The sequence below is a fragment of the Cololabis saira genome, chromosome 13 (genome assembly GCF_033807715.1).
Source record: "Cololabis saira isolate AMF1-May2022 chromosome 13, fColSai1.1, whole genome shotgun sequence".
NCBI lineage: Eukaryota > Metazoa > Chordata > Actinopteri > Beloniformes > Belonidae > Cololabis > Cololabis saira.
In genome coordinates this window covers 29,157,972-29,446,329 of record NC_084599.1, presented here as the reverse complement: position 1 = coordinate 29,446,329, position 288,358 = coordinate 29,157,972, and the positions used below count along the sequence as shown (strand labels likewise).

At 38.9% G+C, this 288,358-nt stretch overlaps 9 protein-coding genes across 22 annotated transcripts; 4 read left to right on the top strand and 5 right to left on the bottom strand.

Moving 5' to 3' along the window:
* Positions 1–1,591: 1,591 nt before the first annotated feature.
* lsm4 (LSM4 homolog, U6 small nuclear RNA and mRNA degradation associated) lies at positions 1,592–7,217 on the bottom strand. Its single transcript, XM_061738589.1, has 5 exons — positions 7,131–7,217; positions 6,113–6,154; positions 5,525–5,623; positions 2,679–2,859; positions 1,592–2,516 (listed from the first exon to the last, which is right to left on the bottom strand). The coding sequence occupies exons 1-5, from the start codon at positions 7,131–7,133 to the stop codon at positions 2,374–2,376; spliced, it is 468 nt and encodes a 155-aa protein (XP_061594573.1). The 5' UTR covers positions 7,134–7,217; the 3' UTR covers positions 1,592–2,373.
* Positions 7,218–25,371: 18,154 nt separating this feature from the next.
* LOC133457851 (transcription factor JunD-like) lies at positions 25,372–30,680 on the top strand. Of its 2 annotated transcripts, none has more exons than XM_061737213.1 (2): positions 25,372–25,809; positions 27,989–30,680. In XM_061737213.1, the coding sequence occupies exons 1-2, from the start codon at positions 25,501–25,503 to the stop codon at positions 28,553–28,555; spliced, it is 876 nt and encodes a 291-aa protein (XP_061593197.1). In that variant the 5' UTR covers positions 25,372–25,500; the 3' UTR covers positions 28,556–30,680. The 2 variants fall into 2 exon arrangements, with proteins under 2 accessions (XP_061593197.1, XP_061593196.1); XM_061737212.1 differs by having other exon boundaries at positions 25,372–25,821.
* An 896-nt stretch (positions 30,681–31,576) lies between these two features.
* Positions 31,577–64,056, bottom strand: LOC133458556 (ras-related protein Rab-3A). Its single transcript, XM_061738588.1, has 5 exons — positions 63,982–64,056; positions 49,934–50,158; positions 41,590–41,708; positions 40,580–40,704; positions 31,577–35,037 (listed from the first exon to the last, which is right to left on the bottom strand). Exons 2-5 carry the CDS (start codon positions 50,156–50,158, stop codon positions 34,847–34,849), a joined length of 660 nt encoding a protein of 219 aa, XP_061594572.1. The 5' UTR covers positions 63,982–64,056; the 3' UTR covers positions 31,577–34,846.
* A 5,370-nt stretch (positions 64,057–69,426) lies between these two features.
* Positions 69,427–79,047, top strand: mpv17l2 (MPV17 mitochondrial inner membrane protein like 2). The gene is made up of 6 exons (XM_061738587.1): positions 69,427–69,630; positions 71,507–71,727; positions 74,145–74,306; positions 74,687–74,763; positions 76,943–77,071; positions 77,222–79,047. The coding sequence occupies exons 2-6, from the start codon at positions 71,538–71,540 to the stop codon at positions 77,327–77,329; spliced, it is 666 nt and encodes a 221-aa protein (XP_061594571.1). The 5' UTR covers positions 69,427–69,630; positions 71,507–71,537; the 3' UTR covers positions 77,330–79,047.
* A 1,089-nt stretch (positions 79,048–80,136) lies between these two features.
* LOC133458554 (protein CIST1-like) lies at positions 80,137–86,720 on the top strand. Its single transcript, XM_061738586.1, has 4 exons — positions 80,137–80,276; positions 81,805–82,065; positions 83,865–84,028; positions 85,723–86,720. The coding sequence occupies exons 1-4, from the start codon at positions 80,222–80,224 to the stop codon at positions 85,765–85,767; spliced, it is 525 nt and encodes a 174-aa protein (XP_061594570.1). The 5' UTR covers positions 80,137–80,221; the 3' UTR covers positions 85,768–86,720.
* Positions 86,721–90,769: 4,049 nt separating this feature from the next.
* On the top strand, positions 90,770–202,722 carry pde4cb (phosphodiesterase 4C, cAMP-specific b). Of its 7 annotated transcripts, XM_061738578.1 has the most exons (18): positions 90,770–90,870; positions 103,575–103,625; positions 112,808–113,010; positions 181,644–181,835; positions 183,200–183,241; positions 184,101–184,137; positions 187,166–187,239; positions 187,326–187,375; positions 187,535–187,647; positions 191,676–191,769; positions 196,199–196,371; positions 196,464–196,562; positions 197,506–197,670; positions 197,781–197,880; positions 198,966–199,120; positions 199,512–199,634; positions 200,058–200,240; positions 201,085–202,722. In XM_061738578.1, the coding sequence occupies exons 2-18, from the start codon at positions 103,611–103,613 to the stop codon at positions 201,616–201,618; spliced, it is 2,352 nt and encodes a 783-aa protein (XP_061594562.1). In that variant the 5' UTR covers positions 90,770–90,870; positions 103,575–103,610; the 3' UTR covers positions 201,619–202,722. The 7 variants fall into 7 exon arrangements, with proteins under 7 accessions (XP_061594562.1, XP_061594565.1, XP_061594563.1 ...); XM_061738581.1 differs by lacking the exon at positions 183,200–183,241; XM_061738583.1 differs by lacking the exons at positions 90,770–90,870; positions 103,575–103,625; positions 112,808–113,010 and adding exons at positions 156,905–157,235; positions 158,000–158,059.
* A 4,441-nt stretch (positions 202,723–207,163) lies between these two features.
* On the bottom strand, positions 207,164–209,468 carry LOC133458552 (gamma-interferon-inducible lysosomal thiol reductase-like). The gene is made up of 7 exons (XM_061738577.1): positions 209,307–209,468; positions 208,535–208,723; positions 208,386–208,457; positions 208,221–208,313; positions 207,683–207,835; positions 207,471–207,539; positions 207,164–207,354 (listed from the first exon to the last, which is right to left on the bottom strand). Exons 1-7 carry the CDS (start codon positions 209,442–209,444, stop codon positions 207,286–207,288), a joined length of 783 nt encoding a protein of 260 aa, XP_061594561.1. The 5' UTR covers positions 209,445–209,468; the 3' UTR covers positions 207,164–207,285.
* A 15,121-nt stretch (positions 209,469–224,589) lies between these two features.
* LOC133458551 (phosphatidylinositol 3-kinase regulatory subunit gamma-like) lies at positions 224,590–240,441 on the bottom strand. Of its 3 annotated transcripts, none has more exons than XM_061738576.1 (12): positions 239,798–240,441; positions 236,257–236,973; positions 231,431–231,538; positions 230,781–230,886; positions 230,491–230,589; positions 229,510–229,690; positions 228,440–228,562; positions 228,185–228,327; positions 227,925–228,101; positions 226,621–226,692; positions 225,481–225,642; positions 224,590–225,376 (listed from the first exon to the last, which is right to left on the bottom strand). In XM_061738576.1, the coding sequence occupies exons 2-12, from the start codon at positions 236,504–236,506 to the stop codon at positions 225,187–225,189; spliced, it is 1,611 nt and encodes a 536-aa protein (XP_061594560.1). In that variant the 5' UTR covers positions 236,507–236,973; positions 239,798–240,441; the 3' UTR covers positions 224,590–225,186. The 3 variants fall into 3 exon arrangements, with proteins under 3 accessions (XP_061594560.1, XP_061594559.1, XP_061594558.1); XM_061738575.1 differs by having other exon boundaries at positions 228,440–228,565; positions 239,794–240,440; XM_061738574.1 differs by having other exon boundaries at positions 228,440–228,565; positions 239,798–240,440.
* An 8,461-nt stretch (positions 240,442–248,902) lies between these two features.
* Positions 248,903–283,258, bottom strand: kank3 (KN motif and ankyrin repeat domains 3). Of its 5 annotated transcripts, none has more exons than XM_061738568.1 (13): positions 283,210–283,258; positions 265,009–265,083; positions 263,367–263,452; positions 260,745–262,718; positions 259,630–259,732; positions 259,196–259,432; positions 258,780–258,870; positions 258,257–258,476; positions 257,370–257,516; positions 254,118–254,314; positions 251,301–251,402; positions 250,914–250,960; positions 248,903–250,631 (listed from the first exon to the last, which is right to left on the bottom strand). In XM_061738568.1, the coding sequence occupies exons 3-13, from the start codon at positions 263,401–263,403 to the stop codon at positions 250,517–250,519; spliced, it is 3,270 nt and encodes a 1,089-aa protein (XP_061594552.1). In that variant the 5' UTR covers positions 263,404–263,452; positions 265,009–265,083; positions 283,210–283,258; the 3' UTR covers positions 248,903–250,516. The 5 variants fall into 5 exon arrangements, with proteins under 5 accessions (XP_061594552.1, XP_061594555.1, XP_061594556.1 ...); XM_061738573.1 differs by having other exon boundaries at positions 250,549–250,631; positions 251,306–251,402; XM_061738571.1 differs by lacking the exon at positions 250,914–250,960.
* Positions 283,259–288,358: the final 5,100 nt, after the last annotated feature.

Sequence of the window (288,358 nt, the reverse complement as noted above, 5' to 3'; positions counted from 1 at the left end):
ATCCGGAACCATTCACAAAATGTAATAATGCCAGAGTTGGCTTCACTAATCAAATAATCAAAGTTACTGTGTGTCGAAATCAAGGTAGTATCATCACTGAAAAGAATGGGGAGCATAGTGGAGGAAACAGGTGCAAGATTATTAATAAATACAAGGAACAATAACGGACCGAGTATGGACCCCTGGGGGACACCATATGATAACTGGGCTCTGGAAGAAGTACAACCATTGACAGAGACAAATTGTGCACGATTTGAAACATAATTGACAAGCCATGTATATGAATACTCATGAAAACCATAGCGATGTAACTTAGAAAGTAAAATAGCATGATCAACAGAATCAAAAGCTTTCAATAGATCTAAAAAAAAATCCCTAATTTATTAATGATTTTGTGTTGCGTGTGAATCATGAAATGTAAAACTGCATTTAATTAACTAATGACACATTTAATGAAAGAATGATATATTTAATTCCCATTTTAATTAATTAATGACACATTTAATTAATTATATATTTCATTCCTATTTTAATTAATGATGTATTTATTTATTTAATTTTGGCACAAAAAATCCTCGATACTTCATCATGTAATGTTCTATTAACTTATTAAACTTTACCAGGGTAGGAAAATAGATTTTTACTACATCAACCAAACACCAATTAGTGGGACAACGCTCTTCAGGAGGAAAATGAAGTCATTACACATCATCTTTGAGTCCTTAGAATATTTACGTGGATTTGAATGATATAAGGAGAAAAGAGTATAAAAAGGAAGAAAAAAATAAGTGAAAATAGTATTTTTTTAATGGATGGAAATCAATTAAGATCAATAAAGTTTTTTGCAACTTAATCCAAGGCTGTTTTGTAGGAGATTATCAATGTGTCCTCGATGTTATTACCTCCACCAAGGCCACTTTTTTTACTGCACTTAATTTTGTAAAAGTTAACGCCAAAATTAGCACGCTAGTTTTCAATAAAATAAGAGGAACTCAAAGGGCAAAGAGACACTAAAATTTGGGACAAAAATAGTTCTAGGGCGGGGAAAAAAAATCTAAACAAAAGTTTTGTTCCTAATATGCATGTTACAAAAAAAATGGGAGTATAATATGGCTGTACTCTTCAGCAGGAATTACTTTTAAAAATTAATTTACAAAATGAATCTGCCAGGGGTTGAATCTCTGGTGTATATTGGTTATGTTTACATAAATTACAAATCAGTTCAGCTCGAGGTAATCTTACATCTTTTAAATGTTTATAAAATACATTTTCAAATTTCATGTGACTAAAAATCTGGTATTGTGGTGAATTAGAGGAAATTTTAATGAGACTAACTTTTATTAATAAAAAGGGTGCCAAACGGAAAAAAAACTATTTCATTTTTGTGATGAATATCAAAACATGTAAGTAGAAGATGGTAGAGAAAAGTTAAGATTTAAAATCTATAATTTAATGTACCCATCAAAATCATAATTGGATTCATGAAGGTTTGAATCAAAGCAAGTCGACGTCCCTTTTCTTTGTTCCATCCAGATGGTGTCTTCAATTTGACCTTGAACCTAAGAAAAATGAGGCTGACTTCTTTCATCGATACAGTATTATAGCTGTTTCAACAAAAAACATGTTTTATTCTTGAGTTCTCGTGTAAATAAATTACAATATTGTCTTTTGTTACAAAAATAAAATGAAACAACCAGCACAACAAATGTTAAACTTTTCATGGAAATCCTAACTATTTTGTGTTGTCTTACAAATGTTTTGACAAAAGTGTTCGGGGACTGAATCCTCTCAGCCGTCAGCCTGCTGGTCACCTGCTGCGATCCGGTTTTACAGAGTAGCTCACGGACAAAAAAATTTGCAAACGACATAATGAGACAAACATGAGGGAAATCGAGAAGTTAAAAATATATACATGTTCATGCAACAAAATTTGGGGAAGGGGGCTTCCGATACCACGAAACTACACCTGAGGAAACGACCACCAAAAAAAGCTGAAAGTAAAAAGCCCTTCTACTGTACCAATCAATGCAATCCAACTTCGGATTCTACAGTGTTGTTTCTTACAACAAATGTTTGTTTTTTTTTTTAATACAAAAAAGGATGAGTCTGCCATCTCTGAGCTGCTTACCGGCATACAGTCATTTTAAGAAAACAAAACCAAATAAAAAACAAGATACTATCTTCCAGATGCTAAAAACAAAAACTCAGTGCAAAGCACAGCTTCTCTTATACTTCCCCGTGTCATTCTGCAACTATTAGTCCTTTGAAAAATCACAGCAGAAAGAAACAGCCGAGAGTTAACTTTATCTTTGTGTACTGAAGTAAGAATCATTTTATCGACAAAATGTGTTATCAAAGGTGCAGCACATAATGTCAGTGCTGGTTTTTCATCCCCTGCGGTTTGCCTGGTTTCTTATCCTGCTGCTGCTGCATTTGCTGTTGCTGCTGCTGTTGCTGCTGCTGCTGGCCCCGACCAGGACCACCAGACATCCCTCTGCCACGGCCACCAAACACACCTAAAAGAGAAGGTGATAGAGAATAAATCACTCGTTTTGCTTTGCAAACAAAAAAATAAAAATAAATCCATTACTCCCTAATGAAAAATGGCAAAAAAATATTTTTTTATCAATCAGAGAATTTTCAAATAAAATTGACTACAAAAGCTATTATCCCCCCACCTCGGCCGGGTCCTCCTCGCCCTTTTCCCTGCTGTTTGTTCTGCTGGGCACCTCCGCGCCCTCTGCCCTTCGACACAACCTCCTCCTTCACCATGTCGATGATCTCGTCGGGAATCCGCAGATACTTGATAGTGCTTCCTCGGATGTAGCACTCTGGCATCCTCCAAAATTTATCTCCATCCTGCAAACAGGAAATAAGTGTGTCAATGTATACCATTTGCTTGACCTTTGCTTATCATCCTTCTACAAAGAAAACCGCCCCAAACTTCCTGATGAGGATAAGGTGGGAAATCAGGGAATCAACAAGTAGTTCAAAAGAACAAAAAAAAAAAGACCAATTCCTCCTAACTCGAAGTATCACACTTTATAGATAGTTATTGCAAAGAAAAAACCATGGTAGTTTTTTCTGAATCATATGCTCCAACAATATGCTGATCTTGTCAAAGTGTCCCACATAGTACACAAATAACTGTATAACTTGTTATAAGTGAGAAATACCAGCACGGTTGGGCACTAATAGGAAAATTTCAAGTGAGCAACTGACCAGGACACATTGCACAGTACACTCACCCGGCCACTTTATTAGGCACACCCTTCCAACTGCTCGTTAATGCCAATTTCTAAATCAGCCAATCACATGGCAGCATCTCTATGCATTTAGGCATGGTCAAGATGATCTGCTGCAGTTCAAACCGGGCATCAGAATGGGGAAGAAAGGTGATTTAAGTGACTCTGAACGTGGCGTGGTTGTTGGTGCCAGACGGGCTGGTCTGAGGATTTCAGAAACTGCAGATCTACTGGGATTTTCACACAACTATCTCTAGGGTTTACAGAGAATGGTCAGAAAAAGAGAAACTATCCAGTGACTAGCAGTTCTGTGGGCGCAAATGCCTTGTGGATGCCAGAGGAGAATGGCAAGGCTGCTTTGAGCTGATACAAAGGCAACAGTAACTCAAATAACTACTAGTTACAACTGAGTTATGCAGAAGAGCATCTCTGAACGCACAGCACGTCGAAACTTGAGGCGGATGGGCTACAGCAGCAGAAGACCAGACCAGGTGCCTCTCCTGTCAGCTAAGAACAGGAAACTGAAGCTACAATTCGCACAGGCTCACCAAAATGGGACAACAGAAGATTGGAAAAACGTTGCCGGGTCAGATGAGTCTGAATTTCAGCTGCGACATTTGGATGGTAGGGACAGAATTTGGCATCAACAACGTGAAAGCATGGATCCATCCTGCCTTGTATCAACAGATCCAGCTGGTGGTGGTGTAATGGTGTGGGGGATATTTTCCTGGCACACTTTGGGCCCATTATTATCAATTGAGCATTGTGTCAACGCCACAGCCTACCCGAGTATTGTTGCTGAACATGTCCATCCCTTTATGACCACAGTGTACCATCTTCTGATGGCTACTTCCAGCAGGATAACGCGCCATGTCATAAAGCGTGAATCATCTCAGACTGGTTTCTTGAACATGGAAATGATTGCACTGTACTCAAATAGCCTCCACAGTCACCAGATCTCAATCCAATACAGTCTGCACTGTAAGAGAAACATTTTACATTTTTATCCCCATAAACAAATTCCTAACAATCTACTTAAGATGTAGTGTTTTTTTGTGGTAATTTCTTTATAAATTACACAAGATTAGCTGCTTTTTTGGATAGCTCTGTTATAATGCTGCATGTCATGGTCAAATGTATTTATACAGCAAATTCAAAAACCAAGGTTGCCCACAGTGCTTTACAGATATAAATGAATACACACAAAAAAAAAAGAATATAAATAATGCATATCAATACAGAATAAAACAACAAAAACCGTATCCAGAATTATACCTCGGAATGTGGACCTGGGAACGGCAAAGACCAACTAATGGGATGATCTAAGCGCTCTGATATGATGGTGAACATGATGGTGCTAAAAACATTAAACCTTAAAAACTATCAATAAAATCTTGTAATCTATTCTAAAATGGACGGAGGATAATATGCTCACTATTGTCCCAGTGAGAGACAAGCAGCAACATTTTTCACCAACTGAAGCTGACAAAGAGACAATTGGTCTAAACCAACATCCATTATCCACTCTTGGGGTTATAAAGGCAAGTACTACTTTCAAAATCATAACAAGTATGGTTTCACCTTGTTCAAAAGTTGTAATTGGAAGACTCTAGTTTTGACAACAGAACTGATATTTAAACACAAATTTAAATGTGCAGTCAAAAAGCACAACAACAAATGCATGAGAAAACGACCCCAAAGGGCCAAGAGTAGCAGCACAGTCTTCCACCTGTTCCAAACCACAATTTCAGCCTTTCATTTAGATTCAGAAAGCTCAGGTCCAGAGTGGAAAAGACAGAGAACAGAGTTAGATTTGCCCTAAAGGGAAAACTCAAAAGCAGGAGAATTTAAGTCGAACTCTATCAAAATAGATCCAACAATTAATCTTTTTCATCTCAGCAAAAGAGCACACTTTAAATTTATTACATAAACATATGTCCAAATTGTAGCTACAATGAACAATGTCGTGGGAGTAGGTGGTCCTTCAATATGACGAGGAACACATTTGTTTTTACAGTGTTGAAAGAATGTAACTATATCTGTGTCAGATCATTTCCAAATGGGGAAATATAAAGGGTTAAGACTTCAGAGTGGCCAAGAAAGGATTTATACGCTTACGCTACTCAGACTCTGAATCTGAATTCCTGCATTGAGGACTGTCCACATCTGATGAACACATGCAGGAAGGCATATCAATGCTAGGTACATAGGATATTAGTCCCTGGATCAAGGGAAGTGATTTAAGTGTCCGCATAGAAGTAAGAACAGGTCAGCTTTACCCTGGATGTGCAGATGACTTCTCTCAGATTGATGTTCATCCAGTTGTCACAGCTGACCAGGTGACCATTGTACGTCTCTCCATTCTTCAGCTCCACCAGCTGAGGTGCGAAACGTCCACACAAAAGGTTACGTTTTAATTTACGTGAAACACAAAAAGAATAAGCTTACAATCTATTGAAATTACAAACTATAAAAATTACTCAAATTTCAAGGTACATTGCAAACTATAGTTAAACTAAAACATATACCATTGGGAAATTGAGAAGAGCTAAAATTAGAAGAAATTTAATTCAGTGGAACAATTAGCAGCAATTCAAAATATGCTTTGCAGGAGAATAAGACAATTGGATATGGTTAAGATATAAAAAACTACAAATCATTGCTGCCTGCTTAAAATACATATATTTTCTTTTATTATACAGTGCACATCAAAATTTTGGACTCACTTCCCCATTTGTTTGAATGAGAAGGTGTGTCCAAACTTTTGGTCTGTACTGTATTCAAGGACGCTTTGCTCCTAAAGAAAGGCAGTTTTACTAAAATAAATGGTTATATCATTCGCTTTTATAGCCAGAGTCTTTTCTCACCATTGGATGGTTCTGAGCGGTTTTCAGCAGAGACAGAGGAAGCTGAAAAATGACAAGGAAACAGGTCACATACACGAAATGTAATTACTATCAGCTATTTCAGTAACGTGAACTAGAGTCAGATCTGGTTCTCATACTAAACAAAACAACAACAAGCACTGAAAGGGGAAAAAAGAAACAAAAACAACAAATGTCTCGTTCGCCTTTTATTTCAGTCAAATTACATGTGATTATTTGGTTTAAAAGTAGACGATGGCATTATTATTATTAATATTATTGAGCTTTATTTCGAATATGCATATTAAAAAAAGAACAATACAAAAAAGTAAAAAAATAAAGTACAAATATATATATATATATATATATATATATATATATATATATATATATGTATGTGTGTGTGTGTTTGTAGATAAAAGACAACTTATCAGGTCCTATCCCTGAATCTTATATACATTTTTCCAAATAGCAAGAGAATCAATTAGCTTACTTATAGAACACAAAAGCATAATATAAGTCTATATATCAACATGAATATACATCCATTTATCAACATATCTACATATAACTATATATCCATATATATTAACAGAGATATAACCATACATAATACTGTATGTACACATATTAAATAAATCTATATATATCTACATTTTTATTCGCCACTGTATTTTGAAAAAAAAGTTTCTTTATCTTTTTTTAAATTGTGATATGTTTTGACTTTGTTTTAGATCTATGCTAGGCATCTCTTAATGGGAGCTTTTTAAATGCTTGATACTTTACAAAAGGAACCACAAACTATCATTGTGACAAAACAGAAGAGTTTTTAATCAAACGTAACCTTTCAGGTGCGTTTGTAGCCAGCTTAGCTTCGGTTGCTAACATCACTGAGCTAACAGAGACAACTTTTCACCGGCGCTACCATTTTCTTGACGCTATTTTCGTTAGCAGAATATAAGGTGTGCGTCTCGAAAGGGAGAAACGATGACATTATTTCGTGTGAAGTTTAAATGCTTACCATTTTGATGAAATATGTTTTTCTTTTATTGCCTCTTACGTTCACTAACCAACACGGGTTTCCCACCTACTCTTCTTCTTTGTCTAATAACCAAAGAGTGTAATTATTTGTGTAGTTCAGCATGCTGCCCCCTAGCGTGGGATGGCTCCTGGTAGCCGACAGAGTACAGTTTCTTGCATTGATTTTGGTGTACAAGATACATTACTCCTCCAAAATACCCTTGTACTTGTCTAGATACTTTCAAAATGTAAAAGATGTTCACCACCATAACACTAGAGGCAGCTCCACAAATCACTTTCAGTCCAGGGTAAACTCCAAGAAAGGTTCAAATTCGTTTGCATCCTATACTACCAACATGTGGAATTCCTTACCGACAGCCATAAAAGAGAGCAAATCCCTAATCTCCTTCAGGTCTGCCCTAAAAAGCCACCTACAGGAGGCTGCTACTCGTAACTGGGAATAATCAAAGCCTCTACTGCACATCCCGCTGTTCCTTCTGATTATTGTTTCTTGTTTTTGTTTTTTTTTTGTTTTTTTTTTGTTTTCTGCTTTTGTTTTGTATTACCTAGCTTATTCTATTTGTCTCATCACCTTTTTAGTCTCTCTCGCTGCAAAATAACAGTAAATTCCCCCCTTTTCTTTTTTTTTACAATCTTCCCTACAAAGTACTGCTTCTTACCTGTATGTCATTCAATGTTATATGAGTTTAAAAAAGGTCTCCAATGTAAACAAGTGTAATGCTTTCTTGGAATAATGCCTTTTAGTTGACTTTGTATCAGCGAGTACTGTCATGAAACTGTACCTGATCCTATGCAATTCTCCTAATAAATTCTTCAATCAATCAAAAAAAGTGTCGAAAATGCGACTCTCAAAACATAAACATTGATCCTGTACACGGCATATTGCATATGATTAAATATCTGTTAATAGATTTGCCTAAAATTAAACACACTAAAAGCCATTGAAACAGTTTTATTTGTCAGTAAATTACTATAACTGTAAGAAAATATATACTTAACAGTGTGGTGCTTTGCTTTCATTGAAATGAATAATAATTCAAAGTTTGGGTAACATTTTAGACTTTATTCTGTAGTGGTGTACAGACTAAATAATGAACATATACTATATTCCAAAAAAGATTTCCTACCTCAAATTTGGGATTTTCTTTTTTTTCTTTCTTCTTTTCTTTCTTTTTCTCTGAAAAGAATTCATACATTCATTTTCAGTAGGTTGGATAATTGCAATGGCATCTTTACAGGCATCTTTAACAAGAAATCAATCAGGCAGCTGCAGCTGATCCAGAACGCTGCCGCCAGAGTCCTTACAAACACCAGGAAACTGGACCATATTACACCGGTCATGAAACAGCTACACTGGCTTCCAGTGAGTCAAAGGATAGAGTTTAAAATCTCACTGCTGGTCTACAAAGACCTGAATGGTCTTGGACCAAAATACATGCTGGACCTGTTAGTTCCCTATGAAGTTCCCAGACCCCTGAGGTTCATCTGGATCTGGTTTGTTGTGGTTCCAGAACCAGAACCAGCAAGGTGAGGCAGCGTTCAGTTATTCTGCTCCTCACCGGTGGAACAAACTTCCTGTAGACCTGAGGTCTGCTCCAACTGTTAGCTCCTTTAAATCCTCTTAAATCAAATACTTACCTGCTGTACTCTACTGCCCTTATTTTTAGAAACTTGTGCTTTTTATTGTTTTACCTCTTTTCTTATCATTTTATTTGTTATTTACTGTTTAATTGTGTCTTGCTGCTTTTAATGTTGATGTAAAGCACTTTGAATTACCTTGTGTTGAATTGTGCTACACAAATAAACTTGTCTTGGACAGATTCACGGTCTTTGGGTTAAAGGTCTTTGGTTTGTATAGATCCTTGTGTAAACAAGTCAGTCCAAGAAAACTTCCACCTCCTTAGGTGTACATTTAAATAAACAAATGGTTTGCATTGAGGTATAAAGATGCATGACAACCTGTTAAAGTTTTACTAAACATTAATAAAAGGAGGCTAAATAATCTCACCCATTATACCCTAACTTCTTTGTGGAATAGAAATTATATGTTGTTTTGAGCCGGACACTTACTCAAAGATAAATTTGACAAATCTGGTGATGACAATCAACACTAAAATATTTCTATAAGTAATCTACTGATTTTATGTACTATTTAAAAATGTTAAAGAAGAGGAATTTATATTCCATTTAAAAATGGTGCACAGAGGCCTGCAGCATATTTTTATCAAATATTTTAATAGCTGCAGTATATGGAAAATTATGTGGAATTTATTTTAACATACTGATCAGACCTTTCTTTCAAAATATATTAAATAAAACAGATAAAATGTCCATGCTTGTGGAGGTTTGTTTATGTCAGGTTTTGATAATTGACAGTTGTTGATGGTATATCCAGATTGTTCAGGTTCTTCTTGTACCTCCCTATGCACTGTAATTTTGTAATGTTGTTTTTATTTAGACAGTTATAATCAAAATGTCTGAAGCTCTGAGATATTTTAAGCTCCAGAACGGTTTATGGAGCCTTGCTGCGGCAAGAAGCTCAACATCAACAGGAGGAACTTTTGGGTAAAAAAAAAAAAAGAATGATAGATAAAGATATTAAAAACACAAAAATACAACTCTTTTATTTTCAAGTCAGATTTTATGACTAACTGAACTTGATTGAATGTGAGCTTTTGAAAATCTGTGGCAAGTGCAGCCCTGATCGTTACACTCAAATCACTATAAATCAAGCAACGGACGGATATTCAGATTAATGTTATTTCTATTTCTATCCACACTCCTTCATGACTCGCAGATAAAGTCTTCCTCACATGTGGACAGTAGGTGGCGATATTTGTTAGTTTAACAAGCTGTTTCTCTAAACTTAATTCCCCATAAATGATCACAGCTTCAGTTACCATGGTCCACCATTTTTGGGCATTTCAAAGCAAGAAATGCAGAGATGTATTGATGACGGCTGCAGTCCACTTGTAGGAAGGTCCTGGTGTTGCACAGCCGGGCTGAGGTCAAGGTTCCCGGGGTTTTAAAGGACATTTTGTCCATTTGAATGTCAGTCAATGTACCCTCTAACAAAACAACATTTATGCACTGAGGAAGATTTACACATCTAAAAGATATAAAATAGTTTCAATGAACTGCAGATTAAGGGGAGATTGTGGTAGTTGTAAAGTTTTGACTAATAAAGGTGTGTCTATATATGTGGGTGCTGATGCCCAGGAGTCTGACGACTGCCAACTTTTGCTGATAAAATAGGAATGACTTCCCTTAAGACCATCAGTCTCACTATTCCATATCAAACCACTCTCTTGCTATTTAAAAAAAAAGCTAACTCCTACATGTCCATTTATTTGTTACAGTTGTCTGAAATGTGTAAGTGGTTGGCTGACAAACAAGCAAAGATCTTATACAAAAAACTATTGAAAGGTTAAATAAGATTATGACTGGAGGGAAGAATAATCTCTGAAATGTCAGCACTTCAAGAAAAAAAAGGGTTTGAAAAAGAAGGTAAATTAGCCCCAATGTTCTGTTGAGTCCCACTGAATATAAAGGATTCATATTTGAGTATATGTGAAAAAATGTTTTCATTAGAAATGCACTGATGCAAATCCAAGATGGCAATTAAAAGGGAGGAAAATAATATAATTTTCCAGTGCCCATGAAGTCAGTCCTGAGGACACATGTTAAATTGTATTGTCGCAGTGCTCGGTTGACTCGTTAGTCGTGCTAACAGGCTTGGACTGCATGTGTCTGTTTGTGTTGTGGTGCGGGGGGCTAATTCCTCCTCGATACCACCCACACATCTCTTCCACACTGACATGCTGCTGCAGTCGGCAGCCAATCGCCACCCATCTCCCTTTCTACGAGCTTTTACCTGCGTCACCCTGCATGTGTTGCCATGGTGATCGCTGTTGCCCCCCCCCCCCACTTTGTGTCTTAGCTCTGCCAGTACGTGGATGAAGTCGACTCCTCACTAGTGATGCAGACAGGCTGCAGACGTCATCACTTCCCTTTGGAAGAAGGCCTATTTTTACCAGTGGGCACAGAGTATACCAAGCTGCTGAACATATTTGTGGGAGCTTTTTTAATCCCTGCCTGCCAGGAAACATCTCTCCTAGTGCTGTGAACCTCTCTCCATTCATTTCTCAGAAACGCTGTTCCTCTCAGCCATTTATCGGTGATATTCTATCGCCAAAGAGAGATATTCCACATCCCTCAACTCCCAAAGGAAGGTCAGAGGTCCCAATCAATAAAGGAGTGCCATCACCTTGCATTGGTTGTGATTCAGCCTTTTGATAAAGCAGAATTCATCTACATACTTGCCAGCTCGGAGTGCCAGGAAGGATTAGTAGGAAGGAAGTCAGAATGACAACACCCACTGGCTAAAGACTGATCATTTAGAAATCCAGTAGCAGTGCATGTTACACAATAGTATCTTTTATAAGTGAGAATTGCTACGTAGCAAGGTAAAGATGAAAGCAATCCTGTTGTACATCAAGAATATTGTGGATTTGAAAAAAAGCAACTTCCTGGGACCCTCCAAAGGTTTCCATATTTAGTCAGTATAATACACTGATCGAAATGTAATCTAATTTGAATTCAGGTTATTAGTCTATCCGTCAGTTTATTGTTATGGTGCGCTGGACATATTAATGACAAGATAGGACTTCTGTATAATTTATACATCAAGTTATGATTACTATAGTGACATGTTAAACTAAAGTGTGTCCTGTAATTAGCATCACAGGTGTTTACAGTCTTCATTCAACCAGTCAGCTTATGTAAAGGATGAAAAGTCACTGTGCTGTTGGTCTATGAAAGCAAAGGGTAGCGGTGTCTGAGGCTATCAAAAAGAAGATTTCAAACAAGCATGTTAAAGGTAAATGATATAAAACCATCCCCAAACAGCTTAATGTCCTGGTGACTACAGTTGCAAATTTAATTCAGAAGTTTTGGTTCCACAGGATCGCAGTTAATCTCCCTGGACGAGGCTGCAAGAGAAACATTGGTGACAAATTGAAGAGGTGGATAACGATAACCAAAGAGTCCAGAACAACGTATTGAAGATTCACGTTGAACTCCGATGTCAAGGTACATCAGTGTGACTATAGCTACTGTGAAACATGGAGGGGGTTCGGTTATGTTCTGTGGCTGCTTTGCTGAGTCTTGTACAAGGTGTCTTGAATCTGTGAAGGTAAAATGAAATTACTTGACTATCAAGGCATTCTGGAGAGAAATGTGCTGCCCAGTGTTGGAAACCTGGTGTCGGTCACAGATGATGGTCCTCCAACATGATAATGACTCAAAACACGCAAGAATTTATCTGACATGATATCCATCCATCCATCCATCCATCCATCCATCCATCCATCCATCCATCCATCCATCCATCCATCCATCCATCCATCCATCCATCCATCCATCCATCCATCCATCCATCCATCCATCCATCCATCCATCCATCCATCCATCCATCATCCATCCATCCATCCATCCTTAATTTATTTAAAAAAAATGAATGAAGCTATTCCAATCTATTGCCAAGGACCTCACAATCACGATACTTGAGTCACGATACAATATGATATTGCGATATCCAAATTTTGCGATACATTATGATGTTATACGTAGTTTGCTGAAAACTGTAAAAGGCATTATGCATCTTAAAATCCGAGTTGCACGTACATCAGATTATAGTGATAATTCATGTGTCAAAACACTGTAATTCAAATTATCCATGTTGTTTTATTGTAACTATACAAGCTGAAGTTACAGTATATTTGCATATATTTTAATATTATTTACTTAATAGGAAATTAACATTAACAATATTATTTAAGCCCATGTATACAATAAAGCCGTACTGGATTTACAACCCATCTGAAACATGATGTATCATTTGAAAAAAAAAAAAATCAATATTCAAATTTTGAATATCGATATCAAATCGGCAGGCAAAGTATTGTGATATATTGCCATATTGATATATATATATATATATATATATATATATATATATATATATATATATATATATATATATATATATATATATATATACTAGAAACAGTTATATCAGCACGTCACATGACTGATATCATGACTAACCGTGAAACTGTGCTACATGCAACGATTTTCACTTCTTACAATGAGTGACAGCGTGATGAGGACTTGGGATGCTTGGCACCAGTTGAAATGAATCAGCTTTGGCTGTAAGCAAAGATAAGCAAGCAACATGTGATGAATATTTGGTCTGCCCTTAAACCTCTGATTCATTCGGAAGAGCGGAGCACATTTGAGAAATTTTAAGGTCTCAGTAGATATAAGCATCCACCCTGTGTTTCAGTGACTTTCCTGAGGTTCTGCTGTGAGCTTTACACGCTAATGAAGCTCAATAGATACAACATGTGCCCTGTTATGTTGCCTTACTTGCAGCGGGGTTGGACTGCGATCACTGGTGTAACTTGATATTATAAAAGCCTGGCAGTGCTTCAGAGTTAGGTATGTGATGCAGTGTGGGTATGTATATTCAAAAACAAAAATCAAACCTTGACACATTTCTTTTCCTAGTTCTCACTTTTCACACACAATCCCTCTAAGTTGACACATCCATCAGTAACAACCGATGGTCCATCAGTAGTTACAGTGACATTGTGACTCCTTTTGTTTGTAACGTTTGAGAGAATCAAACCTGGGCAAACTGTTGCTGTTCATTTTAAATCAATGATTATTTAAGGCATGTCATGGACTGGCTGTAACCTGTGTTTTCATTTCTTCTCCTCCCTTTAAAGCACTTGCAATATTCCTTTTTTTCATTTAACACATTACCCATCCTTATTAACAGGAAAATAAAAATAAAATACAACAATCCCAGGTTGTTGAGCATTTGCGCGAGTTCCACTAAGCTGCTCCATGAGGCCTGGTGACGTAGTTTCAAACTGTGGGCGAAGTTCCACAATACCCAAAGAAGTAGGAACCTCTGCCATGACAGACAGACATGTAAGTTATGTTGGTTTTTATCACACACCCAAATAGACACAGACAATTTCAAACTCTTAACCACAGAAACCCCAGCACGCGCACACCCCTTCAATGTTTCACATTACGAGGCGTAGAGAACAGGCAAGGGCATGCAATGATTAGCATGCTTTTTTTTCCATGGAAAGGTGGATAGCACTGTTGCCCCACAGGAAAAAGGTTCCTGGTTCAAATCTAGGCTTTGTAATTTGTTTAGTGACAAAACTATGCTGTTTTGGCTCAAATTTGCGAAGCAACTGTTCATACAATGAAGACTAGACCTGCGTAAACTGGTACATGTTGGAAAACGTAAACACAAAGAGAACTCATGGACTTAACAGTAATTATGAGGACAACATGATTTACCCATTGACCGTTAACTCCACTAATTCATATACTTGTAAATGTATTAACCTTTTAGAAAACGTATGGGTGACGTAGTGAGAGGGTTAGTCTCGTTCTTTTTACACAGTCTGTAATTACTGGATAATATGACACCATGAAATAAGAACTGATCAAACTTTGTTGATCCCACAGGAGGGAAATTCACTTGTTAAAGCAGCTCACAAGACAATAACGTGCAAAAAATATTAAATAGAAAACAAATAGTTAATTTAGCAATAGAAATTGTAAAAAAAATAAAATGCAATATACAAATTAAAAGGGATTCATGTGACCTCTGTGAATGGCTCGATTGGCCTCAGTTATAGTGGAAAATTGCATTATGGGATTCAGTTCACACGGTACGCCCGTCAGTTGCAAACTGGAAATCGTCCTGGAGGTTGTGTTTTTAGCATACTGCAAATTACGCAATCCACATACTACATACTACATTTTATTATGCACTAGCAGAACATGTAGTTTCAAAAACAGTCTTATGAGAACTGATTTGGATAAGGGCGCTAAACATTAATCAAATGAATAATCGGAAACAGATAAAAAGCCACAGGGAGTGCAGTGATCAATGGAAACACATGTTGGTTATTTTTCTAGTTGACATTTAATAGAAAACCAAGTCCTCAGCCATGTGGAGACCGTGAAAAAAAAAAAAACGTTTCCATAAAATGTCATTTACATTTTTCAGTTTCCTATTTGAGCTAAAAATCTATGGGAACCACTTGAGATTCATGACACCAAACTAAAATACCAAGAACATCATATATGATCACATGGGACTATTATATTGTTATATATGTATTTACAATTTAAAATTTGGTTTGATAAACTGAGGTATGATACATGAATGCTCCGGTTAGAGTAAAAGATGAAAGTGAGGAAAAAGCAAGAGATCTCTTTTTAAAAACCCACAAATTTCATATTGAAAGTAAGGAGAATGTAATGTTTTCAGATGGTTAAAGACGCTGAAAAAAGACACAAAGACTTTAAATATGGGACATTAGGTTGTAATTTTCCTGATTACAGACACCGCACTTTTAGAAAGGTAATGCTTCTGAAAAAGAAAAACCTAGTTCCATTTTGAATGCAGTCTTCTGTTTTCTACAACAGTAGAGCTCAACAATGAAGGCATGTGTGTCTGTCTGAGGTTTTTGTGGTTACGACTTTCAGATTATCAGCGTGTAACTCTGTGTACACAGGTGTGTTCTGTGAAAACCAACACATTCACGTGTCTCTCTGTCATGCAAGAGGTTCCTACATCCTCCGTTATTGTGGAACTTCACCCACAGTTGAAACTGCGTCATCGGGCCCAGTGGAGCAGCTTAGTGGGACTCACTCAAATTGATCACAATTATCAACTTCTTAATCGCTTGATCTCAAACAGCATTTCAAATATGCAATTGGCTGGTGTCAAGTGAACTCCTAAAAATGTTATCAATGATCTCCTTTGAAGGGAAAATAAATAACTAAAAGGGATTTTAAGTTGCCCTGTTTTAGTGGAAATAGTTCATTCTAAAGAATTCAAAAAGCATGCAAGAGGAGATCAAATCCCCCCGCGCACCAGGTATCCACTGTTTTCCACTGACATTTTCGCTCAGTTGTAGCATCCGTCTAAGACACGGGTGTCAAACTCCAGTCCTTGAGGGCCTCTGTCCTGGTCTAAGGCAGAAATCCTACTGGTGCAGATTGTTTTTCTTTTTAGACAATAGATCATATATGTAAAACAGATGTAACAGTGGCACATGTTTGTTTCAAAAGATGGCACATGCTGCTATTAATGGAGCAACACACTTCAAGCCAGAATGTGCGTGAAAGGTGAGAGCCGGAAAGAAAATAAGATATAAATCAAATTTTCTGTTTTATTTTTGAACACACATCCCTACAGTGCATCATATACCTGATATTAATGTTATACAGCATTGTTAAAGAAGATTAACACTGAACACCTTCTTTTTTTTAAAGAGAAAGGCTTTTACAATATAAAGTTATACTAATGCCCGTAGGCCTAATCTATATCTGTTTAGACACATAGTGGATGCTCACTTCTTTGGTGCTCATATTTGCTCTAGTTTTTTACATTAATCATCAGCATCAAATACATGTTTTCTCAATACAGCTGAAAACAATTACCGTCCTGGTTTCGGCAGAAGCTGAATCATTTGAACCGGTGTGAAGCATTCCTGAGTGCTCATCACGCTGTCTTAACATGCTGCATTCACTCATTCTGAGAAGTAACAGTGATCGCCAAGAGATCCTTGTGCACTCTACAATCTCTTGTTGACTCACGCTTAAGGAATGTAAGAGTCATATGATGCACTAATGCTCGTGTTACATGATCTTGCTGAGCTTTGCCTTTGGTTTACATTATAATGTGCTGGGATGAATTGCCAGCACATCAGAGTGTCTGGAAGCCACGTGGATTTGTGGACACTAATGTGAAAACATGAGCTTCTGTGACTAACACATGCTTGGATTCCGATCATAATGCAACCCCAGCCCTGACCAAAAAAACAGCTGGTGGCTCAGCATTTCAGTGTCAGGAAGTGGAATTTGATATCACAACTAGAGTTTGAGGTACGGGAAAGATGCTTTGGAAAAGAAGAGCCAGGACAACAGGTTGGGGAGGATATATCATCATCACCACCCTAGGAGAAAGGTTACCAACGCCAATTAACATGTCCTGACAATATGAATACAAAGGCAGCTGACATGAGATGCAAGATCCTAACTAACCTGGAGAGCTTGAACCTTCGTGACCCACTTACCAAAGCTAAGAGATGAAGTACCTTCTGAAAGTCTGCTAGATGATGTGAATGCACAACAAATATGTGAATGTACAACAAATGAAATCCCTGGAGTGATGACCAATCAATGGGGTGCAGTGCAGGAGCAGTGATCCTAGGGATGCTTGGCTACAAAATGAACATCTGCAGGTAAGAAGCAGAGTCCTCCATGGCAGAGAAGGCTGCACAGAGAGAGGTAAACCAGTAGTACAAACAGCTGAAAGGTGCAATGGATGCGACTGATATTAAGACAAGATTTCACCCCAAGTCCAACACCATGATACTGCCCACAAAGTGGATGGAGGAAGTAAGCGCCAGGCATGTTCAGCAAATATATCTAACAGGAGAAATCCCTTTAAGAGGATGAAGAGATGGAGAAGGATGGAGGAGTAATCATTATGAGACTTAAGTTATGGCTGTCTTGTGTCCGTTCTGTACTTCAGAGCAGCTTTTTGTGATAGGACTGACAACGACAGGCCTTGAGCAGGAGCGTAATAGCGGCCAGGGTCTAGACAGAGACCCAGAGACAATCCAGCATGTAATAAACATGAAAGAAACAGTCAAGCAAAGCATACATGAAACACCACAACCAAGTAGCTGGATTAGTGTAGTAGACGAACATCTGTACTGAGTCCCCAAGTCAAGGTGGGAGATACCTGCCACGAGAGGTGGAGAATGGAATAACAAACGTCAGACTGATAAACTGATGCTGGCTAATCAACTGAACCTTGTAGCAATCAACAAAGTCCAGGGGAAAGCAGGAGTAATAGACTTAGCAATGCCAAGCAACAGCAAACCCAAGAAGCAGGAACACAAGAAGCTGAAAAAAAAGACTAAAGGGTTGAAGGAAAAACAGAAAAGATTCAGAAGGTAAAGACAGCAGTGGTGCCAGTGGTAACTGGAGCACTCTGACCTGTGACCTCCAGGCTGGGCGAGTGGGAAGGTCCACAGGCCAGGAGTCTGACCTGCTGGTGCATGAGGAGATCAACAGTGGGCCGTCTGGTGCCCTGATCTGTCTATCAACAAATCCCAACCTGCTATGGACGGGTAAACTGTCCAGGATGTAAGGCAAGACATATTTATGTCCAACAACCAAGTCCATAGCTACCAGACACGAAGCTCTTCCAACCTCCACACTGCCTTCTTTAGAACTGCACTTGGGCAATTTTAAATTCGTTATCAAGGTCCACGTCTCTGGAATCAACTACCTGACTATCTGAAAAAAATTATTAACTTAACATCATTTAAAAAGGCTCTTAAAAAGTACCTCATCAGTCAAACCGTGTATCATCGGACATAAGATAATTATTGTTGTGTTTTTTCTCTCTCTCTCTCTCTCTCCTTATGAGCTTATTCATTATTTTTGTTTTGTATTATTCATTTATCTACGTATTCCTATTTATTTATTTATTTTTTCTTTTTTCCTTGTATATTTTACTGTTTAATCTTTACACTTTTCTACTTATTTCTCATTACTGTTCAATTATTTTCCTATGTTGTTTTTAAACTGTAACAAATTTGATATTTGAATATGTTGGGTGAGGTTTTCATATAAGCCCTCTTGGGTTTCATACCTCCCCTTTGCACATCCCAGTAATGTTGATTGTTCATGTTGTTTATTTATATGATACTGTTTGTGCTAAATAAATTAAAAAAAAATAAAAAAAAAAATAAAAAAGGCAAGGCAAGGCAAGTTTATTTATATAGCACAATTCAACACAAGGTATTCAAAGTGCAAAGTGCTTTACATTGACATTAAAAGCGGCAAGACATAATTAGACAGTAAATAACAAATAAAATGAAATAAAATTATGAGAAAAGAAGGTAAAATAATAAAAAGCACAAGTTGCTGAAAACTAAGGGCAGTAGAGTACCGCAGGTACACATTTCATTTGCGGTTTTCAGAAAGTATTTAATTTTAGAGTACGCTTAAATAACAAATAAATGAAATAAAATGATAAGAAAAGAGGTAAAATAATAAAAAGCACAAGTTGTTAAAAAAAGGGCAGTAGAGTACAGCAGGTAAGTATTTATTTTAGGAGTACGCTTGAGTAAACAGTAATGTTTTTAGGCCTGATTTAAAGGAGCTGACAGTTGGAGCAGACCTCAGGTCTACAGGAAGTTTGTAGACCAATGTTCCCCAGTCGTCTTCAAGGGCCACTGCCCTGCATGTGTTAGATGTTTCTCTCCTCCAACACCTGATTCCAATGAATGGGAGCTATGTGATGTAAGCTAAACCTAATACTTCTCAAAACAATCTGAATCTTCTTCTGTTAGATTGACATCAACTATCATCACAAGCAAATTACATGACATACATTGATATTACGATTGAAAAACACAAAAACAAACATATTTTGGCTGGGTAAAACTGTGTGGACTATATATTTCTTACTTCATTTGTACATATGAACAAACACCTTGAGAAGGAGAAAACAAAACCATGTCCACAAAGCCATCACGTCTAATTAATTCCCAGTGTATTTGGCCCATATTTGTGCTTGTTAAATTCAAAGGGAAAGGAAAATGAGAGATTGTGTAATGAGGTTGAAAAATATATTCAAACCTCCTTCCCCGCTACCGCCTGCAGGCTCGGCACCCCCACTCACTCTTTAACAATATGAAGCTTTTAGACAAAAATATCCCTCCTCTTTTGGTTAACACCCCCACCCCCACTCCCTCCACATATACCGCCTCCCTTTCCGCCACAGCACTAAAAGCTGTGACATCACAGAGTCTAACATGCGAGACGCCCCCACAGAGCTGTGCAGTAATGGATGGGGCCTACCTGTGACGCACAAACCTCCGCTGTGTATCTCCTCGCAAGCCAGTGAAATGTTGCTCCATTGAAAAAAAAAAAAAAGGCCTTTATTGGAACACATTTGTTAGGACAGTAACTGAGTAAAAGGATGGTTGATTCAGGTTGCTTTGTAAATCTGTGTTTTCATACAGGAAAGGGAGAGATCTTCAAATAAGTGAGCAAATGTCTGTTTATCTATGTGTGCTATTGGTTTTAAAACAATTCAAGTAAATCCACAGAGACTACAGAAAGTGAAAATTACCCATTGACACCCAAAATAGTCCATGTTTTGTCTCTTTGAATTGTTTAATTTGTTATTATACATCAATTCATGCTTCTCTGTCCTGTAACACACAGGATGTAAGAAATTTGGGTCAGTTCCTTGTCTAAAATGTGGGGTAAAATCTGGTACTATAAAAACAAAAAATAGAAAAGATTTCCACAGATTTTTTAATCTACAACGCGTAATATAATTAAAATAATTCAAAGAATCTGGAGGGATTTCTGTGCATACTGTAGGCAAATAAGAGTGCACAAACTAAAGACCTCAGGCAGTAGGCTACTACATCAAGACCACTCAAGAGCTGATGTACACACATGAAATTAAAAACACTGTATAAGACCTCTGTCAAGGACTGCAATACAGAGCAACATTCACAAGAGCTACCGTACAAAGAAAAAGTCAAACGTTAACAGTGTCCACTTCTGTTGCCAGGGACAGACCATCACAGAGTAGAAATGTGAATTGTGGTCAAGACAAATCAGTATTACAGATCTTTTTGGAAGAGGTTGAGACCATGGAGTAAAAATAAGAAACATCTAGACTGCCATCAGCAACAAAATGCCTGAGGTTTGAGTAAGAGGTTGTAAAAGTGTCAGTTTACATTTCTCTGATGCAAATATTTCAATTAATATTCCAGAGAAACATTTGCTGCCAATATTTTTTTTTTTCAGAGATCTATTCCTTTTTCTTTCATAAACACATTCTGCAAACATTACAGGTGCAGAAGAAGAGAGTATGGCAACACACTGAGTTATAAAAAAAAAAAAGAAAGACAGAAACAAGAAGCTCACTGTAAATTTTTGCTTCTTATAATTGCAGGAACAGCTTGAAATAAAACATGAAACATTTCATCACATGGCGTCCTCAATGTCAGAACACATCTTTAAAAGCAGCAAAAATAACTTTTTGTATCAAAACATCAGTTTCAATTTAATCTGAAACTTGATTTATTTGCCTACTTTTAGGAAGCATCATCTGTTGCAGTGTCCTGTCTTTACTATCAGTTACTATCTGTCTCTTCTAACATATTTGTATCACTTTATGGCACTACGTCACTCACCAAGCCCAATGAAACTGATAGAGACTCAAGAAACTACCAGTGGGGGGAAAAATAGAAAAATAAAAAACGAGAGTGACAGACCAAGAGACCAAACAAAAGTCAATCTTGGACAGTGCCATAAAAACAACTTAAGGTCTGTGGCTACAGGCGGACCCACTAATCTATTTACGGTTGAACACATGGATACTATTTTGATTTTAGATTAAATGTGGAAAATTAAAAACAGAAGCCTGAAATGGAAAATAAAAACTCTGGAGTGAAAATATACACATTGCAAATATCCATTCAAATGAAATCATTGTTGGGTGTGAGAAAGCAACCATGGCACTATTTACTGTCCAGGGAACATTTATAACTCAAAGCTCTTCCACATTCCACTTCCCCAAATACAACAGTTGTCGTGACTGAGGTCTTAAAGAGAAGTGAGCAGTCTTTTTTGAATCAACTGTGACCATAGATGCGTACCTTTAACCACATCCGTCATGCATAATATTTAGTTCATTGTGTAAACATGAACTACATTTATAAGTTTGAACTATGAAAGCTGGTACATATCCATTATAGCCTATTCATCAACAGATAAAAATATCATTAAAATCATTATTAAGATCGAAAAGGAAAACAAATGCAAATACTAAATAAATACATCCTTATGAAATAAACATGTGGTTGAATACATTTCTAAGTTTTATTTCTTTGAAAATGAGGGTACGTGCCAGTGAAAACTCACCATGACGTGAGTCTTCAGAGCACCACCTCACACTTAGTTTATTCCTCCTCTCCATGGCAATAGTTTTGAGGCCAAAGATCGTCTATTAACAACATGAATAACTCTGCACACATTGAAAGGTAATTCTTGACCTTGAAAAACAGTACCTAACAAACTAAGCACTATTTCAGTTTAAACATTTCAGTTTAAATCACATTGTAATAAATGAAAACAAACAAAAACAAAGCCATACACACAGTCATTCACAGTTTTCTGTTTTGGATAAACACAGCAAGGCTAACCCGCAGTCGATGGTGAAAGGGTTAATAAAGCCTCTTTTCAAAGGGAAAATATTTCTAAAAAAGGGAAAAACCAAGGGTGTTGAAATTATGGTCATTTTTGGGCCACAAAAAAAAAAAAAAAGAATTGAATCCTTACGTTAATGTGAATGCAATCTGATGTGGGAAGAAATGTCAAAACTATGATAGAACTAAGCCTAGGATTGAAACCTTGGGAACCATGAATATCTTACCATGAATATCTAATGATATTTTATAGTTGTTCTGCATGATACTTCATGACAAATGAAAAGTACAATCCTAAGATGCCATACTATATAACAGTACAAAATGCAAAATCCCGTGTCCGTCACTTGGTTGTGGAGGAAACTTTTGCCTGCTTTTCTTTGCAAAATTGCTTCAGTCTAATGAGGTTTGCATGTGTATTAATTCATGCCTATCTCTGTTAAGATCTCACCAAAGCATTTTAATCAGAGTAAGGTCTGAATCTCACCTGGTTCACTGCAACACCTTGATTCTTCTTTTTTTCCCTTCTCTCAGGCGTTGTTATATATCTGCTGGTGTGCTTCATATCATCATCCTATTGCATGAACTAACTCTGATCCCGCTTTAACTTTTGTGATGGAGCTATGTTTGCCTCAAAGATACTTTGGCATACATAGGAGCTCATGGACAATTCAATGACTACAACATGCCCAGGCCCTTATTGAATTATGATTGATATGTAGGACTGGATTTCTATTTAGTCATTTAATTCCCATGAAAGGTGGAATGATGTTTTTAATCTTTCATGTGCTGCTGCTGCGTTTAAGCTTCATTTTCCCTTTACAAAAACTGACAATATCCCAAAGAGAGCTGGACAAGCTCCAGCAGACCCCTGTGACCCAGAATGGAAATAAGTGGGCAAAGATAATGGAGGTATCCATGAAGAAGAAAGCTAATTTCACTCATCAAAATGGATTAACTATCATGCAGTGGTCTTTAACCCTGGTCCTCGAGATCTACTGTCCTGCATGTTTTAGATGCTACCCTGCTTCAGCACACCGTGATACAAAGAGCTGTGTCGACAACAGAACTGTCCAGACCTTGATAACGAGCTAATGACGACCGTTAATTAGAATCAGGTGTGCTGAGGCCGGGAAACATGTAAAACATGCGGGACAGTAGATCTTGAGGACCAGGGTTGGTGACCACTGGCTGTTGCTATGACTACTTTGATAAACATTACTAGCCTTATTATTTGACTTTTATGTAACATAATAGATACTTACTATGTAAGATAAAGGTAATATCATCTCAGCATCATTAACATCGTGTTTATAGCAGAATAGCTAAAAATGGGGAAGAGTAATTTCAGTAAAACGACGGCTACATGGGTTGAATGAATGAATGAATGAATATAAGCTTTATTCCGAACATGAGAAAAAATAAAAACACCACACAAGTCAAAATAGTCAAAACAACAAAAAAAATAAAACAATGTTACCATGTCCAAAAAGGAGTAGAAAGAAGCATGTGCGTATTTAATCCTACCCCTTTTCCCTTCTCATATATTGTATACCAACACCTCATGAATATACATAGTTACATATTTACATTACATATGTACATATTAACAAACAAAGAAAATAAATAATGTAAGTAAACAAGTGACTAAATGATCTGGGGAAACACCCGGTGATTGTCAAAGCCCGTCATCCTCCCTGTACCCTGTGAAAACCATCTTTTTGTACCGCTGTTTGAACTGGCTCATGCTTGGACATTGCTTGAGCTCCGCACCCAAACTGTTCCACAACTTCACTCCACATATGGAAATAGTAAATGTTTTTAGTGTTGTGCGGACACAAAGATGTTTTAGCCGTGTGGTTCTCAAATGGGGGTACACGTTCCCCTGGGGGTACGTGAAGGCACTCCAGGGGGTACGTGAGATTTTAAAATATACATATATTTAAAAAGTAGAATCCATGCAAAAATCCTTTAAATATAAATATTTCATAAATAATTGACGAAAATATAAGTCTAAATTCATAAAATGGTGTAGGCTATTCAACTTATTATCCTAAAACCCTAGAGTATCCCCCACACCAGGATGGTTCCACCTAACCTGTCAAATGCCACCTGGCTTCACCTGTCAATCACTTGGACCAACGATGGAGTCGTGGATGAAGCGTAGCAGCAATATTTTTATGTTTAATAAATCAGTTACTGATGGCACAGTGCTCTGTTTTAGGTCTTTTTTTTTACAACCAAAAGTGCTTTGCGCTGGTTAGGGGGTACTTGGCTGAAAAAATATTTCACAGGGGGTACATCACTGAAAAAAGGTTGAGGACCACTGTTTTAGCCCACAGGTCCTTCCTCCCTGCAGCTGTGAGACTCCACAACCAGCACTGCTCACAGTAGACCACATACAACCTGACAATAAATGTACATAAAGGAAAATAATGTGCAATATCTTTCATTCACTGCAACGTGCAATTATGTAAATATCCGTCTGTTATTTTTTTATATACTAGTATTTCTTATTATTTATTTTTCTTATTATTATTTTTATTGTATATACCAGTTTACTGTTTATAGTGTGTTATTATTATTGTGTTATTACTATTTCTATTGATGCCTCTTGTTTTTGCACTATCCCCTTTGCTGCTGTAAACTGCAAATTTCCCCTCTGTGGGACTATTAAAGGATTATTTTATTTTATCTTATTTTATCTATGGAATACGGTGCAGAGTGAGACCTCTTTTCTATTTGTCTTTTCTCTGCGTGTCTCATTATTCAAAACAGCGTTATGGGAAACGTAATTTCTGCCCAATGCGCGTGTTCCCACGTGACATAATGGAACGTGCCAATTGAAAAAAGCTGGAGGCGCCGAGCTAGAGCGCACAGTGGCACAGAGGAGAGCCTCGGGTAGGCGCTTAAAACCTTAAGATTTCACGTTTTTTGGTGTTATGGGCAGGAAACATCTCTGAAGGGACCGTCGAGCAAACAACAAGGGAAATAATAATGATGAAGAAGGATGTTGACTTGAGCCTGGCGCACGACGCCGAGCTGAAGGCGCAGATGCGCGAGGCTGACAGCATCCTCGGCTCCGCGGAGCTGGGGCTGCTCAAGCTGGCCTCCCCGGAGCTGGAGCGGCTCATCATCCAGTCCAACGGCATGGTGACCACCACGCCGACCAGCCCCCAGTTCCTCTACCCGAAGACGGTGACGGACGAGCAGGAGTTCGCCGAGGGCTTCGTAAAGGCGCTGGAGGACCTGCACAAGCAGAACCGGCTGAGCGGAGCCGGAGCCGCGTCCTGCGGACCGGACCAGGTGGGCGCCCAGGTGAGCGGGCAGCCTACAGGCTTGCGTACCCGGCCCTTGAAATACGGAATTGTTACGGAATTAAACGTTGCATTCCCTATTGAACCAATACGGGACATACAGGACTGTCTCAGAAAATTAGGATATTGTGATTTTCTGTAATGCAATTACAAAAACAAAAATGTCATACATTCTGGATTCATTACAAATCAACTGAAATATTGCAAGCCTTTTATTATTTTAATATTGCTGATCATGGCTTACAGCTTAAGAAAACTCAAATATCCTATCTAAAAAAATTAGAATATTCTGGGAATCTTAATCTTAAACTGTAAACCATAATCAGCAATATTAAAATAATAAAAGGCTTACAATATTTCAGTTGATTTGTAATGAATCCAGAATGTATGACATTTTAGTTTTTTTTAATTGCATTACAGAAAATAAAGAACTTTATCACAATATTCAAATTTTCTGAGACAGTCCTGTATATTATGCTCTTATTTATTGATATAATATACAGGTGAAGGTCGGAAAATTTGAACATGGGCCAGAGCCCAAAATTTCAGATATCAGTACCACTCAAGGTGACAAAACTTGCTTATGATTTTTGAAAATATCTATGTGTGTATATGATATTTTGGTATGATAACCCTTCCTAAGTGGCAGCTGTATCATAGTTTGACTGACATTATGTGATGATTCTGTACTTGGTTAACCTTCTTAACACTATCTTAAGTACACACAGAACTTGATAGCCCAACTATAATCAGACCTTGACATATTCCCATTAATAACGATGTTAATTTTGTTTACAATATTGTTATGTGTATAATGTTGTAAAACTAAGCTGGTTCCTTATCTCATCTGTGTCCTTTTTGTCCTGTATTTGCATGATAAAGACCAGTTTGTGACATCAGCCTAGTGGCTGTTATAGTTTCATAGGAGCCTAATGATGCTCTTCTAGTTTAAGGCTCACGTGACCTGAAACAATGATATAGTATGGGGTATATTATACATTTCCTGAATCCTTATGGTCTCGTGAGTATTCAAATTTTTGTATTTTGGGTCTCTGTTGTTCCTATGACACAGGGCTAAAAGATAGTATATCATTTAGGCGAAAATTGTGTAAAAATGTTTTGTAAAAATTGTTGTTTGTAGTTTAAAGAGCTGCAGTGACCTCTATGTTGGTCAGAAAGATTCACATCTTAGCTTGAATGAATGCTTAAAAGGTCCCCTTTAAAATTATACCAAAGACAATATTGTGAAACATTGACAGATATCCTGTATATGAGTCTAAACCAGGATATGCACCAGCATCTAAAATGTAACTTCATGAGCTGATAACTATGATACAGCTGCGACTCAGGAAGGGTTATCATACCAAAATATCATCTATAGACAAGGATCTTTTCAAAAATTATAAGCAAGTTTTGTCACCTTGAGTGGTACTGATATCTGGTCTGGCCCATGGACTACCGTCCCTTGAAATACGGAATTGTTACGGAATTAAAAGTTGCATTCCCTATTGAACCAATACGGGACATATATTATGCTCTTATTTATTAATGTCATAATATACAGGTGAATGTCGCAAAATTTGAATATATTGCAAAACTTCATTAGTAGTAAATTAAACTAAAGTTGAAACAAATATAATATTTCCCACTACATTCAAAGTGAGATATTTCAAGCCTTTATTTTGTTATAATTTTGGTGATTATGGCTCACAGTTTATGAAAACCCCAAATAAGAAATCTCAAAAAATTAGAATATTTTATGAAATCAATAAATAATTAAATCATCAGAATTATAACAAATAAAGGTTTAACATATCTTGCTTTGCATGTAATGAGACTATGTAATGTATTAGTTTCACCTTTTAAGTTGAATTATTGAAATAAATGAACTTACACCATATTTTAATTTTCCGACCTTCACCTGTAGCTATATTATACATCTGGGCTGATGTGGACATACATAGATATACTATTTCAGTTGCTAGTATGGTTGGCTGTCTGTACAGTCATGCACGTTCAATGCTATTAAAGCACTTTAAATCAAAGCATTTTGTTTTTTCATATAAAATAAATAAATTTCTAAGCAGTTTAGAAGTTTGGGGAATGTCCCTTTTTTTTGCGCCTGTGCTGCTGAAATCGGGGCGTAACCTTATTTCTATTTCTGAAAGGTGGCAACCCTAGTCCAGCCGGACCTGCCGGTGTACACCAACCTGAGCAGCTACGGCGGCGGCCCGCTGGGCACCCCGCTGGGCACCCCGCTGGGCACCCCACTGGGCACCACGCTGGGCACCTCGCTGGGCACCCCACTGGGCACCTCGCTGGGCACCACGCTGGGCACCACGGTCAACTACTCCACGGACACGGTGCCTTTCCCGCCCCCCCCGGTGCACCACCGGCTCAACCCGCCCAAGGAGGAGCCGCAGACGGTCCCGGACGTGCAGAGCTTTGGGGAGAACAGCCCGCCGCCGTCCCCCGCCGACATGGACTCGCAGGAGCGCATCAAAGCCGAGAGGAAGAGGCTCAGGAACCGCATCGCAGCCACCAAGTGTCGCAAGCGCAAGCTGGAGCGCATCTCCCGGCTGGAGGACAAGGTGAAGTCGCTGAAGAGCCACAACACGGACCTGGCCTCCACGGCCAGCCTGCTCAGGGACCAGGTGTCCCAGCTGAAGCAGAAAGTCCTCACCCACGTCAGCAGCGGCTGCCAGCTGCTGCCGCACGAAGTCCAGGTCCACTAGTCAAGCCTGAATTATGGTTCCGCGTTACACCAACGGCGTAGGGTACGGCGTAGGGTACGGCGTAGGCTCTGCGTTGGTGTAACGTGGAACCATAATTCAGCCTTCAGAAGGACCGACCTCCACTTGGGCTACTGACCAGCATATAAGCTTCACAGACTTGGTTGATGTTGGGGTTTTTTTTCTACATTGGCATGGACATCAGGCCATAGTATCGGCCAAACTCTTATTACTGACCGGCTGCTTTAAGATGCGTTTTAAAATTGGTCAAATGTAAGCTTTCCTGGTAAACATAAGAGATGCGGGGGCTAATTTAGAAAGTGCTCTCACATCCAACAGGAATAAATGAGCACCATGAGGGATTTAAAGGAAAGTTTCCTTTGATTTATCCACTATTTGATATCCTGTTGTACCATGTTTGTACATGTATTGCTGGGATAAAGAGGCACGTTGATGACATAACACCTATCCAAATTCCCCCCTGTACATTTTTCTTTTACTGGCAGTCCACAAGCTGAAACTTTGGACCAAACATACCATATTTCTGCAAAATTATGCACATTTATGACACATGCATTCTTTATACACAAGCCACTGGATGGTAGAAAAACAAATGCATATGTGACCAAATTTGATATGTAAAAAAAACAAACATATACAACCTATTTACTATGTGTTTCTGGGTCTGTCAGCATGTCATTGTTTCCAATGCTGCTACCAGCTTTGTGTCACAGGGCACAATGTATTTAATGTTAATTATATTCAACCTCTACATCATGTATTTATCTACTTTTTTTAAAAGAAAAAAATAACTCTACAATGTCACTGTTTCATTGTTCTTGTGTTAAATGTGAGACTCATAACCTTTTTTGTTACACTTACTGCTGCCATCACATCTGGCCTGCAGTTAGTCAGGTTCATGCCACTGTGTCATGAATTAAATGCTGCTTGGTAATAAACACAGTTTCCTCTATTTCTGCTGAAAGCCATATTTACCTGCCCGTTGACAATGTGAGTATTCATATCATGAACTACATTTTGGAAGTATTTAAGTGGTTCAAGCCCACAAGTATGAATTTCCCAATGTCCCACGTCTAATCTAATGCAAAATTAGGTTTCATAGCGAGTAAGCATGTTACAGGCCTAAGATAAGCTTTATTTGTTTTATCTGTCTATGCAATCAAGTAAAATCGGGATTTTGGTGACTCTTTCTGGACCACTTGATGTAAATGATTTGTACACATTCAACAGATGTAGATTTGTCCTTCAACAGAACTTAAATTAGTGGGGTCCCTGCAGCCTGCGCTCTTGCTCCCTCTGCTGGTCGATGAGAAATTACAAACGCACTGCAGGACATTTAATATGAAATAACACTGACCTATTTGAATACCGTTAATTAAAACAGAAAGGGAGCACTCAATTTGATAAATTGCTGTTTTAGGGAACACAATGGTGCTTAATATAAAATGTAAGAATAAGCCTAAGATGGAGCTGTTTTTTTTTTTTATTTACCATAATGATCTGTCCATATCCTTTTGATATTTACTGCTGACCACCTTTGGAGGTTGTGTCTGAATTCAAATTGAAAGACAAAATCTGAAAAACCTCATTTTCATTATTTTATATATATATTTTGTACTTGGACTCATGAAGGAGATGGTGGGGTTTGGGTCAGAAGACAAAGTCAACCTGCATGTTGACGATAGCTTTGGTTGACTCTGAGGCAAAACGTTTGACCAGAAGTTAATTTGCCAATTTCATTTTTCTGCTTATTACTTGCTCTGTCACTCCTGATTATCATCTGATTATCATCTGATGGGTAAAATCAAATGTAACTTACAGCATCAAGTTTGTAATAACTTTTAGATGGCTCTGTTATATATTAATTGTATGAACAGATATTTTGTGCAGTAACTGTGTTTGTAAAAGTATACTTCCATGCAATACTACAATCTGAATATTTCTCAAGAGTACAAGTACTGCAGGTTCTTGTAATGTTCTCCTTTAACAGTCTGACACTTGTGCTCTTTCATTGTACTGTATAGGAAGCCCTTTTTTCTTGAACAAAAAAAAAAGTCAAATCAAATATACACAAAGAATTTCATATTTCATATTTGAATAAATATTATTGTTACTCTGAAGGATTGTCATGGTCCACCATTTCTGTTGGTTTCATATTTTTGGTTGTAATAATCAGTTTTTTCTAGTGTTAGTCCTTATTTTTTATTTTTTGGTAAAGCTTCTGTTCTTTTAGTTTATTATTTAGCTTAATTCTTATTTTACTAATAACGATTTGCTAACTGAATGACAGAGGAAAAGTTAACTTTCAAATAACCAAAAATTTAAAATAGTACAGTTGCCTTTGAAGTTTACTATAAAAAACTTAAAACTATTATGGCAAAAAAATACACAATTAGAAAAGTCAAAGGTCAATAAAACATAGGGGAATTAAAACATGTCACTGATGGGCAAAATAAAAGCTACTTCAACAATATATTTTTAAAATCACTGCTGTAAAGGCTGACTAAATGGACTGAGGTGATATGCTGGACTTCATTTTTCTCTAATGGTACAGATGCATGTTAAACTCTTGAGGGAAAGTGCTATCAGCCTTGTATATTTTTCTATCTATCTTTTAAAAACAGTCCAACAATAAAAAAGTGAAAAGGATGAAGAAACCAGTCACATGCATCCTTCAGGGCTGCAGGTTTGGAGTCTAACCCGGCAACAGCAGAGATAAACAACTATGTATGGACACTCACAGTTACAGTTAACCTACAGTCACATCTTAACCATGTGTGCTTTGGACTGCTGGAAAACACTAGAACTCACCTTAACCCATGCAGGAGCAACCATTTAACTGAAATAATCCAGCCAACCCGGATGTCAAAAACCACGACTTTCCTGCCGAGGTGAAAACACGAGCTCCATCTGATATTTTCTGTTGGCCTTTAAGTTCGCTTGAAGGCAATATAGCAGCATCCACGCAACTCTTTTTAAGTCTCCAAAAAACAAGTCAACAAATTGTTAGCAGTTTTTTTTCCTTTTTTTATTACTGTTTTACCACAAAGTACAGATAAAAACATCCACAGCATATTCTCTCACCTTCATGTTCCAAACTGAAAGGGTTTGAAGAGGCAGTGATACGAGACCAAATAAAGTCACAATTTTCTGCGTGCTTGTAGAAGATCTAGGGTGGGCAGCCTCTACCAAGCTTGATGGCATCTGCTTTTGTGTACTATGCTGTAGTGTGTATTGCTTTGTAACTGAGTGACACATTCATTCACAAGCAGGTCTAAAAATGAAAGCTGATACAGTACAACATGGCTCTTTTGGGGTTTTCAGCTTTTCACTGTCTTTTTTTTCCCCCTTCTCTTTTTTTCCGTTTTGTTTTGTTTTGTTTTTTCCAATGCAAGCCTGAGTCGATACAACACAATCCACACATATGACTGAAAGGTACAGTATTTACACATGATATTTATATGGAGAGGAAGACGTATTATAAAGGAGAACAGTTAAGAAGTCTGGATTTTACTGGAAAAGAAACAGTTTACGAACAATAAGAATTACAATATGCAGGATCAAAATTACTGTGACAGTTTGACTGGGGCCCAATTTTTCTAATTTTAGTTGTAATTTCAGTTGCTATCAAAATAATTATATAACTGATTCATATTTGCTTTAGTCCTAAAGTTGTAGACAGTGACTTTATGATTTATTTATTTAGTTTGTTTTTATATCTAGATTAGCACGGTTACTTCATAGTCTTATTCATCTGCGTTTTTTTTGCACCACATTTGAACGACTAAAGTTCACTGCATTACTCCCAGCAGAACTGGTTTCATTGCAGTTTGAACTTGTAAAACTGATCACATGTCGGATTTTGGCTCCCAAACACAAAACTGTGAGCTGCTTCACCAGTTTTGATCAAAGGAAGGTGCATCTGCCAGCTAGAACTTTGAAAACCTTATTTAAACAAAGGCATAGTCACGTCAGCGATGCTGGGAAAACAGGTCACAACAGATTATTTAGATTTTTTCTGGACTTTACCAGTGCCGTCTCTGATTTACCTGAAGACTGAGTGGAGAGGACAGCACACACAACCAGAGCCTGTGGAAATCCCGTAAAGCTGCTCCAGGGTACCGGCTGTGCGGAAAGTTTAGTTCTGAGTGTTTTTTTGTTATTAAGCAAAAGCCTGAAGCGTCTGCGTGTAGTTTGAAGCACATTTAGAAGTAACAAGATGCGTCTTCATCTTTTAAAACATTACAGTTAAACACCAATGGCTGCGTATCTGAACTGAGGAAGAAAAAAAAACCCACAGCAGAGCAGGTATGAATCCCTTGAGTGCAGCCTAAATGTTGGATGTGGTCAGACAGGATGCTGATAAAGTCATGCTGGACGATTATTTGATATTTTCTTCAATACAAAGGACTGATATATGTTCTGAACGCTGAAAAGTCACTTGAGTCTTGCTGTTTTTGGCGGCTATCTCAATGCCTCAAAGGAATAATACCAGATACAGTACAGATCAAATTGCAACTCTGGTTTCCGTGCATTTTTAAACAAACTGCCATGTTTTATGGTAGTTTCAGTGTTTAGTCAAGCTTGCCATCGTGGCCTACCAGTTCGGATCTGGTCCTACGCCATCGTTACTCTCCCCCGATGTTTCCCCTCGCTGACTAATCGACTACCTAATAAAGGCAAAATACCATGAAAACATGCAACAGAAAAAAAGTCATTCACATCTCCTAAAACAATATCCACATAGCTTAGAGGACGCTGAAGTGTTTAAATGATTTAATATTGGATAAAGCAGCTGACATGACCAGCACAATTGTTTGACTTTTAAGCCATTGGTTGTTTATTTTACCTCTGCCAGAGGTAAAATGAACTGATATTTAGTGTTATTAGCTAATGCAATAGATACGTTTTCACAAATGTTTTTTTCAGATATTCTTTCATTTATAAATTAGCTGTTAGTAAAGTAACAACGACATGGCTCAACATAAGGGAGCAGAAGCATCAAAACCCTTGTTGTAACGAAATATTCAGAAACACTCCAGATGTCAGTGTTATTACAGTCATTTTCTGGCTTAAACAGTATTTAACATGCTTCGTTTACGCCCTCCGCTGACAACAGAGTTGCATTGACGTGTTTTGCATCAGTGGAGCTGGAAGTCCCACAGAGGCGGTTCAGAAGGGGAGAAAACGTCTTACAGAGGGTGCGGTTTGTAATTTAGACTTGCAAACTGGATTTTTCAGAGCATGAAGTTGCAGTTTTGACATCACAACATTTCTGAAGTATCAACCAACAGGAAAACGTATTTGCACCCGGACGAGCTGCTTGCACACGTCCAAAAAACAAAGAAAAAATAAAAACCCCTACAACATAGACCTCTTATATAGAACGTCATACCTTTTAAAATACTTATTTCTGGAAGTGCATACTTGTAGATTTTATGTATATTTAGTATATATATGTTTAGCACAACATTTATATTTACAATTAAAATAAATAATAATTCAATAAAATGCCTCATTTCATTTTTTTGTTGTTTTTTCCACCATCTCCAGCTTGTTCATATTTTCCCATCCGGTAAATGAAAAGAATAAATAGGGCGGAAGAATACAAAATATCGGGAGGACCAAATAAAAACACTCGAATGAGCAATGAAAATGCAGTAATTTGCGTATTTTTGCTGTATTCATGTTTAAATATGCGAGAAAACAAAGAGACACATAAATGACATGACACATAACACGCAGATCTCAGATGGGACATTGCTCCTGCATAACTCCACAGTGGCCTTCCCGGTCACTGAATCCAGGGCTGGCATCTTTTCAAGACACTTGACTGACATGAAACAAAGTACTGTAAACTTGGGAAGGATTTAAATGGCACTCTGAGGATGTAAGCCGTCAAATCCTTCTTGTGAAACCACACGGAGTAACGGGGAAAACCATCAAAAACCACGGCTACGAAGAGTCTGAAAAGCTCGGTTTCGACTGAAACTGCTTTGGCATCAGATCAATACCTAGCGATAGAAACAAAATCACTTAGCTCCTCTATGAGGAGAAACAAGAGGCAAACACTCCTTCAAAAGTGGGCCAGTAGCATCTCAGAGCTTTTCAGATACTTTTCAGCCTGGCTCTTGTGTTTTTCAGCCAAGGAACCAATGGGAATAAGCCAGAAAGGGAGTGAGAGAGGTGATGAAGTCAGAACCTGGGGTACAGCTGAAGGAGGACAAGGATAACGAGAGGAAAAAAAAAAAAGGTTCAGGAAATGAGTCAGCTTTAGCATGCGCAGTCCGAGTGAGGAGGGGCGGGCTGCTCTGTCAGCTGTGGGCCTTGTTTGGCCCCTGTCACTGCCGGGTCACCGGCATCCAGACTCTCCGACATCTTTTCACAGATAATGTCGACCAGGCGCTCAAAAGTCTGCTTCACGTTGATGTTGTCCTTTGCACTGGCCTCAAAGAACTCAAAACCTGGAGGAGAAACAGGGAGCAGAAGGGTGTCAGAGAGGTGTGCTCGGTCTGTGAGGTCTAAATAACACTCCTTGATGTCTGTGGGGAAAATGTGCCATTGCACTAGTCATGGTTCCCAGAGAACTTACACCAAGAACACGGGTGGCCTTAGAGACAGGGTAGAGTTGAACATTTCAACAAACACAAATTTGCCGGGTTCCTCTCAGCTGTTCCTTCAGAGCTCCTCAACATAAACAGACCCCACAAGTAAGTACCGTATTTTCCGCACTATAAGGCGCACATTCAATGAATGACGTATTTTAAAACTTTTTCCATATATAAGGCGCACATAAATATATGGTAAAATACCATACTATAGTTACGTTGAGTTACGTATCTACCTGATGGAGCTGCGCTACAGGAAATGATACAAAATCCTACAGCAAATGCAAAAAAAAAGAAGAAGAAAAGTACTGTATGTCAAACTTTATTAACAAAATAAAAACCAGCTTTGCTCCGTCTCGTCAAAGTCGCCATTATGCGAGTCAGCGTCGCTGCTGTTGTCTTGAACGTCTGTGACGATTCCTGACGTTTTTAATGCCATTACTTCGGCGACACCAACTACAGTAGCTACAATCCCCCTGACTACAGCAACAGAAATGACCGTAATGATCATATATAAGGCGCACTGCATTATAAGGCGCACTGCCGGTTTTTGAGAAAATTAAAGGCTTTTAGGTGCGCCTTATAGTCCGGAAAATATGGTACTTCCTATGACAACAGCAGATATGTTGGTGATGGAGATAAGATCCTTAAAGACAGCGATGACGTTATAACTGCAGAAGAACGCTGTCCTCGTGAGGCTGCCACCTTTCCGTTTTATAAATTCACACAGACGGAACAGAAGCGGGTCAGAGGATCAGTGCACGATTACACGGACATTGCCAGCACTGCGGTGTCATCGGACTGAAAGTAATGTTGTCGGTGAGGATGGGATGTTCCATGATCCCGTCTCGCCCTAACACGCAGAGCTCGCCTCGGGACAAAACAAAAAGTCCCACTGTTTCACCTTGGGGTCACCCTCACACACACACACACACACACACACACACTGCGAGGTGGAGTATTGGCAAAAATGTCATGCCTTGAAAGTGTTGTGCGGTAATGGTGACAGTTTAAAGACTCCCCCTGGACATCACTGCATTCAGAGCATAAAAAAGCACTAAAAGGGGCCGGAATAATCGTATTTTTTGTTCACGGAGTGCCTGTTTTATCTTTTGCTGTCAGGGCATCGTGACAGTTTCAGTAAATATGATTAAAAATGAATATTTATTCAAATCCCCAGGCACAGTTTTAATCAGGCAACATAAACGTTATTTTTCCAATATGGGAATTCAAATCAGGCTGGCGGAAGGTGGAAGAGTGTAAATACTTACAGGAACAGCTCACTAACTGCCATTTCAGCAAGTCTGCTTAAAACGTGTTGTAGGATCCGCTGAACTTGCAATGTGAGGTGATAATGTTGCAAAAGCTTTAACAGAGATGCAAGTTTCTGTCACCTAACAACAATGGAAGTTATAGGAGTAACCATGGATTTGGGAGGCCATAATGACCCATAGATATGTATGACTGACCCTGTGACGGGTCACTCACTGGACTAAACAGAGAGCCAGACAAATATTTTAATCTTCCTTCAATTTAAAGTAACTAATTAAATAATTATGCATGTTTTAGGATTGAGGGGGGAGAACTTGAAGATGATGCTCTTTGGCACAGGAACAACACGAAAACTTAACGCAAGATTGCTCCAGCAGCTTCACTGGCACCGTCAAAGTCACATTGGCAGTTTAGGTGAGGCAACAACAATCCCCTAAATGTACTGCTGCAATCTAACCTGGCAGAGGGGTCATAACCTAAAGAAAACCTGAAACGGCTGCTCTAGTTGTCACAGCTAAGAAACTGCACATTTTTTGAATGATCCTTTAATTTCTGATTGAGGCAACTCTTCCGTGCTGGTGCTTTTAGATTTGGCAGCGGCGTTCGGCACTGTTGACCACAAAATTCTTCTAACCCTTCGGGAAGCATGTGCAGGCCTTAAATGCACAATGCTTAATTGGCTTCAGTCTACCTATTGAACAGACATTTTTCAGTCAAACTCAGCCCTTTTTATTCAGAAAAAGCCAACCTTACTGGTGGAGTGCCGCAAGGATCAATTTTAGGTCCTGTCTTGTTTTCATTCTATTTGCTGCCTTTGGGATCAATCTTTGAAAAATATTACATCTCTTTTCACTGCTTTACTGGCGAGGTCCAAATTAATATGCCATTTGATCGAAAAAACTATTGCTTTGGAACTCTGCAGAAATGTGTGAAGCAAGTAAAAGACTGAACTTTTAAACTTAAATTACCAAAAAACTGAAATTGTAAAATTTGATGAGGACATTATTAGACTTTTAAGCAAAGTTAAGCAAAGTTAAGCCTTACCTGCCTCCAAACCACATGGATCAGTTTTACATTCATTGATAACATCTGGCTTGAACTACTGTAATTCCCTGCATTATGGCCTTGACCAGTGCACAATTTGCCGCCTACAGTTAGTTCAAAACGCGGCTGCATGTCTTCTCACAGGGACCAGATGCAGGGATCACATCACCCCTGCGCTCTCCTCTCTGCACTGGCTGCTGGTAGTTTTTCGAATCCAGTTAAAAATTTCTTGAACTCTCTCCCACTATGCATTAGAGCGGCTAGAGCGCAGGAGAGTTTCAACTACCTGCCTAAAACCCATCTCTTTGCATTGGCTTTCCTCAAACTGAGTGAGAAATGTTATAACATTGTTATTTGTTTTATTATATTGTTCATATTGTTTTTATTTTAACTGTTAACAGTATTGTATTTTTGTTATCATTCATTATGTGTTCAGCACTTTACTATTTGACCGTGATCTACAGTTAACAATGACAGCGGTCTTATTGAAAAGAGCTCTGTGAGGGATTGAGTTGTCACTTCGTCTCAGGATGTGATAAGGTGGAAGGAGGAAGTGGCAGTTTGATGGTTTTACTAAAAAAGAAAATTGTTTTATTGAAAACCAAACAGTCCACACATAGTGGACAAATCACCAAACTGGGGATGGAAAAAAAAAATCTAAACCAAACCCAAAGCAGACTGTAACAGGTTTGCACTTTCAGCACTGTTGACCTTCCCTCCAGCAAGCCAGCAGACCTACCGCTGCCTCTCTCTAAACCCCAATGCAGCACTCTTCAATTCAATTCAATTCAATTCAATTCAATTCAATTCAATTCAATTCAATTCAATTAATTTCATTTTTTGTAATGTTTTTGTTTTTGTATATAGTGTCTGTTACAACAGAAGTTGTCTCTACGCGGGGCGGCAGTAGCTCAGGTGGCAGAGCGGGTCGTCCAATGATCGGAAGGTCGGCGGTTCGAATCCCGCTCTGTCCCAGTTTGCTGTCGTAGTGTCCTTGGGCAAGACACCTTACCCACCTTGCCCCGTGGGAATGTGTGGGAATGTGTATGAATGTTGGTGGTGGTCGGAGGGGCCGTTTGGCGCGATATGGCAGCCACGCTTCTGTCAGTCTGCCCCAGGGCAGCTGTGGCTACAAATTGTAGCTACCACCACCAGTGAGAATGTGTATGAATGAATAATGATCTCTGTAAAGCGCTCTGGGTGCCTTGAAGGGTGCTATATAAATCCAAGTCATTATTATTATTATTATTATTACGCGCTTTCCAGGGACCCAGAACATGAATAAATAGTTCCTAACCTTAAATTGCCCCAATCAGGACAAACCAACACCAAAGGGGGATTTCAAACAAATTAAATCAACCATAATAAACCAATTATCAGACAAAAATATGAGTATAACTGAAAAATGAAATATAACATGTCAAAAATATACACTGCACATTAATTTCCCCCATTTGTTTTTCACTTAAATATACTTTGAAGCAATTATCCCAACACTACACCCCCTGCTCACTATGGACTGTGCCTTCTACCCTAGTTCAGTTGAAATACCACACCTGTTGCAGCAGGAGCGATCGACCCGAACCGTAGGAGCAGGAACTGCGTAAGTACATGTATGTTTGAGATAAGCCCAAAATGTAACAGGAAAAGAGAATGTAAATGAACATGAAAAGGTGGGTACCACACTATGCCAAGGTTGGATTTCAGTCACTGATGATTGAATAGATGTCAAAATACACAAAACAAAATAACACTAGAATGAAATGCTGAGAAGGGGAATATCACCTTCTCACATGCTCTTTTAGCTCCCACATGAGACATTACACTGCACTGTAATTTAAAAAGGTTTATTGAAGGAACACAAAAAAAATGCACTCAACAGTAAAGCCCTGTGTCAGCATCATCTTAGTGGGGAACTCTACACTTTAAGCTACACCGTACCCTGACGTACAGCCATTTCTCAAGTCCAAGTATGCCAAGTTTGGACTTGCGTATTTGCTAGTAAATCTCTGCAGATCTCAAATATCCAACGTTGCAACAGAAAAAGTCACCTTTGTGCTAAGCACTGTATTAAATTCTGAGAATGAATAAAGTGAATAAATATCCAACAGAGCATTGTCATTTTTGATTTAAGAGAATATGTAATGTGGCAGTTTCACCAACAGAACATTGTGACTGGCTGTGAATTGGCCTGGAAGGGACAAAGGATGAAGCTTAACTAAAGGCAGGCAGCTTGTGCTAACTGAGCACCAGCTATATGTAGCAGTCATTTCTGTGTTTCCACTGAAAGAAAACATTTGAGAAAAGAAAATCTCATTGTAAATGTTTGCCAGCAGCTCTGCAGCTCGGCAGCTCCTCTGGAGTGGATCGGCTGAAGGATCTGAGCGACCACGGGGCCCAGTGGAGCTCTGCTAGTCCTCGTTTCAGCTATCGCAGCGCAGGTTTTGGATGACGGTTCAGTAGCAATACTTAAAATGAGAATGTTTGGACAGGTTTGATAGGAATGAACGTTGGTGGTATTAATTAGCATCATAGGTTAGCAGAAGCTCAGTCAGCTGAGCTAAAACTAACGACTGACTATAATAAGGTGGTCCATGGTGGTGTCCATTTCCCTCATTTGGAAAATGGCTAAGAAGAAAAAGAAATTTGAAAAGCAGTAAACCTATGTGTGACCTCATATGAGGTTTATCCAGTCCTAATACGCTGTACACAAGTCTCAAGTGCATGCATCCTCGATAAAATGGAAGCGCAAGAGCAGATCCATGGATTTTAACAGTTAATTGTCCAGATGTGAACTTTGAATTGGAATAGCACTTTGGTTGCGACATTTACCAGCTACAACTCACATATGATACACTTTATTTGCTCTGTGCAGCTACTTATAGGAAGTACACAAAAGGAAGTGCAGCTCTGCAAGCTACAGTTCTGCAGAAAACAACCTGCACTGCCCCCTAGTGTTTGGTGATGTAATTAGTGACACATAAGAACAAGTATAAACAGCAACAAGGAGGTCTATCCCATACATTGGTTAAGTGCGTAGGTGCTACTGTAGATAGAAGAGATTTAAAGCGTTTAAACTCACCAAGGTGTTCAGACAGCTGCCGGCCTCTATCTCCACTCACCACGCGTTCATCCTCCATGTCACACTTGTTTCCTACCAGCAGCACCTGGGCATTGTCCCACGAGTATGTCTTAATCTGAGTCGACCTGGGAACCAACACATTCTGCAGTCAGAGAGGAAAATCCAACGCTGTGAGGTTTCAATGATTTCTCTCTAAGCTGCATGGGATTCTGAAAGCAAGTTCTGGATCTTACAGTAACCAGAGTTTTAAATAAAATGAAATAAAATAAAAATAAAACCAGCAGGCAGATGTCATGTCTCTGTCATGGGCTTATTGCTTAACAAAGGAGATGAAGCAACACTTCAGTGAGTGAGTGAGAGAAAGTAGAAAGCATAGTGTTCCCATCATCAGAGCTGTCAAAGCAATTATGAAGGTGCCAAATGGAATATGAAATGCAGTGAAGCAAAGAGGATGAGGGTTTTTGTTCAAATCCAGCACAAAAAATAACATTTATAATGGTTTTCTTAAGCCCACGCACTAGCTGGACTCAATCTAAACATGTTTTTTCTTACATAATCACATGATTAAAACCGTTTTCGTCCTTTAAATGTAAAAAGGACACAAGAAATTTCCGTTCAAGACAGAGAGTAGTAACACTTGAATGGTAAGTTCCTTAGTGTACAGCGTACAAAAGGCAGACGGTTTCACATTATACCGAGCCAAAGTCCCAACAGCACACCAAAAAAATAAAAGATCATGAGCTTTGCAGCACTGGATTTTTCTGCAAACATGGAGGAAACAGATACTGTGGGCTGTTAAAAAAATAAATACATTGAAACCTACACCACATCATCTGCCCCCCATCCTTTATCTACTGTGTGTCTGAATTAATTTCCAGACTACTGCTGACATTCCAGATGTAGTGTTTTGTCCATGATCAATGCACCAACCCCTCTCACAGGTAGGTATCAGCTTACAGTCTTATTATACGTTCCCCCGCCCCCCCTTCTAGCTCCAGCCAGCTACGCACCAGTCCTGGACGGCGTTGAAAGATTCTTCGTTTGTGATGTCATACATGAGGATGAATCCCATGGCTCCTCGGTAGTAAGCTGTGGTGATGGTGCGGTAACGCTCCTGACCGGCTGTGTCCTGGGAAAAGAAAAACAAAACTCACTCCTTAACTCACTAATGTACAAAAATTAAATTCAAAGCGACTTCTGACAGATTAGACTCAAAGTACAGTTTTATATTTTCAAAATAAGCTAAAAAAAAAATGGAGACACTGCAAACACACCAAACAAATATTAAGATAAGATAAGTCTGCAATTTATCCATCCTTTATCCAAACTACTGATAATCCAGAAGAGATTCCTGAGATCAATCTCTATGTCCAATAGACATAATCCATCCGCACCTCTGTTCAAAAAATACTCTATATTACACATTCATAAACTCAATGTTTTTCACTCATGTTTATTTGTGCACAAGTTTATCAACAATAAGCAAGATCTTCCGGACACCTTTCATAATTTCTTTAGTTTTTCATCTGACTTGCATTCATACTCAACTAGACACAGTGTCAACCTACATTTACCCTTCTGTCGAACATCTTTTCATCAGTTTAATATTTCATTTAGAGGTCCTAAACTCTGGAACAATTTAGATATGTCTCTGAGGTCCACATTGTCATTTATATCCTTCAAAAAATTGCTGAAAAAACATCTCATGTCTTAATTTTTCAATGTATTCTCTATTATGTATCCTTGTTTTCTTTTCATGTTTATAATTAGAGTTTTCTTATGTTTGTACATTTAATTTTCTTTTTACAGTAGATGACGGGGGTGGAACTCTGTACAAGCCCTCTGGGCTTCGTTCCCTCCTTGCACTATTTTTTTAAAATTGTGCTAAATAAATAAATACAAATACAAAATACAAGATACAACCAATTAAAATAACCACAGAGTCGTAGAATTTAAAATAAATGAAATTAGCCTGAATGATACATCAAAACTGCAATTTATCTTCACAGAGAAGGTGGTTTTACCTCAACAGTCCAGTCAGGGATACTCAAGTGCCTCAGTGAGCATCTGGGATGTCTAATCTGGTAATTAAATGCTTTTACATACGGTACTTGATCCAACACTTTAAATTACCACAGCACTCTCTCTGAGGTAGTGAGATTCAGAACTGTTCAGTATAGATGTTAAGTTTATCTCTGTTGTGGAAAAAACCCAGTCCTCACTGCTGTTGGAAAGCTGCTGACCACTGCAGAGCAGAAAGGATTACAAAACTTTGCTCTGCACTCTCAGTTGTAATGCATTGGCAAACATTTTTTAAAAGATAATTTTCCGAAACTCACTATTTGCTGAATGGGCTTGGAATAAATGTTTCAAGGGGTTCCGTAAATTATTGAAGTCCCTTTGACAGATAGCAAAGCAGTGAGTTTAATGAAGAATTTGGCTCGTAAAATGGTAAAACACTGTCTGCAGTGCAGAAAAATGATAATCCCAGCCAAAGCATACCTTGTTTCATTATTTCATCCTTATGTTTAAAAGTTTACAACTAGTCCACTCAGTGGATAGATTCCTGCATATCACAGTTTTGGGGTTCTGGCACGGTTTTAGGTTTTCTCACAGTTTTTGTATTTAGGTTCCTGTTTTATTTTGAAATCCCATGTCCTTTTGTTCAAGTTTTGTCTTGACTTCCCTTGGTCCCATCTGCCCTGATCGTTTGCACCTGTGTCTCGTCAAACCTTGTCTTTCCCCTGTGGATCCGTACTGTTCTCCCCACCATGTGTCATGTCAAGACTTTGGTTTTTTGTCGCGCTTATATTTTGGAACCGTGCTCAGCTGCACTTTTGCTTTTTGAATAAACCATGTTTGTTGTTACTCCGGCTGCCTCCGTCTCCTGCATCTGAGTCCTGCTATTCTCAATCCTGACACTGCACACACTCAATGTGGCATTCAAAATGATTCCCCTACATGTTAAAAATTATAACTGTTTGTGCATCTAATAATAAATGATAAAGAGCTGCAAATTCCTCAAACGCTGATCGTTTGATTGATCCCAAACGATGTATCAGTTAGCATACTGGGTGAAGTATCTAAGTAGTTACTTTAGGTGGCTTTCTTTTACCACCTGAGATGACAAAAACATCCACTATCACATGATTACGGTGGATTATAGCTTGTGTTCCTTGGGACTCAGGAGTCATTGGATTTAAATGTATCTGGTGGCAAAAATCCTGTGTTTTATCTTTCTCAGATTCAAGCTCATTCATGTCACTAAGGTGATCAGCAGGGTGAAAAGGGGGGACATCAACTGCAGTCTGGGAGGAGGAAAGTACGATAATAGTTTGTACTGGAGGTGAGAAACAATTTGAGAAAGTATTTATTTTATGCAGCGATAGACTGATGACCTGTCCAGGATGTATCCCTGCCTTTCTCCTGTAATGAGCCGGGATAGGCTCCAGCAGACCCCAGTGACCCCGTGCAGGATTAATCGGATATAGAAAATGGATGGATGGATGGATGGATTTATTTTATGTAGCCCATAACCTTTTGGGGAAAGATTAGCAGATGTAGCTGTACAAGAATTTAAAATTGGAGCCTGCAGAGGTTTTTGTGTTAATGTGATGTTACCAGGCAACCAGTAAAAAAAACAAACTCTAGGTCTAGGAAGCCACTGCTCCTGCAAGTAACGTATCCATCCCTGTAAAGCAATATGCTGTCGACTCCTACGCCTCACATTTCTTAACAGTTTAAGCTCAATAAAAAGCCCAATACAGAGGTATTTGTAGGTAAAATCTATCACATTCGAATGTAGCCAGGGTTGTAGTTCTGCTGTTTTTTAGTTTTTAACAAAATCTTCTTTAAGTCCTCTGGGCTTAAAAAGGAGCTAAGTGAAATGAAATGGCTTCATCTCTTTGAGGCATGTTTGATCTTTTTGTGAGTTTTTAATGTAATTCACAACCCAAACTGCTAGATCAGAATAAAAACTGCATCCAACTGTGAATGTCCCACAGATATAGTTAATATAAATATAATTAAGTACAATTTTAATAGCTCGTGTCATATAAAATGCAAGTCCTTTAGACTTAATTCCTTATAGGAAATAAAGTGTCCCATACTGAATCATGTAGACAAAAACGTCTTAATATAAACTTTGAAATAGATATTAGCTTGTCTCCACTGAATCTTACTTGATCATTGTCAAATTACAACAAAAAATAATTCAAAAAATGGTATAACATCTATTGGAAAACAGCTCTGGTTCTGTCCTTTATCGTCCAAATGTTACAAATATACTATTGTTAAATAACAGCCCTCATCCACTCAGTTTATGCTGCGGGTGGTTCAGTGTAAAAACATTAGTCCTACATCTATATCCTCAGTGTAGGAAGCACAGAGTGGTGTTATATAATGAATACTCTACTTTGTGCTTTCCATGAGAGTTGAAAGCAGAACATAATAGAAAAAAAGGAAAGCAGAATGAGAGTGAAATCTTTGTTTTTCCCAACAGGGAATAATGTTAAAAAAAGGTCATAGCACAAATAGGAATAAGGTTGGCAATGTAATAAACTAAAATGGACTGTAACTTACATAGTCTTCCGCTGAGCATTTTTCCTGCCTCCTAAACTGTGATTAAAATAGTCGGAGAAGCATAAATCCAAACTAAACTCTACTGCAGGGTAATTCATGGAGGAAGTTGGGTAAAACGGCTGCTATGAAAGTGAAGGATGGAGCTCAAAGGAAAACATAAAATGAATATGATTTCTGAGACCACAGCTGCAGAACAAAACACAATCATATCAGTTTTAACAAAAAAGCCAGGGCTATATTTGAATCTTGTAAAACTGTAACCACAAGTCTTCAACAGGGGATGTATCAAGGTGTGGATGTGTTCACCATTGTGAGCCTGAAGATGGAAGAGAAACTAGCTGCAGATGCAAGATGAGTCTGTTCAAGTGATTAGGATGCCTGAAACATATAGCCACTGAAAAAACAAAACAAGCTCCTCACCCACCAAGGTGCATTTGTAAATTAGAACTATCCATGCCAAAACATGTTGAAGGAAACACCATGGGCCAGCAGAGGCAGAGAATAGGTTGTTAAGGGACATTATCAATAGATGTCACATGAGGGAGGGATTCTGTCATACCTGCTCATGCAGACTGACATTTCCTCCATTTACTGTCATTTTAGAATGAATGACAAAATGTATGACAAGTCTTTAGCTATTGTCCTACATCAGAATGCTCACTTTTGTGCTGTAAAGAGGTTAATCAAAAAAGGGGAAAGCTTTAATAATCTTAAGTGTTTAGCAGTGACCACACACTGAGACAGACACACATGCACGTGTAACTGCTGAGATAACGTGCAGTGTGAGAGTATGGAAATCGACATGACAGGTCAGATAAGCAGAAATAAAATTAACTGCTCTCAGTAAAAGACATACAGAATTTCTTTATTTGTGCTCAAATGTTCCTTTTTAATCGAGTTGTGTGTGGATTTCTCCATGTTTTTGTCTGTGTGTGTTTGTAAGGAGTAGTGATAGCTACTGAGGGAGATATGTAGTAATGGGGGAAGGGAGAGCAGCACCCAGTCATGGGTTTCTTGTGCTCTGATTGGTCAGTCGCATCTTTCTTCCCAGAGGCGAGACCAGGCAAAGGCTAACAACAGAGGCGGCCGCCCCCCCACCTCATGCTCACAGTTGCAGCTCTGGCAACTGCAAAATGTCATGTAACGGTGGAACCAGTGCAATGTTGAACAACGTGACACTGAAATATCAATTTCTTGCATCTTAATGACCTTTAGAAAGGCTATTTTTCCAGCATTCTGCTCTTTAATGCTTTTCTGCATTTACAGTTGAGGTCTTTTAACCAAGAAAGCATCAGAGGAAACATCATCCTGCCTGCTCCTGCATTCCCGAGGCCATGTCACTGTAATTTGCTCTCACTATTTGATCTTTGTTTCTGTTTTGTTTTTTTAGGACCCCTTCACTAAGTTGATTTGAATGAATAAGATGAAAAGGAGGGGATGCTATGCATGTTCACTGAAATCACCGTCCACTTCATAAAACTCCATCAGAAGTGTTATAAAATATCCCATCAAATATTTTATGCTGCATTATGAAAATCAACCAGAATACACGAGACAGCCACAATATGTAATTTACTATTAATCTCAGGCATCACACTGATGCAGCATCACCTTCCTCCCTCATCATTTGAACCTGCTTTGTGACACTACAAAAAGGTGCCAAAAAGGTGCTGGAAGTATTCTCAAAGATACTCTATACAGAAGATCACGCATTACCGTTTCTGCCAATGGTATGAAATGATATACACTTCCTGTCTCCTAAGTGGCTGTGGTCGCCCCTCTCCCCACATCGTTTTGGAAGTGTTGTGAACGTGTGTGTATTAAAGTACAACTTTAATATTTGCGCCTTATTTTGCTGCTCGTTTTTTTTTATCTGCTACCTTAATGTCTGATATCAACCCAGTACAAGATCATTGGATCAGTCTAATATTCTTTTTTTCCCTTCCAAAAAGACTTCGATAATAACAATAACAGTATTATTAAGCAAAGAAGCAAGTTTTATCTTAGTTTTAAAGTTTATCCGATGGGAAAACGACGTTGGCAGTTCTGCAGTGGCCGACGACTCTGAATCTCTGAATCAGCACCACCAGAGAGGAGAACTATGAGAGCCAAATCTCACGAGAGCGTGTTGCTCAGACAGAGACAGGTCTTAAACAAAGTTAATTTTCTCCTAATTTTTCGGTCTGAAAATTGCCATTTTGGTGTCAGAATGTTAAGAAGGTATGTGGCTTTTGAAAAATGTGTCCCATATTTACTTAGGTTACATTGGGGCAAAGGAATTGGTAATAATCTGTGCTCACGTTCACTTTTCCCACAGGATTCAATAGACTCCGAACCTGCTGTTAGTCTCCTAAAGGAGCGGGGGAGTGGGGAAACCCACGGGACACAGATACAGGAAACCCAACCGTAGTGGGGTGTCTTGTTTACATTAAAACGTCTCTGGTATTCTTAAACTAACTAGTTTCTCCAAAGTGTTTTTAAAGTAGCTTTTGCAAACAATAATAGAAAAGTAGGACGTAAAGCCAGCTATTACACAAAGGAATTAGAAGGGCTTGAACACTGGACACTCACAAGAAAAACCTTCCACGTTGCTAATAATAATAATAAAAACATGAATACATACCTAACAAAAACAGAGCTTGTCAGAAAACTGTTAAATGTGCAAGTTGAATAAATAAAGTGCTTTACAAGGAATCCAACACTGCTTTACATTTAAAAAAGTAAAAATGTGAAACAGCGGTGAAGACAGATTTTTAACATGTGTATGCTCAGGAATGTGCTGAAGGTGAAAACAGAGATGGTTTGTGAATGACATTGACAAAAAGTAAAAAAAAAATAAAATAAAAATGTGCAGATGCCACCTTTTAGATGTGTCTTCAGGGGCAAAGAGAATATGTGAAGCATTTCAAATGTTGATTCTTAAAACAAACATCCATCAGGCTGATTTGTAGTGAACTAGTCCAATACTATTAGCAGGTGGCAATATAAGCTGCACTCACCGGCCACTTTATCAGGTACACCTGTCCAACTGGTCGTTAACGCAAAATTTAAATCAGCCAATCACATGGCAGCAACTCTATGCATTTAGACATGTAGATATGGTCAGAATGTGGAAGAAAGGTGATTTAAGTGACTCTGAACGTGGCGTGGTTGTTGGTGCCAGACGGGCAGATCTACTGGGATTTTCACCCACAACCATCTCTAAGGTTTACAGAGAATGGTCAGAAAAAGAGAAAGTATCCAATGACTGGCAGTTCTGTGGGCGCAAATGCCTCTCTGATGCCAGAGGTCAGAAGAGAACGGCCGGACTGCTTCAAGCTGATAGAGAGGCAACAGTAACTCAAATAACCCCTTGTTACAACCAAGGAAGAGCATCTCTGAACGCACAGCACGTCGAAACATGAGGCGGATGGGCTACAGCAGCAGAAGACCACACCAGGTACCTCTCTTGTCAGCTAAAAACAGGAAACTGAGGCTACAATTCGCGCAGGCTCACCAAAATGGGACAACAGAAGATTGGAAAAACGTTGCCGGGAATTTCTGCTGCGAGGGTCAGAATTTGGCGTCAACAACATGAAAACATGGATCCATCCTGCCTTGTACCAACGGTTCAGGCTGGTGGTGGTGTAATAGTGTGGGGGATATTTTCCTGGCACACTTTGGGCCCATTGGTACCAATTGAGCATTGTGTCAATGCCACAGCCTACCTGTTGCTGACCATGTCCATCCCTTTATGACCACAGTGTACCAACTTCTGATGGCTACTTCCAGCAGGATAACGCACAATGTCATAAAGCGTGAATCATCTCAGACTAGTTCCTTGAACATGACAATGAATTCACTGTACTGAAATGACCTCCAGTCACCAGATCTCAATCCAATAGAGCACCTTTAAAAATGTTCACATACTCCTTTTGTTACGACTGCTAATGCAATAAACATGAGGAGAAATTCGCTATTGAATGCAACAATGGAGAGAATAATGCCTACTTTGATTAGATAATGCCCTCCCCGTGGACACCTTCATTTGCATAAACTTGGGCAAAGTTCAACTCTTTGACGCTCTTCCCAAGATGCTTTGCATACTGTAGGTGATGAACACGTCTCCTCACAAAATGATGGTATAATGCAAGCAATTGGTTGTGTAAAATGAATCCCTACCATTGCAGGATATGGAAACAACCATGTCATGTCCTTCATGAACATTTTGTCATAAAAGTTTGTTTTTCTTTTCTTTTTTCCTTCTTCTTTGCCATTGTCTTCTGATACTGCATTTATTTGGCAACCAGCAAAGACACGTTACAAACACGTTACATTTCCAGGTTCTTGGTTTTACTCTGGACCCCTGGCTTGTGGAAACCTGCCTTAACTGGAAAGAAAACAGTTCCCAATAAATTCAAAAGTTATGTGAGTATTATGTTTGAGGTTTCAGAACCAATTTGTGGGAGACATCATTATCTCCTAAATGTGATTTTTCCCAAAAATCCCAAAGAAACCTTAAAAGATTAAAAAAGGTTTGTTGTTTCAAAATTGAGGAAGGATTTTTTTTCCTTCTAATTTTGTCAATTTAATAAAGTTTGTGTGGAGACTGAGAATAATGAAAACAGAAACATGACAAAGAATCACAAAACAGAAATCATAAAACAGAAAACTAGAAGCTTTTCATGGATTTACTTTTCATTTCAGTTGGAATTAAATGTGAATTATTAAATTTAGTTGAATCACTTTCTTCTTAAAAATGCACATCTCTCATCTTTTTTCTTGTAGTCTTACCCAGATCTGCAATTTGATCCTCTTGTCATTCCTGTAGATGGTCTTCACCTTAAAGTCGATCCCCACTGTACTGACAAAAGCTGGCGTGAAAGAGTCGTCGGCATAGCGGAACAAAAAGGAGGTTTTGCCCACACTGCTGTTGCCAATGATGAGGATCTTGAACATGTAGTCAAAGTTCTGGTCTGAAGACTCCTTCTGTCCATAGGTTGCTGTTGCCGAGGCCATCTGTGGGAGAGGCACAAGTAAGATCTTTAAATCAATTTATTTACTAGGTGAAGCAACCTTTCAATAGGTATAGGTCACCCTACCCATGGTATGTTAAAGACCTTTCAGTGACATTGTCAAACTGAGAAAAGCTAAATAACATGTAAACTACAGGTACAGTTACTTATTAGCAGACGCTTTTATCCAAAGTGAGAAACAACAATCAAGAAGTGCAGTTAAAGACTCTGGCATTAGGTGTTTAATCAATTGAATAAATACTATAAGAGAAGCATGGTAGATGCCAAAAAATATAAAGGGCAAAGTAGATCTCTAGAGAAGTGAATATGGAAAAGTGCTGTTTCGATGTCATTTAGATAAATTAGGATTTAGTATGGCGTTGGGAGAAGAGGTGCTCTCTGAAGAGAGGCATCTTCAGGAGGTTTTTTCCTCTGATAGAAACTGGTAGATCAATCTATCAGTGTGGAACCACAAAGCAGAACAGTCTGGATTGCCTTCTGTGTAGGGGTGGCGGTGCCAGACGGCGTCCCACAGAGGAACGTATGGTTGTAATGATCATTGGTCGTAATGATCGGGCAGGACTATAAGCCTTAAGGATAGAGTTTAAATAACTGGGTCCAGACCCAGAAATCACTACGTAGGCAAGTATTGGTGACTTGAACTCGCATGGCCATGGGTAACCAGTGGAGTTCAGTGAGTAACCATGAAACGCGAGCCATTTTTGGCTTGCTGAACACACACGTGCCGTTGGGTTCTAGGCCATCGGTAGGGTTTAAAGCAGCACAATGTAACTTTCAGCTTTTGTTGAGTTTGGAGGCTCCTTTGGACAAAAGCGGTAGTGCTTTACCAGAAAGAACACTACGTTTCCCATGAGCACCAGCGCGTACTGCCGGAAAGATCCTGTCCCCGTCGCTGCATTTGTTTTGATATTGAATGAGACGGGACGGACTTTCAAAACTACTTTTCTGTTTTCAGCGGTCGTTTGCAGGATGGATAGCGAAGAGGTAATGTATCTATTTTTGGCTAAACAATATAATAAGACGATGTTGAAAATCACTAAGTTCAACTTGGTTTTATTAGTGAAGTCACCCCCGCCCCCCTGTCCTGTTTCAGCCAGATAATGCGCCCCAAACTACAAACGTTTTTTAGAGGGACTTCGTCATAAATTAGTAGTCCAACATACTTACTGACAAAATAAAAAAATACTTTATAACCTGTGAATAACTGAAGGCCCATTCCTTATATTTTGCAGATCAGCCCTGCACAATTTTACAGTTCTCAGGAAAAATACTAGAACCCAAGACGAATCCCCTGTATGTGAAAACATTCTAATTTTGATTCTTATTGAACATAGAACTCTACATTTACATTTGTATCATAACAATTCTGTCTCTCTTGTCGGACATCCCTCCTCGTTTTTTATTTCACGCCAGCGAGTGATGGCCGGGCGATATTTATTTTCGCCTCCTCCGATAAAACTTTTATTTTCTTCGGTTTTTTCACTGCTTCGTTCATGATAGCAGCTTCTGCTGAGCTCTGCGCTCCAAGCCCCGCCCAGCTTTCGTCTCGACTACGAATCGGGAAGGAGGGGGAAGTGACGTATGCCGTAAAGCAGTCAAAGCCGTAAAAATGTGTAGTTTTTTAGTGTGGAAGGGTTCCTACCATGCACCTCAAAGTTACATAGTTCCAGTGAAGGCGATACAGACCCCTCAGACCATGACAGAGGTTCATTAAACCTGTTGGAAGTTGATGTACCATCACAATGACTCTGAAAATATGATATTAAGGTGGAAAAATTACATAGTGCTGCTTTAACTGTCCATGCTGGAAGAAGAGCATTGCAGTAATCAAAGTGAAAGATAACAATAACCAAGAGTTGTATGACATGTTCAGATAGGTACAGTTTCAATTTTCATATGTTTGTAACATAAAGCAGGAAGTTTGGGATACAGATGAGAAGGACAACCGGTCATCGATCTTGACACGCAAGTTTCTCACAATCTTGGCAGGAGAAAGGGGTGAAGATGTGATTTAACATTGATGTTGTTCTGGATGGACTGGTTGGCTGGGATCACCAACAGTTCAGCCTGGGAGAGGATTAGATGAAGGTGGTGTTCCTTCATCCATGTGGATATATATATCCAACAACCTCATATTGAAAGCATTTATTCTACAGTAACTGTTTATGCACTTGTGGTGAGACGTAATCTGTATTTCGTTCGCTTGTACTTGCGACTGGTGCAATAATCTAACAGAATGATGCTTACCTATTAATTCTAAACACAATTCTGGGACTATGAATTTACCGGTAACCTCATATTAAGTAATCTGAGGTTATATCCCACCACCTTTCTCTTCCCAACTTGAGGCTAAACTGGGAAAAACATTTTATACTATGACAATAAGAGGAAAATGTATATTAAAGCTGCAGTGATTAGTTGCTTGAAAATGTTCAAGACAAAGAAAAAGTCCAATGCTTTCATGTACACGTTACCGATTCAAGTTCTAAATGCAGACGTTTAACAAGACAAAAGACTCTTGTGGCATGTATTAGACTCAGCATAAGAGATGACAGTGATTAACTAGCTGGGGTTACAAGCTGCACATTGGCTTTCTGGATATTAATCAAAGCAGCATACTGCACAGTCGGGGGAAAAGAACAAACCCGTCCAATTTTCTACATCAGCAAAATGTTGGAGTGAATCAGGCACGATGTTGGAGGAGTAAACTATAAGCAACACTTTAGCGTCAGTATGTTAGCTGAAATTTGTGCTGATAATCGTTGGCAAAGATTTTTGTTTCCAAATGTTGTTTCAAATCTCCCCTTGTTTTTTTTAGCAATCTTTCAAAACTGTCTCTAAGAGGGAAAGAGCTGGGACCGCTGGCTGGATATACTGTACTGTATGCTGTTGAGAAAAAAAAGTGGTGCCCAAACACGCTGATGATGTGTCCTTCATGGGACAATTTAAACATTACAGCTTAATTACAGCGCATTAAAGACCTGACAACCATCCCTAACATAACAATAATATCAGTGAAAGACTTCTTATGTGCCAGTGGTAACTTTACTATCCTACATGCTTCATAAATAGCAGCAAACCAATGTATTTGTTATGGTTTTACAGACAATTGCTTTTGCTTTCGGTTCAACTCGAAATCGACGTTAATGTTCTTTTGGTTTGTATTAAGTTGTAGAAGCGTGCCACTTGTACTTCATAGAGTGGAGAAGGAATGGATGGAATAATGAATTGTCAATGGAACAGGTCCAGCAGATAAGATGAAGCTATCCCAGCTTATCGGTCTTATCTTTTAAGACCGATAAGCTTATCAGTTTAGGCTTCATTTCCTTCTATTTAAGACTCTATTAGCTTATCTATTCAAGCACTTAAAAACAAGGAATATATTTTAAGATTCAATCCTACACCTAACAGACAGCCAGTGGAGGTATGCGGAGGGGAATTATGCTTGTAATTCAGCAAACGTGTCAGTTTCCTGGCTGGAGAACGTTAAAGAAACTACAGCTGGGCCAAAAAAGAAAGAAAAAAAATCCCCTTAAAGTATTAACGCATCCTTCAAACGAATAAATAAGTAAAAAAAATGTCTCATTTTGCTAAAAAAAAAAAAATAAATAAAAAATTGGCTTAGACTACTTATTTGACAATCTCATTCCAAGAGAAAAAAGAATAACGATAACAATAATGAAAAAATGTTTACAAAAGGGTTCCATAGTAGCCTGGCCAGTCATCCATATTCGTTTGGGATGACTTATTTTTTCATTGAATCTTCAATTCAGTGAATACATTTGGTTTCTGTGGATTCAACTTTGACTTAAAGGCGGTAATACAAACTGATGCAGACAAAACTGCCTCTGGAAACCAGTTAGACAAGAATAAACACACCAATCAGAGCAAGGAAGGATGTGATGTCAGCAGAGTGACAACAAAAGTAGCATCAACAAAAACCATCTCAAAGAGTAGAGACTAGTGAATGACTGTTGGTGGTTCTACAGTAAGAATGTGTCATCCCATAAAGCCTGGCCCTGATGGAGAAACAAACTGAGAGCCAAATTATCTGTTCTTTCCAATGAGGGTGGGGAAAAAAACAAAAAAAACATTCAAAGTAACCAGCCAACCACAGCTGGATGTGTACTAGAAAATGGATAACAAAAGATAGGAAAACAAAAATACGGTGGGTCTGCTTTGCTTTTTTTTTAGTTTTTACAGCCAGATACAGTCAAACTCAATTGAAATAACTGCTGTTGTGTGACCACCTAACAGGATTCAAGGCTGAGAGACCTTGGCCACTCTTGAGAATACAATGACCTGGGTCCACGGGACACTCTGGGTCCCTCGGCCCGCCTCTATATTTAGACCGTTATCTCAGCTCGGCTGCATTGGAATACCAAAACTCTCAGGGAATGGAGCGCAAACAAAACAAAAGCACCTTCCTCAGAGCTATCGGCTTACATGAAGGAACAGAGAGATGCTTGTTTAAAAATTGAAGAAAACCCGACACTTCGGAAACACTTTAATGGTTTCTAAGAGGGTAGAGGGTGCTAGGTGTGATGTGAGCGAATATATAGCCAACATAACGTTAGATAGGTTCACAGGAAACATAAGTCACACTACACTGATTCAGGCCCCAAGTGCCTCTGCCACTATAATAACTGTATGTCTATTTCTATTCAAACAAATGAAATGCCCAAAATGCTCAAGTTGACATCAGGCCTGTGTTACCATGTTTGACTTTGGGAACTGAAACAAACCAAATTAAGAATGTGAAAATGGGACACTGACGTTTCTCAATTTCACAAAGACCAACTGGAAGTAAGATTACATGTAATTACATTTGATCACCGAACAGCCAAGGTTGGTGTTCAGTTTCCTCTTTGGCCAGGTTTATTGGAAATGCTTGTACTTGTGTTACTGCCGTACCAACGTGTCTGCTCGGCTCTGCAGGTATTCCTGTGCATACTCAGTTTATTGACAGCCCACTTTGAGCTGAGTTTGCAGTCTTACATTGATACCGCATATAAACACGTATAAGGCAAATAGAAGTTATAAAACTTAGAGAAAAAAAAATCTAGTTTTTAAGGTATTTCAGTCTCTTCAGACTGTAAAAAAATTTCTAAACCCCTCAAACCCATGTCTCTTTATTTTTCTCTTCTTAGGTAATTCACAACTTCGGGACTGTATTGGGTAGCATTTGCAGTAAGTTGAGGATTCTGTTCCAATGAGTTGTATTGAAGAGAAAGGAAGTCATCTGTACCAGTCGGTCTATATTCCAACATTTAAAGGAGCCGTCTGTAAGAAATGTCCAAAACTGGTACTGCAGTCACTTTCAAAATACTGTTGAGCGGCGTGTACCCTCCCCCTCCTCCCCCCGACCAGAGGTTGCCAGGTATGCTGCAGAATGCAGCAGGAACGTAGGCTGCCATGGCTGCGATAATTAGAGCCGAGCTGGCAACCCGCATGCCGAAACAATACTGACTTGGTGATTGGGAGATAGGTGGAGGGTGGAGCTTCAGAAACAATACTGACTTGGTGATTGGGAGATAGGTGGAGGGTGGAGCTTCAGAAACAATACTGACTTGGTGATTGGGAGATAGGTGGAGGGTGGAGCTTCAGAAACAATACTGACTTGGTGATTGGGAGATAGGTGGAGGGTGGAGCTTCAGAAACAATACTGACTTGGTGATTGGGAGATAGGTGGAGGGTGGAGCTTCAGGCCAAAACAAAAAATGACAACATAAACATCAGTTGAGGGCTGCAACTCCTCTTTTTAAACTGAAATATCCTGGCTTGAGTGCTGTTGTCAGTGACATAAGTATTTGAAATGAACATGATTTTTAAATGTCTGTTGACATATCGGGGTCATTTTATGATTCGTTTTATTATTGCTCTTACATACAGCTCCTTTAATAATGGTCATGAGTGAAACAACGATATCAGGAGCAAACAACATGACCTTTGTCGAAGCAGCGTCTTAAGGTTAGGGTAAGGATATGAATCATCTGGAAGGATCTCAGACGAGATCTGCGGCTCCTCAGCATGGAAATGTGTCCCAGGGGATGTGTTTCAATTGTGTAACACCAGGTGGAGGCCTTGGGGCAGACCGTGGACCTGTAGGAGAGATTATATCTTGCTCGGCTTGGAAATCCCTACACATCTCCGTCAGAAGAGCTGGAGGATGAGGCTGGGCAGAGGGAGGTCCCCGGGGCATCAGTGTGAGCAGTGCCAGTGACATACAATGGAAAGGATGATCCACTCATGCGATCTTTGTCCTCATATCTGTATTTATTGAGCTTGCTCAGGCCCAACAGAAATGTACGCATGTGATGGTTATTAAAGCAGAGATTAGAGGGGGTTCAAAATGATCAGCCACTGCTTGAAGTCTGTCTGCTGTAGAGCACCATCTCAAACTATTGTGTGCTTTTTAAAGAGGTTGTTCAGCATATGCTGCACGCGACGCCACTGCGAGACGACTGCAGCCGTTGCACTGCATCTCTGAGATTAGCTGTGAGGAAGAGCTCTCTTTTAACCTTCACTAAACTCTTATTTAATACAAACGCTTACAGAATGAGGACTCTCCCGCTTAATCTGAAAGTAATTAACTAACTCTCATTATGGAAATGTGTTCCGGCCTGCGGAGCGCTGCTGCTTTCATTTAGCCGTGCATAGTAATCTGCCGAAAAGTTTGCAGAAAGAGAGCAGCTTTAACACATGGGGCCCGATTTACTAAGATCCTAAATAAAGAGTACTAAATTGCGTGTGCAGTGAAAAAGTTTGCACGTGCTGTTGTTGTGTGTTTTGCGGGTGATCAACTAAGATTGCGTGCGCAATTGATAACAGGTGCAAACCTCAGTATTTAAATGAGGTGTTCGTGTCTTACGGTTTGCGAGCGCAAAATGAAATTTGACGAGTTGGAGTTAGAGATATTAGTGGAAGAGGCAAATTGTTGTGCCGTATTCAGCACCCCTGCCGTGAAAAGCACCCCCTCGTATATTCAATGATAAGTAGACCAAGAAAAAAAACAACACACTGACACTTCAATATATTTATATATACACACTCACACAAACACATACTTAGGAGTTTAGATTATATATATTTACAAATATTATGGAAGACAACACAGTAAGCAAGCTATTAATTAATGACATCAATAACCATTTACCCGATTTTGTTATCTGTGACTGTGATTGTGGGAAAGTATGACTATTGTGGAATCCATGCATTTAAACATGAATCATTAACACAAAACTGGACGCTAAACAGAACGTGACACGGAATGAGAATATCATTTTTGTCAGACGAGGGGGTGCTTTTCACGGCAGGGGTGCTGAATACGGCACAACACCGGGGTATGACTGCAGAACAAGTATAGGCGCACAATAAGAAACACTTTTTTCTCCATGAAAACACGTGATTTATTTATTATCACAAATAAAAAAATGAATGTGCCTCCTGTGGCAACCTTTTGCTGAATAATACTCGATTTAACATTCAAATAAAATATTTCTCCTTTTGCATGTGGAGAATCCTCACCACAAGATGAGCCATCCCCACCCCAGTCCTCAAATCAGGCACCAACAAGCATCCCTGCGTAATGCTGGGCAGATTAGCACCTTCCTTTCGAACGTATTAAATACAGACGCAATCACAATCCCCGCAAGAACTTTCAGGCTTGGTAAATCTCATTGCATGTGGTAAATTGACCTATTTGCATTTTCCCCTCCCAGTATTTAGCGATTTCTGGCGGGTACGCCCCATATTGATTATTCATCAGGGCAAAAGTACTAAATGAATAGCGTGTGCTATTTTGCTAATTTGAGAGGCGCATCCTATTTGCACGCTGTTAGTAGATCAGCTTGCACATTGGTTTGCGGGTGATGTCAAGTTTGCACACGTTTTTACGCACGCAAACCTTTAGTAAATCAGGCCCATGGTGTATAAAAAGAAAGGAAAAAAGGTCAATTTGTTTGAAAAATAGTCAAGAATTATCATATCAAATCATGTACAGTCAAATGCAGAGTTTTTGCAGACATAAAATCTAAAATGACACCAGGGGCAGGGCTGTGTGAGTTTAGTGCTGGTCGATAATTGTTTTGCCTACAAATCTCACCTGTATGCGAGCAGTCTTGGGTGCCATTTCTTCTTTTGGCTTGCTAAAGGAAGCATATTGCCTGACTAAACAGGCAAAAATACAGAACGCTGTCATCTATAAAGGCGTCTAAATTACTGAATCTCCAGCCCTTTTACTTTGTCTATACACAAGTGAGAGTCAGTGACACAAATCAAAATTGAGCAATGAAGCTTCTGCAGCTATTTTGTTAACAATTTCAAGTGATTAAAAGTTCTATCATATCATCCTCCCTGCAGACATTTCTAAATGTGTGCAAAAATGATGGGTTTGTCAATGTCTCATTATTCGTTTCAAAATTCTCCACACACAGCTGCAGCCTCTTTTGCCTCGGCCATGCATTTGTAAAGGGATTTAGAATAGAATAGAATAGAATAGAAATAGAAATAGAAAAAAAAAAAATAGAAAAATAGAAAAATAGAAAAAGAAATAGAAAAATGAACATACATTCCTCTTGGCAGAACATCCGGATCTAAAATCTCAATGGTCAAGGTTAAAATAAGGCTCCTTGTTTCACTAACCAAGCTTTTCAGTGGCTTTTGTAAACACTAACTGGATTGAAGAGGTGAGGTTTCTCACGGTAAACCCGTGCATTTAGATCACTGTATTGATGAATGGTCGTTCTTGGTTAGGTGTCCTTGATGCAGTGAAATCAGTGTCCACTTTAGTCCTGCACTCCTGCCCTTTACGCAGTGAAACTCCTCCATATTCCCTGAATAATTTAATATCTTGCACCCTGGAGAGAGAAATGTGCATATCTCTTCAAATCGTTCTCTAAGGAAGGATTTTTTCAAGCATTAAAGTTTGTTTTGTTGTTTTTTTGTGCTCATTTATTGTAAAAGTGTATATCCTCTGCTCATCTACTAAAAGACTCCAAATCACGACGAGTGTTACTTGGTGATGACATCTGTTTTGTTTTCACTTCTGCACCCTTTAAACCTGTTATGAAGAAGCAACTAAACAGGATTCAGATCTTTTGTAAAGGAGTCTTAATCTGGTCCACAAACTAAAGAAACAATAATGCTCCAAGAAATTAGATGAACATTGGTCTTTTTTGCTTTTAGAGTTCATGTAAAATGTTTCCTCATGGTTTTAAGTTACAAAACATGATCTATAAAAAGAAGAGTCCCGTTTAAAAGCAACAATAAATAATCCCGTGGAAATCATCGTTCTTGTGATTTGACGAGCAAAAACGAGACACTGAGACGAGACTGAACACCAAGAGGGATGTGATGTGAGATTTCAAACTCTGCTGTACAAGAAGTGGCAAATGGACTCTGACAGTAGCTGCTAGATCGAATATTAAGGACATGGCAGTGTGGATGAAAGATTCTCTTTTTAAATCAGCCCTTGAAAGAAATTAAAAATACAAAGAAAAGTACTCCTAAAAGCTGTAATCTTTGTTCCTGCTGGGCTGGTTTTTTTCAAACAGTGAAGGCCACCACATTTTATGAATCTTTGCAAGAGATCAGGATGAGTCACAAAAATAAGACAGAAATAAAATAACTTTTACATGATCAAATATCATCAAAGCGTGCAGCTGATCTTTACTGAAGATGCAGTTTTCTCTCCTCCACCTTGTCTGGGTGTAACCAGGGCAGTTCTTTTTCAAGTTTCTTTCCAATCATGACTGAGAGTGTTGGCTCCACGGCAGGACAATGACATCACCAAGGGCTCCTCTAAACCTGTCACCTAAAGGAGATTGATGCTCTGCAGGAGCTGGACTGATCCAGAGCTAAGTGCTGCTACAGCCACCGCGCCACACTTGCTTCATCAGTATCAGCAGACTTTCTTAAGACACATAAATGATCCAGAACTGGCCCCAGATCATCCTGTTACAAAGTAGTTACTGAGATAAATGAACAGTCATGGCATCATCACCTCCTGATCTGCAGATGTATGTCAAAATACATTTAAAAAAAGAACTGAGAAAGTGTACTTCCTTTTTTGCGAGAGCTATATCTGATATGCTACAGGTCTCTGTTGGCATGCTATGTGTTAAAGTTTATGACTGTGAAATTAGAAAAGGTTTGAACACGTATGGCTCCTTTGAAAAGGTTGCCCAGAGAAAGTCTCGTCTCTCTAAAAAGAAAAAAGCAGCATGTCTCAGGTTTGTCCAGCTGCTGCTGAACAAACCACAAGACCTCTGGAGTGATGTCATGTGGACAAACAAGACCAATGTGGAGAACGTTGGACATGATGCACTGCGCAGCTTTTTATATGAGCTAAAACAAACAAAGTGTCTTACCAACTGCCAGGTGCGATAGCGGAGGAGTGATGATCCGAATCTGTCTTCCGCCCACAAGACCAGAGCACCTTACAGTCAGCAAATCAACCGTGAACTTCCCTGTATACCGTTCTGTAGCCTACTTTTAGCTCCTGTTGGGCCCACATATAAAATGTTGAACACTACAGGAAGCTGACACTCAAATATGTTTTTATTATTTGACTTAAGTGACTTAATTGAGCTCAGTTCAAACGTTACCAAATGTGGATGTTACAGTATGACTTTTCCACCTGCTGCCTATTGATTTATTCCTGGGCCAAAGGGCTTGTAAAGGTAGCATTGATCCGATATCAATATCAGCATCAGAAATAGATGCTGCTAAAAATAATGGTATCAGCCATCTGATATTAAACCCCAGAATCCCATTTGTTCTTTGTTGCTCTGAAAGCCAGCACAGGAAGTTACGTCTTTGGACTGCGGTTGAATTGGTTATATATTGGATATTGGATATTATGAATTCAACACCCATAAAACTTGTGATACATAACACTGATTGTTTTCATTAAACCTCATTAAATCAGCCCATATATATGATTTTATAATAATTACTCTCTTGTGATATATAGTCTAGATGACCATGAACACATCACAAGCAATATGACCAAAATCAGTGGTATGTATCACAAGTTTTATGGGTGTTGAATTAATTAAACCACTTTAAATCATCCCATATATATGATTTTTAAATCAGCCCATATATATGCCCATATATATGATTTTTTAATAATTACTGTTTTGTGATATATAGTCTAGATGACCATGAACACATCACAAGTGGTTTGACCAAAATCAGTGTATCACAAGTTTTATGGGTGTTGAATTCATAATATCCAATATCCAATATCAAACCAATTCAACCGCGGTCGTCTTTGGAGGTTGGAAATACAACTCAGATAGAACCTGCTCTCTCCAAACAATATGAGACGGATCATATTTCTTGTCAGTTAAAGAGGAGCAGACAATCAGCTTTACGACAGGGCTCTGGGTCCTCTATGTATCCTCCAATACCCAAAGAAAGAATAAAAATGGTATCGGAACATCATTTCACCAGAGAAGGTTATCACGGTTGTTAAAAGGTTGCGTTTACAGCCATGGGATCTGTGAGCCGTCAGTAATCTGCTTGGGTTTGTGTCTCTCCTGTCAGCCTGCTCTGCTCTGTTTCTGTGGATGCCAAAATATTTAAGTGGGACAGTAAAAGTGGATCACGTAGTCTCCAGCTTACTGGTAAAAAATCCATCTAGTTAAAATCCATTTAATGTGCTGTTAACTTATCTCAGCTGACTGACCAGATGTTGCCTTGACACATCAGTTTTCAATATGCCACTAACCGGACCAAAATAACTAATGATGAATAAACACAGACGGCTGCAGTGCTACCGAGCCTCTGTCCTGATCCACGGTAGCCTGAGATGGCTTTTTCCCCCTCCTATCACGTGCCTCTTTCTTTGAGAAAGCGTGGGGATGTAGATGAGAGGAGGAGAAGCTAAAAATAGCATCTTTTCATTTTTTTTCCCCCTATACCGAAACCCAAAAAGGAGCAGTGAGGCATGATGTGGAGGATGTTTGTAGTGCTGCAGTGTGCCGCACAAACCTCACCTCTGTTTTTTAATTATTTTACACCACAATTGGGCTTTTATGTGAAAGATTTACTCAGGTGTCTCCCTCTCTGCCGCAGTTATCTGCTTTACTGTAGATCTTTACTCCACAGTTAAAGCACTCAAGGCTTTTTCTGTTGTCGGTGCGTTTGTTTTCTTTCTGGTTGGGACTCTTCTTTCACACACTTTTATAAGAGGCTGCTTTAAAATAAAAGCTGCTGTGCTTATAATTAACTAAGAACCTTTTATGCAACGACTAAGTAAACCTAAGAAAATCCTGTTTCATAGTTGGGGGGGACAATAAACAGTAACATTTTAGAGAATAAATCCAGGGGGGGACAAGGAATAAAAGTTTTAGCCTTCCTTTAATACAGCATTTTGACATTTTCAACTCTATCTCGCAAACAGGCAGAAGACCTTTCTTAGAGTAATACAAAACAATGGTATTAGGTGGAAGGTGGCAATAATACAGCACATCTGACATAATACACTGCAAAAACCCATAACATATTTGTCTTATTTCTAGTTAAAATGTCTCATTTTTAGTTAAAAAAAATTTCATTACACTTAAAACAATACTCATCACTGGAAAAAAACAACAATTGTCACCTGTTTCAAGTAGATTTTCACCTAAAATAAGTAGAGATGAGATTTTACTGTTTATTATTATTTCGGTTTCGGCCACAAATTTTCATTTTGGTGCATCACTACTAAATACTACTGCATTGTTCCAAAATTATTAATTCTGTCTCAAAATATTCTAGGGGGGGACAGCTTTACTAATGGGGGGGACTTGTCCCCCCTGTCCCCCCCGGGATTTTCGCCCCTGCTCCAACCAACATCACTTCTTTAACTCTTTTAACCGGCTGAAAAGTAACCAGTGCACCCGACCAGTATAGGCAGGTAATTCTTCCCACTGGCAAACCGACTAGTATCTCCAAACCATAATTAAAGAAAATCCCGTTGTGCTAAGGCATCATTGTGGTCCTGAAGCAGGGTTTGTCTCGTGAAACATCACGGATGGGTGTGCAGGTTTTTTTCTCTTCCCGGTAGAGGCGTCAGATGCGTCATTCATGCCTGCAGGTCAAACAGCCAGTCACTTCCCCGCCCGTCAGCAGAGGACGCAGATGTGGCCTGGAAACTGTTTAGTTCATGTTCAGACTCCTACATTAAATGACGCGACTTTGAAGAACGGAAATCCATATATCAGACAGATAACCCCTTTTTTCCTGTGATATTTCACTTTTCAAAGTCGTGGAAAAAGGCTGACTCAACAACTAGATTATCACACAAAAATACCTCACACACACGTATAGCCCACTGTATATGTCTGTATGTGCAGTATATGTAAATTACTATCACACAATTAATGCCATCCGTTTGACTGTGACATGAAAACCATGATAGCATCTAACTCAATCTTTTATTATTTTATCTCACTCCATGAGCGCCCCATATGGCTCAATGCACGTTTCATGAATGAGATGGCCGTGAAACGCCTTTTTTCTGCAGGACAGGGCAGGCCCCGAGTCCCAGCAAAGACCACTCCAGCAGCGACAGCCTCCATCCATCCACAGATAACACGGATCTGCATGCATTTTACGGGCTGCGTCCTGCGTCCCTTTGATGGGTTTCACGATGGAAACAGCTGTTCGGGAAGCATCTTATATCAGCGGCTCTATCTAAAAGCAATTGCTTAATAATAGACGCACTTAAAAGCTTTTCAAAAAAATATGCAGTATATTTAAGGATCATCTGTCTTTTTATGTATTCGTTGCTCTAATAGTGATAAAAAAGCTTACCTTTGCAGATATCTATCCGGCTGCTGTCCGCCGCTTTCAGCACCCGCAGAAACACCACCGTCAAGTCAGACACGCTGGCGCAGTATAACCTTGGGCATTTCATTTCAAAATAAAAGTCTTTCAAATCATAAGGACAATGTATGGAATTTATTTATTCAATTAGGGCCCGAGCACTGACAGTGCGAAGGCCCTATTGTATCTGTAAGAATCTTTCTAGTTTTTTTCTCCTTCTTCCTACGAAATGGGGGTTTAGGGGGGCCTTTTTGCCCCCCTAAACGTGCCCCAAAAGTCACCAAATTTTGCACGCAAGCCAGGCCTGGCAAAAAATGTAATTAATCGTGTAATTTTGGCGCAATTTATGCCATTTCTTTGGCCGTTAATGCGGCCCGAACCGTAACGTGCACCCAGGTGTGTTATACATCAAAATGTGCGTCTCCCTCCTGCGACGATGCACATTACTTTTCTCAGTCAAAAGTGTTACCATGGCTGAACGCAGTCTTTTCTTTTATAAGGTTTCTATTTACTGGGTTGTACTGGAAGTTTGCATGTAACTACAAAACTACCTCTGCTTTGTATACTTCTGTGAAAATCCAATAAACAAATGTTTAAAAGTGTTACCATGGCGACGATAGACGACAAAAAGCGCGCCCCCCCTTCACCTGATTGGTCCATATTTGATAGTTCCTACTTTATGCCATAGGCTAACTTTTGAATGGTTTGACATAAAGACTCGTTGGTCGTGTCATCGGACTCAATATTGAGTACTTAACCTTCATTGGCATGAATTAGCCCCGTCCCTTCTTCTGATTGGTCGATATCTGATATTTCCTATTTTCTGCCATAACTTTTGAATGGTTTGATATAGAGAGTCGTGGCTGGTGTCATCCGCTGAATCCGCTAAATGTCCAGGCCTGAAGAATCTACATGCAAGTCATACAAGCGCTTCCACTGCAGCCTGAACGTGCACAATGGTGCGAGGGCCCGTTCATCACTGCTTGCAGCTTTAATTATTGTTAAAATTTGAATAATAATTTGTGCTGCCATAAGTGTAATCATTGGATTTTTACTGATTCTTTTTTAAAAACAAAAGGAAAGTGAAGTCTGGCAAATACTTTTTTCTTGTATTTGTTTCTTTTATACTTGAAGTATAGATACCAATGCAGTGGAAAATAATCGGGTGATGGACTAAAAGGTACTTATTTTGACTGGTATGATCTGCTGAATTCTTAAGAAAATCATTTTATAACAGTTAGATAAAATGTCCTCTCAGTTTTCCCTCCCTATCAACCTGGGCATGATGGCACCTCCACAGTGAGGGGCTTAGTGTCCTGCCCAGACACACTTTGGGACATGACAAAACTGGACATCGATCAGTTGACCTTTGATCGGTCTGGTGACCTTTGATTTATCTGGTGACCCTCTGCTTGGAGGGCAACCAACTCCAGTGCCAGAAATCCTTAGAAATGGTGCTGACCCACTATCCCACTGGCCACCAAACAACAAAAACCAACTATCTAAATCTTCAGGTTTTTTTCCACAGGGTAAAAGTATATAAAGTAATCGAAAGAAAACAAGCAAATCCCTTCATCTGGGAAGCTGTAATCACAACAAATGTATTTTTCAAGAAGATTATAATATTAATTATATCAGAAGTTTTTGAAAAAAATGTTGTTGATCGTATAAGTTGTGTTGTCAGCATTATTCCAACTCTACACAATGGAGCAGCAGGATTTCCAGCACTTGAAATCAAGTTTTTGTACTATATTTGTTTGTTTTCTGGTATTTGCTCATCTATGAGCAACTTTCAGCAAAATGCTGCATCTTGTAATGTGTTATATTATCTTGAGGTACTTAAAAATTAATATCTGTTTTAATATTACAATCATTATTTACAGAAAATAGAGTATTAAGGAGAATTAAAGATGAAATAAATTTGTAAAGTCCTACTTGTCCACGTTAGAACTGTATTGTACAATAACTACACATGAGGCACATTCAGATTTGGATTTTGATCTAGCTATTTCTTCAGTAGCCTGATTCACACGGGAATCAGAAATTGTAACGATAAGCAAGGGATTGTAATACACACAATTGGTGGAATTCTCCTTTATATGACTATCATTTGAGTTCAACAGGTTATCCGGTTTTATTTTGAAAATAACGTACGTTTCCGGTTGTCACATCGTCATCTTTACAATGCGTTGTCAAGGAAATTGCAGGTGGGCGGGGCTCCAGGAGGAGAATGTATGGATGATTGACGGCCTGTCTAACGAATCAGGAGCCGCAACAAAACTCTTGAATCATTCCACCTCAAATACTGAATCGGTCGTTTATTATTGATGAGCCCTGCCAGAGAGCCTGAATTATTGATCAGGTCAGCAACCACTGCTGTCACTTCCACAATTTCTTACACTGCATTTATGATGGCTAGTGTATCTGTACAACTCGCTTACAGCGCAGAGTTGAATCTAAATCAGAAGATCATCATGTATACAACTGCAAAGTTAAGTTTGTAGTGTGAAGTTGCAACAACATTGGGCATTAGACCTCTGTTTATGTTTTATGTGCCGTGAAAAATGCAGCCATGACGCATAAACAACGTAAACTATGTAGGACCATGTAAACTACAGTATGTCCTGCAAGAAAGATGGTGAAACCAGTGATCATCTGAACATTGTTATTCATATTCAGGGTGTTTGGATCAACCTGACAGATTTCTGCAATGACTTCTTGTGTATATTAAAGGTTTTCTTGCATTATTTTCAACATTTAAACACTATAAGATCATGTTTTTTTTAAACTGCAACGGCTTTGAAATAAATCAGTTTTTAATTTTGTGACAGTTCAGCTATTTTATTTACAATTAAATAGAAAAATATAAAAGTAAATGAAAAAACTTTTTCCATCCCAAATATATAGAATGAGAGATAGAGATGAAGTAAAATGGTCAATTAAAATGAATTAACCCAATATCACTTACAGCTTCATTTACTCTAAAGCAGCTAAAACTCATTAACAACCCCCTCTGGTATTTTACATATCAAAGTAACAGACTGAGGTTTAACTGAATAAGCTTTACTCCACAGATTCCTTTATCTCGGTGTCTGTGACGGGAAGCCTGAACACAGCCAAAATCTGAAGAGCATGGAGACGTTTGCTTTTGCCCTAGTCAGGTGTGAAATCACCAAATCTGAAACATCCACCGGTTTACTGGATGGTTTACTGGATGGTTTTGTAACTAATACGTATATACGTATATATATATATATATATATATATATATGTATATATATATATATATATATATATATATATATATATATATATATATATATATATATATATATATATATATATATATATATATATATATATATATATATATATACATACATTTGTGCAATTTTAAATACATTTAATATGCTATGACACTTGTCAAATCAATTACTTTGGTCATGATAGATATGAGGACTTATTGTCACATGTAAGACATAAAGAAGCTTGTTTTTATTAGACAACAATTACAAACGGTAATTGAAAATAGAGTTATTTCCACATGTACCATTACTTTTAGGCACCGTAACATTTATTGGTGACAGAAAAGGACAGAAAATTACAATCCCTTTTTTCACCTTCAAGTATATGTGGCATCCATCCACCTTGTTAAGCGGGAGTCCCACCTGTCCTTCCCCAGAGCAGAGTGCAGTGTCAAAACAGCTGTAGAAATATGAATAATTTAGGCTGATGACATCATTCTCAGTTTTCATCTGCACACCTGAAGAAAACCACAGAGCCAGCTTTTCTTACTGGAGGACCCACTTCTCAAATCCATTTGGGATTTTTCCCACTGCAGTGCAGCATGAATCAAATCTGCAAATCACAACAGTTGCACATGCTTTGTTGACGACATTCAGGACACAAACATTAGGTGCTAAGATTTGAACATCCTTATGACTCTGAAGTAACAGCAGCTGGCTGTGCTGTGTAGGGTAGAGATGGATCCATGAGACCAGCTGTGGTACCCAAAACATTTAAGTTTTTGCTTTTTCTTTTCTCACTCCTGCGAGTGTCATTTTCATCTAGGTTAAATGTTTATTGTAACACGGAAATAACTGCAACCTAAAACTTGATATGCTCAGCTGCATCAAGCACAGACTTTTGTAGTTTTTGGAAAGTTCCATATTATCCCTGGGGTGTGTTTAAAAAAATACACCAGCATTACAATACACAGCAGATCCCAGGACCCTGAATAAGATGAAATGGGAATAGATGTTTGATGGATGAGCAGGCAGATTGATGGATAGATCATGTTAACTTGCTCACATTTTTTCTGAACAATGGACATTTATTTTGAAGTTTTAATTTTCCTTCAGTGAGATTTTGGATGCACGAATATAATATATTAAATATAATTAAATTTAATTATAATATATTACATTTCCTTGCAACTGTAAGGTTTTTCTCCCACTAGGGGAGTGTTTTACCTGCCACTGTTTATGTTATGTGTATGTAATAATTGCTCGGGGGTATAAAAATAAAATTGAATTGAATTAAATATACTGTAATGACAGTTGTTGGTAAAGTTTCTAATATTTTCTGCAGATTTTACTCTTTGTGGACCGATATTTCAAGTACCTAAATTAAAATATAATTTAAAATTTAACTTAACGATTCTTATATATGCCCTTATATATGCCCATATATATATATATATATATATATATATATATATATATATATATATATACCAAATATGTATTAATGTGATTGTTGAGGTCCCATTCCCAACCTACTGAAAAGCATTTGTAAGAGAACACAATATATGTGTGTGTGTGTGTGTGTGTGTGTGTGTGTGTGTGTGTGTGTGTGTGTGTGTGTGTGTGTGAATATGTGTGTAAGTAGATATATACATAGATATAGAGCAGGTGCAGTTAATAGAGACAGTATAGTGTAAATAAGTATATTTATATAAATATTTATGTGTGTACAAATATATAGAAATATTCAACTATGTGTATGTATGTATAGGTATGTGTGTCTGAGTATAATAATAATAATAACAATAATAATAATAATAATAATAATAATAATAATAATAATAATAATAATAATAATAATAATAATAATAATAATAATAATAATAAAAATAATAATACTGTTATTTAGCAGTGTGAGTACAGTGTGTGAGTATTTATAAATATGGGTTAAATGATTAGTGAATGGGGGTAGGATTAAATAAGTTTACACTTCTTCCTACTCCTTTTTGCACATGTAAATTAAGATATCAAGTGTTAAAGTATGACATTCTTTGTTTTGTTGCTTTGTTTTCTTATCTTCTCTTGAATTGTTGTTTTTTACATGTACAAAATAAATCAAATAAAAAAAAACCTGCTGGTCGGTTGCTCCTCCAGTCCAGCAGGGGGCGCTCAGACGAGTCACCAACGTAATGTGTCACATGTGTCACGTTAAGCGCATGGACGTTGCATCTCCGTAACGAAACGAAACCCAAGCAGCTACATAATTTAAAACCCAGTGTTTTTTTGTTTCTTACTAGATCAGAGATAAGTTGAATTATTCGCAAGTGTTCAGGCTGAAGGAGAGACGCGTATCTGCGGGGAAACCGACTCAAAGACTCAGAAAGCGGCTCAGGTTCGCCTTTCATCATCTGGTTGTTGCTGTTTTCACTCATATTACACAAAGTCAACCATAGAGGTTAAACTGATAGATACACATTTAATTATAGGGTTGTTTTTGTTTGCACAGTCAGGATCACGATGGGTTATTTGTCTAGATTACCCAGGTAGGTTTACAGATACCTGGCTGTCAGCAGGTGTAAACTTTGAACCATGTCCGGAAAAAAGTCCCTATTTGACCGAGACAATGTTAAGACTTTTATTAAAAACAGAAGTTATGCATGTTATTTGTAAGCTATATTGTCATTGGGATAATCCGTGTGTCCAAGTGTCTAAACCTATTTGAAAGCGTCTGCTGATCGTTTCCAGTCGCCCACAGTAATATTATTATTACCAAACGTTTGAATGAGTTAACTCAAGGCAAGTTTATTTGTATAGCACAATTCAACACCAGGTAATTTAAAGTGCTTTACATCAACATTAAAAGCAGCAAGACAATTAAACAGTAATTAACAAATAAAATGATAAGAAAAAAGGTAAAATAATAAAAAGCACACGTTTAGTTTAGTTTATAGTTTAGTTTATTGTTTTGCACAGTTTTTAAATATACAGCAAATATCAAATATAAATACTATAGGTGCAGGAAGAGGCAAAAAACCCAATGGGCTTATTTGAAGCCTCCACCGAAGATATTAAAATTTCATGTGTTTATAAAGAACACTAGATTAACATACAAAAACAAAAAGTATAACTACACGAAAGTGATGACAAACTAATAATGCAATATATGAATAATAAAGAATAAAGACAGAAAAATAAGTGTGTGTGAGTGTGCATGGGATATTGTTTTTACAACTTATATTATTTATAATGACTCCTGAGCAAATAAGACGGTACATGTCACTATGAGTGAAACACACACACACACACACAAAAAAAGAACATGGATACATGTACAACATTACATTGGGAAAACAGTTACAAAACAGAAGTCAAGTGGTCCTTCAAACGTCTTTTGTACTTGCTAAATCTCACTGAAAATTGACCTCTGCAAGTGAGAAATTTATGAGAATGAAGATCTGAGGATTGTCGAGTTGTATAAGAATGAACCTGTGAATTTAATTTAAAGTAAGTCTGGTAAGTCAGTAAGTCTGAAGTTGTTAAAAAGTAAGGGCAGTAAAGTACAGCAGGTACAGTAAGTATTTAATTTAAGAGTACGCGTCAATAACAGTAATGTTTTTACGCCTGATTTAAAGGAGCTGACAGTTGGAGCAGACCTCAGGTCTACAGGAAGTTTGTTCCACCTGTGAGGAGCAGAATAACTGAACTGCCTCACCTTGCTTGGTTCTGGTTCTTGGGACAAACAACAAACCAGATCCAGATGAACCTCAGGGGTCTGGGAGCTTCATAGGAACTAACAGATACAGCATGTATTTTGGTCCAAGACCATTCAGTGCTTTGTGGACCAGCAGTAAGATTTTAAACTCTATCCTTTGACTCACTGGAAGCCAGTGTAGCAATTTCATGACCGGTCGGTGTAATATGGTCCAATCTCTAGTGTCTCCTCCATAGATTGGGCTTATCTATACTCTCAAACAGGTTTACCTTTTACAGGAAGTTGTAGACCTGCTGTCATTTATCAGTTTGGCCTGGTAAAACATTTAATGAGGCTTGATGCCAAGATTTAAGGTACTTCACAGGAACCGGTGGTAATGAGTAATATCTGTTCAGAAGCTGTGTTAGATGTCCACCGGTTATCTTATCCACTCTTCCTGGAAGCGGTTGGGGTCAGATGTGGCTGTGGGTCACTGTCTTCAACCAGGCTACAGTCAGAAGTATTTTAGTTGGAGTTTATACGAATCTGTCTCATTGCAATGGTTTGTCTTCCACAGATGACAGCGTTGTCTCTGCAGTCCGTGCATCATGCTTCCTCGAGCGGGTAAGGAGTTCCTGGTCCGCATACGCCTCTCCTGGAGGCCTCTCTTCCAGGGCAGGTACCTCCTGATGACCAACACCCTGAGTGGAGGTATCATGCTGTCTCTGGGAGACATCCTGCAGCAGACTCGGGAGAACCACAGGGAGCCGGCCAGAGTCCGAGACTGGGGCAGGACGGGTGAGTTGGAGGAGGAGGAGGAGGTGGTGCAAGCACAGGTGTAGCTGGACAGCAGGCATGTGTGTTCACAGGTGCAGCACAACCCCTTTTCTGGCATAAATACTGTTAAGGGTATATGGCCAGTGGCCACACCTGTTAATTATTGAATTGAGGTGCTTCAGTTCGACCCAGTGCAGTCTCCAACATGTGGTTCTGTATCAGGGTACCACCTTTGCTACGGTGCATGAAATTTCCTCCCTGCTGGATATCCGTAGTCAACTGTAAGTGACATTCTTAGTTAATGGGAGTTTTTAGTAACAACAAATGACTTCTGAGGCACATGGTGTATAAAAGTCACTGTTGTGACTTGACTTGATTTGTCCCAAACAAACAAACAAGAAAAAACCACAGGTGTGGCCACTAGTCACTGAGGCGCTGATTTACCGGTAACAGATGACGCGTCTCCTTGGGCAGCATGTCAGCTGAATGAATGATTGTCCATAAAAATCCTCTGTGATGCTCAAAAATGGTATTTATTTGTGCAAACGAGCTCCTTTTATATACAGCGAACTACATGCACTATAGGCTAAAGTTAAAGTTAACGCCAAAGTTAAGACGTTCAAAAAACTGTGTGCTCACCTGCCCGTGATTAACCTCACCTTTATGAAACCTATTTGCCCAAAATCCATATACCACCTACTGTGCAAAAATGGCACTACAAAAATCCACATATCCACACAAGTTATTAAATGGGGAGCACAACACAATAGAAAATTGGCTCTAACACACTGGCCCCTAATTGTTAATGTCAACAAACGTAACAATTACATTCAACTTCAAATAGAAAGAGCCAAATTGTATACAAACACACCATGCATTGTCATAACCTTGTTTAAATCAGAAGTCAAAATTTGACCTTAAACCTTAAGAGGGTGCAGCTTCCTGCAACAGACAAAGCTTAAGGCTGAATTATGCTTCTGCGTCAAAATGGCGCCGTGCCTACGGCGTGTGGTTTAGGTCGACGCAGACGACACGCCGTCACCTGCGCCGTCTCTGACGTGCACCTCCCGAAAATTGTAACTACGCGTCGAGGAGACGCCGACCACACGCAGACAGAGAGGGCTGTGATTGGTTCGTTTGAAAGCGAAGCATTTCCGGTTTCCGGTTTGAAGCAGTAGTGAACTTCCAGGGCTCTTTTCTTGGTTTATATGTGATTTTTTTTTTTTTTTTTTTTTGTTTTGGTTTTTTGCACAATAGTTGTCCTTATTTCTTTGATTTACTGTGACCGGAAAAAGTTGGATAAACCATTCAGAAAAAGATCGCTAACTAGTGGCCGCGGGGGGTACTGCACCGCGACCAAATGGAGTGACGGAGAAGTCAGAAGGGTTCAGCACGGCGTCACGGCTGCGGCGTGTGCTCTGCGTTGGTGTGACGCAGAAGCATATTTCAGCCTTAAGTCACAGGCCTATCTAATATGTTTGTCTTTGTCTGAAGACGCACAGAGCTCTAACAGTCACCAATGCTCAGCAGGCTCCACAGCTGCAGAGTTCAGAACTTTCTCTGACATTAATGCGAGCGCAAAAACTGCAGCTTCATGGAATGGGTTTCCATGACCAAGCGGCTGCCTGGCAGTTGTAAAGTTTATAAGTTTAAGTTTAAGTTTATATTGTCCGATAGAGTAATGTAAAACAACAACACCGGGCTCTTGAGCCCTGACCTCAACCCATAAGGAAACCTTTAGGACGACCTGGAACAGAGTGATACGCCACAGTACGGCACTAGCTGCTGTGTTGATGTTCTAAAATCCTACACTGTTGAGCGGACATTAAAGTACACTGGAACTCAGCAGAAGTTTTCCCCGTGTTTTTATCCTACTCACGACCCGAAAAAGGTTTAATTTAATAAGGTAAGGCTTAACTCTACACCAGCCTTAAAAGTTCAGAGCTCAAAACCCCCCAAGAGTCCCGTGATCGGGACCGCAAAACGGGACTATTTTCTTCTGAGCGTAGTAGGATTTTGGTCCGCGGGTCGAGACGCGGTCGGCATGGGCGGTCGGATGCGCGTTACTAGTCAACACAATAGATTAATATTAATAACCCAATATCGCGATACAGTTTGTCACCTCCACGACACGGATCGTGGCGTTTTTGTATCGCAAAATTTCGTGGCACGATATATTGTTACACCCCTAGAAATCAGCAGGTTGCGATTTGATGTGCCAGTTTTTGGATTGCAGGGGTTTCTTTGTTTTGGGATTAAATGATTGCACATGAATTAAACTTTGGTAAAACAAGACATTTACAAAGACGTCATAATGTATTCCATGTTCTCTCAAATCAGCACAGATTTAATACAAATATACTGCACATATAGAATCAACATCCAAAAGACCGAATGTTGCCCTCCCTCTAATCCGGTTTATTTCTACCTTCCTGCAGGTCGCATGTTTGTGGTTGGCTGCTCCTTGGGTCCTCTGCTGCACTACTGGTACATTTGGCTGGACAGAGTGTACGTGGGGAGAGCTATGAAGACCCTTAGCAAGAAGGTCCTGGTGGACCAGCTGGTCGCCTCACCAACACTGGGAATGTGGTACTTTTTAGGCAAGAAAAGACTTTACTTTCTACAAGTAGTCTCTGTCCCTCCTCCCGTTGTCCATATCAACCCTTCTTGATGCTCTGATTGCGACAGTTTCTTATTGACACACACAAACGGGAAAGTACGTACAAAGTCAGAGATTTGCGTTAGATTAGGGTCTGAGGTAAGACGAAACAGTATTTTCAGTATGTATGTAGTTCAAAGTACGTCTGTGATAAATAGTTTTGCTTTGACTGACGTTGAAAGACAGTTACTGTGACGTTGACAGACAGTTACTGTATGTTTATAAGAGGTCGACACACCTGCACTTTACCTTATCTCAGGTTGGTTTTAATAACCTGTTGCACTGACGCACTTCTGACAGGGATTTGTTTCTTTATCGCAGGTATGGATCTCTTGGAGGGACGCAGTTTATCTGAGGGATGGGCAGAGTTTAGAAGCAAATTCTGGGAGTTTTATAAGGTAAAGTAGACGTGTCATGTTCAGAATATATGTAGTCATATGTCTCTTATCACTTCATGCTCAGGTTTCTGGATGGGGAGGACTAAACTTGCTTTTATTTGGCAGTAATCTTTTTTTTCTTTTACATACTTGTAACAATACACATGATATAGTTACAATAATATAGTTGTCACCTATACAAATGATGTGAAGTTAAGAAAACAAATAGGACCTCACCATAAAGCACATCGAAGAAGAACATGAGAACGTTTCAAAGTAAATTCATGCTTTAGTTACAGCGCCCTGCTCTGATTAATGCAGCTATTAGCTGTTTCCCTCCGAGCAGGCTTCACATGCTCAAATGTGGATTTAAAGAGCTTGTGTAAAGTTCTTTTACAGGTTGGAAAGGATTAATATATAGTGCTCCAAAATCTCATTAAATTTCTCATACTGTTCTTTAATCCGTTTATCTTTTGTCCAAAACACTAAACCCCTGTCTTTTTGGGACAGCTTCTCTGAACAGCCGATGGGTCAAAAATGGTGCAGTGCAGGGAGTTCGGTGTCCAGTCTTTAAAGCAGCACAAAGACTTTTTTTTAAATTTTTTCCCATGTTAAAATATCAGTTTCAATTTCATTTCAAAGAATGTTTGCCTACTTTTAGGAAGCGTCATCTAGCTGTCGTGGTCTTCCCGTTCCTATTGCGAACAAAAACCAGTCCTTGGCTCACAGATTTGACTAAACATCATGGCAGAGACGATGTAGAAACCTACGAAAGTATTGATGGAAGGAAAAGTAATTTACTTCGGCACCTATCTGAGGTCTGAGTGAGTTAAAAATGACAAAAGTTCCTTTTGAGCAGCTTTAAGGCATCCACAAATAAGTGGCTGGTTTTAGTGTTGATGTAGAAAAGTCTCTTTTCTGTTACATGACTCATTTTAATGGACTTTTATTCAACATACTACGTTTTAGTCACGTACAGTATCAGCTAACAGCAATCGATAAAGCCTGACGGACTCATCGCTCTGTTTTTGTAGCATGTGATTTACAAGTTTCTGGCATGACTTCACCTTCCTCTAAACCCGCGTGGAGGAATGAAAACTAACAACACTCCAAGTCAACAAAACAACTTTAATTCTGACTCATCAGACTCTGATAAAGCCACAAACTGAAACTTTTGACTGATAGCTGGCAAGTGTTGAAGGTTTGTTGGGTCAAAGTCTTGCTCATAGAGCCAGTGAGCTGTCTTAGTTCTCAGAACGAGTTGTCCAATAAAAAGGAAAAAATGTTATGAAACTGAGTAAAAAGTAGGATAAAAAGCCTATGTACGAGCTTATGGTGGTCAAACATTGTTTCTTTATACAAGTGTTGGTGGAGTTTTCATGTCTCGTGCCTAGGGCTGGGGATCGATTCGATTCCGATTCTTAAGATTCAGAATCGATTATCAAGATTTGATTCGATCGAATTCGATTCCGATATTGATTTGGGTTAGTATTAAAACTGTTTTTTGAGCTGTTGCATGAATTATATGACTGTAGTTATGCAAAATATTATTACTAGTATTATATTGAGATTCAACAGCAAGTATTGCAGCTAATGATGCTGTAAGGACCAATCAGCTCCCAGAATGCTGATAGAACTGCTTTCAGAAACATCGTGTGGGTCAGAATTACCAAACAGATCCAGGGCAGCAAACAGAGACGGATGAAATCGGTTTTATTTTTTCCCACATTCCGTTTTTATTCGTTCCATTTTCGGTCTATTTTGGTTTTTAATTTTTGAGCATTTGGTTTTTAGCATTTTTTGCAAATGTAACTCCAAGACAGTATATAAAGTAATGAAATATAGACAATTTATGCAATTATAACCTAACACTTTAATGTTTTCATTCCTTTAAACATATTTTAAGGCAAAAACATGGCACCAGTTATTCTCGTGTCCAACAAAACATTCCTTTTTTGGGGATAAACAAAAAAATAACCAAAAGTTGTAATGTAATGATGAAAAAAAAAAAATACATAAGTAAATAAATAAAAAAAATCGATCTTTAGACATATGAATCGATTTTTAGGAATTAATATGAGAATGGATTTAGAATTGGGAAATCGATTTTTTCAACACAGGCCTACTCGTGCCACTTGATGACTACATTTAGCCGACAGGTAATGTGTTTGTGCTCACCTGTGTTGTTTTTCCTCCACAGGCGGACTGGTGTATTTGGCCACCCGCTCAGATGATCAACTTCTACTTTCTCTCTCCCAAATATCGCGTAGTGTACATCAATTTCATCACCTTAGGGTGGGACACCTACCTCTCTTATCTCAAACACAGAGTAAGTAACTTTTTCTCTCAACAAAGCACTGACACTGTCATGGTTGATACTTCCCAGCGTGCCACATGGTACTTTCACACTTTCTTTGTGTTAAAAGTGAAGTCCTGCTGGTTATTTGATTGTGTGCGTTGATGTTGGTCGTGTCGGCAGGGCGAAAGCCGGAACGCTGAACTGGCATCAGGCGGCAGCAGCCCTGTGGATTCACAGCAGGAAGAGCTGCAGCAGACTAAACCTCTGGAGGAAAAAAGTCGGTTATGAAGCTCATCAGATGCAGAAGAGCGTTGTGCTATTTCTGTGTGTTTTTTGACCTCATTTCCTCTCCTTGCGAAATGCTGCGGCACTTTCATGCGAAGTTTATCGTCTGTTATTCTGTTGATCACATTTGTCTCCCCGAGGAGTCTGGGACGTTTGATCTGAAGTGTTGAATCATTTTAATGCGTTTGTGTCTAGTGTGTCTATTTATGTCTGAATGATGTGCACTCCTGCGGGAACATTCAGGGATGAAAAGCCGTTCCACTGCCCTCAGACGACGCACTTTCCACTCAGACAGTACATTTTCCAGTTGTTGGTGGGGGTTGTAGAGAAACTGAGTGCAGTTAAATTGCTATTTTTTTAAACAAGTGCCATCTTTGCATGACATTACACCTACAGCTCCAAAAGGATCTGATTCTGTTTATTTCAGATGTATTTTTTCTAATATGCTGTCATGAAAGACTCAGTTTTAATGTTTAACAACAGTTAGTGTACCGTATTTTCTGGACTATAAGCCGCTACTTTTTTCATAGGTTTTCAACCGTGCGGCTTATACAAAGGTGCGGCTATTCTGTGGATTTTTCTTCCACCGCTAGGGGGAGTGCTAACCGGAATTAGAATAAAAACTAAGACAAAATAAATGCAAAGAAGAATACGCTACTTCTTCTTTAGTAGATAGAAGTAGGTAGAAGCAGATTTCAAACAGATAAATAGATAAATAAATACCGGTTATTTTCTTTTGGTTCAGTCCCGTTTTAATCAGCAAAGTTGCTGCCGTGTTAAAAGACACTGTTAGGAAAGGATCTATTTAGGTACAAACATGTACATCATTTACACTTCAAAATCGTTATGTACATGTAGTAAATATCTAATCTAACAACATAAATATCTGCGGCTTGCATATTTTTTTAAAAAATAAAAGTGGGTGCGGCTTATATACAGGTGCGGCTTGTATATCTTTTTTTATTGTTTTTTAAAAAATAAAGCGGGTGCGGCTTATAGTCCAGAAAATACGGTAACTTTGCCTTAAAGTGTAAGTGTCCAGTGCTGCGCTGTTATCTTACCAAATAAGTTTATATTTAATGATGCACGACTGAACATACTGTAGTGATTATGGTTAAATTTAAAAGCTTGTAATGTGTCTGTTAATATTACACAGGATCACCAACTTTTAAATATTAATTTGAATCCTCAAATGGGAGGTGAATTTAGAAAGGTTTAGACTATTTAAAGTAACTTTAAACTGACTATAAATTGGACCTGATGTACTGTTTAATCCCCACATATGATTTATGAATGATGGTTTTTTCAGGTTTAGTATTTCATTGTTTTATTTGGTGATTTAAAAAGAAACTGCTGTAATTGTATCAAAAGATGAAATCTGAAGCATTAAATATCAGAGATGTGTAATTATGTCCATCAGACACATTCAGTATAAATGACTGTCTTTCATCACATTGATCATCCTTATCTGCAGCACTATGCATTTGCTTATGAAATCCTCTTAATGTGGGTTTGTCTTATAATTTTTATATTTTGTTATTTAAAAAAAACAGAAAAATGAATAAAACAAGTATTTATCTTTAGCACTTTTTGAGGAAACATTTCCTTCAAAGTTTGAACCAGCATAGTAAATACCTGTCGTTATTGTCATTATGACTCTTGGGGTCTGTGATGAAAACTGACGCCATTGTGAATTAAAAACAAATGACAACTTCCCAGAACCTGTTTGTGTTTATGATCTTGTGCTTTGTCGAGACTGAAGTTAAGGTATTCCTATATTTTTCCATGTAAAACGTTGCGTTCACGACGGTCATCACATAACGCACAGAGGAGACTAACTGGCCCACAAACATGCTTTAATGTCCTGGATATTTGTTAACCTGCTACCAAACTCAGATAAGACTGAGGTTTGTCGTCTTTGGACCTGAACACTTCAGAAATAGACAATCCAGTCACTTATTCCTCTGGATGGCATCACACTGCAGGTGGTACTGTTGTGAGAAACCTTGGGGGGGGGTTTATTGGCTAGTATTCACCTTATAAAACATTTCTCTTCTTTCATTTTCATTATAGTATACCATCTCTACCTAAAAAATCTTTCTTGATAATTATACTAAGTGTTTACATTTACATACTCTCCTATGTGTAAATCATTATTGTCACAATTAACATTTGTGTATGTGTGTCTCATAAACAGAGATTTTTGGACTAATCTCTGTGTTTGTTGCTCTCCGAGTCATCCCACAACCCCAGCTGGTTGCTTTAGGTAGCCACACTTCCTGGAGGATAGTTATTTATTCATTTCATCATTCCATCCATCTTTCTGTTTTCTGTCCCCATTTATTTTTTTTTGTCTATACAATTTATTTATTTTTAATTCAGAGGTTTGGTGCAGTGGTATCAGAAATTCATTTATCAAATATTACACATCTGGCATTACAGGGTTGAAGTAAGTCACAAATATTTGGAACCTGAATGGTAATAAAGTGAAACAAATTCAGGATTTCTTTGTGGCTACACTGAGAAAAACAAGGTTGCATTATGCGTACCAGCAGGGTGTCAGTATGAGCTTGTGGGTAAAAGTTTTCATGACCTGAGATAATTTGAATCATCTTAAGTGGGCTTAAGTCAATCAAAAGTGAAAAAAGTGGCGTATGGGTTCCTTTGAACCTGTATAAGATTTTTCTGAGGTGAAAACGTATCTCCAGTGGTTGGTCGGAAACACAGGCCAGCCTTATTCAAATATTTGACCGGGCAAAAGGATTTGACGTGCACAAGTCCATGTTTAGAGCACTCCTCCTCCTCGGTCACTGAGCACATCCTGCTGTCAAGGATGTAGAGTCTGCGCGTGTTTGAAGGCTGTCGACATGACTGTGACCTGCTTCCTCTCTCAACATGTCTGCAGCGATGCACCTCAGTGTCCTCGTGTGCCTGTTAGCAGTCTGCAGTGGTGAGTCAATATTTTATTTCATTTCATCTTTTACTGTTAAATTCATACGTTTGGCCTGCTGAGAACTTGCACAAATCAAGTGTTGTAAAGATGCAAATTTATGCAAACAGGAAATGTTCTGCAATGACAGGAGGTTCAAAGAGCGTGTCTGGGGTAACGTGGGGCAAGTTGTTTCACAGTAAACAGGGAAGTGGTGTATTTACAAGGATTTTATGACCTAAACAGTGCTGAAAGCATCAAAAGTTCAAAAGTTGAACAAGATGGATTCCTAAAGAATTTCATTAACCAGGATGTGTATGTGTGGTGTGTAAAACTTCAAAGTTTGTCTTTGTCTTTTGCTATTTTGTGTGATTCTGAATGTCAAAATCCAATTCTATAAGGAAGTTGAAGTAAATGGGAAGGTCACATCAAGGTGGAGACGAAAACAAATGTTTAAACAGTGAAAGTGAGGCAGAATTGGACCGACTGTGGTGTTTGCTACTTTGGCAAACACTTTCATAAAGTCAAAAGCAAACAAAGCAGCACAATGCCAGTTGTTTGTTTGCATCACCAGGAGAAACAAATCCCTAACTGGTTTTCATGCAAACCCAAATGCAAAACCCACAGCAGTGACGAGAATTGTCTCAGTACCTCAACGTCCATTTGGATGGTTAGCGGGAGAGCTTTTATCATACGTATCACACCAATGGTTTGTTCAGTTGTGATAAGGACATTTACACCTCTCACATAATATTCTTACCCTGCAGCAGCTGCCCTGGAGCTTTCATTGTGTCGCAATACCAGACATGATCTAACGTCCTGCAGAAGCGACTCAAACTCGAGGTCAAACAAGCTTTAACAAAAGATGTTAGAATAATGGGTATCTCAGAATACTGTTGCAAAGGATGCATCCTTACTGTCTTTGATGTGGAACATGTGACAGGTTCATGTAGTTTTGTATAATTCTGAGCTTAAACTTAAGTTTTAAGACCTTGTTATGTCAGGAAGGAAATATGCTGGAAGTTCTTTATTAACAAAAAGCACAACACTTAGCGGAATAACCAAATCCGAAACCAAACTACACGAACAAGACGAGGAGAAAACGATGGGGAAACAATAACATGTTACATTTATTAAGCAAATGAGCAGGAAACGTATCCAGCTCAGTTGTGATCTACTCGCTCAAAAACTGGAAAGATCTCAATTTTCACGAAGGAAGAGCTTAAGTTTATATTACTCCTGTTGCAGAAGTATAGGTTTTATTTCCTATTTAGTATCCTCTGTAGCAGATCAGACCACAGCTGCTGCTGTGCTGCGTTTATCAGTATAAATAAACTTGGTTTTTAAACTGATCTAAACTGGAACTTGGCTGATCGCGACCTTGTGTGCACAGGAGAAATAATTCCCAGCTCCACATTGGCTTTTAGATAAAAAATGTCAGCTATGTTTTCTTCCATACAAATGCCAACAAGCCCTTCCCACCAAGCTTATCTTCATCAAATGTGAAAGATGTAATCAAATCACCTTTATGCCTTTTGTACTTTCACAGCTACAAGTGCTGCGCAGCTCACAAGCTCAGCCCCGTCCACCACACCGCAGTCTCAAACAGGAACCCACCAGTTCACCACTGATGGCTCCACAGTTTCACCACTAACACCCAGAACGGAGGAAACCAGTCTGAGCTCCAGTCAGCCGACAACGCCGACCCCTCAGGCATCAACTACCACAGTTTCTCAACAACCGACTGTGTCGTCGGCACCAGGGTCACCAAACGGCACAGAGATCACCACTGTGCACAAAACCAGTCCAGGTCAGACACTGTCAGGCTGAAGAACTGTGTTCAAACTTCCCTCTGAGCTCCAGGCCAAACATTCAGTCACAATCTTCACTTCTTAACTTACCCTCATTTGGTTGGGCTCTTCAAAAGTGGGCAAACTGCCCATTCCTCTTTTCTTTTTTTTTAATTCATTTTTGTCCTAGAACGTTATAAGCTTGAATTGTACTTCTGAGTTAAATCTATGCAGGGGCAAAATCAAATACAAAAGCATGTGTCCTTCACTGGTGTGAGCATTTATACCTACAGGTATAATGCTACTGCCACTAGGTTTAAATCAACTTATCTATCTGCATACTTCAAACAGTAAGGACTGATGACAGAACTTACGTCATATAGTTCTGTGCAACTCAAATTGTAACTCATAAAGGTTGACTGGCTCTTACATATTAATGGAAACTGCCTCAACAAAGAAAAGAAGACAGATGTTTGGATGGTGAGTCTTGATATGGTCTGGCAGTGAAAATGAGAAAACTATGGACTACACATCCAGAAGACTGCTTATTACATTTTGAGACACAGGTGCAATTACACTTTGTTGTGTATAGCTTTGTTTCACAGGGATTTTACTTGACCACAAGCAAAAAACATGGCATGTTATTGCATACAAAGTGGACTAATCTTACTCACTATGGCTTGATGACAAAACACAAACTTGAAATGTGCATAGGGGTTAATTTCAGACTTCAGTGGAAGATACACAGCTGCAGCAAAGGCAAGGTGTCGATGTTGAAAGATAAATCAAGCTTTAAAAGAAGAAAGAAATGTCTTCAGATACTGCTACAAACATGTAGTAACAAGTGAACCTGGGCTTTTAAGTTGTAACTGTGAAAAAACAGAACAGGGAAAAAATCTAAACTAAAATCATAAAATAACTCAAGATTATTGTGAACATAAAATAGCTTAACCAAAATGTGGAAAATTAAACACCTTTTAAAATAAGCCAGGACTCATAAACTCAAATTAGTTATCCACAAATACAAAAAAAAAAGAAATCAGTATCAATCCCATTAGGACATACACAGTGAAAAGCATGTAAGGTCTACAAAAACTAAAAATTAAAATAGCAAAAAGAAATTAGTTAAAAAAAAGTGACTGTTTCACATATTTCTGTATTTGCATAATAACAACAGTGTTTTGCTAGTTTAGTCTCCGCTGGACAGCCATCGTTTCCCTTTCTCTTTTCTACGCAAAGAATTAAGCCCAGTGTCCATGCCAGGCAACAAATCCCACTCATCATCTTTGGAAAGAGAGGCAGGATCACTGCCTGCCCAAAGCATCTTGGGAAGACAGGGCATCCTGGCAGCGAGTCAAAAAGTCAAGCCTTGTTCAACTTTATGGTATTTAGACTTTCTGTGTAGGTCATTAAACTCAGTAGGGTGCTTCTTCGTCTGTTGCCTTAGTGGTTTCATCAGAATGTGAAAACCTCTCAATATAAAGCAAATAAGGATAGCGCTCCATTAATGATACAGATGCAGTGTCTGTAAATATTTGTTGGGTCACAAAGTGGACAAAATGGCCAAATTAATGTCAGCTAATGTCAACTGTGGCAGCAGTTGCTATAGCAACAGACTGTTCCACAAAAACCAACTACCGCAGCAGAAGAGGTGGTAAGAAATATACAATATGTGAAGCTAATATTGGTTATAATACCAGTTTCAGAGTTTTCATGTTCGTGTCAGCGGTTCAATATTTAGTCCAGTCTAAAAAATAGGCTGTACGGTAATCTTTGTTTGTTTTAGTTTTTTCCCTTTTTGTTTGTTTGTCACTTTCAGTTCTGTCTCCCGACCGAGGTAAAGATGACTTGGCAACAAACCCCGGCCTTGTGGCCGTTATTTGCATCTTCTGCATCATCCTCGTGCTCGTCCTGGTGGTTCTAACAGTGAAGTGTATCAGATTACCCAGATCAAACTTTGAAAGGCTCGACGACGTGCCCATGGTGAGTTAAAGAAAATTACTCTGATATTAGATCTTAACAGGTACATTTTTCATGCTAGTCTTTACTAGAGTATACATAGTATCTGAATGAGACTGAAATATTGCATGCGTTGAATGGATTAACACACAGATATCCATGGTTTAGTTTGTTTGTCTAGAACCCGAACCACTAAGTACCTGCTGTACTTATTACTAGTTGTTGTTAGTGATTGATTTGTCAATGATGGAGGCTAAAATTAAAGTCTGCAAAGTAATGAATGAATATACAAAGCTTTCATTAACAGGAGGCAATACATGCAGGTTCGTACAAAATGATACTTCACAGTTTATTCCAGCCGTGTTTAAATAATCATATGTAGTATTTACTGCTATGTTGTCACTCCAGCAGTGAAACAAAGCTTTGCTGCTCTTCTTTTACACAAACAGGAAGTCTGACTGGATTGTCACAGGGTGAACCAGTTCCAGGACATGGTGTGGTGAACATGTCATGCGTAAGCCTTTTCTATAGAAATGTGAGCTTATCTCAACCCTTTATTGATCTGTCAGCAGGTATTTATGTTGTCAGCATCCTGGAGTCTTTTGTTATTTTTTCACGTAAATTTGTGAGACACCGTCTCTTCTCCAAACTGTTTTTCTCAGATCACATTGAAAAATGCAATGAAGACAAGAAACAAGCATAGCAGCTCTGCTAGGTGTTCACAATCATGTTTGTGGACAAACTATTGAGAAAGAAAAATACATCAGCACGTTTGGTTTAACGCATGTGTTTCTAAAAAAAACTGGTCTCTTAGTGCAGTTATTTCCTGGCACATGACTGTCGCTGCTGTGAAAAACATCTTAAATCTGCTGAACTGGACCAGCGTGCACTTTACCCAAGCGTAATATATAATTAACAACAGGGGATGGAAACAGCTGATTCTGCAAAATGAGCAAATAATAATGAGAAAAATAAGTTTTAGGGTTAATAATTGACAAGACCAATGCCTTTTAAAATGGACAAAGGATAAGGATGCTTGAAAACATGTAAATTTGCCAATATTGACAACACTGCCAAGTTTACATCCTCACAGCTGGTACATGGAAAATCTCTGCAGGTAACGTAATGTGTAATTCTGTGTGGGTGTGCTACTTCTTACACCTGTCATTGATTTGTTTGCATTCTTCATTAGTGTGTGTTCATTTAAGATTGTGCATGTTCATTATACATAAGCCTCAGATCAGTTGTATTTAAGTCCAGCTTCAAGACACATCAGCTGCATTTGAATAAAGCTCCAAATCTGCACTGGTACTTTTCAAAACATTATCGTATTTTAACAAGTGATTTTATTGTATTCTATCTATTGTTCTTATTTCTTTCTTTTCTGAGGACATTTTTAAATCATAATATTTAGTTATGTTTTAGTGTCTTTTTAAAGCATTTTGAATCACCTTGTTGTTCAATGGTGCTACGGAAATAAACTTGCCTTGCCTAAGAATTAAGAACTAGAAAATGTGGAGAGGTGAATTCCTGGCATATGTGGTTGCTTCACTCCGTTTGTTTATGCAATTGTTTTTTCAGCAGGGTTACTCAAACATGTCAGTGCAGGTTCATAACACCAGAAACTCTCCACAGGTTGCCCCGTGTGGACAGCAGGGCTCTATAAATGGCTTGTTTGTTTCTTTAAATTCCTTTGCCGTCGTCTGTCATCTCTCCAGGGCAAAGTGAATGAAGAGTCTCCATTTGCTCATTACTCAAAATAAAAAAGGAAGCTACACGGGACAACACAGGCGAGGAGTCCAGTCTGCGGTGCGCCCCTCATGTTTCTGGACAGATAAACCCCAGAGATGTCGTCCTGGTGCAGAGAACCAGCAGTGGCTCCTATTCTAAGCACTCTTTTTCTTTACATAGCACTTTCGTCGATGCTCGTGGACCATCCCTCCCTCAGCTGTGACCTGTTTATTTTAATGGCTGGTACTTCATTTGATTTAGGTCCTGAGGCTTAATCTGTATTAATTCACAATAATTGCACTAATTACTGCTCCATTAATGCTTTGGAAAAGAGAATAACCCTTAAAGTTATAAAGTCACATTTGCTTATCTGTTTAGTTCACCTTAGATGAAAAGAACACTTTTTTGTTGTTGTGATACATTTAAGATATTCCTACTTTCGAGCACACTGGAAGATATTTCCAAGAGTGTAAAATTAATGTTATCCACATAGACAAATGCCACGAGACAGTGATTATATATATATATATATATATATATATATATATATATATATATATATATATATATATACATATATACACGTATCACCTCAACTGTAATGGGAATGACAAAGTACTGTATATTTGAGATATAATTTGTATGTACATTATAATGATTAAATAGTCCTTCTGCGGTGTGTTGTGTGGTTTTGACTGTGTTGCCGGCAGAAATAAAGTTGTTACTTTTCTTTTAACCTCCTCGATCCTGCCGTCTCAGTCCAAAGATAACGCCTAATGTCTGCAGGCCTTGATGGTGTTGATTACCATAAAAAGGTTGCAACCGGTGTAACTGGTCACTGTGTGCCCAAACAGGTTGGGTGTAGTTGCAATAGCTAGAATTAGGTGTGTTGATGCAGGGAAACCTCTAAAACATGTAGGACAGAGGCCGTCGAAGACTGGAGTCTGACACATGTGATCTAAAACATGCAGAACACCCCAGGGTTCTATTTTAGGCTCTGTTTTATTTTCTTTCTACCTGCTTCCACTGCAGTCCATTTATTGAAAAATATAATGTGGCATTTCATTGTTATGCATTCAGATCTACTTAAATTTAAAATCTGGTGGAGCCCAGTGCGTAGAGAGTTTGCAGAAGTGTTTACAAATGTCAAAATACGAACATCCTCCTTTCTGTTTGGAAAAACTGACCCGGTGACAGGATGAAGCAGCGCTGCTGGCCCGTTGGATTTTTCTAACTCTCCGAAATTTATGAGGAGTCATGGTGTTATCTTTGATGAAAATTTCAAATTTGAAAGACAGGTCAGCAGTAGTCCAGTCTAGTTCTTAGGGTAATCAGCAGAGTTAAGCCTTATCGTCCTCATGCTGCCCTTGAAAGGGTCATTCATGCTCTTATCTTTTCTAGACTGGAAGACTGCAACTCCTTTTATAGTAGGATGGACCAGTCTCTTCTCCACTGTCTCCAGCTGGTCCAGAATGCAGCTGCCCGCCTGTTAAAGGGGACAAGAAAGAGCTTTTAAAATCGTACTCTTAGCTTTTAAATGCTTACATGGTCTGGCACCTCCTTATATCTCTGAACTCTTACATATGACATCGTCCTTGTAGAGCCCTGAGATCTGAAGATTTAATTCTCTTGGTGGTTCCCAGGACTCAACTTGTGACTAGGGGAGACAAAGGTTTTTTGGGTGCTACTCCTAAAACTGTGGAACGGGCTCGCTCTTCCAGAACTCTCAGTGACTTTAAATCCATTTTAAAAACTAATTTTTTTACATTGGCTTTCATCTCCAGCGAGCACGATTAGTAGGCCAGTCTTGCATTGTCTTTTGCCTTTTTATTGTTTATTTTAGTGATGTTGCTTACTGCTTTTATTTGTATCTTATGGTTTCATTTATTGTATTTTCTTCTTCATTATAATCTTTTCTTTGGTTGCCTTATGGCATGTTAAAGTGGTTTATAAATAAAGTTTTGATTGATATTCTGGTTCCTGCTATAACAACTCAATTCAAAGTTAATGAAATTATTCTGATTCTGATTAAACCTTAATTGAATGGAGTGCTAATTAATATCATTGCAAATGTCTATATTGGACAATCTACTTAAAGAGTTCAATCTGCACTTGTTTCTGAGGGAAATACTGACTTTTGCTTGTACAGTCACTTCTGCTCTGAAGATGGGGTTTATTTTGTGTCCAATGAGTTCAACTAGTTGTGGTTTTCCTCTGGAAAAAGAGGGGCCGCAGAACTTCTGCAGTCTGTTGCTCGAAGGCCTCCTTATTGTAGCAGGGTTTAATTCACTTTTATGACGATGTCAAAGATAACCTCTTGTTTAGTCTCTTACCGGATCTGACTATCACTCTATCTCTTAAAATTCTGACTTGAGTTGGACTAACGCAATGATTTGATTATTTTCAAACATCATGCAAGTGCACAAATGTTATTTTACGTCATTACTTTCTTGAGTGTCTTAGTTGCCCTCTGCCATTATGTCCAATGTAAGTGTTTTCATAATTGTTAATGTGTTATATAGTGAAGTAAAGTAATACACAGTTGAGCCAAGAAACAACGGTTCTTTTGAGTGGTTTTTGCTAAGTGCCGACAATCTACCCCCTTGGTTGAAGCTGAACACTGAGCCAATCTCCATTGAATTTCATGCTATTTTTTGTACCACTTCAAGTAAAATTCCAAAAAGAAATGCACTTATTTATAAAATGGGGCATAGACATATGATTGGCTTGGCCAATGGCTAGCCATTAATACTTCCTCCTGAGTCTTTGTCTGCTACAAAACTTAGCGAAGCACTCAGCAGTTAAACCAGCATCAGCTAGATGCAGCTGTCATTCCTGATCTTACAACCATAATAATATTTGAAACATGATGACAACATGGTGTTTGTAGACCAGACAAGCTTTGATGACATAAGGTGGGCGTGTACCAGCCGGCATCCTGAGTCCTCTGTTCTGCCAGGTTGTGCAGTGCAAGGAAAGAGAGGGGGTTGATGTCACTCAGGTTTGGCCAGTCATTTTAGTCTATGGTTTTTGCTGGTATCATGGACGGGGACTATGAGAGCTAAAAAGTATTCAAACAGACTGCTCCTTCAAATTTAAATGCCATTTTAACAGGAGAGAGAAAAGAAAAAGAAAATCATTCTCTCTACTACTATACAAAAGTGAACAAATTAAATGGTCAATCTTTTATATTATACATTTTTTTTATTTGTCTCTTAATAAAGAGACTGTAAAATAAACAACTAATTAACAGTTTGATAAAGCAGTAAGGCTTAGGGTTGCCAACTCCCTGTAAAATGTATAAGGGACACCTCCTGCCAACGCGATTGTCTTCACCCTTCCTGGCGTGGTACATTTTTTTAGACCCTTTTTTTGTCAGTGAAACTATTTTTTCACTATTGGACTCGAACCTGAACCTGAGATGCGTATTTTTGAATGCCATAAACACATGGAAAACAAATCAGTATCCAGCAATTCACTTTAATGCAAAATAACAAAATCAACTGAATAAAATAAGTATCTTTTTTTAAACAGAAACCTGTCCTGCTTTACTTAAAATTGTATAAATTAATATAAAACAATAGAAAGCAGGCAGAACATCCATTCTGTAATAGTGCACATTTTTAGTGCAATAACAAAAGTGCAAACAGAAAGTCTGTAGAAAACTTTTAAACATATTTGTGCCTCAAAGGCCATGACTGTAGGCTACAGTTGTAGTAAAACAGAAACAAATAACTTATGAACTCAACAGCTCAATGCCATTTTCCATTGGCATTTTATGACTATTTTTTGACTCTCACAGTAATACGGGACAAAGTGCGTCCCTTTTCAGCTCAATACGGGACGCGTACTTTAGTTTATAAATACGGGGACGATTCTGTTTTTCAAGGGACGGTTGGCAACCCTAGTAAGGCTACAGGCGTTAAAGACTGTTGCACATGTTTTTTTTTTCCAGATACAAATATAACCAGTACTCGAGTTGAGGGGGTATGAGGGGGGGATGGCATCCCCCCTGAAATAAAAACGGTCCAAATCCTCCCCCCTGTAAACCTGCCATCCCCCCTTTCCATCCCTTATGTAATTTCATCAATGAATGTGGTTTTACTGCTATTTCAACATTTAGAGTCATCACCAGAAAAATAACACCAGAAAAATGTGACAATTTTCACCTTTTCAGGTAAATTTTCACTTGAAATAAGTAGGAAAATCTGCCAGTGGGACAAGATTTATCCTCTTATTACAAGCAAAAAAATCTTGTTCCACTGGCAGATCTTTCTACTTATTTCAAGAGAAAATCTACTTGAAACAGGTGAAAATTGTGGTTTTTTCCAGTGATGAGTCTTGTTTTAAGTGTAAATGAGATTTTCCTACTAAAATGAGACAAATATTCTTGAAGATTTTGAGTTTTTGCAGTGATCCATTTTACCTATCCTGTGAAGTACAGACTCATATTGATAAGTTCAGAAAACTGTTTTTTATTGTTGTGTTTTGATGTATTTGATGTAAGGCCAGTGGATATTTAAAGCTTACAGAAGGCTGCATTTAACTGCTGCTATGTCATTCCTGCAGTATTTCTGCAGGTGTTTTGGTCACTGCTATTATTTGTAATAGCCTATATTATATTATTTGTAATCAGCACAAATTATCTGTCCCCATATGATAAAATCCACCATCCCCCCTGATTTTTTTCTTTTACAACTCGAGTACTGAATATAACCAGCATAAATCAAGGCAGTACGCTAATCTGATAAATATGTAATAATAGATGGTCCATAAACAGGTAAGCCAAGACAGATGTTTTCTATGTGACTTGGACCTCCATGCCAGCACTGCGGACAATAACATAATAAGCACAGGGGAAGAGCGCCCAGCAGACCTCGTGCTCAGCGTAGTAACATTGTTTACGTGCCACAGCAACGCTTCCTGTCATGTGACCTGCCCGTCGACGTCACCGTGACGTCACTGGGCACGCATCCTTGCAACTTGCAGAGTTTGAAGTCTAAAGTTACCAACTATTAACTGCAGTAATAAAAATGGAAAAGCACGATAAGTGCAGCAGCGTTACCTGACAAAACGCTGTCAGCGACTTCCTTCAGTTCACAAAAACCCACGAAAGAAGACGGCCGGACGCTGCGGTGAGTGGAAGGGACTCGATACACACTCACATCCAGACATTAAGACTTTTGGAAACTCTATGTATTCAGAGAGCAGGCAACTGTGTCTGTTTACCAGCGTTTTCTGGTAAAAAATAATTATAATAATGATCATGATTATAATAATAAGAATAATGTGCTATTATGTCGGGCTGACGGGCAACTACCGGGAGAGGAAATTCTGAAAAAGAAAGGAAATCAGAAAAAAATGAATACATTGTCAGACTTTTAAACTATTTAAGAAGTCTGGTGTTTTTCTCATTTACTTTTAATAACTACATTAACCTTTTTTCTGGTATTTTTTATTTTTTTATTTTAATGTTTATTTAACAGGGACGATACATACACATTGTCACAAAGAATGAAAAATGTGATGCATGCAAGACGTCTAGCTTCAGCTAATTTGCAGTCTTTGTCCCTGGTCAGGCAAAAGAAGGATAAAAGATACTGAATATAAAATACAATAATACAAATACAGTGAATAATGCAGTGAATAGATATCATAAACAAATAAACACAGCTCCAAAATTTAGATTAAAAATTGCACAAGTTAAATACATTAAACTTTAGTAAAATACTGTACTGACAATGACTTAAAAGTTAATGTTCGCATTTCTGCTGCTGCTTACTGTGTGTTTGCTTAAGATAATCTCGTTCAACCAGATATTTCCAAGGAAGTGTTCTTATTGCACCTTTACAACATTTGTCCTGCTGTGTGTGTATGTGTGTGTGTGTGTGTTTGTCTAATATCTTCTAAAATGTTATTGAAAAGACAAGTACAGACAGCAGTAGTCTGTTCTCACTGTTCTACTGCATTGTATTTTGCAATTGCTGCAGTGATCTCAGTTGCATTCATCAAACAATTCAGCTTCATGAGTAAACCGTCATGGAATGTATTTCCCCAAAATATTTATGTATTCCCTCCTCCTCCCTTTATCTCTTTCCTTCCTCCATATCGGCTTCCTCCACTCTCCTTCAAGTAACTGTGACCAACACTCTAAAAGTTTTCATTCTTTGTCTTTTCTCCCCAGTGCTTCAATCAATAATCAGTTGCTTATCTTTTCATCTTGTTCGTTCACTTTCTCACACAAACTTAAAAATAGATGACAGCAAAAATGTGCCACATCTGTTGCTGAATGCATGCTTCAGTTTACATGCCTGCTTTGCCCCCTCACTACAAAGTTCGGCTGTGATTGAAAAAAAAAAATCTTAATTAGATGTTCAAAGATTGTATTTAAGTCAATTATTCTGTGATAAAAGCAGCTGCTTGTGTATTCGGGTTTTTTTTGTGGTATTATTCTTTTACAAGAATGTTCTGAATTTTAAGTGAATCTATCCAACAACTCATCATCTGTATGGGTTCTAAGTGCTTGCCACAGTGAAGACATGGAGAATTTGTTTTTTTTATTTTTTTGCTTTGTCAACTGAGTTTCCCGTCACACTCACAGAGGACTGATGTAGTTTTGATCAGAGCCTCGAGCAGTTCTCACGTCTTTTGAAACCTTTGAGTCAGACCAGTTTTTCTGCTGTGGGAAACTTCTAGGAGCGTCTAGGTGTCTGTTTGACACAGAGCAGGCTGGAGCATCCTCTCAGCCTCCATTAGATGGCGACCTGCTCCAGTGATCGGCCAACAACCCCTCCTCCTCTCCATCCATCACCAGCACTGATGCTGTTTGAGCCGCAAACATTTGCAGAGGCATGCCTAAATATGCCTTTGTCTCTGTGTATGACTCACAAGTAATCTGACAAAAAGGAAAAAAAGGGATTTATCTTGTCACTTTTCCAGAAAATAGTGGTGAGAATATGAGGATGCTTTAAGGAAAAAAACATGCTTGGGCTTTCACTTGGGCTTTGATTAAAATACAGACTAGATTTATCAGCAGCATCCTTTCAGTTAATCGTTGCTGTACTGAAAGTTTGTTGAGACTTTTGATTGAGTCAGACTTTTTTCAGTTTGGTATTTAGGTTGAAAATATGTGTGGTCTTGCTTGTCTTGTGGAGACATATCTTCTTGTGTAGTTACTTTATGGGGATTTACATCTACCCAGTATTTTGGGAAGAAGAAAGAAAAAGCCTGACTATCAAATGCAACCTTCTAGCTGTGAGACGGCTGAACTACCACGTGCCCCCAATACTTTTTTTATACAGTTTGTATTTCAAGATCTTAATTTGAAAAGTAACCAGTTACTATTCCAGACAGTTTTTGTAAATAATACATTTCCAAAAGGCCCTGCGATGCCAGTTTGCTTCCTAATATTCATGACATCATCATGGGGCAGCTTGGAGACTCCCAGTTCATGGTTATCTGTCGCATACTTTGTCCCAACCTGCAACCATCACAACGTGAGAGTGAGCCATATCTATAACAGTAGTAATGATTCATAGAGATATACGTGTATGGTCGGCATGCACGTCCGGTGTTGTGAGTGATAATTTCCCACAGTGGCTGTGTGGTGCTGCACTGGGTGTAGCTGAGACTGTTTGCAGATCTTATCTTCTTTGATTTTAACAAGCATAGATGCTATCTGCTGTGCGTCACCACGAAGATGGCATCACAAGACGCCTTGAGTGTTCACTTTATGGTGGCTGATTGGAAAATTCAAGAAGTATGCCGCTCCTTAGATAGTTAATCATTAAAGAGTCTGTTTTGCCAGGGTGGAGAGTTCAACTTACACGTGAGGGATACGCTGCACGAGGTGGTTGTATTGTTAATGTATCCTGCTACCTAGCCCAGTTTCAGAAAGCGAAACATTCACTGGCAAACAAGCTTCCGATTCATCCTCCGAGCTCCTCGGATCCCAAGACTATTGCGCATCTGCAGGATTTGCTGAAACAAGCTCCACACACAGAAACCCCACTCTGCAGTCTACACAGTGCTCGGTTGTTTGGGCACTTTTTCCTGCATGTTTATCATGGTTGACCCTACAGGTGTTTGTTATTGAAGCGCTAATTAGAACCTCATGGGGATGTGAGGGTCGGCCAGAAATGGCCTCATGTTTGCTCTCGTTAGAGCAAGCATTATGAAAAACACATATATCACTCGTAACATTAATGATGCTCCATCTAACATTGTCACAGAGCCGGCATCACGACACAACTAAATGTGAAGTGGTCATCCGTGCAGTTAATGGTGGCACCTGTCACTGAGGGGGAAAACTCATATAATTATTCAAGTTTTTTTTTTTTTTGGTGAAGCACTTCTGAGAATCCCGGCATCTTTAGAGCCCGCAGTAAACATCAGCTCCTGTCAGAGAATATGCAGGCCGTCATTATTTCGAGAAGTGGTAGCCTCGAAAACAACCAGACTGAAATGTCAGAGTGCACTTTCTGTACTTTGACTCACACTGCCAGAGAGCATCTTGAGATTGGGAAGAGCTTTGATCAAACAAGCTGTTGCAGGCTACAGTGCAGTGTTACATGGATAGGGGCTTTCGGGCAACTAAAAAAGATTTTTTCCATGAGAGAAAAAAGGAATGAAGCCCTCAAAATATTAAATTATAAGAATAATTCATACTGAATGCTCAAAGTGAGCGTGTTCCTGTCATTGCTGTGTAATCACGTAAGAGGGACATTTCCGCAGTACAGTGTACATTTTGATTTTTCTCAGGGTTGCGGATGGAAAAGCACTATTTTGGGCTCAGGTCTTTCTGAAGTAAAAGCGTAGATAATTCTTTATGACTCATATTTGAAGCACTACAACAGCTTAAATGGAATAAGCCTTAAACGGTTGATAAATTAGTCCATAAGATCTACAGAATTAAAAAGAAAAAGTCTACTACAGCTGACTGGGTAGCAAGTAGAGTTGTTCTGATCGGGATACCAGAATGTTGAAAATACTCACTTATTTTGGTGAAAATAAGAGTAAATATATGCGCGTATTTCGCATACGTAATTTTTATAAACAGTATCCCAGTTCTTCTTCCTCGCTATAAAAGCCAGCACAGGAAGTTAAGCAATACTGCCGTGCAACTTCCTGTTTTGAGTCTGCAGGTAGATGAGCTGCAGCACCTGAGTTGTTGGACTGATCCAGCTATCCAGTATTAGCACTATCTTGGCAATGTGAAAAGTGCACAGGAAAAGCTGCGACATGCTCAGTATGCAACGTTGTGGTTTCCAGAGGTGGCGCAAGTTGCTGAAAATGACACAAACAACCTTATTAAATTTAAAGTGTCATCATGTGAAATGGCACGATTTTATTAAGTAAAAGTGAAAGAGGGACGAACGGCAGGAGACAAGAGACAAGGGACAAGAAGAGATCCCCCTCCTAAAAAATCAGAAAAGCCAAAACTATACAATTGATTGTCCTGGATGACGAGCACCTGTTTGCTGGATGTTGCTGCTTTCGTGAACATCTGGATTCCTGTTACAGTTTTCTAAGTTAGGAATACATACATTATATACAGCATATTGGACATTTGGACGTCCAATGTGTTAAATGTTTAAATATAAATGCCTTTTTACCATCCATGTCTGCAGTAGAATTCTCAGATTTATTTTATGTTAATCACTCATACTGTATAATTAGGTAACCCTGATCATTTGCACGTATTTATTCGTGCTTAAGAAAGGGTTTAACAGGAAGTCGAACAGGCAGCAATCACAGTCATGACAATAATGATCAGTAATCATAGATATTAAAAGGGAAAATACCTGTTGGTATTGGATCAGTACTCTGATCAATACTCAAAGCCCAGTCTTCTGAGAGGGGGATATAGTATCAGTACATCTCTTCCAGAAATGTGTACATAAGGTTTTGAAGTTAACCGGTACCCTTTCATTTTGATCATCAGAACCTAAAACTAAACTGTGATATGATTGGAGGAAATTTCACACAAATTCCAGTGAAATATTGCTGCATGTTTTGTTCATAAGATCAATGTGCTTCGCCTTCAGTAATGCTTGGATTTCTGCCTGTAAATGGATTCTTCTCCACAGCAGCAATAACCGAGACTCATGGTTAATTCAGTATGTTTAGTCGTCAGCGATGGCAAATTGACTGAGACGAGACAATTTCTCAAAAACAAGTCAAAAAGAAAGGAAAAACACTTCTGAAGGGACTTTTTCTGTTTCACGACTCAGTCAGAGGAAACTGTGAAAGTTGTATTATTCATAAGTGACTACTGGCATAAACCATTTGCTGACTCTTATGAAACATAATAAGGTTCAAGCATCATCCCTGTATTTGGTAGTGCTTTTTGCTCCTGTCGTGTTTCAACATCTCTTTCTGGAAAAAGTCCCATAAACATTTTTGCTGCTGCTCATCCCTGAAGGTGACAATAAAACACTCTCCTGTTTTCATGTTTGGGGCTAAATGAACATCATTTGAATGTTCCTTTTTAATAAAATGGTTAAACTTCATGTGAAATATGCACATCTCCTGCAGATTTGAGGATGTGCCTCCAGCGTGTGAACAGCTGGTCCTGTTTATACAGTTAGGTTACGTGAGCAGCGCAAGCTGCTTGTCCACGGAGACGTGCATGTTCGGTCAAAGAAGCAGCTGGACAGTTATGAGAAACATGCATGATTTGTAGGAAAATACATTAAAAGGCTTGACATGGCAACATTTTTATACTGCCGTTATTCAAATACATGAAAAAGCAATATAACTGCAGATCAAAGGGTTGAGTTGTAGCTGTTCAGAGATGCAAAACGACGTGCATATAAAGGGAACATGATGATACTCATGAGTATGAAGCCTGACTTGAGTAACTGTGATACACAAGTGAAGAACCGTATGGTAAACTGGATTATATACCAGCGGCCCCAGTAGCATGTTCACTGGGCCACAGCATGATAGCTTGTTATTGTTATGTTTAGCTGAGTATAGCTGAATGGTTGTTCACTCTAACCAAGAGACACACACAAGCTCGGTTCAACCCCTTCATGAGCTCTCATAAAACCCAACTAACCAGGTAATGAATGAATGAATGAATGAATGAGGTTTGCCCCTCTAAACACAGACTCCAGAGCAGAATATTCTTTCCCTATTGCACAACCATTGATGCATGTTGATGCATTTTTTTGGGGGGTTTCTTTTACACAAAGGCATTGCAAACAGGATTCTGTGGCTGGTTGCCTGTATCCTGGCCCGCCACTCTGACTCCAACTCTTTGATACCAGTCATTAGTCTGGTATCTCTGGATCTGACTTTGATTTCCATTCAGCAGTGCCTGTGGAAGGCCATTTATAGGTGTACAATCAATCAGAGAAACACATCAATCTGGGTTGTTTTCAATAGTGCAGTCCTTCATTTCATTTCAGTTTTATTTACAGTACAGACTAAAAGTTTGGACCCATTTGTTGGAATGAGAAGGTGTGCCCAAACTTTTGGTCTGTACTGTATATAAAATGTCTGTTACAACAAAAGTTGTCTCTAGGCACTTTCCAGAGACCCAGAACATGACCCACGAGCAATTATTACATAAACAATGGCAGGTAAAAACTCCCTTAGTGGGGGAAAAACATTAGGCCAAGCAGTGGGAAGGAAAAACTCCCCTTTAAGAGGGAAGAAACCTTGATCAGGACCTGGATAATAAGGGGGGGGCTTCCTTATGATTAGGTAGAGCAGGAAAAGGGAGATCTGAAAGAGAGAATGAAGAACAGAGAGGGGAGAGGCACAGATATGTTGTCAAAGGTACCAAAGACAAGATATATTAGTATTGATTATCTGTGAGTAGTTAGGAGCCCCTGGTTGTGCATGTTTTAGGTTTATTTCTGCTCACTTACACCTGTTCACCATCAGCCATGGTCAACCATCAGTCTGTCCACAAGCGTGTCAGGGACCTACTAATTTCACCCTGGTGTAGTAGTTGTAGTTGTTGTAGTTGTATACACGCAGGCCATGTGCAAAACGAAATAAACAGATAAATAGAAAAAGAGTCAAAGTGCATTGATTAAAGGATACTGATATATGTAATCTGCACTTATTTTTATACCATACGACTGGTTTGTAAAACAAATTAAAGATAAATCCAAATTGTGACTGATGATATGAGCTCACTGGACATCAAAAGATAATTGGCCAATTTTTCCCCATGTTTCTTCCTTATCACATTATTTCTCTGTATAGTAAGTCTTTAGTACTTGTGGCTCTTAAGTAATCATTCGTTCTTAAAATTTAAAGATGGTAGTTTCTGAATGTAAAGTGGAGAATGCAGATATTCTTAACATAACTTGCTGTCAGCATCAGCAGTGATTTGTGTCTTTTGCTTATGTCGCGGTGGTAGAGAAGGATTTATTAACAAAGGAAAAACAAGGATAAAACAGCCTTTTTCAGTGACAGTAGATGAAGAAGCAAAGATTCTGGTCATTTTCTGGTAACGTAGACACAATTTATGTTGATTGTGAATCATTTTTATGAAGACGTTGCATGTCTTACAGTCTTGGATACTGAGCGTAAGTTTAAGCCTGTGTTGTGAGTTTCTGTGTTGGGTTTTTATCAAACTCTTGTAGAACAGGAGGCTGAATTGGATGTTATTGCTTAAAGGGAAGTTTAATAATCCATGATCTTCTTTGACTCTAGCAGGATTTACAACAGATCAAACTGACTCGTGGTACACAAATCTCTGGCTCAGCGCGCCACATCCTGTCCCCTGCAGCGACTGCAGCCTCACCAAAAAATTAAAATAAAGTCAGAGCTGAACAGATGAGCGTAATCATCTTATGAGAAATAAACTTTGTTTCTCTGTTTCTTTTTTTTTTTTCATTTTAACAAAACATGAATTAAACCGGTACACATTTAAGCATCAGCTCTATGAACAAAACTGTGTACATTGTGGACTGAAGGAAACTGTTGTTGGAATCATCTCAGAATAATCTTTATAATAATAATAATAATAATAATAATAATAATAATAATAATTATTATTATTATTATTATTATTATTATTATTATTATTATTATTATTATAAAGGGCTGTCTGAGGTAGCGACAAAGTCTGTGACCCTTGTGAAGATTTTTTTATTTTCATTTTTTTAATGTTATAATGTTGCATTTGTTTTGATAGCGGTATCCAAACTTGTTCGTAGTGTAATATTTACATTGGCTCATTTTAGTGAGCCATTTGTGCAATAAAAATACGCCTACACTCTTATCAAAAATACCTCCCTAAACTACACCTTAAATGAATAAAGGACCACTTTATTACTAAAGTACTACAGAAGAACCTGACAGTCAACATGTTTGAAATAACCTGGTCAGACCAGCTGCTGTATCAATATGAACGTGTGTGAGTGAGAGTAAGTTTGGGCCATAATCAAGATTTTAAAGTTATTTTGAGTTCATATCACTTCTTCAGTAAATGGCAAGACACTAAGATAATGTCAGAGCATTTTGAAGATTTAATCTTCCTCGTCATAATTGTTGATCCTCATTTAGATAATCTGATTTTGATATGATCGTCAAAGATTTTATTTATAAATGAATAAACTAGATTAGTTCTGGTTGAATAATACACGTCCAGAAGATGCATCTCAGCAAATTGTGGTGTGTGCTGTTTCAACAACCAGCACCATTGACTGTTTTCCTTTGCTGTTTACACAAATGTTTTCAAGTAATGACATTACACATTTTATGTAGTTTTATTTAAGGTAGATTGTTTCCTAATTTGAGTACAAACATTAATTAACATTCTGTTCTTAATTTTTCCATTTAGTTAATCCTAACTTTATTTTGTTTGTGCTGAGTTCCAACAAAGGATTTGAACGCTTAGAGTTGGTGATCCGTCTTTATTCAGCCTTCACCCCCCAGCAGTGCATTCACAGAGATTCCAAGAGGCAAGGCAGGTTTATTTGTAGAGCACAATTCAACACAAGGTAATTCAAAGTGCTTTACATCAACATTAAAAGCAGCAAGACACAATTAAAACATAAATAACAAATAAAATGAAATAAAATGATAAGAAAGGAGGTAAAATAATAGAAAGCACAAGTTGTTAAAAAGTAAGGGCAGTAAAGTACAGCATGTACATCTCATTCTTACAATGGCAAGAATTACATTTCTATACGGTCAAAACGTACAAAGACCGGGTCAAATACAGTATTACAAAAGCAATCAATGAAATAAAGCAATTTGACAATTCTATGCCACAATGCCTGTTTCCAGGTCTTATTTCCATAACTTAGAGGGCGGGATATTCCATACACAGCATGTACATGAAGCACTATGATGTTCCACAATCTGAGAACAGTTCCTTTCGCCTGTGTGCTACTTTGTGGTCCACAGTCATGAAGAAATCCCGTGTGTGTTGGTCACTCGCTGCACACGGTGGTGAAAAAAGTGCTGGTCTCTGGTTTTCCCCCCTTCACTGCTGGAGGATGTTACGGCAGCTGGAAGGAGGTAGTCTAGGAGGTACAGAGATGCTGGCCTGGCTTCAGCTGGTGGAGGCAACACAGACACGTAGAATAAAGGTTTTACAGGCGTGGATGAAACTGGCCGTGTGAATGCGGCTTCAGAGAGCACTGAGGGCAGAGGAGCTCCGTTGATATTTGAAACAAACCATCGACAAAACAGTGATATGATGTCATTCAGAAGTCGCATACCCTACCTTTAAATGTTGAAGACAGGAAATGGGAGCTACCAACTGTGGAGCATAAGAGGTGTGGATTTAAAAAAAAAATTATTGGCCGGGCACCGGGGGTGGATGAGATTCGCCCTGAGTATCTCAAGTCTCTGGATGTCGTAGGGCTGTCTTGGCTGACACGCCTCTGCGACATTGCATGGAGGAAGGGGACAGTACCGCTGGGGTGGCAAACCGGGGTGGTGGTCCCTCTGTTTAAAAAGGGGGACCGGAGAGTGTGTTCCAACTACAGGGGGATCACACTTCTCAGCCTCCCGGGGAAAGTCTACGCCAGGGTACTGGAGAGGAGATTACGGCCGATAGTTGAACCTCGGATTCAGGAGGAACAATGCGGTTTTCGTCCCGGTCGTGGAACACTGGACCAGCTCTATACCCTCCGCAGGGTGCTCGAGGGTTCATGGGAATTTGCCCAACCAGTCTACATGTGTTTTGTGGATCTGGAGAAGGCATTTGACCGTGTCCCTCGTGCCATTCTGTGGGGGGTGCTGAGTGAGTATGGAGTCCGGGGCCCTCTACTAAGGGCTGTCCGGTCTCTGTATGATCGAAGCAGGAGTCTGGTTCGCATTGCCGGCAGTAAGTCAGACTTGTTCCCGGTGCATGTTGGACTCCGGCAGGGCTGCCCTTTGTCACCGGTCCTGTTCATAATTTTTATGGACAGGATTTCTAGGCGCAGCCAGGGGCCGGAGGGGATCCGGTTTGGGAACCTCAGGATTTCATCTCTGCTTTTTGCAGATGATGTTGTCCTGTTGGCTTCATCAGACCGGGACCTCCAGCATGTGCTGGGGCGGTTTGCGGCCGAGTGCGACGCGGCAGGGATGAGAATCAGCACCTCCAAGACCGAGGCCATGGTTCTCGACCGGAAAAGGGTGGCATGCCTTCTCCGGGTGGGTGGAGAAGTCCTGCCTCAGGTGGAGGAGTTCAAGTATCTCGGGATCTTGTTCACGAGTGAGGGAACAATGGAGCGTGAGATTGACAGACGGATTGGTGCAGCGTCCGCAGTAATGCGGTCGATGTACTGGACCGTCGTGGTAAAGAGGGAGCTGAGAAGGCGAAGCCGAAAGGCGAAGCTCTCGATTTACCGGTCAATCTACGCCCCTACCCTCACCTATGGTCATGAACTTTGGGTAGTGACCGAAAGGACAAGATGGCGGATACAAGCGGCCGAGATGAGTTTCCTCCGCAGGGTGGCTGGACGCTCCCTTAGAGATAGGGTGAGGAGTTCGGTCACCCGGGAGGAGCTCGGAGTCGAGCCGCTACTCCTCCACATTGAGAGGAGTCAGCTGAGGTGGCTTGGGCATCTGTACCGGATGCCTCCTGGACGCCTCCCTAGGGAGGTGTTCCAGGCATGTCCCACCGGGAGGAGACCCCGGGGAAGACCCAGGACACGCTGGAGAGACTATGTCTCTCGGCTGGCCTGGGAACGCCTCGGACTCCCCCCGGAAGAGCTGGAGGAAGTGTCTGGGGTGAGGGAAGTCTGGGCATCCCTGCTGAGGCTGCTGCCCCCGCGACCCGGTAACGGATAAAGCGGGAGAAGATGAGTGAGAGTGAGAATTTAAATAATCTGTTAATTGTAGTTTTTATTTAATTTTGATTTGTTCTTTTTTGAGTTGGGTTTAGGTTAGGTGATGGAGGAGGTTGTGTCGGTCAGGAGCAGTGAGAACTGGCTTTAAGGGAGTGACTCTGGGACGGCAGAAATCACTGTTTAGCCGTCTGAGGAGTAGTGGGACTAACTAAATGAAACTGGTGAAAGGAGGTTCCCACCTGAAGACTCCAAAGATATGTCAGTTATTGCTCCTCACGGGTATAGTAGTAAAGTTGTATCAAAGCCTTTACTGAGTGCTAGTTTCTTGTGTTTATTTCAACTAGGTTCTGTTTTTGTTGTTAAATTTAGCAGTGTCTCATGTAGGAATCATCTTTGGTCTGTCTGAGGCTACCCGTCCTGCATATACTGTACAGCCCTTGTGTGTTATTTCAGGTGTGATTAGTCTTGTGTCAGGTTTTATTGTAGATTAGTTTTCATTTTGAGTTGGTCTCTTGTTTGTTTTTTCTTTCTCTTTCCAGTTTCCTATACTGGGATTTCATCAAGACTTTAGTTTGTATGATTTCCTTCTTTGGCCGGATTAAAACAAGAGTTCCCTTTTTAATTTTGACTGAATTCATAACAGAAAATTAAACCAGCTGCAGTTTTAAACGATCACAACTTTTTGAACAATCAAAACAAATAAAGCATAAAAGTTTTAGATTAGAAGTATCTATCATTTGGAGCCGATGTTGATTAGTAACTAACGTGCCCTCTAGTGGTCCAGCTTTTTAATCCTGCAGTCAGAGTCACACAACAGTAGCGGTGTTGTTGCAGAAAATGCCTCTGTGCGCTTTGATTTAAAAATGAGTGAGGGCAAAATAGTATCTTGAAAAATTGTGCAACCCTGGAATTTGTTCAGTAATGTTAAAAATCAAGTGTCAACATGTTTCCTCAGTGGTTTAACTGTAGGGCTGAATAGGGAGGTAATGAGCGCCACTTTGTACTGATTCAAGACTCAAGCTCTCCTCCCTCACTGATTCGTGATTAATCCTGCAGCCAGCAGCGCTCTGGAGAATACCAGCTCTGCTGATTAAGTCTGGCTGTGAGGGCATGGCAACACATTTGGTCTCTGCTATTTGTTTTTGTCTTATTATAATTTCTATTTGTGTGCTATGTTTTATTTTTTCACTGCATATTAATTAAATGCGTGAATCACAGGAATATACTGTAAATAAATCATCAGACACTTTTCTGTCTCGATGCTTTATTTTTTGTCGATGACATTCTGGCACGATCAGTACATGCATAAAAGGAGAAGAGTCTTAAATTTCTCTGCCTTCTTGCCCAAGAAGTACTTAGAAGTAGATTTTGATTTGGTTGATCCTGTTCTTGAATGCCATAGATTTGTAATTCATTATTATTTGTTGTTAACCAGTGTTAAAAAGTTCTGGTTCATGAGGGCTATTCTCTCTTATTTGTATACTTGATGATGAAAAACTAGTAGCGACCTCTTTTACTGTGTTACCAGACCTGCCAAAATCCCCATGAACCCCTCTTCTCTCTGTTCTATTTTCTTTTTTCTTCAGGTGCTGTCTTGCTGCTGCAACATCAAACCAACATCAATGTCCAGGCTTGAGGTAAACAAGATGAATGGTCTCCCCGCTTGCACACACACCCACACCACACACCCACAGCACACACACCCACAGCACACACACCCACAGCCCACACACCCACAGCACACACACCCACAGCACACACACCCACAGCTCACGCCTGCTTTATCAGCTCTGCAGTTGTGATAAGTTGTATTTTACATGCTCAGTCTGACTCTGCAGTTGCCCGACACATATTTTCCTGCCCAGCGATGACTGGTTTGGACTTGGATTGCTTTAGAACTTTCAAAACACATAATTAATTCCAAGATGCTTAAATGATGTATACTCACAGAAACTGTTTGCTTTAAACAGGTATTTATAAAGGAGGAATATGTGGTTGGAATGGCTACACTTTACTCAAGCTTCAGACCGTGCTTATACACTTTATACACTTTGGACACTTTAAACCTGATATTCTGAGGTGGACATGGAAAAACACAAAAGGTCTCACCTGATGGGTGCCGGCATGAGCTGCTCCCTCGCCGCCCTGTAACGGCAGGCTGGGTTAAAGAAAATAGATGGATGGTTTAACAATTGTGGCATGTTTGCTATTGTTTGTAGTGGTCGTGCACTCAAACGACAATGCTGGAAAGCATTAGTGTGGGGATTTTGATAACAGAACAAGGATCTGGAGGTGCATCTCATTTTCTGGCACTAGATGATACTCGTGTCACTCAAAGTTTCTTTGTTCTGTTTAAAAAAACAATTACGGTAAAATGCAAATTTCTGTATTTGTATGTGTTCACAGTTTTATACAAGAAACTATAGAGGCTGATGCATCTGGTTTCCTCTTACCAATAAGTTAGGACAACAAAGCAACTTCTTTTGGGTTTTCCCTTTTTAGGGAAAAATAGACGACTTGTGTCCCTGTTGTTGGAAATCATGACTCACGCACACCTGCAGAGGCATGTAAAGTGATGGATCACACACTGTGCGACATCATACATGCATGTTTTCATTTTTAGATTAGAGGTTCCAGCTTAATCTGTGTGTCTGCTGTGATACACACTCACACATGTCACACAGTAGGAAAGCTTTTGCATCTTTGCCCATCTCGCCAGTTTGATTAATTAGTTTTCATTTTTGATTTGGTAAGACAGCACTGCCAGGAATTCATGAAGGACCAACGTTTCCTGAGAAATTCTCTCAGATATCGTATCTGCTTAAGTCTCCTGTTAACATACGGAGCTAGCATCTTGGGTTGTTCGTGTGTTTGAATGTCAGAGAGTTGAGTGCGTAAATGTGATCCAGATGAGGAGCCCCTCTTCTTACTTATTCTTGATTAGCACTTGATTACGTCATTCATGGATAAAGGATATATTGTGAAAACTCTCTTTGTCTTTTGTTGTCGGTCTATTTTTCATGTCTTGCTGCACAATCAATTGCCCTCTGGGGACAATAAAGTTAAAGTTGAGTTGAGCTGAAGCTTCTAGTCCTACTTAGCTAAATGAAATGTGACTTTGTTGACAGCCTTCGCCATACGAGATAATGTCATAGCATCACAAAAAATAAAGTCATACTCACAATTTTTCTCCCTATATTGAAATCATGACTATTTAAAATGATTACTCATTTAGTATAGGCTGAATAAGTTTAGTCCATCACAAGACAGAAGTTATGTCTGTTTGTATGTTTTAGTACCAATATATGACTAATGCATCCCCATGTTTTTTAAATTTAGGAATTTTATAGGGAACATGGTTTGGTTTAAAGATGGTATTTTACAACATTTTATGTTGAAAAGGATGCAGAAATGGTGCAGATTGTGTTACAGAATGATATCATCAGTAAGACCCGGTAAGACTGAGAACGGGTGTGGGCTGTTGCAATCCAGAAACACTCAAGTCGTGCATATGCACCAGTGGTTTGCAGATGCAATGTATGAGGGACGAAAAATGACAAAACAACTAATAAATAAATAAAAATAAATAAATACACATATAAATGTATAAATGCCTGAATAAATAAATGAATAAATAAATAAATAAATAAATAAATATGTTTTGGCTAATTCCTTTTAATGAACTTGTATTTGTCTATTTATTTATGTATTCATTTGTGTGTTTTTATCATTTTTTGTGTATTTATTTCTACTTTTATTAATTTAGTCCTACATTTATTTCTGTATTTCTACATTTCCAAATTTACTTATTTATGCATTTCTGTATCTGTATGTACATTTATGTGTGTATTTATTTATTTTTACATTTATTTGTGGTTTTGTCATTTTTCGTCCCTCATAGAAATGTACAGCTTCCTATTTTGAAAGTATATGTCTTTATGTTTTGACCATAGCTTAAAGATGGAGAAATTAAATCATGGGGTACAGAGTTGTCCTCTTCTCTGCTTTTACTTACTTGTGGATAAGGACACTGGAAACTGCTGCAGGAGTTTGGTTTTGGTCAGTGGTATCAAACATCTCACACTCACCATAGCTGAATCAAGCTGTGATGAGCCATTACTCCGTGACTCGATCCAGCTGAGGCTTGGGTTTGAGTCTCGCTGTGTCGTGCTACACCGAGGTTGACACATGACAAGCACTTGGGGCGAGCGCATGAGTCACAGGCATCGATACGGTGGAGCACTTTCAAATTAATGGAGAAGCCGAGCAAGGACATAACCTGCTGAGAACCCCCGTCTCATCTTATCAGCGGCTTTAGAGCCCCCACCTCATTCTCACTCCTTGTGTGTGGCATGGTGCGAGATTGGCCAGGTGATAACACAGACAGCTGCTTTTGCTCTGCTTCTGATTGGTGGGAGGAGGGGGAGAGGGGGAGAGAGGGAAAAAAATAGCAACCTAAAAAGAAAAAAAAATTTTGAAGCAAACCAGGGACGTGCTGCTGAAAATTCTTTTATGGTTTTCCTAAAATATCCGATCAATGTGTATTCTCAGTAAACAGCAGAGTACAGTTTATTTGGAGAAAAACAAGTTTTGGGTCAAGTCTGGCCCCTTAATTTTGTCTTTGACACAAATCTTCAGCCGGTCAATAAAAATGAAATATCCTCCTGCACCACACCGGCTAGGACAGTATGAAGGTAAATACAAGAAGATGCAGGTGTTTGGATGAGGAAACTCCACCAGCAGAGTGCATTTAAAACAAACAAACAAAACCCTTGTGTGCAATTGTGGCTAAGAACTAGAGACATAATAGATCCTCTAACTGAAAAAAAAAAGTTTCTGACTTCCATGAGCATGTGAGAAAAGTGCTGCGGTAAAGGTAAAGATGAAACGTTCAATTTGAATTCAATAAAGACTTACTGCTCAACATTAACTGTTAAATCCAACGTGTTGGCACAAGGGAAAACATATCTCACAGTAAAGCCAGTAAGTTGAGAGAGTTTCTGATAATTGGCTGATTCGATGTATAGACAGGAAGTATAACCTGGTTTCTCAGAGAAACCCAGTTTCTCAGTGGCAGGTGCAGATTCAACATAGAAAGTGAATTTTCCGTGGGTGTACTCTAAAAACTGATATTGTCACTGTATTAAATTAAACTGGTGTTAAGTTAAAGTAATACATTTTAAATTTGATCCATGTGTGAAATAGAATTAGAAAGAAAGTAAAGAACAAACAGTTATAGTATAGAGTTATAGTTAAATCTTTACAGGAACTCAAGATCCATCTGTCTTCGAGCTTCTTTCCCGCCTTACCTCTTATTCAATTCAGTTTGATTTATATGGCGTCTTTTACAATACAAGTTGTCTCTATGTGCTTTCCAGAGACTCAGAACATGACCCCCCCCCCCCCCCCCCCCCCGAGCAATTATTACATAAACAATGGCAGGTAAAAAACTCCCCTAGTGGGAGAAAAACCTTAAGCCAAACAGTTGAAAGGAAAAACTCCCCTTGAGGAAGGAAGAAACCTTGATCAGGACCTGGATAATAAGAGATAAGAGAGGAGAGGCACAGATATATTGTCAAAGCTACAAAAGACAAGACACTAGTATTAATTATCCGTGAGCAGGAGAACTAAGACTTCTATGTACATATTACTGATATATGGTTAGTTGATGCACTACAGGGACGACTTTATAAAGAGATTTTAATAGCAGACACTGAGGCGGTAAGAGGGTGGGACTGCAGGTGAGCATGCAGCTCTGGAAGCTCTGGCCTGCAAACATGCACAGAAGAGAGATGAAAAGGTTGAGCTTTTTTTTTTTAAATTTAAGATGCAGGACTTGTAGACATGGCTTGGCCAGCCATCTTAATTATTTTGCTCTTCAGTACAAACAAATGAGTCTGTTTCATCTGGAGTTGACATTGACCTCCAGTCGGAAATACCAACAGAGGCTCTTCTCTGATTGACAACCATAGTATCAACAAAAGATGCCCAAAACAGCATGGAGAGGAGAAGGAACGCCTGTGAGTCATTGTAGTCAGTTTCACAGCAAAAAGTGGGTAATCTGGGCTGATTTGAATCGTGTCTCTTGGACGCCGGCGGTAATGTCTGTGAATGGGAGGTGTGCTAAACCCAGTTCACTAGAGAGAAGTGAATGTTAACGGCTGGCCAGGCCAATGTTGACAACACAACAAACACTATCTTAACTCCATTCTACTTATTTATTCAACAAACAAGAGTTACAAGTCTTGCTGATCAGGTCAGACACAGGTTTCACTTTGAAGACTTGAGGCAAACAGAATTGGAGATGTAGCGCCACATCTACAAGGATGTTTGCTCCGAGTGTCAGATGGATGGACAGCTTCTCTCCTTACACACGGCCTTACGACGCTAGACTGGAGGGGCTTTTGCCCCAGCGGGTCTCCGTTTTCTCAAAGCCAACCCTTCAATATTCCCACTTTTATCCACAGCTGTGAAAGAGGTGAGAAGATGAGAAAGAAACCACGGGTAAAAATTGTTTTCATCGATTTTATTTATGTCTTTTCCGTCTCGTGTAACACTAGAAATGACCCCCATTATCTCAGGGCCAGGTGTAAACCACATCTCCAGCAAGGGTGGGTAACATGTCACACAAACAGGTCAAGAAGACTAATAGAGGAGAGTCAGAGGCAGCTTGACATGAGGGGTGTGATAGTCTGAGATGGACAGCGGACATCACGGTCACATTTCACTTTTGCTGCTTGACAACACCAGTCAGAAATGACACTTACAAGATGCTAGATCCGTATCCATCAACTCTCACTGAAGTCAAGTCTCAGAACTCAGCTAAAGCACAATTTAAAGGGCGGCAGAGGCTATGGCCAAAAACATACGAGGGCACTTTGACACGCTCTCGTTCTGTTACAGTCATTTTCCTCTGCTCTGCTATATTTAATGTTTGACTTGCATGAGCCAGAACCACTTCAGTTCCACCGGTTTTCTTTTGTTTGTTTTCATGAGGGGTGCACATTTCTTTGATTGTCTTAATTTAATTTGACCTCTTTTAAAAGGAAGGAATCATTGAGGTATTTGGTGTCGACATGAAGGCACAGACATATATTTGTAAAGTCCGCCAGGCGAAGCTGTTGTCTGTCTGGCGTCGTGTCTTGCAAATTTGCCCTGCATCAGTGGATATTAAATGGATTTTGCAGGGAGAGCACATGCACTCATGTGCACGCACGCACAAAACAAATTTGACGCTGAAGCAAGAAGACAAACAAACTACTTACTTAGTGTCAAATGTGAAAAGTGTTTGCGATGCATGTGTGGTGCCCCGAGGGCAATTGAGTAAATGCCACATGGCCCTTAATTAATACATGTAGATTCATTATTTATTCAATCAGTTATAAATTGATCGATTATAACTGTGACCTTAGCCTGCATCTTGTTATACCTACACAACTTTTCTTATTTGAACTAGTTAAATAATATACTTGATGATGCACATTGATGATGACGTTTATTTTAAATATATAGTAATTCTAACACACTAAATGGTATTTCATGGCTTGTGTTGGACTGGTTTTTATCAGTAATGTTGGTTGTTACTTGGTGCAGCCAAGTCAAAGGTGTAACGATATAAGAGGCTTGTAAATCTTACAAATGACATCCATCGTTTGGGCCGGATCCAGTGGTGAAAGATTAAACACAACGGTAGCAGCAGCGCTGTAAACTGTTAATATAAACTAATAATAATAATAATAATGACTTGGATTTATATAGCGCCCTTCAAGGCACCCAGAGCGCTTTACAGAGATCATTATTCATTCATACCAGGGTTATAATAGTTTTGAATTTTTCATTTTAGTTTAGTCTCATTTCGTTTTGACTTTTTCTCCTTCAATTCAGTTAGTTTTAATTCGTTTTTAGTGTGGGTTTGCTAGTTTTTATTAGTTTTTATATCTTCAAAAATGCTTAGTTTTAGTTTAGTTTTTATTAGTTTTAGTTTTGGTTTTGACGTCACGGACCGTGAGGCGTTAAGGTGCCGTAGCTGCCAGTTGGAGATAAACGGCCAGAGCGGAATAAATTGATCATACCAAGAGGCTTATATTGACAGGGACGAAAACGGAGGAAATGATATCTATAATTTCAGTTCGTTTTAGTTAGTTTTCTAAACACGCAATATAGTTTCAGTTAGTTATCTTTTTTGTCTTTTAATTTTCGTTTTTATTTAGTTCAGTTAACAAAATTGTTTTTTCAATTTTAGTTTTCGTTATTTCGTTCGTTTTCGTGAACGATAATAACTCTGATTCATACACATCCTCACTGGTGGTGGTAAGCTACATTTTTGTAGCCACAGCTGCCCTGGGACAGACTGATGGAAGCGTGGCTGCCATATCGCGCCAAACGGCCCCTCCGACCACCACCAAACATTCAAACACATTCACACGGGATCTTACTGGGATAATACTGGGATCTTACAATGTATTTCATTCGATGGCAGCTTTTCATAAATACTATTGCCATTAAATTCTAAATCAGTCTATCCAAAAAGTGTTGTCACATTTATCATAGGCACACAGGAATAAATCATCATAATAAAAGGACTTATGATAAAAACTGCACTGATCTGACCGTCTGGTCTAAAATCCTTGCCTTAACATTCAGAACCATGCGGTTCCAGAGGGTCCGTGTCCACAGGAGAAGATCCACTGGTGGCACCAGGGCAAAAATAATCACCTCTCTCCTCCTTTCCATTTACAATTTAAGAAGCTCAGAGCCATCCAAGCCTTTTGTTCCTGTCGGCACTCGGTTAAAGCTCGCAAAGGAGCAGGCATCAAGCAGATCACAGTTGTCACATAATTAAGCTACACTAAATTCTATAATCTCCTTTCACAGAAAATTAAATACTTTTCTAAAAGAGTTTCAGCCACAACTCCAGTTTTCCATTATTCAAAGAGGCTTTCTGAGCTGTTGTATTACATTGATGCAACTGCTTTCTGAGGCGAGTACAATTGCAGAAAATAGTTTGTAAACACTTTTGCAGTTGATTGCTTTTACGGACAGAAATCACTCGCAGTGAACGGTGGGAAAAGGGATTTTTTTTGTTTGTTTCTTTTGTCTAGTAGCTTGTACAACCTCCCCTATCCAGCTCCTACCCACTCATTGTCACTGGTGAAATTCTTTCATTCTGAGCTCGCAGTCAAAACGGACCGAACCACCGGCAAAGGCGTGGGCAACCAAGAGCTACCATGTAGGACAACTGAGACGCCTGCAGAATTGCTAATGATACCTAGAATCAACAAGTTTTTACTGCAAAACTTACAACAGCCGTTGACTACTACTGCTCCACTGAACAGTGAGGTTGGCGCTCTGCCTATGCTGCATTCTTACGCTCTTTGACTGGTTATAATCCTATTTAATGGCATCTGGAAGGCAAATCCAGAGAAACCAGGCTCATTCTTTAAATTGAGGAGGAAAAGAAGTTTGATGGCTGACCAGATTCGTACAACCTTCTTATCAACTTGCACATGAATTATTACATTATTACATTATTATACATTATTCCACACAAACGCTTTCGGTTCAGTATCTGTTCTTCATTTTTTTGGGGGGGGTTTATTGAACACACCTCTTGAGGTCGCGTTACAGCATCTCAGTTGGGAGAAGGTCAGGACTAAATTCATTTCAGCCATGTTGTTGCTGTTTTGTTTGTACGTTTTGGGTAATTCTCTGGGAGCCAAATCCAGCTGCTCCCAAGCTTGAGGTCCTGGTTAAAGTTCAGTCCAATTTCGAAAAACTGAGCATGTCTGTCAAAAACTAACCTAACAGCTGTGTTTTCATTATCCTTTAATGTTAACATGAGACAATCTTATAAAAATATCAGTCTTCTTTCAAATAAGCGATTTGACAGAAATAAACTAGGCTGTGTGACGTGGAAAGAAGGTTGCAATGTAGTTTACGTGATGCATGGGTGTAATAAAGAGAGCAGTGGTTTCTAGCCGGAAACGAAACCTCCAGCTAAAAAACACACAAACACATCAGTTACTTTAGTCATATAGAAGAGAGTCTTAGGGAATTTGTTTCTTTTAGATATACTCTCTTTATTCTTTCATGTTACTAAGTGTTGCCGATTGCAGAAAAACACACAGTCACGTGAGTTGTACGTTCGTTGAGGCATATTATCTGAAAAAAAAATGAATAAATGCACTACTTCAAAATGAGTATTGAAAATACGCATGGACACATGAGTAAAGATTTTACCCAGTTGCTGACATATCTTCGGGTGATTTGCTGGTGCACTTGGGCTTCTTCATCTTCGCTGTTTTCAGAGGTGCAGGTTATAGTCTTGGTTTGATTTTTGCCAGATGGCCACTTCTGAAAGAAGAGTGGCAGCTTTCAGAGCCTTTTTGAACTGTGTAATTTTCAGTAATGCATCTTTTAGAAAAGCCCTGTAAAAATGGTTTGGGCATTGTTTTGAGATGACCAGACTTGTCAATAACTGTAATTTCAGTGTGTTTGCTTACCTTAAGTCCTGTCTGAACTGCAAGTCATTTTGTGTTCAATAAATCAACAAAAATATGCTTTTTTGGGAGGGATTCAGCCACATACTACAAGTATTCAATAAGGGATTCTTGTACATTACAAAAGGAATCGCAAACATTTTCTTCCAATTGTTTTTTTTTTTTGTCAGCTTGTGTCCATTGTTTCATTTGAACTTAACTTGACTGCAGCATAAACACACCAATAAAACCCAGCTATGTGATGATCTACTGACGGTGAATTTTGAACACTGATCTTACCCTCTTCCTTTCACCCTTTTTCTTTTCCTCTTTGGGTGCAGAGTCGACGGGAGTCTATTCCAGCTGTCCATCATGTGGTGCGGCGGCGTTTCTCCGGCCCCGTGCTGCTGCCTCCTCTGTGGAGGAGACACTCCTCTCAGGACGGCCGGTATGACAGCCGGCGGCATTCTGTAGTGCCAGGCCTTCCACTAGACCGGCTGGAGGTTTTGTACAGACAAGCGCTCGCCAGCCACGATGAGCACCGGTCAGTGACAGCGGTTTTTGTTATTTTTACGGATAAAATAGAAGTGTAATCTGATTTTGCCACTTTGAATTTTTATTGTTACTGTGTGTTTGCATTGCTACGTGTTGTTTTTCTGGTTCGAGAGGGTGACATGTTACAGTCAAGGTTAAAAAAAAGTCTAAAATCTAAAAAGTCTAAAAGCTTATGCAAAGTGAATCATATTTTCTACAGTTGCCATTCTGGCCTTTTTTTCTCATGCTGAACTACCGGTAATTAATGTTAGCACCTGACCTGTTGGCCTGGATCAGTAAAAGAAGGTGTGTCTATTACCGGGGGTTCCAGTGAAACCCAGCAGACAGGAACCTCTAACAGGGCCGACCGCCTTCTCAGCCGGCGTGTCTCTGTTGCGTTGTGGCACCACACAAGAACCACCGACCAAACAGAAAGTACAGCTGACCACATGATAGCAGTAATGTGCATTTTTTGCAAAACCAATAAGAAGAATGCAGCAAAAGAGGAAGAAACAAGCAAACAGAAAGGAACAGAGACGTTTCTTGCGTTTTTGTTTTGCTTTTTTAACGTACGACGCGGTGGTAATGATTGATATTAAAAGAAAAACCCCCCTCTGGACCTCTACATTGGCACAGTACTCAAACAGGGCCTGAACCGACTCGTCGGTTCATCTATCGGTTTCCATCTTCATCTAATCTAGTTGGAGCAAAATGTTTCTGGTCTAAATAGTTCAAGTAAGTTGTGTTGATGTGATTTATGTTCGCTTGAGAGGGCTGAACGTAATTTAGAATTTCCAATTAGCAAACCACTCCCGGCCAGGTAGTTCCTCTAAGCCGATCTGAGTACTGTACCTCTACCACCACAGGAACTCTTTTCACCCCCATAAAAAGACATAAAAAGACTGCCCCTGAAAGACTGCTCGGATCCCGAGCTAAAGGGAAACGCGCCTAGAAAGAAACAGGATTAATCCCTTCAATAAAGTTGCTTTGTATTAGTTACAAATGTCAGCAAAAAATAATGGAAATTGTCTCTTGGCACATTTTGTGGAGCATCTAGCTATCCATGGTCTCTATCTGAACACACTCCACAGTCTCAGTAACACATTTTCTCTACAGCAGTGAGTGTTTTGACAGAATCAGTCTGTGGGATTGAGCTGCCTCTCTGAACGTTTGTGCTTCTTTTGGTTTTCTCCATCTTCAAGCCTTTTCCCTATGATACCGCACCACAGTGAAGACTTTCATGTCTGGTCTGTTGATCTGGAGAAATGATGTGCATCCAGTTCGGCAGTGACACATTTACCAGAATATGTGGTGCAGTCACTCCGATGGCAAATGAGCCTCGTTCTCTGAGGTCAGCGGGTGGAATTTCCTCGACTCATTAGTTGTATGCATTTCATAGCATGTCCAGGTTCGGGTTCAGTGTCGGGAGCACACAGAGGACACAGAAGGGTTTTTCTTTTTGTTCGAACAAGCGAATCCCTCTGAATGACAGTGAAGGAATCAACGCTGTAGGAAGAAGACATGTGTGTTGTGAACTTGGGTGATAATGAAAGCTTGGTAATTGTGGCAACAGGAAGAAAGCCGCCACTGAAAAGTCACAGATGTAAGTATTTGAGTCCGAAAATGTAGGTGCTGTGTTTCTACAGAGCACTTGCTTCCCCTTTCTGTCTAGACATAAAATATGCCCATTTGCATGGTTTTACATTTAGAAACATCCGTTATATATGCATGTGTGCAGAGATTACTGACAAACAGCTGAACTCTACCATAAGAATGATCCACATTTCTGAATAAAGATCATTTTTAGTTAAATAGCTTGTAAATTATATTATTCCCATTTTACCTTGTGTATAATTAGTGGATTTGGTGACATCACTACCTTGGCATCTCTTGTTGGCATAAGTGTTAGATAAATAATTTAGCTTCTGTCTCTTTGAAGCACCTCCCAGTAAGACCATAAGACTCTGACAGATCATCTGACCAAGTTTACATACGTTCAAATGGCCAAATGTGATGCATTAACAGTAACTCCTAAGTTATGAGCTTGTATATAAATGAAATGATTAAAGGCATAAATAAATAAATGCAATCTAGGCAATGAGGGCAGATGGCCACTGCTAGATAGGCCGGGGTTTACAGTGTGAAAGTTGTAGACTTTAAACTCCAAGTAAAAGTCCAGAAATCACTGTGGAGGATGACCGGTACAGTACTTCAGCATGTCAGTGCTAAAACAAGTTTGCATGCAGGGTCACAGAGAAAGAAACTGAGTCATTAAGGAAACTAGTGATGCCTAGGTTTTTCTTGCCTTCCCAAAAAAAAATATGTGCTGGCTAAAACACAAACACATATTATAAAAAGAACAATAAAAATCCATTCAAAAGGTTTGAAACAGAAAGTGTTTTGAACCATAAAAATAAATGGCACTTGACTCCAGTAAACAAGCTGTCCGTACACTGAAAAAAATAAATCTAAGCGCATGTAAATATAACATATTTAAATCTGTGATATTAACAATTAAAAATGAAGTTTGTTGCTTTACATGAATACATCTAGTTTTGAACTTAAAGCAGCACTATGTAACTTTTCCACCTTAATATAATATTTCCAGAGTCATTGTGATGGTACATCAATTTCTGACAGGTTTAATGAACCTCTGTCATGGTCTGAGGGGTCTGTATCGCCTTCACTGGCACTATATAACTTTGAGGTGGATGGTAGGAACCCTGCCACACTACTGGTAAAGCACTACCGCTTTTGTCCAAAGGAGCCGCCAAACTCAACAAAAGCTGAAAGTTACATTGTGCTGCTTTAATCTGCATTTGTTCAAAAAACAAGACATTGTGCATTTTTTCCTTAACAAGCAGTATTTCTGTAATTCCAGGCAATCTTTTCATTTACACAACAAGCAATGATCTCGTTGTATTTACCTTTCCATTAACAATTTTAATCTATTGGGCAGATTGACCAACGTTTATGAAACATGCTTTATTTGTTTAAGTAGAACACCATAGTCTTGCTTGATCTACTTTTAAAAAAATTAACGCAAACTTTTTCGCATGAGATTTTTATGTAGATCAAGAAAGACTAGTCTTTGTATAAATGACTTAATTTTTAGTATGTACAAAATTCATTTGCAAGTAAAGTCAACTTAATTTTGGTAAATAAAGTCAACTTAGTTTTGATAAATAAAGTAAACTTAACACAATTAAGTTGACTGTACTTGCAAAATGTATTATTTACATACAAAAAATTAAGTAGTTTATACAAAGACTAGTCTTTCTTGATCTAAATTATAATCTCATGCAAATATTTGACTTATTTTTTTTAAGTAGATCAAGCACAATATTTGTATCATAGGCAATGAGGGCAGATGGTCATTAGGCCAGGGTTTACAGTGTGAAAGTTGTAGACTTTAAACTCCAAGTAAAAGTCCAGAAATTACTGTGGAGGATGACCGGTACAGTACTTCAGCATGTCAGTGCTAAAACAAGTTTGCATGCAGGGTCACAGAGAAAGAAACTGAGTCATTAAGGAAACTAGTGATGCCTATAGGGTTTTCTTGCCTTGCCCAAAAAAATATGTGCTGGCGAAAACACGAACACATATTTTTAGTTTATTTGCACATAAAAATATACAACCGTTTTAAAAGTACAGACGGACAGTATCTACATTGTATCTAAATACAATATAACAGAAAATGTGCGGGAGGAACCAAAAAAACCCATATGGGCGTGTCGAGGGGTCCTCCTATAATGAAACAAACAATATCTACAGAAATATGTAAAACATAGGACAACTAAGGAGAATAAGCTAAATTACTAGAAAACAAAAACAGGAATCTAATGAGGGTGTGCAGAGAAGTACTGGAAATGAATGGTTAAGCTTTGATAAGTTGGGCTAGCAAAAATGTTGTGATTTGTTTTTTGAAATTATTTGTACTGGAGCATTCTCTAATGTGGTAAGATGTTCCAATAAAGAAGAACCTCTGAATCTAATTGAAAATTGGGAAAAAGTAAACCTGAAAAGGGTGGGATGGAGATTGTTTGAAGTGATGAATTTGGGAATTGAAATGAAATGAAATGAATTGAAGAATGAAAACAGGTTGGAAGTGCATGTGAATGGATTGATAGACAAAAAGACAAATTTGAAAAAAACATTACATATTATAAAAAGAACAATAAAAATCCATTCAAAGTGTTTAAAACAGAAAGTGTTTTGAACCATAAAAATAAATGGCACTTGACTCCAGTAAACAAGCTGTCCGTACCTGCCAGGATTGGCGCACTAAAGACCCCTCAGTGTGGTTGTGTAATGTCTCATCGTCAGTTTTACAGTTAATTCAGCGACAGACAGGGAGACAGATGGAGATGCAGGGGGGAAGCTGGCGAGAGAACGAGAGGAGAGGATGGGGAGAGAACGAGAGGAGAGGATGGAGAGAGACGGGCGAGGCAGGCGCAATAAAAGGAGGGATGGGGAGAGGGAGGAGGAGAGACTTCAGCACTCCGGCCGGCGGACAGCAGCGCAGCAGCGCCTCACACACGCACACGGACGCGCTCCCTCGCAGTTTCTCCCTGCTTTATTTGAACTTACAGGTCAAAGCTAGTTTAAGAGAAAAGTAAACAACTTATAAAAATAATATTTAGAAGAACAAAAAAACAATGGAGTGCGCCACCCTGAGCAGAGAAGGAGCGGGGCTCGCCAAGCCGCCCAAACACTTGTGGCGGCAGCCCAGGACGCACATACGGATCAAGCAGCGCTTCAACTCGGACACGGAGCGCTACCTGCGCCGCAACCGCACCCTGGAGAAGCTGCGACCCGGACTGAAGAAGCCCCGCATGTCCTGTCCCTCCTCCATGAGACGGTAACCTGCCCCCTGTCAAGTGCCTAAAGCCTGAATTAGGGTTCCGCGTTAAATCGACGCAGTGGTGAATTTTTTTAGCTCCTTTTTTTTTTTTGAGTGAAACGATTTTTTTAACTATTTGACTCGAACCTGAATTTAATTAGATGCGTATTTTTGAAAGACATGAACACATGGAAAACAAATTATTATCCAGCAATTCACTTTAATAAAAATAAACAAAATGAACTGAATACAATAAGTATCTTTCTTAAACATAAACCTGTCCTGCTTAACTTAAAATTGTATACATTCATATAAAACTATCTGAAAGAAAGCAGAACATCCATTCTGTAATAGTGCACATTTTTAGTGCAATGACAAAAGTGCAAACAGAAAGTCTGTAGAAAACCTATTTGTGCCTCAATGGCCATGACTGTAGGCTACAGTTGTAGTAAAACAGAAAGAAAAAAAAATATGAACTCAACAGCTCAATGCCATTTTCCATTGGCATTTTATGATTATTTTTTGACTCTCACAGTAAAACTGGACAAAGTGCGTCCCTTTTCAGCTCAATACGGGACGAATCCGTTTTTCAAGGGACGGTTGGCAACCCTAGTTTAGATAAAGTAGCTGTTAACAAACTTTGGAGACAATATGAATGGAAATGTCATTTGTATATCTTTATAACAATATATTTAGACTTTTTTTTAAATTATATTTTCTTATGCCTCCACTTCCTTGTTCTGGGGGAACCAAAGCGCAGCAATGTTTAGATCTTAATTTCACACTTGCATATTGTAACCCAGCTCCCCAGTCTTCCCCGTCAATAATATGGGAAACATCTTTCTTCCAAACAAGTTATATTTGCCTCTAAAATAATGTCCATGGCTGTGGTGTCACATCTTTTAGTAGCATGTGAAGCTTGATTATAGTTTTTAGTACTTAGGCTCTGGTTCTTTTAATGTGACTGCTTTGATAATTACTATAACGCCCATTGAAATGTTTGTTAAGCCCTTTTAGGAAACTATTAAATATTTATCCTCAGTTTTTTTCTTAGCTAATTCTCTATAAATGAAGCAGATTTCAAAATTATAGTTGAATAGAACAGATAATACCATTAAGAATAAATAATAGAACTCACGTAACTACATCTTGCTTTCACCTCCTTACATTGCTGTATGTTGTACTGCTCATGTGTAGCTATTAGTAGTTGCAGTTTAACTCTCTTTTTCTTTTTTCCGATACATTTTCCATAGATTTACTTTTGGTTCTTTGCATTTCCTGTCTTGTGGATTTACTCTTGAGCTTGACTTAAATCTGCACACAAGAGTTTACATTGATGGACTTGTGTCATGAAAGCCACTGATTTTCAATGACAGCTTTTTCTTGTGTAGCCTCAGTCAGTTTGGCCACACTGTCTCTAATCCTCAGTGGACATTGAGGTTGTCTTGGGGATACATTTGCATTAACAACAACTTTTATTCATCACTGACATGTTATGTCTGCAGCTTGATGAGATTGGACTCATGGGACATTTTCTGCTGCTGCTGTTGCAGCTGTCTACCGTGTCTCTCCAAGATGTTGTTTCTCGTTGTCTTTGCTTGGCCAGGTCATTTCTGATGGCTCTTGGAGCCCATGATGCTATTTCATGGAATTATCTGTTATTGCAAGTTCCAGAAAAACGCAGCAGCTCTGTCATTTTTCCTGATGGCTCTGCCAAAATTGCCAGGAGAAACAGTAATGGCCAGGGGTTTGTCTCACCACGTTTTTTTCCTTCTCTACAATTTCCGAATGTTCTTTCAACCCACCGAAAGATTTTTTGGGGTACAAAATTAGATTATTTCTTCAGATTCCTCACGTTAACACAATTCAAGACTGCTACCCAATTCTCCCACTATGATTAAGTGATACATATTTGGACAATGTTATACGTGAAAAACAAACGGGTAAAAAAGACTCCAAAGACCATAAAACTCGTTAGTGACTGGCTGCAGCGAAGCTGAGGAAGCATGAAAACCGCTGTCAGTTCAGCTCGGCTCCCTAGACACTGCTTGCTGTCAACAGGGCTCATGTGGCTCATGTCACCTCAAAGCTTATTCACGCTCAAGCTGGAATGATGTCTCTTTGTCCCCTGAAAGCACGCAGAGAAGAGCATTTAATATACTGTATATCTACAGTATATATTTATATCTATCTCTCTCTCTCTTTCTCCCTCTGTCCTTCTGTGTGTGTGTGTGTGTGTGTGTGTGTGTGTGTGTGTATGTATATAAAACAATCAAGGAAGATAAACTGTAATGTGATGCACATTTGTGCTAACAATTGGATTTCAAAATGAAGTGAGTCTATCTCATTTGTTTATTGACGTTTTGCAGATTGCTTACAATTGATTTAACGCTTGACAGACCAACATGTCTGAGGGCAACACTGGGAAAATCTTCTGCCTGTTATTTATACATGCTATAAAACAGATTGTACACTCATCACTTGGTTTATTTGCAGTCATTCCTCATATGTTGTTTGGTCTGATTTGTCTGAGTTTCTAACTCGGCTCTCCAGATGCAGCCACTTGTAATTATTTCTAGCAGCCAATTTCCAGCCAGTGGGAGATTTTCACATCATAGAGGGGGGTGTTGTTAGAACCACAGACCCTGGCTAGAAGCTGAATGACCCATGCATGAAGAAGCCAGCCATTCTTAGAGGCTGCATCTGTATAAGGAGAACATTGTTTCAGCGAACTTCTGATTTAACAGATCTTCATAGATTGAATTTACATATTATGTGCAGATTTGCCTTGTGAGACTGCACATACCTTAACAGACAAACATTTATCTTCATCTGTCAAGCACAACATGATCCTTAATAAATGTGCTGCTACTTTCTTAATATCTGTGACTGAATCTGTCCCAATTATTAGAGTTATTTGTCTGTGTGTTATCATGTCTTTAGAGTCACCTGCACACCAGGTCTTAGGTTGTATCATATTAATATTTAAAGTGTGTCTCCTCCTAAAATGTGTGCAAACAGTGAACAGATCAGATATGAGAGACACATTTAAAGGGAGCTTTAAGGTGTGAAAGGTGAAAACAGCTTTGATAAAGAAACTACTTTAGTGGGAGCAGATATTGTTTTAGCATCAGTCTGCTAGATAATGAATCATTATCAAGTTGGTCAGAATAGATGCAGAGTGAGAATATACTTGCTCTGCCGCGCAACATGACAATTTGGTATAAGATTAAACATCTTGTGTTTGTGTGACTTTCAAACTGTAACTCTGTTACCACAGCTGCCCACTTGAGGCTCTCCCTCATCGTTACTGTCAGCATACTATTTTAACTATATGCTTTCAGCTCTTTCCCACGCTTTTCAGAGTCCTCACAGTGAATGCTGTCTGTGCCAGCAGCTCTGACTGATGATGCTAGAAATGCAAACAGGTTGAGCTGTGCTGTAGGTAGGAGTAAAAGCAATGAGTCAGCCAGCTTTAATGCCACCAAAAACAATACCACTGGCAGTGTTTTTATGCTCCATTGAATATATTTTTCCCTTTTTTCAGAATGCTTGCGATTATATATCATTCCATATGACGCAGATCATTTAAAAAAATAAATTATCTGTATCATACGTGGGTCAAAAGTTTATGTAAGTTTTAAAACCCCTTGAATGAAAACACCTCTATTTTGTATCATTAGTTTAAAAATGAAATGACTATTTTGAAATATAATGGGAAATAATAATATTTGACAATGCAGTATTAATTCAATGAGTATTTTTCCTCAACAAGTAATAAAGTAGTGAAAGAAAATGTACTTGCTTTGTCATGGCAATAGCTGAAATCTGAGTTACCTTTCAAAAATAAAATAATGTAGTTGTATAGTTGTGCAGAACTGGTCAAGGCTGCACAGACACTGGGCACAAGGTATGCATCTTTTGTAAAATACCAAATTAAACAACACTTAAAAGCAGAACCGGGTCTTGTGTTGCGCTTTGTGACCCAAGCTGGAGTACATCTGGAGGTGAAGAGTCAAAAGATTTTGCGCCCAACCCCAGTTGATCCGAAAATTCATGGAGGCCGCTTGGTACATATGAACCTTAGCCTTCCACAAGTTGTCTAGTTTAGCTTTTCTTAGCTCAGGACAGCTTATTCATTCTGATCAAATCTGTCCATCAGTCCTCATATCAGATTTCAATACCAAAAGGACATCCAAATCAAGTGGTCTTAGAGTCCCTGGGGCTCCTTCAGCACAGTTCAAGCTTATGCTGAGTGGTGAAGCTAGGTAGTACCTTACATTGATTCTGGTCGAATGTTTTAATCCATCCTCATTTTTGCTACCGAAATGACACTTGAAATACATACAGTACTGCCAGAGCTGAAACCAGGGCAGCTGGAGCTCTGATCAAGGACCACAGGACCCTTGACAAGCCAGTGCTTGCCTAGCTGTCAACAGTCTTCTAGTCCCTGGGGTTTCATTAGACCCGGATCTCTGCATCGTTCTGGCAAAGATGGTCTGAAAGAGTCCAGTCCAACCTGGAGCTGGAGGAGCCTGGTGTTGCCCGGGCAAGTATTCACAAGCTCGAGCTCAGAAAGCGCCTTCGGACGTGGATGAAGGTTGCTGCTGCCTACAGCTTGAGTCTTTATTCAAAGCTCAGAAGTTGAGTCAAGACAGCGCTAACTGCTTAACCGTGGCCAGCTGTCACTCTGAAATAGTTCCCCTAATTATGCGTACATTTTATAGCTTTATCTAACCATATCTCTATAGAAATTCACCTCGGGTACATTTGTTATAGCTGTCAACTGTAACTATGGAGACCAAAATACATTTTTTAACCACACTGTGAATATTTTTATTTCTGCTGCAAAGTTGGACATACTAACATGGGGGTCACTGGAGATGGATTCAACTCTGCTGCAAGCCCTTAGTGGTCATTCAATGAACTGCATATTACACCACTTCCTGGATTGTGTCAGATAAGCAAAACAGATTCTCCCCTTGGAGCGGACACAGTGATATAGCATTTTTACTTTTTTGTGATCCATATATATTTTTCATAAGCGAGAAAATGCTTTCTAGGAGGGATGAACGCTCAGAGATTTAACTCTTGCATTTCACAAAGTTTACCCCAAAATTAGTTTCTATTTTAACCTGGAAAGGCTCATAAATGTCACAAAATGTGCACACAAGGCTATCAGGCCAGATGCATGTTGTGGAGGGAATTTTTAATTCACGTATACATAATGATATAATGAACAGCAGTTGAGCCTCTTCCACAAGGCACCGTACAGCTGATGAAGGGATGAGCTGGTGGCCTTGGTCGGGTAGATTGAAAAGTGGGAAATTAAATTGTGGTCCAGACAGTTATTCCACTTGAAATGGGAACATCCTGTTTCAAAGGCAGCTCTTACAGTGTCAAAGTGAAACATTACACCGGTTGCTATGGAGCTCTATTTTCCAGGAATAAAGGCTTAAGAGGTTTCCAACCAGCTTGTCAGAGAGAGGGGCTACGTTTTTTCAGTGAAGAAATGACTGTTATTTAACCAGTTTCATCTTAACAAAAGACACGAAGCAGGTTGGCGGGAGGGATGGAGGCATAGAGGGAGAATTAGTAGAAGTAATACAGTTGTGTTGAATGTGTTCAGTGCCGTTAAAATTGACCTGCAGGTAAGGGCTGTTGTTGTGATGTCGCTTTAATCGAGTTGTAATACTTAATCGCCACCATTTAATGACATTGGTCAAATGGTGCAAGCAAGGAACAGGGAAGATGGTTTTCAGGTGAAATTAAAGGCTGATATGGATATTTCTTATTTTTTTCCTTTTTTTTAATAATGAAGGGATTGAAGAAAGAGTCACTGGTACATTTATTAAAGCTTTAAAACGTCTGTTAAAGAGAGTGATCGTAAAAGGATAAGATCATTGACCAGTGGGTTGGGCATTGAATCATTATACTTGAGGTTTATTGAAAAGCCTGTATCTCTCCTCTTCACTGTCAGCCCAAGACAATAAAAGGTGTCCAGGGGGACACTGTTAGCCACGAACGATTAGTCAGGATGCTGGAGACTGTTGAGAAAAATGACTCGCTAAAAGCTAAAATCTTCCACCACTATTTCTTCTTGGTGTCTTATGAACATGGACACAATTTTTAGGACAGTTAGCTTTAAAGACATTTATAATGGAAATAAATAAAACAATTTCATGTATATAATTTAACAGTATTATGTTTTGTCTAATAGCTTTCAAAACATAAAGATGTTTTAATCCCATTTAAGCGTTATATAAATTCTATAAATATACACACACAGAACATGCACCACATTTATTCAAAGTGTCATAATCAGGGCTTGATTTCATTAATAGCTGATTTCACAAGTAAAAAAAGAAATAAAAGGACAGTTTTATTTAAATGTTTGAAGAGTAGCTGGCCACAGAGCTTCTGCACAATGGACCTAAAAGGTATTCTGGACTTCTAGTTCCCCTCACTAGAAGAGAAACTTTATTATCCTGCTGTATTTTCTTTGCTCCAAAGAGCAGTGTAATTTAAATGTAAATTAGATTAATTACTTTTCCATCAGAACAACCAGAAAGCAGAACTCCAGTTTACTGACATTAAAAAGTCTGATTTGATAAGAGAAGACCAAATAATAAAAAACTCAGCTGTGCTCTTTGTTCTGCATTTAATATGTTCGTATTCACATTAAAGATCTTATTACACTGAGGTAAAAGGTGATGGTGCTTGATAATCTTTTAATTTTTGCAAATGTTTGTAATCAAGCCTATTATTTATGTTCTTTAACCAGTTTTATTATGTTTTTAGTAACATTAAAGTTGCTTGTATGTGTATATGTGTATATATATATATATATATATATATATATATATATATATATATATATATATATATATATATATATATATTTATTTCACTGTATACTTTTTAAAGACAGGCTCAATGTTCTTGTAAAAGTGCTTATCAGTCCTCCCTTCTCCCAGGCTTCTGCTGGTTTTAATAATATCTTTATTTCATTATGCAAAGACCTTGAGCTTGAAGGCAGGTGGATTGGGGTGCTCAGACATGGCGTGCAATTATTCAGAGTTAAATAATATGTGGCCAGCTGCACCTCTACATCATTAGCACAGAGTATACAGTACACAGAGGGGGCTGTGGAGCAACAACCTCACGGGATAGAAAGAAAAGAATATTTCAAAAACCTTTCTCAACCATGGGCCTAGATCCTGACTCAAAGGCAAGAAAAGAATGCAGGCAGGTGAAAAAGCCAATTAATAAGAACTCAGATATGCTGGTGCCAGACGGAAAATTAATCTAAAACAAGCGGATACTAGCAAGGTTAATCAGTTAATGCAACTGGTGTGGAGTAATTAGGCATGAGACACAGGTGAATTAGATGCAGGAGGCCAAACTAACCCCTGGGTCCCACTGGGACCGGAGGCCTCGTAGCAGCCAGGCCAGCCGTGGGGAATCACAGCCATTCTAGTTAATGAGATTGCTCCCGCTACAAGTGATCAATTTACACGTGGCAAATCAAACTACCAAGAAGGCAGACACAAGAACAGCGTAGAGAATCGGGTCTAATTTCAAAACAAAACACCATTAGAGGCTTTGACTTGTGGATCAGCATCACGTTAATCTGTGGTGGCCACTGGTAAACAAACCCGGAGGGTCTCAGAAGAGATTTCCACCACGTATGAGAAGTTAATTTTTAGTAAGCGAAAAGAACATCTTATTCGACATTGCTTATACTTTTATATGTGTGGAAGAAATGACACAGTGAGAAACATGTATTTAAACAAGTAGATTACTGCATGATTCTCACATTATTTCAAAACCTTTAGCTAATTTTACAAATACATTTGCAAAAACCCGTTTGAAATGTTCCCAGGGGGAGCTACTCTGGCGGTAAAGTATGAGGTTCTAAAAACAGCTTACCTGAGGTGTAGAAGGGAAACCAGATCTGAAATAAATCAAGAAATACAATGAACTAAAGGTTGTATCACCTATCAGGATTTTGAACATCAGATTATAAAAATGCGACAGACCGCACACAATGAGAAAGATGTAGCAGTTTTGTTGCTGTAGTGTGTGGAGGGCCTCGATAAAACCCAGACAGCAGAAGATTTATTTCTTAAAAACAATCAAGAGTCCCCACTGTACGTTCACGGGAGAAAAAAACAAAACAAAAAAGCTCTTTACCTCAAATGCAACTTCAGTGGAAACATATGCACAGTGGGTGAGAGGAAACCCACCACAGATAAAAAAAGTTTGACTATTTTTATCTGAAAATGTTCTGAATACATAAGTAAAAGAGGTTAGTTTGGGTGAAGGGAGACAGGCATGTTTTGCACATTTTGGTCTTTGGTGTCTTGCAATGACAGTTATTAATCAGTTACAAACACAGCTTAATTAAATCAAATTTGAGTCAATTTCCATCAATCATTTTTCGATCAGTTTGCTTTCTGACTGGCTGTTTTTACTTGTTTTTACCTATAGGATTGTTGGAAGGGTTGAATTGGGACCAAAATCAGCTCAACTATGTTTTGTGGCTGATATACTGTACAACCCCTAAAAATCCACAAAACTAAAAACAAAAGTTGAAATAAACAACCTAAGAAATGATAAATGATCAAACATTTGTATGTGACCTGTTAAACCAACATTACTTATTAGCAAATCAAGTTTAACAAAGATGAATGTACAGTCATTTCCTTTTCTGTAATTTATTACAAACCCCAGGTGTCTCTTGCCCTGCGGCATTCACAGTTTTGTTTTATGTAGATAAGCTTTCAGCCTGACACGCATAATGAAATTGTTTCAGATGTCGTGGTGTGATGTAAAGGTACATGTTTTTGAGAAGTCTTTGTTGCTTTCCTGCTTTCCAGAGTTTTTTTTCCCTTTGACTAACAGTAAAACTTGTGCAGATCTGCTTTCTCATTTCTCTGGAAGACTGGTAGACAAGTGGTAGACAAAAGTGTGTTTTTGCTTGCTTGATTATCTTACTCATTGATTTTACTCAGAACATGATTGGCTCACATATGCTTACTTTGAAAAATAAATCTCTTTCTGCAAAGGAAAAATAAGGCACTTTTAGATTTCAGTGCAATTAATCCAATAATTCAGGATTTAAGGGCAGCAGTTTGAGCAGAGATCCACATAATCCCCATCCCCGCACCCATATCCTCCAACTCTTTGTGAACTTTGAGATATAATTTCTCCAGTGGAACCTGTGTCATCCTTCAGGCCTTTTCTTTGTAGGATTTGTCCAGAACCTCAGTTGGCTCTTTCAATGTGGAGAGGCAGTAACTCTACTCCAAACCCCTCCCAGAGGAGGGTAAGGGAAAGCCCCCCTGTGCAGAAGGTCTAAACTCATTTGGAGCCCTCCAAAGTGAAAAAATAAAAACTAAATACAATTTTGGCCCTTTTCCAGACATTGTTTCAAAACCTGTGCTGTTGTTCAAAGTGAACCCCACTATTGTTAACCATCCGCTTCTAAATCTCCTCCTCCCTGTAGCTTTGGTCAGTAAAAGTCTCCACTGCCCCGATACCATGAGTCCTGCTGCCTCAGGACAACCAGAAATGCCTACTTATTTTGTCTTACACAAAATAAATTTGAATTCAAGTTCAAGTTTTGAAACTTTCATCCAAACCATCACCACTCTAAATTATTTCAGGAACAGTTTGAATGAAGCTGAAGGCTTCACAATGTCAGCTACATGATGGATCGGACAAACTGGAAATAAAAATGAGTATTGGGAATGATGTTTGAAGATTCCTCCTCATTGTCCTCCTAAATCAGCAACACCACCACCTTGACTGCTTTGCAGTACTGTATACGTATGCATTTTTTATCCCCCATAAAAAGCAGTACATTATAATTATCCTCTGTGGACTGATTCCCAGTCAGCCTGTAACAATTATGTGAGAGATAAGCAGGAAATGTGTGAAATAATGCTGCCTGTAATGTAAAAAATGCCTTTTGTGAATCCACAATGGACAGTCAAGTGGTTAAATCTCAGCATGAGCCTGCACTGACATCACTCCCCTGATCTCATTTCACATCGAGAGGCACCTTTGCTGTTTATGTATTAAAAAAAAAGAAGCAAAGATTTTAAGATTGAGATCTTTTCGTGTATCACATAGAAAAACCAGAGGCTGTCTTTATATGTATTGTGGACTTGTCATGCATTTCTGAGTAGCTTGTAATCCAAGCAGAAAATAGAGTTTCTGATCTTTCTGGTTGCTACAGTGTAAAATCTCTGAGATTGACTGGTTGAACAGAAGAGTAAGTCACTTCTTGTTCATGTGAATATACTACCCAGTCACTCGGTCAAGGTGTAGCAGGAATGAATGCAGTAGCTCTTGACAAAACAAGACATATTACTAAACAATCCCTTCTGAATTGAGTAAAGATTTCTGTCTCTTTCCCTCTACTGACCTTTCCCTGGTTCTGAGCTCAAGCAAAAATTCGTCATAACTTGTTTTACGGCTTTTGTATGCGACAAAATATCAGAAAAACTCAATTTTACCATTGTTTTTCCTTCCTGGCATTGGAGAACGCTGTCAGATGGTACACAGCTGTGGCCAAGTGTCCAAGCTCGCTGTTACATCATTACATGATTGTACATCATCTTATTACATACTCAATCTGTGTGTGCTGGTTGCAAAGTCACAAGCTGAAAACAAGTCTACATACACAGAGGGAAAATGAGGGTAACCGTTATAAGAATAAGAAAATAACTGATGAATTACAGATAATTACTAATATTTGAACCCACAATGAAAACAACTGAATCTCATGCCTGAAAGTGTAATAACTAATTTTGCACAACATGGAAATGTTTCATGATAAAAGTATAAGAATGGTCTAACATGACCACATTCAGACCTTCTTAGATTGCAAAATTTCCAATAATTTGTGTTGCAAATGAACCAAAATTGTACATTTGCCATATTATCAAGGCTCAAGAAACACAACATGCATGCACTTTGATTTGCAAGCTGTAACATGCACTCTCCGTCACACATATGTGATTGCACAACATGTTTAAGGGGAAAGGAGTGAAGCCTGGCCAGACATCCTAATTGTTGTCCTCTTCAACAAAGAATTAATCTGTTTCTTTTGGATTTGACTTTGATTTCCATTGGGACGGTTCCAAAGACCACAGTAGAAACAAACTAGCATCAACAAACGACATCCAAAAATAACATGCTGTAGGTGGGGGTGCTGGTGAATGCCAGTTGTTGGTTTTGCAGTTGGTTATGCACGAGTTAGTGCATAAAGCCCACTTACTTCTGCCTGTAGTTCTGTACTGGTGAAACTGTGGGGTACGGTTTTACTAGATAGTATTTTGTTGAATGAGTTTAGTGTTCCAGGTGAGACTTTCCACTGTCCCACTATGCTCATTGTCGCTTGGTTTGAATTAGACTCAAAGGATGCATGGTTAAAGTTACTTATCAGAAAAAACATTTCACAGTTTTTGGTGCCTTTTATTTGTTAGATCTTTGTATACATGGACAAACATTATTATTCTTACCTTGTAATATTTTGGCTGAAATAAAACAAAAAGAGGAACGTAAAATGCATGTATGTTGGTCTGACTTAGATGAGAGAAACACTTTAACATGTATTTAAGAGCACATGAACCAAAAAATATTATTTCATCTCTTTGAGAGTAATCGTTTGAGTATCTGAAATTACTACCAACTCAGAAATTCAAAACACATCTTTGTCTCTTTCTCTGCAATACTGAAAAAGCAGCATTTATTAAAATTAGCCCATAACTTAAATTAAGGACGGACAAGTGCATTTACGCCAATCCTGGGGTTTACACATGAAAGAGGAATTAAAAGATGGGTTTGACTCATTTACCAGATCCTGACTTGCTGTCATCTTACTTCAGTTAAGTAATTCAGTAATTTGTAAAAACTAAAGATGTTTTAGTCCATATTCTTCAACGTTGAGATTTTCTTTTTCATTGTTTTGAAAAGTGTCTCAAAGGACAAAATAAGGGGAGTTAAGAGGGTTACGAAGGTTAAGCTTACACTTGAAATGTACTTGAAAAACATGGCACTCAATACAGTAAGGGGTAAATCCACAAAGAACAGATTGCGCCCGCAAATAGCGCTGTGAATTGCGCTGCATTAGCGCCCGCAATTTGCCCCGCTTTAAGGTCCTATTCACAAAAGATTTTGCTCTAATGATATACCGGCGCAAACACGCCCATAAAGTTTTGCGGCTGAGTGCAATTTGCACTTGTCTGAGTAAGTGAGCGGAGCTGTTTCCAGTGTTCTTCTGAAAGACGGTATTTGCTCCACTATTTTTGCGTGTGGCAAATAGCGCTGGCCTTTGTGAATTAGGCGCTTTTTGCAATGAGGCTTATTTGCATAGAAAGGGGGCAATTTTGCGCCGAATTACCTAATTTGCATGCATGCAAATGGTACCGGCGCAGACTGCCACTATTTGCTTGGCAGCGCAGTTTGTGGAGCAATTCCCCCTTTGCGGGTGCTTTGTGAATTAGACGCTCTCTTTTTGTCTCATTTGCACCGGTTTAGCGGCCGCAAAAGCCGCGCAATCCTTTTGTGGATTTGGCCCTAAGTGTCTCTCACATGCAAACACTATAACCTTTCTAAAGCCAGCTTTGATAAAGTTAATTTGAAACGACTTTCTAATCTTAAAAGTGCAGGGTTATCACTAAAGATTATAAGACGGTAAAATCGTTGACAAAGGAAAGGCTAAAACAAAGAACATCACTAAAATGAAAGAAAGTCTGAGTGTTTTGATTTTACTGTTAATACTGTGATATTTTGAGCGAAATTAGTCATTTATTTGGATGCAGCTATTTGGAGAAACTTTCCAGTTTTCCGTCTTATTGCTGACTGCCAGCTGTTGCCCTAAGCCCCCCCCCCAAAGTCATGACACATCACGAAATAACAGATCCTCAATATCTGTAATTGCTTTAGTGTGACCGGTAATACGAGAAATATGACAACAGATTGAACCCGGAGCGAGCAGGGGGGGGTCTGAAGGCACAATGACACTGATTCTTCTCATCAGTGCATATCAGTAGGTGCGTTGCGTCGAGGGGAGTCACTGTGCCGATTAGTCAGACGGGGAGGATGGAGGAAGATTTGGCTTCCTGTTGCAGTTGGAGCACCTGGTCATCCAGCATTGAAACAGCTGACTATGTGCCTCTCTGCAAACCTGCTGTCCTCCGCTGCTGTCAGGCAGATTTGGATGGATAAGTGGGTATAGAAAATGGATGGATGGAAATTATGAAACTGGATTGACTCTTTCGTAACCTTACTCTGTGTTTTCCCTCTTAGGACCATATTTCTCCCTGTACCGTTGAAAACTGTGGATTGTATTCTGTTCCTGTAAAGGTCTGGGGTATTCCTGTTTCATACCAAGAAAGGAAACAGGTGCCCTCTTCCTTGTTATCAGTTGATTGCAGTAATAATAAATTACAGAAAATTATGAAAATTGTCCACCCAAATATGAAATAATTATCTCCTTAAGACAGAAATGGGACTTTTTGTATTTTTGCAGCTTTACATGGTTGATGATGTAATGAATAAAATCCAGGTTTTCAATCCATCTGATCATCTTCCCACTATTTTGTTTGTTACATCATTTACTACACTGATTGAGTTCTTCATCAGCAGTTTTCACCCAGTCAGACTGGATGCTTCAGGCGACAATCTGGCTTTTAATGTTTCTGCTGGCAGAACTTTAGACATTTCATCATGGAAAGTGAAATGTTTATATTTAAAAATAGAAAGACAATGCACAATGTGAATTTTCCTTACATGTGTGGTGTCTTAGTCCTGGGTGGAGATCATTGAGCACCTGCTATTATCCAGTCCTGTATTTCTGATTTTCCCATAGCCACAAGCTTTGCCACCAAACTATCCCTCCTTCTGCTGTAAAGATTATAATAATTATGGATATTTCTCATTACTATTAAATTGGAAACATGATTCAGTCCAGAGCCAGGTAATGGCCCGTAACGGGGCGGGGTTGACATGAGCAAATAAAAGGTGAAGAGGGAAAAGAACAGAAAAAAATGTATACCTAAAATAAAATAAAAAGTAATGTATTTAATCTTGTTGGTATAATTACAAAGCATTGGCTGATATAAAGTCCCAATTAGATAATTTTGCAATCCCTAAAAGAAAAGAAAAATCAACTCTGTCCTTTCCGTCCAACCAATTCCCAAACTGCAAACAGCAGAAGCCGCTGTAGCATTGTGTTCACTGTCCAAGTGGAAATATTTCCAAATAGCAGACTTTTCTGAAACAACGCAGGCCCGCTTCAGGTTTACATCAGCCGGTGTTGCCACGTCCTCAATAAGGAAAAAAGGCTGATGGTTTTACTATTTGTATATATTTGTAATAGATGCTGCATGAGAAAGGAATAAAGTTGTGGGGGAGATAAAAAGGGAGTTAAAACACCCTGAATATGTTTAGAACTGCAAATTAACTTTTTATGTTGTTTAAATTCCAATTCCAAAACTCCTTTTTTGTCCTGACTAAAGTCCTGTGGGACAACCATTGAAGTGATGATGTTACTGACGACATTTTTCTTATCCTTCCATAAGTTGTTGCAGATAAACTGTTCACAGGGATCGGCTTTCAAAACAAACTTTTGAACTGTAAGAAGCTTTAATTCAGGCAAGGCAACGCAAGGCAAGTTTATTTATGTAGCACAATTCAACACAAGGTAATTCAAAGTGCTTTACATCAACATTAAAAGCGGCAAGACATAATTAGACAGTAAATAACAAATAAAATGAAATACATTTATGAGAAAAGAAGGTAAAATAATAAAAAGCACAAGTTGTGTCTCTCTGGTATCCAGCTTTCTACCTACTGGCTGGTTGTGTGTCACTTACTGTAGCTAAATAAAAGAAGTCTGACACTTTTTTTCTTTATTGCATTTTCAACGTTAGCTTTGCTGTTGACGTATACATACACGTACAAGCACATTCTTTTCTTTAATTGTCAGGACAGACAAACCTGATGAAGAACAAAATCATCAGGCACAAAGAATAACATCTGTGTGGGGCAAACTTTTGACCTTCCTCACTGCAAACTCTTTTCATATTTTCCAATCCAGCGCTGAACATCTGTCACACGATGAGTAAACACTAACAGGTGCAGAGGCTTAAAAGGTGACTCATCTAAGCAAGGACATAGAAATGTGAATATCAGGTATTTTATGGATTTCATTTGTGGATTTAAAAAGAAATTTAAAAAAGATGAAAAAAAAACGAAAAAAAAAATGAAAATACTTCTTACAGCATTTGTTCTGTTTTTACACTTAGGATTTTTAAAGTATGGATTGATTTTTGTAATTGATTTCGTTTGTTGTTAAATTTAATCTGAAAACCATCCGATAATCGTGTTGCGCTCTGAAATTGATTTATAACCGTCATATTTAGCAGTTGAAGTGGATTTGAATTTTAAACTGAAAACTTTTTGGAGGAAATGTCCTCTTCTTTTAAGATGATAAAGTAAAATACAGAAAAGTCTGCTTTGTTTGTAATGTATTGAATGTTGAATAAAAACCATGAGAATTAACTACTTTAATGCATATTAACAAATAAGATTAATGCAGAAACATTTCTCTTAATGCCACAGCTGTCAGCTGAAGAAAAATTGCACATCAGGGCACCAAATGTCATGATATTTTATCACCAATAGAATAAAAAATGTTCTATCAAGAAGCGGAGAACCCTCTAATGTTCTGACCTTTTTAAGGACAGTCAGTGTCATCCTTTCACCCAGGGTCTTGATCCCAAAAGGAGAAGGAAAAACGTGACCTTTTGGTCGAAGCCCTATTGATAAACTGCCACATTTGGGGTTTTCGAAAGGTTTACTCATCAATGGTTTCCTATTTGCTTTAGAGTACAGCTCCTAGATGTCTCCTGAATGAGTGCTCACCTTTACTAGAGTTTACTTCAAACCTGCGCTGGCCTCCCTGGGTGTCAGTTCATGTTAGGATCTTATCGACCAAAGGTTTGGGGACCACTGTCCTGAACCGTTTGTCTTTTTTTTCTAGCTGAGCAACAGATCTTAACTTTTACTGTGCACAGCACATTTTATATACACAACTATATCTTTGTTTTAGTTGTTGGTGTTTTATTGCTTACTGTAGCTCTGTTTTTTAAACGCGTTATAGAAAGTTTAACCACAGGGATGATATGGATATCATTGCAGATTGAGTCACTGAGTTAGGCAAATAGGATAAACAATAAAAGGCTTCTGCATATTGTTTATTCAGCAGAGCTTTGATTTCCCTGTGGAAAACGCTCTTATTCAGCCACTCTATCAGGGTTTTATATGTCACCTTGCATCCTTCTATTCTCTGGGATGACTGACTTGATTATGTGACATTTTTCTTTTCTATCCTGTTCACTGGATGGCCACACTGGACACATGCCATGGTTGAGCTGGTTGAGTAGTTTCCCATATATCATGAAGGGCCACTTGTCAGGCTGTTGAGCAGCAAACATGCCGTGTAAATGATGGGTACATACGTGTAAATGAACACTCTTCAGCTGTCGTAAAACATTCTGGTGTTGCCTTTCTCACTATTCAGTGTTGAAACAAGTGTCTTGTGACTGTGATTCAGGGCTACATTTTCACAAGTGTTTTTTTAAACGCCATTTATACATTTTTAGATTACTGTAAAAGTTCCCTGTACACATACTGAAGTCTTATCATAAATTACACAATTGCAAAGGAAACAATTACTGTTAATTACTGCATCTCAACTTTAATGCAGGCTTCGGTGAGAACAGCACAGTTTCACAGGAAGTTTGTCTACGTTACCAAAATGTGGCAGTGGAGTTTCAGCAGCCTGACCTACTGGTGCAGTTTTACGCTGTTGATTTGTGCCGGGTATCATGAGGTCCACATGAGATTGCTGTGGTTGTCGTTCATGAATAATAAAATGTTGTCACTCTATTTATATTTCCAACCGTAGACATGCATTATGCATAATATCAAACTCTAACCATGTCCACTGTTTTGAACCCTAACTATTTGAATTTTTAACACTTTCCTACACACATGACAGAAAAGTAGAAAAGTGAGTAATAGCAATTGAGAGGGAAAGGCTGTTGAAGATGAGGTGTCAATCTAGTGTTGATCCTGTAGTCCCATGCAAGGGAATCAGTGGACTACTGGCCTCCTTTTTCTTCTTCATTAATGACATAATCAAGAGTGTAAAATGTGTAATATTATCTTGTCTAAGGTAGCAGCAACCTGCAGGTGAATGTCACCACACTGAGCATTTATATCATCAAAGTGACGTGTATAAATTCAACGTAACAAGTGACAAGAAAGCTGCTTGTTTATTTTTTGAAAGGGCAGCGACTGAAGAAAATGTAAGACTTCTTAGCCTTTTTGTGAAATTTCAGCTTTTTGTGCTGTGGACCAATGTAGTTATTCTCGGTGCCGTGAGATGGGATCGGTTTCGAGGACAGTCAGCATTACATGCCAGATATATATCATAAGTACGAATGATTGGAGACCTTGTTATGGGAAAACAGAACCAACGTCTGAAAAGTCCTGCATGGTGTGTCAGTGAACCCATACCTAGTTCACGTTGACAGTTGAAGTTATGAGCCGCTTTAATGAGGACTTTCACTGCTGGCTGTCGTCATTCTCTTACAGGCTGAGTGCAGCTCAGTGGAGCTGCAAGGCTGCCTGGGGGCTGTGGAGATGCTGGCAATGGGGCGTCAATCTCCCATCAATAATTCATAGAAAATATGAAAACAGGAAAGTTAAAATAATATGGACTGGCCATGTTTTTCCATGGCCAGTCCATATTATTTTAACTTTAAATAATAAAAAATAAGCCAAGAGATTTTATTTTATTTTTTTTTTTATTTTTTTTTTCTGCACCAACAGAAAGTCACGCTTACTAGTTGCATTGCTTTGCTGAAATACACTTTTTGACACTGCCGTTATAGAGCGGACCTGCTGAGAGTCTGACAGACCATTCAGACAGAGTGTGTTAATGCCAGTTCAATTTTCTTATTGCAGCAATCATCAGAATTTTGCTCAAGTTTGGATGTTAAAATCAAAGTTTGGGTTATAGCATTGAAGCAGTTTCTGCCTACAATTATCAAACTGCTACTACTACTACTACTACTGTCATTTAGCAGACGCTTTTATCTAAAACGATTTCCGTCTGAGAGAACAACACAAGCAAGAAATCCCGCGGGTCCAGCTCGATAACAGGTGGTCAGACTGCTGGCAGTCCAGTTGGATACAGGTGCTAGTAATTAGACACTAGTAATTTGATTTTTAGAAAAGGACACAGTCCTATTAAAATGCAAGTTTCTTCCACGCAGAGTGAAAGAAATTTACGAGAGGTCAGGAAGTTACAAAAATGAAATGATGAAAACAGAGGTGATGAAAATGCATGCAAGTTGGAACCAAAACAACAAAGCAATTGAAAATAGAGGAGTGATAGATCGTTGAGTGATTGGAGTGATTTGCTTGAAACAGTGGAGATATTGTAAAAAAAAGATTGCCTGCCTCGTATAAGCCCCTTGGGCTTTTTGCCTCGGCCTAGCACATTACCAATCTCTTTTTACATTCGTATGTTACTTGTTCTGTTTTTTATTACTGTGCTGAATACATAAATCAAATCAAACAATCACTAATTATCATTCACATAACTGACATTTATCTTTTAAGATAAATGTTCTCAATATATTTTGTACCATATTACATCTCACCTGTTCTCTGCAAGTCCCAGCTGTTGTTTAACTCCAGGCTTCTATTTACTTTACCTTTGTTGTGTTTAGCTGTGTTGCTGCCAAGAGTTTGCTGATAACCTCAAAGCATTGACAACAAAACATCACATTTATATGGATGTTTTATGTATATACAACTCTAAAAGAAAACAGGCCTTACCTGCAGAGCAAGCTGTAAGTCATATGTCTCTGTTTCCTAATCAACTTCCTTTATGTTCAACTTTTTATTCAGCGGAGGATCATACAATTAAACTCCCTCGGTTGAGTTTACTTCCTCATAAATTCTTCAGGAGGTGGATCCTCCAAGAAATTCTCCCCATCAGTAAAAAAACAAATTGTGAGATCATGACATTAGCAACATGTGAGAGATATCTGCACATTTCCCCCTTTTGCTGCCTGTGTTTGATTTCACCTGGTTATTTTTCGGACCTGCAGCGTTGAACCGCAGGTGGCTGCAAGGTCACCGAGCGTAGGTAGACTCTTAGATGATGTCATGTTTGAATAGGAGCAAACTGTTTTCCGTTGCAGAGCTCCTGGTTGCCTTGGAGATTCAGCAATCCCTCACAGACAGTGGGATCTAATGATGTTGATGACGGCGTGATGGAGTTATTTCTTACCTGGCCAGGGCAATTCATCATCACTCTCCCCTCATCCAAACTAAACGCTAGGGTCAGACGAAGTGATGAGAAAATGCTACAGGCCTTGTTCCGCTTGAGTGGTTTACAAAACATAATATTGTTTATCTAAAATAAAAATAAAGATGATGCATTATGATTTAGTGTAGTAGGGTTTTGAAAGATTTTATATATGAACAAGTTAAAGACAGATCAAGGTATTTGTTTGATTTACAGTACATGCTTATGAAGTTAATAATTATATTTAATCATAGGCAAACAAGCTGGTTATTAAGGTTTTATTTTACGACTTACAGCATCCAGGAAGCCACAGAGTAAGGGCATTAAAGGTTGTTTTTCTTTAAACAGCAGGGAGTCTTCCTTCTCGGAGCTTCGTCCCTCAGGAACGACGTAGACATCAGTTTTATACATGTGTTCTTCATTGTGTCCAACCAACCTCCCAAATCCTGCAGATATTCTGTTTAAAGGGGCATCTGCATGATAAATTACATGTAGTATTTTTTTAAAATTAAAAATCATTAAAATGACAGATTTATTTATGTACACAATAAGTAGTTACACACAAGCACACGTATCTCTGTACCTGACGAGCTTTCCCCATTTGACCATGCCTTTTTTTTGCTTAGACGTGTATTCTTTGTTTGTGCATGCCAGTCTGTTTCCTATTGCTTTTTGAAATACTATCAAGTACTATCAACTTGTGTGTTTTACATAACAAATCTCTGGAGTGGACATAACCTTTTACTTATCAGTCAGTCTTATTATTAACTTTAGTCATAATTAGCTATCAGCTCTGTACACAGACAGCAGAGCATGATAAATAAGTCATTTTGAATAAACAGCAGCCTTAAGCAGCATAAATTAACTCATTACTCATCCTTATCTAAAGTGTGTTTGGCACAGTCCGTTTAATTCTAATCAAACATTAATTCATAAAACTGTACCCTGAAAGTAACCTTGATCTGTAGGAAGAAAACCTAACCACTTGACATGTTTTTAGGTAATTTAGTATTCAGTGGTAAGAATTTGACGTTGATACAGTATGTGGCTGCAGAGGTGTAACATTTGGAACGCAGGCGTTGATAGATCTTAATATGGGTTTGTTGCGTATCTTCTCATCAGAAAAGACATTTACTGAGTCTCTCTGGTAGATGCTGGCTTTCACTCCATGCTTTTAGTCTCTTACAGAGAAAGTTCTTCTAGGATGAGCTTCTTATTGATCCTGGTACCTCCTCTGCCATGAACTACCTGAGACTTTCTGATTTGAACAGAAGACTTTGCTTTGTGCTTCTCTCTTCACTCTGTTTCTTTTTTAAATTTAAACATAAGCTGCTGAGAAAGTATTGAAATATCCAGCGAGTTTGCTTTACTTTGTTCCGTGCGTTTGTGGGTGTTTGTTTCAAGGCTACAGATGGTCGAATTTGGCACAAACCTTACTTTTAAAAATGTTTTCCCAGTGAAATATTAACTATTACATCGTAAAGACAAATAAAAGCATGCGTGCCAAATCACAAAAGACAATGAGTACAGTCAGGGGAAGATAAAAAGAAGAGGAAAAAGTTGGAATTTTTTGGAAGATCCAAATAAATAAAGGTGTTTCACCTTTGTTTCTGGAGGTATTATGAATTACCCCCCCCCCCCCCAAAAAAAACAAAAAACAAAAAACAGAAACTGTTTAAATCAATTTAATTGTATTTGTTAATCTATCCATTGTTAATATGTTACATCCCTTCAGTTCAGGCATGTAATGAATTCAGCCGAGCCGTTCTCGGCTTATTACAGTTTTTTCTGAATGCTTAGGCGCTAATTTTGTTCTTGTAGCACAATTTCTAAAACTATTAACACACATAGCAAAACCACTCACTGAGTTAGCCAAACTAAAAGCACAAATACTGCTTTGCACTCAGTTTGTAATTTTGTAACACACACTTTTCAAAAATGTAGGCACAATTCGCTGCTTACACTCAATTGCCAAATTTCCAAAACACTCCTAGCAAAATTATACACATGTATGGCTATTATTTACACTATTTTGCCACCTGTCCGGCACACTTTCACATGAGAAAACAATTTTAGACAATTAGTTCAATTTGCAATCAGCCTAAGCACTATGAATAAGCCACAGGTAAGCTGTCTGTGTGGAGTACAATGGAAGGAGCAAGAAGAGTAAGAATCAGAGGAGGCCGAGGAAGAGGACGTGGAGGTGAAGAAGCAAGAGGTTTAGAGGAAGTTAGAGGAAGAGGACAAGGAGCAGCAAGAGGAGGACCAGGAGGGGGAAGAAGAAGGGCCAGAGCAGACCCGATATGTCATCATATGGGACAATGTTAGTTTCCATAGGGCTGCTTTGGTCCACAACTGGTTTACCAATCACCCACTCTTCATGGCACTCAACCTCCCCCTATACTCTCCATTCTTAGTGTAAATCCAATTGAAGAGTTCTTTTCTGCCCGGCGCTGGAAAGCCCACAACCGCCTTCCCCATCAACCCTTTTACAGGCAATGGAGGAGGCATGTGGAGATATTGAGCAGGCATCATGTCAGGCCTGGATACGGCATGCAAGGAGGTATTTTCCCCAGTGCCTTGGACTGGAGGACATCGCATGCGATGTGGATGAGATTTTGTGGCCGGACCAAGAGAGACGGCATGATGTAGGCTGATTGTCTTTTTATTGTGAATTTATTATTTTGTGTTCTGTGCTGTGTCTTTGTTTTGACGAGTGTGAATAAACACCAATACTTGAAGTTTGGATCCCTGTGTGTTTACAGAACTATGACAAAAGTATGACCTCAAACTGACCTAGCCTACCTGGTGCACAGAAAAAGAAAAAAGCCAGATATGTTTTGTATTCATACCATTAGTGTGTAGTTGGCACATTATGTGCTTAGTAAATGATGGCATGTGTTTACTGTCTGATATGAAAACACCATTTTTACTAAGGTGTGAAGAGTTAATCAAGCTGTGTTTGCTTTTGCAAGAGAACTATAACGTTTTGATAATTGTGTGAAAGGTTTTCTCATTTGTGTGTAGAGTTTAGCAAAAATAGCCAATGTTGCAAAAAATTGTGCTTAAGGATTCAGAAAAAACTGTAACAACTTCATTAAATAAAAAAGCAACAATGATGATGTACTGTTGCAATCTTTAAGCCGTGTTTACAGGAAGACTGGAACAAAATAATCCACAATGCTTCGGTGCTCAATATTCTCAATGCCAAGACACTTTTGCAAGAACAAATGGCAACATTACAAAGTGATAAAAAAAGCTTTATTGTCCCAGTTTGTGTGTGTGTGTGTGTGTGTGTGTGTGTGTGTGTGTGTGTGTGTGTGTGTGTGTGTGTGTGTGTGTGTGTGTGTGTGTGTGTGTGTGTGTGTGTGTGTGTGTGTGTGTGTGTGTGTGTGTGTGTGTGTGTGTTGCAGGCCTGAACTTCCTTCCCTGCCTGCGTCTGGGATACTTTGACGCCTTTTTTAAATGTGCAGTTCTTGTCAAATATGTTTGTTGAACATGTTTATGAGACTAGTGAAATCAGGGGACTGGCTGATTTCAAGAGAAAACTGTTTCTTTTACCTTGAACTCTGTCCATCCATCCATCCGCCTACCTCCATTTATCCATCTAGGTTACTAGCTTACGTAAGTAGAAAGGCCCAGGACTTCGGCTGCCCATCCCACCTCCTCCAGCTCTACCTGCGGGGATACTGGGGCATTCATGGCCCGGCTCTGTCCTCCTTCAGTCCTCCTCCCAGTTAGATCCTCCCAAAACAAACACCTCCACAAGGAGGTGCCAACCAAGTATCTCATGCAGATGCCCGAACCAACTCAACTGGCTCCTCTCGATGTGGAGACGCAGCAACTCTTCTCCTTCCGGGACTCATTTTAACCGATAGGTTCCGCTATCTTAATTTTTCAGTCACTATCTACAGTTTGAGAGCATAGCCTTGAAAGTAGGAACATAGTAAACAGCCAGTCTTTCCTGTTCATCACAACCAGTGGCAAGTCTCCATTATTGCAGAAAATGAACTGATCTGCCTCTCAGTCTCCCAATCCCTTCATCCCTCACTCCTGAACAACACCCAGAGATCCTCTAATAATGGCGCTCCACTCTTTTCTGACTTGGAACCATGATCCTAGATCAGTAGGTGCTAGTTCTCATCCCCAAACCTTTTATTAGATTTTTTTTTATTGCAATAGAAGTATGAGATCCTGACCTTGAGTAAAGATAAGTGAAGACAAAAAGTGAGTGCTATGTTGGACTGCTCCTCTTTGATATGAAGTATTGCTCTGGACAAAATACATCCATATAATATATTGTATATATTGTATGTAAATAAAAGCAGCAACTCACTGAGGAAATATAATATAATATAATATAATATAATCACATATATATAATCACAGTCAGAAATGATTTTAGTGTTTGAGTTGAGAAATGGCTCTCAACTTTTGCCTCCCTACCCTGCTCTGTTTTTATTCTTATGGACTTGCCAATTTGTTCTGAATGCACTAATTTGTTTATTTTAAAACTAAAGTTGAGATATATGTTTTTAAGAGGAGTGATAGGAATGCAGTTTTCCAGTCATGCTGTGACTTCCTCTGAAGTCAGTATGTTACATATGCTCATTACAGAAATGTTAAACAGCACTTAGTTGTTGTTTTTCTTCTCAAGAAACTCTAAAGAAATTGGGCACATTTACATCTTTCCAACAGCTGCAGCATACTGTAAAACGTGCTGACAGGTGAAGAGAATAACACTAATTATCACTTTACAGTTGCACCAGTCGAGATGGTGCGAGTGAAGAGTCACTGAATTCAGTCTCTGAATTTGATGTGTTGGAAACACATCAAATTGGAAAAGTGAGCGAACATGAGGATTATTTGTATGTGTTTCTTCTTCCCAAAATGCGACATTTCTCTAATATGTCCTCTTCCCCCAAGTTTCTCATTAATGTTTCTGTTAATTTAATTTTTCCATCAAAAAAACAAAACATTTTATAATCTTTTAGACAGATGGATGGATAAATAGATTTATTCATCCCAACAGGGGAATTCTGGCGTCACAGGAGCATGGTTAAGCATGAAAGGTGCAGGATGTACATAAAACTATTAAAACTATATAAATTATACACAGTATAAGACTAAGAAATACTAGGTACCTGTGACTGAAACTATACAAAATCACATCAAGCTGTGCGAAAATGGCATTTATAAATAAAATAAAATAATAACTATAAAGAGATACAGAGCTCAAGAATGTTCTCTGTTGGACAGAATTGTTGTAAAGTGTGATGGGCCGAGGTAGGTGGGATTTCCTGCACCGGTACCAATGGCACAGAAGTGGAGAGGTTGGTTTGGGTTGTCAATGATGGAAAACATTTCGTTCAATATCTTGACTTTTTGTTGCTTTTTTTTGTTTTAAGCAGTTAAAAAAAGGACTAAAGTTAAAATACTTGGAGCTCAGCAGTGACATTATCATGTTTTCCAGCAACGCTGTTGTGGCCTTTGGAAAATGAGGGCTTTAATTCTTCTCAACTGCAAACAATAACTTTGTGGCATGAGCCATTGTAATTTCTGTCTGTCATTTAGACACCTTAATGATGATGATTTTACAGAAGACAAGAAAAGACCGTCTGAGGTTTTTATTTTATTTTTTTCTGAAGAATTTTTGCTTTGTTGCTGCGGAAAATCTGTTTACACAGACATGGTGCAAGTACGTAAAAAATAATGAGCGATGCATGGAAAACAATGATGTCATACTGTAATGTGACTAAAACCTTAGACACCTTTTTTTTTGTTAAAGACTGTTTTCGCTGCTCAGCTTGCCCTGATTGCCCTGATTGCTGGCTGCCTCTAAAGTACGCTGTTACAAGTACAAGAAAGCATACGTTCAACAAAGTGATGAAAAGTCTTTTAGCCCTTTTTATTTTTTAATACTACTTAGCTGTGTAGTTAATAACTTATACTTACTGTTCTTTAAGCATTCTTTCAGTGGTACAGCTTTTATAGCAGCAAATCCCATGAAGGCACAACATTCCCTTCTCAGTTTATGTGTTTACAAAGTATTATACAGTCTGAAGAAAGAAAGAAACGCAGCTGTTTTTATTATAACTAATCATACTTCTTGGCACAATGACACACTTTTTTGACTGTGTCATTGTTTGGAGCAGCTGCCTTCCTCTAGATGCATTTCTATGCAAATAACTGTCACATCTCCCGACAGCATCTGTGACAGCAAGTCTTTCACTATCTCCACACTGCACCACCTCCACCTCGTGAAGAGTCATTCATTACGGGGGCTTTACTGTTGAAAAATACTTCTTTATTGGGAATCCTCTTTTTATTAAAAATCCAGCCTTGAGAGAAATGCAATAAGAACTGCCGCTGAAAGTATAAAGAGATGTGTGTCCATTGAATGAATCAGTAGCCGTGTGGTTAAGTTGTGGCTCTTACAAGAGAAGTCCTTGGATGTGCGATGGCCAGCGTGGTACGATCACACCTACGGATACTGGAGCTTAATTGACAGAAGCACGAGTATTTTTTATTCCAAAAAGCTTTTCAGCTCTTTGTGTGTTCTAAAGTGAATTTTTGTGTTTGTGTTTGATCTGGTGGGAGTAGGGAGGTCACGTGACTCAGTCTGATAAATAATTCCACATATCCCAGCGTTAGTCACATAAAGACAACACATTCAGTTCAGTGTTTGCTCCCCACACACTCGTAATGGGGATCTATTGAATGACTGAGCCCATGTGGTTTGCAGATTTATCTTTCACAATTATATTCTCCAACTCAGGCATGCCGGTAAAGGTGTGATGACAGACTGTCAGCAAATCACGTGCACTGTCTCCAGGGTTAACATTTCAAAGAAAGCCCTCTCTTGGGGTGTCACAGGCTGGAGCTTCGCTGTGAAGCTGCTGGGTACCACAGCAGATTATTTTTCACTGAAAAACAGATGATGTAAATGCGAATTTGTCCAAACCCCACAGGATGAGGTGACATTTTGCCGCCCTATGCCTGTGTGCATGTAATTGAATGTGGGAGCCACCTACTGGCCTCTTTTGGCAGCACTTAATTCGGCAGCTGTGTTTTTGTGACCCCTCCTGACCCGTCCTGAACTAAAGCAGTCCGCCAGCGACCGCCGCATCACATCCCAGACTCAGCATTCTGTATGCAACGACTTTGACAAAATATCATTAATTAAATCGATGGAGAAAGTGAATAATTAGTACCGGCATTTGTTGTCTGACTTACCATTAAGACGTTAATCGTATTAGTCATGGGTTTTAAGCATTATTCTCATTATTCACTCCATCATTGGGTGTCTCTTGGTATCTTCCAAAAGCTTCAGCATTTGCTGTTTTAGACTGCTTAGTTTGGGCAGGTCACATGTTTTCGTGACTGTAACTGGAGAAAAAAAAAGCTTTACCCACAGAAACCCAGAGCTCATCCACATAAAACCCCTGATTGATAGCTATTCTGATAATGGCGGTGCAGAAGCAGAACAACAGGAAACACTTAACACGTACAAAAGACATTTTCACAAGGGTGAAAAGAATGGCAATTGTCTTTTGAATACTTGTATATCTATTTAAATCCTGGGTAAAGCAGTTATAAATCGCAGTCGCAATGTCCCAGCCTCGTATTTGCTTGTGTCTACTACTTACTGTATGTGTTTCAGTTGTTAAATATTTGAACATGCATCCCTGTCAAACAATCCCAGAGGGCAACTTTGAATGTCTGAAATTGATACCATGTTGAACTTGTCCTTTTTATTGTTTGATTTAAGTAGATTAGGTGCATGTAAGGTACATGCAGTATGTATTAGAAGCCTACTTATCATTGAAATGTTTGGTTACAAACAGATTTTGGATGTCAGATTGTGTGTTTTGGCTGAATTCACAAGGTTGTGTTTTGGGGCGAGGAAAGCTGCTGACTCTCTGTGTGTCGGAGACGAGATGCTGTTTTTCCATCTCTTCTCTGCCCCGCTGGGAAAGCACTATTCACTTGAGATAGCAGTAAAAGTTAAAGTGACATTTACAGGATTCCTGTTATCTTTTATCTCAAGCAGGCTCTGTTTTTAGACAGAGTGGGGCCTCAGTGACCAGCTTAGTGAAAATCTGTTTAAGCTGCGGGCTCTCGGCGCAGCGCAGCTCTGGCATTTGTCTACAAGCAGAGCTGCGACCCCCGGTTAATGTCGGTTCCCCCGATGAGTCGTGGAGGGAAACAGATGTAAACCGGTGCCCCCTTGCTGCTTTCCAATTCACTCTTGGAAGTGGCGGACACAGCTAGCTCACCCGCGGCATGAGCTAACAACGCTATAATTCAGGCCTGGCCATATTTAGGCAGAGCTCAGTGCTGTGTAAACACGGCTTTCTCCCGAGGGGAGGGCTCCCTGCTGCACTCATGTCCGCGTCCATCAACAGGCTCAGACCAGAAAGGTGATCAAGACTCTCAAGTTGGAAGGTCTGCAGCATTTAGGGACTCAAGTGTCTCAGAGTTTGAAGTGCACCCTTACCAGACGAGCTTGTGAGTTATTTTTAATTTCCGTAAAGAGTTGTGCCGCTCTGAGATGAAAGACTCGGACCATACGGGGCTGCACAATACATCGGCATAAGAGGAAAGTTTTCTTTAAACCCTTACACAGCAGCATGAGTGGAGCCCCGTGGGAGAGCTCTGAGGAGGCATGCTCCTTCCCGCTCAGTAGCACTCAGCCCATCAAGCTGAAGCCACAGTCGCAGTCCGGGTCGCCCTGCGGATCCCCCAGGATGTCCCCCCGTGACTCTCCCAGGAACTCTCCCAGGAACTCCCCTCGTCACTCGCCGCTGCTGTTCCGCAAGCTCCTCGTGAACCGCAGCATCGCTCTGCAGCGCCGCTTCACCTTGGCCCACACACCCAGGTAGTATCTGTGCTTAGAAGTACGTGGCGTTTGCCTCACATTGTTAGGATTTATGGGTTTTTGGTCTTGAACAGTAAACAAAGACAAAGGCTGGAATTCAGAAGTCATTTCAGCAGTTGTTGTGACTGTGATTTTTGGGTCAGATGAAGTCAAGAAAACCGAACTACGCACATTTTTTCCAGAATGCAATGAGGAATGGGGATGGTTTCATCACTAGCAGAAACTGATTTTTCACATCTTCAAAATTAGTGTCATGGGATGGCTGTGGCAATAAAGGTCCATTGTCTGGTGAGAAGGTAACCCTGGGAAATCATGATATTGTTGACGTCGGAAATGGTGTCATCTCAATAGACCCCATTGTTCTTGCAATGAAAGAGAAGGTCTTGTTTTGAGCCTAAGGTGTTCAGCAGGCCAGCGCAGGTCAAATATTGAGAAAGGTTCCTATAGCAATAGCACCAGATGGACCGATTGTCTCGGGCTGAGAGTTTCTGTTTAGACTTTTAATGTTGAACTTTCTCATTCCTTGTGACTGAAAACAGCCAGCTTGCGTCTGCTTTACATCAGAAAATAACAAGCTCGTGTTTTTGGTTCAAGTTATGACGAATGTCTGATGTTTTTTTTATCTGCAGAAGTCCAGGAGGAAATGCACTGAGCAAAAATCATGAGTGATTTAATGAAAGTTGAGAGCAAACTTTTTCCACGTCCACTTCCACAGCCTGTGGGTCAGTCGAGGAAGGAGAAGGTCACAATTCTGCTTAAAGGTCTCACTTTTCCGTCTTGTCTGTAAACACACATTTAAGAGCATTCTGGAGGTCACGAAGGCACAAGCCCATTAAACTATCATTGGAGATGGATGCTTGTGTGAGCTGGTACTAGATTGAGTATTATTAAAAGAGACCAAAGTCAAGGGTGTTTGTGCAGAGATTCATCAGCATTTCTCATAGTGTTTAATCTAGACATTTGATCGATTAACACGTCTCTGTGAGCGTAAGAGACTAGTCTAATGTGGTTATGACCTGTTTGCAGTGCTGCTGGTTCTTACTGTGGTCTAATATCTTCTTGTTATGATATATTATAACAAGATATATAATAGTTTCAAACCGTGTTGCAGCTAGAAACACCGACAAATATAGATATTTAATCTTGCATAAAGCAGTAGAAGTGGGTAACATTTCATTTATTTATTCATTTTGTAATCAGGTCATATCCCCCATTAAAGAAGACAAAGAGCCACGCATCAGACAGTTCAATTAAAACAGCTCAGTTTACCTGCTGATTCTATCATCGCTTTTTTCGTGCATGTAAATTAATTTAGAGAACCTTTTCATGACTTTTTCTTCTGTTCACATCAATCACAAGTTCTTGCTATAGTTGGTGTTCTTTCGGAGCAGGTGTAATGCTCACTCGACTAATCAATGCAAGTCAATCAGTGTTTTTGACAGTCAAAAACCCTCTAAAGTTTTATTTTCTGAATAATCATTTCCAAGTGGATTTCTGCCATCAAAACCACTTCGTAACTGATCCGTCACTGCCGCGAAAGTTCTTACTTCAGTCTGACCTCAACGGCGCTCCTTAATGTACTCATGATAAATGGCGAGATAAAGTGCAAATGTTGTTTTTGATCACCTAAACAATTTTATTTGGCTCAGAGCCATATTTTGGGCATGTTTTTGGTTCAGAGCACGTTCACGTCTGTGGTCTAACTGTTGTTTAACCACATTAGTTCAGTGTACGTTGCACACCTTTTATTTCTTTCATTGCTTCAATTAATGCCCAAGTCGAGCCTGTTCAATAAACACGTTTTAAATTATAGTTATGAGAAAAATGACTCTGCCGATTTCACGCTTATTGCACTGAATTTTCCCTACGCGAAAGACAATAATGGAAGTGATTGTTAATAATAGAATATAACCACTTTTATACATCCTCACCACCATTCAGCAAAATCTAAATGGACAAAAACTAAACTCATAAGCTGCACTTTCATGGTATTTTTATTTAATGTGAAATTAAACCATCTGTCATCAGATAAACATGAAACCAGGACGGCTTGCTCCCCCTCCCTGCAAACTTGGCCTCAGGCAGAAAAAGCATTCGCTGTGTGTCTGTGCCAGCATAAATTAAATATAAAACACATTTCAAACAAACATGAATTAAAATCCGAAACAGAATGCAAATGAAAATCTGTTTTTAAAGATCGATGACATCGCCTTTTTTTTCCGTCGTCATTATAGAGCTTTGAAAGGTATGTTTAGTCTAATTTATTGTGACCTTTTTTAAAATCCTGTAGATATGTATTTTTTCCATCTTAAATGAGAAATGATAGAACACAGCTGACTGAAAATTAGATCCAAAGTAAATGCATTAATTTATGGACCACCTTTTAATACTCAAGTGGTTCAAAGGTGTTTGAATGAATGAGAGTAACTAGAAAAAGAAATACAAAGTAAAAGTAGTAGTACAGATTAAAATCTGAGAAAAAAGCCTCTATTGAAGCTTAACCCCCTGGTAGAACCTAAGTGTGGCGATCTTGATGAAATAGGACGATTCATTACAAAACTGATGTTTTAGGTTGTTGTATCAGATGTGCAAGTCAGTTTATTTATTCTAGTTTAATTGATGTTAACCACATGACAAGCAGTCGCACCATGTTTAGAAGACTGTAGGGTCTGAATCTGAATCTGTAGGGTTTACACCGGGCCTTAGGAAGTGGTTGCCATGGCTTTAGTGCTTACTTCACAATAAATCTGCTTGAAGCTGAAAAAGCTATTATACTTTCAGCGATAGAAGCTGTATATGTTCTGCCTGAACTGCGTTTAGACTTTCCCAATAATTCAATACAGAAATTAAAAGGTGCTAAAACATTTAAACAATGAATAAGTTGTTGATTGTGTTTTCAGAGAATTAGTTGGACACTTCATGAGGAATTGACCTACAGTATCAATAAGACCAGCATTATTTATGCGCCACAGGGAAAGATTCAATTAATTTACTGTTAATTAGTTTTATTTGGAAATGCATAACTTCAGGCCTACTTCACATAATGTGCTACACACAGCAAGTATAGATCCGAAGTTGTGTAGTGATATAATTTCAGATCTACTATAAACTATCTAGTGCTAGATCTGAAGTTATGAAGATATTTGGTTGGTAACAGTAGGTCTGAAGTTATACCTTTGCATCTGGTTCTCGGTAGCTCCATTATCTCAGGTGGATGATTAACTTTAGCAAAGTTAAAAGCACTGCTGCTTTGATTTATCTTAGAATAAATGTAGACACCGTTGCTTAATTCAAAGCAGACATTCAGCTGTGTTTCTTTTAGATTTAGAAAAAATGAGTAAAATAAGCGCCACTGCTCATCTACTCAAATTGCTGGAATTGGTATTACAAGTACCCCAGTGATGTTGTTTTACATTTTTTTTGCCATAAACTCCATAAAAAAGATGAACATTGAGGATATTCGAGTTTTTGTCAAAGGAGCTGAAAGGTACAGGCGTCTGAGCTCTGGTCCATGTGCAACTGATACTCAACAGCCATCAGCTCATCTGCATTTGAGGGGCGGGTCTTACCGATAGATCACTCACAAAATTTGCTACGGAGTAAAAAGAATGTATAGAACTGTTAATGTGCATCCCTCTCAGAAGATCTTCTTTGGGACTGAGAAGAACAGATGGGAATAATAACAGCCCCATAACAGTAACAACCAAAGTTTCAACGTCCTGGAGATAAAGTAAGATAGGTTCACATGACATGTTTTTACACATAAGGAGGGATAGTGAATTACCTGGTTGAAGGATGCTAGAGATGATTGAATATACCTGTTTCCCCGGGGATGTGGTTGGCATCCACCTGAAGCGGCTCCTCTTGATGAGAAGCAGTCGTGTTTCCACTCAGAGCCCCTCTAGTTTGACTAAACCTCTCCCTCAATCCAGCCACCCTACAGTGGAAACTCATTTCAGTTGCTTGTATTTTTGGTAACTACCCATAATTCATGACCACAGGTGAGAGTAGGAGCATAGATCGACAAGTAAGCGGAGTCTTGCCTTTTACCTCGACTCTCTCTTCATCACAGCAGACGGTAAAGAGGCTTGAATACATCACACCAATTCATATGTCAGTGTCGTATTATTATTATTATTATTATTATTAGGTCCCGAAGGCCCTATTGTATCTGCAGGAATCGTTCTCGTTTTCGTTTTTATTTTTATTCTCGTTTTTCTTCCGACGAAAGGAGGGCCTTTTTGCCCCCCTAAACGTGCCCCAAAAGTCACCAAATTTTGCACGCAAGCCAGGCCTGGCGATAAATTTGATATTTAATGGTTTGCATCAATGGGCGTGGCCTAATGGCTCAACAGCGCCCCCTAGAAAACTTCGTGCCTCGAGCCCCACAATACGGTTTGACGTACATACACACCTGTATCATGTCGCAACTTAAAGAAAAGTCTCTTGGCGCCATGGCCAAAACTGAACAGGAAGTCGGCCATTTTGAATTAATCGTGTAATTTTGGCGCAATTTATGCCATTTCTTCGGCCGTTAATGCGGCCCAAACCGTAACGTGCACCCAGGTGTGTTATACATCAAAATGTGCCTCTCGATCCTGCGACGATGCACATTACTTTTCTCAGTCAAAAGCGTTACCGTGGCGACGATAGATGCCAAAATGAGCGCCCCCCGTTCATCGTTCAACTATTTGATAGTTCCTACTTTCTCCCATAACTTTTGAATGGTTTGACATAAAGACTCGTGGGTGGTTTCATCTGACTCGGTTTTGAATCCTTGAACATAATTGGTGCAAATTACCCACACCCCTTCTTCTTATTGGTCGATATTTGATAGTCCCTATTCTCTGCCTAACTTGAATGGTTTGATATAGAGAGTCGTGGGTGGTGTCATCCGCTAAATGTCCAGGCCTGAAGAATCTACATGCAAGTCATACAAGCTTCCACTGCAGCACGCCTGAACGTGCACAAGGGTGTGAGGGCCCGTTCATCGCTGCTTGCAGCTTTAATTATTATTATTATTATTATTATTATTATTATTATTATTATTTGCTACAATATTACACAGATAATGTTTTATGTGTCAGTTCAAGTCTGCTGAATGTAGTATTTCAGATGAGACCATCCAGAGTGACTAAAAAATAGATTTTAGAAAGATTCTATTCTAAATCAACTTTTGACCTCTTGAGCAGACTGCTGTCGGGAGAATTTTTCACAACAAACCCTTCCCATCTCCTGTGTCAAAGACACATAAGACCGGCAGATGTCTGACTGGTGCTTCTAGCCAGCCGCGTCCCGGCCAAAGCTGCACCCTTCAGAGAAATGCTGCGTAACAAATATAAGTCTAGTCAGAGGAATAACAAGAGCCATCTGAAAAGATGCGTCTTAGTGAGCAGTCAGAGATCCGAGTACGATTTAGTCCAGCTTCTCAGTGTTTATCTCCACCAGACTTCAAGTCATGCTGTATTTGGTGTACCGGTACCTTGAAAGGAGGGTAGTGTGAAGCTGGAAAAACTTTTTATTCTTTTCTTTTTCTTTTTTTTTTTTTTGCACAGACAAGTCTGGTAGAAAAGAATTGAGTGTCTGACTTCACCTGCTTCACCAGAGTTATGAAAACACGATTAAGAAGGAAGCTTTTGTGCTCCATCTCTGTGATATTTCACTGATCTTTCATTTTGACCTCGGGACATTGTGTTATCTTCTGAAAAAACAATATGACAGCTTAAAATTTCCTTAAATATTACTTCCAGTTTCATTTGAAGGAGTACTTATTTAATTTTAGGTAGTGCAATCTAGAATACCTGTCTTTACAATCATCAAAAAGTGGCAAAAAAACATTCAGCTGGTCCAAGTTTGTCAAAAGAACCGAATCTTAAAGGAAGCGTTGCCCTCTTCTTATTGGGGGAGACAAGACAAACAACATAGACGAAAATGTTGTCTGTTGGTTGATGCGGCGCTGTTTCTCCCTTAGTTGGTTTACAAACGTTATTGCTCATTGCTCTTGTGATATATTTTCATCTGACCATTGTTCTACCGGGGTTTTTCACCTCATCTCCTCTCCACCTCTGAGCGAGAGACAATCTTGCAAGGAATCGCTCCACATGCACGTTTGTTTACGGTGCGTTTGCCTTCAGTGCCTTGTGTTGTATTCCACTTCCTTCATTTGGAACTGGACCGAGACCTTCTTTCTTTGTGGACCAGAGTCTGAGCCCCAAAGGAAGCAACGCTTGGAGGCGCTACCAAGATCAACAATGTAGGTCATCCAGCAGCTCGTTTTTTGTCAAACTTTGTCTGGACAATCCATGCCACGTTGTTTGAGAGAAGATTTCGGGCGGCAAAGTGTTTACAAACTCTCATGCTGGTTTCACACTTGCTTTTGTTGTGCTTAGTGACGTTTTCTGTTCACCAATCAACGATTGTATCGCATGACGGCAGTAGCTCTGCCCTTGTCGTACCGTGCCATTTTTCTCTGGACCTACAAACAACGGGGGCCCAAAAACGGTAAGGTATGGTCCGGTTTAAGGGGACCATTTTATAATCGAAACACAAAATACAGTACCGGACCGTACTGAACCGCTCAGTGAAAATGGGCTTTAAGAGATCCAAGAAAGTAAAGACAAATGAGAAGACGAGAGACGACCAAACAAGAGTGAATCTCATACATCATAAAAGTGACTTAACCTTTATTTTACTTTTGTGTTGCTTAAGAAGCGGCTGCTGTTCCAAGGTAACACCTTGATTGGCTCGTTTGGTTGAAAGCTTCAGTGAGCTTTGGGTCATTTTCACTTGGCCAAATCTCACAGCTGGGGCAACCAGAAACCCAGAGCTAAAACCGACACAATGGAGACCAAGCTCTGGTTTTTAATGTTGCACCTCCTGAGTTCAAAAATGAAAGCTCTGACGTTAGGATCAGACAGGCAGATCCTGAAACATGCCTTTATTTGGAAACTTAGGCAGGCAAGAGGCCTGAGTGAACCACAGCCAAAGAAGGCTATTGGGGAATCAAAAGAAACTTGACGAATTGTCAGCTAACGAAATAAGACTTCATAAAAGAGTGGAGTCAACCACTTGGCAGAGGGTTGTGGTAGATCTGGGTCGTGTGGCAGCAGTGGATGAGGAACAGCTGGTGGCTAAGCCACTCTTACACCTGTCTCCAATTCCTGCCCTTTACGAGTCGAACACACTAAGTAACGCACAAGCAGGCAGGAAGAGAAAGAGCGACTGCAGCTGACGAAAAGAAGGAGAAGTGAAGGGCTTGGCACCATATACAAACCAGCTGCTAAAGCCTTTTTCTACGCTGCTGCACGCGATAATCGATCCTTTGGAAATACTTAAAAGTGAAGATTGTGTCAAATGTTTAGTGGGGTATGATGCTTATGACACATGTCGGTAAAGTCTGAGAGTAACGTCAGTGGAAACATCAGGCAGTTTTTCTTGTCAAACAGATGACTTGAACAGCTCTGTATTTGTGCACTCTCTCACACCTCCTTTCCATTTAAACGTTACTGCTGGTACTGACGGTTGGGTTCTAGATAAAGGATGTGAGCTTATGAAGACCACAGGTGTGATTTCCCCTCTGAGTCAACGGTCTGTTGGCTCAAACAGCGTCAAATGACATAACTTCTTATTCATTATATTTCCATTTCAGCACAGTTAATGAGAATAGAGATTGTGAAATGTATCTTCCGACTCCTGTCTGAATATTTAGATGTCTTTGAGCAACTTGTGGTCTCAAGCACCTCGTCAGGTTAAATAAAGTACTTAAATAGTGGTACTAAAAACCATCAGGGAGGCAGCACAAACATAGGACTGCTATAAACTTCTGTGAGTGAACCATGAAAGCAGAACTAGGTGAAAAAACTTTATTTACAAGAGCACATTTCAACAACGTGAGTTGAGCAAAGTGCTTGTATCAAAAACAAGTACAAGTTCAATGCAATAACAGTATGAGCTAAACACACATTCAAATAGAGTAAAGATGAAAAGTAAAAGCCAAGCCAAGCCAACTTTATTTATAAGCACTTTAAAAACACCAAGCACTGAACCAAGTGCTGAACATAAAATACACTTTACACCACTAAAAGACCCAAATTCAAAAACATTAAATGTAGATAAGTAGGTTTTGAGTGTGGCTTTAAACAGTTGCAGGTTGGGTTGGAGGAACGATCACCCACCACTGTTTGCTCCTCCACCGTGGCACATACACTGGCCAGCAGAACGCAGAGCTCTGTAGGGTGGGAGAAGACTTAAAAGCTCACTTAAATATGGGGGGGCAAGGCCATTAATTCCTTTAAAAACTAACAACATGAGCTTGAAATAAATTCTGAAGTGTACTGGGAGCCAGTGGACGGAGTACAGGTGTGATATGGTCATGTCTCTGAGTGTTTGTCAACAGGTGAGCTCCAGCATTTTGTATAAGTTGCGACACAGAGAAGTTTGATTAATCTTGATTAAAGTTTGATTAATTCCAAAATAAAGTCAGGTCACCACATCTCAGGAAGGGCTTGACTTTAGCAAGGAGACAAAGTTGAAAAGATCTTGCCTTGACAACTGAGTTGATATGTTTATCAAATTTTAAACTGCTGTCAAGGGTCACACCTAGATTTTTAACAATGTGGTGAAGGTGAAAAGCCTGACTACTGTAGCTAGGATACTGCTAGGCTGCTTAGAGGGGGAAAACTATTGCACAGTAATTTCCCTCAGGATAAATGAAGTATCTTGAATCTTGAATCTTGAAAACACTATACACTCGAAAAGGATGCGACAGCCAGAGTTTGATGTCATCCAAACAACTGTGGCTGGAATTGAATGGACTTGATGAGCTGAGTGTAACAGGCAAATACATTTGTAAATCATCTGCATACAGATGAAAGGAAACATTACTGTGCTGACATGACCATAATGGCAGCATGTATAAGGAAAATAGAACAGGGTCCAGAATGGATCCCTGAGGCACGCCAGAGTTTAGAGGGGCTGAAGAAGAAGAGATGTCATTGATCAGGAGAGACTGTTTGTAAAATAGGAGCTAAACCACTGCAGCACAGGGCCTTGAAGTCCAACAAGCTGATTGAAGGGTTTCAGGAGGACTAAGTGGTTCAGATGCTGCAGTGAGGTCCGATATCACTAGAAGCACAGGTTTTTTAGCATCCAGAGACAGGAGGATGTCATTTTGGACCTTACACAGAGCAGATTCAGTACTACGTGAAAAAGTGAAAAAATGGTTCATATAAGCTGGTGGCCTCAGTAAGCAAGACGAAAAAATATGACTGTCGAAAACTGGTTGAAAAAGATGGTTGTTATTCTTTCTGGATATAATATTTTTGTTTTATTGTCAGAGTTTCAAGTGAAGTAAAGTGAGAAATGTTTAATAATGTGATTTTTGTGTTGAAACTTTCCCTTTTAACTGTCTGCTTTCTTTGTTCGCTCTCATAAACTTACTGGTGAATCTTAATAAAATGTCTCCCATGACAATAATTTTCCAATGAAATATGATTGATTACAGAAAGGTTCAATTAAAAAAAAATATTAAAAAAGCATGTTAGACATTCTCAGGATTCAGTATGTGAGATTGTCTTTGGGTTTTGGATTGTTTATTAAGCAAAACAACATCTAAAAAGGTGTTATTTTGGCCGTGACCATTTCTGATGGATATATTTCTGTACTTAATTTATTTTCTTCTTCTCTTTTTGACATGTCAAAGATTAAACCATTATTTGATGAATCAAAATAACAATCTGACACTTATTGAACAGGGATCTGTTACTCTGTATCTACAATACAATCCAAAAACCTCCATGGAACATATGTCGTAGACCACCGCAGTTGGGGTTTGAACATTTGCTGTGATTTTGTTGTTTTAATTATGCCTTGCATGCACACGTACCATTTGCCTCTCCCCGTCCCTCCTCGTCAGCCTGCTCGGCACCAACTCTAACAATATCCTGTAGCTGCAGGGCAGCAGAAGGAGGGTATCGGGTCAGGAGGCGTGCTGATCTCATGTGTCAACGAAGAACTGCGTCAAGCAAGTTCTGCGAGACACAAAAACACCCTTCAGCCAACGAGGAGTCAGAGCTCCCAAGTTGTGACACACCAAAAAGTTCATCCGTAACTCTAAGCCTCCGAAGGCTTGGGAAGAGTCACTCCTTCACTGCTATGTGGTTTTCGTTGGATAACTTTACCAGAGGCATAAAAGACAGTGAGCTTTGAATACATTTGACTTGTAACTGGATATCCTGCACAAATCATTCTCCTTGAAAGCCTCCGAGCACATGGTGGGTTGTCGTCAGCTCCCACAGCGACCTCAGGGGACTCCACGAGCGCATAGACCGCCAGAGGAAGAGGTCAACCCTCACTGACGCTATTCTGCAGTGTCGCTGCTCTCAGCAACAGTTCAACTCTTCCCCTTTCCTGCGAACAGAGTGAGTGAGCGTTCATCAGAGATAGAGTAACAAAGCTAATTTTCAAGATTTTGCACGTCTCTCCAGGTCTTGTTTATGTTTTGTATTTTTGTTTTTTTTTACTGCATGAGACCCTCTCAGGAAGTAGTTGTGATGACTGGGATTATTCTGGGTGTTTCCAACTAAAACGGCAAAGAGAGGAAGAAAACTGAAAAGAAACAAATATATCTTCATTTTTCTGGTGAATTTCTGCTTTTTTCTTGGAGGCTGCTTGTATATCTGACTCTTGGCAGCCTTGTTGAGGCTTGTCTGGGACTTCCGTGGATGAACTCTGCAGCATTCCTCAATGGTTTTTCCTGCGTCCTGTGCTCAGTGGAGATTAATCAGATCCGTTCTCCGTCTGATTCTATCACTTTTCTTTTCGCCTCTGACCTGGATTCTTTCTTTTTGATTGGTTCATGTCACAGCGAAGCACCATGGAGTCCAGCCGGAGCCACCAGGTGGTTCATGGGAGAAAAATAACTGAGTTGTAAAGTTCAAGAGCGCGTGCCCCATGTGAGAGGCTTGGGTCAGATGTGCAGTTGATCTCCTCTTACGGTTGTTTCTCGTATGAGTCAGAAGCACAAAGGACAATGAACAAAGACCTCCGGTTGGGAAAGAAAGGGGCGCCATCTGGTTTAGGACACGGTCGGAGACACTCGTGCTTGGGGTACGTTCCTAAACTCTGCATCCTGCATCTTTTCAGTGCTCTTATTCACAGGAGGGGGTGTTCACACAAGCTAAGCACTACTAGGGGCTGGACTCAGCAGACATAACACACACTAGTCTTATTTTTTGTTTTGATACAACCAATAACGTAATAACTGCCAATAATGTAATAATTTTGGCCATTTCAAATGTAATAAAGCCAATAGTGTAATAATGTGCCAATAATGTAATAAAACTTTTGAGTCAATAATGTAATAACTTTTTGCCGATAATGTAATAATTTTGTAATAATTTTGTAATACCAGGACAATAATGTAATAACCAGCCAATAATGTAATGCCTTATTACATTATCGGCAAAAAGTTATTACGTTATTGGCTCAAACGTTTTATAACATTATTGGCACATTATTACACTATTGGCCTTATTACATTTGAAATGGCCAAAGTTATTATGTTATATGCAGTTATTACGTTATTGGCCATTATTACGTTTTTGGTTGTAACAAGGTTTTACATAGTGATAGAGAACTGGTATACATATATTGAGTTTTGGAAAAGAAATGAACTCAATAGGATAGATATAAGACTAATAAGTATTATAAGCAGCAAAAATGAGGATAGTTATGTGAAAACCCATTTTTCTGATTGCGACTCTTGATATGTGTGTGAATGGGAAAAAAACTTGCTGTTAAAGGATGACTTTGAACATCTCCTCTAATACCAATGTTCTCATCAAACATTTTCTTTCTGTCATGCTCACCAGTGTGATGAAACCTGACGGTGGGAGAGGACCGGACTTGACAATGTCACAATGCTCAGATAGGTACTGCTGATTTAAGTCTGTGAATAGTAGAAGTAGCTCACGCCGCAGTGCAGCTCAGGGTTGAAGTCAGTGTTAGATGAACTTGTTTTTCTGCAGCTCTACTTGTTTTGTTTTTTTTGTCTACTGGCATTTTACCCATCAGCTTGTGAGAGGAAGCTCATTTTGTTTGTGGCAACATTCTGTGATCAGACTTCCTGTTTTTACTACACGTTTCTCAGAGACATTTCTCAGTGTCATAAGTTAACAAATGCTGATGAATATTTCTTTTTAACCATTTACCGCTTGACATTTATTTCATCAGGCACATGCGCCTCAGGCGGCAAATGTAACTCATGTTCCTCTGACACGTTTCTGAAAAGAGGGTGGGTGTTTTGTTGCGTGTTATGCTTGCTATTCTGACGTCACAAAGAGGAGCTGACTCATGTTACGCAGATAGTAATCACACATTGCTTTCCTTGCCCGTGCATGTGTGCTCAGCTGCAACAGCATCGAGCTTTCTCACACATTACAACCGCATGCATGCCTACTTTTCTTGCACATGATAGTGTGGTGTTTTTTGTGTTCTCACTCTTGTGTTCATGCCTGTTCCTGTCCTCTTTGTAGATAAACATGAAACTGGGTTGGGATCAGTGGGCACCACCCAGTTTTCCGCACCGCTGCCGGGTCAGTAGTTGACTCAGACTTCCATAACTTTTCCCAGTCTGGGCAAAAAAAAACATACCAAACCCTCAGCTGAATTAAATGCACTGTTTATGATGCTGCTGCTCCTTTTTATACATTTAACACATTATATGGGGAAGTCTCCATATATGCATGTTATTTTGTGCCAGTAAAACTGTGAGAGAGATTGTGGGTTTGACAAGAGGTATGCGTGTTATTTTGACTGGTTATGTGTGTGGTATTCCCCAAATAGTTTAGAAAATCTAAATCGTATTACTAGACTGCTTCAGTTTGGTTTGTCTAAATATATGGGGCAGGTTACGAGAGCAACAGAAGTGTTTCATAGAAGCATATCAATAAAAAGAATGTGTGAAACAGAAGTGATATGCTTGAATTCCAAAAATGCAGTCGACTGACTCAGCTCACTATCTCCCAGTTCACTTATTAAAACGTGTCTCACGCCCGCTGTGGCCGCCGCTCTGAGTGTGAAATAAGTCAGAGTACAAGCCGAACTGGGCAGGGGGTAACAATAACACAGCAGACCCCCAAAATAACAACCCTTGAGCCCGGAATAGCCCCACCGGCCTGGCAGCACATTACACGTGAATATGACACGTGTATTTTTCTTCTTGTGTATACAAACACATGCACAAACACTCAACCAGCAGCCCAGCCGTCCCCAGATGCATATTGATTGTTCCATAAGAGAGCTGGTGTAGATGCTTAGAGGTCACATTGACAAATAAATAGTTGTTGTTGTTTTTTCTTGTTGTTTTTAACTAGCGCTTTGTCCACTTTCCACAAGATAAAGTTTGTTTTCGTTTACTCCATGGAGCTGAGATACAATATTGGTGATGTAAAATATGGTATCTAATGTTTACTGATGAAAAAAATAAAAAGGGAAGGAAAATCATTGCTGCTGTGCACTAATGCATTTTTATTGCCAGTTGTGATAATGGATTTGTTGTCCTCTCAACCTGAGTGTGTGTGTGTGTGTGTGTGTGTGTGTGTGTGTGTGTGTGTGTGTGTGTGTGTTTGCCTCTCTTCTGGTTGCAGAGATGTTTTTTAGACAAAGACCGCCCTCTGCTGGGCAGTCAGATTAAGTGAATATTTGCTGAAAGTTTTGTGGCTGACGCGTGTGGCGGATGAGGATGCTGGTTAAATGCTGAGGCATTTTTGTCAAATTAACAGAGGTGTCAAAAGTATTCACATTCATTACTCAGGTAGAAGTATAGATACTAGAGTTTAAAAATACTCCTGTAGAAGTTGAAGTATCAACTCAAGTTTTTTACTCAAGTAAAAGTATAAAAGTACTGGTTTCAAAACTACTTAAAGTATAAAAGTAAAAGTAATGTAAGGGGGAAAAAAGCCATTAAGGACAAAAGCCATTCAAAATTAATGCATCTTAGTATAATGCACATATATTAAAGAACCATATATGTGTACTATTGAGCATTAACATGTGTTTCAGAGAGCAGAAGATATGATGACTAGTTGCCTATAAGTATTGTAATGGTGCAAAAAGTCAAACTTCAGAGGCATGTTATCATTTATCCTAACCTTTATTGGAATGTACATCCAAGTTTAGTTGCAGGAATCTGAGGGAACAGATGTAAGAACAAAACTGGACAAGAACATCTGAAACAACCACAACCAAATTCACTCTATCCGGATGGAGCAATTTAACTGGATAGTTTTTGTTTAAAGGCCGAAATGAAATAGAGTAAAGAGGCTGTTTTTAAAATGTAAGGAGTAAAAAGTACAGATAATTGCGTGAAAATGTAAGGAGTAAAAGTAAAAAGTCGTCTGAAAAATAATTACTCCAGTGAAGTATAGATAACCACAATTTCTACTTAAGTAAGGTAACGAAGTATTTGTACTTCGTTACTTGACACCTCTGCAAATTGACTTTGACAAGAAAAAAAATTTGAATCCAAAAAAGATTAAGCTCCCCTCTAATACAAAACACACTGGTCAGCAACATCTTCAAGCTTTATTGTGTGTGGAAGTGCAGGAATTGAGTCCTGTAAGAGATTATCGAAGTATAAGCAGTGCTGCGACAACGTGCTTCTTTATCATATTGTTGTTTAAAAGCAGTCTAAGCTCCTCCTGACCAGTTACATTATGTGCTGTAGAATATTCCCTGCACTTAATAAGGTGTTATTAACTTCACTTTGTAATAACACACATTTCTTCACACGGTGGCGCAAGATTCTCCCTGCACATTTGTTGATGCACAGTCTGATGTTCTGGCTGCTGCTTCACTCGTTTACCTAAAACCAAACCAAAAAACTACCAGCATGGTTTAAACTTTTTTTCCTAACGGAAAAGGTCTTGAGAGGTAGTTTTTTTTTCCCATTATCCACACCAATGTTTCCCTTAGTGAGCTTTCACCACGTCCCTAACAGTCATGCATTCTTGGTAACTCACTGACTGTTGAAATTTCAAGATCTTTTGCAACTGCCGCATCGGCTTTGATGGAAGCATTTCCGCTCTTCTACAGTTTCTCACTCGACACCATCGCTTGACGCAACAGTTCATCCTTTACAAAGCATCACATTTCTCATTCATTGGTTAATGATTTGACTTTCTTCCAGTATCGGTCTGCCGGTGAAATGCCGTCCTATTACTGTCAGACTCGCCGACGCTTCACTTTGAAGTCCTGCTTCAGTATAAACTTGGCACAAACAAGCGTGACACTCTTGACACTCCTCACTCACAGCTTACTCTCATTAGCAGAGGCAACGCTGTCGTATGAGCTGGAGCAGCCAGCTGGGCTGAACAAGTCATTTGGTTGGTGGATTTGGTTACACAGTGGCCTCACAAACACCTCATTCACAGCAAATCTTCAGGCCTGCATCTGTTTGGAGGGCCAGCGTGTTTAACAAACACGCTGCTCAGGAAAAAGCGCCGGTGGGAGGAGGAGGAACGACCTTACTTCAGGTTAACCGCAGATATATGGATTTATAATGATAGCGGAAACCACTGCTTTATGAAGTGTGTTGAGCTTTGGTATTAAAAACAGCCACTAAGACACTCATGCATGCATGGGTTTGACACTATTTTCCCCTATCCAACCCTTGCATTCCTTTCTTTTTAGGCATCTCACCGTAAGCATAAACTGAACATCAGGAAGTAATTTGGAAGCTTCATTTAGAAGACCTTTAATTGGTCGTTAGGATTGTTAGACCTTTTCAGACTTTTAAAAATGTTATCAAAAATCCCCATCCACTTTTACCTGAAAGATGGTGCCAGGCGTGCTAGGGGTTAGGCGGTGGGGGATAACCCACTTTATCTGGCCTCACTCATTCAAAATAAGCTCTTGTGCCCTGTATCATCAGAAAGATGCAGGGACTCGATGCTTTTCTGGATAGTCTGGTCGTCTATAGTGTCTTATAGTGACACGAAGCAGAAGGGGAAGTGCTAACTGTTGTGGAAAAACCTGATACACCTCTTTAACAGGTTCTGTCCAACTAGGTGAATCTCCGGACTGAAAACCGAGTATCCAAGTTACCAAGAATAATACTTTGAGAGATGATTCAGATTTTGGTAGATTTGATTGAACAGCTGCATACAAAGGGTCAGAACATACATCAGGCGTCTCGATGCAGAATGACGATGAAATAGAGGAGTGTACTGATTAGGGCTGTTCGATTAATCGATTTTAAATCGTAATCGCGATTATGTAATTAGAACGATTTTAAAACGTGAAACTCGTAAAATCGATTTTTCACTTGCTGATTTGCTGATTTTTTTTTCAGAGATAAAACTTTATATTTTATTATATTTTTTAAAACTTTTTTTCTACTTATTTTACAGAGTTTTGCACTTTATTCATTCATTTTTGGTTTAATAAGAGCAAAGTTTGCACTTAAAGCCCAATGGGGCAAATGTTCAATAAAAAAACAGCATATTTGAAATCATTTCTTTGCCTTTTGTCACTTCACAAAATAATCGTAATCGAAAATCGGGTTTTGAGAGAAAAAAATCGAGATTTTATTTTTGGGCAAAATCGAACAGCCCTAGTACTGATATTAAAGTGTAGAGGAAGATACATTCTAATAGAGAAAACATTGCTGTTCCCACCGCTAATCTTTGTTTGGGCGGAGTAGTAGTCTGCACCTGTCTCGGCCAAGGCTATTCTGAGGTTCTCAGCAGTTTTGTTTTCATCAAGTATGGGAAGCACTTTTTCCCATCACTCTAACCATTACATATATTTAGTATTCTGCAGGAGCAAAACTGATTCTGGAGGACCACCTCGTTATGTGTATCTGAAAGGAGCTGAAGCTCCAGTCTGAGTGTGTTGAGGAAGGCTAAGAGCCTGCGTAGCGATAACTGTGGCGGCATTTTATGATTGTTTGTGGTTTGTGTTTGATTCTGATCTTTGTCTGCGTTTGTGTTTATGATTTTAATGGAGAAAATCTCTTTATCTGGAAGGCATCAATCACTCCTTGATTCAGTGAGCTCTTTTGCAAACAGTTGATGACTTCATCAGACTCATTTTGAAGCATCATAGCGTTTCAGGGGACAGTAAGCATGTGCATGTGTCAGGGGAGGAAAAGATGAGTTTTCACTTTTAGATGCAAAAGTCAAGATATGAAGATGATTTTATGCATCGATTGTCCTTATTTTTACTGAAGTTTAATTAATAAATTATGCAATGGTGTGTTTTTAAGGGGCATTATACCAGACAGTTGAGGTGCAGTGAGTTCTGCTGAGGATGAGTTGAAGGCCAGACATGAATTCAGTCACATAAACCGTAGCCTGGTTCAGCGGTGATGGTTTAATAAACTAGAATGTTGGAAGTGAACTTCTTTGGTCTTTTTGAAAAGATTGGCTGCTAGAACTGAATTTTCTTCATATTTTTGAACAAGTCATCATGTTACTACAAGATTGGATATTTAGTCTTGTTCAGTGGAGAATTCAAGAAATCTGATTACATACTTCACTTTAAATTAATTTGTTGAAAAAGGTGATGATTGGAGGCTTAAACATGGTGAAATTTAATCAGAAACGTATACAAGAAAGCTATGAAGATTTATGAATGAGCAGGTCGTCACAACACTTATATTGTCCATGTGTAATATTGAACCCCCTGTGTAATTGTGCGTGTAGCTACAGTGGTCTGGTAGAACGTGTCTACTGTCGCTGGAATTCAAAACAGATGGTTACATGATAATGATCATCGTTGTTCACTTCATAATTGCTAACAGCTGGAGCTGCAGTGAAAGACTTCATGTCACAATGATCACATGAATCTCTCAGTTTGAGCGGCTTTTACAAGAACTGCTCAAATTCAGGCTGAAGCGTCTGAGTCCCCGTGCCCGTCATGGTTACGTCACCACATCTGGTTTGACCCGCAGCCAAACATTTTTTGAAATGTCAGAATTAAAAAAAAAACAACTAAAACCTGTGCGCTCCACCTCTTCTCCCATGTGTCTGCCAACACGTACCGACTCAGCGTACTACCTTCAAAAGACAAATATTTGCCTGGGATGTCGACAGTGACGAGCCTCCCATTTGGTGACATCATCGGGTCCAGCAAGTCCATCAGTCGTTGTGGTGAAAGCTTTTCCTGCTGGAATGACTGCACGCCGAGGCTCGGGCTTGACCTTGGGAGTTAAACCGAGTACCACATTCTGACTGTACACTGTGGACGTGCATATCAAAATACAGACGTGAAGTTATACAAACACTTGATGCAACTATGACAACCAAACACCTCCCCGTCTCTCTTACTCCAACTCACCAATACTGTACATGCACGTGTTTTTGAAAACTGGACCGAGGCGACAGACGGAGAGAGCCCCGGAGAGAAGGACGAAGGGAGGAGGGAGGGACAGAGTGCGTCTTCAAAGAAGAGGGGGAGTTCAGCTCCGAGCTCCTCAGTGTGGATTTGTAACCAACCCAGTATGTTTACATTTAGCTCTCTGTCTAACCGCATGAAACAGCTGCGTGTTGCTGAGGAAATGACCCTTTAAAACCCATGCAGTCTTGAGTTCTCTTCACTCTTACCCCCGTCCTCACGCTGGATCGGAGTCATGCCGCTGAAAAACAGTTTGGAGGGCTTTCCTCCGTCTGTCTGCGTGTCGGTGGAAACATGTTGTGGCGTGGAGGGAGTGAGCAGAGCCTACAGGAGCCGAGGAGCGGTGGAGCGCTCAGCGGAGGAAGAGGATAATTAGTGGAAACCAAAGCTGACGGGAGACCCACACGACCACAGACATGAGCCTGCCGACTAACTGTGTGTATCTGACCCCCTCAGTCCAGGATCGCTGCTTCAAAGTCCGGAGCGGGAATATCTGCGGGTCACCGTGTGCCGTTAACCGGCCCATCGACATTGTTCAGAAACGTAGACGGTAGGACAGATGTGTGTGTGTGTTTTATCCAGATGTTGCTCTTGCACAATTCTTAGCACAAAACTGTCTAATCTTTTTCAGCAAAGACAGGTCTAACTGTGATTCAAACGCTTCTGATAAAATAATCTTACTTTACATTAATGTTAAACCTGGAAAAATCATTTGGAAGAAACATGTGGAAAAAGAAATGTAAAGTTTATTATAGTTTTCTTTTAAGATCCGTCATGTACACTTACAGTGGGAGGAAATTCAATATTTTGTATTAATTTAGGTAAGATGTATTCATGTTGTTTTCATTTTTGCATTATTAAAACAAATTTTTTACAATAATTTTATAATAAATCCGCTGCAGTATAGACTTTAAGGTGTAATATGTAGTTTTAAACAAAGTCACCAAAGTGGTAACATAGTTTTCTTACCTCAAAAGTATTACTGTTGTTTTCTAAATGAAGTTAAAACTACTTTGCTCTTCAGTATGTGCCTCACTTTTATCAGTTATGATCCTCTACTGCTGCATCGAGAACTTTAAACTAAGTTTAAAGTCACGTCAGTGATATTTCATTATATTTTCTAAATATCAGCATGTTGCATGCCAAAACCAGTTTCATCCAGTTAACATCCAGTGGTGGATTTTGAGGGACCAGTTTGATATATTAACCTTATTTAATCACAGATGTTTGTCGCTGCCCTGAAGAATTGAAAACAATAACTTCCCATCAGACGAGTTTAGAATTATTCCCATTTCCCGTTCTTTCTGAAAAATAAAATAAACTATTGAAAAGATGATAGAGTCTGCAGCTGCAGGTTGCAAAAGCTGTTCCATCCTCATTCATCAGATCTGAGACGGTTAAAACCTGGATGTCATAACAACGAGCTTCGTCGGTGTCATCAATCTGTCTGAAGAAGTCATGCAGAGACGGTGTAGATCAGACTCAGCGAGCACGGCCACGTGGTGATTAAATGCAGCTTTGATGTGTGATGATGAATCAGGAGGACTGATGTGCTCTATGGAATTCATGAATCAGTCTTTTGTGAATCAGAATACGTTTTACGATGTCTTACTGCATAATTCGAAATACCTTTTCACTGACTAGCACGTTATAGTATATTCCCTTACCAGACTTCTTCAGCTTGTTTTTCACATCTTGTCTGATCTGAATCTCTTAACACTGAAGATAATTCACCTCATCCTGATTTTGTTTTCCATGTTTTAGATGGCTGCCTGCTAATTCCTCTTTTTTTTGTTTGCTTGTTTTTTCTTTTCAATTGCACTTTGGATAAACTTCTGTACACAGAGCAAAGCAGATGCTTTTTGAAGTTTTACATGAGCTCTGTGACAAAGGCTGAAATCCACACTGAAATGAAAGGGCTGGAAAGCTGAGTTTATACATTCTCACTTACCCAATGGTAAAAGCAGGTTGTAGCGCTGTATTAGAGGCGTACAGTGGCAGACTGGAAGTAATACAGTTAAAGCATCCTCTGGGAATGACAAACGGCTCATTCTGGCCAGATGTGTGTACCTTTGAGCGTCTGTCTTCTAAAGAGGCGCAGAAGGAAATAGTAACTCTGCCGCCGACTTTCCAGAAGGCGATAATGACGTCAGCAGGGAGGGGGATCAAAGTGACTTTATAATGTCAACCCACAAATAAAAAAAACAAAAAAAAATCCTCAAAGGCAGATCGCTAACGAATGTTCACTTGGATGTATTTATAGATTTGATGGATCAGCCATATGTGTGTAAGGTGCAGTCGAAATGGAGCAGAAAGGAGTAGAGTACACGCCACGGTCTTTAAGTTATTCATCCTACTGCCACGTTTTAAAGGTTAGAGGTTTTGGAAGCTCCCTGTGAGCTTCTGATCAAGAATGATTTGCTTATGTGTAGAAAAGGTTGCTTTCATTTTTCATTTCGAAATTTGTCTCCTTCCATCACTGTTTTCCACTAATTATTCCACATGAAACAAGTAGCCCGATCAAAGCACCACACTCCGTTTTGTCTTGCTAGGTTATCTAGGTTTTTACGAGCCTCTCCCAGCCTGTCTTGCTGCTTCATAGTTTTCTTCAGCCAACACTTTCACACGTGCAGTCATTTTAATGTTGTTGACATTTGCCTGTAAAACACTTGGGTCATGATTGATTATTTTCAAATGTGCTAGATAAAACTAACCTGCCTTGGCTTGACTTACAGTACATGCCTTTATTTAGCCACTGATGGCACTCTTTCGCTCCAGGATATATACCGTATTTTCTGGACTATAAGCCGCTACTTTTTTCATAGGTTTTGAACCATGCGGCTTATACAAAGGTGCAGCTATTCTGTGGATTTTTAGGTAGAAGTAGGTAGAAGCAGATTTCAAACCGATAAATAAATACCGGTTAGTTTCTCTTGGTTCTGTCCCGTTTTAATCAGCAAAGTTGCTGCCGTGTTAAAAGACACTGTTAGGAAAGGATCTATTTAGGTACAAACATGTACATCATTTACAGTTCAAAATCGTTTTGTACATGTAGTAAATATCTAATCTAACAACATAAATATCTGCGGCTTGCATATCTTTTTTTTTTTTTAAATAGAGCGGATGCGGCTTATATACAGGTGCAGCTTGTATATCTTTTTTTTTATTCTTTTTTTAAAAATAGAGTGGATGCGGCTTATATACAGGTGCAGCTTATAGTCCAGAAATAATTATATTTATTCTATACACAAAAAAAGGTGGCTGCTGCAGTTGTCAAAGCTCAAAGAGATGGCAGATATCGCTCTTTGAACAACAATCAAAACTTTATAAAACACACAAAAGCAGCAAATAGAAATGTTTGAATGTATGTTGATTAATTAATGCAGTATCTTTTTGTCTCTTAGTAAAGATTCACTGACAGATTGGTGTCTTTATTAAATTGTGGATAGTGGTTAGACTTTTTATAAGGTGATATGTCTGAAAACATCATGGTGAAAATTAGTCGCATACTTTCCAGTAATGAATCTTTCAAGTTTCCAGTCATTATTCTAAAAGTCAATATTACCCAATACCTTTTTAATGATTAAGTATTTAATTGGCTGAATTAATCCAAACAAAAGGCTTTTTCTTTGTTCTGTTGCAGTCGAGGATTACATAAATCTTATTCTAACTGGAAGTTTCTGCTGGTTTGACCAACTGCCTGTCTCATCATTTGTCTTGATTATGGTGAGGATTAAAGTCTAATTCTGAGATGTTCCCTATGTTTCTGCTCTCATCAGAGATTCCTGGTGACAGGCCTGACTATCACATTGAGAAAGATGTCACTTTTCTGGGAGGGAATACTAACGTTGATAATGTCGCTCCTCGTTTTGATTCAGCAGTCATTAAAATCACTAAATATGAATGGATAAACCATCGTTATTCTGAGTTATGCCTCTGTGTCAGGGATGGCATTTGTTTATCAGTCAATTTATTGCTCATGATGGTATTAAGAGCACCTCTCCAGTTTGGTTGACGTGGTGTTTGCAGATAAATGTGAAGCAGTACGTTAGAGATCTGGTGTCGTGTTTCCTGCAAGGGACAGAAAATAGATTTTAGATGCTGAAGTCAGAGATGTTTGGTCTCATGTTTGTGACAGTCACGATGAAATGTGCTGTGCTTGTGCAGGACCTTTTTCTCTTATTTATTATTTCTTCCTCACAAATCACAGCCATCATTTTTAAACCAGGATGTGTTTTTTGGCAGCTGTCTTGTACAGTATTATCACATTTGAATATATGAATATACACATGAATAAGACACCGTTTCAAGAATCCTGAAAATTCAACCTTTCCTCCGGATTTTATTGACGTTTTCCTGAAAATTGAAAAAAAAAGACATCTGGAACTATTCTGTGGCCTGACCACAGTGAAATCAGTCCCTGCTGCTCTTTATCTAGTCTGTTTGGGTATAACTGATTTACAAATGAGGCAAATCCACAACAAAATTATCAAAACTTTGCAAAAGTAAACAAAGGCATTGTGAATAGGCTCGTGAGAATTGTCAATTTGATCCTGCAGCAGGAAGAGATCAAATAAAAAAAAGCGTAATTCTGACTTCTTTCTTTCTTTTTTTGTCAATTACGAAGAAAAAGGAAAACAAGACAATAATTAAAAAAACGTAAATCTACCACCACCGGCTTTTCAAGGTACTAAAACTCCAAAACAGTCAAATGAATTGACCAAAATGTGATGATTTTATAAAGTTTAGAAATGTCCCGTCACTACGGGTCATGAGGTCAGTACAGGCAGGTACAACCTGAGTTTTCTGTGCTCACAGCATGCTCCCTCTCCCTCACAGCAGCTCCAGATATTAAAAACTGACCTTTGATGGTGTCGCAGTGATTTGTCCGGCCCCGTGGGCCTCAGCTCTTGTCAACACAGTGACGTGACGGACAGCTCCACCACCTTACACGAGGTCAAAAGTCAAAGCCGCCAGTGCGTTGCAACATAATGTGCAGAGAGAGTGACTCTGGCTGTGACCGGACGCTAGAGTCGTGCCGACCGTGACCATGAATCAGCTTCCAGTGCCAGCTGACTGCACCGGCAGTCTCATTATGCTCCTGCAGCTTTTTTGGCTTTTCTCACCTGGTGTGATGTTTTTCTTCCATCACGATAACGTCTGCTTATCACGAGCACCGTGAGTGCCACGTCAGTGTCACGTTTCCGCCAGCAAGTTGTTGCTCTCCACATGGAGTTAATCATAACAGTTTATTGTTTCAATACAGTAAATTAAGTTTTACCGTTCTTCTCTTTAGATGGATGACAGACACCCTAATACATGCAGGGCGGGGATTCCTGCCGGCAAGATATTAAGATTTTCTAAAATAAATCATTTATTGTCAGATGAGTAGCTTGTCGATCACCCACCAGCTGCACTCTTTTACCTCACAGCCCTCTTTTTTGACATCATATGTATGAAATTGAAAATAAATAGTACATTACCTGTCCCATTCTGAAGCATGTTCTTCATCTATATGTGGTCTAGGAATGGGCGATATTTTACCGTTCACGATATACCGTCAAAAAAATTCCTCACGATAAGAATTTGTCATCTCGCGGTAAAAATGATAAATTACCATTTTTATGTAAAGCTGATTTATGGTTCTGTTAAATCCACGCACAACGTACGTGAAGGAAGGAAGGAAGGAAGGAAGGAAGGAAGGAAGGAAGGAAGGAAGGAAGGAAGGAAGGAAGGAAGGAAGGAAGGAAGGAAGGAAGGAAGGAAGGAAGGAAGGAAGGAAGGAAGGAAGGAAGGAAGGAAGGAAAGAAGGAACGAAGGGAGAAAACAAGGAAAGAAGGGAGAAAACGAGGAAGTGAAGAAGGAAGGAGAGAGCAGGAGGAAAGAAGGAAGGAGAGAGCAGGAGGAAAGAAGGAAGGAAGGAAGGAAGGAAGGAAGGAAGGAAGGAAGGAAGGAAGGAAGGAAGGAAGGAAAGAAGGAAGGAAGGAAGGGAGAAAACAAGGAAAGAAGGAAGGAAGGGAGAAATGAGGAAGGGAAGAAGGAAGGAAGGGAAAAAAGAAAGAAGGAAGGAAAGAAGGAAAGGGGAGAAGGAAGGGAGAAAACAAGGAAAGGAGGAAGGAAGGGAGAAAAGAGGAAGGGAAGAAGGAAGGAAGGAAATGAGCCTGAAAGAAAGAAAGAAAGAAAGAAAGAAAGAAAGAAAGAAAGAAAGAAAGAAAGAAAGAAAGAAAGAAAGAAAGAAAGAAAGAAGGATAAATTCCCATTGATGACGTTTTTGTGTAACAAACATGGAGGATCTGAGAGCGAGATAGATTTATAGTTAAAAAGATGGAGTTGAGTTGGTATTTTTCTTTATCGTCATTTTTATCGTTATCGGGATAAATGCCCGAAATTATCGTGATACATTTTTTAGTCCATACCGCCCATCCCTAATGTGGTCATTCCTTTCCTGTATTAGTGTAGCGTTAACAACATGTCCATATCATACCTCGTCTTACTTTTCTCTGATTGGATCGTGTCTCTGAACAGAAGAGATTGTAAGAGTCATTGGATGTTTTAAATATCTATATTTTTTTTCCACTTCTGTCTGTCACCTGCTTATTTTGAGTTTGACCTTTTCACCCGGGGAAGAGTGACAGGAAATATTGACATGATAATGGTTGTTCCCTGGAGTTGCGCCCAAATCATTTCCAATCCGCAGTTGACGCCTCGACACGCCGAACCCCGGCGCGCCTCTGCTCTGCCGAGTCCCTGCCGTTACCCGTCTCTGTTCCTACAACAAACACATCTCAACAGAAATCCCACTGCGTCCACAAGCTCAGCCAGCTGGTTCCTTTTTAGCGTGTTTAATAGCAGCCTTTATGTTCTAGTCTCTGGTTTAGTGGGAAAACTAAACTGCAGCGAGCGGAGCGTTGGGCCGGAATAATTGCAGGCCTGCAATCCGGTCGATTGGCTTTGCAGCCACAGCCATGAAACTACAACTGGCGTCAGCGGACAAGCGTTACTTTGTTTGTGTGACTGTGTTGAATATCACCAATAGAATAGTTGGCTGGGTGTTATCCTGACATTTCCGTGACTCCAGGAATGATGCTCAACTCAGGAACAAATCAACACTCAACAAAGAGGCTCTGTTCCAGTATTCCTGTGCAGGAATAGGCAGCAGTGAGGTTGACAGGCTTTTAACGAAGGAGGAATTAAGGTGTCCACATGAGGCCTGGTCCTGCGCACTTTTTCACAGGTGACCTCTATCACCTACATGCACTTCAGGGCTCCGCCTACGCAGCGGGAGGCCAGGTAGGACTGGAGAGCGGTATTAATGACGTCGATGATGGGGTTTTTTTTTTCTTTTCTTTCCTCTTGCTTACTAGACATGACAAAATGTTGCAATATGATGGTGCATGGTGATTGTTTTTTTTTCATAGTATCAAACTAGGGCTGGGCGATTTTGGACAAAAATAAAATCCGGATTTTTTTCTCTGAAAACCCGATTTTCGATTTCGATTTTTTTGGTAAAACTAAAGACAATGAAATAAATTGTTTCAAATATTTTATCTTTATTTTTAAAGAAAAATAGCAAACAAATTTCCCTATTGGGAATGAAGTGCAATTGAAAGATACTGTAAATCCTCCTTGAGTTTAGTAAAGTGACAACATTTACAATTTTCTTGACCAAACAAAGAGGACTAGACGGGCTCTGTCTGTAATGCAGCCAGCTGCAAAAAAGGAAAATCGATTTTCCGATTTTCCTTTTTTTAACATCGAATCCGATTTACATTTAAAATCGATTAATCGCACAGCCCTATATCAAACTAATATGTACTGTTATTGTATTTGCATTGAATAACCTGCCCCAATTTGGGATTCGTGCAAATATTGAAAGCCAAGTTTATCTTCCTTCTTGCTAAAACGGGTTTAGCTTATTTCACACAAAGCAATCTGATGAAGGACTTGTTTTGGTAATTCCTCCATCAGATTACTCTGACCTTTGAAGACATAATCAAAGTGACGTATTGTGACATCGAGAAGGAAGTCAGTTTTTAATTTGGACTGGTGGTGTAATAGCAGATACAGTACATTGTCTTCTTGACAACCTGGTGTGGCCTGATACCCTTAGAGTATATTGTATCAGCTCATGGGAAGTACCGGTAGATTATACGCTTCATTTTGTTCTCTTTGTTTTAAGCATTTTTTAAGTGATGATGTTGCCCATATATATTTAGATATTTATATATATACATACACAAATATACAGTACAGAACAAAAGTTTGGACACACTTCCCCATTTGTTTTAATGAGAAGGTGTGTCCACACTATTTATATATATATATATATATATATATATATATATATATATATATATATATATATATATATATGATTATAACAGCTGGCATCTCACTTTTTGACCAAATGGCCTAAAAGCATTTAAAACACCCCTGTTGTTTCCATCTTGTTGAATCCTGCTGATCAGCAACCAGATTGGCTGCTCTTCAGCTAATTTGAGGAGGAAGTGGCACACTCTTGCCTCACTGCCAGACTCAGCCAGTGTGTGACGAAAGGCACCAATTAGTGCTGTATGAACATGATTAGAGGAGTACTCACAGCACGGCCTGTTGCTGGGCAAAGACAATGTTTGTGTTTGTGCGCTTGAGTGTGTGCTGGTGCCCTGAACCAGCCTGTCCAGTCGCGTACCAGTGTGATATAAGGTTGTTTGATTTTCAGATCGATGTTGGAGCCAAATCTAGATCGCCTCTGCTGGGGCTGTAATCACACACTATGTGTGTGTGTGTGTGTGTGTGTGTGTGTGTGTGTGTGTGTGTGTGTGTGTGTGTGTGTGTGTGTGTGTAGTGTTGCCCTGGGTGGATCTGTCTCAGTGTGTAACCCTTCTAACCAATTGCTAATGACGTTAATGCCGATCAGCCGCTGTATAGATTTCTGCCCTGCTGGACGGTCGCTCCAGCTATGATCAATACCCATCCTGAAGAGTGAATCAACCTCTAAGGCACCTTTAACTCCAAAAATGTAATCATTTCATCTACACCCAGTAGTTTTCATGTCCGACAGATGAGTCAGCTAATAAGGCTTTATTAAACCTTTTGTCGTTTAGATGTTTTCGTAAGCCATCATTCAGTTGTTCATTCATTCTTTCTCTTCCTTTTCATTTAATTGTATCGTGGCATATGTTTACTGTAAGGATGGAACATCACTGAACCTCAGTGGACAAGTAGCACATGCAAGTGTGGGTTTAAAACTAATTCTAAGATGATGTGACAGGACATCCTCCAGATGTGTGTGTATGCATACAGTATATTTATACTGACCCAAATCATAGACACACAAATTCATTTTACCTCAATATTTGAATTTCCAACACCCAAATATTTAGGAAAAAACACAACAAAACATTAAATGTCAATAGTGCTTTAACATTAACACAGTGTTGTCCCTTTCCTGTCAAAAAAACATCATTTTATGCAGCAATAGAACACGCAAGTTATTGGTTGGAGTTTACAGCTTTCAGTGTCCAGTATAACCACCATGTGCATCACGAAGAGCAACGCACATAGTTGTGTGAACAATTGAATGATGCTTACAAAAACAATCTAAAGATGAAAGATGGTCTTATTAGCTGATCATTGAGGTCACCGGGTTGTCAGTTGTGGCCTGAGGAATATTGTCCTGTCTTTCCATTAGCGCCTCACAGAGTCGGGGTACGTTTGCTGGAGCCGGAACACATCGTAGCACTCTCCGATCCAGAACGTCCCAAAAGTGTTCAATTTGGTGGTTTCCATTGGTGCCAGTCTTTCTAAACTGACTCCTCAAGCGACTGATGGTTGAATATGACGCTTTCAGTTGATTTGACAGACTTTGTCATGTGTGGAAAAACTCAACAATTCTGTAATCTCACTGGGAGTAGTCATTCGGAGTCAAGACTCAAAATTTGAACAAAACAGAGTTTTCAGTACACTAAATACATATATATAATATGAGCGAGAGAAAGAAACTTTAGGTTTCTGCCACAATCTTAAGTTATATCATGCAACAGCTTTGTGATATAATGAGCCAATATAACTGTATTAAATATGTCACGAATCATTTAATCTGATTCAGTTCGATTCAGTTTATTTGTATTGTTCCAGTTCATAATAAAAGTCTGTTAAATCTGGAGTTTGTGTCTCAAACAGAAACTGGGATCTGACTCTCATTCTGCTTTTGGGAACTCAAGAAACCACAGTTCAGTATGCTGTCTAGATGGAAGTACTCTAATGGGATATCTATCTGAAATGTGATCTCCAATCATGCCGATTCTGCAGTATTTTGATTAATTTAGGGTTAATTGCCATAAATGGCTTTTTTTATTTTTATAATGTCCAATAACAATAACCTATGTCTTATCTGAATGTTATACAAGGAAATTAACAGTCATCCTTCTTTATGTAACTAAGACATGTTTGTAGTGCAGCTATCTTGCTGGCCTCATCTAGCATTATGGATGGTACACCTGAGTATCATCTGCATAGCAATAAAGTTTTATCCACAGCTGCCTATCAGTAGTAGCTAATGGAAGTATATATAGAGTTAAACGTAACAGTATAAGTAGAGAAGCTTGTGAAGCACCAGGACCAACATGGGAAAAACTCCTTGTTCAAATAAAGAAACTGAAATCTGCCAGATAAATATGACTTAAACCAGGCTAATGCAGCTCCTTTATCCCAATGATGCAACAACAAATAAGCCTCTAATAGAATGCTGCAGTCTAGCAAAAGCAGCACTGAGATCTAACAGGACAAGTAAAGACACCAGTCGGCTGTCTGAAGTCATGAGGAGATCCCCGGTAACGTCCACCAGAGCTGTTTCAGTACTATGATGTGACATAAACCTGTCTGAAACTCTTCAAGTGAAATCACACGATCAAAGCAGACGTCCACTGTTTTTAAAGACAGGTCCTTCTAGGGCTGGCCGATTATAAGCTCATGTCAACATTATGACATGGTATATATCTGAAATAAAGCCAATGAAAATTAGAAAATAACTTTTCAAAGGTCACACTTTGATTTCAAAGAATCGTGCTCTTAAACAGTAGAAAATAAATATCTTGTTATCTTTTGTAAATGAACGTTTCAAACACGACATGAGCATGATTACGTCGGTTACAGGTTCTAAATGTCGGTTTCGATTAATTTTCGGTTAATTGCCCAGTCGTCGGTCCTTGGTCTGTCTGTAGGTTAGAGGTGACAGAAGAATCATAAATCCAGCAGCTGCTTTAACTGGGCACAACTCTCTCCTCCCGTTTGCTATATTTAGAGGGACTTGAACTGCTCTCTGATCAGATGTTGATGTTGGTCACAGAGTGTTTGCTCTCTTTAGACGGAGATCCACAGTTGCTGCTCAGGCCAATAGAAAGAACCGGTGGCTCCTCATGACGGTCTGCAAGTTCACACCAGTTGTAGATAAGTGTGCAGTTAGTAGATTTTAGGGTGAATTGATGAGGGTCAGGGCAGTATGGGGTAAAAACATTTGCAAAAAAAAATATTAGGAAGTTGAGGATAGTTCTTATCAAGTTTTTACCCCATTAGAGATTTCTGTCTGTCAGGGTTTGACACTTCCCCCCAGTCAGTTTGTTTCTGTTTTGCCCCACCTGTGTCCCATCTGCCCTGATTGTCTGCACCTGTGTCTCGTTGTGTCTCGTTATCCCCTGTGTATATCTGGTCTTGTCATTCCCTTGCTCCTCGTGGTTCCGTACTGTGTTATCCTCCATGTGTCCTGCCTGTTATTGCTCCAGTTTCTTGATCCCTGTTTCCGTGAGTTTTTGATCCTGCTAAGCAGTGCTTTGTTTTTTGGTTCTTGCCCTTTTTGTTGGAATTAATAAATCCTTGTTTTTTGAGAACTCCTGCCTCTGGCCTCCCACTCTCTCTCCTGCATCTGGGTCCTCACCACACCAGCCTGACACTGTCTTGTGGTTCTCTAAAGTTTCTGCTGACCCTTTTAATGTGACGGTATAAAACATTTAAACTTTGGTGTTGAGTTTCTTCATTTACAACTCATAGATCGTTTGCATCAGTAGCCTTCCTGCTTGTTCTTCTCCCACCACTTTTGTATGTGCAGTCATCACAGCATTCAGAGGACCCAACCGGTGACAGTGAAAGGAAATATATTGTTTGGGACTCTGTGGGGGAGGGGAGGGATTGGGCTGTTTTTTCTGGTCTGGGGTCAAATGTACAATAGGCATTAGGTGTAAAACACGTCAACCTTGTTTTCTCCGTGAACATGCATGCAGGTTTTTCTGTCCTTCTGAGGACATAATTCATCCCAAACCCTGACCCCTGCAGTCTGTCAACACCTTAACTGGACCTTATTCTAACTTAAACCCAAGAGCCAAGTCTGCACCTTCACTGGCTGCTTTGAAGTGTTTGTTTTTCCAATATTTTGGAGCTAAAGCTGCCCTCCCACACATGCACACAATATAAAGTGCTTCTTGGACTGCTTTCCTCCTCACCTTTTGCCTCCTCGCCTGCCCGATGTGATGTTTCAGGCCCCTCAGAGCCAATTCCCACGCTACAAGGAAAGAAAACAGGAGGGGTGCACTCGTGCATGTGTGTGTCTTCTTTTTTTTTTCTTTTGAACTTTTGCTCCTCAGTTTGTGTCATCCCTGCCATCAAATAACATCTGGCTTTAGTGGGGTTCTGGATGACTCTCAAAAACGTAGTAGAAAGTTGCTTAAATCCCCCTGCCCTGGTTCCCATGAGCTGCTCACACATGGACAGCAACGGGACACAGTCAGACGCTTCCCAGACTGAAGTTTTATGTAACCGTTCTGGTTGTTCAAGGGTCTTTCCCTCAGTAAAGGGAGTAAACTGATGACTTATTGTCCAGTTTAGTTGACGCATATCTCAAATAAAGATGACTCGGTATGTGTGAGTGTAACTGACATGACATAAACTAAATTGTTAGTATGTTTTTAACCTGTAAAGGTTAATTTTTGACCATCACAATTCTTTAAAAAAAAAAAGTGAATGACTTTGAAAAGGGCAGGAAAAGGCTGGCAAGATCTAAAAATAATTCCATGTGAAATTTGCAATAAATGTATTGGTTTAACTGAAACTATGTAGAAGGCCACTTTTAAAAAGGTTAAACATCTATTATTAGGTGGTTTTGTGGTAAAGGATTCCTCCTGTCGGTATAAACATCCTGGGAACAAAAGCAGATTCTAGGATGTGGGTGTTAAGGGATGTGTTTGTGTAAGCGAGGAAAGTTTGGTAAAACACAGTTAAAGAGAGAAAAGGGAGAGGTGATGTACGTCATAGCAGTGTAGAACAATGCAGGAGGCAGGGGACACACCAAGGTCAATTTGTTATGTATGTTTTAACTGAAAGCGCCACCCGCCCTGCCATCGGGCCAGTTTACACCCCTGTAGGTTTTGACAGAAAAAAAAAAACTAATTACGTGCCAGAATATAAATGTATATATGAAGGAAGTGGTGAAACTGAATTGAAACTGAACTGAAAAAAAATAGGTGAAAGAGCACTGTGATACTTTTATGTAAACATATATTTTAGTTTTAAGCGATCATCTTTTACAGAAAATCAGAAACATGTAGGCACCAGAAAGACGGAGCAGGATGTGAAAGTCCAAGTTTGAACAGATTTATTCACAGTCGCTGTAGTACCGTGTGTCCCTCAATAGTTGGAGCTGTCACCTCAGGAGTCTGGAGACTCGGGGGAGAAGCACCGCAGACCAGACCCCACTGCTGAAAAGCTTTAAAGTTGTCGATGCCTTTAGTGGCCGCTTCTTTTGTGCATCGTGACCTTCTGAGCATCTCTGTTGGGTCGGATGCTTCGGTCTGGGACAGCAGAACAAATCTGAAATATTCATTTGAGGTTTGTTTCTTAATGCTGTGGTAATGGACACTTTGATTTAAGATAAGATAAGATAAGATAAGAAATCCTTTAATAGTCCCCCAGAGGGGAAATTTCCAGATTACAGCAGCAAAGGGGATAGTGCAAAACACAAGAGGCATCAATATTACACAATAATAATAATAATAATAATAAAAATAAGAAAAACACTATAAACAGTATAGACAATAATAAGAAGAAGAAGAAGAAGAAGAAGGAGAATAAAAATAGTAATAAATAAAAAAATACTAGTATACAAAAAAGAAAAACAGATGGATATTTACAGATGTTATTTATGCACGTTGCAGTGAATGATATTGCACATTATTTTCTAGTATGTATATTTATTGTCAGGTTGTTATGGTTGTGGTCTACTGTGAGCAGTGCTGGTTGTGTAGTCAGTAGATTTGAAAGTTCAGAAGTTAGGTGTTTTTTTTTTTTGGGAAGGTCCTTTTGCCTTAAGAATTTGTAGTAAATCTAGATTTCAGTGGAACGTCAAAATGTTAGGGATGATTTCAATGCCGGTTCCTTCACTTTCCCAACACATTATGTACATTTGAGCTGCATGCTCTTCTGTGTCCTCCGGTAGACTGTACACTCAATAATTTGCATATTTTTTGTTTCAAAATCAATTCTGGGTTTGCTCCTACCTGCAGTCAAAAAGGTATGAAATATGTTTTATGTGGTTATTTTATGGTTACAAATTCAAATCTTCATTTCATTTCGACATGCATGTAGTTACATTCTGTATTTCTGTAGGTGATGAGCTGACTCTGACTCCACATTCCTAGACAAGATTCAGTTGAAAGAAAATACATAGCTTAGGAAGGGAATAAAATCATCTGCAGCCTGCCTGCAGAGTAAGGGAGGGCGGTACATCTACGTAAGCGCCGTCACAATTCTCCCAGTTCCCCTCTTTCTTCCTAGGCCGGTCTATTTATAGCTTCTGACGTCACCGGGGTCCTCTGATAGAGCCTCGTCATGGCCGACTGCACCGGGCCCGGGGAGAGGGAGGCTGTCAGAGCCAGGCTGAGGGGAGTGTGGTGGGGGTGCGTGTCATCATTGAGGTCACTGAGGTAGGACCTGCTCCCGCAGCCCTGCCCCTCCTCTCCCACATGTCACACCAATCAGGTGTGAGGAGCCAAACACATCACCGCGCTGGATACAGCCTTCCCAGTCACCCCTCGCCCTCGTCCTCCTCGTCTCACCGCCTCGCTCTGCTTCGGTGAACTGGGCCCATTTCATTCAGCATCAGTTGCATAACAGCCATCTTTCATTTATCGGGCACTATTATTGGCGGAGCCCTGGAGGCAGAGCTAAAAATAAACCAGAGAAGAAACCTTGGTCCTCTGTTTTCTACCAGGGAAGGAGGGGGCGGGGGGGGATGCATTTAACTGACCGGAAAGAAAATGATTTGAAAAAGGTTAATATTACCTCTGAGATACTCACATAACTTTCTCATTTCATTGCAGTCATGAAGTCATTTTTGTACAGAATTTAAAGCAGTTAAAAGAACCAGAAGTGTTCTGAACAGTCTCAACATTCAAATGAGCAACGTGCTTTACCCCCAGATCAATGGGGTCTATGTGTCAATGAGCAAGGGGCAGTTTTTGCAGTCAACGAAATATGTCACGGGGATCAGTGGAGTATAATAAAGTCAGTGTTGATAAGCTTCAACTCTCCGCTGTCGTCGCCGTGGAGGCAGAAAAATCTGAAGCTTTGTCAGTTTTCCTTCATTCCTCTTCTGCTCATGTTTTTTCTGTTATGGTGGGTCTGGTTGTGTCTGTTTCAGTGGCACGGTGCCGTTCAGAACCTGCAGACTGATCTCATCTCCATTGGAAAGATTTCAAAAGCACTAAATCGAGGCCAGGTGTAGCCGCGATGCCGTTTGGATACGGGAGTTGGAGGAAATCACGGTGGCAAAAATGCAGATTTCCAAAAACCTGCAAGGGCAATCATTTCGCTTTTGATCCTTAAAAAGAAGAACAGACTCGTAACTTTTTGATACCCCAGCTTTCTGCACGGTCCGCGGGCCATAGTTGATCATAGGAAGATAACAGCGGTGGTGCCGGGGTTGTGGTTTATAGCTCTGCTGATGTAACACACCTGTGTTGACGTCAACAGGAGATAGTGGAGGGAAAGATGTGCGTAAGTGAGTGATGGGAATCTGGGAAGTCAGAGGAATGACTAAGCAGCAAAGGAATCTGTAATGTCTCTGTATGAACCTTCATCTTCCTGTCTTTCCCCTGCCCTTGAAGGCTGTTACAACATTTGGAAAACTGTTTGATTGACATCTGATTTTGTTTATCAAATTTCAAATCTGCGCTTCAAGCCCCCCAGCACCGGAGTTGGGGTGCAAATATGCAAATACATTTCAAAACCAAACTCTGACTGGTCCAAACAGTCCAGTGAAATCCTTAAATTGAAACAAGCTCAAAGGAACATGTCAAGTTATTTTCCCTTAACAGTTGGATGAAAAATGGTAAATATGTTTACAGAGCACTTTCCCCCCAATTATCATCAAAAATGTTCTTCGGGCCGAATCCTGAGAAACATCAGGTGATGGTTATGATTTTAGATTTTGAAAGCATCGGTGTGTCACAGGAGACTTGAGAAACATTGCTGTTTCCTTGAGTAACAGAAAATTTGTGGGAGATTAAAATCTTCTTGCTGCTCTTCTATTTGCTGCTCTTGTCTTCACCACTGAGGGCAGAAAACTAATTATAAAAGTGAAAAATACACTCTGTCAAGAAACTGCCAATGTGGAAGATCCCAAGGGGAGGTGCCGACATTTATCAATGATCGTAATGTTATACAGATATTACGTCTCATCAGTTTTTATTTACTAAAAATAAACTTTAGATGTGGTCTCAGCACCGCTGTCTGGACAGTTTTGTGACAGTGTATATTTTTAGCAAATGTGGTGCGCTGAAATAAGCACAGACATTTGTCTTTACAGCCATGCTTTTACTCTTGATTAAATCAAGTTACCAGGGTGACTGTTTGGTAACTCTTTTCATTGTATATAACCATATTTAGTAAAGATGTATGATTGCACTTTTCTTAGTTCCAGCTGATTCAGATTGTTCCTGCTATCTTTGACATTTGGGTATCTTTTTGGCATTAACTTCCACATTAAAGCTTGTATTAACTTTGCTTGTATTAAACACACTCACACAGATATAAGTGCCTTTATTAAACTATGATCTTCTTCTGTCTCTGCAGTTTTGATGTGGAGAATGGCTTGTCGGTGGGTCGCAGTCCCCTGGACTCTCAGACGAGCCCCAGCTCTGGTCTGGTCCTTCAGGCCAACTACCCCCACAGTCAGCGCCGCGAGTCTTTCCTCTACCGCTCCGACTCCGACTACGACCTGTCGCCCAAAACCATGTCCCGCAACTCGTCCACGGCCAGCGACCTGTGAGTATTTGAACACGCCCGTCTGTGCGGTTCCACTAAAGCAATCAGCCCGTAGCCTCCTCTCTGTTTTACACCAACACACCGGCGGTGTTGATTTAGAGGGATGTTCATGTGTTTGTGTTCAAAAATGACAAGGATGCAGCTCCAGAGAAAACAACTTAAAACCTCCTGGTGACAGCTGATTATGAAAGACGTTACACAACATAAATGTGACTTTCACACAGAGATTATAGTGTGAAGACACACTGGAGAGCCTTTCTTTATTCATCGTCTTGTTTCACCAATATTAGAACTCATTTTTTCTCTTGTAGCTCATCAACAAATTTAGCTGGAACACTTTTTTATTGAAAATTGTATTAAGTAAAAAGAAAGTTAGTGCGTACTAGGGCTGTTCGATTTTGCCCAAAAATAAAATCTCGATTTTTTTCTCTCAAAATCCGATTTTTGATTACGATTACGATTATTTTGTGAATTGACAAAAGGCAAAGAAATGATTTCAAATATGCAGTTTTTTTATTGAACATTTGCCCCATTGGGCTTTAAGTGCAAACTTTGCTCTTATTAAACCAAAAATGAATGAATAAAGTGCAAAACTCTGTAAAATAAGTCGAAAAAAAGTTTTAAAAAATATAATAAAATATAAAGTTTTATCTCTGGAAAAAAAAATCAGCAAATCAGCACTTGCAAACACACAGTAAATTATATTTCCAATTAAATAAAACAAGATATTTTCTAATTAAACTAAACTGGGTCTTTGCATGCTAAATAATAATGCAACCCATGAAGGAGGTAGAGGTGTGTAATGTCAGTCATTACATTTGCTATTCACATTTGCAAGTTTTTTGCAAGGAACACGAGCCGGTCTACGGCATCTGGCTTGAGGGATGCCCGGTGGCATGTTACAACGCCCCCTCCTACACTAAAGAGCCTCTCCGATGGGGCACTTGTTGCAGGTATTGAGAGGTATTTCCATCAATCATTAATATGTGTGCAGACAAGGTAAAAAAAAAAAAAAAAATACAAAAAAAAAAAAAAGTGAAAAATCGATTTTACGATTTTCTCGTTTTAACATCGTTCTAATTACATAATCGCGATTACGATTTAAAATCGATTAATCGAACAGCCCTAGTGCGTACAGAAACCACCAGGTTGGACGACACGAACAGAGCTGCAGCAGAGTTACGGAAAAAATGTATTGAGAAATTTCATACCATTCAGAGCTGAATCCAGAATCTATTTCAACTTTAGGACAAGTATTTGTGGCTTGTGAAAACAGCCAGTGAAACTGTAGCAGCCGTCTGTTTGTCAGTGACGCTGTGAATTGGTCCTCGACCACCAAAAGTTGTTGCTCATTTGTTTTGAAGGGAGGAGGGACTGAAGCATTGGGAAGTCAGTTGGCTGCCTCGGTGAGACAATGTGTGAAGATTGCTGTGATTTCTTTTGGTTTTTTTTTCTGTCCGTCTCTTTCGGCTGTGCCATGTTGTCATGAGTCACCTCTCCCCACCTTCCTGCTAACACTTCTCCGTATCAACACGACCTGAAGAACGCTGTCATAAAAGCTCACCTTCAGCAAGCATTTGACAGAGAGTCAGCTGATTTCATCATGGTTTAATTTCCCAATTGAAAAGCTCTCATTAGAACCATTTATGTTCTATGAGGGACTGATGACCTTTTGGAGATCTACTCATGCATGATGGCAGCTGGTGGGTGGGCAACAGCTCCCCCATAGCCCTAATTTGGATGAAGCTGGTAAAGAAGATTAATGAATGAGTAGTTTAGTTAGTGTTTATACCCTGATGTTAGAGTTTCATGCGATGTCAAAGTGTTTGCTGGATTTACCTTTTGCTGGCAGCATGCTTTTACCCTGAAGTCTGACGGTGTCTCAAGTGCATGCTGTGACACTGAAGCATCCAGAAAGCTCCACCTTGAATACTCCTCCTCCCCTGTGTACTCCAGTTATCCAGCCGTGTTAAGGAGGTTGTCTGGGATTTTGGACCCTAAAAAAAACACGGGCTGCCCTCGTCACTTCCTGGAAACAAATATATAATTCTAATATGTACCTGCCTTTTACCTGCAAGTGTCAATATGTTCTGAATTTGTGTGATATTCATGGTCTGAGCCGACTGCAGCTTCCTTCCAATGTCCTTACATATTACCCACATGTTATTTTGCGTGTGTGTTTTAGGATAGTTTTTTTCTAGATGTTGTGTATCTGTTTGTCCCCTTCCATGACTTTTTCACCAGATGTTTGTCTGGTTATTTCAGGCATGGAGAAGACATGATCGTGACTCCATTTGCACAGGTGAGTTGCATTCGCTTCTGCTTCGTTCCAGGTATTTATTATACCCTGGCCAGCCATACCTACTCACTTCATTAAAGTTCTCTAGTGAAGTGGATCGGTTGGCCCACCTATTCCCTCTGTTTCCACCGGTATAAAACATACCGAACCAATTTCAAAAAGTTGAGGGTGGGCTTTTGGCGATGACAGGAGCAACCAAGAGACACTGGATGCTCCTGGACCAGGATGGCTGCAGAAGTGCTAGTAACACCGTGGATCAACAAGTTCTTACAGGAGAACCGCAGACAGTCATTCCCCAGTGTTCCTATGCCACTGCACGCCATTTTGGTTGTCTTTTGTTAATACTAGTCTGGTTGTGGCTCTGCTTAGTTTCTCTGACCGGTTTTTGCCAATCCAGTGCTGAGCTGAGGCAGTTTCTTCTGCATCCGTTGATACCCCCCCTCAATATGACATTTGAATCCATAGGAATCAAACTAATTCTTTGTATCAAGGTGGAAATAAACCAGGATGTCTGGGCAGACAAGTTTTGTTGTCCGATTTCATCAAATCTGACCCAGTTGATCCAATACGAAGAAGCAATGATTTGGTGAACCTGCAAAGCAACCGTGCTAAAACCTTCTTTCTACACATGACAGTAGGGCTGGGCGATATGGACCAAAAGTCATATCTCGATATTTTCTAGCTAAATGGCGATACTCGATATATATCTCGATATTTTTTCTGTGCCATAATTGGGGTTTCCCCCAAAGCATTATAGCATAGCATCTCTGTTAGCTTCATTTTTTTCTGAGGCAAACCCTTAAAAAAAAAAACAGTTTTAATACAAAGCCTCGTGCCAAATGTCACACAGGTACCTTTGTTAACAGAGGTCTGCACAATATCAAAATGTATAAAACAAATGAAATAAAAATAAACTGCCTGCATATATAGAATAAAAATGCTTCTTGAAGAAAATAAAACAAATATCCCTTTCCTGCATAACAATTAAATTAAAATACACTGTGCAATTAATACAATGTAGACAGTAACAGGCAGACTTTTCCACTGAGGTTGACAGTTGTGCAAATAACAAAACATTTGTGCAAATCTCAAATAAAACATTCAAGTCAATTTGTCACAAAATAAGCTATATCAAAATAATTAAAAAAAAAAAATGTAAACATTTTTTTTTTTTTTTTTTTAAATCCATATAAACGATATTGTCTGGTACCATATCGTGTTTGAAAATATATCGATATATATTAAAATCTCGATATATCGCCCAGCCCTACATGACAGTAATCATTCTTTTAATATTTTGCTTCATGTTAATGCTTATATTGTGACATATATATTTGTAAAGCTGCGTAATGACTTTATAACACTTGATAACAATTGACCAACTCTGTATGAAGCCTATTGATTTAATAGCTTTACCAGTTCAGTCATTTTGTGGAAAATAAAATTGTAGTTGGGATGGATTTAAATCTCTTCACTAATTTTAAGAGGAAAGAATTTCCACAGTGATTTACTGTATTTTTACTTTATTTTTATTGCCACACTGAGGGGAATAGTGATGGATTTCAATAAAAATCCTAAGATCCTGTCACTATACGTGCTATTAAATAATTAAATGATAAAAGGTGCATGTACCGGTAGCTTAAAGATTTGTGCTATGAAGTGGGACTTGGTCTGTAGCAGCATGGTGCTTGTATCAGACACTTTGCATTAAACTATTTTTTTTTAAACAACTATTTCCCTTTAAACTGAAACAATGTACTTGTAACGGTGACTCTTGCTAAAGTTTATAGTCTTTGCTTTCATGTATGTCGAGAACTCTCGTAAGTATTTCCAGTACTATAGGAAATTCAGTCTCCACTATTTTTTTCGTATTTTACTTAAAGGAGCCGTCTGTAAGAAATGTCCAAAACTGGTACTGCAGACACTTTCAAAATATTGTTGAGCGGCGTGTACCCTCCCCCTCCTCCCCCCGACCAGAGGTTGCCAGGTAGGCTGCAGAATGCAGCAGGAACGTAGGCTGAAATGGCTGCCATAATTAGAGCCGAGCTGGCAACCCGGATGCCGAAACAATACTGACTTGGTGATTGGGAGATAGGTGGAGGGTGGAGCTTCAGGCCAAAACAAAAAATGACAACATAAACATCAGTTGAGGGCTGCAACTCCTCTTTTTAAACTGGAATATCCTGGCTTGAGTGCTGTTGTCAGTGACATAAGTATTTGAAATGAACATGATTTTTAAATGTCTGTTGACATATCGGGGTCATTTTATGATTCGTTTTATTATTGCTCTTACATACAGCTCCTTTAAGTTTACGTGTTTTGCTGTGACTTCAACGTAAAAAAGAATAAATAACAGTTAGATAAACTCTTTTGGTGTGCAAAGAGGAGATATTAAGTGCTAGTATTGTTAGTTTCTGTCATCATATTTTGCAGTCATAATTACCTACAGTAAAAAGTATTCAAATCCATATAATAAAATTTAGTACATTCATTAATTTAGTACATAGGCTGAGCATCAGACAAAATATAACAGATTTCTTCAAGATAGATACACATAGCCATGTCATTTATTTAACCACCTTTTGAAACAAAGCGGTGAGGGTGACCTCCACTCCCACAAGATGGCCGTTTTGCCACAACCAGTCCAGACAAAAGTGCCTTTTGTAAAGCTTTGGGAAGTGTCAGAGTGTGTTCAGAAAAAAAGGTGTGTATTTTAAAAATGATTTAAAATGATCAGTGTTCAGATCTGATACAGAGACATAGACTGGTCCGCGGCCTCGCCTCTGCTTTCCAGCTGGGTCTGGGAACTGGCAAGAGCAGCTGATTGGTTGATCTCACAGCTCTGACAGGAACGTGAAAGTTTAAAAGCTCAGATGAATAAGGTGGTGCCGAACTGTTCAGACTGTTAAAAACAAACAATAAGCTCTTAAACTGGATCCTGCACTGGACAGGAAACCAGTGAGGGGCAGCCAGCACAGGGGTGATGTGCTCACGCTGTGTTTATACACCTTTTCTCTTAATCCCTCTCCAGGTTCTCGCCAGCCTGCGAACAGTAAGAACCAACTTTGCCGCTCTGACCCATCTCCAAGACCGCGTGGGAAACAAGTAAGACAATAAGAGCAGACTGGATGACTAATGACGATGGCTGTCTTTGTTTAATTCACAATTATACCATCTGTGATCTGATTCAGACGGCCGTCGGCCAGCAGCCAGTCACCCATGTGTAAGCCATGTGTTGGAGGTCAGTGTTAATATCTCTTTATGTTTGGTTAACAACATATTTGCATACTTTCATGTTGTCGGTTTATTAAAACAGTGAGGGTGGTGTGGTTTCCAGTAGTTTTCGTGCCTGTAGTCGTCCCGTTTGTGACCTGCAGCGTGTGTTGCGGTGTTCTTTCAGAGGAGCCCTATCAGAAGATGGCGGTGGAGACGCTGGAAGAGCTGGACTGGTGCTTAGACCAGCTGGAGACGCTCCAGACCAGACACTCGGTCAGCGAGATGGCGTCCAATAAGGTGAACAAACGCTCCACTCAGCTTCATGTATGTGAAATCAGGGAGACACTGACCCTGTAAGTTCATAAAAAAGATCTAATCAGTCAAACTAGGGCTGGGCGATATGGACCAAAAGTCATATCTCGATATTTTCTAGCTGAATGCCGATACTCGATATATATCGATATTTTTTCTGCGCCGTAATTGGGGTTTCCCTCAAAGCATTATAGCATAGCATCTCTGTTAGCTTCATTTTTTCTGAGGCAAACCCTTAAAAATACAGTCAGTTTTAATACAAAGCCTCGTGCCAAATGTCACACAGGTACCTTTATTAACAGAGGTCTGCACAATATTAAAATGTATAAAACAAATGAAATAAAAATAAACTGCCTGCATATATAGAATAAAAATGCTTCTTGAATAAAATAAAACAAATATCCCTTTCCTGCATAACAATTAAATTAAAATACACTGTAATTAATACAATGTAGACAGTAACAGGCAGACTTTTCCACTGAGGTTGACAGTGCAAATAACAAAACATTTGTGCAAATCTCAAATAAAATATTCAAGTCATTTGTCACAAAATAAGCTATATCAAAATCATTTAAAAAAAAAGAAGAAAAAAAAAATATTTTTTTTTTCTCGATATAAACGATATTGTCTCGTACCATATCGCGTTTGAAAATATATCGATATATATTAAAATCTCGATATATCGCCCAGCCCTAAGTCAAACTCATCCTGCTTTTTTCATGGAAAAAAATAATTATAAACAATCAGTCCTGAATTAAAAGAAGTACTTTTAGAAATAACAAGATAATAAGATATAACATTCACTTCAAGTGAGGAAAAATAAGTGATTTTAGTGATATGAAGAAATGCACACGGGCACATGAGCGACACCTCCCTCCTCTGAAAGAGTCATTAGCATCACTCCTTCTGATCTGTGTGCTCCACCGTCCCGCAGCCAGCCAATCAGATCCCTCTCATCCACCCATACCCTGAAGCTACAAAAGGGCAATTGGTTAAAGAGCTGGTGGGGATGGGAGCAGGGGGAGGGGGTCTCTCAGTCCCTCCCTCCATCCCTCTTTATGTCTCTCATTGGCAGCATGTGAGAGCGGCTGGATAGGAGACTGCAGTTACACCTTTTCTCTCTTGATGTTAGCGCACGTCTCCAGCCCCACCCTCCCCCGCCTCTATCCGCTTCTTCCCCCTCTCATCTCCAGAACAACACCTGACTGTGGGAACTTTTCTTTTCCACGCGGACTTCTGTTCAGGTTCAGACAGTCCCTGCTGCACACGGACCACGGCTTAGGGGGCAAACTGCAACAAACTAATAGGCAGGGAAACTTGTATTTTAGCTGCCGCTGGGACCAACATGTGTGAGCTGACATGCTGCTGTTGGAATTTTGGTTGTGTCTGTGCTGGCTACTCAGACAGGTGAGTAACAGGAAGTGGTGCTGGCTTCCCATATTTCTTGATGCAGGGTTTTTGCAGGGAGGGGATTGCTGAGTGAGGCAGCCTGCCGGATCTCTGGACCGGACCCACACACAGGCTGAATGTGTGTGTGTGTGTGTATTACTGACGAGGCATGCATGTTACAGAGACAATGCAATATAAAAACAAAATAATCAAAGCAGTGCTCTGTTGATAGAAGCACGCTGCATGTAAGTAAGTGTGGTTGTGAAAGAAAATACTGCATTACCGGGGGAAAAGCTGCAGGGGAAATGATCCACATGATAAGGCATGTGTTGGCTGTAGCTGCAGGACGATGTACGTGTTTGGGTGCACTCTCATGTGTGTCACATAGTAGTCGTGCAACAACGGCTGCATTACCCCCTCACCCACATTCAGTCTCTCTCAGTCTCCACATGCTCAAGCTGTTACATAATCCATGTGGAAACCACCACTGTGAGAGAAACACGGAGCACTTTAGTGCTCCAAAACTTTTTCACACGAGTTACATGAACTGCTTCTTCCTCTGTCGTTACACGCTAGACAGCTTTTAATCTTGTGAAAGTAAAAGAAAGTTGTTTTAGTGATGGATTGTCAGATGCTCAGACAGAATTAAATATGAGCATCGATTTCCAAGCACTCCATTGTCAGAGGTTTGCATGAGCTCATTTCACTTTACAAGACAAGACGTCCGTTGTTATGAATCTTAAAATGACCTCAGGGCTGAGTTTGAGCGTGTGGTTGTCTATATGTGACGCTGCGATGGACAGGCGAGCTGTCCGGTGCCCTCAGCTGGGACGGCAAGATACGGCTATAGATGTGTGTGTGGTTACCATGGTTTACATCTGTGTCTGCACTTCCATCCACTCTGTGTACTTTTAATTTTGAATTATCTGAAGTTGTATACAGCGTTGCACCTGTCTCAATGTTTCTTTTTAGTATTCTGTTAAAAATAAAAGAGAAAGATATCAAATATTCCTTAAAAGCTAACATTGATTCAGTTTAAGGTTGTACACAGAATTCACATGTCCAAAGTCAAGCTTCATAGACTGTTTGATACAGGTGATAAATGTGACAGATGCTCTTTATCACCTGCTAACCATACACATATGTTCTTTTCCTGCCCAAAGCTATGTTCATTTTGGTCATCTTTCTATAATACTCTCTCAAAAGCCCTTAATAAACCGGTGGATTCTAGCCCTTTAATTTCTATTTTTGGTGTACCTGAAGATTTTAATAGTTTTACTAAGAAGGAGATCAATATAATTGCTTTTTCCTCTCTTGTAGCTCGAAGACGTATTCTACTTCAATGGAAGGACCAAAAACCTCCATCTCCCAATTCTTGGTTGAAAGACCTGATGTCATTTTTATATTTAGAGAAAATTAAATACGGTATTAGGGGTTGCTCTGATAAGTTCTCTTATATTTGGGAACCTATTCTTTCTTTTGTTAATTCTTTGGCATCCTTGGAAGATTAATTTAATCTGATTTAACTTAATTACAGAGAAGTATGATATTGCTAACCATGTCTCTTTTTTTTTTTTTAGGGTTCCTCTTACGTCAGTTTATTTAAATTTTTATTTATTTATCTTATTTTGTTTTTTTAATTTATTTTTATTTTTTAATTTTTTTTGTTGCTGCTGTTTTGCGTGTCCTGTATTTTAGTTTATTACTTTATTTTTCCTATTATTATTGTCTTCAGTCAGAGTCTGATTGGTAATCGGTACTTACTTTGGGACCTGTTTATAATTACGTATTTTGCAGTGTGTGTGTTTTGGGGTGTTTGTTATGTTAAGTCTTGTGTCCTTATTTATTTATTTTTTTTAATTCTATTTAGTTATTTAGTTATTTATTTATTTTTTTGAGTGTGTATGGTAAAATATAAAACGGGGTATTCTGTCGAACCCTTTAAAAGAAATGTTTACTGTGTAATATAATTTACATGGATTACCCAATAAAGAAACATGTTAAAAAAAAATATTCCTTAAAAGAGAATAAATGATTAAATACAAGTAATAATGAATAATTGTATCCTCTGAGAAATGAACGTAACATGATTTCATGTACAGGACTGTCTCGGAAAATTTGAATATTGTGAAGTTCTTTATTTTCTGTAATGCAATAAAAAAAAAAAGTCATACATTCTGGATTCATTGCAAATCAACTGAAATATTTCAAGCCTTTTATTATTTTAATATTGCTGTTTATGGTTTACAGTTTAAGATTAAGATTCCCAGAATATTCTAATTTTTTGAGATAGGATATTTGAGTTTTCTTAAGCTGTAAGCCATGATCAGCGATATTAGAATAATAAAAGGCTTGCAATATTTCAGATGATTTTTAATGAATCCAGAATGTGTGACATTTTTGCTTTACAGAAAATAAAGGACTTTATCACAATATTCTAATTTTCTGAGACAGTCCTGTAATGTTTTCTTGTCTTTCTGTTGCATTATCTGAAATTACACGAGTAACTCGTGAGGTTTTTGAACATGTAACTAGTGTTCGTTGTGTATTTGTGTGAGAGTCCAGACTGGGCACTCAAACTAACTACATTTGATGTGTTTTTGTTGTTTTTTCTGTCGACGCAGTTTAAGAGAATGCTGAATCGTGAACTGACGCAGCTATCGGAAACGAGCCGCTCAGGGAATCAAGTGTCAGAGTTTATCGCCAACACCTTCCTCGGTGAGTTAAACACCTGGGCCAAAGGTTAAAAAAAGACATTGACTACTCAAACAAACGTGTTGAAAAAGGCATGTTTAACTCAACCTCATAATGTGTAATAACCTCTGAGCGAGTGTCATGTTTTGTTTTCACCTTTTTTTTTTGTTAACCCCGTGACATGTCTGGGAATCATCTCAGCTGGTGCACATGGTACAGGGGTTCATTTGCATCAGTTTATTCAAGTTTGATTGAATAACGCTTCATTAATTCCCAACGGGAAATCCCTGTAGTCTGTATCTGTCTGCGTTGCAGCAGATTTAAAGAAGCCTCTTACTAATGTCCCTCTGTTGTTGAATCGATGGATTGAGAGGAGGATGATCACTGTTGTACGTCATCTTTTTTAATTTTACGCAGCCTCCTTGCTTGCACAGTCTCCTCAACAGATGGCTGCAAATGAAAATGCACTCTCCACCACAGACTTATAGAAGCTATGTAACATTCTTTCTGCAAAAACTTTAGGATTTCAGTTTTTCCGGAAGTACAGTCTGATTTGTCTCCTCTTGTAGACAACATCAGTGTCTCCAGGCAACACTGGAGCAACCCCAGTATCACCTGGGGTTGTGGATTGATACGTTGTGGGTGTATGGTACTGTACATCTCACGCATTCGGACTGAAATACAGTTTTACTTGAGCTGATCCGGCAGCATTTTGTTAGAAATGTATAAAAGCCTTTTTTATAACTTTTAGTTGGAACGAAGTCAGATAGGGATGAGTTTTAAGTGGGCAACCAAAGGTAAGATAAAAGAGCAATTGTAAATGAAATCCAAGAAAGCAAAGATATGAGTGAAGGAGGGGAAATGCACAAAATTTAGGCTCTTGTGAAGGGAAGGGAAATTTCGAAGTGAGACTTTGCAGAGGAACATGGAAAGGGGTAGGGAAAACGAATGTTAAAAAAAGGTGTACTAATGTTTAAAGGAAAATCATATGAAGAGATTTAAATAAGAAATGAGAAAATGAAAAAAAAAACACTTGTCCCTCTAAGGGAGACCATCAGCTAGGACAGATGGAGAAGGTGAGGATTTGTCCTTCTCTGGAACAGAAGGAGGCGCAGCAACAGACAGCATTCCCGGACATATTGCGCGGCGTTGTCGTAGCAACGGGGTACAATATTATTCAGCGGCGTGTTGCATCAATAGGAGGCTCAGTCTTCAGCAGCCCCTCTGGCAGGATGGTCCAGTCGTACGAAGATGGAGCTGTCATTAGGATGCCGTTTTGAGATGACTGCCTCCAGCTCGCCTGTGTTTGGAAATGAGCTCCATGGTTGTGAGTGTGAGGAAGAGGAGGCACTGTGAGAGAGGTGAGAGGGGCCAGACAGCGTCTCGTGTGAAGCTGCCGGCCGGGTCGTTGTGCATCTTTCTGGTGACGTGTGCCCGTACGGAGGCTGAGATCTGGATGTGTTTCAGGCAGTTGGCAGTTGCTGATAGTTGGCTGATAAAAGATCACTGATATGTGAACGTGAGGTGGAACGATCCGTCTCAGATGTAAATTTTCTTAGATTGTACAAAAATACAGGAGTGGTTGTAAGGCAGCTGTGTGCGCTGGGACAGCACCTTTGTGTCACCACATCATGCCGAGTCCATGTCTGTTCTGTGTGTTTGTCATTGAGCTTAAACTAGCACTGATCTCCAGAGAAACTGATGGCTGTGACCCATCATCCTTGGCTTTCTGCTGCCGGTATTCAGCAATATAATCTTTCTATTTCAGAAAGTCCATTAGCTTGAAGTTAAATTCCTTCAAATGTGGAAAAATACAGACTTAAAATACATGGAAAACTTAATTTCATTGATCTTTTTGTTTTAGCTGGGGGTTTACAAGGTCATTATTCTTAATGTGCTACGTTAAATCCGTGACCGAGACACAGAAATCTAACCTGATATTTTATATTCGTGTGAATCAGTTGCTGGGGTCAAAATCTGTATGTGACGAGTGCTGTTTAGCCAAGCGTCATAAACATAAAAACCAATCATTGCCACACACACAATTGGTGATAAAAAGCAGTATTGCAATGCAACATTTAGAAATGATTCATTATGACACTTCAGTATCAGTCTAATCTGCACCTCTACATTCACACTATTCCCCTCCTCCGACCCAACACACACCTGTGTCCTGCACAGGTGAGAATCTACAATAAGTCACATTAATCAACTGAGACATAAATATTCAGTGAATCTGCAGCTTTTCTTAATTAAGGTTCCTCCAGATCTAAAAAGTAGATACACTCATATCTGGTCTGCAGGGGTTTAAATTACCTTCATTCCTGTATATAAAACCCACATTTCAAAAACCGTGGCATTTCTAAATCTGTGAAATTGATGCTTTTCTTTTATTTAATTGTGTTGATTTTGAGGCCTGGTCAAAGCAAACATTATGATCTGATCACGCTGAGTTCAGAGATAATTTGCAGAATTTATTTTAGAAATCAGTCAGTGATTGACGTTGCCTTAATGCTTATAATCATGAGTTCCTGCCAGATACGTACCAGATACGTGCTAATTAAGATCCATTTGCAACAATTACAATAACTAAATATTTATTGGATAATATATTGCAAATATATTATAAACATCATTTGTGCCACTTGTGGGTCACGAAAACATAACTGGACTTCGAAAAAACAACAAACCTCTATTCTGCTCCTGCGACTTTTTAAAAAATGTTGTCTCTGTTTCTGCTTTCTTGTTTCTTCTTCACCTTTTTATCATTTTGTTTTTATTTTATTCCTCTTTTTTGACCTTCTTGTGTCTCTTATATCTGCTTGTCATTCTTTTTTCTCCCTCTCTTTTTTTGGTTTGAGTGAATTTTTCCCTTCCTTCATTCTCTTTGTCCTCTTTTTTCTTTTACAACTTCAGCTCTTCATTTTTTCTCAAGTCTTATTTTGTTTTCAGTTCTTTCTCTTTATATTTTATATATTTTTATTTTATACTCTTTATGCTGTTGTGTATTGTGTGTGTGTTGTGTTTTGTGTAACTTTGTAACTATATGAGGTATAGAAGCAGTCATGGCTTTTATACTTGGAAGTTTAACTTGTCTCCTGGCTGTTTATCTAAAACTTGACGTGACCATTTATCAAACCGAAAATTTCAAATAGTTAATTAATGAACCAGAGATTTTATCGTTTTTTTTCTTTTGTTGTTATCTGGAGCATCATCTTAATAAATGTCCGTCAAAATTTAAACACACCCCAAATCCTTGACGCATTTATGCTGAAACAGAGAAAACATTACAACACAGAAAATAAAATACCCCATAGCTAAAACCATAATTCCTTTTGAGGTGGAATAATGAAAGTAAGTTCAAGTTCAAGTTGACTTTATTAGTATCCGTAGGTAGATTTGTTTTGCAGTAGATGGGAGAAGGCATCTCACACACAATCTTTACAGACATGAATTGACACAGGACAAATACCGGTACAGAGAGCAGGTTTAAGACAGACATGGCAGGTTCTCACAATGCTCACTGAACAGAATAAAAGTAAATATTGCCCCCAAGGCAAAGAACAATAAATAGAAGTAGAACCAAGGTCAGGGTTTCTAATAAATACACATAAATAAGTTAATAGCCGGATAGACCTCAGCAATAAATAAAATGCGTTAGGATTTGTTTAAAAGAGAGACAGCAGCAGGGACAAAGCTGTTCCTGTAGCGCGTGGTCCTCGTTCTCGGGACTATGAATCTGCATCCTAATAGCAGTAGCTGGAACTCACTCGCTAAGGGATGGGAGGCCTCGTTTGAAATGGAGCTGGCGAGCCACTGCAACTGCTTCACGTACAGTAAAGCTTCATAACCTTAAAAAATGTTGTTTTTTTACCAATACGATCAAATAGAAACTGTAGAGTCGTAATGTTGAGACCTGATTCAAGTATTTTTATTTGTAAAATTGGATGCTGGTGTTTTAAGCCTTTGTTGTCGGTTTGCAACATGATAAAACCATGAATGCAATGACTCACTTTCTATCCATGGAGCTTTAGGCCTCTAGGTTGGTCAGAGCAGCAGAGCATCTCTCTGAGACCGAGTGTATAGTCCAGCTGGCATGGCTCACACGTTAACACATATTTATCAGATATACTGTATATATCTGGTTTTGGCAGATCCAACAAATGGATTTAATACAAACATATTTGAGCTGAGTTTGACTGTATTTACTTAGACTGCACAGAACATGTTCTTGTGTAAAAGTTTCTTCTGTTGACTTTTGTTGTGAGTTGATCAAACAAATAAACTGAACTGAAGTGAATCCTTCCCTCAGTTGACTTTTTTGCCAGCGGTCTCTTCCTGGTAAAAGGGAGTTCCTGCTATCTACTTTAGTTGTGGCTGTAAAGATAAACTAAACCGAATCCTATTTATCAGTCTGGCCGTAACTTTTTGTATCTTTGTATTCATGTTGCAGAGAAGCAACATGATCTGGAGATCCTGTCTCCACCTGCTAAAGAGAAGGAGAAGAAGAGGAGGCCCATGTCACAGATCAGTGGTGTGAAAAAGGTCACGCAAAGCCCGAACTTAGCACCCGCCTGCATCTCTCGCTTCGGAGTCAGCACGCCACACGAGAGCCTTCTGGCCAAAGTAGGATCACAAACACAGACGCGCCAACACTGAAACACACATGAATTTACTGCGCCATTTACCCACTTTTTCCATTCTCTTTTTTGAACCAGGAAATCGAAGACATCGATCGTTGGGGAATGGATATTTTCAAAATAGCTGAATTTTCAGGAAACCGCCCTTTAACGGTGCTCATGTACACCATCTTTCAGGTAGGAGGATCCCTCTGCTAGAATCGTAAGAATTCACAAAACTAGGGCTGGGTATCGATTCAAATTTCAAGAATCGATTCGATTCCGATTATTAATATTCAGAATCGATTATCATGATTCGATTCGATCCGATTTGATATTGATTTGGCTTAGTGTTATTTAAAATGTTTTTTGAGCTGTTGCCTGAATCATATGACTGTAAAATAACTAGTGAAATAATAATTTCACAATAATTATTGTGAAATAACTAAGAAATAAATAACTCAAACAGGCCTTTCAATATCCATTTAAAGTGCAAAAAAGAAAGAAATGGCAACAGTTCATGCAGTAAACAAATAATTTTAGCTTATCTAATTTATTATGTCACCACGCACACATATTGCCATGAAGCACCTGGCATTTTTCAGAAGTGTCATGACAAACTGTGTGTCCGACTACTGGGATTAAAGTTCACCTGGCGAAAATGATGGGAAGAAAAAAAAAATCGATCTTTAGACATAAGAATCGATTTTTAGGAATTAGTATGAGAATCGATTTAGAATTCGAAAAATCCATTTTTTTCAACACAGGCCTACACAAAACAGGAGAAAAACCAATAAAGCCGGGATGCAATTGCGTCAAGCCTTCAAAAACAAAAACAAAAAAGGAAATCCATTTAAATCAGTTTAAGGCTCTGACTGTGAGAAAATAAAAGTATGATTTCAGATGTAGGAATCACCGAATGCTACATTTAGCTTAGCATCAGTAGGTAATTAGTTAGGATTTTAGAAATATCTGGATCATTCAGTGAAGAAAGTAGTGTCAAAATGAGTCTTCCTCCATTGTCTGTGTTGTGATGCACCAAGTTTGGGCACAAAGTAAACCGTATCAAACAGCTGAACTTTCACATGAGTTTTTCTACCAGTGGGTTATGTTTTTTCTTCTTATTCCTCCTCACTGACAGGAGCGAGATCTTATGAAAACCTTCAAGGTGCCGGCTGACACCTTCATCACCTTCATGATGACCTTAGAGGATCACTACCATGCAGATGTAGCTTATCACAACAACATCCATGCCGCTGACGTGGTGCAGTCCACCCACGTCCTGCTCTCCACGCCGGCCTTAGAGGTGAGCTGAGCCTGGCAGATTCAAATAAAGCTGGGATTCTGCTCTCCAATCGTTTCCCTAGCGTTGACTTTGTTCTGAAAGAGCGTGTTTTTCTCTTCCGTTTATCCCAGGCGGTGTTCACAGATCTGGAGATCATGGCTGCTCTGTTTGCCAGTGCCATCCATGATGTCGACCATCCCGGAGTCAGCAACCAGTTCCTCATAAACACCAGTAGGTTCCTCTTTGTTTCTGAACTCAACAGCAACAGCAGACTTGTCAGTAGATGTCAGTAATCATCAGATAATGGGTCCTTCTAGACCAGGGGTCGGCAACCCGTGGCTCTAGAGCCGCATGCGACTCTTTAGCGCCGGCCTAGTGGCTCTCTTGGGCTTTTTCAAAAATGTTCTTTTTGTTTCCTTTTTTCTTCTTTTTTTTCTTTTTTCCTTTTTTTTCTTTTTTCTTTTTTTTCCTTTTTTTCTTTTTTTCTTCTTGTTTTCTTTTTTCCTTTTTTTCTTCTTTTTTCTTTTTTTTCTTCTTTTTTCCTTTCCTTTTTAATCTCAACATTTCGACTTTTTTTCTTCTTTTTTCTTTTTTTCTTCCTTTTTCCTTTCCTTTTTAATCTCAACATTTCGACTTTTTTCTCGACTTTTTTCTCGAGATGTACTTCAACATTAAATGACTTTTTTCTCGACATTTCGACTTTTTTCTCAACATTTCAACTTTTTTTCACGAAATTTCGACTTTTTTCTCGACATTTTGACTTTTTTCTCGAAATTTTGACTTTTTCCTCGACATTTCAACTTTTTTCTCAACATTTCAACTTGTTTCTCGAAATCTTTACTTTTTTCTTGACATTTCGACTTTTTTCTCGAAATTTTGACTTTTTTCTTGACGTTTCAACTTTTTTCTCAACATTTCAACTTGTTTCTCGAAATCTTTACTTTTTTCTTGACATTTCGACTTTTTTCTCGAAATTTTGACTTTTTTCTTGACATTTCAACTTTTTTCTCAAGATTGTACTTCAACATTAATCTTGAAATTTCGACTTTTTTCTCGACATTTTGACTTTTTTCTCAAAGTGCATAATAATTACCCCAGTTATAGCTAATATAGATACATGCAGCATGTGTTGCCTTCATTCTAAGGCTTATACAAGACTTTTCATTTTGTGCGGCTCCAGACATATTTGTTTTTTGTTTTTTTGGTCCAATGGCTCTTTCAACATTTTGGGTTGCCGACCCCTGTTCTATACGAACCCTGACAAGTCCTTTTATGTACTGTTCAAGCAGAATTATTTTGACCATTTCAATCTGCAGGTTCTGAGCTGGCGCTAATGTACAACGATGCATCCGTGCTGGAGAACCATCACCTCGCTGTGGGCTTCAAACTCCTGCAGGAGGAAAACTGTGACATCTTCCAGAACCTCAGCAAGAAACAGAGGGACTCCCTCCGCAAGATGGTGATCGACATGGTGAGACTGGTGCACCTTTTACACAGTAACTGCCCTAGGTTCTATTTCCACATTGGCTTTAAAGTTTGTCTGTATTTCTTTTCAAATTGTTAAGTCTGGATTCATGAGAATGAGGAAGTTTTACCCAGTAGTGATTTTCAGCTTCCTTTTTCCACATTCAGACCAGACATCAAAGGTCTGAAATGCCTCTAACAGTCCCACGTTAGTGTCAGGTTCTGATGTTGGCAGTACTTGTTGTGGTTTTGCTCCACAGTTGTACATGTGAGCTTTGAGTAAGATCTATCACAATAACTTCACTTACTACCTTATAATAAAAGGTCATAGTATCTAGAAATGAAATGTATCTGAAGATGGTTGTTTGTCTGTCTGTGTGCATCATCGTGCTCCGTAGGTGCTGGCCACAGATATGTCCAAACACATGAACTTCTTGGCAGACATGAAGACGATGGTGGAGACGAAGAAGGTGACAAGTTTAGGAGTCCTGCTGCTGGACAATTATTCTGACCGAATCCAGGTAAGAAGAGTATCCAATACTAGTTGTTATAAGGAACTAGATTGGGTCTAGATCTTCAGACTAATTGTGTGTCATATCGCATGCTTCCTATTCAAGAGCAGGGTCATTGTTTTAAAAATCAGATCAGTCTGAAAATAGTTTATTTCCAAACGTACATTGGGACAGAGTGGATTGCAAAGTCCACCAGGAATTCTGTGTGAAGGTGCTGCCACCTAGTGGACACGTACTGTAACAGTCTTTACATCTGTCCAATAAGTCTTGCCGACCTAATTACAAGGTTTTAAAACCTTAAAGTTGTCATTGGCCCTTTGTTGTCATTTCAGACAAGCCCGTTTGGTTTTAGCACTTTATTTTATGTTGTTTCTATTATATGTTTTTCTTTTTTTTTTGTGGTTTTGTTCATTTTTATTTTATTTTCTGCAGGTTCTACAGAACATGGTCCACTGTGCTGACTTGAGCAACCCAACCAAACCACTGGAGCTTTACCGCAAGTGGACTGACCGCATCATGGGGGAGCTCTTCACCCAGGGAGACCGAGAGCGGGAGAAGGGGATGGAGATCAGCCCAATGTGTGACAAACAAAGCGCCTCCGTAGAAAAGACTCAGGTAACACAAACATACAGACGGTAAAATACATTAAAGCGCCTTTTCCACTGAGGGATCCTGCACGGTCCGGTACAGTTCAGCACGGTTTAGAAGGGTCCAGTGGGAATTTCCTTTTACTTCAATTCTTAAAGACCAAATTGATAATTTTTTTTTTTCCGGGAGATGATCTGAATTTAATACATTTCAATAAATCTGATAAGATTTTACATAAAAAGCTAACATCACTTTACAATCACTGACATATAGTTTATTTTATGGCTGGAGATTATGGAGCTAGAACAGTGTCATAATTCACAAATGCACAGGACAAGTTTCACGAATGCACAGACCGATTTGCAAATGCACACACCGTTTCACAAATGCAAGAGGGACAAGATATACAAATGTATTTTTGATGCACACACAAATATAACCTGATTTACAAACATTTTTTTGTCTGTGAGCTGCACTGGATTTGCGTGTGACTTTTGAGACTCCCCTGACGTGACTCGATCCACAAAAGACATCTGATTGGTTGCAGATCCTTCTGTGTTAAAAAAAATGTGGATCGAGTCACATCAGGGGAGTCTCAAAAGTCACACGCAAATCCAGCGCAGCTCACAGACAAAAAAACGTTTGTAAATCAGGTTATATTTGTGTGTGCATCAAAAATACATTTGTATATCTTGTCCTACGCACGTGTGAATTGTTCTGTGCATTTGCAAATCGGTCTGTGCATTTGTAAAACTTGTCCTGTGCATTTGTGAATTATGAGACTGTTCTAGCTCCATACTAGATGCTTTTATTCTACATTTGTCACAAATAGGGCAAATTCATTGAACTTTGTTTCATTTTTCATATCTAGGTTGGCTTCATTGACTACATTGTTCACCCTCTGTGGGAGGCCTGGGCGGATCTGGTGCACCCGGACGCCCAGGACATCCTGGACACGCTTGAAGACAACAGGGAGTGGTACCAGAGCATGATCCCCCGCAGCCCTTCACCCTCCAGCCCTGAAGAACACCGTGCTGAGCTGGGACCAGCAGATGGATCTCTGGGATCAGGAGGAGCCATACTTGCAGGAGGAGGAGGAGCAGGAGGAGCAGGAGATAAGTTCCAGTTTGAACTCACCCTGGAGGAAGAGGAGGAGGATGAGGAAGTGCATTCTGACCCGGAAAGCCCTTTAGAGGAGGATTCCCAGACAGGCTGGGAGAGGCATCAGGACTCTTCCTCCCCCTCTCTGTCCCCAGACCCCCGCAGCAGTAGGTACCGCCCCCCGTCGCCTCACCCGTCTCGGACCTTGAATCAGGTTTCGATGTCAGTGCGGAGCCCCGACCCCCACAGGACACCCACCTCCCCGGGGCGGGAGGGTGTGGAGGGAGACAGAGAGATGAGCTAAGAGGACGAGTGTCCTGCCTGCACGTAGGCATGAAACAACCAGCACAAGCTGCCCTGCCAGAGAGACACGAGACCCCAGCGGATGACGGTGTGGGCAGGGCTAGCCTTTAACAATAATGTCTGTAAAATCACCACAGTCCCTTTACACTGGAGAAACACTCTCTGGAAGAACAGAGGAACATTCCTCCTCTGTCACTTTTTTTCTTTTTTTTCTATTGTCAGCAAGAAGAAGAATGTCAGCCTCTGTATGAGTGTCTGATAGGCCTTTATGTCTCATCCTGGTTGGCTGTAGCTCCAGTTTGGAATATTCCTCATGACAAAGGCTCATTTAAACCAGGAAAAGAAGCTCGGAGCTGAGGTCTGCACTCAAACAAGAGGTAACAAATGTAAAGGAAATGTCTTCCTCCAAAATAACTGTGACATCCGGACACGAGTGGAGAATCAGGATCGCAGCGGTGTGACAGGGTCTTGGAAATTATTTTGCACCATAGGTTTAATTTAGGATATAAGATCATTGAGTCCTTGTCAGGATACGTATGATTTCTTTGTGTTGAGAATGTGTGTGACTCATTTAACCAAATATTAGGATGCAGATGAGCAGGAAGAAAATGGATGACATTAACCTCAGGGTATGAAAGAAACCTAAATCCAATGTAGCACAGATGTACTGACCCCAAACTTTCCTCCCTGTACGAGACCTTGATGAACATGACTTGTCTCTTCATTTACTCGAAGCCCTTTAACAGAGAATTTGGTGACTGAAGCGATTGAATATTTAAACCATCTTGTAGCAAGACAGAAACACAACGCTGAAGAGCCTAACCGCGTCTCAATGTTGAGCAGTGGCGTCAATTCAGTCGAAGCTAAGGTATGGCAAGGTTACGAGTCACATTAAATAGAGTATCAATCAACACGTCCAGCAAATATTCATCACAGAAGTCTGCTATGTAGCTGATCTGTGTGGTCAAGAAAATTGGAACTTTTTCAAATGCAGTCTCGCTCACTGCAAAAACTCAAAATCTTACCAGGAATATTTGTCTTATTTCTAGTTAAAATGTCTCATTTTTAGTCAAAAAATCTCATTACACTTAAAACAAGATTCATCACCAGAAAAATAACCTATTTGACCATTTTCACCTGATTCAAGTAAATTTTCACTTGAAATAAGTAGAAAAATCTGCCAGTGGAACAAGATTTATCTTCTCATTACAAGAAAAACAATCTTGTTCCATTGGCAGATTTTTCTACTTATTTCAAGTGAAAATCTACTTGAAACAGGTGAAAATTGTTGTTTTTTGAGTCTTGTATTAAATGTAATGAGATTTTTTTTTACTAAAAATTAGACATTTTAACTAGAAATAAGACAAATATTCTTGTTAAGATTTTGAGTTTTGCAGTGTATAATAACTAGTGAAATCGATCATGTTGTTCTGATTTGCATTTGTAGTTATTCTATATGTATTAAGTAATAGAATAATCAATACAAATGGACACAGAGTAATTCCATAAATGTATTTAAAAAAACAAACATTTACATTTCCCCCTGAAGCCAAAGTGTGGCGGCTGCCGTACCTTGGCATACCCAATTGACGCCCCTGCTGTTGAGAAAGACGATAAGACACCACCTGTATAATTCGTTTTAGCTTTATTTGATTTGATTTTTTTTTACCTGAAATTATTTTAAAACTGTTTGGATTTTTCATACCGTTGTATGTTTGCTGGCCTCATACGTGTTTCTGTACTTCAGAAGGAGATTTTATTTTATTTTTGTTCAATCAGGGTGCCTCCGGTCCGCAGTAGCACTTTACCGTTCAGCTCTTCTCTTCAGTCACACAAAGGGCTTCACCCACCGCAGGCCTACCGATCACCAAAACAGTACGGGACATTTGACCACAGGTACCGCAAGGCAGGGCAGGAAAAACACACTAAAGTCTCAAAAATCAGTTTTGATGGACTACCGTTGAAGTTCCCAGCCCTCTTTTGGTGAACTATGACAATATTGCTCCATTTGCACAGAAGCAAGCTTCGTGAGATGTCCAGACATCTCAGATATGTTCATCTTACTGATTATTTGAATATTTAGCATGTTTTGTTTTTGTTTTTGTTTAGTCCAGAATGTTCTTGTGGCTGATTTGGAGCTCTGAGTTGGTTTATTAAACCCTGCTGTAATCTGATACACAACACATTCAGATGTTCTAACTTTTGAAAAAATATCCCAAGTAAAAACCAAACAAACAATGAACCAGTGCCACAACTAAGATTTTCAAAAACTTGTGTGCCTTCAGTTTTCTATTTTCCAAAACACAAGTAGCGTGTCCTTTCATTAGAATCAGCGGGAACAGTTTTTTCGGCTCACAAAATACCGATAACACGATCTCATCGAATAACATCTGTGGCTGAAAATAGTTGCCAACAAATTAACTCTTTATTTCTATTTAAAGACCATTTCCTAAAACCCAAAGTTCCCCGCTTCAGCATTCAGTTACTCATCACTTGGATGGTTGGAAAAAGTCCTGAAGCCATGGAAAATTACTGGGAGGAATTCTGAGTTTGGAAAAGATTATTAGAATCAGGCCAGACGAGCATTCATTTGTGATGTGGGTTTGTGGTGGTAAAACTACTCTCGGTCAAAGAGAAAGGGGGAAAAGTTCATGTGGATTATGCTGTGTGGGGACTATATTATTTTAAATGTATAAAATATTACTTCCCTCCAAATGTGAAGAATAGCGTTGCTCACTCCACCTTCTGCCCTTTACAAGTCCCAGTTAACAATAATCAAGCATCAGTTTGGCTGTCGAGGCTGCAAAGAAGTCTTGGACGGCTTTCTCTCCTTCTGTAAAGGATGCTCGAGTGTTTCCATGTTAAAGGGCGTAATGAACGAAAACATTTAACCCCTTTTTCCTTAACATGTAAAGAATTCAATTACCGTATTTTCTGGACTATAAGCCACTACTTTTTTCATAGGTTTTGAACCATGCGGCTTATACAAAGGTGCGGCTATTCTGTGGATTTTTCTTCCACCGCTCGGGGTGCTCTAACCGGTATTACAATCAAAACTAAGACAAAATAAATGCAAAGAAGAACAGCTACTTCTTCTTTAGCAGATAGAAGTAGGTAGAAGCAGATTTCAAACAGATAAATAGATAGATAAACAAATAAATACCGCTTATTTTCTCTTGGTTCTGTCCCGTTTTAATCAGCAAAGTTGCTGCCGTGTTAAAAGACACTGTTAGGAAAGGATCTATTTAGGTACAAACATGTACATCATTTACAGTTCAAAATGGTTCTGTACATGTAGTAAATATCTAATCTAACAACATAAATATCTGCGGCTTGCATATCTTTTTTTTTTTTTTTTTAAATAGAGCGGATGCGGCTTATATACAGGTGCAGCTTGTATATCTTTTTTTAATTTATTTTTTAAAAAATAGAGCGGGTGCGGCTTATATACAGGTGCGGCTTATAGTCCAGAAAATACGGTAACTTTTATCGCGACTGGCACCGGGATTCTTACGGATCACTTACTCAGGTATGAAACTTTCCTAAGAAGAAAAGACACATCCATCTACACCCCAGGGTTTTCCTTCCTCGGCTCGTCCTTTTCACCAAACCTCAGCCACAAGTCAAAGCTGGTTGGTTGTCCTTAAGTAAACTCATCTTATAAGCTCAGTTAACCGTTAAGAATAAAGGTTTTATAATTTGAATCTAGCAGAGGTTCGTTGTCCTGCCCTGTCAACAGGTACCGTGAGAAGCCGGTGACAGAAACAAATGGCCTGTCGTTCAAACGACCCCGACTGTAACCCAGTAGTTAGTGTTCGACTTGGATCAAAGCGTGCCACAAATGTTGACGCACACAAACACCTGCCAGCCTACGTTGCCGTACATTTTTACACTAGAGATTTTAAACTGATGATTGTACTGAAGTCATAAGCTTTATAGCGTTAGTTTGTACAAACTATACATGTTAACAGTATTGAAAAAGCAGGCATTTTGATAGATTTTTGTGCCGCTTAGGTTCGGTTTGTTCAGCCCTTTGTTAATGGGACAACAGACCTGAGATTGTGTGTAGTTTCAGTCATTTCTTGACTTTCATGTCTTTCTGTACCAGCTGCACCGTCTAGAGCAGTGTTTGTCGGCATCACTGAGGTAGAGAGACCAAAAAGTACGCAAGCACTACAGAAGATATGATGCGCTTCCCGGTTAGGCATTAGTAGAAAACACTAGTCTAACAGTATTTCATTACTTCAGATTGTAAGCTTTTATTGGTCGGCCTTACTGTACTTGTGATGGGAGAGGTCCGAGCCCCGTGTTTGGAGAAAACTGTGCTGTTGTTGACATGCTGTTTTCTCTCCGAGTCACAAAGCAGGGAGAAACGGGGAGAGGGTTGAATTTGTCTGTTTTTGAGATTTCACAAGAATTTTCCAGGTAACTTCATCCTAATGTGAAACTGTAAACCTCTGTTTTGAATTGATCCAAAGTGGTTTTAATTTCGCGTACTTGGAACAATCATGATTTTTGTCAAAATTGTTTGGCTCATTTCAGTTTTAAATTAGATTCTACCCTCCGACAACCCTAAAATGTCTTAACATGATGAAAATGCCATAGAACCTCAAGCTTATGCTTTTTATCAACCACAACTTCTGCATGTACTACCAGACGCTAAAATTGGTTTACAGGTGCATCCGTCAGATTCTATAATGCATCATTAAGATGGCTGTCCAGTGGAGCTTTAAACTGTCTAGAAAGTTGCTCCACTGCTGGAACCCACCTGATGCCAGAAATGCAAATGTGCATTTCCTTGATCTCTGCAATTAGGGTTTCACTTGAAAGTTAGAAAACTTTCTGAACCATAAAAGTTTGTGTTGTGTTAAAGCACCCAATTCGGATTAAACCCTTTTCATACAGAAAAACTGAATTCACAATATTACAATTGTTCAAAAGATGTTCAAGTCATCTGAGTTTGTCCTGCAAATGTGATTTCTAGTTTCATGTTTAACTGGAAACAAGTTTAAAATGTTAATTTTGATAGAAAAAAACTTGATCCCTTTGAGACTCTGCATTTTCATCATGTGGGATTAAACCATTTTCAGATTAAATGTTTGGGGGGGGAGTAAGCATGTTGATTTCAGCACCGTGTCCAATCACGGGCAGAAAAAAAAAAAAAAAAAACTGTTAGTATGTCAATAAGCAGAGTCCCTGCTTCTGCTGTTAGTGTTGATACTGCCTCCATTTCTGTTCACGCCGTCTCATTTTCTTAGCCTCAGTCGTGCAGATGTCTGAGATATTTATTCTTCAAATGTGTCAATACTGAGTACTGTAACATAGGAAATCTGAGTTACGTTCGAGCCTAACAATCAAGTGTACACATGCCACTCCAATGTTTTGTCAAGAAATTACTTTGTTTCAAATTTTAAGCCAAAATATCTGGAGTTCAGGGTGTTTTAAGAGGAAATGCCAATAAATTATGAGAAAAAAAAACAAAGTGTGGTTTCTTCGAGCCTTACAGGAAAGCAGAAGAGCAGGAAATACCAGCCAAGAGCTTGACAGTCAAACAAAGTTTATTATAGTCTCATATATAAAAATCAATAGTGAATGAGTTGTTTTGTAACAGTCTGTAAACATTAGTATAATTTGATTTAGTCATTTCCATGCGAGGCACAATAATATTTCATTGCATTTTGCAAAGGCCTCTGCTCAGTTTGACTGGCGCTCCATTGCAGGCTGGAGGCTTCACCCCCTGTAGACAGAAAGATCATGCAGTCATCTGAGCACAAGACACTTTGTACCAATGTATAAAATTGATTTCTGCACATTCCTGAAACAAAAGTTGCAATATCAGCTGAGAGGTCTCACCTTGTAGAGCTCACACACCAGGTGGAAAAGGGACGACGACGCCTTGTCTTCATTCTCTTCTGTGTATTCCTGAAAAAACCAAGTCAAAGTCTTCATTTCTTCACCGGCATCATCCGCACTGATATTATTGAAATGTTATATTCTCCCAATTCACAACATTTATGTATGCAACTATCCAAATCTTTGAGGGCACTATATTGTTAAACTTTTACCCCATTAAAGGTGACCCAAGGGACGTGTGTGTGAGCGGGGTTGAGGGCTCTTGTCATAGCAGCGTTGGCTTGCATCAGACGGTAGCCCAAGTCTCCCTTCACACAGGCGTCGACGCTGGACCAGGACACAGAGGGGGCGTACAGCTGGAGACACTAAAGTAACGAGAAACGCAGCAAGATTTAACCCTTCGCTTACCAGCCTGTTCTCAGGCTTCTGCTCTCACGTCACATCCGCCCCCTGTACGGGGGGCTCTGGGAATAAACAGGTTTTAACAAAAAAAAAAAAAAAGTGTTCATGGTCACATTTAGGGAAGTTACTACCACCCGCCATTGAGAGGTCTTCATGGCCATTACATAATGGATCCATCTTAACCCGTTCATGCAAGTGATCCCTGTAGTAACCAGCTAGTCAGGCCCCAACCTACTTCCAGTGAACAAAAACTACAATTCTGATGAGTTAGAGACTCAACATCTGTTAAGACACATTAAAACTTCTTGATTCATCCAGTCATCGGCTGGTCCAGTGTGAGATACTTACAGGCTGTGCGGCACCAAGAACGTCTACAGACGACTCCATGCAGTAGATGATGTGAAACGCAAGAGAGTTTCCCGTAAAATGGATGATGCAGGCCTGAAGAAGAGATCAATTTAAAAGCTCTGCATTTCTTAAAGAAAACACACGTGTTGGGGTTCCGTTGCAAACCTCAATCATGTTTCCCCTGCATTCAGGTTCTCCATGCTGACACGTGAAGGGAGAATTTGCTGATGGGACCTCCTACAAGAGGAAAGAAAAATGAGGTTACCAATGACAGTTTCCCATCTCGGCAGCTGTGCAGTTTCAGGGCAGAGTACCTTGGCATTCCCATAAGGCACCAGTGTAACAGACATGATGTCCTGCAGCATCAACCAAGTGGGGAACAGCTGCTGGGCGATGAAGACTCTGCAGTCTGGACACAGAGTCTCATAGTACAGGGTGATGGACACTGGAGGAACAGTCTCGTTGGCCCTGATGGCACGCAACTCCATGCACTGTTTCTGCACCTACAGGAGAGAATTTTCACTTATTTCCTAGGAAATCACAAGCGCTTTAAAACCACACACACACACTCTATGAAGCTTTTATCGACAAATGCTAGTGCAACTTCTGATGGGACCCAGAGCTGTTCTGCAGGTCACATGAAAACCCTCTCGTGCTTAATTTCCTGTAAGAAGCATGACTCTCATTTAAGGCCAGACCAGGGAAACTGAACTGGGTCAATAGTCTCTAGCGGTTTGAGTCAGTCACGCAGATCAATACTATACGTTTGTTTTTACAGCTAGATTTCTGTTAAATCCAACTGTGCCAAATATTTTTTTTAAAGTACACTGAAATTAAGACTTTTTTGCTGGACATCAACAGGAGTAAAGCATGATGATAACACTCCTACATGAATAATAACATTTACAAAAAATAAATAAGTCAGTAGACCCCATCGGTTTTAACTTTAAAAAATGCATCAGAAGTCCACTTAACAAAATGCGACAAATTTTCCGGTACGGTAGTTGGGATTTTTTTTTCTTTCTAGTACTTTAGAACTGGATTAATACAAAAAATAAATAAATAAAATAAACACCTTCTACTCACTTTACATTCAATCGCGATTTCCAGTGAGCGACACCACTGAGACGGAGGATAACGACAAGCCGGTTTGGGATGAGAACCCCCGAAAGCTCTCCAGTCAGCAGAGATGGAGAGAAGCACAGCCAGCAGCAGCAGCTTCATGTTGGCTTTCTGCAGGAAATCCACGCAGGACCGGGAGAGAAGAGAAACAAACACGAGCTCAGGCCGCTCCTCCTGCAGGGACTTTAGAGCCGCCCAGAAAGCAGCTCCATCAGCAGATGATTGGAGCCAGGTGTTGCTGATTCACTAATGAATGAGCCTCGCGCAGGTGAGGGAAACATAAACACGAGCACGTGCTGACGGGAATAACGATTACGTCACATAGATGAAGTAGTGAATGAATTTTTTTTTTGAATGAATGAATGGATTTTTATTTCGAACATATGAAAAAAATACAAAATAAACAGTAACATCTTCATATTCACATATGTTCGAAAAAAAAGTAGGAAGAAGTATACACCCTTTCCCTTTATAACTCTATGAATTTACATTATTGTTAATATTATATCTACACAATATCCATATAAATATAGCTTATATAAATACTACGTAAACATGCCTATTACTACATATTTATCCATATACGTATATAGAAAATATAAATATTACATAAATATTATATCAATATATAGAAAATATAAATATTATATAAATATATATTAATATACACAATATAAACTACATAAATATCCCTATACATATATATATATATATATATATATATATATATATATATATATATATATATATATATATATATATATATATATATGCTACATACCTAATAAATATATAACATATATTACATAATTATAAATATCCCTCTCAACATATAATATATACTACATAAATATCCACATAAATATCTAAATATATCTTAAACAAGTATAATATACCTTTTTCCCTATTTTATTTGTTTCTCACACTCCTCGTTATCCCATTTCCTCTTCCATATAACTGTTTATGATCATATTGACCGAGCCTCTTCTAGTGATGTGGTATGCTGGTATGGTCGTGAACAAGACTTTCAACAGTATCCCTTACCAAATTTAAAATATTATTCAGTCATTTAAATTCAGGCTAACTTTGAACACATTTTGAACAAATCAAATTTAAAATAAAAAGCTACTTAAAAAAAAACATGGTCATGTTAGTTACATGTTGACAAAAATATTTAGATTTTTTTGTCTGGCTATAATGCTGGATTTTGTCATTTAAATTGTGATTGAATAAAAAAATGTAACTTTCCTGTACGTCACCAGTTGGAAACGGCGAAGCAACCAATCACAGCTCAGAAAAGTTTCCTCCAGACTGATCAATCGCTCAATTACACTTTCACGCTAGAAGCAAGAAAGAAAAGTAACAATTCGGCGACTGACTATGGTGGCAAAGGCAAGTTGATCTCCGTTGACTTTGTTTTATGGCGTGGTACAAAGAAAATGACCAAAACGGTACTTCATACAGCCACGCAAGTTGGTAACGTCGCCAATTAAAGTTCCAACATGGAGCCCTGATTGGATTATTTCATATAGGACTTCATGGCAAGTACAAAGAGAGACTTAACGAAGCACAAAAGTCTGAGATTAGAAGAAAAGCTTTTAGATATGAAGTGGAAGGTAAGTTTTGGTAGGCTATATTTTACATTAAGATATGGTGACTAAATAGATCTGCAAATATATAAAAATGTATGACTATAAACAATTAGGCTACTGATAAATATCTCACTTCATACTGTAAATACATTTTTGCATTTGATTTTAAGTTTCTTTGAGTAGACTAAATTTGGAAAGATTTCCCTAGCAACTTTTTCAGAATGTGTTTATTTAATTATACAGCTTCCTAATGAACATTTTTGGCATAAAATACATCCTTTGCTGGTAAATACCGAGAGATAGTCTAAGATTAAATATTGTAATAACATTATTTTTTGCGGAAACTGTATTCCATGGGCATTAAGCTCACCTGGGCTGACGAAAGGAGGGTGCTAATTTCCTGCTGTACATGTGCCAGTCTGGAATGAAATATCGTAACCACATCATAATTTACTTAACAGATGTGAATTTCAACAAGTCCAAAATCTGTCTGAATGGTAAAGTAAACAAACGTTGTAGTTTTAGGTGTGTTTTTAGATTTGTATATTATTTTATAGTCCACATTATGTAAAGAAGATTCAGAGAAAAACGGCTCCACCCATCATTCAAGCTTACTTCAAACCAGTACATTTGGGAATATTACTACAATAAAATTATAATAGGTGGAAGAGATTATGCACTCGGCTAAAGGATTAAGGTTATGTGTGCACACAGCTTTCATCAATATAAAGAAAGAAGAAAAAAGATGAATGAATGAAACACCATTGTGGGGATAAGGTTATACATTCAACTTTATTGGGTAAACGTGAAACGTCAATTCACAACACGTCTATGTAACGTTTGTTTAGCCTGCAACACTCATCCGGGAACCGCTATAAATCATTGAATTATTAAGAACAGTCTTCAGTCTGTCTCAAAGGTGCATCATGGGGCCATCGTCAATTATTGTTCCTCATCTTTGTCATTTATAGAATTTCAATCTTTTGTTGCCAATAAACATGGAAAAGGTAAAGACTTCCAACAGATCTAGTTGGCATGCACTTCTCGGCATAACACAGGTGGTCAGCTCCGTTCACGCACCTTTTTAAAGTAATAAAAATGACCACAACTCACCGGATTCTCAATTGATTTCCCAGTAGTTTTTCTCTGTTGCAAAACCCAGACGTGTTGCTATGATACCAGATGCTTAGTTAAAGTGAACACATATTCTAATAGTTTGCGTGCACATAAGTATCAAATTAGTATTGGTAGTATCAGAATGCACAAACACAGGTATTTGAAATGTTTAAATCCATCAGTAACATGAATATATTCGTACATATATACACATTGTGTCACACACACTGTCCTGTCCAAATCCTCTGTCTTGAAGTGTTGGCTGCGTATCACCGAGGACTTACTGCTGGTAAATCCGTCTCTTCTCACACACATTTCCCACTACTTCCGTAACTCTCACACTGGAGATGTGGGATTCTACAGAGAGACATTTTTACGAAGGAGGTCAAGTTTGTTTTCTTCCATCAGATTTCTTAAAACTTGTCTTTAATCTGAGAATCATCATCCTGGTAGACACATTTTATTCTGAACCAACAAAAATATTGTTATTGTAGGAAAGTAGATGGAGATGGTCTGAAGGTTTGGCTCAAAGGATGCTCTTCTTCTGGCAGTAATCAAATCGGACGCAGGTTTCGATGACACTGTTATTAAATGTCTTAAAAAAGAGCTGTGCATCAGAAGAGAAGTCAAGAAGAAGGGTAGAATCGCCAGGTTTTTTTTCAGCGCTTGGAAATATCTGTAAAAAACCTTTCCTGGCTATGATTAGGAAAGCATCTTAAAGTATATGTTTTCCAACTTTAACCCATTTGTTAGTATAAGAATGAGTAACCACTTGATTAGAGGACATTTTGTCCTGCTCGTTTGGGTTTTCTCCAGGTGCTCTGGTTTCATTCATTCGAGAATAAAGTCGTAAAATTACGAGAATAAAGTCGTAACATTACGAGAATAAAGTCGTAATGTTGCGAGAATAAAGTTGTAATATATTATAAATATATAAATATAACTTCACAAGATGCTCAATATTCTTCATTTTAACACAGGGAGAAGACTGCTCTTCCTGTTAGAGTTCTCATAAATTACCACTTTATTTTCATAATATTATGACTTTATTCTTATAAATTACCACTTTATTCATTACGACTTTATTCTCGTAATGTCACAACTTTATTCTCTGAATTTTACGACTTTATTCTCACAACATTACGACTTTATTCTCATAATATTACGACTTTATTCTCGTAATGTTACGACTTTATTCTCATAATATTACGACTTTATTCTATTACGACTTTATTCTCACAACATTACGACTTTATTCTCATAATATTACGACTTTATTCTCGTAATGTTACGACTTTATTCTCGTAATGTTACGACTTTATTCTCGTAATATTACGAATTTATTCTCATAATATTATGACTTTATTCTATTACGACTTTATTCTCACAACATTACGACTTTATTCTCGTAATTTTACGACTTTATTGTCATTATATTATGACTTTATTCTCGTAATTTCCAATTTTTTTTTGTCTTAGTTTGGCCGTAATACTCCATTCGTACAACCCTTTATACGATGCTTAAAAAAAAAACATCCTCTCCCTGAATCCCACCTTATCATGGTGGAGGGATTTGCGTGTTCAAATGCTCCCAGGGGCCATGTTGTCAGGGGCCCTATGTGGGGTCTCCCGTGGTGGTCCTGGGATGAGCCAGACTAAGAGATCCAAACCTTCTCATGTGGACAAGATCATTCAACTTGCACAGTGTCCACTGGATGCAGCCCGTCCAGTGATGAGGGAACCTGAGCTCGTGTGCAAGGTTTAGAGATACCACTTAGACATACCTGGGCTCAGGTCAACACAGCGTAGGTCTTTAACCAGTCTCCTAGAGAGGAGTTGGACCTTGTTCCCCTCTGTAACCGCCCAGGGAGAGAGGCATTGGCTGGAGGGAGATTTCCCATAATCCCCTCCTCTCCTCCCTGACCCGGGGGGATCGTCAATTTCCCATCAGAGTGATTGTAGACCTTTATCCAACAGATTTAAAACAAATAAATGTAACTAAGGGCCATCATTAATTGAATATTTCCGTGTTTCTCATCATTTCCACCTTAAATGTTATATTCTTTTACAATACTGCTGTTTAAGTACATACAGTCTGTAGGCTGTGGATGAAAACATGATTTCATTTCTGTCTGAAATGAGTCGGGAGCTTTGCTGCAGATTTCTCTTGCTCTACAATTTCTGTCTCGCCACATCCATCTTTTATTTAAAATGTATAATAGTTTGTAATAATACAATAATCAAAGTCAAATAGTGCAAATATCAAGCTTTAGTAGTAAGCAGAGCACAGTGTGCCCATGCGCCACGAGTCAGAGGTGTAAGTTATACAAGGTTAACGGGATTCTTCATGCAATTGTGTGGAAATAAAACTATGAAGTAAGTGAGGGTGGGCTGCTGTTGAAGTCAGTTTGATACCGTACCCCCAGGAGTTTCTCAATCCCATCAACATGACCAACAGAGGAAGCTGAGACTGAAATCTGAGGTGGGCTCACCTGGTACTGCTGCTGAGGTGAGTTCATCAAGGCTCTGGGAGTTGTAGTTCTGTCCTGGTTGACATGTCCCTGCAACATCGCGTACACATCTGGGGCAGCTTCTCTAGACCGGCAGACTGGGGGCCGGTGTTCTGCCAATCCTTGCTACCTGCCAAGAAATGCTACTTTGTGGTTCTGCGCACGCGCACAGTCGATTTTCAAAGTTTTATTGCCACGCCCATCATTTCTTGCACAATGGAAAATTGATAATATGGGATGTTGAGTATTTGATCCTTCAAAATACACTTCCCATGACATGAATTGCATGACACTTTGTGAACATTATACTATAAAGAGATCATAAAGAGATATAAAGAGGTCATTCGCCTTTATTTAACCAGGCGGGTCATTAATAACACATTCTTATTTACAATGACGGCCTGGCAAGCGACAAGGACCACTTGGGGGAAAAGGAAGTGGGCTAGGGAGTAAAACACAGTACAATTGTAGCTCTACAAAGGTAGAAAACCATTAGGTAGAATTTTTTGCAAAGCAGCAGAAATTGGCAGAACACCGGCAGGCTGGAGTGGCGGGTCCCCCTTTTAAGGAGCTGGACTGGAGTCTGTGTTCAAATTGGGGTCCTGTTTATTGTTAAAGCTGATGTTCCACAGAGCCCTTTTTGAGGGGATTGTCCTGTACTTTTAACGAGATTTTAATCAGACTAGCTGTTGTAACAGTAAGCAGACACTAGATGGTAGCGATAATCTACTTTTCAGCATCTGTGATCTACGGCGCATGCGCAGCCAATGTTTCAGACAGCAGCTGAAGTCTTTTCCTTTCCTGCATTTCAGATTAGTTATGTTATTTTTTGAAAAAATACACATATACAAAGCTAGAAAAGCCTGTTTTATTGCAAATATTAACGATTTAATCTACAATTTCCCTCCTACCCATCATGTAATGACCTTAGTACCATACTAGATCTAATTAATTAATTATATGAATTTATTTTGCTATCTTAACTTCGAATTTTAACTCCAGATTCAAAACAAAACCAGCCTGTTTTTCTTCTTGAAGTGTGAGGTACGTGGATCACCATGCATCACATTGAAGCATTTGAACTCCACCAGCAGACCTTTAGGTTTACAAACCACACAAAACACAAGCTGTTTGGCCTGTCGTTGATTAAAACTGTCCAGAAACTCTTCAGAGGCTCCATCTGGACAAGACGCTGTGGCCTCACTGTAGGCTGGAGTGAAGAACAGGGAGATGCTTAAGCCCATGCTTAATCTTGCCTACACTGATTTTCTTTTCACTTTTCTCCCTCTAGAGGCCCTTTAAAGCCCTTCTCTGAACTGGACTTCTCTTACACCGCTGCGGTGTGAGCTCCACCCACCGAGGAGTCTGAGGGGTCATGAAGATGTTGGGCCTCATTCATGAAACGTGAGCAGAACTAATTTGTGTGTAAACTTTTTTTACTTTTTATGGTCGAAAACAAGACTTTTAATAGCGTCCCTTATCAAATTAAAAATATTATTTAGTAACATATAATGCAGGCTAACTTTGAACACATGTTGAACGAATCAAATTTAAAAAAAAAAAAAGCTACTTTAAAAACTGTTTTGTGATATTTAACTTCCATATGGTCATGTTAATTACTACGACGGAGTATTAGGGCCAAACTAAGACAAAAAATACAAAATAAGGTCATAATAATATGAGAATAAAGTCATAATATAACGAGAATAAAGTCGTAATATTACGAGAATAAAGTCGTAATATTTTGAGAATAAAGTCGTAATATTAAATATATTATAAATATATAAATAGAACTTCACAAGATGCTCAATATTCCTCATTTTAACACAGGTAGAAGATGCTCTTCCTGTTAGAGTTCTCATAAATTCTCATAATATTACAACTTTATTCTCATAATATTACAACTTTATTCTCATAATATTACGATTTTATTCTCATAAATTACGACTTTATTCTCGTAATATTACGACTTTATTCTCGTAAATTACGACTTTATTCTCGTAAATTACGACTTTATTCTCATAAATTACGACTTTATTCTCGTAATATTACGACTTTATTCTCATAAATTACGACTTTATTCTCGTAATATTACGACTTTATTCTCGTAAATTACGACTTTATTCTCGTAAATTACGACTTTATTCTCGTAAATTACGACTTTATTCTCGTCATGTTACGACTTTATTCTCGTAATGTTACGACTTTATTCTATTACGACTTTCTTCTCGCAACATTATGACTTTATTCTCGTAATGTTACGACTTTATTCTCATATTATGACTTTATTCTCGTAATTTTTTTTGTCTTAGTTTGGCCCTAATACTCCGTCGTAAGTAACAGTACATGTTGACCAAAATATTTAGATTTTTTGTTAATGTTGGATTTTGTCATATAAAATGTGATTGAATAAAAAAAATATATACTGTATATATTTAACTTCCCTGTACGTCACCAGTTGGAAACAGCGAAGCAACCAATCACAGCTAAGTCATATTAAGTCATGAATTAAAAAATATCTGCCAGCTGCTGGTTCGTACAGAGCCTGGAGCACAATGCAGAGCATCCAGCGGCTTGGCATCAACACCTTGTTTTGTGAGTAAAACGTGGTGGCCTTTAATGTTGGTGGATCTGAGCAGGGAATCTGGTGTATGAACCAGGTGATATGTCAAACGCATCCACTAGAAGCACTTCCAACCTGAGGCATAGTACAACCCGCTGCTTTATCGTGTCTTTAAACCTGGAGGAAGCACATCTGAATGTTGGACCTTATTATAACTGTATTGATGGTCTGCACTTATAAATATTTTTGAAGTTTTGTGGTTGAGATCCTCTCCTTGTTAGCCAGTTCTGCTGTAAGTGGAGGAACAGCAGCTGGTGTGCACCAGAACTCTCTGAACCATTCTTACAACTTAACACATTAATCAAATAATGTAAAATTTAACAGGTATATATAGTGTTTGATTGATTTTACTTTATTAATCCAGGTGTGGCTTTTGATCAGCTGCTGTCAAAGTACCAGGAAAGCACTTATGTGTTCAGGTTATCAAAAATTACAACGACTCATTGAACCATAATCTCAAATTTATTTGGAATCTGAAAGTGCATACTCAAACAGTAATGTTCAGTAGGTAAAGTCAGGTTTTACACCAAAAATAATGTTTTAAACCAATTTTCCTCTGACATGATTTCTAAAAGGACACAAGCTATTTCCAGTTCAACAATGAATGTTATTGCATAATCAATACAGGAACTAAACATTTACAGTAACAGGATTTTTTTTTTTCACAACAACAGACACAAAAAAAAACCAAAAGCATAATTCTAATGGATGTTTTCTTAAGTTTGATTTTTAGGCCAGAAGAGGCATTTGATCATAAAAGCATATTTCAAAGTCCCTGGATCTGAAACACTTTAAATACTCGGTAATGATCTTCTGATCTAACTCCATGTAGAAAAGAAAACTAAACATCATTGCAAGATCCCATCATGTTCTGGCATGGAAGAAAGTTTATAAGGACAATTAAGCCATTAAATGTCTCCAGAATCTGCAAACATACCAAACTTTATTCCCTTTATCTTATTGCTACATTTAACTCAAAAGACCAACGTTCACAAACCCTCTTCTGTCCAATACAACCTGTAAACAAATGCCACGTCCAACCTACCTATAACCTTTAAACATACACAACCAGTTCCTTTCACTTAATCTGATACCTTTTACTATTCTTTTTCTTTTGCAGTCAGAGCAAGCAGATTTTAAACAAGAATGTCCAAACATCTGCACAAGGCCGATCCTCTAGTAAGGCCTTCTACCAAACCTATTTACTCATTAACGTGTTTCAATGAATCGAATTTGAGCCGGATTTTTTTTTTCTTTTACATTTTGGAGCATTTTTACTGTCTTTAAAATGTTTCAATGATACTTGATTTTTGCTTTGAATAATGATTGATTTTATCAATCTAAGTCAGTCTAACTCAAATCCCCCAAACCACATCAGCTTTCACAACCTTCCGCTTTCTTCCAATGCTACATAACCCTCTATTTCCTGTATGGTCTCTAGACATACTCTGTTTTCTGCAGAACCGTACATTAGAAACATATTGCCCAGGAATAGGATTCATGTCACTTGCCTTTTCCCATCACAATTGAAATCATTACCACAAAGCTACAAAACAGACCTCCTGTAAAGCTTTTTTTATGCACACACATTTGTTAACTCAGTCCTTCCTCGATCCGACATAAACAAGCCCCTCACCTTATCTAATATGAGTAAGTGGATTTATTTGTATATATTCTTCCATACCACAAATTGATGGGATCCAGCACAAAATTCAAATAAAAATCTTTGTCACCCAAATAAAATAACATGCAAAATTTTGTTACTCCTTACTTGGAGGAGCATTGAAATTCAAATATAGAATATAGAAGTCAGAAAGTCTAAATATAAATAGCAATCATTTGTTCCTTTTGTAATTGCAGTCATAAAAATAGCTTGTTTGACATGTTGACATGTTTAACAGACCACCAAGTACCTGGGTAGGTGTGTTAGGTAAAAATATGTCAAACTTGTGCAACAACTTGCCAATAGGAAGTTTAGTTCCAGCATAACAATATTTAATGTTGTTGCATGTTGTATACGACAATAGCTATAGTGGTCGTCAAATCATTGGATCGTGAAGAATTAGTTGAACAAAAACACAAAACGGCTTTTGTAAAGTACGTCATGGTGTTGTCATATCCACACAAAACAGTTAATTTTGAAAATGTTTCAGTATCTTTTACTGTATTTGTTATATTTCTGTTTTATTAAATGGTAAAACATGAAAGTTACAGAAAGTAACGATGGGTATGTATACATGCACTGCAGTATTTCAATAAGAATTTAAATAATATTTTCTTGTAACTTTGACCTGATTAAGATCATATTCAGAGTGAGCAGTCCTCAAATTAAGCTTTATGGAATATTCTGATAATCTCATTTGTTAAAATGTAGACAGTTTAATCCTATTGTTATAAACTACTAGCGTGTAATAGCATTTTTCAACAAATTGATGCTTAAGGTCACATGACCCAGGCTATATGGTAGGGTCAGTGCAGGACAGGATATGATAGGTTAAAATACAAAAAGACACTACTCAGACATGAGCGACAAACTCAAGTAATGTTCTGTGTCTTGGGAAATATGGAATAAAGAAAGCTTTGGATGTGTGCAAATATCGCAGAGGTGTAGGGCGAAGAAATGTGGAAATATTCAAGATCATCCCACATGCAATGCAATGTAAACACTAAACAACTATCTAAATATCATCTTATTTCAAAGGAAATCAACAGTCGTAACATTGCTGTGCATGTAAACATAGCCACCTTCTACAAAAAAAGACCAAACTGTGCACATACAATTACAGAGATTTCTAAATTTTACAGTAATAAAGATTGTAGAGGTCATCTTAATAAAGATGCTGCACACTAAAAATATGTATTTCTTTTGTTTTTAAGTGCTACAACACATCAATCTCATTAGCAACTTGTCCATATTTACAACCATGACATGTTCACCTGTCTCACACTTCATTGCCACTTGCCCTCTGTCAGTTCATATGAAATATGGGATGTGCCCCCTGGTGTTCAGTTCAGGGGAGTACAGATATGTGTATGACGCTAATACTGACAATCTCATGGGAGAAAAGCTTATTCTCTAGTTTCTAACAGCCTGTATTTGCAAATTAGTAGTGGATTTGCTCAGACAGCATAAATATTTTCTTTGAAATCCACTGCACCCATAGAAATTTTCACAGCGATTCATGCTCTGGAAAACACCGGGAGACAGATTTTGTGGTTACGTCAGAGATAATGAAGGACCTCGTAGGAATGAATGGTCTAATGGATACATCACATGAGCGCACAGAGGCAAGTGGAAACAAGGCGCGAGTATCAGACTGAATATACACGAGAAAAGTCAAAGTACCTCTACCTCACATGAGATACTTGTGTGCAAATGTTATGCTTTAAATCTAAACCCAACAGGGCAATGGTCTTGCATGATTTTGTGCACAAATAACCCGTATATCTTTTTGTATTTTTCTAACAAAATTAACAGATACAGTATAGGTTATGTTTCATATTCAAATTCGGATTATTAAATAAATTTATCATTTAAATTATAGACTTAAACACTTGAGCTATTCTATTTGCCAATGCTACAAATATAAAAACAAAACAAACAAAAAAACTGGAACTTTGATTGGGTTTTTACCCAGGTAAGAAGTTCCACTCCATAGTGGTTGTGCCACTCTGTCCACAACCTGTGCAAATACAGCACTTGACATTTGACTCCTGTGCAACACTATGTGGCAGACTGATGTGGTACAGGCACAACACACATAAAACATTTGCTTAATAAAATCAAACTTCACAGTCTGACTCATACTGGGTGGGTAACAGGTGATTTCAGAATGATGTATTTAAGAAAAACTACAGCAGTGAGTGCCAAGCACCAATCACAGAGATAAAGAACTACGCAGTGTGGATAATTCATTGAAGAAAGGTAACGCATCTAACGTGTAGCTGGTGATGGAACCGTAGTACTAGAACTGATATACAAACAGTACCCAGCCTAGCAATACTTATACGTAAAAAGAAAGAAAAAAAATCTGCTGCACAGTAACATGCTAAAATCTAACGTTTACGCCTTTTCACAGTCACAAAGCTGGGATCTAAAACAACCTGCCCCAAAAAATAAATAAATAAGATCATGGCAGGTAACAGTCTGACTAAAATGACAACATCCAGTGTGTGTACTGTAAGTAATCACAACGACGAACATGTTTGACCGTTTAGAGAGAAGTGCTTTAAAAAGAATCCATTGGAAGTTTAATCAAGCTGTTAAATTTGCTTATATGTGTTCCAAGTAATTGAATCTTAATTATTGAGCGAGACAAAGTAGCTATGGTGCATTTGTGGGCTACGTTTTTTCCTCTATAAATGCCGTTTGAATGATTCGCTGTGATCCACAAGGACCACTTGACCTCCAATCACAAACTGCACAATCAAAGTCCCTGGGTTGCAAACCTGCTACCTGCCCCGGACTGGAGGCTCCTGGAGAGGTCTGAAATGTAAACAATTTTAAATTGATGATCTGAAGAAAAAAAAATTAAAATCTCAAAATAAGAAATTGATGATTAAAGACACAGTGTTTCACCCCTGTTGATTATACCTCGTACTGAGGTAGCAATCATTTTAAAGCTGTTTGGTCAACGGTAAATATTTAACGCAGCTCTGCTTTTGTACTAGGGATGTCACAGTACCACTGAAACGCCATGATTAAACAATTTAAACGTATCCAACACCAAAAGTGTATTTTAAATTGAACATATTTCCTTAAATTAAACTAAATGAGTAAACAAAAACTTTATTGAACAGAGGCAGCTGTAACAATTAACACATATAGAAACATCTTAAGATTTAACAGTTTGATGACGTTGTTCCTTTGTAGGATAGTGAATCTGCCTTGCTTTGATTCCCATGTGCAGACTGGGAAGCCTATTATTTGCAATTCCCCATCCAGTTATTCACTCAAACACTGAAATATACACAGCACTGTTCTGCCTGACTAATAATTCAGGGAAAATTAGTTTAGAGTAATCTTCAGGTTCAACTGGAGGTCATCAGGGCCGTGAAGCTGCTTAACTATTAAAAAGCCACTATGCTCTGTGTCTTATAAACATCAAAATTGTTCCATTTGGGCTGAGATGAGAAATGTCTAGTACTTGAGGTACAACAGAACCATTTTTAAATCATCATTTTGTAGAAACATGGCACTAAACATTGGTTCTTGTGACATCCCTATTCAGTCCACTTCCTCTTATCATATATACTCTATTTGATATGGATATTGTGCTTCTGTGTCATGAGTCAGGGGAAAAGTTAAACTACTATTTAAATTACGGACCAGTCTAATTATTATACTATGCTTTTGTTAACAGGGTGTAAATGAATCTTTAAGTTCATATCTTTTTTTTTTTTAATTATTATTATTTGGATCATTAGAGTATAATCTAAGTGTGGGTGCACTGGTTTATCAGTGTTATTGAAACCATGTATCCAACTACACACGTGCTGAGTTTATCAGACCGCTGCTGTCTGTAAGAGAAAGAGACGGCTGGAATGAATCACTTAAAGGCACCATTCAAGAGAATCTACAGAGACATACAGTACAATGTAAGCCTGTATAATATCAGTCCACATCAGTCTCCAGAAACTTGACAAGGATCCTGGATCCCTCCCTTCAAACAAATTTCTTCACAATCAAAACAAAAAAATTAAACTTTCGTATTAAACTAAACCAGATTAAAAACTTGTATTACCAGTACTCTAAGTAACGTCCTCTTTTCAGTTTGTTTATCACAACGTTTCCATGATCAATACACGAGGAGATACTATCACTTTTTTCCCCCCAATTTTTGTATTGTCTATGGTTTTTTTTTCCATTTAAAATATCCCAAAGAAACTGAAAATTTTAAAATTTGAGGACGGCATTTCATCACTTGTCAAAAACAGTTTAATTTTGAGGTTAAAAGAAATTACCAAATAAAAACAAATTAGATCAATGATTCTCACAAGTCTTCAGCTCTGTTTTGGGTAGTGCTGGGCTTAATAGCACTTTATCAAATGTAATATCAGATTCAGATCCTTTAAAAATAATCTCCTTATGTTTTGAACTCACCATTTGCAAGTGAGAAAAGTTAAAAATGTTTTATTATATCCTAAAAAATTTATATATATAGACATCTAATCTATTGTTACTGGTTGTGACTAATTAATTAATCACCATTGATGGTAATGAAACCAGTCTGGTATTTCTTAAGAACCAATGTGACAATGGCTGAGCGGTATAAGAGAAGTTGGTGCTTTCTACAAGTCACAAGCTGTAGTCTGCTGCTCAACTTTCCCTATTTTCTTTCTACATTTATGTTTGCAAACAAAACTAACTAGCAGAGCTGCAAGCCTCACTAAGAGATGTTTGTGATTTATCATTATTATCATTATTTTTCTTTTACTATTGGAGCTTAATGTAGTGAGGTATTTCAGCAACCTGGAGCAGGAATTGTAAACAGAGCTGTATATGAGAACTCAGTCCATTGTACTTATGTTATTTGTTTTGGATAAAGTGCTTAGTGTCTCCTCAATACTTATAGTACCCATCTTGCACATCATTGGGGTAGTGCAGTCCTTCCTGAGCATATTTTCCCCAGAAGCACCTTTTAACACTATTACTACCCTCAATATATGGATTTGTTTACAGTACATGGAAATGCATAATGTAGAAGAATGATGCTCAATTTATGTGTATTTATTCTTTTAAGGTTTTTTTTTTGTTTTTTTTTGCAAAATACTCTGACTAGTCTGTGTCTTACTGGCAGCAGACAGTGGCCTCAGTTTGGAGAGATTTATGATAATTGAGCCAGGATAACTGCTCACAAGAACACCTGAAGAGCAAAGAAACCCTTAAAAAATTGCAGTGGTCCAAGTGAACACTGTTCAGTGGATTTTTGTCACTGCATTATTTTGACATTTTCTCAACTAAAGAGCATCTGTCTTGCGTCTTTAAGGTTTTAGAGGTTTGACATTTTTTAAGATGGCTACATTTTTGCTCCTCTGGTGTTGTTTTTCCATGATTCTCCAAACTAAGAGAAAACACTGCACATTTCACTGCAGGCAAAGGACACAAATTACTCAGTAAATACTTTGCACAGTTAAACATTAATAAATAAATACATTTGAAAAAAAAAAAGACCTCTCACTTAAAAATGTGTTCCGCTTCAACAAAACAGATTTAAGTAACGGATGAGATGTAGTATAACTTGAGTGGATAAATCTTTGGACTTGATACTGCTGGAGAGTTATTATCAATCTATTTGGTTTATTAATGATAAATTTGTACGCTTGCCTTTCAGGAAAATAAATATAAAACTTGTACTCAATATTATTTAGTGAGAAGAATTGGGGAAGAAAGGTTTGTGTTTAAAAAAAAATGTTTTTAAAATATGTTAAGTGTTTTAATCTTTGTTTTGTGAAACGTTTTCTGGAATAAGAGTATCAACACTTCTGTTCTGCTGTAAAATACTACACAGACTGCTGAATTCTGTTAGAGCCAAGATTATAATCCAAATTGTGCTGATACACCTCATCTAAATGCTATTTTTAAATGGTTGTAATTAAATTATAGGTAGAAAATTGCAGCTGATCTCCAGTTTGGCTTTTACAGCAGCCATATGACTGCTGATTACATTGATCAGTGCTGCCGCAGGGGCAGCAGGATCAATCAAACACAAACTGGATGCCTGTTCACCTGAACTGGTTAAGCTGGTGCTAAAAGCCAATTATACAACGTTTATATTTGGAACTGACAACAGCAGAAATCAAATCGGCCTCAAAGTTGCAGAGATGAAACTGCTTGAAATCAGTTAAGTAAATGTGATCAGCATGTTTGAACTTGCTGTGACCTCATAAGAGGTAAGATACTCCGTAGCACTGAAACACCAACTGTGTCCATTTGTGTGTCCTCAGTGCTAATGCGGTGAAGCTAATGGGAAGGCGTCGTCGTAGTGGTGTGCGAGCGTGTCTTAGCTGGACTGCTGACTGAGAGCGGGCCAGGCCAGGGTTACATTCAGCTGCTGGTTGTGTTGGATCAGAGATGTGTGTCTGTAGTGGAGAACCAGTTCTCTGAGTGATGAGTACAAGTTGTAGGGCTCAGCAAAACCAAATCCTGTGGCGGTCCTGTAGATCACGCAGTGTTTCACATCCCCGTCCACGCTGCACGAGGGGAAATTATTCACTTTGTGTTCCCAATTTATGGAGATATGTAAGATTATGGAAAGACATTTATTTGCAGTGCAACAAGATGCAAAGATACTCACACAACAGAGCAGGCAAAGGAGCCCCTCTGAGTCTGGCTCTCTCGGATTAGGAAAGTACCATCTCTCCTCCCTTTCAGCAGCTCCTCCGCCTCTTTCCGTCTCATGCCACCAACGTACCAGCTTCTGTCCTCATGGTGCGTGTCATCTTCAAGGGTGTATGGGCTAGCAAACGAACAGACAAGTTATTTTATCTGTCGGACAAAATGTATGAAAGGCACAAGCAATTTCACAGGGATGCGCAATTATTCCTCACTTGTTGCATTTAAATTATCACATTCTGGAAAGCGAGTAAAACATATTTTATTTTTCAGTGTGTTTCTGAGTACATTTATAGAAGCTGCACATCCACACCAACTGCAAGTTTCAGCTTTTAAAGGCTCAGATTTCATATTGATGATTATATATTGAATATTAAGCGGAAAAAACTATTCCTGTTGATTTTATTGATATTGATATTGATTTCATTTCTGTCAGTCTAGAGCAGTGTCTAACAACCTGGGGTCCGGGCCCCCCATGGGGGGGCACCTGAGATCTCTGGGGGGGCGCGAAACTTTGTCTGCTTTGAGGATATGCAGTTGTAAAAATTATATTTGAGCATGTTAAATAAATAAAAAAATCATAATAACACAACTAATGGAATACAGTAATCCAAGTCTGTATAAACCCACGTAGTATTTTAAAATTACCAAAATGTATTTCTAAGTGATTTAGCAGGATAAAAACGTAATAAATTATTATTATATCATTATTCAACATTTAATCATACTACTACTCCGACAGGTTGTTAAAGGAAAAATGTTAAAAAATTTAGCTCTCATATTAAAAGAAATATTTTTCAGTAATTATTTTATGTCCTTGCAATTATTTTCTGTGCGTATTTTATACATTGGTGACACAAAATGAAGGTGAGAAAGACAAAGTCATATGTATACAGGGTAAATCAAAGAGAAATGTATCACAAAAACATAATTAATGTTAATTTTTTTCAATTAAAGATTTTTAACGAATCACTTTACTCTATTGGTGCCAGTACGTACGGGTCGGGGGGCCCGGCTGGTCTTAGACACAAGTAGGGGGGGCTCCAAGGAAAAAAGGTTGGGAACCACTGGTCTAGAGGACTAGAACAAGAGGGATACTTACTCTTCTTCTTCACCGCTTAAAGCCAGCCAGTCATTAGTGTGGCTCTGTCTGGTGCCTTGCTGAGTGAGCCATCTGAAACATTTACAAAGCAAAGTTAGAAAGTTGTAGTTTGTGTACCGTTAGCGGCAATCAAAACCTGAACAGATTACTTCTCATCTGGCTTCTACTTGGGAACAACACTAAGTTGAATAGACGCAGTCCTGCCTCTTTATAAAAGGCTTGTACCAAACATTGGAAATCAGCAGCTGTGCCTGCATGGAGGGGGACAGCTGACCCGCCTATGTTTATCACTCAGCTGTGGCATCGGTATGTGATGGACTGTTTCTGAACTCAAATTTTTACCTCATCTCAGATGAACTTCATCTGATGGCTGATATAGAGCCATGTTAACACGTCGGAGTTGCACCCAGCACACGGAGGAGTGGGGCATGATGTGGTGGTCACCTGATATGCAGAATGGCTTTTGAGACAATTCTAAGAATGAAATATTGATACCTGCTTGATGAAGTAACTTACAGTACAGTCCCAACACTCGACACTTTGCAGCTGCTGCCATGTGTTGCTCTTCGGTCCATGTTGTGAATGAAATTTTATTTATTTGACCTTTTAGTACATTTTGTTTACATGACCCTTGTTTTTATAAGAAATCATGCAGTGCAAACTATTAACTAGAAAGCAAATGATGTGGAAATCATAAAATTAGTGGGATAAATTGAGAAAAGTACAATAATTATATATATATAAAGACGGAATTGACTTTTTTTCCCCCCCTTTGATCCTCAGACCCTCAGGGGATTTCCCCTTAAGGGCAGGGAAAAAAATACACATAAAAAACCTACAAAAACCAAAGCCAATGAAAGCAGTTGGTCGATTCATCTGCAAAGGCAAATGAGACTCTACCATCGAAAGAAAATAACAGACACCACATATGCAATATTAGGGAAGATATTGATTGTAGGAACAAACGAAACCAGCCACCAAATCTTCTAAACAAATTCAAACATCTGTTAAGAGGCATGATTCAATTCAGTGGTAAAAATCCCCCGATTACGTTTTTTCCAGTTTTCTTTTCTTCCCAAATAATTACATTTGTCCCTTCAACATGTATTATTTTCAAGGGGATAGAGGGTTTAAATCATTTCCATATTAGTCAGCTTTGCTTATATTCTTATCTTACACAGCATCCCAAGGCCTTTTCGTAATGGATGTGTCGTCATGATTTAATTACAATCTATAAAAAGGTAAAAATATGAAGCTTAAATACAGAAAACCCTTAAACCAGAATATGAGATGCTCAAACTTACAGGAGGTACTGGTCTCTAATCTTCCTGAGCTGCACAAGGTCGGGCTTCAGGCTGTTAATTTTCCTGTCGACCTCCATGTGAATCAGCATCTTCTTCTTCAGCTCTTCCTCCAACTTCTTCTTGCTGTTGTGGATCTCTTCCACCCTCGACTGCAAATCATCTGAGTTGTTTTGAATCCTGTTGGCAATGCAAAAGTGTCCTTAAAGATTTTGTTAAGTGGGACGAGCTTGCAGAGTAAGATAAATGAAAGTGAAACATACTTGTCGGCCTGTGTGCTGCTGTCCAATGCAAGGAACATGTCAATGTATTCCTTGCTGTAGCGCTCCTGGGTTTCACACTCCTCCTCAAAGATCCGAATTATTTCACTGAAAGCCTCGATGGCGGTCCGCTTGCTCTGGAGTTCCTATATCATAATTATATTTAAACCTTCACACTCAGTCAAAGCTGCTGTTACTCAGATGAACGTACGGACTTGTAATAGGAAAGGTTGATGAATAATTAGGACCCGGTTGTACCTGCGAGGTTTTGTTGAGCTCCTCAAACAGGCGGTCGTACTCTTGGCTCGTCTCTTTGTACTGATCCTGAAATATCTTCAGCTGTTCTGCAGCTGCATCGATGTCCACCTCCATCACAGCCTGCTGCTGCGCAAACAAGAATGTAAAAGACATTCAAGTCCAAATTAGGGCTGTGCGATTAATCGATTTTAAATCTGAATCGGATTTATTAATCAAAATCGATGTTAAAAAAGGAAAATCGGAAAATCGATTTTCCTTTTTTGCAGCTGGTTGCAGACAGAGCTCGTCTAGTCATCTTTGTTTGGTCAAGAAAATTGTAAATGTCACTTTACTAAACTCAAGGAGGATTTACAGTATCTTTCAATTGCAATTCATTCCCAATAGGGAAATGTGTTTGCTATTTTTCTTTAAAAATAAAGATAAAATATTTTAAACAATTTATTCCATTGTCTTTTGTAGTTTTACCAAAAAAAATCGAAATCGAAAATCGGGTTTTCAGAGAAAAAAATCGGGATTTTATTTTTGTCCAAAATCGCCCAGCCCTAGTCCAAATTCAATTTAACTCTTAAATGTCTGACATAGGAAATAATACACAGATAATCCTACTTTTTTTTTTAAATGTGTATTGTTAATTGACATTAAAAACACACCCGTTTTTGTCTTTAACGGTTTTCTAATTAATATTTTATTTTATCTCTATGAATAATTTGGGTAATTAATCATGGGGGGGGGGGGGGGGGGTGCAGAGGTTGCAAATACATATATATGTAGCAGATATTATACATCAGGCATTAAGGGTTAAAAATGTGAGGCATTTAAATTGGTGAAGTACAGATTTAGGACTATAATTGTCATATAATTGAGAATTACATGTTTTTGGCAAACAAGTTCTTACAGGTAACTAATAAATCCAATTAATAGTAAATACATCAAAGTAAACTACCAAGAAAGTCTCTGTCTGCGTGTCTGTATTACAGGTGTGTGTAGTGAGAAATAAAATGTAAAAGTCTGTGGAATGCATAGTATTTGGTTGTTGTGATATAAGCTGCAAGAAGCCCTTATAAACATACCTGCTGGTGTCTGGATAGTGGGTAGAGTAGCCGTGTATCCAGTTTAGCGTTGTACTGGGCTAGTGACTTCTTCTGGTAATACTGGATCAGATCCACCACAGAAGGAAAGAGCATCGGCTCAGAAAAGCCACATTTCTCTCCATGATGGAAGATTTTTATTAGTCTGTTGTAGCCATCTTTTCTGTAAAAGTCAATGAGTGTTACACATGAGTATTTCCTCCCTTCTTAATGTTTCAAAGGCTGATAGTGAAGCAGTAGAAACACTTTGCTGTGAATCTTTTTGCCCGTGGCCAGTGGGGGCCACTGCTTGTACAGTTTTTTTTTTTTTTTCTTTTTTGCTTGATCTGTATAAACGGATGAGCGACTACTCATGGAGTTAAGCCTCCAAATTGGAACATTATCAGCTGTGAGAATAAAAACAGCTTTGGGGTTGTGTTTATGTGCATAAATCAAGAGCCAAATGTAAAGTATGAAACATTATTAATCTTCTTGATAGAAGCTGGAGTTTGCTACTTCAGACAAATGGGAGTTAAATAATAACAAAAACATGTAGTGAAACACTTCCTGTGCAGACGGCGTGGGATGTTACAAAATGCTGGAGTCGGTCACAAATTCTAATCAGCCAATCTCTGAGTTGGTACTGATTCCACTACAATTAGACACAAACCACAAAATGTTTCAAAACTTGAGAAATTAAAAGTGAGCTTTGCAAAGAGGAAATGACAAACCTGAGTATAGCATGCATCTGATTTTGGACTGAATGTAACATTCACAAACTGCAGATGACTGCAATATCAGCAGCTAAATTCTTATTCAGATTTTAAAGATACCTCGTTGTCCAGACTGTATCTGCTCATCCTTTTATTTTATTGAATATATAAAAATAGGTCACAGGTCTTAAAATCCTGTTCATAAAATGACATTTTGAGATCATCAGTGTCCCAAAGTCGTAAGAATAAGTAAAATAGTTAGCCTACTTACCGCAGTGTCAGAGTGTATTCCCCTTTGATCCTAGTGGAAGCGTCTCGGACCAGAAATGTGCCATCAGGAGTGTTTCTCATAATTTCATTTACTTCCTCCCTAAACAACACAAAAGCAAATGAGGATTTTTGACGATTACTGAAGAGTCAAATCAAAACTCATTAACATTTTCAGCTACTAATGATTCAAAACTAAGAATGTTCTCGGCTTTTATTCAAAGCTTTACAACTATTTGAGGCACATTTGTTGGAAAAGAACCGTGCAATGCTGGTGAAATAAATGCCGAGTACCTGGTGATGTTGCCCCAGTACCACTCTGCATCAGACAGCTGATGGTCGGCAGAGCTGCAGTCGCTGGCTGCCATGGCTGTGGTTGGGTTGCTCTCTGGTTGAATTTCTGACCGCAACAAATTATACATTTTAAATTAAAAAAAAGAGATTTAGAAGAAGATTACTACATTTTTTGCAATGGAAAAATTAAAGTTACCAATTTGATTGTTATATTTTTTATCTTTATTAATTTTATAAAATGTGAAATATGTAATGTAATTAAACTATCTTATTCTGCAATAATGTAGAGCAACTGGAAATATATATAATATAAATATAAATAAGCATATATAAATAAGCATATTAATAAAGTTCAGGTTTTTAAAAATGACAAAATTGGATTGTTGTACAAAACAAGCAACAGTGCCAAAACATGTTACAGAATCAACATCAATGTCCACTGTTGCCCATAAAGCTGGATTAAAATGATTTTTTTTTGTTGTTGTTTTTTTACATTTTCTCATGAAATGATTTTAAGTTAAAAGAGGAAGGTTTCTGAAAACAAAATAATTCCAAAGGCCTATGGGCAACAGTGCATTTATTTAAATCTGAAGAAAAAATGACATGCACTAAAGAGTTTCCTGCAGGTAAAATCATATAACGAAGAATACCTTCTTCTTGACTCATGTCAACGTGGGAGGAGAGGTCCTGTAAGAAAGCCACCCGAGTGCGAGACTGCACCTCACTGTCGTTTGGGCTCTTCCCCGTCTCCAAGAACTCTGCAACATCAACCATACCACAACGCCGCGTTACCCACGATGTCAGCTCAGGGCATCTGCACTCTGCGGCCGTCTGCACACACTGATGACCAGGTGACAAGCCTCTGGGAGGAGATGTCGTTGTGTTGCCTAGTCTTGCACCATGCTAGGGACCCTGTCCAGACTAGTGTGCTGACAGGTGACACAGCCAGACTGCCTAGAATACCAGAAGTGACACTCCTCAACGCTCGGGCACACTCTGCTTGACTCAGTGCTGATTAGTGCTGGACCTCGCCTTGCCTCGCCTAACAAACAACAGCTGTCTCAAGCGAGATGCCATGTCAGTCGGATAATGACTAAAGCAGATATGCCTCTGTGCCCGTTTGTGTTTATTATCTGTGTTTGCATGCGTTAACGCTATATTAGGTAAGCAGAGGAAGGTGAGAGATTGTAAGGCCGTCATTAAACGATAGTCGTGTTAATTGTTGGTAACTGGCAGTATGTAAACAAAAGGACATGAAACATGTATAGGGTACTGTTGACAGTTGAAGTAAACCGCCCCTTCAGCACTTGTGGAGGCACGCCTGGAGATGCTTCACATTGCTACAGCAGACTGTGCAGACCTGGATGTTGGAGAAATCATACGTATGCGGTTGTAACATTAGACAGGGACTAAACTCATAAACCCCACGCTTCCAAACAGCGTACTCTGTCAAAACATGCCTGGTATGAAAAACTAAATATGATCTGCATCTAGCTGAAACACCCATCCTCAGCTAGGTTCCTACAAGCTTCTCATTCTGTAGCGCTGAAATAATCGGAGAACTGATGTCAGATCAGCATCTTAGAAGTTTGTCTCATAGTTATCTGGTATTTTAAAACGTTTAGATTGATTTACCATTAAACCAACATACAGGACTGTCTCAGAAAATTAGAATATTGTGATAAAGTCCTTTATTTTCTGTAATGCAAAAATGTCATACATTCTGGATTCATTAAAAATCCACTGAAATATTTGGAAGCCTTTTATTATTTTAATATTGCTGATCATGGCTTACAGCTTAAGAAAACTCAAATATCCTATATCAAAAAAATTGAATATTCTGGGAATCTTAATCTTAAACTGTAAGCTATAATCAGCAATATTAAAATAATAAAAGGCTGGCAATATTTCAGTTGATTTGTAATGACATTTTAGTTTTTTTAATTGCATTACAGAAAATAAAGGACTTCATCACAATATTCTAATTTTCTGAGACAGTCCTGTATGAACAAGGATATATGTTAGCAAGTTTAATTGTCTAATAATGTTCTAACATGTGTAACATCTGAATGTTATTATAATGCTATATATTAGCTGTAATTGGTAAAGGCCTAATTTAACACAATTTTGATTGCTTTTCATATCAACCACACACCACAGTAGAGTTGTTTTAACTGTAGGCCTGTGTGATTGTGATCTAAATCATCTATTTTCTGTGTGCTGCAATGAGCACACAATAAAATATTGAAGAAATGGTTTATATATCCATGAGACTTGTCCAATCTATTTTGATACCCATACAGTGTATAGAGATTAAACCCTGTTATTTGATGTCTACAGATCTTTGAGAGAGACTAGTCTTAACTACAACAGCTGAACACCAGTTGGTTGTTTCTGAGGTTGGGTATGTTTTGCTCTTCCCCGAGACACAATAAAAGACTCATCTGATACTCATTTGACAGAATCACATGAAAATCATGAAATCAGTGCACGGATAACAGAGATGCAAGACTTTCCATATTTCCCAGAATGAAGTATCAGCCAGCAACAGCAAAAACTCCGCCTTTGCCAAGTGGGGCACATGCTCAACCTGATGACCTATACAGCGTCCTGCATTTCCCTTTTGGATGCAAGTAATCCGAATGCCAAATTATTTTTGTCAATCTATAGAAACTATCCTTAGTGGTTGATGTATGTATCCAACAGATTCAGTCTTTCTATAATGAGTTGTTACAGTCTTTGCTTCTGCACGATTGGCATGTCAAAGATCCTCATGTGTCTTCATGGTAGTGAAATTCTAATATCTGTTGAATGAGTGCTGTCTTAGGAAAATGCCATAATCTAAATGCTGAGCTGTTATGGTCTTAATCACAATTGCTGATGCATTTAGTTTTTTTTTCAAACATGCTTCATCTTATCCAGTCTTTTTCTTTTTTTAAGAGGTGTCAGAGTTGTCAGAATGTAAGTTCATGACCAGATTTTATCTTTTAACCGATGAACTAATAGGACTTAACATGACAAGCATTTTGCTGACAGTTTGACTTAAAATAAACAAAACAAAGGAAATAGAATAAGATATACATAAAAAAAACGCACACAAATACTTAGGCACAACTGGTTAATTTGAATCCTGTCAATTCAAGATAAACTGTCGAAATTTCTCAGATTCACAGATTAAATTGTTAATGTATTGAGTTCTAGGCTGCGTCCAAAATTGCATACTTCCTCCCTAATGAGTATGCAAAATGAGTATGTGAGATTTTTTAGTGCGTCCGAAACATTAGAACGTACTCAATAGTATGCGCTATCCATACTCATTCCGGCGAATTTCTTTAGTGTGGATTGATGGACACTAGCCGAGCAAAATCTTCCCACAATGCATTAGCGGTGTTTGGTTGCTAAGTGATACGTATATGTCATAATTATAATATTAAGTATAATAATATTATTATAGCCTGTAATAATATTATAATATTCGTATATAATAATATTATATAATGTAATCTTGTTTTGGCCAGGATAAACGGGAAAGAGCGGAGCGGAGCGGAGCGCTGCTACCGCTGCTGTGACAGGTTACCATGGTAACAACTCCTCCCCTCCCTACGGCAGGAAGTGCCGTGTGCGCTCTTAATAGTACGTCCGAATTAATGCACACTACTGATATTTACTCAAAAGTGTGCCGAACTTAAGTATACTTTTTAGTATATACTTTTTAGTATGGCATTTCGGACGCACCGATAGTCTTGGACATTTGAAATACATAACTTGGAACGCAAAATAAGCAGGTTACAGTTATTTAAAAGTTTATACAGACAAAATTGACTTTTTTTGTTAAATGTTTCTAAAAGACAGAGTTTTATCTGATATATTTGGGGATTGAAATGACGATTATGATGTCTGCTACTCTGAACTGTTTTCTCAATGTATGGATTTTTTTATTTTTTTTATTTTAGTGAAACAAATGATTTGACTATGTAAATAAAACAATTCAGATAAAATTAAATTAATTACTACACTTGCATAGATGGTTCCAAACCATTTCCACAAGATCAGACAGCAGATAAACTCAGATACATCATAGAAGGGATTCCAGCTTGTTTATCATTTTTACCTGGCATTTCCAATTAGTCTTAGAACATATTCAAAATCATAAAAACCAAGAGCATCTCTATTGTTGTGTTTGTGAACATAGTCTCCTCTTTTACATCCCTGTACATCTAAGGATACAGTGACCAGAGCTCCTGGACAGAGCTATTCGTCCAAATAAAATACCCCACATACATTTACTGGTGTTTTTTTACCCTTTTATGAATCAGAATTGGAGAAAAAAAAAAGGTATCCACAGATTTGCTTTAGTGCCAGTGGGAAAATCACTGGCGCTAACGCAGGTGCTACGTTCAATCATGCACAATCTTTCTTTAACCCGGTAAACATGACAGACACCATAACCCCCACCACCAAATATCTACATCCAGCTTAACTGGAGGGAAAGAAAAAAGAAGCTTCCGACAATTCGACAAACCACAATTAAGCTTGTTGGCTTTGCATGAATTATTTTTAGAAAGAAAAGGACTCAGTTTTGTTGGCAATAAGCAGTGATGGTGAAGATAGTCCTCGGCTGAAGTAATTCAATTGTTCTGGAGTTTGTTTGTTTCTATCCTTCTACTTACATCCACTGCCCCTTTGAATGTGTGGATCTGTGTGGACCATTTAACATTAAATACATGTTTAAAAAGCGATCAATCTCACTTTAAAAGATGAAGCCTTGATGATACACATCTCACATCTAAAAAGAGACTAATGTTAATACTTGGATGGGCCAAATAAGTAGGTTATATTAACGGTGACCACAGTAGACTTGTTTAGCAGAAGATCACAAGACAAATTCTGCCATCTGCTGGTTTCTTATTGATATTTACGTTGATGGAAATTGAAATCATGGCAAACATTTCCAGCAGTTGCCCATCCATTTTTTTGACTGTTTTTAGACTGTTTTTAGACTGTTTAGCCTCTTTAAATTGATCCCCAATGTGTGTGAGATTTGGTACCATGTTTAAGCCTGTAAGTGGTTGGAGATCCTTGGGATGAGCTCTCTCTTTTTTCTTTTGGCGGGCCGTAGACAACCATCCTGTACTGTCAGGGCTTGAGCCACTTTTATTTTCCTTATTTACAGATTTTCCTCGATACATTTTTCAGGCACATTTTCAAACAGCTTTTCTTTTTTTTTTTTTCTATTTCACCAGACGCTCTCCATAGTCAGAACAATCCCATAAATGCAGAGGTGCTTTAATGTGTGGCTCAAATAAATACATAAACACAACAAGAGAATGAACTTCAGAGAAGCCAACAGTTATTATTATTACATTTATGATATCATGTTGTGAGATTCAAATTGCCAAACTCGATCATAATGCATGTTATCACTTTGATACCTGTAAAGATGCTTAATAAGCTTAGAACAGGACCTTAATCTTACCTTGATCTGCTGGTGGCGGCTCAGGCCCGGTAACCATGCAAATGTCTGCCGGCTGGCATGATTGGTTAAGCAGCGATGACGTCATCACAGGAACTATAGGATCGGGCTCAGGATTATCTCCCATGTGGACGGCGCTCTCATTTGTGACCACGGCCTGGTCCCTGAGGTGGAGGGATGCTAGTGATGATGTTGGGTCGTCGGTTGGCTGCAGCTCGTCCTCTGTCCAGGGGTGAAAACTCTCAGCAGCCATTTTTCACGATAACTGAATAGTCCAGTTTGTTTTTCTCAACAGGATGAAGCAGAACGTTGTCGCCACAGTGCAGTGGATCACATACTATCAGCTTAGTATTAAACTCATAGCTGAGGATAGAGAGGGTGGAAATGCAGAGATCATGGCTGCCCAGTGTTGTGGACGTAGACCATGTTTGTCTGACTGATCTCCGGTTTGAAATACGTCATACTGCGGAGCGATGGCATCGCCACAAGATCCTGCATTTAAGCTCTTCCTTTTCTGCTGGGCAGTTTTTCGTGCTCAAGTACTGTCCTGTTTCTCAAAGGAAGTCACATCAAGGAGGTAGCCGTCACAACCACAGTTTGCTTATCCAAGTACCTGATTCCTTTACAGGATGTTGATGCTGGTTGTTGAACAGGAGGGGAGTGATGCAAACTGGCCAATTTCTTCTTCAAGAATCCATGCATCACCTCATCTCAGGAAACCTAATCAAAGATGGAGGAAGCGTTACGCAACATTCAACCATAAATGGTTAAATCATCAACATTTAACAAGTCCATCCATGCCTTATGCTAACATATTTCCATGTTTTCCTTTAGATTCCCTCTTCATGCTGCAGACCAATGATGAAGTCCAAACCTTAATCTAACTCCACATTAGTGCATGCAAAAAACATATGTGAATTTATTGATAGCTATTGAATGTCAAAGTTAAAATTCTAAAGTCTTCATTCATAAAAATAATCCAGTCATAAGAGAAAGAGCTGCATGAGCAATTGTTTCAGTGTAAATATTTGCAGTGTGGCCATGAACTGTATTCACATTACAGGACATGCAATAAAATTACGGTAGCTTTTCTGTCCACTTGTTATTTGTAAAGTGCAGTTTGTTGCTGATAAATAACATGCATGCCTTTTAATGAACACTGTGTAAAAAAAGGAACAAAATTATATCAAGACGAGTGATTTGTAAAAGGAAGTACAACAGAACTGAAGACTGAACCAGTTTAGTTACATCATTGATGCCATAAATTTTTCTTGAACAAATATGAAACGAAGACTAGTCTTTTAGCTGTTTGGGCCGATTCTCTGTTTGGCTCCACTTCCAGGAATCCCGTTTGCAGATCCCTACCCAGTGGGTGCATCTCCCAGGCCGATTCCCCGCTCAGTTAAGCAGGACACAGAAAGAGCTACCTGTCTGCTGAGTCTCCCCTTCAATGATCTTCTGAGCACGGCTCTCCCCAACACTGCTGACAGAGCAGCACTACAGCTGTAACCTCATCACTAAAGATGGCCCCCATTCAGAGATAAAAACAGCATTCTTTTTTAAGGATTTGGTGTTACTAATTGTATGTTATTCCTGACAATTTCAAAATCCGTCCATTTTCTATATTCCCGTCAATCCTATTCCACCCTGGGTGGCTGGAGCCAGCTGTCACGGGTGAGAAGTAAGATATAGAGAAATCTGCAATTAATTACACTATTTATTCACATCAGGTAATTTTTATGTTCTCAGATTTTATATAATGTAATGATGATATGTCACTTTTAATCATCTTACAAAACAGACAAAAAAGGATGCTCAGATAAGATCAAGGCATTTAAAGAAGCGGACTCGGGCTTTAGCAGATTTTGACAGCTTTTTTTTTTTTCCCTCTGCAAGATTTTGAGCTCAAGATACTATACTAATAAACACATTTTAAAAATCAGTGGATAAATCAATAACAAAAATTACTGAGCAAAATAAATATATTTAAAAATGGATTGCGCACTTTTCCATCGAGAAAAATCTGAAAAATGTAAAAACACGTAATTTGAGAAAACATTGATCGTGTAGTTCAAGCTGTTTCTCAGTAAAGAGAACAAGAAAAAGAAAACGCATTGCGTTTTTCTCTTTCAAATCATATATTTAAGCGTTATTTTTGAAAGTAAAGGACACAAAATACCCATATATACAGTGATGTCCAAGACAACAATGAATATTGGCCTGAGGGATTTTCTGGGATACATATAATGACTGTACAATATTATATCACCAAGCATCTTAATGGTAATGAATTGAGGGGGGCTGCAGCTAAATCCTCCTCCTCTCCCGGGGGACGGATTAGTCAGCGGTTTATTCATCTCTGTTCTTTACAATGTGGCATCCTTTTTAAGGGGATTTGATTGTGGATATCGTGTAGGTGCTCCACAAGTGGGAAATTACCATAACTTTGTGTAAATGAAAATCTTATTTTAACAAAACTTTAATGGCACGAATAATGTAATCTTACACTTAGGGATAGGGTCGTAGAAATTGGAAAAGTTATAGAAACTGTTGGTAGTTGCCGTACTGTCTTTTTTTTTTTTTGCAATTTAACTTTTTTATCCGTCAAAAGAAGCTTACAAAACTTTCTGAATTTACCAAACAATGCGATACCACCGATGCAAAGGTCGAGGTGCTGGAAATGGCGTCCATACGGAAATGGTTCCAACACTGCGCAGCCATGACGTCGTCATAGCTGCGTTTTCATGGTGGTCCCGCTGGAGACCATGAAAGATACCAAGGGTAGTTTCGCCCAAAAGTCCAATAAATCAAATATCACATAAGCCATTTTTCTGATGTTTTCATAATTTGCATCTTTTAAAAAATAAAAAAATTCCAATACCGTCTGAAAGGACACGGCTGTATAAAAATAAGATTTAAAAAATCTGGATTTATTGATATCTTATTCATTGATGTCTTATTGTCTTATTGATGGTAAATATGAAGCATTTTGTGTTCGTAAATGCGAGAACTGTTTCTCCTAAAATTCCAATGTTTAAATTATATTCTCATTTTCTTACATAAAAGGCAACAAAATAAATAGTGTGATTACAAAAACAAGGACTGAGGAGAAACATTTTACATACTTCTCTTTTCATATTGATGCCTTTCTGAAAACGTCCCATACTCACAGACTACGGCACTCCAAGTCATCGCTCCAAAATCCGTCTGATAACGCCAAATGTACGGAAAACATGCTGACTGTCCTATGTTTTTAATTGTTTGGTTCAATGTTATTTGGCTAGGTTTTGTTTTTCGTTCTTTTAAGTGTCATCGATCAGTGTCGCATCCAAAACTAAAAGCGGGACATCTCATCTACGCCATATTTTCCCAACGCCTTCAAGCTTCTCAACATCCTATCATTAAGCTTGGAACGAAAAGCAGGAGGCTGAACATGCACAGAACTTTCAAAATGGCAACTTCTGGTACAGGAATAATCTCGACAACCTGGAAAAAGCAAACATCATGAGCACAGTTGTCTTTTCGCAGGACACTACGCACCTACCTGGGCCAAGACAGAAGGGACCAGGCAGCATGGGAAGCCAGCGTCTCATCGACATCCATGAAGCGGCGAAGAGACGTGGCTGGACGCACACGTGGCTCAGATCAAACCAACCACCGGCCTTGGTCCTCACGCCATTCTGTGTCCCTCCACCCCCCACCACGTCCTACTCCTCCTATCCCGTATAGCCTGTCCTCCCGTGTCCTCCATCTTCTACAGATCCTCTCCTCTTGGTTGTCATCTTTCCCCACAGTCTGTCACCTTTTCCCACGCTGTCATTCCTCTGGGTTTTCCTTCTCCTCCTTACAGATGCATGTCATGTCCTTTTTTAAAAAAAATGTAAAAAAAAAAAATAAAAAAATCAAGCCTTTTCCAAGATTGTCCACTTCCGTTCTCCTTTTACATGGCTTGCACGTAAAAACTCCAGTGATCTGTGAAATGAAGCACAAAAATATATTTGTATATATATATATGTATAACAAAAATTATTACTATGAAGAAAGCTACAAAAACTATTTATATTTTAGAGCTGATGCTGTTAGAGGAAAAGCAAAAGTAAAGGAGCAGCACTGTTCTCCGCGCTGCAACTCTTTTTCACAGTTTGAGAGCACAGTGTGGATGCACAGTGGGGGGACACAAGCATGAGAATGAGTTGATGGGAAAGAACTCCTATATAAATAAATAAGGAGAGGATGCCACTGTTGCTATACAGAGCGAGAGGCTTAGTCGTCTCCTGAAATCCTATTGGCCGGTCTGTTGCCATGTGCTAAGCAGTCAGCAGAGATGCTGCTAACAAATCAAGGAAATGTTCTAATATTAGACTGTATGTTTCTAGGCAGCAGGAGCCCCTGACCTCTCAACTCCGACAGCGTTACGTTCCACTTCACAGAGCAACATAATGAAAGAAGTGGTGTGGAAGTAACTGGTTAAAAATGTTACGGCACTGTAGACAAAATAGCAGCAAACCCCCTCCACGGTTTTGAGCCCACTTGACTGCAGTAACAGACAGACGGAAGGAAAAAGGAGGAGAGCCATCCTCAGTGGAGTTTTTTTCTTTTTTTTTCCTACTTTCATGTGACAGATAAGATGTTGGCTTTCACTGCATCATAGATATCTTTTTTGGAGGGAATCCTCTGGCTTTGTATGCTATTTTACCCTAAACTACACATTTTCTTGTATATTTTATGATGCACATTTTTATGTTTTCTTGTCATTAAGGTGTAATTTCCTGTCAGTATTTGAGGTCCTCAAATAAACAGATTTTACAAGACTTTATCTGCTGAATCTAGGGCAGGATTGCTGTTGCTTCATGATCAGTACATTGCATACATGCAGAACTGGTTCATGTAAAGTTTTTCACTTAGGCTTTACAGTGTTTATTCTGGTTATTTTACAAAGCAATGCATGTTAAATGTGGTTGCAGTTACTCTTTGTTGCACTTTCAAAGGCAGGTTTATGATGGTCTGGACTTAACTGAATCTCTACTGGTGGTTTACTGTGTGTATTATTTATGCATATAACATTATTTATACATATTTATGTTTTTCCTACAACATCTGCATATGGTGGCTTAGTGCCAAGGCTGGCTAAATAAACCCCATTATAAGCAAGGAGAAACCGAAATATATATTTATTCATATACAGGACTGTCTCAGAAAATTAGAATATTGTGATAAAGTTCTTTATTTTCTGTAATGCAAAAATGTCATACATTCTGGATTCATTACAAATCAACTGAAATATTGCAAGCCTTTTATTATTTTAATATTGCTGATCATGGCTTACAGCTTAAGGAAAACTCAAATATCCTATCTCAAAAAATTAGAATATTCTGGGAATCTTAATCTTAAACTGTAAACCATAATCAGCAATATTAAAATAATAAAAGGCTTGCAATATTTCAGTTGATTTGTAATGAATCCAGAATGTATGACATTTTTGCATTACAGAAAATAAAGAACTTTATCACAATATTCTAATTTTCTGAGACAGTCCTGTATATATCTTGCAGCAGATGTAAGTAACATTATTTTTACATATCTTTATCACTCATTTATGTAACTATTATTAACTACTAGATTTATTATTTAGTGACAACTAAAATCTGAAGCATACATTGATCAGGCACAGTATTAATAAAAGCTTTGTATTTTCTGCCATTTAGGGGGGGAAATGTAGTATATATAAGTTTCAAGGTGGATTCCATATACAAAACTAGTTTTTTTCAGCACATGCCACAGATTCTCAATTATATTAGGGAATCAGGTTCCTCTGATAATTCATGCATTCAGTCAATCGGTGCAGGCGGGGCACACCTTGGATAAGCTGTCAGCCCATCACAGGATCCTCTGATTGTTCCTGATCAATATTGATGTGATAGGGGAACGTCATCTCGGTGACAGATACGACTGCAGCCAAGGAAGAGTTGACATGAAGGATTGTATGAGGTCTGGAAAGATGTGTCAGAGTATCATACACACGGCAGATATTTTAGCCAGAGCAAAACACTGCCTCTATGTATGATGCTGTGTTTAAGCTATGTGTCTAAGACATAATTAAATAAACATTCCTAAGAGCGGATTACCTATTTCATATTATTATCACTGTGTGCACATGAGTTTCTGGTATTTTAATCTCTGCCTCTGCTTAATTCTGCATCTGCAAGTGATAAATTTGTCAGTATGAACCGACTCATTTGTGTAATTATTCAACTGAATATGCAGAGTTCCTTCTTTCACAAGCTGTATATACACGTTTGCAAATAAAGTCTAATTACAGATGGATCGCAATTTTCAAACATCATATTTTCCTGTCTTATTTTTCTGTTATTAAGAGACACAATGTGAAAAGTAAAGTAACCTCTTCCTTGGGTACATGTTTAATTGTTTAACACAAATATCTAATCAGCCAATCACATGGTGGCAACACATAATGTAGGCATGGTTGAGACGACTTGCTGAAGTTCAAACTGAGCATTAAAAAAATCTGGCAAAAAGGGATTTGGTTGAGTGTGACATACTTGTTGGTGCAAGACGGGCTGGTCTGAGTATTTCAGAAACTGCTGATCAACTAGGATTTCCATGCACAACCATTTTCATGGTTTACAAAGAATGGGTTGAAAAAGAGAAAATATCCAGCGAGCAGCAGTTGTCTGGACAAAAGTGCCTTGTTGAAGTCAGAGGCCAGAGAAGATTGAGCAGACTGGTTTGAAACTCAAATAACCAACTTGCAGAATACCATCTCTAAACACAACATATTGAACCTTGAACCGGATTGGCTACAGCAGGACACTGCAAAAACAGCCTAGAAATAAGCCTAATATTCCTAAATCTAGTCAAATTTGTCTTATTATGAGCAAAAATATCTTATCCAATGGAGTAATAAATAATTTCTTGACTAGAGAATCAGCAAAATAGTCTGGAAACAGTCTTCTTTTTTCTTAAAAGGAACCCTGGCTATTAAGACATGTAGTCCCTAATTAGCCACAATTGTTCTCTTATACTAAAATATGTTGTTAGAAACACATAAAATAATCTAATTGCTTTAAAAATCTACAATGTTTATCACATATTTTGACCTGCGGGAGGCGCCATGTTTTACCTGCGCAATGCATTCTGGGGGCGATGACGTAGAGCGGTGGCTCTGGGAAGATAAGCCGTGTTAGTTTAACTGGGACAGGTATCTAAAACATAGATGAGCAGCATCTCCCGGCCGTGGAGGCTGACGAGGGAGCCCATAAGACGTCTCGGTTCAGGCAAACTGGATCAAAGTTCTGTGATGCACGGGAGATCTGCAAAAATGATCAATGTCGTGCGCATCTTACCAGTGCATTAGGCTCCTGCGTAGACGGCGTAGCCTACGGCGTAGACGGCGTATGCTACGCCGTAGCCTGCGTAGCCTACGCCGTAGACGGCGTAGCCGGGGCTTTAGAGCCCGCAGCGCACCGCCATCCACTCTCCGCTCTGCGCTCTCCGCTCTGGCCGGGATGGAGACGCCGGTGGGCAGGAGGCACGTTTGGGTGGGCATAGCCCATCCCTGCCGCCCCCCTAAAACCGGCTTCGGTGCTGGGTGATGACAGACCAGAGGCTGAGGGGACTGGCCCGGGACTTTGACGAAACGGGAGGCGCAGACTTCGCTTCAAATAGGCAAGAACATCTTTAATTTAATGACACCAGATCTGGCTGGGGTTTTTATTGTAGCATCGGCTATCTGCTAGTTGAAACGTGTGGTCGGTTAGTCTATCTGAGTTTTATGGTGTTTTTGTAGTTCATGCTGTATGGTGCGGCACTTTTTTTTTTTTTTTTTTTTTTTACTTTTTTGTAGGTGCGCCGTCACCTTAATGTTTAGCTGTGTTTTCATCTGTGTTTCTGGTGCGCCGTCACCTGTTTAGCTGTGTTTTCATCTGTTTCTGGGTGTCAAAACAGTGTACGGGGGTTAGCAGGAGCCACCGTCTGACGTCACTACCCAGAATGTAAACAACAATGGCGACCTACTAGTTAAATTATATTTTCAAATTTTATAAAAACGAAGACATCAACAAGGTTTTTTATATCACATTGTTATAATTGATACCAACATTTATCTTTTAGGACCTACATGTCTTAATAGCCAGGTTTCCTTTTAAAACAAGGCTTTTTAACTTTCTAAGAAATTAGTTTTTGTAGTGCAGAAGACCATACCGGGCGCCTCTCCTGTCAGCTAAGAACAGGAAACTGGGGCTACTGTTCACACAGATTCACCACAAATTGGAAAAAGTTGCCTGGCCTGATGAGTCTCAATTTCAGCTGCTACATTCATATGGTAGGGTTAAAACAGCATGAAATCATTGATACATCCTGCTTCGTATCAATGTTTCAGGCTGGTGGTAGTAGTGTAATGGTGTGGGGGACATATTTGCAGCACACGTCAAGCATAATTTAAATGCTACATGCTACCTGAGTATTGTTGCTGACCGTGTCCACCCTTTTATGACCACAGTACACCCAACTTCCTATGGCTACGTGACTACGTCCAGCGGGGTAACTCAAATCATCTCAAACTGGTTTCATGAACATGACAATGTGTTCATTCACTGTACTCTGATGGTCTCCAGTAGGGCACGTCCGGGACGTGGCAGACCAGGAGGTTGGTAGTATGGAGGTAGATTTGTGTCTTAATTATTCAACCAAAAAAAAGATTGCTTCAATCAAAAAATATATTTTCAATTTAAAAAAATTAACTTAAAAAAAATAATTTCAATCAAAGAAAAAAAGTGTTTGAATGCAAAAAAATATTTGAGACTCAAAAAAATGCATTTGAACAGTGTTTTTCTTTGATTGGAAATATTTTTAGTTTTTTTAGTTTGAAGCAACTTTTTTGATTGAAGTAGTTTTTTTTCACTTCAAATCGAAAAAAATATTTTCAATCAAAAAAAAGTGTTCAAATGCAATTTTTGGGGTCTCAAATATTTTTTTTTGCATTCATTCATATTCATTTTGTACGGAAGAGTATTAGGGCCACTTAAAAAAAATAAAAAGAATTCTGAGAAAAAAGTCAGAATTCTGACTTTAATCTCAGAATTCTGAGAAAAAAGTCAGAATTCTGACTTTAATCTCAGAATTCTGAGAAAAAAGTCTCAGAAAAAAAAAAGTCAATTTAGAATCACCAATTAACCTAGCGTGCATGTTTTTGGACTGCGGGAGGAAGCCGGAGTACCCGGAGAGAACCCACGCAAGCACGGGGAGAACATGCAAACTCCACACAGAAAGGCCCCTGCCGGGCCTGGGAGTCGAACCGGGGACCTTCTTGCTGTGAGGCAACAGTGCTAACCACTAAGCCACCGTGCTGCCCCAAAAAAAAAAAGTTAAAAAAAAAAAAAAAAAAGTCAGAATTCTGAGAATAAAGTCAGAATTCTGACTTTTTTCCTCAGAATTCTGACTTTTTTCTCAGAATTCTGAGATTAAAGTCAGAATTCTGACTTTATTCTCAGAATTCTGACTTTTTTCTCAGAATTCTGAGATTAAAGTCAGAATTCTGACTTTTTTCTCAGAATTCTGACTTTTTTCTCAGAATTCTGAGATTAAAGTCAGAATTCTGACTTTTTTCTCAGAATTCTTTTTATTTTTTTAAGTGGCCCTAATACTCTTCCGTAATTTTGCTTTTTTTTTATTGAAGTGATTTTTTTTCATTGAAAATATTTGTTTTCTTTTTGAAGCAACTTCTTTTTTTGATTGAATAATTAAGACACACATCTACCTCCATATGGTAGCAACTGACACATCTGCAGCATCATATCAATATGGACCGAAATCTGTGAGACACGTTTCCAACACCTTGTAAGAAATAAGGCAGTTCTCAAAGCAAAATATGGTCCAACCTGGTACTAGGAAGGTGTACGTAATAAATTCAACTCAATTCATCTTTATTTATGCCAAAGTAACCAGCCAGTCACACAAATGCAGCATGTAATATATATGCTATAATGAAATGCTATCAAGTTTAAAAGATAATGCTTGAAAGTGCTTTCTACTTGAGTTTGACCTGGATGAAGATGCTCAAACCCGAGGTAGGTACAGTAGGTTAGGACACCGTTTTGTTAAACATAGCAAATACCTTCCTGAAGCACAACTTTTAACATTTTTAAAGCGTGTTCAGCTTTTTAAAACCATTTAACTATAATTTTCTGTCTCGGACAAGTACAAAAATGTACTACAACAGTGAAGAATGTCCAAATTGCTCAATTAAAAGCCGTCAGTTGCTCACCTGCTCTGGTACAGTTTCCTGTGGTCTTTCAGAGGCTGCATGCGCCGTTTTTCTCTGTTATTTAATGCTGATTTATGGTTCCGCGTTACACCAACGCAGGCCCTACGGCGTAGGTTGCGCGTCGCCGCGTACCCTACGCCGAAGGCTACACCGTACACTACGGTGTACTACACTACTAAGTTTGCACAATGCATGGTTTCAAAATGAACTTGCATTCAAAATATTTCTTTATCTGAATATTATATTTAACATTCACAATTACTAAATCTGGAGACAATTAATACATAATTCATATGTAAACTAGATATATTCAAATGTATAATACAAATGTATTATATTTACATAAGTCTTCGTCTTTGAGTGCAAAATACATTTTGAAAACCCCCACATTTTCAAATTGTGCAGCCCTTTCCATACAGTCCTTTTGCAGATGTGGCCCCCGGCCGAATCTAGTTGAATACCCCTGGCGTAGGCCATGCGTCAATTTAACGCGGAACCATAATTCAGGCTTTACTCGTGTAAAGGTGTCATTAAGTAATTTATTGTATTTTCATCGTCGTCGAAACCTGAAATTGCCCACAAGATGTTCCCATTAGTGCGCGGCACCACGTGCAATTGCAATTTTGGGGGATAAAACCCGGCAGCATGTGCCTTTGTCGACTGTCAATCACGCTGTCGCTGCATATTCATGAGACTTGTGGAGCAATTTTTCCCTTAAAGAAAGACAATCTCGTAATAGTCATTAAAGTACCTTTAATGACTAAACTAAACCAAATGACTAAATAAATAAAAAATAGTAATACTAAACATGGATGATTGAAAATCAGACATTACTCTTCAATTGTGTTTCAACAGAATCATTAAAAACAAAAAAAGTGGACACCATGAGGAGGACTCCACTGTTTAAATAAATCATATAACAGCTGGACTGGAATTTAAGAAGAAAAAAAAGCCTTTGAAAAGTAAAAGTTGTTTTTCTCTTAAACTGCATCTAATTACGTCATAGTCTGAGGTAATTAAAAAGAAAGCGTCACTTGTAACCACAATTGCATTTTTGCAAGGATCATATAATCCCAACAATTACCCAGTCCTGCCACAGGATTCATTCTCATGACATGTTTCCTCACAATCTCAGATCTCATGCATCCATTATCTGTACCCACTCACTCCCATTTCCAGCCATAGGGGATCTGCTGGAGTCCATGGCCGGGCCTCTCTAAGATTTCAGAGATGAACTGATTGAATAATGAGTTTATGAGAGATGTCTTCAAAACATCTGATATCAAGTTATTTTTTTCAAGGCCTGCTGACTGTCACAATGCTGCTAGTGATTAAAGTGTTTGTGCTCTGTATGTTTGCTGTATGAAATATATTTAAGTTTTGTTTAGTATAGATGTTAAACAGATTGTCCTGTGCTTAGTGACTTTACAAACTAATCCTAATGACACTGATGAGCACTCGTCATTAAAATGTATATTTTAACATGTGATGAAATGATAAAGTTTATATTTTACTGCATGGTTGATTCATTTTTGTGTTAAACAGAGGCTCCACATAATCTTGAGAATCTTATGCCAGCAACTGTAGTGTCACTTGAGAGTTGAGTTGGGTTGTGGGCAGCAAAGCCATTCATCTAAAGATTTTCCTGACTGACAAAGTGCTGAATGACAAAGTTACACCAGTGGTCAGACAGCCGAGCTTTGGATTTTTTGAATTGCATGGTTTTAAGAGAAGATTGATGGGAAAAACAAAATAGAGCTGCTAATGAGTTACAATCCAGGAACACTGACATGATGAATGTTCTGTTTTCTGGCTCATCAGCAATTCATTTAATATCATATCTTTGCTTCTGCAGCAATGGCAGCATGTTACTATGGTTACGGTCTTAGTTGCTCTAACACTTCATTGTGGTTTCTGTGGTGTCATTCATGTCAGGAACTGGTCCTGTTAGACTTTGAAGATGGTTCGTAACATTCACCAGAATAAGATTCTGCTATGTTGTGAGGCTTTTCCTGTTTTCATCTCATTTCTGGTGCACCAAGCGCTTGGTTTTTAAGGCATTCAAAAATGAAATATGAGATGAACTCTTCATCTAAGGAGATGAGTTTGATTTCTAAACTTTCACTTACTTGTGTTCAATATGCTGATTTTATTTTTTTATTTAATACTTTTGTGAAGTCAGTCATTAAGTTTTTCTTCACAAGTGAAACAACGTGCCATATACAGTATAACAATAGAGAATTAATGTTAATGCTCTTAATAAAAGTTATCTAATTCTTTTTTTAATGAAAAAGCATATTAATAGTCCCATTTAAGAAATATTTGAAAACTCAGGAAAAAAAAACACAAAAAAAACTCATATCAACATTTACACGATAATGTTTATTTTTGAATAATATATGTACAATATATTTATACATACTGTATATATTCAGTATTTTTGAGATCACAAAAATGTTAACACATTTTTTGGGGCTCTAGTGACCTTTATTGAAAGTGGCGAGACAGGAAACGTGGACAGAGAGAAGAGACGGGACAGCACGAGGCTGCAGGCTGGGACTTGACCCGGGGCCGACTGTGTGAGGACTGTCGTCTCTACACATCAGGTACCCGCTCCTCCAGGTGAGCGATACCAACACAGGACAGAAAGAGTAATAAGAGTTGTGTTCACCATCAATGTTGCATAGTTTGGCATCTTTAAAACAGAGAATGTGCTACTTGTCCAAAGGGTTTTCCAGTCCAGGAAGCTGCAGAGAGTGTATATACGAGAGTGAATGTGAATAATTTCCAACACGTATGTGAATTCACGTGTCATGATTTTTTTTGATCCCCACCATTTTATACCAGTTTTTTTAAGCCTGAAAGAGGAAAAAACCTGCCTTTTTATTCCTTCCAGTTGACAGATTTTCCTGACGTCTAGATGAAATGTCCGTTTCATCACAACAACAACGCAGCAGCCCTGTCCTCACAGCCCCAGAGTCTCCAGTTTTACACACTAGCCTTTGTAGCAGATTACGCCGTATGTGAAAAAATGTGGCACCCAGCCCCAGAGTTTCCACGTTTCCCTCATCTGCTGTTCAGTCATGAACAGTTGGTACATATCCCTCTTTGAGGCCCAATCTCATTGAGAGTCAACATTGAGAGTTGAAGTGCCCCTGGTTGTGAAAACACTGCAGCTCCGCCAGGAGCAGTAAGGGAGTATAACAGTCAGCAGCGGTTCAAATTCACAAGTCAGCTCAATAAACTTTGGGATTCACTGTTGGTCCATTCCTCTCTGCACTGTCAACATTTTTAGAGTAAAACATTAAATACAATTGCCTTTATGGGCAATGTTTCACCAGCGTTTCCATGCTTTCTTTTTCATAATGCAGAGATCCAATCCTGCTACTGAATCAGCATCATGGGAATTATAATACCAATATAATAATAATAATAAACCAACAAGAAGTTGTATCCCCTAATTGGGAAATAAAACAGAGCGCTGGTAAAACATTATTAGCTCATTTCTTTCGCAAGTTTAAGTAAATGTATAACATTTGATGATAATTTGATGTAGTGAAGTGGGAAAAAAGGAAATTAAAGCAAGCTGAAGAATGTGCTACGTGGAAATAAAAAATGTTTTTCTCTTTTTTTTTTTTTTTGGTATTCGTTGAGGTGGCTGTCCCTTCAGACAACCAAACATAATCTCTCAAGCAACAAAAAAAACAAAAACTTTCATAACATGTCCCCATCACATAAAAAGTGTTGGTTGTGTGCAAATACTTATGGAAGGATTTCACTCCTGTCACAGGAAAAAATAAAAAGTACAAAGGGATGCCTAACATCAACAGAGCAGAAGAGTATATAATATAACCATTCACAACCTTTATGGAAAAATAGTATTCTCATATTAACAATACTTATAAATGCAGAGCATATGACAATATATAAATACATGTGTTGAAGTAAATTCCAGTGGAGCTTGTTACTGCTTGGATCCAGTTATATTTGTTCCTTCGTCTGCTTCATGGAGCAGATGAGATTGTCATTCTTCAGGCCAAGGCCTGTGGGGGCTCGAGGGGCTCGTGGGGCTTTTCGCTTGGGCCTTTGGACTCCCCTGAAAAGGACATCATAAAAAGACAGGTGTAAAATAATTATCTACACAATAATACACAAAAAGCGTATTCTATAAAGAAGTAATTGGATTTAAGTTTTAATATGTGGGCGTGACTGTGGTGACATTTTCACTTGAGTGGCTTTTAAGACATTTATGGTCTTGTGGCACCTAAAGGGGGCAGCAACGCTCCCTGAATCAGCGCAGGCCACACCGCGGCTGCGGCTTGCACTGCTGCTGTTTAGGTTATCCTGGTTACTTTTAAAAACAAAATATTTTTCTCACAGTGCAGTTATGTCACGAGAATGATCATCACCAGCCTCAGCCATTTCCTGAGAAGAGTCACAAAGAAACATTTCTGCTCATGACCCTTAAACTAAACCCTACATTTCCACTATTGAACTTTATTCTACATTTTACACTGGAAACATTATGCACCTTAAAGAATAAGGTAAACTTGCATATTAATATAAGGTAGGCCATATCATTTGATGTTTATAATTATACATGATATAATACTGCATTGTTTTTATGCAATAAACACGAACCCTAACACTTATTTTTGTCTGTTTATTACTTCACTTATGTAGATTTTCCCTGTCATCCATGAATAATTGTGCCTGAATGTGCATGGCTTCCCAGACAAGGTGGTGGAGGGAAAAATAGACTCACCATACCAGTCTGGCTCTTGGCGTAGTTCATGTGGGCATAGAGGAGCACAGCTGTGTCATTGTGGGCCGCCTCCAGTGCAATGGACAGAGCATTACTGCCATCCTGCAGACATCAAAGCCAAGAAGTAGTGTTAAAGGAAGTTCATCCATCATGAAAACCTTAAACTGAGCAGTTTACAGTTTGAGATGGGCCGCGTGATTAACTTTGGACACTGTTTCCAGTGGTTTCTCTTCCTCTGTGTTTGGGTCATTTGTTCATTTCTATCAGCTCAACTACTGTAGCTCAGCCGGATCTTAGTAATTTCTTTGTTTTTATCCAACAATCCTCTTCTTTTACAGCATATATCAAGCAAGAACTAAAATAAATCCTCTTTATGGAAGATTCTTTGTTTTAATCTGATTTAAGGAGTAATATACACTACCAGTCAAAAGTGTTGGAAAACCCAATTTTTACAGTTTGTTACCGAAATGTATGCTTTTTCTTAATGTGCTCTGAAATAAAAGCATAGAGCATAAACAAGTGATTCAGATCTGGTAGAGCTTGGACTCATGTTTTGGGTTAATATCTTGCTGCAGGGTGAACCCCTGAGCAACTAGGCGTATTCCTGGCGATACTTGGTGCTGCAGGACGCTGCCGTAGCCGTTTTGGTTCAGGGATCTCTCACTCTGTACAAGTCAGACCATGACACGTCTTCCTCCATGGTTGACAGTTGATATCACACACTGATGGATCATTCTGAAATGTACATCATTTTTTAGTTTTGGATAACCTTACCTTTTTTTCAGACGGTTCCGCATTTAACTTTGAAGTTTGATGGACTTGAACAGCAATTCAAAAAACAGTAAAAACTTTGGACCAGTCGTGTAAATTAGGCTTTGTGTTGCAGTTCAAAAAAGTATTTTTTCCGTAATCTGGTTTAGTCTGTATCGACAAAACACATAAAATTCAGAGGGTTTAGTCTGTATTAACCAGTGATTGATTGTTTTCTTTAATAAATAAATAATGACAATAGATTATATAAAATTATGTAAAAAAATAAAATTTTTTTTTTTTTTTAAAAGAGCAGACCCTCTTTCAAAATATTTTCTATATTGTCACATAGTAAATAAATAAATACATTAGGTAAATAAAACCTCAAATAAACCAACGTTGGGTCATTTATTGTTTAACAAAAAAAAATAGAAGTGGTTACCGCATAACTGAAATGACAATTTTGAGTTTTGTCGAGGCTTAAAATAGAAGTTTATTAAACTTAGATCTATTGCCCCATGTTAACATTAAATAACATTTAGCTGCTGAGGCATATCCTGTTTTCCCCCCTTAAAACTGTCTTGAATCCAGTTGTTCTTGCCTAGAACAAAAGATTATGCTTCTTACTATCTGATAATAGACCAAGGGTTGCAGCCAAAACCACACGATTAACTGATCTTTAGCAAGTGTGAGCGCCTCTATGAGCTCTTGTTTTGACAGTTTGCAGGTCTGAAGCTTTCAAGGCGTGTGTTAAAATCATGTGGAGGTGGAAAGACATCAGTAATGAACTAAGAGAATCAACTGTTCTAGCCTATCAGTCTGGGAAGGGTTACAAACCCACATGGAAATCATAAGGTTATAAACCAAACACATTTCAAGCCCAATTTTGCCAGGAGTTCATCCCAAGGTCTGATGGTGCAGTCTTCAGGGAAATTACACAAACTTCCCAAATAATTACCTCTCCAGCTCCACAGGCCTCAGTTAATGTGCTAAATGTTAAAGTTCAGGAGAGTACAAGTACAAAAAAACTGGAGAACATGCCACGAGAAAGCATCTTCTTTCTATAAAGAAGGTGGAAGTACAGCTTAGGTTTCCAAAATTGCATCTGACCAAATCATAAGACTTGTGGAACAATGTCCATTGGACAGACAGTGATAATTCTTGCACCCAACTACTTTCTACACACTGTACCTTATTCCCGCAGTTACCGTTTGTCATGGATCCTGTTTTATTCTTTTTTTTTCAGCAGACTGAGGAGGTGGAGGCTTTTCTAAACACACTCCCCCACCAGTCCAGCTGTGCTGCTGCACTGAAACACAATCCAGGTGCAGCCTCTAACAAATGGCCAACGCATTCTGGCACAAATGTGAACTCTCAGATGTCTGTCTGGCAAGCATCTCTTCAAGCAGCCACGGAGGGAGGCGTGCAGAGGAAGCAACAACAAGAGTTTAGCTTCACAATAAGATTTCAAGATTTTCTCAGAGAAAGTGCATGTTCTGTTAGTAGCTGAAATGATCAATTGTGATCATGTGGAGACAATACAACATCTGTGCTCAATGTTTCCCTTCTTTCTTCAGATTTTTTTTTTTTTTTTTAAATAAGCAGTTGATGCTTATTTGTGTGTGGATCATTTGGTCAAGTGTGCAGACTACTGTAAAGACAACCTGCGAAGCAACGTGTCTGAAATGATTAAATCTGTCAACAGAAGGGTTGCAGCTTCTTCATTTCCACCCCTGTGACATGTGCCAACTGCAGATTAAAAGTCTAGGCAGATGACACTAACCTGACTGTTGGATCTTTAGCTTCCACTTTAAGCTTAATGAGGAAATATCTTCTTTTTTTTTTCTTTTTTTAAAAAAAGGAAAAGTGATGAGAAAAGGAAACAGTGAGGATTAGTTTCCCATGAATAGCTGCTTCCTGAACACAGACTGAGCTGAATCCCAGATGAGACGGCTCTCAGATGTGTTCAGCAGACCCGACAAGAATTCTGAGGTATTTGATTCAGAGAGGAAATTGACCGCTTCTGTCATTTTGTGAATCAGCTGAAAAGCTTCAAAAATGCCTTACATTATCTATAATGGAGATGTCACAGCCTGGCTGTTCCAACAGCAGTCTGACAATCTCAGTGCGTCCGTGCTCGCTGGCACACATCAGAGCCGTGGACCCTTCATCGTCCTGAACGTTTACGTCAGAGCCGCACTCCAGCAGGGCCCGGACCATCTCCTGCCGCCCATGGCTCACCGCTAACATCAACGCCGTCTGGCCTGCCTGCAAGAGTAAAGACACATTTCACTGATTATCAGGATAACACACTTTTTTTTGGTAATTTAGTACACATACAGTACTTATTCAGCATTGAGTAAGTCACGCAGAAAAGTATGTTGTCTGTTTTTCAAGCACAGCCGAGTATGTTTTGACCAGTTTGATGTAGTGCTTCTTTAAATCTGTAGTGCTTTAAGTGCCATGTGAGCCAGCACTTCAGTTCTGGTGCAGCTGTTTTATTTTACTTTACACCAGTTTTACTTGTCAGCGGAGTGACCTTCCCACAGCAAATCTGCTTCAGTGGTCTTTCAGTGCTGCCACCAAAAACATTTTTCACCCTGGTTGTCTCAGTAACCAGCCAGTCTCTCATAGCTCATTTTCCACTTCCTGTATAACAGACTGTTCCTATTTTACTCAGTAACTAACAGTAAATTGAATCTCTTCATTCGATTTTGTGTCATTAGTTTCAGACAGAGAGTCATACAAAAGCAATTTTTACAATTCGTAACATGGGACGTTTCATTCTCCAGAATGAAGAAAACAAAGCTCCGGCACCACATCTTTCCATTCTTTTGGTGAATAAGATGCTTTATAAACTACAGGCTCAATAAAATGCTGGCCAGTGGATATAGTGCATTTAAAACAAACCTAAAATGAGAAGTCTTTTAAAACGCTTTTGCCAGTGTAATTATGGACTGAATTCGGAAATCCCCTTAAGCAAAACTTAACAAACAAGCAGCAAAAAAATGGCCCAATTTTAATTGCAAGCTCTTAAAAATGCATTGTGTGCTTCATGTTTTTTTTTTTTCCTAACAGCAGCATTAACAAGCACCAGTAATTGGATCTTTCATGAGTCATGCCATATATGCAGTCCCATGACTTGGTGGTGCGAAAACCAGTCAGGCGCCTCATGCACTCCACAACGTGATTAAATAAACCGCAAAGATAAAACCACTCAAAAATCTACAGATGTTCATGAATTACTTGTGTATTGCATCCCGCTACACATCCGCCTAATCAAATCTAACCTCTGACCAATTATTCCTCGAGTCTGTTGCACTTCATTACAACATTACGTTACAGTTGCCAAATGAGATAAACAAGAATATTCCCTCAGATGAACTGTTTGTCTTTTTTTTCCTGAAAAAGTAGAATAGATTAAGTAACTGTAACATAAGCTTTTTATGCAGCTACAATACACAGGAGAAGCTTCAACCTTTCATATGATATACTGTATGTGAAAAGTATCAATCAAATGTTTTGAAGGTTTTAAATCTGTCTGCAGTCTTTAAGGAAGTGGATCAGAAAGTCATGGCTGCAGCACAGTTGATTAGCAGTGTTGCCTCACAGCTAAACGGTTTAACCCTGACATTCTGTCGTCAGGACTTTGGTTTGTTAGTGTCAAGATACAGGTTAAATATGTTCTAGTGATACCTAATAAAAGGACTTTTTCTGTCCACATCATTGAATGTTCATTTTCTGCAGCTCCTCCCACCTATGAGGTGCCTCAGGGCAGCATGTTGGGCCCCCTGATGAGAAGATTTCCTTCTCAGGATTCACTAATTACTGTAGTGGTCTATTAAATTAAACAGCATAACTCTTTACTTTATTGTGTTCAAATGATGTATATATAGAAATGTTTTTCAAGTGCAAATCACTTCGGACAACTTTGTTGTTGTTAAATGTACTATACAAATAAATTTGATTTTAACAGTCCTGCAGACAAATCAAATCACGAGCATTACTGTGTATAAAACCATGTTAGAGCTACAACTCTAAACCAGCACCAGGTAGATTAACAATTACAAAAGCACTGCCGTTTCACTGTAGTTCAGGATAAACTATTGTCAAATACACATTCAACTTAAAAATGTGTTTTTGAAAGTACCCAACTTAAATTTGGAGCATGACATAAATATAAACTCTGCTGTTGATGTCAAGTGAGCTACGGTAGTCCTGGAATCACATCATGACAGAATGGTAATAATAATAATCATTATTGTTGACTGAATGTGTAGCTATTCTGAAGGAAAAAACAAACAAGAGAACCTAGTATGACATAAATAAAAAAGGCTGCACCATTAGTTTAAAACATTTGGTTTCTTTGAGTCTAGTATTTCAGCACTTTGCTTGAAAATACATTCATTTCAACATTCATAAATCTGCCTTCAAGTTATGACCGCTCGCTGAACACTGACCAGGACCTCATCGTGCTCTTGAAAGAGCTCTGATTCAGTCAGGATCTGGACAAAGAACATCTGTCCGGGAGTGTCTGGTATCAGGATGGTAATCCCTCGGGTCCTGGGGAGAGCTGGGAGGAGGTCTGGTGGATCGAGACGGCCTCTTAAAGATGCCATCCGGTACCATCAGATTGGTAGAGGAGTTTGGAGACCAAATAATTACCTCAGACTCTTTTTTTGTGTTGTTTGAGCACTTCAGAAAAAATACATACTTGAGGGGAACCACTGATGACCTGCAACTGCAGAAGAATCATGTTGCTAATTTAAGTTGTGTCATCGGTCTGAAAAAATACACTGCAACACTGTATTGTTAAAGGATGAGTTGTGTTTACTCACATTTCTGTCAGCGGTCATAATGTTCTGGCTGATCAGTGTATGCACAGGTACAGTATGATAAATCAGCAAGTTTAGATCTTTTGCCATATGGTTGATTTTAGCCTTTAAGCCTGAAAAGTTCAGGTGATACACACATCACATAAACATTTTCAAAACATTCAACCTATTTTCATTAAAACATATATTATTGAGTTCAAATGTAGTAATTTACTTTGAAAGTAGAATATTTAAACTCTAAAACAGCTTTTATTTCATGTTTCTAGTTTTGTTAGGGGAAGCATTTCAGAAAGGCTGGAAACATCTGAACAGGTTTAATAAGTCTCACTAACGGTAACAAAGTTCTTTTGCTACTGACGTATAGAAGGGATTTTGTCGGTGGCATTTTTAACATTTTTTTTCTCCTGTTAAGTAATTTTTTAAATATTTTGCACAGAGTAGAATGGCGGATCATGGAGGGGCTGCGTGATGAACTGATTACAACTTGCCTGGCTAGCCTTGGCATCCACGTTTCCATGACTGAAGAGCTTCTTGACCACAGCCATGTCGTCTTCCTCCTTCACCGTGGACAGAGCAGCCAGCATGATGGCTGTGTAGCCCGCCTTGTTCTGCTTATCCACAGAACACAAACCTGTAAAGTACATCAGCCTTATTTATCAGGAAATTTTCATCAAAAAAATACTTCACAATAACATAACAGTGCATGCGGGAATTATATTTTGTTGCAACAGATTTAAACAAAGCAGTTAGAACAGGTCTCTCAGTATATTTGCATTTACTCATCTGTACAAATATTGAAACGTTTCAGGACGTTAGTAAAAAATAAATGAAAGTTTTATGACCATGTTATATTTCATTCACTCAAATGTATGTTGTAAATTTTCCTATCAATAAGCATCTTTGTTATATGGATTTTGCAGAAAGACATCTATCACAAACATGTATTATTAAATCAGGAAGAATCTAAATTAATGCAAATACGGCACAGGAGAAAGAAAAAGTTTACTATTGCTAGACTATTGAAGTGCAAAGTTCACAGTTCTTTGACTGACTTTGATTTAAATTTTCTTTAGTGGTTCAGATTTGCAATTTTCTTAAAAGTCTGACCTACTGATTCAGATTTTCATCAGTTCAACATAATTCAACAAGGTGATGGGCTTTTAAGCGATTACCTCTCAAAAGCAAACTAGGATAAAATTAATTGATTCAAAACAGAAACCTATAGAAAATCTATACATCCCTGAAACATTACATTACTGTTTTGGGACCAGAAAACAGAAGTCAACAACTTTTTCCACTCATTTGTTTGATTCAGTGCAGTTACATGGAGTACAATCATTGTTTGGACTGTTTTATTCTTTATTCTCTGACCTGTGTCCAGCAGCAGCCCGACCACCCTAAAGTTAGAGTGGGAGACGCTGTAGTGAAGCGCTGTGTTGCCGTTGCCATCCGTCATGTTGACTACATGCTGCAGGAGCATCGACGACACCTCGGAGAACGCCATCAGGTAGTCAGAGACCCGCGGTGGCGCAGCCATCTTTGCACTGGAGATTCTGAACCACTCAAGCTGAACGGTGTGGGTGCTGGAGAGCTACGGGTGGGGATGAAAAGCACATACATTAAACCCGGGCTTATTTCCTGACCTTTTTTCATGATCTTCGACTATCCTGTTGTTGTCGTTGCATGACGTTCCTGGTGGTTTGTAATTTATGTTTTCCCATAATCAACATATCCTGACATAACAGGTCATAGTCTCACATCTTTTGTCAATTTTAAGTAATTAAAACGTGAAAATGCTATGGTTTGTTCTCCATTACTGATGCACTAGAACTAGTGACCTTGAATGCATCATTGTGATGAAAATGATTTAAAAAGATAAAATACAGAGACGCACCACTTCCTTACTCTTCAGTGTTTCGACGTCATCGTTCAGGTGATTCTTCAGAATGAGACAGGCTTCACGCATTTTTGAGCTAAACTCAAACCTGGGACAAAAAAGCAGATTTGACTGTTTTGGATTTTGTGCTGTAGATTAAATTATTAATGCACAGAACCAACCCAACCCCACACATTTTTTCTGCACCCAGAGCCAGAGCCCCCGCTCCCCATTTTTAAAATGAATAAATAATGATTTAAAATAAAATAAAATATCCATCTGAAGACAATTTGAAACCATTCTTATTATCAGCACTACATATAAATCTAGAGATCATATTAACCCATTTTTTGTGTTGCCCAGAAGACCAACACACTAATTAGGACCGTGAAAACAAAATAAGATGTATTCCATCCTACTTGGTAACAACCTACTTTTCTTTCACAGCATCAGATGAATAATTTGCAGCTCTCAGTGATTCCTCATCAGTGTCGCTCTCATCCAGGTTTATGTTTCTCTCCTCTTCAGACGTTTCTTCCTCCAACGCTGCCTCATCTTCTTCTGTGCTATCCAAGCACTCGCCTTCTCCACTTTCTCCTGAAGAACTTCCTTCTTCTTCTTCCTCCTCTTCCTCCTCCTCTTCCTCCTCCTCACTCGAGGTAGATTCATATCTGAGGGGATACGTAATTTGCAATGAATAAACCCCAACCCTCTATTAAAGGGAACTTTTCCCTTTAATAGAGTAATTGTTTGTCAAACCTGTGACCTGGTCAAACTGTTATTTCCAGCCTCGAGACTATGTGTCGCCTTCATTTTATTTTTGTTGGAGTAAAAATAAAAAAATAGGTTTCGTGTTACTGTTACATACCCTCCATTTAGGATACCAACAAACTGCAGGCTCTTCTTGCCAGCAGTGCGATTCTCACTGGAGTTACTCCCATCCTTCCTCTTCATGATTGATTTCAGCATACCTGATGTCATAAAACAGACATAAAAGGGTCAAAGAGCAGTTCAGCATGCAAACACACGCCTCACACACAACACGCACAACCTACGATGTTAAACCTACTTGTGATACCAGCGGCCATGGCTCATGGACTGCTGTGGTGGATCAGCTTGTTTTGTTTTGATATTGATATTAGTTATTTAAGTGCAAAAAAAAAAAAAAAGAAAAGCCAGAATTCGTCGTCAATGTTCTTGGACTTACTATATATATGAAATAGTCTCTATAATTTGAACCAATATGACCTAGATCAGGGGTCGGCAACCAAAATGTTGAAAGAGCCGTATTGGACCAAAAACACAAAAAACAAATATGTCTGGAGCCGCAAAAAATGAAAAGTCTGGTATCAGCCTTAGAATGAAGGCGACACATGCATGTTTCTATTTTAGTTAGAACTGGGGGAAGATGTTTTTTTCTTTATGCACTTCGAGAAAAAAGTAAAAATGTCGAGGAAATAGTAAAAATTTCATGAAAAAAGTCGAAATGTCGAGAAAAAAGTTGAAATGTCGAGAAAAAAGTCAAAATTTCGAGAAAAAAGTCGAAATGTCGAGATTAAAAAGGAAAGGAAAAAGGAAGAAAAAAGAGAAAAAATGAAAAAGAGAAGAAAAAAGAAAAAAAGGAAAAGAAGAAAAAAAAGAAGAAAAAAAGAAATAAAAAGAGAAAAAAAAGAAAAAAAAGAAGAAAAAAAGGAAAAAGGAAGAAAAAAAGAGAAAAAAAGGAAAAAGAGAAAAAAAAGAAAAAAAAGGAAAATAAGAAAAAAAGAAAAAAAGATGAAAAAAAGGAAAAAAAAAGAAAAAAAAGAAGAAAAAAAGGAAAAAAAAGTCAAACATTTTTGAAAAAGCTCCAGGAGCCACTAGGGCGGCGCTAAAGAGCCGCATGCGGTTCTGGAGCCGCGGGTTGCCGACCCCTGACCTAGATTATACATGATGACGTATGTTTTAGTGTGAATGTTGTCACAAATAAACTGAAAATGTACCCACCTGTTTTGGTGCTCATAGCGACAGTTTCCTCTCCTTGAAGTCCCTCTTTCTTCTCGGCCCCACCGACCACCTCTTCATCAGCCGAGACCTTGTATTCAGCAACAGTCACCTGCCTCTTTTTCGGCACCGTGACGTTCTCTTCCTCTCCCTTTTCATCACTCAAGTTCTCCCACTGGCACCCGATGCTGACCAGCTCGGCGGGAGCTACTACTGGAGCTGTCTGCTCAGCGTCAGTCTGGGTGTCCTGTTCAGTCTGATCTGCTGCAAAAGCTTCGCCCACACATACGTCGGTCACCTCTGGACGACACAAAACTGAAGCATGCTTCAATGCCGGAGCTAATGTTTCTACCTGGGCGACTTTCGTGTCTGGTTTAGCAAGTACTCCCTTGTCAAACATGACTTTGGAGTTTGTTTCTTCTATCTGGGTGCCCTGTTCAGTCTGATCTGCTGCAAAAGCTTCGCCCACACATACGTCGGCCACCTCTGGACGACACAAAACTGAAGCATGCTTCAATGCCGGAGCTAATGTTTCTACCTGGGCGACTTTCGTGTCTGGTTTAGCAAGTACTCCCTTCTCAAACATGACTTTCGAGTTTCTTTCCTCTATCTGGGCTTGAAGGATCCCCAGGTCTTTGTTTGCTACACTCAACCTGTCTTCTAGGGCCACGATGGACTCCTGCTGGAATTTAATGGTGTCCTGTAAGGTATCTATCTCCCGCTGTGCATCGGTGCTGAGCCCAAGCATCGACTCCATAACCCAAACGTCAGCTTCTGCTGTCTCTACTCTGACTTGTATCTCCTGCTCGTGAACCACAGGAGCCTCTGTTCCCGTGCACTTCTCACACACGTTCACCTCAGTGCCCACCGATACATCTTTTACACCTTGGCAGTAATAGAAAACAGCCGAGGTCATTGGCACATCTTCCCCCGCCGCCACCGATTTCTTTTGGACAACCACTTTTTCTGGAGTGTTTACTAACGCTTTATGTGACAGTTGGGGGCATTTCTGTTCCCTCCCCTCAAACTTTTCTGTCAATCTTTTCAGCTCGGAAGATCTCACAAGAGCTTTATGTCCAGGTACGGTTGGCGAGGTCAGCTGACTGTGCTCAGGTTGCACGGCCTCTGTGGTTTGGGTAGAAGAGTCTGTCGACCGTTGCTTCTGTAGGGCAGCCTCCATGGCCGCTTTCTTCTCCTCCTGTGCCAACAGAAGCATGTGTTTCTCTGCTCGAAGCGTGGCCAACTCTTTCTCAAGTGCAGGAACACCCTTTACTCTCTCTTCCATCTCCTTCAGCTGCTTCAAGGCTGTAGCCATCTGCTCCCTGACTGTCTGCAGCTGGCTGGGTGGGACTGGGGTTACTGTGGTGCCAGTAGCTGGAGTGCTGCCCCCGGAGGTGTGAGGACTGGGTTTAGTCCAACTACCCTGCAGAGGCTGAATGCTGGGTGAAGGAGTGAGCTTTTTGGGAGGATCAGCGAGTTGCAGGCGCCCACCATTCTGGTGCTGGTGAGTTTGTTCCTGCTGAAGCCGGCGGCTGGTTTCCAGGAGAGTCCGCTCCACTCGTGGGTTGCGTTGCGGTGGAGGCGGTGGCACCTTGGCCCCAGCAGGCAGCGGGGGGACACTGAGGAGGGTTATGGGGGAAAGAGAGAGTCCCTCACAGGGTGCGGAGCCAAGGCGGGCACGTGGCGGTGGTGGTGGAGGAGCTCTACCATCTTCACTGACCGGAGATGCTAGAGATTCTGTGGATGTCCAGCCACTGGCGCGCCCTCCCACACTCGTGCTCCTCTGGGAAAGTTTAAGCCCCCTTCCAGGTCGCCGGGAGCCGACAGGTGCCCGACGGAGGTTGTGCCCACTCTCAATCTCTTCTACATATTTAAGGAAGTCAAGGTCCAGCTGGAAGCCATATGGCGTCTGGACAGAGTAAGAGCCCGGCTGTTCAGTCTGCTCCTGATTGGAGTAAAGGAATGGAGAGCCTAAATCTGAAAGTAAAAGATTGTCTTAGAGGTGATCATTGGTACGGAAAAATACCCTCTAGGACAGGGGTCTCCAACCCTGGTTGAGAGCTACCGTCCTGCATGTTTTAGATGCATCAACACACCATGTCTACCAGGGTTTTGTTGAAACAGGGGAACATCTAAAACATGCAGGACAGTAGCTCTGGAGGACCAGAGCTGGAGACCCCTGCTCTCGGATATACTGTTAATCAAAAATCACTTTCACCTTCAATGCTACTCAAAATGCATATATGTAAACCCTTAATTTAAAAAAATATATTAAATAACACTTCATATATGAAAACACACACAAAACCACTTTAAAATTCTACGTTCAGAAAATTCTTTTTTTTTTCCTAAGCTGCATCTAGGCCACCCTGGAAAGTGCCATGAAATGGATCAAATATGATTATATCGTAAGTGATTGTCAAATTGCCTCCAGTAACCCATATAGAGGTTTGGCATGTCTGGGAACACATGATAAATCTGACAGGCGGTAGGTCGCCACAGGGAGTCAGTCCTAACAATCTGATGTGAGAAACAATTCAGATTTTTCTGTACATAGTCAATAATAAACTTTATTAACCTGCCTGTCAGAATCAATGTAAAATAAAGTAAAATAAAATATCTTACCAGGCAGTTTTGGGTTAACTTGCACCGACTGGGTCATTTTTCAGACTGGAACCTCTCAGTGCCTACAGCTTCAATTCAGCACCTGGCTGAAGATAAATACACAGTAGCATTAATACATCTGTGTCTTAGGCCAAACCAAGCAAAAATAAAATAATGTATTTATTAAGACATGGCTACAAGGAACAAAAAAGAATGTTTTGTCTAGAAAAACCTACTGGTTCCACATTCTCACTTTAATGATGGATATCAAAACTTCTTAACGGTAACTGTAAACCAAGCACAAAGAAACCGGAAGAAGTTTTTACGGCCCATTAGCACATGTGAAAGTCAGTGACTGGATTCAAAAGAGAATGAATCCCTTCCTTTCAACGGATGGATGCAACATGCACCAAATGTTTGCTTTTTCTTCCTTTGAAGGGTTGAAGGACATTTAGCCTTAAATCATTCACACTTGAAACCACGAGACAGCTAGCTCATTAACTACAGCATCACATCATCCATCTCCACTGGTAAAACACAGGATCATCTGCACCTGACAACCTGCCCCCCCACAGATAAAAAGATATCACTGAAAGTTCCAAGACTTTGTTTTATTATTATTTTTTCTTAATCCAGTTACAGAGACCAGAAGATTAAAAACCCAATGTGGTAGATCTGAAAACAGCGCCTTGATTGGAAGTTTATGTCATGGTTGAGGCGTTTTTGTGTTAGGGCTTTGATTTCTCCTTCTGTTTATCTTAGACGTCCTCATTTTGTATTCTAGCTCCAGTTTATATTTCTAATGTCTTGGGTTCTTTAGTTCTAATTTGACCTCCCATGTTCCCATCTATGTTGAGTGTATGCGCCTGTGTATCATCAGCCCCGTCTATATATTGTCTTGGCTTCCCTTCCTCCCTGCTGGCCTGTCTGTTTTTTAAACTGCCTGTTTTGCCATCCTGGTTCTTTGCCTTTCAACCTAGTTGTTTTTTTGTTTTTTTAATGATGGCTATTTTTCTAATGAATCCCTTTTTGCCTTTTCTTTATATCTGTGCATGTGCAGTAGAGATGGGCGGTATGAACTAAAAAATGTATCACGATAATTTCTGGCATTTATCCCGATAACGATAAAAATGAGGATAAAAAAAATACCAATTCAACTCCACCTTTGTAACTATAAATCTATCTCGCTCTCGGATCCGCCATGTTTGTTACACAAAAACGTCATTAACGGGAATTTATCCTTTTTTCTTTCTTTCTTTCTTTCTTTCTTTCTTTCTTTCTTTCTTTCTTTCTTTCTTTCTTTCTTTCTTGCTCATTTCCTTCCTTCCTTCCTTCTTTCCTCCTGCTCTCTCCTTCCTTCCTTCCTTCCTTCCTTCCTTCCTTCCTTCCTTCCTTCACGTACGTTGTGCGTGGATTTAACACAGAACCATATATCAGTTTTACACAAAAATATCATAAACGGGAATTTATCGTTTTTACCGCGAGATGACAAATTCTTACTGTGGGGATTTTTTTTGACGGTTTATCGTGAACGTTAAAATATCGCCCATTCCTAATGTGCAGCACCCTTTTTTTTTTAAGTAAAAGGGCTTTGTTGGTATTCCAATTGTTGCCACTCCCTGCATTTTGGTCCTACATTATATCAAAAATCATAACCATTTACCTCCTTCAGCCGCTCAGAGAGAGATTCAAGCAGCTGGAGCGCAGGCTGGTTCACTTCTTCCTGCTCCACAGTGACCTGTGACATAGAGACAATCATGATACATGATACACACCTGCAGTGCTGAAACACACTGTATGACACCAAACTCAAGGAATTCTCTAAATAAGTTTGACAAGAAATATGATACATGCAGATGTTGTAATGCTGGGAGTGATGGCGTGGCTGAAAGTGAAAGGGACATAAATCATATTTTTATTTTTTTACAGTCACCAGATGTCACTCAAGACTCCTTGAGAAAATATCTTGGAAAATGTGGTTCATATCCCAGAAAAGTCTGAGTTGATGTCTGTGAGCGTACAAGATGTTCTGGTGGTTTTCAGAGACACAGCTAGATCTGGGTGGTGTACAAACTTTTTATTTACATTGAAATTATTTATCTAATAGGAGATAAGATTAGACGACTTACATCGATGCAATCTGACATTATTCATTTCTACTTTAAAGCCATGTCAGTGCATGTTTTGTTCTAATACCCATCTATGTTTGTCAGCAACCCAGTTAGTTGCAGACTAACTTTCAACTTCTCATCTCTGTTGCCAACATTTTTTTTCTTCAAAAAAAATGACACTAGCATTACATATAGCAGCATGTTGGACAAAGTGACTTTAAAGCCTCCAGGACCACTTTTCTTCCTTGACCCCCGTCTGCTCAGCAGAGCTGCAGCCTGACCGTGAGCTTAGTTATTTTACATCAAAGTACCAACATGTGTCAAAGCTGATTTCCTCAGTTAAATTTGCATTTGCAAAAGCTGATTAACATCTATGTTATCATGAAGTCTTGTTACTGTGTATCAACATTAAGTCTGAAAACAGAGGTATAACCTCCTGGGCATTTCAACCAGCTGTAGGGACAGCACGTTGCTGATCAATTAACCATTGTTTTTCTTGGGTTGTCTTCTCACTCAAAAGTTACAGAACTGTGTAAGCCCAGGCACCCACCGACACACACAAAACCTCAAGTACATGCAGTCAATCATTTTTGTTTTAAATATATACACACACAGACACGCGTTTCCCAGCAGCCTCAAGCACATTGCTAACACACGCTGTTGAAACACGCCAACCATCCTTGTAGCTCACCGACTACTGATAACCTGTAAACACGCATCATTTGTCAGACTACAGCAGACACGCACTTTACAGTCAAAGGAAATCCTTCAAAGATGGGTATCTGATAGCCTTTATCCATATCATGTGCAACTGAGGATAAATTATTGATTAGAATGAGCAGCATTTCCAAATGAGCTCAAAATAATCTTATCTACTGGATACAAGGCTTCTGTGTTGTGTCTTCTTATCAGCCAGCGTTGTGTTTCTTCTCGCTCGTTCATTCAGCTCCTATTTTCAGATCTACCCACAGTAAACATGATGCTCCAGCACTCGAGACGTTCAAATACAGTCCACACAAATGCTTTTTGAACATCTGGCTCAAGTCAAACCAGACGGATTTACTTGAAGTTTCTTTTAAGGTTTTTCACAAATATACAAAAAAGAAAAAAAATATGTTTGCAGAGTTTCTAAGCAAATTACATAATTTTCTAGCAGTCGGTTTAATTGACAGTTAGAGTAAGGTATAATTCGGATGTTGAACACAGTGTCTAGAACTTTCCCAAATACTGAAGCTGAATCTCTATCATTTACTTGGACCGTCTTAAATTACACAAGTGTACTCATCAAAATTCTGCTTAAGTTTATAAATATTTTGTGATGTCAGCTTTTCTTTTTCACTCACTTTTCAGAAAGTGTTAGCTGTGCATTTCACAAACACAGTCATGATGGAGACGTGTTAAAGTCCCACCAAATTAACTGTTTATTGCGGGAGGCCTGTATGGTATTCTAAGGGCAGAATAAACAGAAATACTTTCAGTTTCTTTTCATTTCTGTGCAACAAATCAGGGCCTGTATGATTCATTAATATTATCCATGTTGTCAAACGTTGCAGTGGTAGAATTACTCTGTGGGAATATTTTTTGCAGGTCCTGGAAGAATAGTTGTGATACAACGCAATGGGCTCCAGAAAAACCTGCAACAAACTGGACAGATGGGCTTTTGTGATAAGTACATAGGAGAATTTTGTTCCTATACAAGGTAAACCATTCACAGCAACACAGAGAAGGAATGAAGCTCGATAACACTGTTTAAACAAATGGCTGTGGTAAGAGGCACCACCCTGGACAAAATCCAGACTGGCAAATCACCAAAATCCAATTACAAATACTGAACACTGAGATTTGTCCATCTCCAAGCAAAAATCATGAATTATTCATTGCAAAGTTAGGTTGTCTGGCCAACTGTAATTATCAGGATTACCACAAAGTCAAGTTTTCCTCTTCTCTTTCCCCATATCTTCCCTCTGCAATTTTTTCCATCTCTTCCTACATCAGCCCCCTTTTATTTGGTCTCTCTTTTGCCTCCTCTGTGTCTCAGCCCTCCTCCTCTCACATGACTTCTTTCTCTTCTCACCCAGAGCTACCCTCCAAACACTCACACATTTCCGTCGACTCCTCTCAAGTGTTGTGCTGTTTTTCTCTCTGATTTGATGACAGCAAATTACAGACTGCAGGGAGAAGCTGCATTCCTTCCCTATACTACTCCCAACGTCCCGAGCAGCCGAGATTCACGCTGACAAGTGTCTCACATGGCAGCATCAACATTCACAACCAGTCCTCATGACACAAGACAAATAACACCACTACAAAAAATGGACATGCACACAAGTATGGAGCAGAAACCGTATAAATGATGCCTGCTTGAAGATATGGATTCTTGTCACCCCCCGCAGCAGCATGAATAATGATGACATGCAAAACTACATTGAACCATCAGATGATGCCATTGTCCAGTCACCATGGCGACCGGGATCACCATGGTGAACCATCGTCATGATGCCATTCTCAGTAGCACCACTAACTTGCTATCGACATTCTACCCCGTCCTGTGCCTCTGCACAGTGTCTGAAGGAACACACAAACACACACTGTCAGAATTAAATTCAGATTAGGGCTATTTCCATGCTACGCTTTTCTCAGTGAGCACACTGTGGGCATACCTTCTTAATGGAGTAATCATCTAACTGTGCTCTATTGTGAACAAAGATGGTTCAAATAGTGAGGATTCCATGGCAACAAATAAGGTTTAGACAACATTATTTTAATCTAATGCAGCATTTCTTTCATATTTTCATAATTTCTCTGACTTCAGAGAGCTTTGATATTTATTCAAAGTTTATGGATCTAAAGTGGTCGCCCGGCAAAACCGTCCTCTTTTACCTTTCTGATACAAAGATTTTAGTCAGATTCTTCTAGATTTTAATTTGATTTCCAGGAATCAGTACCAACGACCCCGTAGGAAACACGTGACGTAGGCCGAGCAACAACTGGACTAATATCAACAAAACACGTCAACAATGACGTGCAATGACGCACCGCTGAATGACTAATGACTGTTACCATGAAAACCTGTTAATCCATGGTTATTAGCAATTCTGCAGTCATCCCGCTTGTTTTGAATCGTAAATCTTGGACGCTCCTGTATGGTTCATTTCATAAAGCACTGACTGCTTAATTGTGATTGGTTTGGTATGATATGTACCAGTAGAATTGGATTAGATGGGTACCGGGAGTATTTTTGCAAATTAAATGGTTACTAAACTGGAGGAATGATACACCTTTCTTCCAAAAGATATTATCTTGGTTGTAACCTTTTTCACGAGTCCAAAATCTCCATTACATGTTGGACTCAGTTGAGAAATTGAGAAGTTAAAGACCACAGCATCACATTCACATGGTTTTTACACTCTTCGTGCCATTCAGTGACCGAATGTGCCATACAGCCAATATCCTATGGGTATTGGCTGTTAGGGACATGACAAAAAAATCATAATTCTCATCAAGACATAAATGCTTTATTATAAATGAAATAAGACTGATGAAAAAAAACTAAAAAGAAATCCCTTTGATTAGTTCTTAGTATTCTCTCTGCTAGGGCTTTTTGATCAACTCAAAACACCTGAGAGCGAGGACTCTACATATTTTATAAAGTGACCAATGCAGAAGCAGGAAAACTGTAAACTGAATGTGAAATCTCTCAGAATAACAACAATGCAAAATGAATTTCAGTATATGCAGACCCTGATCCTGACCTTAAAAATGGCAACTTTCTGCCATCGACATTAGGGCTGTTCGATTTTGCCCAAAAATAAAATGTCGATTTTTTTCTCTCAAAATCCGATTTTCGATTACGATTACGATTATTTTGTGAATTGACAAAAGGCAAAGAAATGATTTCAAATATGCAGTTTTTTTATTGAACATTTGCCCCATTGGGCTTTAAGTGCAAACTTTGCTCTTACTAAACCAAAAATTAATGAATAAAGTGCAAAACTCTGTAAAATAAGTTGACATTTAAAAGAAAAAAATATAATAAAATATAAAGTTTTATCTCTGAAAAAAAAATCAGCAAATCAGCACTTTCAAACATACAGTAAGTTATATTTCTAATTAAATAAAACAAGATATTTTCTAATTAAACTAAACTGGGTCTTTGCATGCTAAATAATAATGCAACCCATGAAGGAGGTAGAGATGTGTAATGTCAGTCATTACATTTGCTATTCACATTTGCAAGTTTTTTGCAAGGAACACGAGCTGGTCTACCGCATCTGGCTTGAGGGATGCCCGGTGGCATGTTACAACGCCCCCTCCTACACTAAAGAGCCTCTCCGATGGGGCACTTGTCGCAGGTATTGAGAGGTATTTCCATCAATCATTAATATGTGTGCAGACAAGGTAAAAAAAAAAAAAGTGAAAAATCGATTTTACGAGTTTCACGTTTTAACATCGTTCTAATTACATAATCGCGATTACGATTTAAAATCGATTAATCGAACAGCCCTAATCGACATTGACAACTTATATGTTTTTCAAGACAAAGGTAAGTCTTGTTAGAGACACTTGTTTGCTGTTCAGTACTCATATCTTTGATTACATGGTTAAATCAATAAGAATGTGTCCAGAATTTCTGTGATGTATGTTTTTATATTCGTGAGGTTGTTCAAATATGGTGGTTGCAATGCTTTGGTTGGTTACAAAAATCATGCCCCCCCACCCCATGACATAGCGGTTCTTGCGTCTGGTACAAGCCAAAGTTTTCTTGGCACCAAGTCGGTGCTTTCCTCGCAACCGCAGGTCCGAAAGTAAAAAGAAACTGGTCCTAAGTCTGGCACGAGCACCGAACTAGCACTGGAAGCACTTTGTTAAAAAAGCCCTATGGTAAGACAAATGTACACAGTCACTGCCAGCAAGACGCCTACATCAGGAAACCACCACCCGATCAATTCACAAGTCATAGGATCAACTGCAAGTGAAGCTATACACTCTTTTTCAAGTCATTGCGGTCAGCAAAACGCAGCATTTCTGTGAAACTGGCAGGAATAAATGTTCAAACCGAAGCCGTGGGAGGACAATGTAGGTTGGGGGTGCTGTAGGGAAACAATTTGAGTTTTTTCCCTCCCAATCGTGCGAGGGGACTGTGACACCTGTCGTTCCAACGAGGGACTTCCCACGGCTGCAGCTCCAACAGCTTCTATGTCAGATGTAGACCACACGATAAAGACGCCAGCATTCCATCAATGTGTAACTTCTTAACTATGATCAAGTTTCTGCTTGTACGTTCTTTGCTTATAGTGACAAATATGATTTATGGTGACCCAGTTTCTAACAGGTTTACTTGATTAAACTTGAGGTATTTTATTTCAACGTTCTTGAAGAGATTGAAAGTCACCTGAATGCCATCTCTAGTGCTCATAGAGGCATTTCCAGGCATTTAAATCAAAACATGAATCTACATGTTTAATGTTGTGTTTTATCACTTACAGTTAAATGCAACAGAAAATTAGCTGGTATGTATAACTGGCAGAACACACAAACAAGGATATTTCCTTACAAGCAAGCCTACAATTAACTCAGCTTGAGAACAAAGTTGATTAAAGAGAAAGAAACCTCAGACTCAAATTGTGGTGAGTCAGATTAATTATTGTATGCTGACTAGAAATACTTTACTTATGAGTGGATCAGTTGACACGACGGAGAAAAGTATAACGCACCAATTTAGGAGCATTTACTACATTTTGAATTTAATAAGAACTTATTTTGAGAAAACTTGTCCTCTTTCTCACCATATGCAAAGAAAAAAAAAGGCAAGTACAAAACAATAATGATTGATGCATTTTCCCCGTGCAGCCTGAGAAAGGATTATGTGACACCAAACAGAGAAGTTTCTTATCATCCCGGCACAGCCTCACAAACGTGTCATTAATAAAGCGGGAACACTTGTTTGCCTTGTATTTTGCTGGATTGGTGAATTAGGAAATGTTCTGCTGATGCAGGGCTCTGGGAGCATGTTTTGAAGCGGTGACCTCATCCCCAACGCCACCCTCTTCCCAAGAAGGGAGGCCAGTGAGAGAGGGAAGGATACATGATCTGAGTGACTAGGAGGGGAGGGAGAGAATGTTGACATCCTCTCTCTGACAGCAGCTCTCACAATCTGAACGCTTTGCATGAGAACAAAAACACATTCACAGACTCAGAGGTGAAAATTGTGAATGTGCCTCCAACCACATACCTTCCTCTGCAGTGAGAACAGTTCTCTGATACATCTTTGCATGAATCAATCAGTGCACTTTTGACCAAACAAAAGCTGTTGTTTTTTTTTCGTCCAGACAATTTAGATTCATTGTGACTTATATTTTAAGGATGTTACCATTTTCTAATGTTCTACCTTTGATGGATGTAGCTGTCATAAGATATGAGTTCTAAAAGGAAACTCTCAAATTTCAACACCTTTGATTCTAGTCCTGGTCTTTCCTCAAACCAGCTGTTAACAGAAAACGTATTATTTTTATGTCTTTAAATGAATTTACTCAGCTGGCACTAAACGCAAAGACACAAACATGGATACAAGCACACAGGAGGGGCCTCTCTGCTGCTGGGATAAATCTGCAGCTTCCTGAAGGGAAGCCTCCTACTCCCCCAATAACCCCCCCAATCACTACATGCACACAAACACATACCCACACGCACGCACGCACACACATATATCTCCATACACCCGTGAGAGACCTCCCATTGTCTCCCTGTAGGAACTGGGGGGGGGTCCTGTCAGGAAACCCATCAGGCCGTCCTGAAAGCTGCTTCCTGAAGGCAGCAGGAAAACAAAGAAGACAAGCAAAAACTGAGCGCTGAACAAACACTGTGACACAAACACGTACACTCTCACACACATGCAGGCATCCTGCAGCCGACGACCGTCCAACATCACATGACGCGCCACGCAGCGCTTAGATAACGTGTTATCACATTTGGCGTGCAGTCAGGTGTTAGTGTTTGCTTGCAGTGAAGCTCACACAGTGGCACCTCTATAAAGGATTTCTGCTCATCGGCTTCATCACAAATCGCATCAATTATGTAACATCATTAACATCTGTGTGTTGCTACATGGAGACAAAAAAAAAGAAAAAGTAAATCTATTTCAATCCCGCTGACTTGAAGCATCACATGCGTCCTGTCGACCCTCCCTCTTCCTTCCAGATTCTCCAGCAAACACAATCAGCCACATTCAGTCTCCACAATGAGGCCTTATGCCTCTGCAGTGGCTGCACTGTTTTCCAAAAGCTGTGTGAGGCCTCGTTGTTTTCTACAAGTGCCCCCCCCTTCCCCAACCACCAACGATGACTAACTAACCCCTCCCAGATTTTGTCTAGATTCAGACCGTTACAGGGTGAATTCAATGAAGTCGCTTGGGAAGTCTCTAACTTGGAGAGTTTCAAGATGAAGAGGCCGCTCCCACGGTGGATCTGAAGCTGGTTCCAGCTGAACGAAGGATAAAGGGAGGCCCCGCGCCCACTCAGACCCCTTCAACAGATCTCTTCAACCTGTTGTGTTCAATACAGTTGCAGAGTTGTTTTGCACGAACACACTCGACTCCGTCGTCCGTCCTCTCCTGCATCCATAAACATCAGTGTGGAGTTGTAACTCCAAACAACTTTATTATTCTTTATTTAATATTCACTTTTGGATGTGACATGCACAGTTTCTGGTCACATGATGTTAAAACATCAATGGTCTTCTCCACCTGATCACTGGGAATGAAAGATGTGTAAGATTCCCACAATGCACTAAAATGCATTCAAATAAAAACTCCAAAAATCAAACCCTGTGGTTCATATTATTCTTATTAGCTGAATCTGCAAACTCTGACGTCTGCTCAGCCTCCCAAACCGCACACAGTTTGTATCCCACCAGCATCGGTTTGCCATCAGGAAGATGAGTACCCCTCCCGGAAACAAAGCAGCGCTCACAAATTACATTTTCCCCAATTGACCAGTTTCCATTCTCTCTTGCGTCACATTAATTTTTGGGACCAAACACACCTTGTTTTTGCTTGTTTTTTTCCCGCTGTGGTGAAACACAAACCCTCCCGAGCTTGTTGCTGCACAACACGACAAGCTGAAACTATCTAAAAGATTTATGTTTGGGTTTAAAACTCATCATGCAGAACATTTTCATCTGGACCATACTTGTTTCTCTCTTTCTCTCATTTCCTTTTCCTTTAATCACTTTTGCTCTCCGTGTTTTCTAGCTGAGCAACTGGGTTAAATAAACCAGCTTAAAGGCATCTCCGACAGCTCTCCGGCACTGACCTAGATATCTGCTCCACAGATTTGTGTTTAAGAGGAGACGCTGACCCATTTGTCTCCCTCACAGCAGTAGCAACTGCAGCCTGCAGATGTTTGATTCTCATAACTTCAGAACCAGAACAGATGTCAGCTGGTTTCACGCCCAGAAACAACTGAAACACTGTACGTGTCTGTTATTGTGTCATTTCCTTCACCGCTGGAAAATTGCACAAGTCCTGTGCCTCTTTGATAGAGACTTTTGGGGGTAATGACAAGGCGGAGGACGTATGTGGGTCTTTGAAATATCTCCCAGACAGCACACCTTCATCTCCACGGAGGTGCTCCTGTGGAAAATACATGTTTGTGGGCTCTAATTCAGTTTTCCATAATGCGGTGATTCAGTTAGCTAATAAAATTGGGAGCAGCCACCACTCCTGTGCTCATGGTTAGATGTAATCGGATCTTTGCCAGGTATTACGTAACTTGATTATCGATTCCCTCTGGTCGTCCCACAGATAATCTGCCAGGTGATATCATCCAAACTGCAAAGCAAACTCCCTTTTGTAAAGTTTATTCTCAATTGTCCGTTCTGGTCACAATTTAGTTTGTCTTTCTTGTTTTTTTTAGGTTCTGCAAAGGCACCATAAGAAGTTACAACCAGCTGCCGTGTCAGTAAATATACAGAAATATACAGATTACCAATGAACAATATCAGTAAATAGCCAATAATCTTCTCATTTTCTCAAATCAAATCAACACTACAATGGATCTTTTGAACAATGTTGATTAATTTTTGAACATAGTAAAGTTTTAGAGATACATTCTTAAAGGTAGGGTAAGTGATTCTACATATATAGTATACTAACCCAGAAACTTTTTTTTTGTTTCAATTAGAGTATATATCTTTACCATCTGCTGGCCCTCCGCCTCACTTAAAAAAAGAAAAAGAAAGAAAAGCATAATACACAGACAGCCCTGGCCTGAAAACTGAAAAAAGCCAATCACTGACAGGGGGAGGGGCCTGTAAGAGTTATTGACAGGGTGTGTTTTTCTGAAGGGACTGGGGAGGAGTAAACTCTTTGTGTTTTTCTTTCAAATGTCAACAGAAATGATGTAATCTAGAAATCCGTTACCCTGCCTTCAATTAATTATATCTAATAAATTAAAGCAGTATATAAATATATGCCTGAAGAGTTACTTCCCAAGACAGCGAGATTTTTACGAGAGCCACAAGATCACAGTTAGAGAGGATTCATCTTGTGAGGCTTTCAAGCTATACATTCATAGACGAAAAGTTAATGTTAGGACAAAACCGTAGCTATAAGTGTGACAATATAGTGGCAGATGATTCATTGAGTTGCTGCTAGTTTTTATTTTTCTACAGTTTAAGAAGGGAACTGTTTTGCCACATTAGGTTACCGGGAAATTGCTAACTTCACAACAATTACTACAGATAAAAACCTATGTTATTGCAGGATTGCTTGCAAGCCTTTATTCCCATCCTTTTCACAATTCATATTAAAAAAAGAATTGCAGCCGTACGTGGCTCTCATCTCTGCATGACTGCAGAGGTTTGACTCGTTCCATTTAATATCCCCATCTTTCACTCTGTGTTTTCTCTCTGGCTCTCCGCTGCATTTGAGAAACAAACTCTAATGCCAAGTTTGCATTTTCAAAGTTAAATTATCGGGAGTGCATTTGGGGGTGGTCCAAATGAGGGGGGTTTTATTTCAAAGTGGAACAGAGATAGAAAGTAAAAAGAAAAGAAACCTGATTGTACCATCTGTGGAAATGGCGGGCAGTGCCAGGAGGGCTCATATTTTTGTACTTGGAGGCGCTGGCTCTGTGCCCTTTTCCTGTTCAACCCCCAGGAAGTCTAGCAACCCCTTTAGGAATGTGTAAGAAAATCCAAACGAAACAAACAAACAAACTGATTTATAACGATGTAATATGTTTATTTTGTCTCCATAGATATTGTGCCCAGACGGGCAACATTTTCCCATCATTAATACAGCCGTCGGTCATAAATCGTTAAACTCTTGAATAGCGATTTATGAGGTGGGAACAATATTTGAATCAGCCTCAGAACAAAAATGAACAGTTTGCAAATTAACTGATTCACTTTCTTTGGTTCGGATCTGATTCCAAGACCTGAAACCAGAAATCAGAATTAAGATAAAGAGAAGAGCTAAACAGATGACTCACAGGCAGCTCAACAGAAAAACTGATTTAACTTCTTTTAGTGCCATATTCTGATAGATTTTAAGGACATTCAAGGTCAGAGTGCGTTAACGTTCAGATCAGATGTGCTGGGTGGAGAGGCAAAGCTTTGGTGTTGCCTGCTTGAAAGAGCGTCGACTGAGGGCAGTTTTCTCTGTGGTTGTTAGTATTGTGTGAGTTTCTGATCAGTTTTCCTCTTTATTCAGACTAAAGGACATTAGCAGACTGCAGTCACTGCTTTGCAAACTGCTTTTAGAAACTCCGCTTGGATGTGTAATCTCAACGAGAAGCCAGTCCGATATCCGATCATCAATTCGATTTCCAACTCTACAGCAAAATGAAATGTGTCTGAAATGTTGGAAAATTGAAAAATAGGTCAATCAAATCAGAAGTAGGACAAAATGTAAAATCAATTTAAAAAAAATAGGATTTGGGCAGCAGTTTTAACCTTTGTGGCAGCACTGAGAACTGAAGAGCCAGTGTTTGAGCTGTGCAGTGTTATTTTTTTGACGTGACTTGGTGACTACATAAGGCGGGAGCGCATTTCCACAGGCACCTCCGCGTTAAATGCAGCATTTGTTCCGTTATGAGCCTCTGAACTGAGGCGGCGTCTGTGCTCCCATGGTTTTGGAAAATTAGGGTCCTGCTTTTCTGAAGTCTGAAACTGGTGTCGTTGTTCAAACTTCATCCTCACAGATGCATCTCAGGCATAAAACGTTAGACAATAGACCATTTTTAACATTTTACCTACTGTACCTAAAAACCTTTAACCTTCAATTATGATCATCTCTAAATGGTTAGTCTATGGCTGAGTAATAATCAGTGTGGTCATTTGTCATCCAGACTTATTCTGCTTTCTCAGTGTTGTCCTGAAGATGATGTGAGCGTTTTTCATTCTGCACATAAAGCAGAAAGGAACATCTAGTTGAACCACAATCGTATACCTCGCTGACAGGCTCCTTAATAACACAGTTTGTTGTGTATAAAGTCGGATGTGAGTGAAATTGAAATTAAAAGAAAAAACTGGAATATCAACACCATCTCTATTTTCTATATTATTTTCCTCAACTATAAATGCAACAAAAACACCATCTAACATCTTTTCCATACAAGTGAATGAGCTTCAGTTATGAACTGTAAATCCTCTATAATTCTTCAAGTGTTCATTTGACAGGATTTGATTAATTGTAACAGTTTTAATGACCAAAGTTAGCATTGTTACAATATGGCTCACATGATGAAAAAGTAAAAGTTGCCTTTGACCTTGAAAGCAGAACTTGAATGCTGTATCTGCATTTAATCAGCTCCTCTCACAATAATTACTTCAAAGCCTTATTGTATCACCCAGCTCTTTTTAAGAGTGACTTCAGCAATTTAACCAAAGTGATTCTTTAAATCAAAAAAGAAAGACAAGAAGATCAGAGAAGTTTAAAAGGATTTTAAAGGGAATCCCCGTTAACATGAGTCATGCAGTTTATTAGTTAAACAAACTATGTCTATATGAGCAGGATCTTTAAAAGACTCGCAATCAATCCATCCATTCATTTCCTATACCCACTTTATCCTCTTCATCCTTCATCCTGGGTGGGCTGGAGTCAATGGGATAAGAAGCAGGGTGCAAACACTGTTTTTATACATTTAGAGTAAGTCCTTTCAACTATAGCCAGACATTATTATTTATGATGTTATATTACTGATGATAGGCTTTATAGATGTAGGTAGCTGAGACTGCATCAAAGTCTATATACAAAGGCTATGGAGTCTGTGCATCAGCCCTGTTTCAATGTTAATGGAGGAAAGTTTTGTATCTAAAGATCACCGTTTCAGATGTTCAGGATAGTTTTTTTTCCATGTGAAAATTGAGCTTTCTTCCCAACCAGAAGCACTCAACCACAATAAGTAATAATAATAATAATAATAATAATAATAATAATAATAATACGTAATAATAATAATAATAATAATAATAATAATAAGCACAACATCATGTTATCGTCTTCATACAGAACCAGAAATCTCTGATACTAAACTGTGATAAACTGTATGTGATTGTATGTCATTATAATCTTTTCCATTAATCAAATGATTTACTTGGGAAGGTTTTAATACCATTTTTGGAAACAAAATGCATCTGGCAGATGGATTTTGCAGCCTTTGATATGACTATTTTCCAAGGTTTGTGAATTTTTATGGTTGGATAGATGGATGATCTACAGGTGGTCGTATAACCGCCCCTGCTGTGGTGCACTTTTATTTAAGTTACATGCAAATATTTCTTCTCTAAAAAACTTTAGAAGATATGAATGATTAGTAACAAGGAGATTTGAATGAATGCATTATTTATGTCCCCACAGAAGCACAAAACTGCAGGATGGATCTTAAATAAGGCACAAGCCAGAGAGAGAGAGTGGAGAGGAGATGTTCACTCAGCCACATAAAACCAGTTTCTGTGAAAAGAGTTGCAAATTAACAGTTAAAAATGAAGCCTTTGTACTCGCTCTCTGGGGTATTTTGACCGAACCATGCCACAGACGTTTCTTTAAGACTTCAGGAGAATGCTCCAGCTGCGACACGGAGACAAGTACTTTAGAGGAGATGAGTTAATTTTCATCCCGGCGGTGAAACAGCAAAATCAGTTTGGTCTGGTATCCTGAGATCCCCATTGATCTGTTTTACTTTAATCTCATCATCTAAATAAGAAATAAACCAGCGTCATTCACATACCCAGTCATTAAAAGGTCAATATCCCAACGTGTCCTGAATTATCCAATCTGTATGTTTTTTCTTATGACTTCGTTATTTTAAGATAATGGAGTTGTCTTGGGATTTAATGTGACTCATCATATGATTCCGTATACATCTACATGCTGGAGAGAATGAAAGATCACAATGGAGCCAACAGGGAACGACAGTAAGTGATAAAAAATAAGCAAATAGGGAGGTAAGAAAAACTGAAAACTCTGTCTGGGAACATTCACTTCAAATGCCGAACATGAGCTCCAAACATTTGTTTTTTTCTCTTACCTCATGATAACTCATGATCCAGAGACTTCTAACACAATCCAGTTATGAACAGAGCCATTCTTGATGCTTGTAAAATTTTAAGAGCCTACCGATGTTAGAAGGAATAGCTGATATTCATGCTATTAAAATATTTGGTACTTTTTATTATTACATTTTCTCATGTATTCTTTGTATTTACTGCCCCACTTGAAAACAACTCTTGTTGTTCTACAATTATTGTATGAGGCTACTGCAGGAAAATAATAACAATAATAATAAAATCCCAAGTAAATAAGCAGTACTATGCTTTCAGATGTCCTGACATACAGACTTAATTTTAACTAAACCACAATTATTTATTCTAAACAAACCAAACTGATTTAATTAAAAGTCCAGATTTGACGGAAGATCTCAAATAATAAACCCACACTGAGCCAAAAAAATACCAAAATCACCACCTGATTTAAAATTGGCAAATAGATAGATGGAAAAATACTGCAGTGATTAATATGTTTTTGGCGGAAAACACATTATTCAACCCTGAATAATGTAGTTAGTAGCTTCTTTTTCTCCAAACAACCATGACAAAGACGCATGCCGGTTGTGGAAGAAATGTTAATCTGTTTCAGAGAGGTCTAATTATTGGTCTGCTGTTTTCAAACAGTTATTGTCAAGCACATGATGCTTCCATGCAAATCTTTGCTTTACTCAGACTTCAAACCAACAAAAAAACAACTCGATCAATCAAACTCTTTGAAAAGAGCTGCAGACGTGGACTCAGACTGCATTATCACACCTGCTAAACCAACGGGACATCATTAACCTGCAGGATTTGTGATTCAACCATACTGATTCATTTGTGTTGATAAAGATGCAGAGTTCAGTCCAATTTGTGTATGTATGTATATATATATATATATATATATATATATATATATATATATATATATATATATATATATATATATATATATATATATGTGTGTGTTTTTTTTGTTTTTTTTTTATATTGTTGTTGTATTTCAATAGTAAAAACCTTCAGGTCTAAGTTTGAATTGAATTGTATCAGCGTTTCCAATATCTGATCAGTGAATAATATTAGTATTGGCGAGCTGTTTACTCGAAAGTTTTTGACCTGAATAAGTCGCTGGGAATATCCCAACACAGTCATCCCTACCAAATCAAAAACAGGAAATACGTGAACTGGACTGGAATTGACCTCATTAAATCAGACCTGCATACCAAAAACATACAGTAGCTTTGTGGCTGTTTAAGTCAATCAACGATACTTCAGAACAGAAGAAGAAACTCTGAGTTCACACGCCGCCTCACAAACACAGATCTGGATCTATAAGAACGGCACAAGGGCATATTGGGGATCTTTGGATGGCAGTAATGTTAGATTTAAGTGTATAAACACAGCTTTTAACTGAGATGTGATCTAAGCATGCCAGAGATGATGAACACAGTTCACACTTGCACCAGTTTCAGCTCCTTTTGTCAAAACCAGTTCACCAGTTCTACGGTATCCTTGTGAGTCCGGCCGTATGCATCATGCACCAAAGTGCTCCAAGTAACTCACAGTCTTTCTAAAATTAAAACCACTTGTAATAAAGCTAAAAATACAACGGCATGCAGCTTATCAAGCAGCAGGACTCGTGAGCGGTCCAAGATTTAATTTAGCTCTAATTAAATAGACTCCTCATTCAGCTCTGAGGTGTAAATAAACTGATAATCCATTATGGAGCAAGGCCACAGGCATTCATCAAAAACGTTAGAGAGTATCAGAATGTTACCTCAACCTGCTGACACCTCTAACTAAACTTACAGAGAATCTATTTTGGATCAGCAGCAGTAAGTCACACCCCAGGGTCCTGTTGCAGAAAGGCTGTTTCCCCCGAGAGCTCCAGAAAGTTGAGAGATTGATGTGAGGATGACTTGAACTTGATGTTCTGATCATCTACTGCTTTACTTTCTCACTCAAATCCATAAATCAATTCATCAGTCGTTATATTTGTTTTTGTGTGTCTTCTTTGACTTGGGTTGGTTTTGAAACACAGCATAAAGAGACAACCTTTGGAAAAACCCAGAGTGGAGCTGAAATAACATCGGAAAACAAAGAGCATTCCTCAAAAGAAAAGAAAAGAAAAGAAAAGAAAAGAAAAGAAAAGAAAGAAAATGAGCATCAGACATGACAGCAGATGCTTTTATCCTCTCAAAACGTGTCATTACGGAGAACAACAACAACAGCATCTCAGCAGACTCTTTGACCTTTTCTCCTATTGTGAGGAAGCTTCCGACAATGTTTGTGCAACTGTCTCGAATAATGTTGCTTTTCCAAACCCAAAATGACAAAGTGAAAAGTAAGTTAAAGGCCAGACAGCTCACACACCTCCCTCCCCCCGAGCAAAGAGGCTCACAGACTTGTTCTAGTCCCCTCTGAGATGCAGCCGTCATCATTCTCTCCTCTCTTGTTAGTTGGCCCTAAAATCTGATTTGTTGTGACATCACACAGTTGGTGAGAGACATGATTGATCACTGACATGTGACAGAGCATGTAATCATATCAGCCCCCACCTTCATTAGACAAAATAAGAATTAAATGTGTAGTCCACACTGGGAGTGTAATAACCCATCCGTCTACATGTACAGATCGATTCAATCGTATAAAAAGACATAAATCAGATATCAGCACATGTCATCCTCGTCAATACTACTAATAAGAGGATGTTATTTACTGCAGTTTGGTGTGAATTAAAGCAAATATGTTCAGTTAGGATATCACCTCATCAATCACTAGATCCTGGATCAAATCAAGCCTAAATCAGATAGAGGCAGATTCTGTGATACTGGAAAACATCAAACCATCATGCAGTTAACCGATGTAACGTTTTATAATGAAGAAACTTGTGATGTACGCCCCAACAAGCATTCAACAATGCAAACTTACGACATTTACCAGAACTGTTTTCAGAGAGGAAACCTTCACGTTAACACAGATCATCAAGTATTTGTGTAAACTGTACGCACATGGACAATCAGTTCTTGGCAGTATCTGAGATGAAGGATAAAGTTTGGCTGCAGTGATAATCTACCAGACACGTATAACATTGTGTCTTTATATCACACAGCAATAATTCATGGATGTGTTACTGTAAACAGGCACTTCCTCATCCTGCCGGTGTTCAGTCTGATACACCTCCTTGTGCACGGTCAGTCATGTTAAATGTAGTTCAGAAGTGGCCTCCTTTGAAAAAGACAAGTTTTTGTTTTCCTGTTTGGATTTCAGGTAAAGGAAAGCTGCGCCTCCACTGTGACAGCTTCTTTGATGGCTTGTTTTAGGCAAACCTAATCAAATCAAATCAAATTCTGCATTCAAATGAAATAAAGAGATCAGTACACAGCAACACTGGGAGGGGGTTCCATAACCCTAACAACAGTGGGGGGGGATTTCCGTCTCATGGAGCAGCCTCACCCACAATGTCTGACAATGTTCTCCTAAATCTGCTTTTAGTTTATTTATTAGGCATTTCCACGATATATAAAGGTCAATACGCTCTGCAGGAACAGGATAAGCATGAGAACAAGCTGAGTTTAGAGTAAAAGTACTGAGCTGCTAAAGGATAAACAGTGCCAGGGAGTTAAAACATGTTTAAAGACAGTCACTAATTAGCTTTTTTTTTTACTTTCTGTTGTGGGAAAACTCAAAAAAAAAAAAGGCTGATGAGCATCAGCTGGCAAGATCAAAACATCTTATTTATAGAGCACAGATGTTTCCCATGTGAGACAATCACACCCAAAAACGACAGTTTTAGGACTATTCATTCTGATTTGATACATAAAGAAACAAATATCAGTTTGCTCTGGAGGGAGCCAGAAAAACAGTCCCACTAAACACGGTGCAGGAAATCCCCCAATAAAAACAGACAGTATTAACAATCACAAAAGCCACTTAGTGAGTGTGGAAAAGCCCAAATACACCATCAGTCAGTCTGCAAAATGATATTTAAGACATAAGCTCCGAGGCTTTTGTGCAGAGGTATTAAGTGCATTACTACAGTGATAATAAGGGGATTTTAAAACACAGTACAATCATGAGGCAGCTGCTGCAGGACAACTCCTAAAGTATATTACAGGATCAGTATTCTGAGGCTTTACTAGAGGCAGCTATGATATAAAAGCGCTTTAATAAGATGTGATCTAAGCGCATCAGTGCAGACACGGCTGTCTCGGTGCTGTCCTTACCTTTTGGCTTGTCTCCGTCCAGTTGCAATGAGACTTGTCATAAGTTTCAGAAGGTAAGGAAAGTTTAGGAGAAGAAAAAAAAAAAAAAAGGAAAACTCCCACCCCCGACCAGCCCTCTGACTCCAGCACCAGGACCAAGTTACCCAGGAATACAAGAAAAGCTTCCTATTATTGGATTTCAAAATAAAATAGTTTGACTGATGGAAATTGGACCACAGGTTAGTTATGATGATGTTAAACTCACCGTCTGGTCCTGTACAGGATAAATCACACACAGGAAGATGGACCATGTGATTCATCTTTGGGATTGTAATATAATATTGTAATATTTCTTCTGTTGATTGGGAACAAATGTGTAAAAGGTTCACTTGGAAGATTTTAATTACATATTTTAGGACACCCCAAATTCAAAGTAAGTACAAATGTGATCTAAATTCTAATTGTGGAGAAAATGCGGGGAGCAGATAGCACACCACCGTCATGTATTTTGGTCATGTATAGTTATAAGTGAATTTTGGGAAAACTCGGTCAGAGAATTGGAGAATATTTTTGGTGTTTCTTTTGATAAAAATCCACTGGTGTTATTACTTGGAAAAACACCAGAAGAAATTAAGAGGAAAGATACTCACTTGTTTTTAGTTTTAAGAGTAGCATTAATTAAAATTAAAATAAAAAAAAATTACAAGAAATTGGTTAAAGGATGATAATTTAATTAATTCTAAATGGAAGGATCTTGTAAATGACATATATGGAATGGAAAAAATAACAATGAGACTTAGAAATCAAGTTTATATTTTTGAAGATGTTGACCTATAACATGATTTTTGTGTATGTTTTGTCTCCGAACATGTAGTCCATGTAGTGTATATAGGATATCCTCTGATATATATATATATATATATATACAGTATATATATATATATATATATATATATATATATACATATATATATATATATATATATATATATATATATATATATATATATATATATATATATATATATATATATATATATATATATATATATATATAAAAACTTTATTACAGGCTCTAGACCCAATAGCAAGACATACAACATGAAAAATAAAAAATATATGTATAGACAAAGTGATATATATGTATAATGTTTTTAATTTTGTTAGATTTTTTTTATGTGTGAGTGTTTTGTTGTTTATTTTACTCGTTTTCCTCTCTTTGACAGGTTTAATACATACTATTTTATTCAATTCAAAAAGCTTTATTTGTTACAATTCTGTTAGTTTTTCAATCCACATAAATAGACGTATTAGGGTCAGATACCTCTACAAAGTTGTTTTTATTTATTTATTTATTTATTTATTCATTTATTTTTCATTCATATATTTTTTTACCTAAACTGCATGGAGTGTGATCTCCTGGCTGGCTGTGTGACATGACAGCTCAACTTTAATTTAACCAAAAAGTTTAAAATGATCTCATTATGAATCTTTTGAAAGCACTTTAGTAATGTTGACCTGTCACATTATTGTTATTGTAATTGTTATTATTGTTATTCTTATGTTATTATTGTTGTTGTTACTGTTATATTATCGTTGTTGTTGTAATTATGATTATTTCTTTAACAGTAAGAGAATATAAGTGCACACTTTCTCATGATCAAGAACCACATGAAGGTTCTTGATGATGTATCTAAAAATACCCATCATGCTGATGGGTTTCCACAGGGATGTCAGGTTTTCCTACGTTGCAGGTATTTTTTACTTATCACCATCATCATCATAATACAGCAACTCTTTTGTTGTTGTTTTTTTGTTCCTATATAGAGGTCTCTACAGTTGAGCATATCAATTTGGATGTATTATTATTATTATTGTTGCTGTTGTTGGGAGCCCCTTCCCATTTATCCCATTTATCCAGGCTTGTGATTGACACTTTGAGCGTTTTTAGGGCAATCTGGACAATCAGATCAACTGTGGTACATGGGCTCAGTCTGGGAATCAATCCAACGCCCTTTGAACAACCACAACAAATTACTGTTTTGGAGAAAAAGATAAGGTCTGACAACATGAAGCCAAAAATTGCATTAAAACAGATGTTGCTTCTTTCAAGGAAGACCAAAAAAAGTGATGCTCTGAAAGCACCTCATGCACTACTTTTGTGCAGTCAGTGATGCAGGAAAAACAGTGATGAAGATCTTCATTCTCTTTTAGATTCTCTCTTTCTGATTTTAAATTTCAAACAACTCTTCTCAGGGTGGTTTTATTTCGAAGGCAAGTCCGTCTCCGGACTATAATTTCCTGTCTAAGTGTGTGAAAAGACGATTCTTTGACGCAGTTTTTCAGACTTTTACTGCTGAATGATTCAATGACAGGCAGCTGAATCCACCAATCAGAAATCAGATTCCGAGCATCAGGGCGGGGCCTCTTCTCATGTTTGGTCAAATGGCGCCAAATTGATCATTTATCTTACAGCTATGAAAAATTGCTGTAACAGTATGCTCAAATATAATAGAAAAAAACATACTATTTGTATAAAGAAAATACAATTTGTATAAGAATTAATAGATTTCACATGAAAAAACTTATATAGAACAATTTTAGTCTTGTAATTGTTTGTAAGTTTATTGTATGAATTGTCAAGGACCTATTATCTGAATAAAAGTCGCATGAAATAAGCGGCAAAACGCATGAATATTGGAATAATAAAAGTCCATAATTGCACCATCTGCTATTTTCCCGCAGATGTCGCTGTTGCCTCGCGGGTTATTTTCTGCGCCATACAGCAGTTTACTGTTGGTTGCAGACTGAGGTAGATAGGAAAATAAATCTTTCCAAATATAAAAACCTTATCCTATTGAGAAATGAATATGTGATAGTTAATAATAGCAAATTGCATATTTGTGGACCTTTTTGACTTTAATGATGAATGATGAAACACAATTCTTAAAAAAATTCTTACCTTTAGACATTGAATAACAAAAAGTGAATGCGCACTTATAATTATTACAGCTCATAAGTCCACAACACTAATTACATTTGATTCAAATATATGAGGAGCCCTTTCCAGTGTCAAATAAGAAGAGTATCACATGTCACTGTGTTCAAAATATGATATTGATATTTTTAAATCACCATGTTGACGGATAAATCTGTACAAGAAGTTCCTCAGCACAGCATGAAACGTAAATGTATTTGGAGTCACAAAGATATTACATGAACTTGTCCATCTTGGTAGTTAAAAAGGCACCTGAGGTCTTCATTTCTGCTTTACTATGACATGTTATGGAAAATAATACCTCTGTAGAAACACATGTTAACCACTAAAAGTGTCTGCAATACCTGAATAAGACTGATAATATATTATAAGATAATATAATAGCTCTCTTAAATAAAGGCTTGGCAATATGGCTCGAATCAAAGTATTCAATTATCTTTTGCAAGCAAAACATCTCAAGCTTCAATGCAGGAGTGACCCAGAGAGACATCAGTACAGCAGTTTTACAGATCTGCAATTCTTAGACAAAATAACCTGCAGTTCTCAATACAACATGTTTGCAGCTGTGTCAGACAGCTAAACCCAAACTGCACAGACACAATACTGGTCTGACCTGAGTGGATCTTTGTAACAAACAAATGTCTGCATGCATCATCAACTGACATAGATAGGTTACATAATGTCACATGAGTAATGAGTAATCAACCAATGAGTAATGTCACTGGTATGTTTAGTGCTCACAAAATGGCCACAAGATATGAGACTCCTTAAAAACAGCGCAGTTTACCTCTATGGCCACCAGAAGCCAAACATCAAGGCCCGAAGGTCCTGGAGGCAGTAAAATACGTGATTGTACTAATTACACCTACTATCAGGTAAAAACCCAAGAGGGGGAAAAATCCAGAACCACCAACTACAAAACAAAGAAAATAACTAAAAACACATCACTGGAAAGGGGGGCCTGTAAATTTCCATACTGTAAAAATTACACGAGATGGGCTGTGAAGAGTAGAGTACAATAAGCATCATAAAGGGCTGTGGCATCATATCAGCTTGTGGATACAGTTTGCAGCACGTGCACTGAGTAAGTCAGTGGTCAGTGACCACAGAGATACATCTATCTATTATCTATACCCAGAGGTGTCAAGTAACGAAGTACAAATACTTCGTTACCTTACTTAAGTAGAAATTTTGGTTATCTATACTTCACTGGAGTAATTATTTTTCAGACAACTTTTTACTTTTACTCCTTACATTTTCACGCAATTATCTGTACTTTTTACTCCTTACATTTTAAAAACAGCCTTGTTACTCTATTTCATTTCGGCCTTTAAAAAAAAAACTATCCAGTTAAATTGCTCCATCCAGATAGATTGAATTTGGTTGTGGTTGTTTCAGATGTTCTTGTCCAGTTTTGTTCTTACATCCGTTGTCCTCCGATTCCTGCAACTAAACTTGGATGTACATTCCAATAAAGGTTAGGATAAATGATAACATGCCTCTGAAGTTTGACTTTTTGCACCATTACAATACTTATAGGCAACTAGTCATCATATCTTCTGCTCTCTGAAACACATGTTAATGCTCAATAGTACACATATATGGTTCTTTAATATATTTGCATTATACTAAGATGCATTCATTTTCAATGGCTTTTTCCCCCCTTACATTACTTTTACTTTTATACTTTAAGTAGTTTTGAAACCAGTACTTTTATATTTTTACTTGAGTAAAAAACTTGAGTTGATACTTAAACTTCTACAGGAGTATTTTTAAACTCTAGTATCTATACTTCTACCTGAGTAATGAATGTGAATACTTTTGACACCTCTGTCTATACCTGCTTCTGCCTATTGAAGCTCACAGGGACCTCCTGGAGCTTATAGCAACTGTCATCAGTACATTACAGGGCCACATACTGACAAACAACCACACACGCTCACTCCTACACTAACATACATGTTGTGGGACTGTGGGTGGAAACCCAAGTACCAGGACAAAACCCAGACAAGCGTGGGGAAAACATATAATTTCCACACAGAAAAGCCAGAGTCTGTATTCGAACCAGGAACCTTGTAGCTTCAAGCATCCCTCATATTTGACCCCGGTATTTTACTTCTCTCATCTCCAATAACTTGTGATTTAATATAAACAATGGAAGGGTATTTTACT

Bases quoted from the DNA above. Each gene is read 5' to 3' on its own strand.
- mpv17l2 (XM_061738587.1), top strand. From the start codon at position 71,538: ATGCTTCCTCGAGCGGGTAAGGAGTTCCTGGTCCGCATACGCCTCTCC. The intron at 74,764-76,942 runs GTAAAGTAGACG...TTTCCTCCACAG, and splicing joins AATTCTGGGAGTTTTATAAG to GCGGACTGGTGTATTTGGCC. The intron at 77,072-77,221 runs GTAAGTAACTTT...TCGTGTCGGCAG, and splicing joins TCTCTTATCTCAAACACAGA to GGCGAAAGCCGGAACGCTGA.
- lsm4 (XM_061738589.1), bottom strand. The intron at 2,860-5,524 runs GTAAAGCTGACC...TCCTGTTTGCAG, and splicing joins AAGTCATCTGCACATCCAGG to GATGGAGATAAATTTTGGAG. The intron at 2,517-2,678 runs GTGGGGGGATAA...CTTCTCTTTTAG, and splicing joins GCGAGGAGGACCCGGCCGAG to GTGTGTTTGGTGGCCGTGGC.
- LOC133458552 (XM_061738577.1), bottom strand. From the start codon at position 209,444: ATGAAGCTGCTGCTGCTGGCTGTGCTTCTCTCCATCTCTGCTGACTGG. The intron at 208,458-208,534 runs GTACTCTGCCCT...TTCCTCTTGTAG, and splicing joins TGCCTTATGGGAATGCCAAG to GAGGTCCCATCAGCAAATTC. The intron at 207,836-208,220 runs GTAAGTATCTCA...TCGTTACTTTAG, and splicing joins TTCTTGGTGCCGCACAGCCT to TGTCTCCAGCTGTACGCCCC.
- kank3 (XM_061738568.1), bottom strand. From the start codon at position 263,403: ATGACCCAGTCGGTGCAAGTTAACCCAAAACTGCCTG. The intron at 257,517-258,256 runs GTCAGAGAATAA...TGTACTTTACAG, and splicing joins CGGGCTGCTGCTGGACACAG to GTTTGTGTTCTGTGGATAAG. The intron at 251,403-254,117 runs GTAAGGCATTTT...TGATGTCTGCAG, and splicing joins ACATCTCCATTATAGATAAT to GATGGCAGTAATGCTCTGTC.
- LOC133458556 (XM_061738588.1), bottom strand. From the start codon at position 50,158: ATGGCCTCGGCAACAGCAACCTATGGACAGAAGGAGTCTTCAGACCAG. The intron at 41,709-49,933 runs GTAAGACTACAA...TTCTTTTCCCAG, and splicing joins GGATCAAATTGCAGATCTGG to GACACAGCCGGTCAGGAGCG. The intron at 35,038-40,579 runs GTGAGTTTAAAC...TTTCTCCTCCAG, and splicing joins GCAGCTGTCTGAACACCTTG to GTTTTGAGTTCTTTGAGGCC.
- LOC133458551 (XM_061738575.1), bottom strand. From the start codon at position 236,506: ATGGCTGCTGAGAGTTTTCACCCCTGGACAGAGGACGAGCTGCAGCCA. The intron at 228,102-228,184 runs GTATGTTTCACT...CATTGCCAACAG, and splicing joins AGCAGCACACAGGCCGACAA to GATTCAAAACAACTCAGATG. The intron at 226,693-227,924 runs GTAAGTTTGAGC...TAAATGTTTCAG, and splicing joins ATTAGAGACCAGTACCTCCT to ATGGCTCACTCAGCAAGGCA.
- LOC133458554 (XM_061738586.1), top strand. From the start codon at position 80,222: ATGTCTGCAGCGATGCACCTCAGTGTCCTCGTGTGCCTGTTAGCAGTC. The intron at 82,066-83,864 runs GTCAGACACTGT...TGTCACTTTCAG, and splicing joins TGTGCACAAAACCAGTCCAG to TTCTGTCTCCCGACCGAGGT. The intron at 84,029-85,722 runs GTGAGTTAAAGA...TCATCTCTCCAG, and splicing joins GGCTCGACGACGTGCCCATG to GGCAAAGTGAATGAAGAGTC.
- LOC133457851 (XM_061737212.1), top strand. From the start codon at position 25,501: ATGATGAAGAAGGATGTTGACTTGAGCCTGGCGCACGACGCCGAGCTG. The intron at 25,822-27,988 runs GTGAGCGGGCAG...TATTTCTGAAAG, and splicing joins CGGACCAGGTGGGCGCCCAG to GTGGCAACCCTAGTCCAGCC.
- pde4cb (XM_061738578.1), top strand. The intron at 184,138-187,165 runs GTGAGTTGCATT...ATCCCTCTCCAG, and splicing joins TCGTGACTCCATTTGCACAG to GTTCTCGCCAGCCTGCGAAC. The intron at 197,881-198,965 runs GTAGGTTCCTCT...TTCAATCTGCAG, and splicing joins CCAGTTCCTCATAAACACCA to GTTCTGAGCTGGCGCTAATG.